Below are 272,152 nucleotides of genomic sequence, written 5' to 3' on the forward strand. Positions count from 1 at the left end.
CGGAGCGCGATTTCTTCTTCTTCTTTTTTTTTTTTTTCTTTTTTTTTTTTTTTTTTTTTACAACCTCCATTGCATCAGAACTAGGCAGTATTCCTGATGTTCTCATGTGTGTTAATGCTGACTCACAGACTAACTTGCACAAGAAAAAAAACACACAGGCAGCTCCACCATACTAGGTAATGAGCTCTAGCAAGAAGCAGCGTCTGATGTTTTGTAAGCTTTTTTAATTGACCTTTTTAAGATATTTACTTTATTTTAAGGCTTTCTGTTCCGTAGTGGCACGACGGTAGAACTGAGTCATGCATGTTATATATCGCTAGCTCTGCTGTTGTCTGCTGGGAGTGAGGAGAATACAATTCAGCATGGCACTTGTCTTTTTGATGTGTTACGGATGTGAATTAATGTTTGCGATGGGATGCAGGCAGTGCACGCTTTGCAGAAGGCACGGTGGTGGGGTGCTGGGTGCTTTCTGCTGGACGTAACTTAGTCGGGGTCTTGAGCTTTTATTCAATTGCAAAAAATCAAAATTCTGCAGAATAATTGTATTTTTTTCTCTATGTCTCTCCCTTCCTCTTTTCCTTGCAGCAATCTGGAAAAAAAAATCTAAAGTGTTGCATTTTCTATTTTTGCCTCTCCTTGCTTTGAGAGCTCTTAAAACCAGTGATAGATAAGAAAAAAAAATAAAATTAAAATATAATGGCAATAACGTGCTTCGCCTTGGCTGAATGACTGCACTTTTTGGAGGCAGCAGCCAGCCGGGTGGGTGACCTCGAGCGGCGGTGGTGCGCCCGGGCTGCCGGTGACTCACCTTGCAGCAGGACGGAGCCGGGGAGCTGCCGCCGGCGCTGTGCCGGGGTCCCCAGGGATCGCTCCCGGCACCGTCCTGCGGGTCTGCGGGGATCGCTCCCGGCGCTGTGCCGGGGTCCCCAGGGATCGCTCCTGGAACCGTCCTGGGGGTCCGCAGGGATCACTGCCAGGGCTGTGCCGGGGGTCCCCAGGGATCGCTCCTGGGGCTGTGCCGGGGGTCCCCGGGATCCCTCCCAGCGCCCCATCCCCCGGCTGCCCTGGCAGAGGGGCTGCACTCTCCCGGCTGGGCTGGATCATCAGCGCTAATTTAATTCACTTTTCCGTCTTTTCCCCCAGTCCCCTACCCGAGCCTCCGGGTCTTTACTTTCTGTGCGAACTTTTAGGGTTGTAAAGCAAAGGTAGCTCCGTGCCGCATGTTCTGCTGCCTGCCTTGCTTGTGTGCTGCTGAGTAATATTTGCAAATTCAGTTCCTGCTCTCTTAATAAGGCAGAAATAATCTTCTTTCACCCATCGCCACTGGCTGCTACACTAAAAATAGGGTCCGTTAGCGCTGCTCGCCGCTTGCCACTTGCAGCATTTCAAAAATAAATACTTCGGAGCTGCAGGAAGAAATGCTGCAGGAGAAGGAGAGGAGTCGCGGCACGACTGTCATTTGACTGCCAAACTTAACCTTGTTTTCTTCCCCCTGCCGAAGGCGGGCAGGGAGCTGTGCGGGCACTCGCTGCGCTCCCCGCTTGTGCCCCCGTCCCTCTCCCTCCCCCTCTCCCCGCGTTTTCTCGCCCCGAACCCCGGCACGGGCAGAGGGCAGGTTGGCTTTTTGGGGGGCAGGAGGGGGGGGGGGGGCAAAGGCTTTTCTCTTCTCGCTTCTCGGTTCCCTGACACAGCAGCCTGCGGTGCGGGGGGGGGGGGGGGGGGGGGGGTATGCACAGTGTGGACCTAAAGTGTGTTTTATTTGACTTTATTTGACTATTTATTTTATTCACGGCGTTCCGGCGCCTCGGCGCTCGGGGCATGGTGCTTCGCCACCGAGCTGTGCAGTTAGCTGTTGCGTATTTCCCTTCGGGCTTATGTAAAAAGTGCGTTTCCTTTGCATTAAAAGTGGAGGGGGGGGGATGACAAAAAAAAAACCCCAACCCAAAACCCTGTAGCAAAAGCTGGGGCAAGCGGCACCCCTGTGCCGGGGAGAGGGGGGGGTGGCCTGGGGACAGCCCCGCGGTGGCGGGTGGCTTTGGGGGAGCCCCCTGCCCGGCTGGGTGACGTCCCCCTGCCAGCCCCAAATCCAAGGGTGGGATTTTTTCCCCCCTTTCTCCTCATTTACAGAAGAAAGCGAAGTTTCCTTTGACCCTTTGGGGCCTTCAAGGGCAGGACTTCTCAGCTCTTTTCTTTTGAGGGGTCTCTGCTGGGGGGGGTGAAGGCTCTCGGCCGCTTTGTCTCCCACCCCCGGAGGGTCCTGTCGCCTTTGTCCTGCCCCGGCGCTCCCAGAGCCCCTTCCCGCGGGAAACCGAGGGCTCGGGGGGCTTTGGGGAGGGGGGTGTCGGGCTGGGTGAAGCCTCCGAGTCTCTTTGTGCGTTGGCTAAGGGAAAAGACAGTTTAAATACGTTATCTAATTATTTCTGATTACTCCTGGGGGAGCCCCGATGCCAGCGTCTCATTCTAGGTCGATGCTTTTTTCCCTTTGTTGTTGTCTCGCCCCGACCTTTCAGGCCTCGGAGCAGGAAAATAGTTTAGAAAAGAGCAAACCTGCTTTTTTTTTTTTTTCTCCCCTCCTTCCCCCCCCCCCCCCCCCAAAGCACGCGAAGGCAGAAACTGAGAATTCTCAAACTCTCGTGGAAGTTATATCAAATAGCAGTTGCGGTTTTTTATGAACATCTTTGTGACAAAGGCTATGACTTTACAAAAATCATGCAGACGTGTACGAATTGTCCCGCTTTAGCCGAGAGCTGGAAGGAAAGAGGCTGCCATTAGAAAACAAAATGATGTTTTGCTTGAACGGTCACGTATCTTAAATGATCGGGGGGGGGAGGGGGGGTTGGCTGGTTTTAATCCAGCTTTGTCCAAGTTTTCCCATTTAGTAGGAGGTGTCCGTCTCCTCCTCTGTCACCTGTAGGACACGGCAGCCCAAAGGGGACTGGATTTTGTTGGGTGGCGCTGGGGGCTCCTCCTGCAGCCCGGGGCACCGCTCAGCTTGGGCGGCGAGATTGCAAAATGCAGTTTACATCTGTAATTGCTAAGGTCATTTTTCCTGCAGCACAGCTCTTCCCGCGTCAAATGGACTGAAGCCATTTCAAACCATGCAAAAGTCACTCGGCGCTCTATTAAAAAAAAAAATCATATTTAATAGAGGAGATTTTAAAGTTAGACGTTATGAAGCAGTTCTACATTCGCCATCTAGTCACAGTAGTATTTTCTTGCTGTTGTTTTTAGGAGATGTGAGGTGTAGTGGTGAGCAGGTTCTCCTTGGCTTCCAAGGGTGGTGAGCAGGTTCTCCATGGCTTTCAAGACTGCCTTCTTTTATTTCTTGGATTTTGGGGAGGGTTTGGGTCGTTGGTGATTTTAGTTGGGTGGTTTTTTCCTATATTCTGGTCATAAAAAGGCAGGGGCGAAGCGGGGAGGAAGAAACAAAAAGGCAGCAGTAGTGGCCTTTGGGTTATTGAAGTGGTTTGGGCTTTCACAGCTCGCTGGGACGGCTTCACCTGTGTTCCTCGGTGCTGTTTCTAGACCAGAGCTACTGTTTTCCCCATTTCCCTGTGAGAGCATTTCAGAGCCTTTTTTTGGCAGGGAAGCTGGAGGTCTAAACCATCACCAAGTGCCACTGGCAAGCTCGCCCGCTCACTGGGCCACTTTGTCACCAGCAGCTACGGAATCTGGTAGAATTGGAGAAAGGGCCACCGGGAGTTGGAGTGATGTGGTTGTGGGGTGGGAACCCTTCGGGGTGGTCAGACCGGGCTGCGGTCCTGTGGAAGGCGTACCTCGGGAGGGATCGGTTGTGTGGAGCATCTTGGTTCAGACTCTGATGTCTCATGGGAGTTTTTACATGAAATCTGCCAATAATTTGCTAGGCTGGGGCACTCTGGTGCTTCTCACCAGCTTAAATGTATCCCGAACTGGCACAGTTTTGGTGGTTTTAGAGAGAGACGTGGGTTCCTGCTGGCACGCCTGGCTTGTTTATAGAGCAGATTCTAAGCAATATGAATAATCGATATAGTTTAAGTTGGTTTGTTCTGTGCTACCAAGCTGTCCTTGGCTGGTCCCGCTCATCCTGCCCCGTTGGGTTTCTCCAAGACCGGGGGTTGAGTCAGTCCAAGGAGGTCCCACCCGGCGCCTGCCTGGTCCCTCCAGCTCTAAGGGAGCTCTTGCTGGAAGAAAAGAGGAGGAGATCCTTCTCCACCCGTGGTCTGCCTTCCGCACGGGCAAGGCTTCCTTCAGGTACCTGAGTGGTGAAGTTATGTTTCTGGAAAGCATGTTGGTTTTCAGTCCTTTCCACAGATCCAGAGTGGATCTGCATTTGCCAGGGCAGACTACTTTCTGTCTCCAACGGAGGTTGGTGACATCATGAGTGGAAGAGGTCTGGGGCTTGGCTGTCGTGGTGTCATCTCTGACCTCCTCGCGGGATGTCACCTTGGTCCCCTCCCGCTGCCTTAGCCTCCTCACCGCCACCAGGCAGAGATTCCATGGGCCTGACACGGGGTTTGGATGAAACCGTTGAGCGCTCCTGACGCGTGGAGGTCCTGGAGGTCCTCGACTGGGAGCGTCACGGCTCTGCCCAGCGCCGGGAGGCTGCGGGTCCCGGGGGATGCAGAGCAGCCGTGTTAGTGCCGTTTGCTGGAAGAGCGGGGGAAGGCAGCCGGCCCCTGGGCGCTCGGGAGCGGCGGCGGTTTGCTGCCGTGGAGTTGAACTTAATGCACCAAACATCTTTTTGGAGGGTGGAAGCGGCGGTAGCGCGCGATCAGCGGGAAGGGGTCACACCGGAGCATCGCCGGCCCCCTCTGCGCTCCCTCCGGTTATCCTCCTCTAAGGTTGGCTTCACCTCTAATCTCTGAAATTTTAACCGTGTGTGACCATCCGAGCAGAGCGATGGAAACAAATCGGAGAGCAATAGCAGAAATAAAAACGCTCTGGGCAAGAGAGAAGTAAGCAAAGTGAGGCCCCACCCTCTTTCCCAGAAAAAAGCACCAAACATGCTCAATAAATGCGAAGGTAATTTAAAATCTGAATCCAGGAGACAATGTGACTAGGATTTCATTACTTAAGCAAATGGATTTGCTTTTAGTGGATTCAGCCACAGACTGAAAGAAGCTTTCCCCAAGGGGTAAACATTTTTCCTGCATTTGAAAGGCTTTCTTGTATGGTGGGGAGGGCTGGGGGGGGCGGGAATCAGGGCTGTGGCTGCCCAAGGAGCACCTGTATTTGGGGCAGATTTGGGCATCCCCAGAGCTCTCCTTTTTGGGCAGGTGGTTTTTGGGGAGCCCTTGTGGATGGGGTGGCGGGATGCTGATGCTGGGGGGATGCTGAGGCAGGGACGATGCTGGGGGGATGCAGGGGGGATGCTGAGGCTGGGGGGATGCTGGGGGGATACTGAGGCAGGGGGGATGCTGGGGGGATGCAGGGGTTATGCTGAGGCAGGCAGGGTGCTGGGGGGATGCTGGAGGGGTACAGGGGGGGATGCTGGGGGGATGCGGAGGCAGGCAGGATACGGGGGGATGCTGGGGGATACAGGGGGACACTGGAGGGATGCTGAGGCAGGTGGAATGCCAGGGGGATGCAGGGGGGATGCTGAGGCAGGCAGGGTGCTGGGGGATGCTGAGGCAGGTGGGATGCAGGGGGGATGCTGGGGGGATGCTGAGGCAGGTGGGATGCTGGGGGGTACAGGGGGATACTGGGGGATGCTGGGGGGGTGCTGGAGGATGCTCTCCTGCCTTCCTCCGGCCGCAGGAGTTAACCAGCAGCAGTGCCAGCTCTGCAGACTGTTTGGAATAGTTTAAATGCTTTGACACTCTGGATGTACTAGATGGCAGGGGAGGCAGTTTACAGCGTAATTCATATGCAAAACTGCACTATAAATTTAAAACCTGTCTCAGTTGCCGTGGCACCACTAAGCATTTCATCAGCATACAGTACAGTATTTCTGCCATCTTTGTTTGCATTGCAGTGACTCATCAAAAGTCTGTCTTGTACCAACACTGAGAGCATTCCTCTGGCACTGATATTTCTCTGTTTTTAAAGCTTCGGTTTGAAACTGGCATTTACTTCAGGTCCCTAATCAAAGGGCTCTATTCATTGCAGAGAGCAGCCTGAATGTTAATCTGCATCCGGCCTATTCATTTAGATGCTGTGCGCTGCCGGGGAGATTTGACTTGGTAAAAGCTGGAGCTCCAGCAGATACAAACCCAGGGCTCGATACTATATATTTTTTTTTTTTCTCTTTTTCCTTCCCTGAGTGATCGTCGTCGCTGGGTGCAGCGTGCGGCCGGGCCGTGCGGGGGGACGCAGAGCCCCTCGGCCAGCGGCCGCGCGGGGGACGCCGCAGCTGAAGGTACGTTCGCTCCCGGCCAGGCCAGGGGACCGGCAACTTCCTCGCTCGGAAGAATTTTTTTTAACCATGCAGATACAATTAAATTGGCTCCGAGTGTGTTCCCTTTTCTTCCTGTTACCCCGTGGCCTTGCAGATAGGACTTTTTTTTTTTTTTTTCCCCAGCAGTGGGAACAGAGCAGCTCTTTGTGGGTTATTATTTTCTTTTCAGAGGGTTTTTTTTTTTAATCTTTTGCAGATAAACTTCTCTTTTTTTTTTTTTTCCCCCTATTTTTAAGATATGGTTCTTATGAGCTTTCAGTGCTAGTTAACCGTAGTTTTTCTTCAGTAGCATTGAAGGCAAATAGGATTTTAAATCTCCTGGACTCTTGCGTGGCACTTGAGGGGGGGGGACGGGGACGGGACCTGGGGGGGGGAGGGGGGGGGCGGTTTGGGCTCTGGCTGCTGTCGGTGAATCCGCAGTGATTTGCTTCGCTGGAGTTCCCGTGCCCGGGCTGCACTAAGGCTACCCGCTCCGCCGTCGCGCGGCGTTGGTGTCCCAGCGCCCTCGCGACGCTGCGCTTGCTTCGGTCGGCGCACGGAGGAATTGTCCCCGGGGGCCGAAGGTACAGCTGGCCTGACGGAGCGGCCGCGGTGGGATGCAGAGCCGGAGCCGTCGCCTCCGGCCCGTTCGGTGGGAGGTTGCTCGGAGGGTCCCCGATACCCCTCGGCTGGGACTGGGACCCCCCTGCCGGGGCGATGGGCTGGGGAGGGGGGGGGGGCGAGGGGGGCTGGGATGGAACCCCCCCCCCTGCCCCTCTTGGGATTTAAGGGAGAAAAATATGAAGACAACTTGGTAGGCGGCTCGCTGCGGCGCCTTGGTTTGTTTTATTGGGGCTCAAATATCTGGCTTAATTTGGAGATAAGCCTCGTTTTGTTGGAGGATAAATCTGTTGAGAAGGGGTTTAACTGTTGAAATGCTCTCTCTTTCTGGTGCAAATGGGAAGATTGCGTTTCAAAGTGCTTTTTCCTGGGAGCTGTCGCTCCGGCAGAATCCTGTATTTATTTCAGGCAGAATGGCACATTGTTTTATAAATATCTTTTCTGTAGTTCCGACATAGCTGCTGGTTGTTGTGTTTCTTATATAATGCTACCCGAGATGTGACTGTCTTACGTTTGCTGTACTCCTCTCCCATTACCGTTCAGATTTTCCTGCATAGAGTAAAAACCCCCCGGGGGAATAAATCGGTGGTGCTTACTTAAACAGACCCCGACTTGAAGAAAATACTTGCGTTTTTTGGAATATCCTTTGCCATCCACCAATGGCATTTCCGACGTTGTTTGAAAACATTGAGAAGTAATTTTTATAAGCGATTGCTTTTCCGCATCGGCTCTCGGAGCTCAGCGTGGAGCCTTTGATGTCGGGTGAGGTGGGTTCCTCTGCTTCTGCCTGCTTTGGTGAACTGTCTAAAAACGCTGTGCCTCTCTCCCTGCCTTCTCCGTTTTTCAGATGTGCCCTACTTTGGATATTCCCGCATTGAATGTCTGAGGAGCTCCAGCCGACCCTGAGCCATGTCGCAGATGTTGCACATAGAGATTCCCAACTTTGGGAACACCGTTCTGGGCTGCCTGAACGAGCAGCGGCTGCTGGGGCTGTACTGCGATGTCTCCATCGTGGTGAAGGGCCAAGCCTTCAAGGCGCACCGGGCGGTCTTGGCCGCCAGCAGCCTCTACTTCCGAGACTTGTTCAGTGGGAACAGCAAAAACGCCTTTGAGCTGCCGGGGACCGTCCCCCCCGCTTGCTTCCAGCAGATCCTCTCCTTCTGCTACACCGGGAAGCTGACCATGGCGGCGAGCGAGCAGCTGGTGGTGATGTACACGGCGGGCTTCCTGCAGATCCAGCACATCGTGGAGAAAGGGACGGACTTGATGTTCAAGGTCAGCTCTCCCCATTGTGACTCTCAGACCACCATGATCGAAGACCCCAGCTCGGAGCCACAGAGCCCCTGCAACCAGCTGCAGTCGGCCTCGGCGCCCTACGTCATGTCCCCCTCCATGCCCATCCCGCTCCTCACGCGCGTCAAACACGAGAACCTCGAGCTGCAGGCGGCCGCCCTGCCCGGCCTGCCCGGCAAGCGGCCCCTCGAGCCCGGCGCCCGGGAGGGGGCAGGCGGCGGCGGCCCCAACGCCGGTCCCCTGAAGCTCTCCCGGGTCTCCTACTACGGCGTGCCCAACCTGGCCACCCTCATCCCCAACGTCCAGCAGGTCCAGTACTCGCAGGGGGAGCGGACGAGCCCCGGCGCCAGCAGCATTCCCACCACCGACAGCCCCACCTCCTACCACAACGAGGAGGACGAGGAGGATGACGAGGCCTACGACACCATGGTGGAGGAGCAGTACGGGCAGATGTACATCAAGTCCTCGGGAGGCTACTCTGGTAATGGACGGTCTCTCTCCTTGGGTTTTCTGCTCTCCTTCAGCGGTTGCTTGGTCCTTCTCCAGCCAGCACGGGTAGTTTTGGGCTTGTTCATCGGGCTTTCGTCTTCGGGGGCTTCGTTCGTTTACGTAGCGTGGTGCAGAAGGTGGTGCACGTGGTGGGCTCGGTGCTGGTGTCCGGGTATGGCATGGGCAGGTCCCCCCGTGCCATCAGTCCTGGGCTCTGTCCCCAGGCGAGAGGCTCTTTCGGTAAGAGCGGCTCCATCATCTGCCACGGTCGGCTTTGCCCTTCGCTTTTTGGCTGAGGCCGCCGACAAGCAGCCCGGTGGTTACATGAGCCGCGCGGTGCTGACGCCATGCCGTGGCGATGGCTGAGCTCACCTGCCGTGGGTCATCCGAGAAGGATGCTGAGCCGTGGGAGGGGACACGGCAGCCCTGCCGGCCCGGCGGGGTCGGCTGGTCACTCTGGGAGTTAGTCTTCGGCGAGGTGCAAGGCACAGTCCCTCTGTCCCGGCGTTTTAGAGTCAAATTGTTTAAAAAGTGATGAACAAATGACATTTGGAGGAAAGGGCATCAAATAAATCATTTTCACGTTAATTAGGAATATCTGCAAAAGGAAGAAAAGATGGACTTTTATCCCCACCGCCTGAAGTGACCCCCCCTTTTCCTTTGCCAGCCTTGCCCAGCGCATCGCTGTCACAAAGGGAAAAGCGATTTGGGGGCTTCTTGGTGATATTTTCTTTCTCTGTTAGGTGAGTCCCTGGGCACGGCTAGAGGAGGTGGCTTTGCTTCGGTGGTGCTGAGCCAGGAGCTGCCGGCTCTGTCGCGGCACGGGGGCACGAGGCCCCTTCCCTCTCGCTTCCCGCGCTGGAGAGGGCTTCCTCGGGCGTGCGCCCCTGGCCCCCGGGCACCTTGCGGGGCTCGGACCCTCTCGAGGAGCCGGGGCAGGGGAGGGGTACGGAGCGGGGGGCTCAGGACCGGAGGGGGAGATGCCTGGCTGGGTCGCTGGCGTGCCCGCATCCCGCGCGGATGAAGCTCGCAGCATCCCGCGTGGAGGCTCGGCCTCGGCGCGGTGGCCTCCCCATCAGAGCTGCAGGTGTTTGTGGTGGCAGCTTTGATCCACGGGCGCTCCCCGGGGAGGGACATCTTCCCGCCGGCTCTGGCAGCGTGGAGCATCCTCTCGCCCGGAGCCGCTTTCCCGCTATGGTTCTGCGCTGAAATTTCTGGGCGAATTTTGCAAATATTTAACTCTCGTTTGCTGGAGAGCTGGCGCGCTTTCCTTAAAGCCGTTTGATTTTATTCTTAAGCCAGGGAGAAGATTTGACAAATACGGCTTTTTCCGTTACTTAAAGCCAGGCTTTCCCTCGTACTGAGAACTGCCTCATCCCCGTCCCATCCCAACGAGCATCTCCCCCCGCCAGGTAGCAAGCAGATAAGCAAGATTTTCCAAGCATTTTTACCGAGCCACCTGCAAAAGTGGGGAAGCATACTGGTGGGAGTGATACTATTTTAATATTTGCTGAGAAAAGTGGGCAAGGCACTTGTAGAAAAGGAGCCTCAAAAGCCCATCTGCTCTCTGCTGGGCTTCACGTCCCCGCGGTTGGTACCCGGCAGTATTCCGCAGGGCGACGGGATTACGCCCTTGGACACGGTGTTTTCCTTCGCCGGTTCATGCAGTAAGAGAACAAAATAAATCCGGCAGGCGAGGGCAGGACCAGCCCCGGGACGGCGCAGGCAGCACCTGTTAGGCTGTACCTAATTCTTGCGGTGCGGGAACCATCCCAGTTGGAAAAGCGAAAATACGAGCAGCGTTCTCGGGCGTCGCTGGAGATGCTGCAGCCGTTGAGCCCTCGCCTCGGAGCCAGGCGTCCCGCAGTGAAGTTTTCCTACGTGGTTTCTGCAGGGGGAAGATTTGAACCGTGTCGTGATGCCGAGGCGGGGGGGGAGGCGGGTCGGGAGCGCGGCGCTGCCCGGCCCCGCTCTGAGGCTCTCATATACCCCGTTTCTGCTAAAATCTCTCTTCCGCGGCAGCACGTTTCAAGGGAGTTTCCTGTTTTAAATAAGCCGGCTATAGTATCCGGCTTCCTGGAAAAGAGGGCACAGAAAAAAGAGATTAAAAAAAAAAAATAAAACCTAAGCTATTCCATTATGGTTTGGACTTGTACAGCTAACTGTATTTTAATTACTCGGGATAAACTGTACCCTCAAAAGGTGCAGAATAATAAAACCATAAGATGGAAGAGAGAAGCCAGCTAATCCTGCTCCTGGCACGTAGATCCCGACAGCCTTACAAAGGCCTGGGGGAGGGGGGAGCCCTTTAAAATAGTGATTGCCAAGGTTTCCAAGAGCCCCGTTCATAAAAACAAAAACAAAGCCAAAGAAGAGCACAGCAGATGAAGCCCTGAATTTCAGAGAGGGTTGGGTTTTTTTTTCTTTCCTCCTTTTTCTCCGCTTTTTCCTTCCCCAGCTGAGGCGGTGACTGAGCTAATGCTGGCGAGCGCCCGGTGGGACGCTGGTGCCTGATGCTCTTCGCTTCCCTTGAGCATCGCTTCCCTTGAGCATCATCCACCTGGAGCATCATCACCCCCTTGAGCATCGCCCACCGCTCGCCGGGCGGTGGAAGGCGCTCGGCAGGACCCCCCTGAGCCCAGGGGGTCACGAAGCCTCTTCTGCCCCAAGGTTGGGGGTTCTTTTATTTACTTTTTTTTAATAGTCAGAGCCACGCTGAATCTCCAAAGGATCAGAGGATCCATAGGATCAGAGAGCCGAGGAGCACATCGTCACCTTGGCCAAGGGTTTGATGGTGGTAGAGGGAGTGAGGAGGAGGTCTTGTCAAGCGATGTGCCTCCTGCAGCGGTGGCACCGGCGTGACGGACCAGGACAAGCGTTGGACCTGCAAAAGGAGCAGCAGATAAATGAAAGGATAAGCCCAGTCTTAAACGTGGGCCGATGGGAGGGTTCGGGTTGGGTGGCAGCAGACAGGGTGGCAGCTTGCAGAGGGATGTGGGAAAAGGTGCATCAGCTCCCACCGGCCTCTGGCCGCGTTGGGTGGCCGCGGTGTCACCGCCGCCGTCCCCGCCGCCCGCCTGCCGCTGTGGCAGGCTGGGAGCAGCGCGGGAAAATGGCTCCTTAGTCTGTAAGTAGGTCTGGTGGTGGAGAACGTGTGGGCCTTGAGGACACGAGTGAGACTTAATGAGGTTTCTAGCATCTGATCTGAGGAATGCACAACTCCAGAAAATATTAAACAAAAGCAAAGTATTTTTATCCTTGTTAATTACAGCGTCGTGGGCCTGATCTGAAGTGGGTTTCAGCAGGACTTGCAGATGCTCGGCGTTCTTCTGCACTGAACCGCGTTGCTGTCAGTCAGCTCGCTGCTTAGCAGATGCAGTTAATTTAATTTTGACAGGCGCAAGTGAAGTTGCGGGAGGGTCCGTCCTCCTCCCCGGCTCCTGCTGCGCCCGTTTGCAGCGGAGAGGAGAAATCTTTATGCGGCGAATGGCTGGAATGTAAAGGCCGGACTTGAAAGTTACGAAATCCCGAACTGACAAGAGCACGCTTCATTAAAAATTCATCTAAAATAGCCATTATAGAATAGTTGTGGTAATTAGCTGAGAGAATAGTTTTCTCTCCTGGCCTCTTGATTCCTGACAGTAAGGAAAGAGGGCAAGGAACAACCCAGAATCCGTAATGAGCGGCTCCGGCGCAGCATCCCGACCCGCGCCCGGGAACGACACGCTGCGGCGGCGTAAATCACGGCTCGCGACGCCCGAGAGGTGCGGCCGTAATACAGCAGCTGCTTCCGACTGCGGGAATGGGGATGGGGTCCTGCGAGGCCCAGGGCCGTGCGGCGGCTGCGCTGACACCGCGCCGCGCACGGGGGACGCTCGCGAGCAAAGAGCTAGCGGGTTTTCTAGGAAATAAAGGTGGTTATTCACCAGCGCGCTTTTTCTTTGGCTTTTAATTGGGGGTAGGAAGGAGCCCCGCTGCTGGAAGCGCCGCGGCGTGCCGATGGGGCCGGCCAGCGCCGGCATCGCCCAGCCCGGCACGGGGACCGGCGGTGCTGAGCAGCCGGAGGAGGGCAGAGCCCCACGCCGGGGCCGCGCAGCCTCTGGCCATTTTTGGCATTAAACTTCCAGCCCCGGTTTCCTCACTGTAAAACACAGATGTTTAATTTTAGGCTGGCAGATGTTTCACTCCTGGCTGAGGTCTGAAGCGAACGCGAGATAGGGGTATTTATAAACCAGTAATATTTTTCCTATACTAATTCCAGATTACCTCCCTGTATAAATAGGTCACAAATCAAATCTCTGCATTCCAGTGCGTTGTTATAAATGTACTATTTGGGAAACATAAACCATCCCGGCTGGGACTCTATCATGTGTCTGTCCCGCCGTGCGTGCGTGTGTCCTCTGTGGACCAGGTTTACATAGGCAGGCAGATGCCGGGGCTGCGGCAGGGATGCTATTTTTGGGGTAGTCCCACTGCCAGTGGAAAATAGGCTAATGGGATAAAAATGTTTGTAAAAAATAGCTGTTTGAAAAGAAAATTCTTGCCGTGTAGAGAACAGGGGAGAACTCTCCGTGTGTTTGCATCCGTGGTGACCGGGGGTGGAGCAGGTGGAGGCAGTTTTGTGGCCGCTGCGGTGGACGTGGACTTGTGGTTCCTTGTTGGGGCTCTACAAACATTAACGTTTGGGTGAGGGTCCATCGCTCTGATCTTTCTGCATCTCAGAATCCCATTCTTACAACAGAAATAGTTGCTCCTCACCCACGGGAGTGTGTTGCAGTAAACAAGTCGAGTGGAGAACCCAGACTGTCGGGAACTGGGGGTTCACGGATAATTTTGAAGCCCTGGTGTTTGGATTATCAGGAACTAAGGAAATAAGTGAATAGTGGCGCCAGGTATATGGCCAGCAATTCCCAGCGCTGCCAGACCCCGGCACTCGCCCGAGCAGATTGTTGCCCATCACCGGTGAGGGTCAGTGTGGGCTCAGCATCTCTGGGCCCGGGCACCTCGGGCAGGAGGTGCAGCCGTCCCGGCATCACCGAAACCATCGCGGGCTCAGCCAGAAGGTGGTGTAATGGGCCTCTGAGCCAGATGGGACGTTTTAGGGCCAAGGAGGATGCGTGCCCTCAGCGTCATGCAAAGCCCGGAGCTGTGAAGCACCGATGCTTCCCACGACTCCGGCTTTGAGCACGGACCGGTGAGTTGGTTTGAGGTTGCTTCTTCAGCCAGAAAACCCGGGATATTTCCCATTCTGGACCGCTTGTTGCCAGCTGCAGCGTCCATAGAAGGTTGAGATGAAAGCATATATCTGGATAAATAAAATATACTGGCGTTTGGCTGGCAGCTCTCCTTGCTTCCTCCATGATGATTTCCTGCCCCGCTCCGCGAGCTGGTAGGCTCCTTTCTTGGTCAAGAACAAAACCGTATTAAACAATACTTCCCATTGTTTGCCCTTTCATTCAAAGGGAAGGAGCCGCTGCCCTCTGAAGATACAAATTAATTAGAAGGGAATACTATCCTGTTCTTCAGAGCATAAAGGCCAAACAGACTGGCTTTCTTTGAAAACACGGGACCAAAGTGTCTCTTGTATCCTGCTTCTTTACATAACCGATCGCTATCTGCTGAATTGAGGTGGCACTGAAAGGCCCAAATCTTCACTCGCTTTTGTTTAGTATCGTTGAATTGGTGCTAACGCTTTAATGGAGACAAAGTCCAAAAAATGATTCATGCCCGTCTTTAATAAGAGATTTATAGACAGCGAGCCAGCAGGACAGATGTAACCAAAATAGAGTAGTGGATTGAGTTACACTTGGGCTTTTTAGCCCCAATTTTGGGTTATTTTACGAAGCGTTTGATTTCACGGGAAGAAACGTAAAATTCTCGATGGCTCCATGTATAGGAAATGAAATACCTTCAAAAGCAAAGAATTTCTCCAAGGCAGGATTGTCTTCCTGAAAAGCTGCTTTTCTTTCCGGAAGGAAACAGGTTGGACACCAAAGCCTTCAAAATTTCTCCCGGAAGGTAGCGTAGAACACAGCGCGTGTGCTGCTGGTTCTCTTGCCTGCCTCGTTATTGCCACCTTAGGATCTCTTTGGCCCCCAAATTGTTTATTATTGAATGGTTGCCTGTAGAAGGTGGTAGAGCGGGTAGGTTTGTCCTTGGCCGCTGCAGCTCTTTGCCACTTGGATGCCGCAGGTGTTTCATTTCTTCAGTGGCAGCGGTCGTGGTGAAGAAGGGCAGGAGGAGGGCATGGCTGGTGGCCCTCCCAGGCCGACGTCTCTTCTGCTCCCATTACAGCAGTATCGGCTCACGAGCTGCGAGGACCTTCTCCTGCTCTCAGCTCTGCCTCGTTTGGAGTATGGATGGCAATGACTTGCCCTGGAGACCCGCAGCCTTTACGTCGCTTAAAAACATAACTGGAGGCTTCTGAGAAAGTTCCTGAGGATCCGTACCAGTCTGCCCAACTTCCCCTCAGCAGCTTCGCATCTGCTGGTTTTTAGGTGGTGATGAGTATGGCGGGTGCTTTTGACCTGAGCCATTAGTTAAAAGTAAAAACGAAACATTAAAAATGCAGTTTTACACAACCCGGGCGGAGCGTTGTGCTTTTAAGGGCTTGCGATGGTTTTCCTGCTCCTGCCGGGCAGCCGGAGCGGTGGCTCCATGGAGAGCCCGGCGCAGCGAAGCGCTCCCCTGACGAGCTGCCTGCAATTAGCAGGAGCCCCGGGCACGGGCACGGCCTCGGCCTCGGCCTCGCCTGTCCTGTCGCCTGATGGGTCAGGGACGCGCATTTAGCCCAAAAAGCTCGTGCCAAATTCTGTTTTACCCCTAACAGCATCAAGCACCCGTCTTTCATTGCCGCCATTGAAGAACATAGGGTAGGGTGGGATGGGATGGGATGGGATGGGATAGGATAAGATAGGATAGGATAGGATAGGATAGGATAGGATAGGATAGGATAGGATAGGATAGGATAGGATAGGATAGGATAGGATGGGATAGGATGGGATGGGATGGGATAGGAGAGGATGGGATAGGATGGGATGGGATAGGATAGGATAGGATAGGATGGGATGGGATGGGATGGGATGGGATGGGATAGGATAGGATAGGATAGGATAGGATAGGATAGGATAGGAGAGATGGGATGGGATGGGATAGGATAGGATAGGATAGGATAGGATAGGATAGGATAGGATAGGATAGGATAGGATAGGATAGGATAGGATAGGATAGGATAGGATGGGATGGGATGGGATGGGATAGGATAGGAGAGGATGGGATAGGATGGGATGGGATAGGATAGGATAGGATAGGATAGGATAGGATAGGATAGGATAGGATAGGATAGGATAGGATAGGATGGGATGGGATGGGATAGGAGAGGAGAGGATAGGATAGGATAGGATAGGATAGGATAGGATAGGATAGGATAGGATAGGATAGGATAGGATGGGATGGGATAGGATAGGAGAGGATGGGATAGGATGGGATAGGATAGGATAGGATAGGATAGGATAGGATAGGATAGGATAGGATGGGATGGGATAGGATGGGATGGGATGGGATGGGATGGGATGGGATAGGATAGGATAGGATAGGATAGGATAGGATAGGATAGGATAGGATAGGATAGGATAGGATAGGATAGGAGAGATGGGATGGGATGGGATAGGATAGGATAGGATAGGATAGGATAGGATAGGATAGGATAGGATAGGATAGGATAGGATAGGATAGGATGGGATGGGATGGGACGGGATGGGATAGGAGAGGATGGGATGGGATAGGACAGGACGGGATGGGATGGGATGGGATGGGATGGGATGGGATGGGATGGGATAGGATAAGATAGGATAGGATAGGATAGGATAGGATAGGATAGGATAGGATAGGATGGGATGGGATGGGATGGGATGGGATGGGATGGGATGGGATGGGATGGGATGGGATAGGATAGGATAGGATAGGATAGGATAGGATAGGATAGGATAGGATAGGAGAGATGGGATGGGATGGGATAGGATAGGATAGGATAGGATAGGAGAGGATGGGATAGGATGGGATGGGATAGGATAGGATAGGATAGGATAGGATAGGATAGGATAGGATAGGATAGGATAGGATGGGATAGGATGGGATGGGATGGGATAGGAGAGGATAGGATAGGATAGGATAGGATAGGATAGGATAGGATAGGATAGGATAGGATAGGATAGGATGGGATGGGATGGGATGGGATAGGATAGGAGAGGATGGGATAGGATGGGATGGGATAGGATAGGATAGGATAGGATAGGATAGGATAGGATAGGATAGGATAGGATGGGATAGGATGGGATGGGATGGGATGGGATAGGATAGGATAGGATAGGATAGGATAGGATAGGATAGGATAGGATAGGATAGGATAGGATAGGAGAGATGGGATGGGATAGGATAGGATAGGATAGGATAGGATAGGATAGGATAGGATAGGATAGGATAGGATAGGATAGGATAGGATGGGATGGGATGGGATGGGATGGGATAGGAGAGGATGGGATGGGATAGGACAGGACGGGATGGGATGGGATGGGATGGGATGGGATAGGAGAAATGGGATGGGATGGGATGGGATGGGATGGGATGGGATGGGATGGGATGGGATACGATGGGATAGGATAGGACAGGACGTCCCAGTCTGGTTTCTGAAATTTATCATCAGAACGATAACTCCTACGTGGTGTATACAATCTTACCTTTTAGTTCAGCCTGTGTGTAACGTGCAGGGGACTCCGGGGGGGAGCTGACGGTGGTGTCCTCCATTCCTGCTGCTTCCTCTCTCCTGCAGATTTGCGTTGATTTTGCAGTGGCCCTGGTGCCGTAGCCCGCCTGGCTGAGCGCCGCCAGCACCAGAAAGCCTGGGAAGGGCAGCAGGGTGGGCCCTACCTGCGTGTTGGTTTCCCCATACCTACTGCTCATCTGCTTTTGGTTTGTTTAAGCTGGAAAAAATAGTGCTATTTAATCGGATATACTCTGCGTATCACTCTTGGAAAGCATGAGAAAGAGAGCGGGTCTTTGAGATGCTTCCTCTGTGTGAGCAGATGACGCCCGTCTCCAAGGAGAGGGTGCCTGGATGCTTGGGAGCGCTGTTAAGCAGGGAACTGTTTCCCGTGGTGAAAATGCTGTCTGTCAGTGGGACTGCACATCCGCGCGGCAAAGCCCCGCCGCCCTGCCGGGGTGATGGGGCCGCCCTGGCAAGGGAAGGTAGTTTTAAACCATCGCGTGAGTCGTTCTGCCGCTCTTTGGTCCTTAATCGCTGCAGGGAGCGCCGCTGCGCCGCGGTGCCGCTCCGCGAGCAGGGGGCATCCTCCTGGCTTCCGAGTTTTTCAGGAAGGAGGGAGCGATGAGGGTGGGGATGCTCCCAGCCCCGTGGCTGCCGTAGGATGCCATGGCGCGGCGCGGCGCGGCGCGGGGCATGGCCTAGTTAGAACACTGCGCCCATTGTGCCGGAGCCATCGCCCTTCGGTTACTGCAGCAACAAGTCTGCAAAACTTGTTATTTTATCTCGAGAGTGGAGAAGTGTCCCCCAGAACAGTGAAGTAATTGCAGGAAGAGACACCTCTTGAGGAGGAGACGTTTTGAGTTCAGAAACGCTAATTGCCGGGATTTTTTTCTTCTCTCCGTATTCACAGATATCAAAGCCCGGAGCTGGGTTTGATTTTATGCCTGGCACTTGCCACGTTATCAAACAGTTTTGAGGAAGGAGACGGATCGTTGTAGAGCCGGGCTGCGATTCAGAATTTCCAACCGCTCCCAGCGCAGCTGGAGTTGATGTACACCCGTGGCAGCCCTCTTTTCCTGTCAAAAACTGTAATTTTAGGCAAACCTGCGGACTTGCGCTGTAAACGCGCTTTAGAAAGCAAATCCTCTGTACGCCCACAAGACGCAGACTTGCCCGGGGCTGGTAGCACAGCTGAGTTCTCGCGGCTTTGCAATGGTGAGGGTTGCTGGTGGGCAGCGGTGGGCTGCGGGGATGCTGCGCTGGGGCCGGTCACAGCTCTGTCCTGGCAGAACCCAGCAATTTGGTTTCGAAGCCCCGGCTCGATACCATTTTTTTGGCTTGCTGGTTGGGGTCTCTCTTGTTACGGAGAGGAGACGTTAGCCTGCAAAAGGCAGAGTAAGAGACGGCGCCTCGGGGGGTGAGTTGGAGCTTGAGGGACGCGGTTGGTGGGCACCGTCTTGGGGGGGGGACTATGGTGACGTTCCTCAGTGCAGGGGGTGTCTGCAGAGTCTGACTTCTAACTTCAGCAGGAAAAAAAAAACCATCAAGAGAAGTAGTTACGGTACTGCTGCAGGTGTTTATCAAACTCGGGCAATTTATTGCCTGTTTTAGACCCCCCTGGTGAAGTAACCTGCCGTTCTTCTGGGGGCGTGTGGGGAAGCCAGCTCCCTACGCTGCGTTTCTAGAATGACGCCAGCCGTGCGGAGTTACCCACTTTCATAAATGATTAACTCAGGAAAAGTTAAAGCGTAATTAGGTCCTAAGATTCCCTCTCGCAGAACCCCAATGCGCATATGAGACGGCTGTGGGAGATGGTGGGGGAGACCGGGCGATCTCTCCGTGCTGTCAGGTGGCATCTGCCCTGCGGCCGATAGCCCTGGCGGACGGTCCTACTGCTGGAGGGAGGGATATTTCCAAGAGCTATGTGAAAAAGTCAAAATCCGACCTTCTGCTAACATTGTGCCTGCATAATAAACTGTTTTAATGGTTTTCCCTTTTAATTTTTAAGTTGCTCAAGAGAAGCCAGAGCAGATCCCACTGGAGAACCGCTCCTGTGTCCTCATACGACGGGATCTAGTTGCTCTCCCAGCCAGTCTTATCAGTCAAATCGGATACCGTTGCCACCCAAAACTCTACTCAGAGGGAGATCCTGGAGAAAAACTTGAGCTTGTCGCAGGTAACGAGGGGGTAACTTCTCTTTGCTTGGGAACGCCTGGGGGTCGCTGATGTTTTCCTTCTCAAAATGGGTTCTTCATCTTGCTTGCACCGGTGCTGGAGTCGAGCATCTTGTGTGCCCTTGCTGTGTCTTTCTGGATTATTCATCACCAATCATCTTTTTAAAAGTTCTGAGTTTCCTTTAGTTTGCTGATAGAAAAATGTGTCATTAACAGGATTTATTCAATTGAATTAATTTAGCATTTTAATTGAATTCTCCAGCTTGTGTTCTTCCTGATTGGTGTGGGCTGCATCGCAATTGTGTTTTGATTTAGATGCACAGATCTAAAAAAAAAAAAAAAAAACCCAAACCAAAAACCCCATTGCATTATTAGATTTACAAAGCAGTGGAGACGAAACTTGTGTCACTGAACAAGCTTTGAAAAAAACGTAAAAGTTTTTTTAAGAATTGGGGGTGTTCCTAAACGGTGAAATGCTGCGGTGGGAAGGAAGAGAAGTCATCGGTTTGGGTCCTTTCTTGTGTCTTTATTTTCAGTTTTGGGGGTATTTACAATATCGGGAGAATTCACTGCTCTAGAAAGGATTTATGGCCAACTTGAGGTGGAAGATGGTGCTGTTTAACCTTTAATGCTATTGGTGGCGTAGAGCTGGAGAAGGAGTGAAATCTGGTGGCCGCAGACGGTGGCCGTGCCCGCCTGCCGCCCGGCCGCCCCCAGCACCGCACAGAAGACCGGACCGGGGTGTCCGGATCAAAATTCCAGTTTAAATAATTATATTCTGCTTCTATAAGTTCCCCCCAGCTTCACTTTGCTGCGGTGGTCCTCTCAGCTTTAGCCCGTGCTCTCGTGAAGCTTTTTCCTTTGGGCGCAGCTGTGTTTAGAGGAAGCGATCATTGCACCACCGCGACGGCCCGAACCTGCTGCCCGGGCGGGGAGGGCCAATTAATACCTGTAAAGCCCTCGGTACAAAAAGGACATGTGGCAGCGCAATCAATCCAAATCAGTTGTCCTTTCTTTCTGGTCTTTTATCTCTTGGTGAGAAGCGTGATTTTATTTTCGGTCTGTAGGAGGAATCTGGATTTCAGGGGCTGCCCGGAAAGGTTTCCGTCGGATAGAGGATGGGTCTGGGATGGAAGGCAGGAGGAGAACGCACACGCTGTAACGCAGCACACAACCACCAGTATTTATTTTGTATCTGGAATATTCATTTTGTACCCATTTACATTTTATGTGAGGCTTCTTAAAACCATCAAGTGGTGCAGGTTATTTTCACAGTGAGAGCTGCAAATTGGCTCGAGGCAGCTCTGCTTGATTTACATTTTTCAATCTAGAAAAAAAAAATAGTAGATTAATATCTCTAACCGATAGTGGCTGCCTCGGTTATTTTTTATTTATTAAGGCGAAGTTATCCTGGGTAGCGTCTGGCGTTGCCTCTGATGGCTTATCTCTTAAAATACCGCTGCTGGAGAACGCTAATTCCCGTCTCAAACCTGGTGAGACCTGGGGGCGGCTTGACCCCGGGGCACGCAGGAGGGTCCCGCCGCCCGAGTTTTCCTCGACTCTCCGTTCGGAGTGTTCTCCTTTTGTCTCCGATTTTTCATGCCCCGGTGTCTTCCGCCAACTGGATCCGCTCTCTCCGAGAGGGTTTTCCGCCAGCCCTGCGCTCAGCGTAACACAGCGGCCGGGCAGACGGGGCGCGCGGAGCACGGCGGGGAGCGGGACCGCTCGGACCTGGAGCGATGCTCGCTGGTTCCTGGGGCAGGACCGGCGGTCCGGGCTGCCGGCGGCGGCAGGGAGGGTGCGGGCAGCTGCCGTCCCCGGGCAGAGGGTCGGGCTGGGGATGCTGCCGCCCGCCGGCACGGGCTGCTCCGCAGCGCTGACTTCACCCCGGGGGACATCAGGGGCATCTGTGGGCTTTCCTGGAAATCCAGGAGGTAATTTTATTTCTCCAGTAAGATGGTTTTATATCTTGAGAGCAGAGCGTGTTCCGGATCCAGATACGACCCATTATTTAATCGTAATTAAAAGCAAATACCAAAACCCTCTCGTATGACAGTGCACTTGAAAAACGGGATAACCTGCCCGGCAAGCCGATGCTGCGGCGGGAGCGGTTTGGTCTGTGTGAGCGATGTGCAAAGTAAAAGGGTTTGATACGAAATCTGCTGCAAAGCACTGCCAAACCCCTGGAGGTGTAAAGCAGCTTTGGCAGGGGCTCCTTTCTCTTCCGGAGAACATCCGTAAAGGCAGTGTATTTCAAAGTCAGCAGTTCCTGCGCATGAGAAGGAAAATTCCCTGCTCGCCAGAAGTATCGAGAGGTGATGGGCTGGGATTTTTGGAAAGAGATCTGGAGCGTAAGCGAGTACCTCTGCTGCACTAGACGGGGTTTCTTCCTTTCCTTCCGGTTATATGTTCTGCGATCTTCCACTTGAGAAAAGGAAAGGCCAAATGGGTTGGGGTTTTCTTCCTTCAGAAAGAATAAATAATCTGATTTGTGCATACAGAATCCCCGAATGAAGCCTTGCGCTGTGTTTCTCCGCAAAAAAATCTCGAGTCCTTTCATCTGATTTCCATAGACTTCCTTTCTGTAATGACAAAATTAGGAATTTTTCTATTGTTAGGTGGGACTTGCCAAGACCCCGCGGGACTGCGGTAACAGTCCTCTCTGGGTTTTCCCCCAAATCCTGCCGTCCTCCTTGGGCTGCCGTAGCAGCACGTGAGGAACGCGCTCCCTCCTGCCTTACCCCGCTACCCCGGCGCGGGGGGAGCGGCGCGGTGCCGGCTCGGAGGCGGCGCCGCCAGCGAGGCCGGAGTTCTGAGCTCTCCCTCTCCCACCCTTCCAGGCTCGGGGGTCTACATCACCCGGGGACAGCTGATGAATTGCCACTTATGTGCCGGTGTCAAACACAAGGTCCTTCTGAGACGTCTTCTGGCCACCTTCTTTGATCGGTACGTCCTCTTGCTCTTTGTGCTCTCCCGAGGGATTCCGCTGATTTTCTGGTGTTTTAACCGTGTTAATAGATAATGTGCGATGAGTGCTTCATCCTCTGCTCACGCTGCACTCATTTCTGTGCTTTTTCTCAACGATGCTTGAACCTGAGCACCAGGTTTTCCAGTTCCTCGCCTGGAGATCGTGTAACGTGGTGATCCCTCCGTCAGGACCTGGAGGGAAGAGGACGAGGCAGCGGCCGTCCCCTGGAGTCCCCGGTGTAAGGATGTTCCTTTGCCTTTCTTGCAGGAACACGCTTGCCAACAGCTGCGGAACTGGAATCCGGTCCTCCACGAGCGATCCCAGCAGGAAGCCCCTGGACAGCAGGGTTCTTAATGCCGTCAAATGTAAGGAGAGAGATTTACTGCTGCTCTGTTGGAACAGCATGCCGAGAGCAAAGCCGAAACCTAAGCAGGGAAGGCCAACTCTGTTGCATTATATGGGAACTACGTGTGGTCAAATTAGGTCGTAGGAAAATTCATTTAATTTTATTTTGCATCATTTTTAGGGGGGCTGAGGTGCATATTATTTTTTTTATTTGTTTGGCAGTATCTTAATATAAAACATTATTGCTACGTGGCTGTTTTGCTATATTTTAAAGCACTAATTTCGCAGTTAATAATTATTTTATTGATAGGTGCTCTAAGAAGGAAATCAAAATTATGTTTTTGGCAAGATTCAGAGCATGATACCGCTGAAGCAGGTCATCCCTGTGTGTTGGCTGTGATGCCCCCGGGGTCCGGCTCGCATTCGGATTGATCCGCCTGCAGGGCTCTGCCGAATCCCTGCGTGTGCGGGAGCGGAGCGTCCAGCTCCCCTCCAGCTCCCCTCCAGCTCCCCGAGCCGTCCCCCGCGCATCTCTCGGAGGTGCTGGCCCCGCGGGGCCCGGGAGCAGCCCTGCCCTGCCCTGGGCTTTTTGGGGCCGCTGGTCTTCAGCAGTGAATGTCCCCCCCAGGAATCGGGGAATCCACCGCCTGCGTCAGCCCTGGCAGCGCGGGAAGATCTCGCCGGCAGCCTTTCTGTTAGACTTACAGCCCTTTTCCTCGACTATATTTTGTAGGCTTTTTTTTTTAAAACAAACAAACAAACAAACACATAAAATGGGAGCCCTGCTGCAAATAATTGCCTTTTTAAAAAGATTGCATAAAGCAACAGGAGCTTTTGTTTTTAACATCCGACCTGCACACGAGGTTCTGCCCGGTGCCGCGGGGCTCGGCCGGTGCGTGGGACTGTCCGTAGAGCCTCAGAGCTGCGGGTACAAAAGGGACAGCGCTTTAACGCCCCTTCGGTGGTCCCAGGGGTGGGATGCCCTGTGTTTGCGCGGTTATTTAGCCGGGTCTGAGGCGGGCAGGGCCACCTGCTTCGCTGGGTGTATTGGTGCCCAGCGCCCGGCGTTTGTGCAAGAAAAGGAGAGTTTTGTTGCTTCCATCAAGGTGGTTTCATTATTTATGGCAGGCGCCAGAAAGAAACGCTTAAATATTTGGCTCTGGCAGTCACCCCTGAATACAAGGAACGTGCTGTGGGACAAAAGGTGCCTGCTGGTGGGTGAGCGGTGGGGGAAGCCCTCATGGGTGGGTGCAGCACAGCCCCTTTACCGTGGGCTTGCTATACAGTGGAAAGCAATGTGTTCTCTCACCCTCGCTGCATTCCGGATAGTAAATCTTTATGTAAATATTACTGCGCTGGAAAATGAAACTCTAAGCATTTTTTTTTATTACTGTTTTTAAGATTTGCAAGATAAATCTTTCCTCTCCCTAATTGTTGCTGTGCTGCTGAACTCCAGGGGCCTTCCAGCCACCCTCTGAGATCTGCAGCACGTGGAGAAAAGGGATAAGGTGGCAGATGTTCAATACCTAGACAAAATCACCAGCCTGTGCTGGTGGTGCTTGCCCGTAGGTTGTGCGTGGTGCCTCCCTGTTGGCAGCTTCACCCTGCAGAGCCCTGGGGCTGGACCTGCCGGCCTTGCTCCTTGCCGGGGCTTGCAGAGAGTTTCAGAGGTTGGAAAGGCATCGCTGTGCCTACAACACGCTGTCACGTGTCAGGACATAAGATGACTCCGTACTGCCTGAATTTTACCCCGTCCACAAGCTTTAGCTGATAATTGCTCACCATGGCAGTTCTTTGGACGTTGCTCCATGCCATCGGCTGCGTGGTCCCCGCGGAGGAGCGGGGCTGCAGCGGGGCTTCTGCAGGCGACGTGCCAGCTGATGTGCCGCTGGTGGGACCCCGAGCAGCCGCGCTGGCCGGGCCGCTGGTCCCTGCAGTGCTGGTGGGCCGCGCGGTGGTCGGCACGAGGCGTGGGACAGGCAGAGGACGGTCGTTCGGGCAATCTCCTCTGCTCGGTCAAGAGCAGCTCTTGACGTTTTCCGGCCCCGCGGCTGTGCCTGCACCACCGTGGCTTTAAGAGCCATTCGTGGGTCTGCTGTTGAGGAGTTTGTGTTGACCTTTTTCTGTGTCCATCTCTGCTTTCGGCCGTGCCGCAGCCCTGGGTGGGTCCTGCGGGCAGAGCCCGGTCCCGCTGGGGCTCACCGGGTCCCCGGGCAGTGAGCGCTCCTTCTCCAGCCCCCTTCCCCGTGCCACCCGGGGGGGGTCATGCCTTCTGCTTTTCGCTCTTCTTGGTCGTGTCCGTCTTGAGCTGAGGAGTCCCTGTCTGTAAGTCTCTCCTTGCGGGAGCTCTGGCCCACGGGTGAACCGCCCCTCCGTGGCAGCAGCCCGCGCTGAGCCTCGCGGCGGGTCTCCAGGCCGGCGCGGAGGCCGCGATCACGCAGCCGCCTTCCTATTGCTGTCTCTGAATCCTCAGCTCTGTGTATCCCTGTCTTTGCAGTGTATTGTCAGAATTTTGCCCCGAGCTTTAAGGAAAGCGAGATGAATGTTATAGCAGCCGATATGTGCACCAACGCCCGCCGGGTCCGCAAGCGCTGGCTGCCGAAGATTAAGTCCATGCTGCCGGAGGGGATGGAGATGTACCGCACGGTCATGGGCTCCTCCACAAACAGTGTCCCCCTGGATCCTGAATTCCAGCCCAACACCGCTCAGGTCTTTGAGCAGCGAATCTATGCAGAAAGGAGGAGCGATTCGGGAACTATAGTAGCCTTGAGAACTAACACGGTGAACGTAGAGCTAAGCAATGGATCCAACCAGTCCTTCGAACAGAGCGAGGATGCCGAAGGGGCTGGCTCTGTGATACAGGAGGCAGCTGCCACAGATGCTATGGCATCGGATACCCAAAGCACTCCGCAACCTTTTGAACAAGGTTCGGGCTCCTCCAGCCGGCCCGAGACTCCCGCGAGAAGACAAGATGGTACTTACGGAGGGACTTTATAAAGAGAGCAAGTGTTTCGTGACCTATAAGGGATCTGTAATACTAAAGCTGCTTGCATGCATTACTAATACAAAACAAAAAATGTGATCAAGCCACTTACCTACTGAACTGCTACTGTTGCCTGAAAAAAATGTGATTTTTATTCTGCTTGTATTTAAAATTTATGAAGGAAGTAATCGCATTCGTTATACTGTAAACGACTAGGTCTGTGGCGACCTACTTAAAAAAAAATATTGGGCTCCTTTTTTGATATTCCTGAGGTTAGTCTCTAAGATTGTAGCTTTTTTCTTTTTTTTTTTCCTTTTGTTTTTTTTTTTCTTTTTTAATTTTAAGAAGGGGAGGAGAAAAGCTAGCCACCCCCCCCCAACCACCGCCACCCCCCCGTCATCACCACCCCATCCATTACTCAGCTCAGAAGTAAAGCCATCGATAACCTTGTCCTCTAAAGAAAGTTTTACCGTCACTTAACAGGAAAGCGAGGTGTGTTAGGGTGGAGGTGCTGTGACTGGAGACGTTCGTCTCTAGCGGAAGGGCTCTAGCCAAGTGGGACGGGGTGGGGGAATGGTGAACGGCTTCTGGCGTGGGAGGGAGCCCCTCGCCGCCGCGGCGCTCGGCCGCCGCTGGAGGCTGGCGGGGGCTCGGTGCCGTTGTCTTGAGGAGTTTTATCGGGTTCCCCGGAGCAGGGATGGTTCCGCGGGAGCTCAGGCTTGCACGTGTCAGGAGGACTGCGTGGGATGCAGGTGGAGACCCCGGCCGGTGTAGTGGTTGTTGTCGGGTTGGGTTTTTTTCCCCCAATACGGCTGGGTTTGGGGTTTGCTTTCTCTCCCCCTCCCTCCCAGCGGCTCCTTTTCGGTTCCCTCTCCTTGCTTGCACCTCCACGCCACCCGCTTCTTGGCCCCGCGGGCCCCGCTGCACCCCGCGGCCTCGGGGCGACGGGGCGGGTAGGCCGGCGGAGCACGTTCGGGGGCCGCCTCCTGGGGGGGGGGACGGGGGGAGTAGCCCCCCTCAGCCGCCCGCGGAGGGCTTTGGAGAGGAGTCTGAGCGCGGAAGGCCGGTTGTCCTTGCTGCCTTGGGCACGGAGCTCTTGGCGTCGGCTCCCGGCAGCATCCGCACCGGAGGCAGGGCACGGCGCAGCCGCCGGCGTGTGGGGCTCACCCACCGCCCCCTCCCCTCCGCCTCGGCCAGCCGGGCTCTCGCTTTTTAGTAATTTAGAGTGTACTGGATGCGAAAAAGTTTAAAAAACGAAAAAAAAAAAAAAAAAATAGCTTTGTGCCCTTCTGTGAAGAGGTTGTGGGGAGGAGGAGGGAGCGTTTCACCTCTTGCTCGCCCTCCGGACAGGCCCTTTTGGGGAAAAGCCCGATGTGAGTTATTTGTTGGGTTTTTTGTTGAAAGCTGATGTCCCCAGGCTGTGTTGGCTTTGGTGGCCCCGTCTGGGCTCGGCTCGGTGGTGCGGGCGCAGGATGGGACCCGCAGGTGCCCCTGGAGCCTGGCCGGGCAGTGGGTACCGGCTCACCCCCCGCTCGCTGCCTCCTGCCCGCTGAGGGTAGAAATCCCCATAGAAATCCCCGAAAGGGACCGTCACCCTTCCCGCAGAGCGGCTCCCGCCGGGCGCTGGGCGCGGGCGCTGGGCGCTGCCGCCGGGCAGGGGGACGCCGAGGCCGGGGTGCCCCCGAGGGGTGGGGGCAGCGACGCGAAAGCCAAGTATGGCTTTTTTTTTTTTCCTTTTTTTTTTTTCTTTTTTTTTTTTAATTATTATTTCTACTGTGATAAATGTAATGGTCTTTAGAGGTTGTTCTTTAACAAGTCGGGGACTGCGGACAAGCGCAGGGTGCCCCGAGAGTCGCTTTGGAAGGCTCCCGCGGCTGCGCGCTGCTTTTCTTCCCTGCTTCGGTTCCCGAATCCGGACGGCGCTTTGCTCAGGGTTTTCTTCCTTCTTTGTATTTCCATTGGGAAAGGCGGAGAGGGTAACCCAACTTTTGGCCACTTGTTTTGTTTTCTTCGATACTTGAAGCGGTTTTTTCGCATCGGAGTAACAAAGCTGGCCGGCGCTTCGCCTGCTCCGCTGCGCCTGGCCCTGATTAAAAAAAATATAAATCAATGGCGGGGTGGTTTTGCCTCACGTCCTGCGCAGCTCAGTGGTTTTTGGCCCAGCTTGGCTTGGGTGACGGTGACGGCCCGGCGCGGGTGCCCTGCCGGCGGCGGTGCGGGTGGCAGCAGGATGAGCCGGTGCAGGGCACGCCGTGCTTCGGGGAGTGGGGCCGAGCACCGCCGGGGGCTCTATTTGCACTTTACCCATGTCAGCACCGAAAACTCGCGCTCTTGCTGAAGCCGGGAGCTGGCAGGGCTCGTCCCCTGCCCGGCAGCGCCGCGGGAGGAGGACAAACCTGAGCAGGGGGGGGGGACCAGAGAGCTGAGCTTGGGGTGCGCTTCTTCCCCGGCCGTCCCCGGGGAGATGGAGGGGACCGGTTCCGTGGCCCTGGGGGTGTCCCCGTCCCCCCGGGAGCGGCTGCTGGGGGCAGCTCCGGGGCAGGGTTGGCGGGGTTCGGGGGGTCAGGTTTGGCTGAGGAACCCCCCTCAATCCCCCATCGCCTCCCCAAAAGCTTGAGGCCAACTGGGAGCGGATGCGGGCGCCGGAGATGAAAAGTGGTCCCTTCCGTGTGTGTCTGTGCGCGTAGATATATGTATATTGTACAGATGTTGCAAAGGATTCCTCCTCCTCCTCTTTGGCGCTGGCGGGGGTTGGTGGGCAGGCCGGCCGGGGGTGTGCATTCCGGACCAAACCCCCAGAGAGACGGCGGCGGCCGGCGGGGCCACGCGGGGGGGCAGCAGCAGAAGTACTTGAACGGTTTAGGACAGAGAGTCTGAAGAGAGTCAAGTTGCACAGTGAAAATATATATTTTTATACCTAGCACAACTTCCTGTATATTTTTGGGGTTTTTTCTTTCTTTTTTTTTTCCCTTTCTTTTTTTTTTTTTTATTTTTTTAATTTGGGTTTGTTTGTTTTATTAATTATTATTATTAGGAAGGCAAACTTCTAAAATGTGAAGGGCGTTGGGTTTTTCCTTATCTGGTAGATGAGGGCAAGCATTTTGCACTAATGTTTCCTGTGTGTGGAGGATTAATGATACGTTTGAAAATGTTATATGGTAATGATTGTATTCTTCCGAAAAAAAAAAAAAAAAAGAAAAAAAAAAAGTAACCCCTTTAAAATATTGAATGTAAGGTGAGAACAGAGCAGTCCATCGATTGTATGCGGCTTTCCTGAGTGCCTTAGAATTTTTTGATCATTTTTTCCAAGGAAAACAGATTAAGAAGATCAGATCATAACCGACTCCTTCCTCCTCTTTGTTTACGACACTATTTTAAATTATAGAATTTGGGGCTGCTTTATAATGTGAATAGGAAACTGCATTCATCTAGGTCTGGTAGTGTAAAATCAAAGCATCAGTATTTATGGTATGTCTGCACCTTTATTCTTATGCTTGACTATTAGCAATATTACATGTATATTATATATCTAAAGTTATACCAAGCACCTTTAAAGAAAACGGAGTGTAAGCGTACAAGTTACCTGCAGCTGCCATATAGTGTAGAAGCCAGCCCCTCTCCTCCTCGTTAGCGCCAATTAACACCACCGTCCTGAGAGCTGCCGCTTTGCAGAAGGGCTGCATGACCTTCTCCCGCACCGTGCTCCCGCGTCTCGGCGGCCTGCAGGTCCGGCTTTGGCCAGGGGCTCGCGGTGAACCCCCCTGGTAGCCCACGGGCCGGTGACCTTCCCGCACCGCTTCGGCCGCGGTGGCACCGGCAGGAGCTGCCCGCGGAGGGGGCTGGGGAGGAGGGATGGTGCCGGCGTTGCCGCGACACCGGCAGAAGATGGGGAGCGGGTGCTTTGTGCCACCTCGATGGTTTAATTCTTCTAACTGTGGTTTCACCCTAGAAATTCCCCCGGGGGCGGCGGGGAGCCCGGCCGGGGGTGGCACGCAGCGGGGCTCCCCTCCTCCGGCCGGGCGAGGGGTTCAACCCCACCCGCCACCCAAAACTGGAATTGCCCACGGCTTAACCGGCGTCGGAGGGAGCGGAGCATCCTTGCTGCCGCTTCCCCTCAGTCCTTCGCCCCCCTTCCCCCCCCCCCCCCCCCCCGGGGTTTTTTTGCTCAGATCGCTTGTTTTTCGGGAAAAAAGCTCGCTGCGAGTGGAGAAGGGGCCGAGGGGAAAGCGGGACGAGCCCCGGCCGCCCTCCCCGGCACCAAATCCCCACCGCCACGTTGCCACTCCGCAGCCGTCTGGGGCTTCAGCTGCTGCTCAGAGTGTTCGCGCTGTCGCGACGGGTCGTGCTGTCGGCGAGCGAGCGAGCCCCGAGCGCGCGGGCCGGGGGGAAGCGAGTGGGGAGCTCCCCGGCCCCGCTGGCCCCCGGCCTGGGGGGGCGCTGACCCTCTAACGCACTCACATGGGAAACCCCTCCACTCCTCCGATGAGTTTCTTCCACTGTTAAGCGTTTTGCACACAAAATCGTGATTTTTATGTCAAGGTAAAAAGCCAAAACTTGCAATACTATTTTTAGCAGACAAAAAAAATAAAATAAAATAAAATAAAATAAAATAAAATAAAATAAAATAAAATAATAATAAATAAAAAAATAAAAAACAACTGAGTATAAATGTATAAATATTTTTGACTTGAACATTTGGATGGCACTTGATTCAAATAGAACATTAATCCTTTGGACAGAATGTTTGGGAAAAAAAAGGACTTAAAGTACAAGGTTGTTTTTAAAGCGTCTTCATAGGGTATTAAGTAGTACTGTAATTCATGACTGTTAAAAATACTTTCTGTGCTGTAAGGAAATCTCACAGTACCACTGAATTATGTTCCTCAACTGTCTCAGCCACGAACGATGCTAGCTTCTTTTTTTGTTGGGTTTTTTTTTTTTTTTAATCGTGCATTATTCACTAGTATTTATGTGCTCTTACTCTGTATAGTTAAGACTGTTATTTTGTAGCCATGGCTGACACGATATATCAGTAACTAAAAAAAATAAAAGAGAAAAGATTAAGACCCCCGAGTTGGAACTGTGCTCATAGCTGTTTTCATATGATGAGAAATCCATTTAAAAAAAACAAAAAAAAACAAAAAAAAAACCAACAAACCAACCCAATGTGATCATTAATTGTAAAACGCTTTGTAAAATTCACATTTACAAAATAATAAAGTAAATTACAATTAAAAGCTTTTCTTTGCTCTGTTGGCTTTTCTTTCTTTCTGGGTGGTGGCTGTTGTTCAGCAGAAGGGGTTGTTGGTAGGTGCTGAAGGGGCTGCGCGTCCCCGTGCTGCCCCGGGCTCCGTTTCGGGGTGTCAGAGGAACGCCAGCCCTGCCCAGCTGGATGGCTGTGCCCAAATTCTGGGCTTGCCACGGGTCCCTGCCCTGCTCTGGGGTCTGCCCCCACCTCACCTCACCTCACCTGCCTTGGGCACCTTTGGGCTTTTGTTTCCTGGACACATCACACCCTCCCCCCCTCCCTCCCTCGCTCCATCCCTCCCGCGCTCGCTTGATTTCTTAGTATTTTTAAAAATTGACTGCCCGCCCGCCCCGGTGCGGCGCTGGGGCGCTTTGCCAGGGAGCGGGGCCAAGCGCCGGGGCTGCAGCGTCAGCCCGAACCGCCGCTGCCCCGAACCCCTCCTGCCTCTTCATCGAGGGAAAACCTTAACCGGGCTCCCCAAATACGAGCGGGTAGATTATTATTGCAGGGGTGCCCCCCCCCCCCCCCCCCCCCAGCCCCGCTTCCAGGGTGGGAGTCAGCCCCCGGCTCCGCGGGCGCCTGCGATGAGTTTGCTGGGCCTCAGGCAGCGAGCGGCTCGGTGCCGTCCCCGCCGCAGGGTGAGGATGCTCCGTGAGATGCGGCGCTGGCGGCTGCGTACGCCATCCCTGCTGCCGGGGGATGCGGTACCGGCGTGGACGGGGAAGATGCTCCCGGGGTGGGGGGAGAGCACCGGGAGGTCCGAGCTCGGCCCCGGGCGCCTGGCTCGGGGTCTGCGTGGGGATGGGGCTGTTGTGGGGGTTTACGGTGTCTTGGGGATGGGGGAAAAGGGTGGCAAAGCCCCCGGCAAAGCCCAGGAGCCCGAGATGCCCTCGCAGGGTGTGGGGGGGGGGACGACCCTCCAGGGGGAGAGGAGGGCTGGGGGTGTCGGGGCGAGCAGGAGCAGGGCAGGCTGTGAGGGTGGTAATTCTGCTCTCTGTAATTTTTGTCTTTTTTTTTTCTTTTTTTTTTTTCCCCAACCCAATTGGCCATAAAATTGCTGAGAAGCTGCATTTCCTCTGCTTAGCAAAAAAAAACAAAACAAAAAACCAAACCAACCCAAAGTGCCCAAAACCACTTGCATTTGGGGTTTCATTTAATCTCATCTTACTGAAAGGAAAAACACAGAAACTTGGATGCTCATGTACGGCACATACCGCCGTGTTATATAAACCATTTCAAACTGATTTATTCTAAATGAGTTGTTATAATCAGAATTTTCCTTATGAGCAGCTTTCTTGCAAACGTCAGTATTTCAGAAAAAAAAAACCCATCATACGACCGCTCCAATATTTCAAACTGATTACTTATAAACACCATTTCTAAAATTAGGTCTTTGGTGTGCGGTATTGTCAGAGTGGGTGTATTATGATCTGCAGAGAGTATAAAAAGATAAATGAGTTATTTAACCAAGTAAACGACGTTGCCGTAGAAATGAGGGGGGGGGGGGAGGCAGGACCGCGCTGTACCGCGCCTGGCATTGCGGCAGCCGCGAGGGGCCGGCACGGCGCGCCGGCAAACCGGTTGAGCCAACGTGGGGTGGATGGAGAAAGGTCTCCTCTTCACGTTAATGTTATTTTTTTTTATTTCTATCGTTATAAAACAGCCCGTCTCCCTCTGCCCAGCGCAGGGCTGTGATTTCGGCAGTTCCTGGGGACGGAGGAGGACGAGCCACGGGGGGATGGGTGCACCCATGGGTGCGCTCTTCCCCAGGGCAGCAGAAAATGACTATTTGTTGATGCTGTTTTGGGGCACAGGCGGTTTCTGGGAGGCAGCTCTGGGGTTTAAAGACTCGACCTGTCTTCACTTTCTTGGGATCTGCTCCGGAGGGAGAGACGCCGGAGCGCTGTACCCGCTCAAACTCTCTGAATTTGGCTCTTCACCTCCACCCCTGCCAGTTTTTGGCCGCCGGGGTGTTACAGGGCAGCCCTAAGTGCGGGTTGTCCCCTCCACGGTCCCCCAGGGACACAGCTAGGTGGGCGCTGGGGTCGGGGACCACCAGCTCCAGGGCAGCAGGGGCACTGCACCGCCCTGCGGGGCCGGGGGAAATACCTCCGGGTCTCTCACGGTGCCCAGTGGCTTCCTCCTCCTCCAGGTAAAAAAAAGCCCAAATTGAGTGAAAGCTGTTCCGCTTGCTGCAGTCCCCGCTGGGCTGCAGATTTAGGCTGCTTTTTGATTTTTTTTTTTTTTTGTAGTTTATCTTTTCCAGCACTGCTCTGCACCGGCTCCTGATGATGTACCACCCCAGGAGGGCAAAGGGGAGCTCGTCACCCACCACGGCGGAGGAGGTGAGGCCACCCGGCTGCAACCAAGCACAGCCAAGCCAAAAGGGGCAGGAACTTGCTCCTGGATGCCTGGAGGGGTCCCAAAATGTCAGCTGTAGATAGGGGGAAGTGGGAGGCTCTGGAAGGCAGCTGCCCAGAGCCGTGTCTGCCGTACATGGTCCCAGGCAGGCGTACCCTCGTTGGCCGGTGCAAAAGGTGTTGGCCACTACAAAAGCTGTTGGCCATTGCTGATGGCCTTGGCCATTGCAGAAGTTGTCGGCTATGTGAGAAGGTGTTGGTCATTGCAGAAGGTCTTGGCCCTTGCAGCAGGTGTTTGCCATTCGAGAAGGTGTTGGCCATTGGAGAAGCTGTTGGCCATTTGAGAAGGTGTTTCCTATTCAAGAAGGTGTTGGCCATTGCAGAAGCTGATGGCCATTCAAGAAGGTGTTGGCCATTGCAGAAGGTGTTGGTCCTTGCCTTTGCAGCTGGGGGATGCTGGTGGGTGGCCAGCAGACACCGGGGGCTGCGATATCCCAGCGCTGCGATGCTCCACCAGCACTGAGGTCCTGCATGAACCCAGCACCAGCCCTGTGGGAAAGAGGAGAGGAAGAGCTGGGGCTGGGCGGAGCTGAGACACCAGGAATGGCTGGATCCGTCCCCACTCACCTCCCTTTCCCCGAGCCTGCTGCTCGGGAGCGTGGCGTAGGGGGGACGGTGGGGACGGTGCGTGCCGGCGGGCGCTGGGGGTGCCACCGCTCCCTCTCCCTAACTCCGTACACGTGAATGAAGTGTGAGATTTATGTCAGAGAGGCCCATCGAGCAGATGCTATAAATCACAGCTGCGAGCGCTCCCTGCACCAGCGGCTGAGGAACACTTCACGGCTTCTCTTATTTATATGCATCTTTTGCACCAAACCATTTTATAATAGACTGTGGAGCGGCACTCCAGCACCGGCGACGGCTGATATATATCGTGCGGGACAGAAAATACAAATAAAGGGTGAAGGGTAGGAACTGCATCATTCCCAACGCACGCCGCCATGCTCGCCTTGCTCTGTGGCGCTGACTTGGGCGCACCGAGGCTGAATTAAGATTGCCACCGGCACATAAATCAGCCCCGGCAAGCAGGGCGGCAGGCAGGGTCTTCGGAGTGTTATTGCAGGGTAGCTTAAGAGTAATAATAAACACAGTAATGATAATGCGCCGGGTTTGGGGAAGGGATGGGGAGGGGGTGCGGGGATGGGTTGGAGGGTGAGCGTGGCGGCCGGCCACATCCTCGGGGTCGTGCCAGGACGGCGACGGCCAGCGACGGCAGCAGCGGCGCGGCGGCAATTAACACGTTCCTGCAGGAAAGCTGCCACCGGCACGCAGGTAATTAACGTGCGGCCGCTCCCCGAGCAGCTGAGGGAGGGATGCGTGGCGGGCGGGCGGCTAGGGGAGTCAGGCACTTGATTTTTTTGGCCCCGGCTGGTGCTGTCTGTGCTGGGGCTGGGCTGGGCTGGGATGGGGGCAACACCAGCAGGGTGGTACCCCAAATCCGCAGTGGTGGGGTCCCGCGGGACCAGCAGTCCCCACCCAGCCCTCGTGCCCCCCCCCCCCCGCACTCTGCTCCCTCTGCGAGAGGAATTAGATCAGTCTAATTCAATGCAAGGACAAAAAGAAAAAAAAAAAAAAAAAGGATGAAATGCTGAGCCACAGACCAAGACGACAGATAAATCCAGGAGGGGAATGTAATCTCACTCACTGGGCCCAACCAGAAGTTACAACACATAAATTATTGCGCCTAAAAGCTTCTATAATTTCACTTCTATTTGATTCACCATAAAGTACCACAATGCCCTCTGCATCTACCCGTTTGATTATACATTTGTACCAAGACACAGCTTATGCTTAAAATAACATTACTGGAATAGAGATGGACAAGAGAATTCATTTGAATGGAAATCAATTTGATTAGAAAAGTAAATTACCCAGAGTATATGAGCAGCATATTGCAGTTCTGAATAATAATAATAATAATTAAGAAAAAAATAAACCAGTGGCAGCAAAGGATCTTAAGTGTTTTCACAGACCAGAGCCACCCGGGCAGTGACGGAGCTGTGATCGCTGCCCACCACGGAGCCGGGGCTGGGTCCCTGCTCCTGCCTACCCCGGGGCAGAGCTGCCCCATGTCCCCAGGGGCCCCCGGCCAGTGGGACCCTCTGCAGGGGACGAGCCCGTTCTTGTCTCCTCCCTGCCCGAAAGCGATGTGCGCAGCTGGGTGTAGGTGCGGGGCCGCAGGCGATGGCCGTGGTCATGGCTGTGTGTGGGTTTCTGTGGCTGGAGGTGCTTTTGGGGCTGTGATTTTATGTGCCCGGGGGCGATGCTGGTCTGAAACGGGCATCGGCCGAACCAGCGTCCCCCTCCAGCCACCGCACTGGGAGTCACCGCTCCTGTTTGGGTGACACCCGGGACAGCACGCCGGGGCGCTGCCCTGGCTGGGGGGAGGATGGCAGCGTCCCTCCCTTCCCGTCCATCCGCCGCTGCCAAAAAAAGGTGCCAAGGAGGCCGACAAGGTGGCAAGGAGCTAGGGAGACCAGTGGCCATCGGTGGCAGGAGCCAGGGCGGCCCCCCCAGTGGCTCCCTAAAGGTGCGTTTCCCCTGTGCCAGCTGCGGTGCAAGGAGACGGCTGCGTCGCACACTTTGCTGAGCTGTGATATTTTATAAATAATCAATTGGTATTTAATTCCCATGTGATAACTGTCTTATTAAATCTAAATTTAATGTGTATTTGGGAAACCCTAATTTAAAGTGTTACTGCATGCACCATCTGGTGTGCTCTCTAAATACAAATGCAATAACATAATTCAGAATTACATCATAAAAGTAAGTTATAAGAGATTAAAATGCACAACTATGTTCTTCAGTCAAGGCAGCTTTTATGCTTTTTCTCCTGATTTAGACACAAATCACAGCCGAAACATCCCTACCACCCTGATTAAGTGATTTTCTGCAGGGATTTTTGTTTTAATGGCGAGCGGGAGCGCACGGGAGGGAGTTCGGAGCAGAGCAGGAGCAGGTGCCGCGCTCTGCTGCCACCAAAGACACGGCTGAACCCCTCCACTCGCCGGTGCGCGGGAGGTTTTGGGGCCCCGAGTGCTGCCCGGGGTGAGGAGAGGTGACGGGCACAGGGCACCCCGGGGTGCTGCGTCCCCCCCAGCCCAACAGCGAGCTCCCCCGGCACAGCAGAGGGCTGCTCACCTCAGGCACTGGGGGTTTTTTAAAGGCAGCGCCTTAACGCCGGTCAGAGCATCCCCTCCCAGCCCCTTTCCAGCGGCGAGGGCTGAGCCGGGCGCGGGGCAGACTGGGCGACGCACCAGGCTGCCTTTTGTCGAAAAAGTGCTCTAATATAACTCAGCGTTAGGTGCATCAATGTTCTTTTATAGTGGCAGTAAGTCTAATATCTTTGCAAAAACCCCTATTTTCTCTCTACGTTGAATGAAACATGAGATTTCTTAATAGAGAGGGAAATTAAAATCTAGTTTTATTGCAGTTCCTGTAACTGGTATCTAAGCTATTAATAATCAATCCATTCTTGCTTAAAAGCTAACATTTATCACGCCAGCTACGATGAGCTGACGGGCACTGGGGGGAAAGTACAATTGACTGCAATTACACTTTGAAAAATGTTATCTGTGCCACTGACCACTGGGGATAAATGATGAGGTTTCATTTGTTTCTTCAAGCTTCAGATTCTTTTTCCCGACTTTTTTTTTGGTTGGGGTTTTCTTTCTTTTTCGTTTTGCCTATAGGTTGGCTCAACACTGAGCTGCTCAGGGCAGTCGTGGTCTCAGAGGGACCCTGGGAAGGGAACTGAAGTGTCCCAAAGTCATGGGGATCCTCCGCCCTGCGCCCTGGTGAGTGCAAGTGCCATCTCTCTGCTCCTGTCCCATCCGGGTACACCGCACCTTCCTCATCCTCACCTGCAGACATCATACCTGGGGACACTGCACCTTCCTCATCCTCAGCTGGGGACATCATACCTGGGGACACCGCACCTTCCTCATCCTCACCTGGGGACATCATACCTGGGGACACCGCAACTTCTTCATCCTCACCTGGGGACATCATACCTGGGGACACCGCACCTTCCTCATCCTCACCTGCAGACATCATACCTGGGGACACTGCAACTTCTTCATCCTCACCTGGGGACATCATACCTGGGGACACCGCACCCTCCTCATCCTCCCTCAGCTGGGGACATCTTACCTGGGGACACCGCACCCTCCTCATCCTCCCTCAGCTGGGGACACCGTGCTCAGGGTGAGCAGTGATCTCTGCAGCCGGGGGCCGGTGCTCACCCCGAAGGGCACCCATGGGTGCCTGTTGAGGCTGGATCACCCACCGGCCAGCAGCTGCCCTGCCCGAGGGGGTCCCTTCCCCTGATTTAGCATAAAATGCCATCGGGGAGAGGGGCTGCACACATCGGGCTCCGGGTCCGGCACAAGCACAGCGTTGGGAGAGGGCCCCTCCACCAGCCTTGTTCTGGGGCCACCGGACCCCTCCTAGCAAAGACCCCAACACAAAAGTTTCTTAGTTTTCTTCCTGCGTTTTACAGCAGGGAGGAAGAGGCTGGTGAAGGAATCGATTTGCTCGATTTACTGGTATTAATGACACAGCTGACCATAGATCTCCCGCAGCAATATTACGTTGCCCGCGATAATTCTCCAGACTCCAAACTTTTCAAATGAGTTTTTGCAATTTAAAATTAATAATTGTTCTGTCTAGAACAAGGATAATTAAATGCCTGTTCATCCTCATTATTGTCAGCCTTGTGATTTGTTGTTTTCTCTGTAATAAAATTAACCGGTTGAACTAATGGGTGCCAAAACTTGATAATTAAAGCTGAGCAAATAATTTGCAACAAATAATTTACCCACTGGATTTGGCGGGGGCCAGGGCAGACGCAGGGCTGACGGTGAGGGGCCGGGAGCCAGCAGCGATGCCCGGCCCTGCGTGGGGCACCCCGGGCAACCCCCTTTTTCTCACAATGGTCGTTTTTTTTAATGAAAGTCCTTTTATTTTTATCTTTCTAAGAAAAGAGGTTCCCATCATGGGCTTTGTCCTACAGCTGGAGCACGAGGCGGGTTGTTCATCAAAGTTTTGTGGGGCCGTCCATCGACGAGGAGGCCCATAAGAATTAGCGGCTGCTCTCCGGAAAATCCCAACGCTGCGGAGGTGGTCGAAAAATGGCAAATCTCGGGGGGGAGGAGAGAAATCCAAATGATGAACCAACAAAAGAAATTTGGTCAGACACGATCTTCTAACAAGAATGGACTTTAAAATTATGGTTATTAGCAAGGTTTCATTTCAGCAGCAGTTAAAGAAGCTTCAGAAGGTATCGCAATTAATTTGTAAGTTTATATTACACATTACAACGCGAGGGGCCATTAACGAGGCGCTGACATTAAATTTAATGTACTTGGTGAATGTGAATGGGACAGTTTGTCTCTCCCTCCGGGGCGGGTTTCCGGGTGGATGGTTGGGGTTCGGCGCTGCCGTGTTTCTCCCCGGGGGGGGCAGCGGTGCCGGGGACCCCCGCGAGGTCGGGCAGGGCTGCGCGGGCGCCGCCGGTGCTGCCGGCACCGGGGGGGTTACCGCGGTGCTGCCCCACGGTGCCGTGGCCGCGCCGGGTCTGGGGGGGCACCGGTGGGGAAGCGAAGTTTTGGCCCCAGCGCCGCAGCGCGGCCAACGAGGCTCAGATGAATATAAGGAGAATATGAAATGTCTCATACCTATAACTTTAAATTAAAAAAGCAATGTACTGTTTATTGGTTCTTCCAAGTGTCTCCGGAGCGGCAGGCTCATAAAGATCATATTACAGTACAAGCCATTATGCAAAGAGTTTACTATATATACATTTCTAAATGCTTCAGCAAACAGCAGCCTACTTACGAGCAGAGAAGGATAACTGGTTCGTTTGGGGTAACAAATGATCCTTGATTTGATTTTAAATGCAATGACAGCAAAATTTATTTCTTATTTAATCACTTGCCAGAGCTGTTGAGGACGGGATGGTATTAAACTGCACAATGCAGCATATGACTACTGAATCAGTTGAAATAGGCATAAGAATATATTATGTTTATAGGATAGAAAAAGATTGTACAGCAATGCATATAACTAGAATGGGTATTTTTGTCATTTATACAGTAGCTTATATCATTATTTCTTCCCGCTTCCAATTTTTCAGTAATAAAAATACAGGGGATGTGATTCTCTTTGCATTACAGATAAACCATCTTGATTCTTTATTAAATATTTTTATTAATCTGAAGTACTACAAAGCATTTGAGCAGATAAATCAGGCTCCGAATAGTCATTTCCTCTCTGCTATGGCTCTATAAAGTGGATTCATTTATGAGTGCGCAATACCAGAAAAGAAGGTTTCCATATTCATTAATATGCTCCCTTATGGTCCTGTTTCTATATCCCGCTGCACCGTGCAGAAGGACTAGCACTAACTTGTTCCCCCAAATGAAACAGGTCTCCATAATCCGCTCTGTAATCCCTGCCTGGTTTTGTGTCTGATTTAATTAGGAATCCCCGCTCAGGTACCACCCGCCGGGCACCGGGGGGAGGATGCGAAGGTCTCACTAGCCCCAGCTGCACCAGCGTGCCTCGTGCCCCAGTCAGCAGCGGGGTACTTTGGGGTGATTTGGGGATGGATCCAGCCCCAGCATCATCTTACCATGTCACGTCACATCATGTCATGTCACGTCATGTCACATCACATTATGTCTTGTCATATCATATCATATCATATCATATCATAGACTGGGTTGGGTTGGGTTGGGTTGGGTTAGAAGGAACCTTAAAGATCATCTAGTCCCCTGGGCAGGGCCACCTCCCCCCAGCCCAGGTCACTCCCAGCCCCGTCCAACCCGGCCTTGAACACCTCCAGGGATGGGGCAGCCACAGCGTCTCGGGGCACCCTGCGCCAGGGGCTCACCGCCCCCACAGGGAAACTTTTCTTCCTAATGTCTAATTTAAATCTCCCCTCTTCCAGTTTGAAACCATTCCCCCTCATCCTATCACTCCATGCCCTTGGAAAAAGTCCCTCCCCAGCTCTCCTGGAGCCCCTTTAGGCACTGGAAGGGGCTCTGAGGTCTCCCCGGAGCCTTCTCCTCTCCAGGCTGACCCCCCCACCTCTCCCAGCCTGTCCTCCCAGCAGAGGGGCTCCAGCCCTCTGACAATCATCACCCCTTCCTTGACAGCTCCAGACCAGCACCTTCGCTCATCACCCTGGCTGCTCTCCCCATAGGATGCGGGGATCCCATTATTTGGCAGCAGGACCAATGGGGGATTTGGGGTCAGCCCCTCTTGGGGGGTGCCCGATACGATGGGGCTCTGCCCTAAAGTGTCTCTGGCCTCTCACTGCCCCTTTGCCCTCATCACCCCACATCCTCCCACCCTACAGAAAGCTGCACTTTGAGGCCAGCACCGCACTTTTGGCCAAGCCCCGCCATGCCCAAGTGGCGCAGGGCCGTCCCCGGGGATGCTGCCCGGGGAGGGGGGGACGCACTTGCGGGGGCAAGTTGAAGCTGTCAGCGTTCAGCCTGCAACAGCTGACAAGTCATTTAGTCATCAGAGGAAGCTGTGGAGAGGCACAAAGGAATTAAATCTATTTAAAACACAGCCAGGTGTGCAAACAAGTTTATCCTATTGTAACAGCTAACGCGTGAATCAGGAGGGCTCTATAAAGGTTACAGCAGCCACACAGGTATTTAGGGCTCTCTGGGAGGTGTGGCATTTAGTGCCTGTGTTTGCTGGGGCTGTGGGACTCATTAGGACCCCCAGAACTGCTGCCTTTGCCCTGCTGAGCCCTGGGCTGCGGTCTCCTGCCCCGCGCCGGGGTTGGCCTCATCCTGCCCCTTCGCCCCAGTCACTGCTGGCAACCCCGGGGGGACTTGGCTTTGATTGCAAATTTTACTGCAGCAGCTGTTTAACATTTGTTTGCTGTTTGGAAACAGGAATTACGGCGCTCGGCAAAAGACAGGGTCCCTCCGGAGCCGCTGCTGGCAGCCAACGCAGCCCCAGCCCAGCACCCCGGGGCTCCGGCACTCCAAAATGTTCCTCCTGCTACGGGTGGCCTTTAGCAGCCGAGCTGTGACCGCACGCCGGGGAGCAGGAGCCCATCTGCGGGGGGGATTCAGCTGAGCTTTTGCTCAGACCGCTGCTTTTTCCTGCTTTCCAGCATCCCTGCCCGTTCCAGAGCATCCTCACGCCCCTGGTCCAGTGCTCTGGTGGTCACAGAAGGGTGCGGATGGGGCTTTTCCCCCGCCCTTTCCCATTGATTGCACTGGGCTAAGGTGAAGCGGGGATTTGTCCCCACGGGGAAGGGTCTGCACAGGGAACCGCGGCGGGATGGCTGATTTTGTGTCTCACCGGGAGGGTCGGAGCCGTTTTGGAGCGGAGGAGCGGGGCTGTTGCACCTCTTCATATGCACCGGGGTGCTTTCCTTGCTGGGAGCCGCTGGGGCTGCATATAAACCTGCCGTCAGCCGCAACTGTGTCACAGATGTCCCAGGACATGAATTCTTTCTCCAGTTTTAGTGCTGGCGTAAAGCTGAATTATGGTAGTTGTCAGCATTAGCAAAAACTGTCATCTCCATCCTGCCCGTAAAAAGCACGGTGGCGGGGGCTGGGAGAGATGGAGGAGAGGTGCGTCAGCTCCCGTTTTCTGAAAATTATAGGGACCGGTTTATTGTGCTGCAGGACTGGGACTGGTGCTGGTGGGTCGGCTGAGACTGGGATCACCAGCACCGCAGCAAAAGCCAGGGCAGGGCGGCAGTGCAGGCACCTCGGCCACGGGAAGCTCTTCTCCATTCCTCCATCTCCATCTTCAACGTCAGCAAGGACCAGTGGTGTCCCCAGACCCCTCCTGGGGCCAGTGGCTGGTCCGCCCCACGGCGAGGATGGTGGAAGCCACGTTCAAGCTAAATCCAACCCAGAAACTCTTAGGGCACCCGCCGGGGCTCAAGCACGGACACCTCGGGAAGCGCCGGAGGGCTGTGCCTCCGCTCTACGGCAGATTGCTGTCGGCGCCCCTCCTTTCCAGGACACACTGATGCTTTAAACACCAACTTAGGAATAAAGCGGGAGCAGAAGAGTTTTACGCCTTCGCAAAACAATGTCCAAGAAGGAATGAGCAGCCGGCAATTGTAATTGAGATGGATGAAAGGGCGGCCGGCTTCCCCCAAAGCGTTTCAGGCAACATACTTGAGAAGAATATGAAGTGCTGCTGCTCTCTAAAGATCGCCACGCTGCGGCTAAATTATTAATGACTAGGAATGATTTCATATTTAATCTAAAGACTATTAATTACACTGCAGAAGAGCAACACACCATCCTGAGAGCCCCTCTCACCAACTGAATAATTTAGCGATGCCCCATATTTTACCTCAATGTCAAGGCGGGCGGTGACATGCCTCCTGTGTGCTCAGCCCGGTGGCGTTTGGGGCAGACGCTGATGTCCCAAGGGGTAGGTGATGCTGGGGACTAACCCCGACCTCCGAGCTCCCCGGCCTGACGGAGGGTGCCGGGTGGAGGGGGGCACGGGGGGCTCCCGCGGGGCTGGGGGCACAGCCGTCCCCCCAGCCGGGCTCGGAGCCCAGCGGCAGCCCCGGCTGTGGAAACACTGAAGACAGATGTTTATTTGGCCAGGATTATTTGCTGATCACTGTTACGGTGATCCAAGATGATCATTAAAAAGTGAAATGGGCTGTTTAATAATAATGCTCAGAGCACGCAGCGCGCCTCGCATTACGAGGATGTTTAAGCATGAGCCCAATTAAGTCCCTCGCATCCCTCCAGAATTACCCCAGTTGTGCAAACTATTAGGCGAACTCCAGGCTCCTCGTACTCGCAGGCAATCCTGGAGCCTGGCACTCTGCTAGAGACCCATTTCTATCCTGAAGCTAAATTAAAATCCTATTGTGCCGGTGCTGCTAATATTTCCTGCTCTTGTTTCCAACAATTAAATTGTGACATTCTGCCAAAACGTACGAGGAAATTAGAAAACGCTCTCGATCAGCTGGAAAGAGGAGGCAAATCCTCCCGGTTGCCTCCTGCCACCCAGACGCAGAGGTGACGGTCGCGGGTAAAACCGCACCTGATGGACGAGGTGGGGGCGGGCGGAGGTGGGTGTTCATCGCTCTCCGCCTGCGTGTGTGGGAAGCGGGATGTTAAGTATGAAGTTGAAAGGGTTTTCTTCTCCTTTTGGGAAAGAAATCCGTGAACCGCATCTACGCGGTACCAAAAGGCAAAATGCTGATTATAAGGAAGGAGCCGAAGGATGATTTCCACCACTGTCACCCCCAGCACCGCCAGTGGCCTGATTCTGCTGCCCATCCCACACAGGTACTGTCACAGCCTTCTAAATACCCCCCTCATTTCAAATTCTCTTTTCCCCCTTGTTTCTGCTCCTCTGGCTGCTGCCTACCTCGGTGCTGCTCAGGGAGGGCACGGGGGGGTCCCAGGCTCCACGCTGCCAGCGAACCCCCAGAGTGTCCCCCCCCAGTGCCCCCATAGCGATGCTCCCCCAGTCGATGTGGGCAGAGCCACACTGCGGCTGCTCCTGGGGAGAAAAGAGCTGGTGGGGACCCGGAGGGTGGCACGGGGTGCTGCGGTGGGACAGGCAGGGACCCGCAAAGGAGCAAGTAAAGTGGTGGGGGGAAAGAGGGGAAAAGAAAAGGCTGTTTAAGAAAGAAATGACTATTTGGTCATAGCTTAGGAGTTGGTACTTAGAAATTCCATGAATTTTAAAATAAAGTCATCATGAGGTTTGAACTTTCTTTTGAATACTCACAAACTGCAGCGCCTAATACCTTCCCCGGCCATTAAGGAGCTGTGCTGGAAAGCAGAGCGCGCTACGCACTACACTGATAGAGCAGTTAAACACGGTAATAGAGTTGTGTTTGGAGAGGCTGCAAAGCCAGGTATAGAGCCCATACATAAACAAGGCCATTACCAGCCAGGGTAAGCGGTGATAGAATTTCATGAATATCCCCACAAAAAGCTTTGTATATTTATAACAACCTACAGAGCAGTTTGGAGCACAGTCGGGGGCCTTTCAGAGTGATTCCGGAGGTAAATTGTACAACAGCTCTGCGCGTCTCCGCACTGGGGTATCGGCCGCAGTCGGGGGGTCCCGGGGCGCTGCAGGGGGGAGCGGGGCAGCCCCGACCGGGCACCCTCCTGCCCGACCACGGCCCCGGGGTGCTGCAGGTGCCGGCAGTGACAGCCTGATGATATTGCTCACAAGTTTTTCCAGTTTCTGACTTAAGAGACTCTTTTTAGAAAGTTTTTCAAGATGATGCTCTGTTTGTAGGGGAGGGGAAGCAGAAGGGCACTGCGTCCCCAGCTGGGACAGAGAGGGGAGTGGGACAAGCGCTTGTTCCTCCTCCGTCTGCCTGGGGAAGCTGCTAAGGGGCAAGAGAGAGAAGTTTCCATGTCTCAGAAAAAGAGAAATGAATCTGGGATCCATCGGCCTTGAAGCATCAGGACGCGGCTGATCAGGACAGGAGCATCAGGACATGAGCCAGCGAGAAATCCACACCCTCAACCTCTGCAGCTTAAAAAGAGGAAAGCAACCTTCTGAGCATATTTATTACTTTAATTTAAATAAATGGGTACTTCAAACTTATGAAAACTTCGCTCTGCAACTCCAGCAAAACCTGAACGCAAGCGATAGGTACGCAGCTCAAGCACGAGACATAATAAAATGCTAATTGCAATTCATAAATTATATCAGGATGCCTGGGACTATTGAAGATCCTGGATGAAGTGTAGTGTTCAATTTATCCTGTGCATGTTGCCGACAGTGCTGCCAGCCTCCTTCTTGTCCCCCTGTGTTGTTTTGTCATCTCTGTACTATCACCAATTCATCACAAAGGCAACTGAACTCTCCGATGTCCACCCACCAGGTGACTTTGTCTTCGCTACTCTATGACTTCTAAATTAAATTGTCAAAACACATTACTGAGAAAAATATCGCGAAGGGAAAGTTCTCTACCCTTTTATCCCACCTTAAGAGAGAATCGGTTTGATTTGAAGAAAACATGTCCGCTTCATTATCCCTCCTGCTATCATATTTCTTCACTCAGCAGCAGCAGGAAAAGAGAGTCGATACACAAGTCTTGGCTGACGTGATGTAGCATCCCACAGGAGTTGTCTCAATAAATTCTGAGATTGCCCAGGAAAAACTGGGGGGGGGGGCTCTAATTTTCACTCTCTTTTATTCCTCCCACTATCAGACAATTTAAAAGGGATTATGGGTTTGCTGGTATGGATTTCCCTGAGCTGGATGTCCCTGCTCCAGCTGTTCCACCAGCACTGGTTGGTCTGGAACAAGCTCCTTGGAGTCCTTGCAAGAGAAGGAATCAGCCCAGGAGAGGCACAGCCAGTGCCTCGTGCATGCCAAGGAGTCCTTGGACCTGTGTCCTCCCTAGAGGGTCACAGATAACTTGCAGACATTAGAGCGGTCCCAAAACTGCTCCAATTTGCACCAAAGGAGACCCTAGGCAGCAGCGCCTGCTCCTACACCCCTCCTCTCTGGTCAGGAGTCAACACTAATGGTACTCTGCTCCCCTAGTACAGCCCAGTGAGCCCATTGGGCTACAGCGTGGTGTTTGACCATGGGTGGGCTCTGTCCCCCCTCCCTGGTTTGCTCCCTTCCCCCCCTCCAGCCCACCGCACAGCGCCCAGGCCAACACCAGCAATCATCAAATCAATGGAGTTCTGCAACCATCTTCCCCAGGACCTGTATCATTCTCAGTAACGCAGGAGGTTCCTGCTGCTAGATGCAATCACGGCAAATAATTCACCTGGAGACATAAAACAAAAGGAGCCGTTTCTCCAAGGAAAAGAGCTGTTGATTTCCCTCTTTTCTCATTCACACATTGGTCTCTGGCCATAATGGATCAGTCATAAAAAGCAAGTAACACATTGTGCACTCATTCTTTTGGCTTTGAACAATATTAACATAATACACACATATTGTTTATTTATTCTGCTACAGTGCAAGATACGGAGGTAATGCCCGACGTTTAGATGGGGTATTTTTAAATGCTCGCATTTCCTTAGCCGTTATGATGCATTAGCCATCAGTAGGCAAATTGCCTTGTATTTGCAATTTTATGGGTACATTTTATCAAGCACACAGGAGTTGCATTCAAAGCATGAAAATAAAGTATTCCACTTGTGTTAGGCAAGCACTGTTTAGAGGCAAGATATGGCCAGAAAGCAGAAATCTCCTTTTTTTCCTGCCTCAGCTACAGATTCATCTCCAAATATTGCTTCTACTTGCAGTAGCGACTGCCAAGAGCCCCCTTTATGGCTGTGTAACATCCACGCAGCCTCCTCACCCTAAGAGCTCACAACTGAATTTAGCCTGCCATGAAACCCCCCGATGTTTCTCTGCTGTTTTAAAGTGTCTGTTAGCAAAATGTTATCGTTGCTCCCCCCCCGCAGAGAGAGCGGCTGCCAGGGTCACTGAGAATCGCCTTCCCAAGTCAGCGTCCCGACTTCCAGCTCTCCCCACGAAGCAGGAAAAGTTGTGGCGAGCAAATAACACCGGTAATCAGAAGAAAAGAGCGGTTCTCCAGGGAGGTCTGGATGGCCGGGACGTGTCGGGTACTTGGCCTCGAGCAGTGCCTGGCTGGAGCCAGGGCTCCCTGCTGAGCCCTTGGCAAGGGCAGGATTTGGGGATACCCCACTGCTGCCCCCCGGAACCTGCGCTCTCCCCTCGTGTCAGCCCCAGCGGACACCCCACAGCTCCAGGGCCACGCTCATGGTGTGGCAAAACTCGCGCAAACTGTCCTCAAAAGGAGCTGCTGCTGGCGGGGAATTTGCTGAGGAGGAATTTGCTCCCTCTCGTGGGCTCTGGGAGCTGCTGTCGGAGCCCAGCACGCCAGCGAGGGTGGCAGGAAGGGATGGGATTCCTTCGCATCTCGGAAAACGGGAAAGAAAAATAAATCTCCCGTTTGACCCCTGGGTGCTGCCGCCCCAGCGCAATATAAGTGTAAAGACCCCCAGAGATGCACTCCCGGGCTGGGGCTTCAGCGGTACCTACTGCTTTTGCCAGCCCAAAACCAAATCTGCTTTTTGATGGAATCGAACTTTGGGTCTCCAGAGCTCTCAGCTCCTTCTCGCATAACACTTTATTGCCTTTATTGTCTCTGGGTCTGCTAATTCTGTCTGGATTTATTTCTTCCAGAGAGCTTTAGCTGCCATTCAACCAACTCCAGACTGAGTGTGTAACATGAATATTACAGCGCTCACTCTCAGAGATGAAACGATGACATAGACCTCATATTTTCTAGACAAGCACAGCTCAATTTAATACGTACATAAAAATCCAGCGGCTATAGCTGCAGTGCCCTTTTTTCATTTCAAGCTTCCTTTAACAGTGTATTTATCACCAAAAAAACCACACCCCACAGCCTGTCAGGCTGCAGGCAATAATCTGGGCAGGGAAAACAAGCCAAAGCACACCGAGTGTGTGGAAAGCGTGCGGGCAGCCTGTGACTATGGATTACTCTAAAATTTTTATCACTTGCTCCCTGGGAAACACCTCGCTGCAGCCTGCAGCACCCACAGGCGCGTGAAGAGGATGGGAGACGGGCAGGTAACTGCAGAGCCTGACAGGCCAGGCCAAGCTTGGACAGACGGGCCCGGGACAGACGGACAAGCCCCAGACAGACAGGCCCCGGACAGACAGACAGGACAGGCCCCGGTCCGGCCCCCATCGTCTGCTCCTCCGTGGCCGTGACCACCCCGCTCGGTACGTCCCCAGGGGAGGCTTTAGCCTCTTTCAGTCCCCAGGGCCGCCACCTCTCCGCCCGCCGGGGCTGGGCCCGGGCCCCCGGCGCGGGGAGGCGTCTCCAGCCCGGCGGCGCCGCCGCAGCTCGCGGTCCCCCTCTAATGGCGGAAGGGAGAACGGCCGCGTGTCCCGTCCCTCCCCCCCCCCCCCGGCCGTCCCCTCCCGCCCGGCCGCGGAGGGCAGGCTCCCGCCAGGCCCCGCCGGTGGGTGCCCGCGGGGCAGCCCGCTGACCGAGCGCTGCCCTCAGCGGCCTGGCCGAAGCCGGCGGGCAAGGCCTCAGCGCCGCCAACTACAGCTCCCAGCATGCCCCGGGTGAGGAGGACTACACTTCCCACAGTGCTCCGGGGCGGAGGGAGCGACCACGATTCCCACAATGCACCGGGAAAACAGGTTTTTTAAAAGTATTTTTATTTGTTTTCAGGCCGGGCCTTCCCCCCGCCGCGGGGCCGTTAATAAACGTTGAAAAAACTCCCCTGCGCACTCAAGGGCTTTATTCCCGTCCGGGGCCTTCGCAGCCTTCACTTCCGGTGCTGCCGCAGAAAACTACACCTCCCAGCATACCCTGCGGCACCACTACTCCTTTCCGGTTCCGGCCGCCGCGGGAGCGCCCCCGTCCCCTGGGAGGGACCGCCGGGCCGAGGCGGTGACAGGAGCGCCGGGGCTGGGGCCAAGGCCGGGGCAGCGCGGCGGAGCCGGGGCAGCGCCGCCGGGGGCCCACCGAGCTCCCCCTCTCCCAGCGCGGCCCCTCCGGGCTCGCCGCTCCCCTCGGGCCTGGCGGGGTCACCTTCATGGGCGGGCGGTAGCGCGGGGCCCGGCGCACGGCGGTGCCCGGGGCCTGGTGAGGAGGCGTCGGCGGGACAGAGCGGGGACCGGGGACGGCGGTGGGGCCCGGGGCCATGTTCGTGCAGGAGGAGAAGATCTTCGCGGGGAAGGTGCTGAGGCTCCATGTGTGCACCATGGAGGGCGCGGAGTGGCTGGAGGAGGTCCCCGAGGACACCACGGTGGAGAAGCTGAAGGAGCGATGCCTGAAGCACGTAAGGAGGGGTGTCCCGTCCCTTCCCCCCGGGGCCGGGGGCCTCCCCCGCCGGGCTCCCGGCTCGTGCGGTCCGCTGGGAGGGAGCGGCGAGCCCTGGGAGGGTGTGAGGCAGAGATAGCGCCGAAATCTCTGCGCTTTCTGCCATACCCGGCGTGTTCTGGGCCGGGACTGAAAATCGTGGTCGGGGTGGAGGGCAGGCAGGACTCCGTGTGAACTAAACAGATTTTTCCAAAACCCTGTAAACGTCTTTTTTTTTTTTTTTTTTTTTTTTTTTTTTTTAGTGGCTCAAGTAAACAAGTGGTTTTGTGTTCTGGTTTCTTGTTTTGCCTGGTCTATCACCCCCCGCAAATTATGTGAAACGGTTCCATATGGAAAGAAAATGCCCCTTTCAAGAGTTTTGTGCGTTGGAAAAGGAGGATTTTGGGGGAAATTACTTTGCAATCTTTAGTTACGAATTTGGCGTATGTTTTGCGGTAGAGTTAAGAGACCACCAGCTCCTGCATGCACTTTATGCACTGGTCACTATGCGTTGCAAGAGGCTGGTGTACTTACGTCTGATGATTTTCCCTCAGAAATTATAGCCTGGATTGTTTCTTCTTTATATTTAAGAACAGACGAGGAAAGCCGTAACTGTGGAGGAGAACTTCCCTTTTCTGAAAAAGTACTTAGCACACCCTTAGCCTGTGTTGGCGCAGTAGCTAGTGGGATATTCGGTGGGGAGGTAATAGACTGGTCTAATGCTCTCCCTGTGCTCTAAGCAGTAAGATCTTAATGGACGTGTCCAAAGGGTAAACTACTAATTGCTGTCTGGAAGAAAAGACGTGTGAGAACGCATAGGTACAGTCTGTAGAAGCTGAGCTGGAAATCACAGTTACCACTGGTGTGTTTGTGAGTGTTAAATTTTAAAACCAGTTGTTTCAAAACTATTGGACTGAATTTTGAAGATCTGCTATGACAGTGTTTTATGTTAAAGCAAAAACATGATTGAAAACAGCAGCGTGTAAGGTTGTGACCCGTGTCCAGGACTGTCCTAAAGTCTGCCATTCTGGAACCCACTCAGCGTGGTCTGGCAGCTTGAGTCGCAACCTGCTGAATTTCTCACTGAGAGGTTTGCTGAGAGATGTGTAACTTTTCAGTGGCAAAAGCAAGAGCCTCTACTCCCATCTCTGGGAGTACAGTTTACTAAACCACATTTAATAGTGGGGTTTTGTCTTCAAAGTCTTGCAATGACTTTTTTTTTTTGTTTTTTCCATAAATCACAGTTGTAATAGGAGAACGTACCTGTAATATGTAGTTACTTAACACCTATTTGAAGGGTAACAGGTTTTATTTTCTGAAATAGCACGCTGTGAAGGACGGGTGGGCAGCAGCCCAGGTGCCCTCTGCCTTGGGGCTGTTAGTTGTTTGCTTTCAACTAGAACCCCTGGAAACTACAGGTCACAGCACACGCTTTTTTCTTGTCCCATAGTCTTTGGAAGTGCTTTTGAATTTAGGGATGAGAAGGGCTACATTTGGGTTTTCTCGCCTGAGGTAGGAGTGATCCTTCTTGAGGGAAAATGGGGGTGCAGAGCTCCCCACACTCTTATGTTCCTGAAAGAAGTCTAGTGCTCCCCTCTTGTCCCTCTTCAGCGCAGCTGAGTGATTAAGCAGAAGAGTGGTACAAAGACTGCCAAAACAGGGTGGGGTAATGATTACATGCATATGTGCAGAGCTGAAAGGCCTTTAATTATCAGGAAGCTTAATTGAATAGATGCTCGCATTGCAGAGCGAGTCAGGGCAGAAGACAATTGATAACTTGGCATGATGTTTGATTTCATTCTCTCTGCTGCTTTGTGGTAATGGTATGGATTTGCATAACCATTATAGATAATATATAGTTTTATGGAGAGGAAAAATAGAAATGGAAAAATCATGACTCCTGATCATGGGTATGTTGCAATGAATCTTGATAGCACCTTGAGATAATTTATGCAGTCATCTCTTGTAAGATGCTGATTACTATGTTCCCTGAAGTATTTGAAATCATTCTTTCAGGAAGCAGAGGAAGATAATATTTGTAAGAGATTTGAACTAGGAAGGTGGCCACCTTTCTCTCCATAACATTCAAATGCCTACTGGTCTCCGAAGCATCACTCTTGATGTCTTTTTTTTATTCTTGAATTTTATACTTTGGGGTTTTTTGTTACAGTTAAAGGAAAAAAACAAAACAAAAAACAACCACCAAAACCCCACTAATTTAATCTCTTGACCTGTAACAATTTAGTTTGTTAAACTGTTGCCTTTACTTATGCTGTGTATGGGGCCAGTGAACAAATATCTGATAATAAATTGTTTTCCTTCTACTTGTTGTTGAACTTGTTTCACCATCAGAATGTTCTCTCAGAACAGTTGCTTGCCCCTGCTCAAGGCCCCACCACCTCAGCGGGAGCACAGCTGGCAGGAGCGGGCCCTGAGCTCTCTTGTGGTTTCCTTAAAAAGCAACTGTCCAGAATTGAGAAGGGTCAGCTTAACCATGGAAACTCAAGCTTGACTTAAATATTTTTATGATCCATAATTCTTGTGCCCAGTGTTGACAGGCCAAGGCACAGCATTGGCCAGCGGTGCTGTAGACAGTCCTTGTTCTGATACTCTAATTACAGGAGACTGCTTCTCACTGAAGCTCAGCAGTACTTCAGAAATACTGATGTAAATTGTGGTCATGCACTCGGGGCGCACAGATGTGGGCTGTATGTGTATGTAAGCTGTACCTCTAATTTTCCTGGCAGCGTGGGGCAAGCTTTTAATGCTTCTGTGCTTCTGTTCCCCTTTTTCTTAAGCTGTCTCAGTGGTACTCCCCTGGGTTTTAAAGTATGATAAGGAGTATCTGTGGAACAGAGATGCAAGGTGCTAGTTCTCAGAGTACCAAGATAAGGTAGGTTCATGCCCCTGGGCGTGTTTTGGATACTTTGAGGGATACAGATGGTTTAAGCCACCCAAGTTTAGTAGTAGGGGGTGTCAGTACTATTTTCAAATGTTTCTGTTAAAGCATTTCTTGTTTGCTTTTATTTTCTTATTTTAAAAACAGAAAGCCTTGTGGATTATCAGGATTCCAAGCTTCACAAATAGCATTTAGCATCACCAAGGCTTACAATTTCAGCAGTTGCTCAAGGCACCTGTGAACAAAGGTTTCTCACCTGTCTGGCAAAGCAGCCTGCCATGAACTCCAGTGTTAAAGAAATGCAAATATTTATGCTGGAAGCAAAACCATGAAACAGCAGGTCACCTCCTTGCAATCCTTTTGCACAAAAAGATGTGGGAGAGCTGTCTTTGCCAGCATACTGCACCTCTGATTGCCAAAGGAGCAGTGCTCCTTAACCCCAGCCGTGTCCCGCAGTGTCCTGGGGCAGCAAGGTGCATCCTGATTTCTCATCTTCCTTTCACTTGTGTGACAGATGCTTCCTCTGCACTGTGCATGGAATTCCTCTCCCCCTTACCACTCTCCCTCTGGATTACCAGCGCTGTTCTCTTGGAGCAGGAAGATGTTTTCATTTACACTTTAAAGCATTGTATTTAATACAAAAACACTGTATTTGGGCAGATATGGTTCTCGCGAAGCAAGATTCCATAGTGAGATCTGATGATTGGTGGTGGTAGTTCCTGGTGGGCTGTTGACAGCTACTAGAGGCATTGCCTGTTAAGATGGCCTTTCTATTTCCAGGGCTTGTTAAAATTATAAGATAAGGCAAGTATTTCACTGAGCAGTCTCTTTGATATATGTACTGTCTATACATGCCTTATTGTTCTGTGCAGTTGTTAACAAAGTGGTTATAGGAACAGGAAGTAAAAGCAGGTGTCCACGGGACTTTCTTTTAAAACAGTAACTTCTATTTTTTTCACTTACACTTTTACCTATTAGTGTTATGATTGCACGCACACACCCCTTTATATGTGCTAGGGGGGGAAAAAAAAAAAGGATAATAGGTCCATGTCATGTCCCATCCTGTCCCACCCCAAACATACACCTCCCAGCTCCCATTTTCTTGCTCTTCCTTTTGGGATCTGACAAAAAGGATCAGTAACAGTAATATTTTGAGCTTGTTTGGAGATGTGTTCCACTGATGTACTCTTACGTGTTTTGGGTAACCTATCAGATCAATTACAGGAGGTACTCCCAGCTTCTTCTAGGTTTTAATGCATTCTTTGGCTTTTGTTCAGCAGTTAATATGCTGAAGGGTTGGTAAGAAGCTACTGTTACATAAAGCAGGACTCAAACATTCTCACCTCCATCTTACTGAGGCATCAGAACTGTACAGAAGTTCAGATGAGGAGTTGAAGATCTATCTGTGTTGAAAACAAGGGCGTTATGTTTGGAAACGGAGCAGGTAGCTGAGTGTTTTCCATCAGTTGCAGTCACAACAGAAAAGGTGATGGTGGACTAAAAGGGTTCCTTTGAAGGAGGCTGGTGATGAGTATTATGATGAGCAGGACTAAGTGCTACATCAAAGCGAAGCACTGATTTCAGTGAGGTTTCTGGAAATGTCTCTGTTATGTAAGGGTGAACGCTCTCTTCTGCAAACATGCCAAAAGTGGCTTGGTAGAAACATGTATTGAAGGAAGTGTCATTAAAAACTGTTTTATGTGAGCAGAGCAGGTGAGGTGAGTATTAAGTGTCCTATTTTGTGGTGAGAACAGCAGCATCAGTTTTGTTTTGGTAGGTTATTTTTAATTTTGCCTTTCTGGAATTGCAACCACTATGATTTTTTTTTTCCACTCAAACAAATTAGAAGCCTCCAGATGCATTAACGTAATGTTCTTGAAATCTATCACTGTGGATCTGGGAGTCACTCTGGTGGGAAGATGAGTCAGTTCAAGGCCTGTGTGTGCACATGCTCTACTTAGGATTTGAACTTGATTTCCTAGTGAATTAATTGGCATAGAATTTAGAATTGTAACAAGGAATTGAGCACAGCATTCATATATGGAAAAAATTACTTTATGCCGATTATTTATGATTGGGAAGAAAAGTTGTGAATATAACTTTTATTCAGCACTTTCAGCAGGAACCCAGGTTAGGGCTCCAGCAGCCAAACCTGTTGATTTCAGCTTGAGAAGAGGTGCAGAAACTGCTCTTTCCTTCCCAGTTTAAGATCAAGTATACCAAAATCACTGCTGGCAACTGAACTGGCTTGTTTAGTCTGACAGTGTGTAAATAATAATTATTAGATGAAGCAGAGAGTCTCTCCTCTATTTTGACACTTAGTTACAAATGAGAAACATACTGCATTATTATAGCCTTCCCTTCTGCAAAAACACTGGATGCTCTTTGTAGACCTGCATTCTTAGTTCATGATACTAATTGCTACCCTAAGATTTCTCATAGAATACCAGGTTGGAAGGGACCTCAAGGATCATCTGGTCCAGCCTTTCTTGGCAAAGCACGGTCTAGACAAGATGGCCTGGCACTCTGTCCAGCTGAATCTTCACAGTGTCCAATGATGGGGAATCCACCACTTCCCCGGGGACAGTATTCCAATGGCTGATTGTTCTCAGTGTGAAAAATTTTCCTCTTGTGTCCAATCGGAATCTCCCCAGGAGGAACTTGTACCCCTTACCCCTCTTCTTTTCCATGTGATTCCTTGTAAAAAGGGAGTGTCCATCTTCTTTGTAGCCACCCTTTAAATACAGGAACGTGGTGCTAAGGTCTCCCCTAAGCCTTCTTTTCTCAAGGCTGAGCAAACCCAGTTCTCTCAGCCTTTCCTCAGACAGCGGGCTTCCCAGTCCTTTCATCTTTGTGGCCCTTCCCTGGACCCTCTCCAGCCTGTCGGCATCTCTCTTGTATAGTGGGGTCCAAAACTGAACACGGTATTCCAGGTGTGGCCTGACAAGCGTGGAGTACAGTGGCATAATGACTTCTTTGTCTCTGCTGGTGATGCCCTCGTTGATGCAACCCAGGACCCTATTGTCTGTCTTTGCTGCTACAGTGCACTTCTCACGAAGAGTGAGTGACCCTAGCGATCTGGTGCAGAATTAAGGTAGCTGTGGGTCCTAGAGCATCCTTGATTTGCTGCAAATCTCCATAGGCCTGGCTGTAGGACCAAGCACTCAGAATTAAGTGTGATAGAGATGTACTGTACTGCAAAAGTATGAATCCCCTCACAGAGGCTGGTGTCCTTGAAGGGCGCATTTGGGGCAATTGGGCTGTAATGTTAGGTCTTTGAAACTGTTTAAAGAAGGTTGGGGTTTTGGTTTTTTTTGTTTGTTTGTTTGTGTTTTTTGTTTTTTTTTAGAGCATCATAACCAGTTGGCAATTAAGTCATAGAATATCTCAAGTTGGAAGGGACCCGTAAGGATCATCGGTTTCAACTCCCTGATGTAGCTATGAATTTAACAGCATCAAGGAAGGCAGGCTAGAATCCTTCCTTTTGTTGATTATTCTTCCCAGCCAGGAGCTTGGATATGCAGGTAGAAACCTACCACAGGCAGTGTTGTTTACAGCACAACTCAAGCCTCAGTTTCTTTCTGTGCACTGACCTCTAGCTTAAGCCATTGAGAAGCTAGTAAATGATGGTCCAGTTTGTATGTGGAGAATCTTCAATGCAAGGTCCAGTGATTCATGCAGTGGGCTTATTTCTGTCGTCTGATCTTCATTATTTATTATCTACTGCAGTGTGTACCTGGCAGTTTGGAGGATCCAAAAACCATGACACATCATAAGTTGATACATGCTACTTCTGAGAAAGTGCTGACAGACACCAAAACAGTGTTGGAGGAAAACATTCAAGATAGAGGTAAGATTGCCTGTTTTTTAATCCTGTTAGCCTGGAAACATGAGATTGGAACTCACCTAATAGTGAAACACAGACAGTAACCTTCTTAATGTCTGCTCTGCTTTGACATAGGAAGCTAATAAGGTGGCAAAGAAGGAAGAGGAAAAAAGACTTCCTCCCCTCCTCTCCCCACCCTGAGACAGCACCTTGAGCAGTTTGCTTTTCTTCACTATTCCTTTTAAGAGTTGAAAAGGAATTAGGAGTGTTCATTAAGTCACTAAATTAAACAGATTATTTTTATCTCCTTTTAAAGGAATTCTTTTAAACCTCTGGGGCAGCATTTATCCTTCAATATGATTCAAAAATAGTTGTCATCACAGAGTATTCCAAGACGTATAACCTAGTGCTTTTGGGGGTTTCTTGAGGTTTCCAGGTCAAGCAGAAGGACGGCTGCTGAAGTGTATCTGAGTGTCTGCAGTTTAGATCTCATTCTGTCCTCTGCAAACATAGGTCAGAATCCATCACACTATGGTATCACTGACTACAGTAGAATATGTGAGGTGTGTATTTGCCCCTGAACTTTAAAGGTGCAAAGGATAAAGGTGTAAAGGATTAATGTGCAACAAAAGTTCTAAAGATGAGAGCTGGAAGTCAGTTTTTACTAGACAGCTTAAGCTAATGGCCCCTTCTTCGAGATAAAGGCGGTGGTGCAGAAAGTGAGAGAAGCAGAATTGCTGTAGTCTGAAATATTGTCTGAACCAGAAACTCAGCACGAGTAGAATTGCTGGGGTTTTGCCTGAGTTCATGCAGGCTGGAGAACTGCTACCGTGAACATGAGCGGTTTGGTGTCTTTTCCAAGGCAGTGTCACTTATCACCTTTAGAGCTGAACAGGAGCGAGAAGTGCCATCACAGGCAAAGGCAAGGGACAGCATTTTTGCTGATTGGTGGTGTATTATTTCCAGGCGAGGTGCTGGCTCCTACAGAGTTTTGAATTGCAGTTTGCAGCAGCTAAGCAGTATTAACTGTTTAGTCATAGTAAGCTGTCATGCGAATGCCTCTTCACTCTTTTCCTGTGCAATGTGCTCTGCCTTTCATGTGCCTGGCTTGTCAGGGAGACAAGATTGCAGCCAACAGCTGATCACCACCGGCTGACTGCACAGGGCAGCCAAGAGTCAGCATGTGGATCCTTTCGCGTTCTGGTCAGCTGGACAAATGAGGGTTAACAGCCTTCGCCAGCTGTTGCTCTTGGCTGTTATGTGCTGAGCCAGACCAAGGAAACTTCTTGTGCAAATCGTGCTTTGTGTGCTTTTTACCTGCTTAATACAATGAACTAAAAACTGCGTGTCAAGCTGTATCTGGCTGAAGGACTGCAGGTGCTGCACAGGCCTGTTTTGGGCTCTTAACTACTAGTGTGTCTGCATCTTTCCACCCTTAGAATGTATGTGGTAGTAACTGAGGTGCTAGAAACTTGTAAAGTATCACATGATGCCTAGAAAAAGGGTGCCATGTAAGGGGAAAGTATTAGACTTAAAGCCCCAAATCAAGCTTGTTCCGGGTCATGTGGGATATCTGCAACTGGACTTGCTTGCCCTCAGGACTTGCCCGGGTGGGCCACCAGTGATGCATTCCTGCTATAGACTGTGAATCGCTCTACTGCTGTTTGCACGCAAAGGTGAGCTTCAGCCTGATACTGGAAGCTCTTGGCACTTGCCTTGCTGCAGTTGAAGAAAGGCCCCAGCTTAGACCAAACCCTGTCTCTGCTGCTTCCTTCTTAGTGGAAGCACTGAAAGCGCTGGTGCTTTCTTCTTATAGTGAGCCAATCGATGTACTATTAATGTACAAGACAACTGGAGCCTGTAATACCCTTTCTTTAATGATGTTGCGTGAGGGGAAGAAACCAGTAACGCTCAAAGCATAGCTAATAATGGATCATGTTTTGAATTCACTGCACACTAAGGAATTGCAAATACTGAAGGGGAATGTGTAAGGCCATACAGGTTTTTAAGTGTGAAAAAGGTCTGATGCTACAGTGGCATTAATACAAAATGGATCTCCAGGAAAAATTGAATTTGTGAGGTATCTTGAAGGAACTGTTTTCACATTAGGAAGTAATGTATTTCAGTATCGTTCTCTTTCTAGATGTCTTGCTTTTAATAAAGAAGCGTGCGCCACCTCCACTCCCCAAAATGGCAGAAGTGTCAGCAGAGGAGAAAGTGAGTTTGAAAGACTTCTTGACTTAACCTTTTTGATTAACTGCTTTATTAATGAGCTGCAGAAGGATTACTGTGGTATACTCTTTTGTTTGTAGAGGCAAATGCTGTCAGTTAAATTCTGCAGAAATTACTTCATATTTCCTCCAAACTTTGAGGAAGCTGATTTTCCATTTTTAACTTTGGTTGTGAGAACATTTGCCTTAGAATAAGACATGAAGATACACTCTATGGAAGTCATATAGATTTGATCTTTGAATAAATGTCTAATAACCATATACATGTAGTTCAGCAGGTGCCTTGATCTGTCTCTGTTTGAAAACCCAATAGAAATACGTTGATTTGCTGTCAGGCTGTCTTCTGTCTTTATCTATGTGTGGCTTGTCACCCTCTAACTGGGTCTCTAGAGCAGAAGTGTTGCCCCCCTACTATCATTTTTTTAATTTATTTTATCGGAATGTAATTGTTACTGAGGGTCAGTGATGCCCATGATGATGCTTATGCACGAGTGGTACTGCAGTTGATGTTATTGCATAAACACTTTGAGGGATGCTTGTGCTTGACACTGTGAATTTCTAGGTCTCTCTATTTTGTCCTCGCACAGCTTTGTTTCTTCTTGCTTCCTGTAGGTATTGGTGTATGTCTTTATCCCTTCCTGTAGGTATTGGTGTATGTCTCTCTCTTCAGTATGATCTTGCTGTGCAGATTGTCACTGTAAGAGCATAAGTTATAAGACTGGGAAATATTTATAGTTTGTACCCTGCTATGTTTTGTCCTGGACTGTAAGCATGTACTGAAAATCCAAGGCACTGTATATCTCTGCATGATACTCGCAAGCAGCAAAGCACTTCCACTGTGAAGCAGTTAAGTGTTAGTCTGTGCACAGTATCGGTACATCTCTCGACAAACCGTGCGTTTGAAGAGAGCAGGCCATGTGGAGCCATGTGGAGCAGAATATGGCCCTGGGCACTGAGGCCTCTCAGTTCTCTCCATGTTTGATTCATCACTTTCCCTCTTTATGCTGGAATCTCCCTGTGTGTTTAGATAACAGAAATAGGTATAAGGACTGAAAGTAGGGCAACCCTACAGCTCTGGTTTTGCTCTATCTTTGCAAAATTATACTGGTGCTATTAATCTGTTGTATTGCCAGACTGCTGTTTCTCTTAGTTGCAAGTACAGAGCACTGCTTGATGCCTTGGTGAAGAATATGAAGCTGCTCTCCGCTATGCTGTGTTCTCTGTTCTGTGGATAATGGCTTATGAAACCTGATCATGTTTCCTATCCTTTAGAGGAAACAAGAGCAGAAAGCTCCTGATAAAGATGCTATTCTCAAAGCGACTGTAAATCTGCCCCCTCGCAATGCAGATCGCACTGTGGCCCATCACAACATGAGGGATGTAAGTATTAGACTTGATTTCTTTAACTCACACGTTAACATCCAAATAGGCTTTTGTCTTGTATAACTTTTTCTCTTACATGTGAATGTGATTCTCTTTTCTCCGTAAAAGAAATTCGCATGTCTGTAATGTATATTAAAGTAGACAGCTTAAGATTTAGACACAGGTCATACTGTTTAGTGATAATAAAACGCTGTTCTAAATTATGATTTTAAATTTTCTATTTGTCCATGTAAGTATATTTGTCTCGGTAAGCATATTCAAGATCTGGCAAATGTGAAATTAGGGATTTTTATTTCTCAGTCTTAAATAGTTCAGGTGTTTGCAGTGGTTTTCTTCTCTTCCACAGTTTTGAAAAGAGAAATTGGGCATAAATTTTGAATTCAGTAATCGAATGCCGATAGTCTGCAATGCTTCTAACTGTGTCTTCAGCAGTGTGGGGACTGCTTTTACCCTTCTGTACTAGTAGGGGTATGAAGCAGCAAATCTGCCTACGTACTGCGTCCTGTCAGAGTGCCCTAGTAACCTAAAGGGGACAGTTGGCATTTAAGCTGTTTAATGGCCAATATGACCTACTGAGCATGGCATTCTAAAAAACAAATGTCCAACTGAAAGGAATTTGTGATGCCTCAGTTTAGAAAACAGCTTTGATCTATGTTGTTCAAATTTAGATTACTAGAAAGCAAATGGTAGACCGGGAAGACTCATTGCTTCACGGAAGCAAGTAGCACTGGTACGGAGCTACTGTGACTGTCCTCTTACAACACTTGTGCAAGGTGGGAGCCGAAGTGTTTCTGTGAAGCAATGAGTTTTCTTGAACACTGCACGTCTTGTGGTGGTACTGGGTGGCAAGCTGTGGTAGAAATAAAAGGACCTTTCTGCCCGGTAGCTTTTACTTATGTGTAGCACTTCACAGGAAAGGCCCAGTGCTTCTTGAAAGACTAAACAATGAAAATAAAGCCCTAATAAAACAACCATCTGTACAGGGGGCCAGACTATGCTGAGATACTAACAATAGATATATTAAGGTTTAATGATGTCTGGTAACTTCCTGTCTAAATGTTTTGACAGTTTCCTTTTTTGCAGTTCCAGACAGAGCTCCGGAAGATCTTAGTGTCTCTCATAGAAGTTGCACAGAAATTGCTAGCGCTGAACCCAGATGCAGTTGAACTGTTTAAGAAGGCAAATGGTATGAACCATGTATCTTTACAGTTACCAGTTCAATCCTGGGAACGTGTTCACTTCCATAGCGGAAAAGTGGGCTCGCAGAGTGAAGTCCACACCTTGATGTAATAGCAAAGCTACTACAAACTTTGTGGCAAAGATTTCGCCTTGTGGATATAGATTGTATAAAACTTGTGAATTTATAAGGTTCCTTTGTGACAGATGAGAAATTCAATTTAAAAATAAAATCATTAGTAGTGGAAAAAATTGGAAAACTTCACAAGTTGTACTTTAGGGATGATAAAGAATAGTTAAAAATGCACAAGGAGCTAGTAAAATGAGGAGAAGGTGTAGCTGTTGATGTAGTTTGTGAGAAATGCTTGCCCTTGAGATTTGCTACGAACAGATCCAACTTACTTTCTATGTAAATGATAAATAGATCTTAAGTGAATCTCCTGCGTATTTACTTATGTGGTCCATGTGAGAGTTAGTTGTCTTTTATTTGAGATCTTGAACACATCTGGACAAAGTCTTTGTCCTGGAAGAATCTATCCGAGCCAGACCAAGCTGAGTGCAGCAAATTAAATGATGAGATAGCAAACTCGGGGCAGAAACAAAAGAAGGGATGGAAGAGAAGAATGGGGCTTGAACTTAACACATGCCATTCCATTGAGAAAGGGGTTTATTTTAGCTTGAAGTCAATCTGAACATTGTTTTGTTTGTGTATGTGTAGCCATGCTGGATGAGGATGAGGAAGACAGAGTGGATGAGATAGCTCTGCGACAGCTTACAGAAATGGGGTTTCCAGAAAGCAGAGCTGTCAAAGCCCTTCGATTAAATCAGTAAGTGTACCCAGCACACTGCCTGTAAATTACTTGATATGGTTAAAAAAAATTTGCATTTTTTTTCCTAAAGTCTCCTTATGTGGGTCACCTAAAACTAGGTTGGAAAAAGCATTAACTCGAAGAACAGTGCTGCCTCAGGCAGCGCACAGGTGCAGATGGCGCAGGGATGGGGAAACATTGCTGTACTTGCTCTGGAAAGAATAGCTGGTCTGCAGTTCACAAAGCTGGCACTGTTTCCTGGTATTTAACTCACATTTTCTTCCGCTTTTAGAATTCAGGTTTCACAGAGACAAAAGCAAACCTAGCCCATCCACACTGGTTTTTCAGCTGTAGAAAAATACTTTGTGCTGATCTGTTAAAAACAAGAATTCCAAGAATATTGTGAAGTCCAGATAGCAACTGTAGGAAAATGAGAACTACATTGCCTCTGCCCTAAGAAGAATCAGCTGTACTGCCTCGGTCCTGAGAGGGGTTTGTTGGGCCTTTCTCAAAAATTTTAATGATAGAGAATCCACAACCTGTTCCAGTCACTCTTTTCCAGTATCTCTCTCTTGTGGCTCAGAAGGACTTTCTCCCCAATGTCCTCCATCTTTGATGTTGTAACTGAAAAGCCCAATAGGCAAAGGCTCTCCTTTCCTTTCTGTGAATGTGTAATAATTCCCATGCATCCAATTAAATTACATGTTCAATTTCCCTATCTTTGCTTCCTCTGTATTCATTGGGAAGAGAGGTGTTGGGGTGCTCTCAAGATCCCTTAGCTTGAGCACTTGGCACTGGATAGCAAGTGACCGTATTATGATCATGATGGTTGATGGATGATCCCTGGGGCTGGCCTAGCCTCTGAGGGATCACAGATTTCTAAAGTCAGAATGGAAAAAGAACAGTGGTATGTGACCAAGTGCAATTGCCTGTGTTGAATTTTGCTCTTGCTCGAGGCCTATTGTGCACATGTAATGTTTTTCACCCCTTTTTTTTTTTATGTTGTTAATGGCATTCCTTGATCACTGGTTGGATGTCTGAGAGAGATCCCCTTAAGAAGCAACAAAGCAGCTTTCATTGGAGATGTGGTTCCGTGTAAATTTGGAACATGCTTTGTTTGCGGTTTTGTCAACAATTGCAATTAGTCAGTGTTTGTCTGTTGTGAAATAACACAGATGACATGGAGAATTAGGTGACTCCCTCAGAAATGCCTTATAAAATCTGGGTTGCAGCTGTCCAAGTTGAACTTCATTCCTCTGTCTTCCTGGCTTCAGAGAATATTGTGGTGTCCTCAGTGCACAGAGAATTAAGGTGCTCTGAGATTTGCTCCAAAACTTTGTTATTTATGACTTTTCAGATACTAATTAACCTGCAAGTCAAGTCAATATACCATGGGAATAAATGCAAAGGCAAATGTATGTGGCACAGTACTGTACATCTGGAGTGTTTCTCATCCCTGTTTTTTTATTTGCTTTTCAGTATGTCAGTGACGCAGGCCATGGAGTGGTTGATAGAACACGCAGATGACCCGACAGTGGATGCTCCGCTTCCAGGTCAGGCTCCATCAGAAGCCACAGCTGAAGCCGGTGCATCCTCTGCTGAAGCGACTGCGGGTCCTAGTTCAGAAGCGGGTGGGGAAGAGGCCAAGGATGAGCTGACAGAAATATTCAAGAAGATCCGGAGGAAAAGAGAATTTCGTCCAGACCCACGAGTACGTGCTGTTTATCTCGCCATATAACTGTTAGCATGGGAACGGACTGTGTGGGCACCATGGAATCCAAATAAATGTTTAGTGAATAAATGAAATGGGCCATCTGGGTAGATGTATATTATGCTGTCTTGACAGTATTTTAGTGGAAGTCTTCAGGGACTGTTTAAATTCAGGTTGCTGAAAGGGATATTACCTAATTAATGCACGGCTGTCTCAGATTGCAGTATCTAAATTACTGACACTGTTACTTCTGCACCTGAAAATTAACTGATGAGACTGAAACGAGATGCAAGACTCCTGACATTGCTTTTTATGACTGCTGTCTAGGAAGGAAGTGTTGCAGGACAGGAGTAGGTCCTTTTGCTGTAGAAAAGGACAGAAACCCATTATTGTATTTAGGGGAGAAAGGGAAATTATCACCAGAAGATTTAAGTCTTGCAGCAAATGCAGATGTTAACCTTTCTTCCAGAACACAGTATTAGCTGAAGTGAAAACATATGTTATCACACCGTAAACTCACCAGGAGGTGCTCTTTAGAATCTAGCACTTTGTTTTTACAACTAGCTGTTTCTTGAGATTTTGGTTAAAAGCTGCGAGTGTATTTGACCTGGGTACAATTTGTAAATGATTAAACATTCTCATAACAGTATCTAGGTATGTTTGTCTAAATGCACAATACTCGCTAGCAACACAATAAATCCAGGAAGTGAAATGAAATTGAGTGAATAGAACTACAAACGCATGTCAGCCTGATCTGTCAGTGAGATGTAAACAAAAGCTTTATGATATGAGAGCAGTTCTAAAATAAGGTGTTTCTGTCCTGCTTTTCTCCTTTCTAGCCCAGGTACACTTGCTCTTTGTCCTGCATTCATTTTTAAGGGTAGGAACTGTCATCACACTTTAAGATTTATTCCTCTTCCATAATACTAACACTTTTGATGTAGGGTATTTGAAAACTTTTTGTAGATGAGGTTACTTAGTGGTCTACAAATGGAAACAATGGGATTTTTTTATCCCACAAAAAGCTCCTCCACAGAAGGTGAGAGGATATGATTGTTCTCATTTCTGTTTTAAATGTTACATTTATTAAGCTGTGCAAATCTGATATAGGCTGTCATTGCCCTGATGGAAATGGGATTTGATGAAAAAGAAGTGGTAGATGCACTCAGAGTAAACAACAACCAGCAAAATGCAGCTGTGAGTACAATGTCATTTCTGTTCCTTATTGCTATAATAGTCTGTTCAGCTGATTCTTTTCATTGTTGGATTGGTTGATGTTATGATCTGTCATAAAGCCCAACTGTTACTGGAGATGAAATGAGCACTATATATTCTATGCCTCTTTCAAATTATATACACAACTAGAATACAAAGGGTTTAGACTTCTTAAGAGGAACTCGGCATGTGTGAAGTTGAGGCTGATCTGGCTGGGGCAGCATATGTGGATGTTCAAAAAGCTTTTGAGAAACTCCCTCACCAGAGTCTGCAAAAGAGATCATGCAATCATGAGAAAGGAAAAGGTATTCCCAGTAATTAATAACTGATTAAAGGACAGGAATAAATGATCAAGCAAGAGATTCAAACCATGCAGTGTGTAAATTACCATTCTGCAGCAATGCATTCCACAGTTTATGGAATCGAAAAATAGGAAGGTTTTCAAAGATTATCAGTCCCCTGCTAATGGATGATATGTTAAGGAAAATTATGTGGACACGGCTGACAGCCAAGGAATCTTCTCTTCTTAAGCATCCAGTGCTGGCCACTGTTAGAGAGGGGATATTGGGCTGGATGGTACTTCAGGCTGCTGCACTGTAACCATGTTGATGGGGCTCTCTTTGAGGTAGTACGTAAGTAAGATAACACACACATTCCCAGCACTGCTGCTGTTCCTGTTGAAATAAAGGTGTGGGAGCAACACACAAATTACTAGTAATCCAGTGTGAAAAGAAGTCTCAGTCTTTAACTGTGCAAGGAAAAAATATTTTTAATGTGCCACATCGTCAAAACTTTTGAGACACTCATTCTAATGGAATCGGTCATGAAATCTGTTGTGCCTGGTGATTTCTTTCAGTGTGAATGGCTGCTGGGAGACAGAAAGCCTTCTCCAGAGGACTTAGATAAGGGAATTGACACCAATAGCCCTCTCTTCCAAGCCATCTTAGAAAACCCAGTGGTACAGTTAGGGCTAACCAACCCTAAAACTCTACTAGGTAAGTCCTACTTGGGTTCCTGATATGTACACACTGTCGCTGTAGTTGCTAGGAAATAAAAACAGAAACTGGATGATGACAGCACACTTTGTGAGATAGGTGCAGCTCTGTACCCTTTTCCTCACTTTCAGCAACTGTATTGTTTGTTTGCTTCATACTGCAACTCAGCTAAACCCAGAACAGAACTTGGGGCTGTCCCAGAAATGATGCTAATTCCCCAGGCTACTGGATTACACTTGCTGAACTCGGAACTTTAATAGCTGCTGGCTGCAATGCTTTTGTGGATTTAGGAGACCTTTTGTGTGCTCCCTTTGGCCACGAGGGGAAAAATCAGGAATGTCTGTCTAGAACACTGATTATTTCACAGAAAAAACAAGGCTGTCTCCTGCTGTACAGCTTATTGTGTGCTGAAGCCTGATCATTGAGACAGAAGATAACTTGTGGAAGAATAACCAAACAAGAAGTCTGAGCGAGGGCCTTGCCTATCAAAGTTGAGATAACATCTGTGAAAATATACTTCGTTCTGCTTGAGTTTCAGCTCCGCGGTAAAGTCTCTGTGTTCATGGTCAGAAAAGCTGTGAGCACAGCAAGTACCCAGCTGATGAGCCTGACAGTGAGACCGAAATCTCTGATGAATTGGTCTCTCTGACACAGGAGGATGGTACAGAAGAATGACATTGGCTCTGTGATGTATATAAAAAGTTTTGCATTTAGTCTTTGGCTTCAAAATTTATTTGAAGACTTGCTTTTAAATAAAGGGTGTATGTGCAGCTCTTTCAAGAGAGCTTTTAAAAATACTACTTTAAATGTAATTAGGAGAGTTTGCAATGCAAGCCTTTATATAATTCAAGAGCAGAACCTTCCCACCCTGATTTCTGAACAAATGGTCTCCATTTCCAACAAGGGTTCCACACTGCAGCTCTGAATATAAATAGAAAATGAAATGCCATTATATGTGCTTGTAAAGCTTGGATGAACATCAGAGAATATATTCCTAATGATACATCTGCAAATTGCTTATGTCACAGATCTTAATAATGAATGTTTGCATTTAATTAGATACTTACAGAATGTTGGTAAATCTTTAGTTTTAAGCTTTTGAACCTGTGTAAAAGAATATAGTTAAAGTGGTGATAAGTGAGCCCTGTACTTTATTCTGGGTTTTTCTGTAGGCATGCAGCGTGACCTTGAGCAAGGTACTAATGGTGAGCGTTTCAGAGGTGCTGGGTACTTACAGCTCCTGCTAATGTCAGTTGGAGCTTTGTACTCTAATGCTCCTGGGGAAAATTAAGACACTGACCTTGGTGCCAGTCTGCCAGACTCTTACAACACTGACATTTTGGTGACTTCTGAATAGGTCAGATGTGCAACTGCTTTTTTTGTCCTGTTCCATAATGACTGCTCCAAATGTCCAGTAGTCCAGCTCAGTGTCTGTCAGAAGACTTATAAATTATTGCCTGGACCATTCTTCTGCCAAATTTGCAGCTCAGTTCTTGCAGTAGCTGTCTGGTTCTTTCAATGTAAGTCGAAGAGTGAAAATTAGCACATTTGAAAAAACAAAAATGACAAAGCTTATCATAAAGACAGCTGTGTATAGAAAGAAAAAACTGCTCTTAAATACTTGGATTGCTGTTGCTGTTCAGAAATGAAGGGAGCTGTTCTATACAGATGGCCTTTCCCCTTCTGCCTGGGTCTAGGCAGGTGGAACTTTCTGCCACCCTCTACTCTCCAAACACCAGGAAGGAGAAAGAAGTTGCTGTTCCGAGGGAAGATGCTGCTTCCCTTCTGGCTCCAGGGGCCTCCTGAAAAGAGAGAGCTCTGAGATTTGTGGACTCAAGGGGCTACACTTTTGCTGGCTCTGCTGCTCCTTCCTGGGTAGCCTTTGGCATACCTGCTGCTTGTTTTGCTGGCTTAATTTTCTTTTCTGAGATGTTATGAGCGAGTAGCTATAGGACAACCAAAGTGCAGCACCGGAAAGCGAAGGGCAGGGGGGTGACGGTGCTTTCTGTGAGCTGTCTTGGTTGAGTAGCAGAGCGGAAAAAGATAATGGTGCAAGAACCAGCCGTTAAGAAATCTAGGCTGGGATGTGGAAAATCTTTGATCAGAAGAGTGGAGTTGCAGAAGAGTCTTCCCACAGGAGTATTGGCAGTAAATGACCCAGTGCTATGATGGGCATTCATAAATGGATGGATTGCATGGCATGTTCCCTGCTACTGCATGTAGGCATTTGCTAAGGCTTTAGCTCTTCAAACCCGTGTCCTTGAGGTTTTGTAAGATGGACTATAATCCAGGCTGAGTATTTAATCAGCCTCTGTCTGCAGTGAATTTAATGCTGAGGAATGGGGAAAGCATAACAGCCTGTAGCGTCCCAGGCTGTGGAGACTTAGGAGTACAAATGGTGAATGTATTATTCCTGCGATTTTTGGGTGATGCTTGCCCACTGCCTTTGAGTTGCAGCTGTTTCTAACTGTCCTGTTGTTGAAGCATCCCAAACATGGAAGCTGTTGCTGACTAAAGGACTGAGTGTCGCAATTTCCATCTCTTGGCAGCCTTCGAGGATATGCTTGAAAACCCCTTGAACAGCACTCAGTGGATGAATGATCCAGAAACTGGGCCTGTCATGCTACAGATCTCTCGAATCTTCCAGACGCTGAATCGCACGTAGAGGGGAATGCCAGTCCACTGTGCCGCTTCCTACTGTCCCTCACTTCACCTTCTCCTCGACGGGAGGGCGCATGGATTGTCTGGGGAGGGGGACGGATGGAAGGGGAGGGGGGGAGATCCTGTCTGAATGGGTCTCTCGCACGAGAGCTTATGTAGTTATGGCCAACTGAAGTTAATTGCCTTGTGGATTTAGTGTTAGTGGAAGAGGTTTGAAGACTTGTTTATGTTTGCAGGTATTAGGTTTAAAATACAGTATATCAAAAAATAGGAAAAGGTTTTGTGAAAACAATTACGGATCTGATTGTTGGAAAGAAATATGATATTGCTTGTTAAAAAGGCCTGTGACAATAGTTTCTAGCCAGTTTTGCTAGCATCTGGCTAGTGTTTACAAAAGGTCACTGACCACTAGCATAAGATATTAATCATCTCCATACAGTATTAATTTATGGCTATATCAAATTATAAAATGCTTTTTTAAATTGATTCTTAAGAAATGTTTTTTAAAAGTCCAAAATTGGGAGAGCGAGCACGTTTCTATCCAGACTTGTTTATCTTGCATTATAATTTAAACAGGATAATTCAGAGATGGAATTCTTTTAATAAATAGCATTACTTTTTCCTATTTATTTTCTGCCTTAGTGTTGTTCCAGTCCCACAGTGGCTATGCTTGTAGGAGATTCTCTGTCGGCTACATTAAAGATGCAGTATCTTTCACAGCAGAATGCGCTACACCGAGACGGATTCTCAAGTAGGCTGCAGTTCATAAGTTCATGCTCTGCCATATCCTAACGCAAGGAGGGATGTATTCATGTAGTGGGTTTTTTCCATTTTTATGTGCACGGTTTTGGAGAGGGAGACTTTTGGGTTTTGACTTTGTTTCAAACCGTTTACAAAAAAAACCAATTAATTGCATGGGGTTTTCATTGGTGATCTGTAAAGAAGCAGGGCTGCTTAGGTTTTTATCTTGTTTCACGTATTTAAAAGCACGCTTGAAATTATCCTCTTTGAGATAGAAGTGGTTTTTCTTGATGCTTATTTTTACCTTGGAAATACCAAGAATATCAGGCTGTGTTTTTTTTTCTATTTTGTCCAAAGACTGACTTGAGATTTCAGACAGGAGTTGTGAGCTTTTAAGGACAGAACTCACTGGTAAATACCCAGCAAGTTTTTAAGGTTGGGCTCTGCAGGTGTTATTTTTTTTAACAGTCTGACCAAAACTGGGTTTTGTTTTCAAATTAGTGAAACATGATTGACATCTGTTATAATCCCTCCCATGTCTTGTGTTTCACAGCCCTTGTTTTGGAAAGGCAGGCTAGGCAAGACCTGCCTCTCCAAAATGCAGAGGAACCAGGTGCAGACCCTGTCCTTAAATAGCACAAAGATCTCCTGTCAAGTAGAGAGATCCTGAAGAGCTCTACAAGTCACCTTTTTAGGTGTGGGTTGTTTGGGGTTTTTTTAGTGCAGTTGGGTTTTTTTTAAACAAAAATGCACCAAGATGCAACCCGAAACCCTGCAACAAGTTTTGGCCTGAACTTGGCATCTAATCTATGCTGTTATGCAGTCAAGGCGCTGAAGTTGCCAATTTCACATAATTAATATGAAGGGTGGGGGAATCAAAACAGCATGAGATTTTATCTCAACTGACTATCCCAAGATATTTTTTTTTTTTTTATTATTTGTGAGTTCATGTTAAGCTTTCCAGTTCGTGACTGCTGAAATACTTACTTCCACACTTAAAAATGCCATGCTTCATAGAGATGCTGCTTCTGTTCAAATTGGGACGGTAAAACCAGTTTCCTGGACTCTCGCTAAGAACAGATTGACAGCATGACATTAAGTTGTAACCTTGCCTTATAACTGTGAAAGCCCGGAACCTGATCCTGCAACCCAGTGAGTTCAGCACAACTACTCGTGAGTAGTTGTGACTGAATGTTGTAGTGTTATGAAAGGTTTTGATTATTTTGTCCACTTTTTTTTTTTCTTGCTCCCTGAAGTTTTTTGCCTGTAATACTTCCAGAAGACGCTATTACTTGAAGCTGTTAATGTTAGAGGCACAAGTCCTTTTCTACCAATCGGGATTCTTGTAAATATTCCTTCAAATGAGTGTTTTTAGAAGGCAAAGGTGGGAAAAACTACCCTGTAGTTTGGTGGAAGGTTTTTTTGCTTCTGAATGAATAAGTACAGGTTCAGACTTATCGAACAGATACTTTGGTGGCAGTCTTGGCCTTTGAAGAACGTGAAGGCTTGTTGAAATGCTTCTTTTGATTTCAGTAATAAGTTATCAGACTCTCGAGTGGCTGTAGGGCTTCCAGACTGACCAGGCAAGGATCACCTGTCAGCTTTAGAGTCCTCTAGAAGTTTGGTATCTGGTTCGCTGGTAGAACCTAGGGGACTAGCCGTATGGCAAGAGCGAGCAGCCAGTCTTGCCTGTACTGGCACAGGAGGAGCTGCCCCCAGGACTGTCTGTTGCCAGGACAATGTGGATGATGAACTTGAACCAGCTCCCCAACTTTGAGGGGGTTGAAGCTGGGTACATTCCTGGTACGCGGTGTCTGACCCGCTTTGGAGGCGCAGAGTGGTTCGCTTCGAAGGGTAAAGGTTCTGTCGCTTGTGTATCTCTGCATCAGCCCCACAGCGATGGGATCAGAGTGTGATGCTGCCAGGACCCGCTCGTGAACCGTGCGTGTTCGTCACTGTCAGTTTGATCGTGGCGATAAAAGTTACCAGAGCTGCCTCCCTTGGTATGCCAAAATGCAATCAGTGCCACTGAACCTTTTATAAAGTAAGGGAAAACAAAAAAAAAAAAAAAGCATCAGTAAAACAAATCGTGCTTATGTAATAGAAGAAGGTAAGAATGCCCGGGTTCAACAACATAACCTACTGAGCAGTTAGAGACCTTAGGGATAAAGGACTACTGCATCTTTAAAATGCTTGAAGGCTTGAGAATATGTGGTTATTTCTGGATTTCGTTATTCCAGAGCTCAACACTTAAGCAGCTGAAGTGTTGGAGAGTGTGTTCTTCCTCATCTGCCAAACAGTTTTCTTGCTTGGTATGGCTTTAAGGATGGCTTAAACATAGCCCTGCTTATCTGTCAAAAACTTAGTTTCCAGTGGCAAATAGCTAAAAGAGGCCAAAACTTTGAAAGAGGCTAGAACTTAGGAGGTATGTTGTTTGTGGCATGGCATAGGAGTTGACTTAAAACAAGGAAAATATACTCTTGGGGTTAAACGAACACTTGAGGAGTTGATCAAGACGTCAGTGGTGGTGTTGGGGTATGAATTAGTGGCAGACTGGGGAGCTGGGTGTCCCCACCACGCCTGGGTGTACTGCTGCTTCAGCACGGTAAACGGAGGGCGGCGTTAAGTCCGCTGTGCTTGCAAAGGCATTGGTTGGCCTAATTTTTACAAAACATGCAAAAAACCTGAAGGATCGCTGCTGTTGAATCAGAATGCGCAGGTGGGTCTCCAGGCACAAGGAGTGTGTGTGGTGAGAGCTTTGCCTGGTGATAAACTGTCCTGTTCTGTTGCTGAAGGGAAGAGGACTGGTGGAGCTGGTCCGTGAGCCAGTGAGAGGTCCCCGAGTGCATGGGAAGAGAAAAAAAAAATTGTTTTTTAAAAAAAAAAAAAAAAAAAAGTTTTTGTGAGGAAGAATTACTCATAGGAGTAAGGATTTACAGGTTCAGGTCCCGTGTGTGCATCTCTGGTGTTCAAGTTATAACTAGCAAAGACAAGTCGTATTTAAGTGTGTCATAACGTGGTCATGGGAATATTTGGAAGGCTGTGAAATGGCGCAGTAAGGAAGTGGGGCAGTAGGTGACTAATACAATGTCAGTTTCTTACAGTTCTAGCTCTTTGCCCCATCAGTTGATAGGGACAATCTTCTACCTTTTGATATTACATGAATCTTGAAAGCTAGCTATTTATTTAAATATATATAACTTATAATTTTGTCATCAAAACACTGCTATTTTTAATAGAAATGTACTATATGGAAGTTTGTTCTCAGGGCTTCATATTTATACTCTCTTTATAGGGGGATGCATTTAAAGGGATTTGGGGAAAAAACACCAGTGGCCACTTTACCACTCGGACCTTGATTGTCTTGCCCTGTGAGCCTGAGCTAGCGTAACTCCTAACGAACCTCTAGTCTCTGGTCCAGCCCAAAGAATCTGCCAGTCCTTCTCCCCCCGTGAGCAGTGACGCGAGTCCTCCCTTAAGATCACTGCACCCCTCTCTGGCAATGGTAATGCGAGACTGCCCTGCTGCTTCCCAGTTCCCTGATCCTCACACCGTTTCAGGGACGCTTCCGTTCTCCATGCAGCTGGAAAATTAGCTTGCACGGTTTCTAAAGCAGTCATCAGTGCTCTCCGGCTCTTCTGGGGCGGTGCAAGGTTCGCTCCTGTGAATGCGCAGAAACCTCCGGCTAATGGCTTCTTTTTGGCTGCTCGCAGCCCCTGTCGCAGGTGTGTCCCAGAACCTTGACCCCTATTTCTTTCCTCACTCTCCTGGAACCAAACTTGTCTTTTGGAGATTGATCTTCATATCCAAGAAACACTTAAGTGGTTATTGAAATCCTTTTTAGTTGGGACTGTTACAATTTTTTATTTTTTTTTTTCTCTTAGGCATTGTGGTTCATGGGCTGAGGATCTTCTAATATATTTTGAAAGTTGTTTAAATAAGCATTGCACCAAACGAATGTATAGTGACTGTCAGCAAATATTGCCTGTGGAGGGGAGACAGAGGTTACCAGTGATCTCTACTGCAGTGGCAATTTTACAGAAGCAGCGTGCACAGGATAGGGAGTGTTTCATCCAAAGTAAATACCCCGTTTTTCTACTTTTAATAAATAGCATTTTTATTAACTAGCAGAACAGCGGTGCTTGCAGCTGGGTATTTCCATCTGATCACAAGTCCTTGTGCTTTGAGGCATAAGCAAACCACTGACTGTGTCCTCCTCTCTGCGCCGATTATTCCTCGGATGGATTCGTGCTGGCGGTTGTCGGGGGGGGGGGGGGGGGGGGGGGGGGCGGTCGGTGAGCTCGGCCGGGGTGACAGTCCCCACCTTCCCGTGGAGGAAACAGCAAGCGGTGTGTCTTACGTCTCCGTGAATGTGCTGTCACGGTGGTGGTTCTCGCCTGCATCCTGACATCTAGGTATAACAAAGGGGGGTGTTTTTAAGGACCTCTTGCCCCCTGGACTTGAAGATCCTTAATGCAGATCCTGTTTGCAGCATGTGAACTTCAATAAATGTAAATGCATTAAATTCTTACTGAATTTGGGTATAGTTTTATATCATGCTCTGGGGATAGGGAAGAAATTGGATCACGTTTTAAACTAAGCCCTACAAAACAAAATGTCTTTGTTGCAGCAGGTAACAGAGGCCTGTAGAGATTTTTAATTTGCATATTTTTATCATAGTTTAATGAACTGTACAAGAACGTGATTTGTTATCCAGCACTTACCACAAGGCAGCACCAGTAAAATTATATTGCGAGGTACTGACTTAACATTTTTCATTTCACCTGTGCATAAAATAATTAGGTACAGCATATGATAATTTTTATATGGCACTGACACTGATGTGTGGCATGCACAGCTGTTTCTAAGATGTAACGTTACTTTTATGAAGCTTAACTAGGGCGGCCGTCGCTGAGCCTGTGGAATTCAGGGTTCATTCTGGACGTGCTCCCGTGGGTCGCCGCGCTCTCCCTGAGCGGCAACACCGGCAGGCTTTGCTCCTCTACAGTAGCTCTTTAGGCAAAAAGCAAGAAATGCTACTAATTTTTTTTTTTTTTTATCCTTTTAAGCAGTCACTGCTATCTACTGCAATATTCTTGGAAGTTACAGAGGTAGTTAGCAAAGCCAGCCCCGGTCAGACTGAAACGATTGCGTACCTTCAGCCTGCGGAGAAGTCGTACCCACGAGGGAGACCAGAATGAACGCTGAGTCTTTAAACCTGCTCACACACACACACACACACACTGAAGACACTGATGTTATGTGTGTTGTAAATTTATAATATATCTTAAAAATAAAGGTTTTTTGATTTATTACAAGGTATTCTGAAACATCATTTTCAGGAGTGGCAAAGGTTTATGAATCCCCATGGTTCAGTGTTCCTTGCATCTGCAGACGGCTGGAATTGTTTCTCACCAAATAAGCCACTTCCATAGCTGGTTGAGAAACCTATAACAATTTGTGCAGAAAATCCTGGTTCAGTAGCTGATTTTGCACCTGGAAGGTATTTCTCTATTTTCCAGGAATAGTTGTGTTGGTAAGATGCATTGCAAGGGCCACGTGAAACAAGATTTGGTGCTCCCGTGTGATGAACTGATGCCGTTTAAGAGGGATTTACCTTGATGGCTGTTGGCGGATAAATGGGCAGCCTTTTCTTCTGCAACAGGGGAACCCTCGTGAAGGAAAACAGCTCGAGCAAAGGGCAGCTGGTGCTGTGGGACAGGACAAAACCAAAATGCCCCCCCCCCCAAGGCTGGGGCAGTGCCAGTGCTGCTGCTGTTTGGCAGGAGCTGGGAAGCGCCTCCAGGCTTTGCCCGCGGGTGTGGGGTAACCTCGCAGGCGGCTGATGGAGAGTGTAAGTGCGGGAGGTTATTTCCCTAGAGAAGAGGTGGGGTCATTAGCATTTTCACACAATGTTCAGGGTGAGGGAGAGCACCTGCCAGCAGCCTGTTTGTTTAGCGCACGTTATGGCAACCGGTGAGGAGGTCGGAGTAATTTTCATTGCATCCCGTGGAAGATGGAGGATTAGCGCATGAGGCATCTAAATGCTGCTTGTTCAGCGCAGCCTTTTCAAAGCAGTGGGGTTAAACACGGGTGTTCTCTCGCTGGGCCCTAACTCAGACTTCCTTTAATGCACAGATTAGCAGTAGGCTGCAGGACAGTTCAAAGATCCAGCTCTCCGCTTTTATCATTATTTAAAGAAAAACAAACTTATTAAAAGGAACAAAAATGCCCTGAAAGCAGCTTATGGTGTATCATTAGATAATGGTGCTTGTGACCCTGAACTGGTACAGCAGGTCGAGGCAGAAATCCACACCTTAAAAATTAAAAAGTGCTGCTATCCGAGTGACAAGATGGACTGTAATTGGCGAAGTGTGCGTCGGCTCTGGAGATGAGAAGCGCACGTTCGCCGTGGAGACGCGTTCCTGGCGTTTGCCAGCAGCAGTGGGAAGACACTGCTGCTGCTGCTTCGGCGCGGGAGCCGCCCCCAGCCAAGGGGGGGCCGGTAAGTACAGGTCCCACTTGGCTGTGAAAATCCAGCTTGGTGTTGGCGGGGTGAGACGTCGCTCGCAACACAAACGGTGTGGCAAGAGAGTCATTCCCACGACGGGTGGTTTACCACGGCCTCTCCCAGCGAGCGGTGCAGCGGTGGGGCTTTCTCCTTCCACGCGCTCGCTCTTCTCCCATGGGTCGGAGGTCACCAGTCGCACTAACCCATAAAAAGGAGTAGAATATTGTACGCTTCCCTGGCCGGCTCCTCTCCCGTGTCTGCCTGGAGTGGCTTCCAGCGGGAACAGAGGGAAACGGTGGATGCTGTCCCCAGGAGCTCCTACACCCGGGCAGCCCCGTGCGCTCGGATCAAGGCTGCAGCCCCCGCTGTGACAATCCAACCGTTTGCTCTCTGCTTGATCTTGCTTTTTTTATTTTTTTTTTTAATGGTGATTTTACTACAAGAGCGGGATTGGCCAAAGGAAGCAGCGGCTCCAGAAGCTGCTGGGGATGCTTTTCTATGGGGGAAGTGGGTTTGGGGCAGAATTACCTGAGCAAATTCTTTTCTCTCTCTATTCAAAGCCTCTGCTCCAAACGCAGGGCTTGCAGTTGTGAGCTGGGCCATCGCCCTGGTGGTTTGGTCCTGGAAAATGGCTTGAAAGTGGGCAGGTCTGTAGCGCACGTGTGCGAACAGCGTTGGTACGACTGCCAATGCGTGACCCGAGGAGGGACAGCGGTGCCCGAGCCCCGTGTATCCAGTGTCACCAGGAATCCGGTCAGTGGTGGAGATGGGGGAGGGACATCAGTAACTCGAGATGTGCTGGACCGGACCAAAATAAACCTGGAGAGGTGACCAACGCTCTCACACCCAAGGGTGTAAATCGGATGGCTGGCCGAGGAGCTGGTGCCTAAATAAAAGGTCTGAGTTCAGAGCCTGCGAGTGCCCGAGGGTCCTGGGGGGTCACGGGGGTCCTGGGGGGTCACCGTGGCTCCGGGCGCTGCGCTCCCACACTGTGGCCACTGCCCCCCCTCTGCCTGGCGCGTGGCTGCGGGTGCTTAATGCAGCAGCTGGTAGGATGCAAACCCCGTGTCTCGGGCTCCTGCCCCCCAGGACGCAGGACCGCCGCTTCCCCGCAGCCCTCATGGGGAAGAGTTGCAGCTCTCAAACAGGTTTCGTTAAGGATGCCATCAGCAGTTGCCTAACGAGCTCTCCCAGTCCGGGGAAGCGGCGTGCCGGGAGCTGGTGGAGCTGGTTCCGCGGCAGGGCTCTGCGTGCGCGGGGCAAGTGACGGCTGCGGAAGCTTTGTGCTTAATTCTCGGTGAGAGCCGCCTGAACGTCGCGGTGCCGCGCTGTGCAGGTGCCAGTGGCTGCGGGTGCACCCTGGAAAACGAATTATTCATGGCAGACTCGGAGTACTTATGCATGATGCGGTTACGTGGCTTTTGTGAGCCGTAGCTGGGGCAGAAACCACATTGATGATGAAGTGAACCTCTATTTGTCCTCTGAGGAAGGGCTGCTCCGTAGGGAATCTGTGCCCGGGAGTCCCGTACCCACGGCAGCACCTACGCACCTGGAGTGTGTTTGAATTATTTGGCTCCTCAGCGCTGCCGTGCGGGACAGCCCTCGGAACAGCTCAGCCCCGGTGCCGCGCTGAACCTGCTGCCTCCAGCCGTGCGTCCACCTCGACCCCTTCCCATGGCACGAGGGCTGGGGGGGGGTTGGGGCATCTCTCTGGATTTCTTGGCATTTGGGATTTGATTTCTTCCCTTGCTTTCTTCTTTTGCTTCTTTGATTTCTTCTCTTGATTTCACTCTCCTTGCATCCAGCAGAGCGTGGCCGGCAGGGCGAGGGCGGTCATCCTCCCCCTCTGCTCTGCCCCGGGGAGGCCACATCTGGAGCACTGTGTCCAGTTCAGAGCTCCCCGGGTCAAGAAGGACAGGGAACTGCTGGAGAGGGTCCAGCAAAGGGCTACGGAGATGATGAGGGGACTGGAGCACCTTTCTGATGAGGACAGGCTGAGGGACTCGGGGCTGTTCAGTCTGGAGAAGGGAAGACTGAGGGGGGATCTTATCAACACTTACCACTACTCAAAGGGCGGGCGCCGGGGGGTGGGAACAGCCTTTTCTCAGCGGTGCCCAGTGACAGGACCAGAGGGAACGGGCACAAACGTGACCATAGGACGTTCCATCTCAACCTGAGGAGGGACTTCTCTCCTGTGGGGCGGCAGAGCACTGGCACAGCTGCCCAGAGAGGGGGGGAGTCTCCCCCTCCGGAGCCATTCCAAACCCGCCTGGAGGTGTCCTGTGCCACTGCTGGAGGTGCCCCTGCTCTGGCAGGGGGTGGGATGGGGGAGCTCCAGAGGGCCCTTCCAGCCCTCACCAGTCTGGGATTCGGGGATTTTTGCTCTGTTCCCGCGTGGTCCCCGCAGCCGGGCGGCAGCACAGCCCCAGCCGGGGTGCGCCAGGCAGCGCGGGCTGCTGGACCCCCACGGCTCCTCCCTGAAGTGTGCAAGAAAATAACTCGGACCCTTCTAAATCATCCTTAAAAGGACACCAGCCGACTATTTCCGTGCTGTTGGCTCGGCATCCCAGCAGCCCTCTTCCATCTGTGTTTTCCCCTCCACAGGAGCTGGTTGCCAGGCTGCGTGCGATGAATCACGGGGTGCTCCGCACGTTTACCCCCATTCTCTGGCTTCCTTGCAGACGGGTGCGCTCTTCCCCCTGCTCCCACACGCGAACGCTCACCGAGGACAGAAAAAATGCACAGTCCTCCATGAAATCTGCGCTCTGGCCCCCAAGTGATCCTTCCCCATCCCTCCTCTCCCCGCTTCCCCCAGCGCAGGCAGGAGACGGCAGCAGCCCGCTCCCCCTGCCAGGAGCATCGTGCTCAGCACAGCCGAGCCTGTAAGCGATTTGAAGTGCTCTGTGTTTTCGTCCAGCCCGGCTGGTTGGAAGCGGGACAGTGCCTTTCCCCGCCGGAGACCCGGCACCGCGGCACTGGCCCAGCGGCTCTGGCCACTGTGGCCTTCCCCAGTGCTGTCACTTCCCGGGCTGAGCACTCGCTCAGATTTCCGTGGGTTACCGTGGGCTGTATTTATAGTCTGCTCTGCTAAAAATAAAAGCCTGGAGTGTTGGGTTCCCTGATCCCAGGCTCATGGAAGGAGGGATGCCCAGGAGCCCAGAGGGGGTGTCTCCAGGGAAGGGATTGAGTGATGCCCCCAGAGCTGCTCCCATGGAGGGCTGAGAAAAGTTTATTTCTTGGAGATGGTGTAGCTGCTGCGTCGCTGTCTGACCTGGCACGGCTCTCGCTCAGTACAGAGCCTCGAGCAGGACTCTCATCCTACTAAAATATTTCATTTTGTCTCATCGGGTTTGATCTAACGGAGCGAGAGGGGAGGGAGCGTCAGCTTTTCTGGCTGATGACCATCTGACGGGGCGCAACGGAGCCCCGCACAGCACGGCTACGAGCGAAGGCACTACCGAAGTGCTCTGAAAAACGTCTGGATGTGGAGCATTTGCCTGCGGGGGTGTCTAACCCCCCTGTGCGTGTGCCCGGCTAATGCTGCTCTCTCTTCTTATTTCCAAGGGAGAAATTATTTCCCAGTTCAGCCCCCGCGGTGTGAGCGTGCCGTGCCGCCGGCGCCGGGGAGCTGCCACGGCCTCCCGGGTGTGCACAGGGTCCTCTGGGGAAGACACTCGGGCACAGCGTCACCAATGGCGAGGAGCCCAACTGACCCCCTGAAGGCAACCTCCCCCTGTTCGTGTGCCCGGCACGAAGGCCACACCAGTCGAGGCGAGTGATTTCTAAACTGCTTTCCTTATTCTGGTTGCGTTTTGAGCGGAGTCGCGAGAGCAGCACGGGGGAGCGGGGCCGTGACTGCCCGGGGTCTCTCTCCTGCTCTGCCCCGGCACCCAGCAGCTTTCGGAGCTGACGCGTCGAGGGGCTCCAGCATCTCCTCCCCTCCCGACTCGGTGGGTCTTCGGCACAATAACGCCAGGACCGCGGCGAGGCACAGCCCGGTGTGGGCTGCGGGGCTGCCTCCGGGCGTTTTCCCCACACAAAACCTTCCGGCTTTAACCAGCAACACCGAATCGGGAATATCTGCTCCCGGCATCGCCCTCAGCCCCTCCAGCCCCCGGCCCCCTCCTCCACATCTCTGATGTCACTCATAAATGAGTGTGAGTCATTCAGCAGTTGCCGTGGCGACGCCAGTGATGCTGGGGAGCGCAGCGCTGCCCTGCTCCCCCCGGCCCTTCCCGGGGAGCGGAGGGGACCGGACCCCCCGGCGCTGAGCCCCTGGGACGTGCCGTGGGCTCCCATGCCACGGGGTGCTGCCCAGAGCCCCCCGCGACCCCTGAGGCTGCGACGATGCCGGCGGCTGTCGTCTGTAAGTCAGTGCTGTTGGGGATTTACCTACCCGGGGGGCTTCTGCTGGGGGTCTCATAGCGTCCGTGTGTCCTGCCCAGCAGGACAGGCAGCAGCACACAATGCCCCTGCCCCGTGGATATGGATGTCCTTTGCAGCATCCTCTTCTCCGTGTGCTGCTGGCAGCCCCTGGGGTCTCATCACCCCCATTCCCAGGGTACGGGCTGCTCTCAGCCAGCTCTGAACCCCGGGGAGTGAGGGGAGCCCGGGGCAGAGCGGGGCCGGGCAGGCATCAGCCTCAGCCCGCGGGGAGCCCGGGGTGGTACGGCACCGCATGTGGGGGACCGGGGCCAAACAGCCCCCCACGGGTGGGTAGCGTCCGCGCCTGATGGCCCACGTCACCGTCACACTTCCCGCTTTGACTGGGACAGCAGGGTCACCCCGTCTCAGCGGGATGGGACCCTCATGAGCCGCGTTGCGTTTCAGCACCGGGTGCTGCTCGGGGTGTCTCAGCCTTTCTGCTCGCTCGGACCCGTCGTGGCGCAGGGCCGTATTCTGCCCGCACCGAACCGCAGCTGCCTCTGCCAACCCTGGCGTGTGCCAAAGCCTTTGGAAGGGATCACAGGCAATACCCTGCTCGGGGCCGCCCGGGGCGTGCAGGGAGCCCTCTGTGCCCAGCCCTGCAGCAGGGAGGGACGGGACGTGCACCCGGGGCACCGGCATCCCTGCTGGGAGCGTGGGGACCGGGCTGGTCCCTGCCCACCCCCTGCCTGCTCCTGCCCACCGCTCTGAGGTCCATCAGCCGGAGTTTGCTGCCGGTGGCATGGCGGTGCTGGTGTGGCTTGGATTCCTGCTGGGCGTCTGAGTTTTACAGTCAAGTTCTTGGTGTAAATAGGACCCGGACAAGCAGGATTGAGGTGTTTCAATTATCCTGACTAATTTGTACCTTAACATATTTCTCTGGCTAGGGATTTAAGAGAGCTCGAGCGCATCCTGTGCACGCTGGCAGGGCCCCAAGGGGGTGAGGAAGGCAGTGTTTGTGTTGGCACCTCTCTGGAGGCAGGGCGAGAGGGGCCGGGGCTGCTCGGCGAAGGGCTCGGCTGCGGCACGGAGCCGGCAGCGAGGTGGACCAGGAGCTGCGTCCCACCAGAATAGCAGGAGCTAAAAATACTGAGCGGGAATGAGTCGAAATGCAGTGGGAAGCCTCCGCCCGCCCCCGCCAGACCCTGCTGTGGTGGAAGGAGAGGAGCTTTAATTTGCTTTTGAGGCAGTTTCTGCTCTTTAGAAACTCTGTGGGCTGAAGCTTTGCGCGTCAAAATCACCTGGAGAGCGTTGCGGTGCTGTCCCCTCAGCCCAGGGCCCCGCGGTTTATATTTATGGAGGGGAAAGCCTTAAAATCCAGAAATGACAGCCCTTTCCTCAAAATACCCCTGTGTCTTGAGACCAGAAGGCAAACCTGCCCCAGGGAAAGGGAAATGCCGGGGTCAGGTACATCCCTCCCGTGCCTGGGATGGAAGAGGCGATTTTCCAGGACCCGGCAGGCAGCTCTTGCCTTTGTGCATCCCCCGGGGGACCTGGAACAAGGCGGCCCCGGTTTTGTTCCCACGCGAACACCTCCCTCTGTGCAACGAATGTGAAACGTTTCGGTGAAATAAGGATGTTGTAACACGTTTTTGGAAAAGGTTGGCTGGAGTCCGCTGTGCATTCCCAAAGGTAACACTTAGCAGAGGTTCAGGACGTTGTTTTTGAGACTAACCACGCGCCGGCTCATGGGGAGAGAGGAGGGCTATGTGCCATTTTGCTGGAAGTCAGGTTATCGGGGCGCCAGGGCTTTGTACTGCTCCAGCCACAAACCCAACAGCATTTATTGGGACGAAGATGCTGAGTACGTTCAGCCTTCCTCTCGGCCATTGCACCTCGCAAAGGGCAGGTGGGAGCAGGGGGCAGATGTGGCGTTTTGGTGTTCAGTTAGGGCTGGGGTTTTTTTTCTTATTCATTTCTTCTGCCTTTCAATTATTCATTGCTTTCCAGTAATGTTTAAATAGTGGTAGAAAAGTTGGAGATAAGTCATTCTCTCTTTGCAGAGTTATACATTTGTGGTAAATATAGTTTCACTTTCCAAAGTGTCCTTGGGAAAAACAGCACATTTTAAAAAGAAATCATCTGGGTAAAGCAAATCAACAGGTCCCATAGAAATTGATTTCTGTCTGAACACTACACAAATATGACTGCTAAAAAGGCTTTAATGAATATAAAGATACATGGAAATAAAGAAAAAAAAATCTCATTTTCTCATTAATTAGATCATGGCAATGCTGAAAACCCTTTCAGCACTCGCCCAGCTGGTCCCTGGGGTCTCTTTGCTTGGGGTTGCTCAAGGAAGGACGAGGCGTAGGGAAGGCACTCCGGGACCAAACCTCTTGGTACAGAAGTCTCTCTGGAAAACCTGGTGGGCTGTAAACGCTATTGACCCATCATCCTCCTAAACACAGTCCAGGGACTTTAAAAGTAGATAATCTTATAGATAAAAATATCTTACACCCTAAAACCCTTCCTATTATTAATGCAGGCACTTAAAACCCACTACCAGTGCCTCCAGAGCTGTAATTGCTGCAGATAACCGCAAGCCCAGTGAGGGAGCATCCCGCTCCCCGCAGCCGGCAAAGGAAGGTCTGGCTTCCAGCGAGAGCGCCAGGCAGGGCGAGCTGTCACCCCTCCCTCCGCCAGCTCTTCCCCCCGGCAATAACAGAGTCATTAATTAATGTTTGTATAGCACTTTGAAGATAAGTGCTAAATAGAAGTATTATTCTTTCAAAGGGGGTGGGGATGGTCCCCACACCGTGCGCAGCCCGTCTCTGCGAGGAGCGGAGCTGCCGGGGGTCCCTGCCCGGCTCGTTTGCCCCCGGAGCGGTACTGCCCCCGGGCTCGGAGGGGCCAGAGCAGCCCCGGAGCAGCCCCAGGAAACCCAGGCAAGGCCCAAAAGGCAGGCTGAGGTGCGAAGCGGTACCTCCCCTGGCATCATTTGACACACATCAAACGTTTTAAGCAAGGGGAAAAGAAATAAATCTGAATAACTTGTTGCACTCATCAGCATAATAGCTGAACCGCGTGCACATTACCTTTGAAATAATGCGAATGCATGCATGAATGAAATGGAGTCCTACTATCTGTACTTAATTTGTTTTCTTTATTTACATGAAAAACACTGCTTGTTGCATGTGGTTGCCCGATGCACAAGGCCATGCCACCGCACACTCCTCCCGAGTTACAGAGCGGGATGTAAGTAATTACTGACAACAGCATTACGCTGTAGAAACTCTTCCCGTGGCGTTGGTAATCGCACTGAAGTGACTGGTCTATTACTAAGAATAATATTCTGCTCTCCCCTCCTTAAGGCTGTCTATATGACGAACTGTCACAGGAAACTATTTTGCGCAAGGGAGAAAAAGACATTTTGAAGCTGTCAGAGCAGCAACTGCACGAGGAGCCTGCCAGCCCCCCCCCTCCTCGCGTTGCCGTACCCCGGCTCCGTTCATCCAGGTGATATTTTAAATGGTCTTTTTGACCACATCTCTTTTTCCTTAGTGAATTTCTAGTAAGACGTAACGGGTTTTGAACTTTGTAGTATGTGCTGGGGGATGCTAAAGCCTACCGGCACAGAGAAGACAGACTTTTCCTCCTCCCAGCCAGCCCGCGGTGGTGGTGCTGGCCTCAGCCCATGCAGTGACCTCCAGAAGCGCCCAGGCTCTAAGTCGATCCCAGACGGGGATATTAAGTGCTCAGCACGAGGGCAAATGAGGCCCCGCAGAACTAAGCGCAGGGAAGCAGATACAGCGGTGTTCAAAATTAGTCCAGGGCTGAAAATAGAGCCATAAGGAGAGGGCTGTGGGTACGCACGAGCTGCTCTTCCTTGCTCTGCTGGGGCCATCCTCAGCACTTTTGAGCATCCTGGAATTTTTACAAGGATAACAGGAAAAAAATAATCCTATTGATTCATTCAGCTGTCTTTTCTCACCGCTCCTGAGAGTGCAGACAGGAGCTGTTAAGCCAGACTTGAAGGCAAAGAACCTCATCCCAGATAGAGCCACCCACCTTCACACGCCGCCGGAGAGGAGGGGTGGGTTAGCAAGCGCTCCTCCAGCAACGCTGACGGCGGTGCTAGCAGCGGGCAGCTCCGTCCCGAAGGACATGGGTTATAAACCGGCCGGAAGGAAGAGAAGCGCAGCACGCGCCAGCCCAGAGTGGTTTCTTCTTGTTTGCTCTGTGGGAGTGCTGCCCGGAGCAAACCCATCTGTGTGGTGTTTACGCTGTGGGAGAGGGGTTTGGTAGACCTTGCCGGCTCGCCGGCGGTGTTTGAGGAGTCGGTGTAGGGAAAGTCTCTCTCTCCTCTTCTTTTCCTGCGGAAAGGAAGAAAGAAGGTGAAAGATGGGAAATCACCACTTTGGAAAGTGTGGCGAGTCCTAATGCAGGAAAGTAAACAAAGCAGAATTCAGGTACCCAGCACGCCAAAATTCCCAACTCATGGCCCTTTGCTCTGCTTTTTTTGCTGATTTTTGCACTAAGAGCATTATGTGATGGGTAGAGACATCTCATGGAGTCCTCCCTCTCCAAAAACAGCTACAGGGAGACAGCGAAGCACAGGTTTTCATGCTATCTCTGGCAGATAGGTGTTTTCCTTCATCTGAAGGTTCTTTTTGTAAAGCTGAGGGAGAACCCCAGTTCCCTGCTGGCGTTTCTTACTGGAGGGTGCTGATTAGTGCCACTGACGGGTCAGCTCTGGCTTTCTCTGCATAGCTAGGAGGTATCTCCACCCTATATGATCCTAGTCCACAGCCCATTGATATTTTTACAGACTATACATTATTTTACAATATAAATTCTAATGTCCTCAGGATGACAAGGGAGTGACATTCTTACTCTACTCTACATGTAGTCTCCCATACTCATAAATGAAACATGGTGGAAGAAACCGAAATCCCAGGCATTCTTCCAGTACGGCAGAAAGCAAGCACGGGGGTTTAGCTTTGTTACATGCAATAGGTGTCATGTTTGAATATGGTAATTTCTCAAAGGTATTACCTCCTAGTAATTAATCTCAGAGTTCTGCTGGAAGACAAGTTGCGCAGTGTTTGTCAGTTCACATGTACACCCACTCTGAATGGTTAAGGAATCCAGGAGACTAATAGGAAAATTATTTCATATAGAAAAGCAATGTATTAACATTTTCCAGAAGAAAAGCCTTGGAGCATGTTTAGTAGTGGAGTACAGGACAGAAACAAGTGGTATGCAAATTACAGATGAATTTGCTGCCACTGACTACAGGAGAGTTGTTTATTTTCTCGTGGAAAAAGCAAACACGTTTAGCAATCCACTGATGACCCTCCCATTTTAAACGCAGGCTTTTTATCTCCACGACAATTTTGAGGACGCTGGTGTGGGATGGTGCCGAGTTCTTGACAAACCGCTTCATTATCAGCTACAAAGTTTCCCAAAACATCAATTTCAGCTTCCACTTAAGGACAGGCAAATGCCCTGAGTAATAGAGTTTCAGGGTATTACCATGGAGGAAGTGGCAGCTCATTTCACTTTGGACTGGAAGTCAGCGGTACACAAACGCAGATCTGGAGGACAGCGCTGTATGAGTGAAAGGGGTAGAACGAGAGGTAATTCTAAGGCCAGGATCCTAAGTGCAGCAGAAGCCTGTAAAAGGAGAGCATTCTCCTTACCGCTAGACTTCCCCTGATGCTTTTTCTCCACGTTGTTCATGCTCTTGAGCCAAACTTTTGCACTTTTTTTATTCAGAGAGTTTCAGAGGTCCAGATAATACTGGCTTGGCTTTGCAGGGGTAGTCTGCCACCCTCTTAAAACACATTTCGAAGCGATTCTGATAAGTTTAACAACTGGATCCAGTCTTTATCTATAGCAAAAATATGTCAGAGGAAAAAGCAGGTCAGTTTTCTCCCGGTTGCACCTTCACCCTCACATACAGGTCACCTGCTCTAAGAGTCAAAGGGCCATTTTCTTTCTGCAATCCATTCTATGCCCGATCCACCATGTAAAAGAAAACATTCTTCTTGAGTTTAAGGGGATTTGGTTTGGGCCTTAATACTTAATCTAAAAACAAGAGCAGCTTGTTATAATGATAATGTCACAAAACGACAGCCTGGAAAAACTGCATTGAAAACCAAACTCTTCAAATGGAGATTATAAAACAACTAGCATGTTGTTTGCAAAGGACATCTTCTTTAATTGCGTACAATCTTGCAATATGGAAGAGTGATAGAGGCCGGAATAACCTTTGAATGCCAAATCGTATTTCCTGATGACACAAACCAGAATGCCCTCTGCTTGCACTTTGAAAAGATATAGGGAAATAAATGTTGAATCTTAAGAGAGACCCAAATTAATCTTTAATGATTTTGAAACATTTATGTAATCTACCAGTTACATGCAGCAAAAAATAATTTATGAGAATCATAACAAAGAAAATTAGGTAGAATAAGGTCAGTCTGCTATCACTGTTGTGCAGCTAAACTTGTAATCACATTTTCAGTAGCTGGATATTAAGATAATTCATCTATTCAGCACAGGCACTAAAGGCTCGAACCTCTACTCAATCATGCAGCTTCACTTTTCAGATGAGCCCTGAAATTCACTTGTGAAGCGAGTTAATCTGCAGGATCTCGTGCTGATCACCGAGGCAGTGCGCAGCACGGGGCGGGATGAGCCCGCGGCTCTCCGTGTGGGCAGCAGAACACCGGCCTCTGAACGGTTGTTGGTCTACAGCCGTGTCTCACTGCACCCAGCAGAATGGCCCAAAGGTGACTGATAGACTAACTGCACCCAGCAAAGAACAACAATCAGCATGTGAAACATTTCTTGCTGATATCTATGGATCGGGACATAAACCAGGCGAAGAGATTCTCTATCTGCTAAGAAACACACAAGATGCAGAAGCCAGGCTTCTGCCTGAAAACCATCTTTGACATCCTTTGATGATGAGCAGATACGAACACATCAAGTCTTGGGGGAAATTATTTGTAATAACCTGAAGAAAAGTATTGCTTGATTATTGGCCCATGTTTTGTCAAGTGTGGTTGGTGGCAGAGCAAGAACTCAATCCGTCACGTGATTAAGCAAATGTCTGATTATACTACAGTGGAATTTATTGTGTACCTAAAGGTTTCCATGGCTAGTGATTTTTGTTGAGACAAAGGGGTTTTTTGGCATTTATGTACTTCCCTGCATCCCAATGGAAGCCCAAGTGAAGATGACAACGCTTTGTGGAACCGCTGCGGAGAGGCACAGCAGGCTGCCAGGGCGAGGAAGGGAACACGGGGCAGAGCTCAGCTGCACACCAGTCCCTGGGAAACCCCCGATCCCGCCATTCTGCCTGCGAGCTGGTTCCCTAGACCTGTGCAAAGCCTACGTCTCCCCCGGACTGCGGGTTACGAGGACCCGGACCCGCCTGCCAGCGCTGCTGTGCAATCCGGATGGGGAAGCGGCTCAAGCCCCCCTCGCCGTTCACCCCACTTTCAACCAGAAAGGCTCCTTCTCCCTCACTGTGGCGACCCCGCTGCTCACAAACGGTAGCCAGGCCCAGGCAGCCGCAGCACGGGGTCACCCCCCAGGGAAGCGGCTGGCCTGCCTCCCTCACAATGGGGGAAAAGGCTCTTCGGCCCGAGCAGACCCGGGGCCTCCCGTGGGGATGTGAGGGCTCCCCCAGGGGCCGTGGCAGGGCTACCCTTGCCCCGGGGCCTGGTCCTGCCTCTGTCCAGGACCGGGCGGCCCGGCGGGGCGCTGAGGGCAGCCGGGCTCCCCCGCGCCGCGCGGGCCGGTCCCCGTTCCCCTGGCAACCGTTGCTTAGCGAGGGCCGCAGGCGGCCAGAGCCCCGCGCCTGCGCAGTGCTGCCCCGCCCGGCCCGGGCCTGGCGGCGCGCGCGGGAGAGGGCCCCGCCTCCTTTCCCGCCGAGCGCGCGCGTCGCCCCGGCCGGCCTGGAGAGGAGGAGGAGGTTGGGGGGGGGGGGGGAGAGAGAGGGAGCGCGCGCGCGCGCGCGCGTGGCGGGCGCATGCGCGCGCGCGCGGTCCCGAGCGTCGGCAGCCGCGGCCCGACGGCGGCGGCGGCGGCTCCGTCCCTCCCTCCCGGCCGCCCTCCTGCACCGGCGCCGGCCCCGGCCCCGGCCCGCCGAGCCTCCCCCTCCCCGCCTCTCGGCGCGCCGCCGGGGGCCCGGGCGCCGAGGCGGTGCGCCCTCTCCCCCCTCCCGCCCCGGGGATGAGGCAGCGGTAGCGCGGAAAGGTGAGGCGGCGGGGCCTGTAGGCCGCGGCGGGCGGGCGTGAGGGGGGAGCGGCGGAGGGGGCTCGGCGGCTGCCGTGTGCGGAGCTGCCTCCCGGCGCCGGGTGGGCTGCGCCCCTCTCCGTCCTCCTCCTCCTCCTCCTCCTCCTCCCTCCTCTCCTCCTCCCGGGTGGGGGCGGGGATGCGGGCTGGGCCGCGGCGGGGAGGGGGAACCGCCGTTCCCCCCTGCCCTCCTCGGCGGTTTCCCGCCGCCCGGCGGGGCGAGCGGGGATGGGGGTGCGGGCGAGAAACCTCTGCTGCTTCTCCCGGGCGAGGCGAGGGAAGGAGCCCCAGGTGCTGCCCCGGGGCCGGCCCCGCGGGGCGGGGGCGGGGCGGGCGGGGGCCGCTGTACCTGCCCGCATTGTTCGGCGGCCGGGGTGGGGGGACGGGGACGGCGGTGCGGGGGCTGGTGGGGGCTGCGGGGAGGGGGGGGAGGGGAAGGGAAGGGAAGGAGCGCCCCAGCCTGCCTTTATTCCAGCGGTCGGGCAGGTGATGGGGCTGCTCCTTTCTTCTTCCGCTAGCCCAGCCCGTAGCCTCGGCAAAGGGCTTTCTGTGGGCAAATCCGCGGCTTACAATAAAAGGGATGCTCGCTGTGGGCTCGGATGTCTTTTGATTTCCGAGTGGATTTTAAATTGCTAAATAAGCCCTTCCAATTAAAATCCTGAAGGATGTTGGGCCTGTGGTGTTCAGCCTGCCGTATTGTGCCTGGTATAATGCACGCTGGCCATCCCTTCAGCCAACTCCTCCCCTGTGCGGTTTTACAAATGCAATGGGAGCGATTGCCTGTGTAAGACTCCGCTGTTCTTTTGTTTTTGTTTTAGATGGTGGATGTTGATGTTTGTGCGGGTGGAGATAGTACCAGAAGAAAAATGGATGCCCTGACAGATAGTGCAGTTGAGATTGTCCCTTTGGAGCTCTACGATTCAGCCAGAGCAAAAATAGCTGCTAATCTACAATGGATCTGTGCTAAGGCCTACGGAATAGGTAAGATTGCTTTTATCAGGAAGTCATTCTTGGTTTTGTTCTTGCTTTTTCTGTCGCCCCTGCCATTCCAGCAGTGGTAAAATTGGGCTTAAATCACCTTTGTTTTAAATATCAATAATGAGACAGTCTGTTTTCTTGTAATATTGTATGTTTCCTGATAGCTTCGACAGGAATAATGGAACTATACGAGATGCCCTGAATCAGCAGATCTAATTGTGAACGCTTACAGATTGTGCTTGTGAAGAAGGCATACCTCAAAGTGTTTTAATCCTCATTTTAGCTAAGTAGACTTTCCTCCACAGCAGTATATCCCTGTTTGCAGGCCCCGAGTCCCTCCAGGCTGTGAAGGCTTTAGCGTGCTTCCTTGTCTAGTCATCTTGGCCAACAGATGCTAGGACCTTCATGCCCTTTGTATTCTCAGTTAGGACTTTTTTTAAATTTTTTTTTGTCAGATTATGGTTTTGGTTTCAAAATGAACTAAAAGTAATCCATTTATGACCAGCAACATTCTTTACATAAAAGAAATGTTGAATGAACTGGTACAGTTTGTCTGTGTTCTGTCACATTGAACAGCAAGTTATAGGTGATAGAAGAGTTCTTCTTTCCCATATGTTGTCATAAACCTTTACAGTCAAACATGGAAAAATAAAGATTCTTGGAGTATCACTTGTACAGTATGTTCCTGACATCTATTGAAATTTGCTTTTTTGTTTTGAACTAGATCTCTCTTTCTGTTCTGAATTACTGTTACTAGGCACATCTTAAGTTTAAGTAGCTTCATTATGAAGAAATATGATGGAATACTTGTGGTTTTTTTTTTTTTTATCCAGAATAAAATATATAATAAAAACACATACAGAATCTTGTTTTGGAAAATGAGGTAGCCCTGTTAATCTAAGTCTAATTCGCCAAACTCATAATATGCTTAATGGATTAGCACTAGCTTACTTTGTGACAAGGCTGAAGAAAAGCAGTCCATTCCTGCAGTTAAATGTTAATCTTTGTTGGGATATTTTTCTAAATTATTTTTCTTATTTAGTATTTCCAGATCTGTCAGTGTTCTCATCATCTTAATAGTTGTGGGGGAAACAGAAAATCATGGGTTTATAATGTTTAATATTAGTGAACGTTTTTCATTACAAGACACAAAAAAAAAAAACCATTTATCAGATGATGTTTAAAAAAGTGGGAATTTTGGGAGGGTGTCAGTAAAACATTGATAACTTAAAAGAACATTCCTCATGTAAAAATATTTCAGTTGCTGGAATTGTTTGTAATGCTTCCTGAAGAGTTTTTAGTGATCAGAGATAAAATGGGTATTCCAGACATGGAGATGCACTATTTATATTATGACTTTGTTTCGAAAGAAAGCTAATCCTAAATTAGAATTGACTGGCATGGCTCCTGTGCTGCAGAGAAGCTTTATGGCCTCATGTTTCTTGGTAGTGTCATCTGGGGCTCCAGAACTCAGGGTTGTGTCTATACATCTTTGACCAGGTAGCTGGTTAACAGCAGGTCTCTTTATGCACTTGACAGTGTGGACTTACGTTGAGTAAGTATTTGGTTTTCTTTTGACTAAAAATTTTGGAAAAGAAACCCACCTTTCATAGTGACGATGATGGGAACTCCAGCATAGAGAAGGCTGTAGCGGCATTTGCTGTTTTTTCTGCTTGTATTTAGACTTGTTCAGATTACATTTTAATAGAAGTTAAATGCCATGAACAGTAGGAAAAAATATTTTTGCTGGAGCTTTTGGTGTTGCGTTGTTGGTCAGCTGCAGTGTGTAAGTTTTTCTCTGTGTGTGTATCTTTGCAGGACAGTGGCCCATGGAAATTTAGTTTGCTTTTTGAAATGGCTCCTGCAAAGCGTTGTCACACAGTAACCGTTACTTCTGGAATAGCATTGCAAAATACTTAGAAAACCTTTTTCAAACCCATCTCTCTATGAATTAAAGAGGCTTATAAATTTCTATGTGATTATAATTTTGAATAATATTTGAACTTAATACATTACTTGTCGTCTCTCAGGGTTTTCTTTCTGTATTAAGATATTGGATGTCGTTCAGTGGATCTTGGGCAGCTACCAAGCAATTGTGAATTTGTTATATAAAATCTCACGAGGCAGATGGAAGTTGGGGGGGGTGTTGTTTTGTTATTTTAGACTTAGTTCTGGTCAATTTGGTGGAAAAAAAAATTGCTTCTCTTTATAATATTAAAACACTGTCTTGTGTTCTAAAGTAATTCTTATCTAATAGGGTTTCCATAACTGCTTCGAAGTAGCTAAGTAAAGAATGTTTTTCTGAAATGTTAGATTTGGAATTGACATGTATGAATAGACATAATTTTGTGCCTTAATCTTTCAAATGCTGGTGCATATCCTGGATTTAATTTTCATCTGAATAAGGCTAAGCTCATGCCGAAGTGTGGGAATGGTCACAAACAGGAATTTGATTCTAGTGTAGACTGTTACTAAAACTCATTCATTGCTGCGGGTTTTACCTGAAACTATATTTTCTATTTACTATTACAGGATATTTGAATTCTCCACATCTAAGCTGGCATTTAAGTAGGAAAATTCTTTATCCTTTCATTTTTTTCGCAAGTACAAATTACTGAGAGCATGCATGACACACAATTTGAAGTTGAAGTCCTAGTTTGGGCAGTGTTTCGTTTGATGATGCATTCCTCCTTTTTTCCCTTCTGGCCACAAAAAGAGAATTTTGGTAGCCAAACAGCTGAGCGCAGCTACGTTGTCTCTTCAACACAAATATCGCTAGAGAGACAGCCCCTTTCCTTGCATAGGAGTTGGGCTGAATGGTTTGTTTCTGGAAGCTCGTAGCTCCTCCTGTCTGTGGTGGCTGCCTGGTTGTCACAGATGGACTCCAGAGGGAGGTCTTACAACTGTTTGTCCAAATTCCGGAAGGCAGAGGGGGAGGATGTTGTGAAGGAAAGCGTTTCTCCATTCAGTGTCATCCGTCTCCCAAATGAATCTGGGAGTACTGTCATGGATCACTCTGAAAGTCTCTGCACAAACATCAGGAAACCCTCTATACACTTGAGAGATTATAAAGTCCCTTTAGCTGAGACAGTAGTTTGAGGGGATGGAATTTGATTAGAACAGAATTATCTTTCTCATCAGCAAACTTTGATTAGAACCAAATGTGCACTTTAAGGAATTCTACTGGCAGTGTGAAAACACAATTCATAACATTTAAGTGGCCGAGGAGCAAGGGTGCCGCTGAGTTTGTGGAACTTTGATTCACAGGAGGCGAGTGTGGGAGGTTTAGAGAGGCTTGGCAAGCTGTCCGTGGGAGAGATCCCTTCTTCGCAGTCGGTGGAATGAACCAGATTGCCAGGCAGTAACGGAGCCATGCGCTGCTCGAGGCTGAGCAGAGGGAAGGGGACCCGGTCCTTCAGCGCCACTGTCCCCTCGGGCTCTGAGCAGCAGCAGTCAGAATGAACACAACTAGTACATTTTCATTTGGTACAACTTGGGAAAATAGACAATGACAATGAAAAATTTTGATTTCTCAGCAGGTTTAATTAGTGCAGCCTTCATTTATGTGTAGAAATTATGTTTTCCATCATCACGGTTATAATGTTAAAATTTAGAAAATGGAGTATATAAAAGTTTTTCAGAGTTGCAGCTTGCTGCGAGCAAGTGGGTTGTTTGCAGCCCTTTCAATAACAAATGTTGCTTCTTTAAAACAGTTTGTAAAATTCAGATTTTTCAAGATGAGCTTGTGGGTTTTACTTATTTATTAGGGCTGGGTGGGAGCTTTACATATTTTCCAGACTTAGTGCTAACATTAGCCTGAGACCTTTGGCAAGATAGAGGCAGGAGAGCCAAGCACTAATGTAATGCATTGGAGGGGAAATCCAAGTTGTGGCTTTTTTTGGTCTTTGAAATACTTAATACTTACCTGTTAAATAAGGTTTTATAGTACCGTAATAGCTACCTGCAGTTACTGGTTGGTAGAGGCAGTGTGAGCATGTTTCCTCGGCTAAATTGCCTAAATCCCTGGGTTCCTTGCTTATATTCCTTATCAGCTTTCTTCTCAGGTCTATAATAAAAATATTTTTAAGAAAGCTGTTGTGTTTTGCAAATATTCAATAGTTAAACATTTGTTTCTTTAGTAATGCCTGTTTCATAAACACTGAATATTACTTGTGAAGTTTACAGAGGTGAAGGATTCCATAATTATTGTTTTGTCTCTTCTGCTTCATCCAGGCTTGTGGCTTTATGCTTGATCAAAAGATATGATAATGAGAGTGCGGTCACTCTCACCAGCAGTGTACAAAGTCTTTAGCGTGTTTTTTTCCTGCCCGTTGTATGTAAATTTCCATGCATAATATTATAGATCACTTATGGAGTTTATAATACAGTTCTGTAAGGAGAACCAACAAAAAATGTTTTTATTAAAATGCGGTGGTCTTAGCTGCTGAGAACGTGTAGCTTCTGCTCATGATCTGCAGCTTAGAGAACATCCATACAGTACTAAATAATTCTGGGAATAGATACTGATACTAATGAAATCCTACTCAGAATTTGAGTAAGCTTCGTTCTGTTTACCATGATGCTTTGGCTCTCTTTCCGTGTGAAACCAGTTCTTTGTGCTTCTGGAGGTAAAATAAGATCTGGGGTGTACCCACTTCTGGTTAAAGCAATAAGTCAGGTTTGTTCAGATTGCCCTATTTTTCTTTATCAAATAATAATTAGGTAGTCATCTTTGAACAGGTTTTTTTAAGTGATATGATAAAGAAATGGTCTCTACCCTAAAGCGAGGAGAGGAGAGTCTGGCAGTGATTGTCTCTCTGGTGGTTGTTAAAGTGAAGATATTTTTGTAATCTTGTAAACTATGTTGTACACAATGATTTATACTCAGAACTGACACTTTTTTGAGAGTTTAGAACTCATTGATATGATGGAACAGACTGAAAGAATTGCTTCATGAGAAATTATGATAGTTTATTTTTGAGTCCTCTATCTCTCAGAAAAATAACTGGTAGAGGTATCTCTCCATTGGGCTCAGCGAGGCAAGAACACGTAAGAATTTATGCTGCTGACACTTGAAAGAAGTATGTTATTACTTTTGGTTTTATAAGTGTGAGAAACAGCAAAAATGAGCATTTCTGCTCTATAATAAGCTGACTGCATGCAACTAAGTAGCACTGTAGAAAATGTACATAAAATCCATGTGGGAAAGAGATCCGGTCAACTCTGATATTGAGCGTAGTGTGGTAAATTCTTTGACAGTGCTTGATAGAAAACTTAGGACAAACTGAATTAACGGTGTGTACCTTCACAGATGTGATTATCAGGTTACGTGCCGTTGTTTTTAAGTGACTATAAAAACACTGGTAGTTTTTAAGCTTTAGGTCTTTTGAACACCTCAGTTTGTCTAAAACTGGCAACTGTAAAGCTTGCATTGAACTTGATGCTAACACTTTCCTGGGGTAACAACTCAGAAAGCACATTAGGGAAAACGGAAGGTGCTTGCAAGCTTTTCAATAACGTGCAATAGTAACATGAAAGTGAGTTCCTTTTGGAATTAAGATGTTATTGGAGGCCTTTTTATAAGCAAAAAAAAAAAAAAGGACATGGTTTATTTGGTTTTGGTTTGCTTTTGCGTGATTTGTTAAACTGCTTAGGCAGAAATTTTTGTAGCTATAGCTTAGAAGTTAATTTCTCAGAAGTTAATTTTTCATGTTGATTTTTTTTTTTTCCCCAAATTCCAGAGCATAAATTTGTAAAAATACAAGTTTTAATGAACGGAAATGTTCTAACATCAAAGTTCAGTTATAGGTCATGAAAGTAAGGTGTAGAAAAAGATGCTTATAGAAACTGGGACTTGGAAAGGCTGGGACGAAGACTCCAAAAAGAGCATTGACACATTCTGTATGTAATGAGGCAAGCAAAAAGCATATGACACGTTTGGAGTTTCCCAGATCCATAAAAACTGGGGAGAAAAGCTATCTGTAATACCAGTGGCTGCTTGTATATCCATAGTGTGTAATTTAAATTAGCATTGGATTAACTCTGATGGTGTATAATTGTTCTAAAATTGAAAATGTATTTCTGAGATTTTTGGCAATGTGGGAATTTTGACATTTTTCAGTGGGTTTTGGAGAACGAGCAGTCCTGGGTGCTGCAAGTGGTTTGTGTGGCATTATGCTGCAGACTGAGTAATTGTATAGGTCTCTTAGGTTGTACTTTCAGATGCAGCTTTCAAATATGGAAGATATCTCAGGATTAGAGCACTTCTTGTGTCTGTGGCTGTCTAGGAAGGCTGTGTTGCCCTGTTTGAGATGATTGCATTATGTACCGGACTTCTACAACTATGGTATCTGGAAGATTCTCAACTCAGAGTTACATACTTGTATAGCATCCTTTTTGCATTACATTTTTTCCTGACATTTATTTCTCATTTATTTGTGCCTGCCATGTGGATAGTACAATTACGTCCAGTATAAAATAAATTTGAATTAAATAATAAAGTTAATATTGCAGCTCTTGAGCCTTGATGTGGTTTTTATATCTTGATATTTCTGTGAGCCTTTAGTGAGGACATCAAATTAGTTACAAAACTGTTCCTTTCTGTCACAGGCAAGTTTAGCTGACAGAAGGGTTGTAGGCACTGTGCAGAAAGTGAAACTGGGTAAGTGTTTACAGTGAAATAAGTTGCAGGTTTGGGAGGATTAATGTTTATGAGTAACTTTGTATGATAGTATTCAAATTATTGATCCTGGTACCAGAAGTTATTCCCCCCCTCCATATCTTTAATTCTGGTCAATCCAAATCCATTCAGTCCTTAGGCAACTATATGGACATCAGGAGCATGAAGTTAGAGGGTTCTTCAATATAGAAGAAAAAGATTTCAGGTCTCTTGAATGTTCAGACTAAAGAATAGTAGCCAAGATACAAGTTGTGTGTGCTTTTTTTATATATATATTGATTTCTGTGACATGGAACCTCATGACTAAGAACATTTATTGCTAGAAAAGGCTTTTAAAAATCATTAAAATGATGCTAGTTTAAATAAAAAATTAACATGGGAGGTCTTAACTGCCCCTGTCATGCAGGAAGCTGAGCATCATGTTCCAACAGTCGCTTCTGTTCCAATAATTTGTGTAAAGACCCCCAATGCAATAGATTGTATCCCTTGTGGGTATGTTAGTGTTGAAAAGAATGCTTTTTGGTTTCTGTAGTTAGTCTATAAAACGATCGCAGCCTGCCTTGTGGAAGGGGACGTGGAGAAACCCCGCAGTGCGCTGTGTGCTGAGGCGGTGCTTTGCCCGGGGAGCAGCCCGGCTGCGGGGGGACATTCAGCGTTCTTTGTCCAGCCATTCCCACAGCGTGGTTTCAGACGGTCTCCTGGGTTACCCAGCTCTGCGGGGGTCTGTGGAGCTGGTGGAGGACAGATGTTCATAGTAAAACCCTCGTCTAAGAACTTCAGATTTCAGACGTTCTGAATTTGCATTTTTTTTAGTTTTGTTTTAAAAAAGCCTTCAAAACTTGGAGTGGTGCTAATGCTCTTACCAGAAATGTACTTCTTCACAGATATTTTATGAGCTGGTACTCTATTATTTCTTTTCACAAATAATTTTAGGAAAAGGCAATGTATCTTTGATTGTTAAAGGTGTAGATGCTTATAATGGAGCTAAAATTATGTGAGCCAATTTACATATTGATTTTTGGATCTTTCCCCAGTCTTTAGAAATGGAAGCTCTAGTTCTCCTTCTGGAAATGGCAATGACCATTAAATGGAATTAGCTTTCAACAGCCTTTGATTTTAGGTCAGGTTGACTAATATTAAGAAGATTAAAAATATTTGAACTTATTATCTGTTTCACTAAAAATGGACACCCACGTTAGCAAATGCTACTTCTGTAGTGCTGGGGGGAGGGGTTATTGTGTCTCTTCCAACCATCTTCAGTATGTAGTCTGTACATCACAGCATTCAATGTCATATAAAGAAAAAACAGTGATATTAATTTTTAAGAACTTCAAAACACTTTCCATTTTGAAAAACAGGGGCAGTACTGTATGACTAACTGAGTAGCTGTTCGAGCTGTTGCAACAACTCTGGTTTACTACATATTTTTATTTAAGTGAGATGTAAGTCTGGCTCATGTAATTGATAACATTCTGTCTCAGTTTCTCTTCTTCATGAACATTAAGTGCTCTGCAGTATACAAATACTGTGCGTCTTATTTTGCAGTTCAAAGATATGCTATGGGTGGGAGTTTTTTTGAATGGGGAAATATAATTATTCTGGAAATGAGCTGAATGAAAAGTAAATATGCTGCCAAATTAATAATTCTTTTAACTGTAGATGTACGTATTTAGAATGAACTGTTGAAGTGGCTTCGGGGGAAGATCTTCAGAGTGACTGGATAGCATAAGATAGAATTTTATGTTTGAAAATTGTGAAATGTCAGGCTTCTATTAAGACAATATACTTGAGGCTAAAAAGTATTTTTCCTGGAGTTGAAGACTCTCATTATTATTGCTAGGCTATCGTAAATATCAATAGCTTCTAGTCTGATTACTGAATATGAGAAAAGGTGTTTATTTGGGGATATATCTGTTTTTAACTTGTTTTATGTCTTTTCAATAATATCAAGAAACTATTGCTTACAACAGCATTTCCTTCCACTTTCAACTGCTGTAATCAGTTGACATTTGCTTTGTGTCATGGTGTTACAACCGTTGATGCTGGCAGTACTTCAGCTAGCAACGGGTGGATTTGAAATGTCCTAGACATGGTTAGGGTCATCAGAGTATTTGTTCTTGTTAGTGCCTTTCTTTCCTGCCGGCTGTGAAGCCGTGCTGATTCGCAGGAAAAGTAGAAGTCTTTATGAGGGTTGGAAACTGGTGGGGAAGAAGTGGTGTGCGAGGATGAAGTCTTCCGTATTGTTAATTTTAACTTGCATGTGAATTACTACACTCAGGATCTGTGTTCAGTTTGATGAAATAAGGCAACTTGCAGAACTGTGCCATTCCAAAAGAAGTTAATTTTAGACTTGGTTTCAAATTCATTTTGAATCCAAATCCAAGTGGAGTTGGTTTTGCTTTATGGGCTTTTGTTTTTATTGAAAGGCTGAGAAGCTGCAATAGTTTACTTCAATACTCTTGTCTTCGACAACACAGTCAGCTCACTGGAGACTCAATTGTTTTGCAAAGCGTTTGTAAAATACTCGAGGTTTTAGTCAAATATTTTGGTCTTTCTCTGAACTTTGGCAGTTTAGAACCAAGAAGTACATGGCTCAGTTTTCTTTTTCAATTTGAGAATGTTCGGCTGGCCTCTCTTAGTGACTGGGCGTTGCAGTTATTTAATTGCTGTGCACAGATGTTTTTGGATATTGCTTGCAGTAGACATAAATTTTGCTTTGAAGATATATATACTTGGTCATCTGATACACAGAGCATTTTAGCCTGTGATCTAAGTAAATGATTTTTATTTCAAAATAAAATTAAAATACTAATAATATGCACTAATCAGTAGAGGTGATAGCATATCATTCTGATTAAGGTGAGTCTTATTGAAGGAAACAGAGAAGCGTAGAGGACAGTGGGACTTTTGTCCATGTTGAGGCACTTTCTTGAAGGGGACTCTAGTATCTTTTGAGCTAATTGGTATTGTATAGGATTTGTACTGAAGTACATATTTGGCAGGAGCCAATTATATATACTTTACTTAATTAAGCACAAAGACCTATTGAAAACCATTTGCGGTATGAAACTGCAGACTTAATTACATTCAGTATTTTTTGTGCTTGATTTTTTTTGTTGTTGTTCCTTCATATGCTGTCTGTGAATTAAAGTAAAAATGTTTACGTCTGTTTATAACTGTTGCCACTTACTGGCGCCGCTTGTTGAAACTTTTCTTCGCTGTTTCAGATAATGTCCCTGAGGAGCTGAAGGACCCATTTTACATAGATCAATATGAACAAGAACATATTAAGCCACCCGTCATCAAGCTGCTGCTCTCCAGCGAGCTGTACTGCCGCGTCTGTAGTCTCATCCTGAAGGGGGATCAGGTGGCTGCTCTGCAGGGACACCAGTCGGTGATCCAGGCTCTGTCTCGAAAAGGGATTTACGTCATGGAGAGTGATGATACACCTGTGTCTGAATCTGATCTGGGCTGTGCACCAATCAAAATGGTTAGCTTAATTAAATCCACCTAATGATCTTCTTTTTATTTAACGCTATTTAAAATAGTTAATGGAATGAAGAGCTGTTAATTTCTAGGTCACTAACCTCAGGAATTTTTCATTTTAAATACAGTTAGAATGTATAAGTGTTTTTTTTTCTTAAAGGATTTTATTTTTCAATACTCATTATTTTCTTTTAGAGTTCTCATATGGCGATGATCGATGCTCTTATGATGGCCTATACTGTAGAAATGATCAGCATTGAAAAGGTGGTTGCTAGCGTCAAGCGTTTCTCTACATTCAGTGCCTCAAAAGAACTACCCTATGATTTGGAGGATGCGATGGTTTTCTGGATTAACAAGGTAAAATTTACTTTGAGAAAAGCGTGCCTTTTTCTTATTGTCACTTTTCAGATTTTTAAAAAGGTTCTGATGAGTGTCTTCCTTTTACCTGTGCATTTTTATCATCTTTTCCTCTTCAGATGAAGAGAACTGCTTTAATTACTGTGTTGTTACTTGTTACCTCAAGTCCAATGGAGGTTGGGTATAATATCCTCCTAATAAAGGTTGTTAATAATGATATTTGATTCCCTTATTACTGAAAGGTATTCTAATTTCATCTTCTTGCTTGGCTTCCCAAGGTTTCCATATGCATTGGGTAAGAGAATCAGACAAGCAGTTTATTTTTCTTAGGGATGCTGTAATAAAGCTGGTAAATTTTTCAAGGCAAATTTTAAAATAAAGAAGATAATTAAGAACTAAATTAGGAAAACTGTGGAAATTGGGTTCTTTATTTTCAGGCAAACTGCTGTGAGGGCGGTGGGGTTGTTTTTTTTTAGGTGAATCATTGTTTCGTGCTCAATAACAGGATAGACTTAATTCTGACTAGCTTGAATGCAGTTAACAAATACTGAAACTTTTCAAAGGGTAGCGTTTAAGTTACTGAAACCCTTTCGAGTGACAACAGAGTCGCATTCCAAAAAGAACGTCTCCCTTGTTGTGGTTATAGCTACTGCTGCTAAGATAGTTCTTGAAAACTGTTATAACACGTTATTCTGTGACCATTAAGTAAGGGGAGAAAGAAGAAAACTTACCTTGTGGAAACATATCGAGATGTATTTTAATATCTTTTCTATGCTATGCCCTTTTAGGTGAACCTTAAAATGAGAGAGATAACAGAGAAAGAGATTAAATTAAAGCAGCAACTGATGGAAAGTCCAGGACACCAAAAGGTAAAACAAATTTGTCTTCACTTGTGATTTTTTTATATTGATGATTAATGGATTTAAATATAAACATCTTGGTATTTTCGTTGTCAGAGAAATGTGAGGCATCCAGTCCTCAAAACTCCTGAGATTTTGTGCATGCAATTTTTTGTGTCTTACCATCAGCGCCCTTCCTTACCTTTCAAGCCCACTGGTATCTTCTGACTTGCCTTTAAGTTTCAGTTGGACTAAAATAACTAGTTTCAACTTAAAATAACTTGTATCAACTTTGTGTGGGTAAATATGACTCAACTTTCACAGCACAAAATATATATTATATATTTTGAAAGCTCTTGGGGCATATTCATTTTGCATGGGTTAATTATCTGATGTATATTCAGAGGCTTATTCAAGTTCTATCTAGTAAGCATACTCTTGGCATTCAAATGTTATATGTGTGTGTTTGTAGTTTTTTCCATCTTTTTCCCTTGAAATTATATCACAATGCACTAACATTGCAAAATATAGTACACTTTCATTTCTGGAGAATGTAAAATAGATCTTTCTCAAACATAATGTACATCAGCTACCTGAGCTCCCAATTTATGATTTGATGAAGCCATAAGAAAAAATATGTTCTTTCCTCAAATTGGCATTGCTGTGCAAAGGGGATAAAAGTGTGACATATGAACAAGGCACAGTTGTTTAACTTTCATGGTAGTGGCAAAGGTTTTTTATGTGCTTTTTATATAAAATAATATGCTTCAATGATAAGGGGCTAAAGAGCTGTTTAATTTACAAGTTGATGTGTGGTCTGAAGGATCCCTTTAACTATTTGACTCTGTATTGACTTTTGGGTCTCATTTTAATATTTTTAAATCTAAATTTCTAGGGTACAACCCCTCTAAAATATGAAAGTGTTTATTGCTGAAGTGCATTTAAGTATTACTGCTTTTAACTTGCATTGCTGATGTTCCTTTCCTATTCCTACGCTCCTTTCCTTGCTTCCTGAGCAGTCTCCTTCCAAATGGTATTGGAAATTAGTACCTGTAAGTGAACTACTTTTACACCAGTTGTCATCCACAAAATCATGGCTTTTTAAATTTCTTCAGAGTGTTTGCTTCCATTACAATGCTTCTTAGATGGTCTTTGGAAAAAAAACCAAAACCAACACAAAACCACACCTGTGTAAGCTTTTGGGTCATCAGGCTTAGTTTTCATTACATGATTTTTGCATACTGTACAGCATATAGCATAATCACTTTACAGCATTTCAAAATTATTTCCACAGTGCAGGAGTGAGGGATATGGAGTAGCAGCAAAAACCCTAGAAAATTAACAACAGTTGAAATGGTTGCGTTTACTATTTTTGTTGTAAGTAGGCAATTGATCACAGCACTAAGGTGATATAAAAGCTGGTCGGTTTAAATGGTTGCTTAATCTTTGAATCCGTAGTTAAGATACCCAGATGTTTGCAGTAAGTCATTAAATAGGCACAAGAGCGGTGCAAGAGCATTGCTATTGCACAGGTTTGTAAATCTGTCAAAACCAGAACACCGTTATTCATTGAGATGGGGTTAGAAGATTTGGCAAACCAGTTTGCACCCATTAGGACAGTTGCTGGAATTGTATGCTAAATTACTGAGACTGAAGCTGGCATAGTGGGAGGAAGGACAGTTTACGTGTCAGAACAAAATACTTATTTTCTTTATGGTGAAGTGTGAAAACGGTGTATCAATTCCACTATATACAAAAAAATGATAAAATTGTGCTTCTAGTATACAAGCCTGCTTTTGTTTGGTAGAGTTTCCTGGTTTTATTTCAACTTGCAGAGATTTTGTTGTTGTTGTTGTTTTGCTTTCCTTAGCCTTGATACAGTTTCTTCAGGATTTGGTGGTTTTAATTTTCTCTCTGGGAAGATGAGAGCTGTTGTCTCGGTTGCAAATTCCAAAGAGCACAGTGCACTTGGAAAAGGCAGGCGTGATCGGGCAGTCACCTGTACACAGTCTCTCTGCTTGCACAGAGAGCTCAGTCCCACTCATAGTCCTTTATTTGTTTGAACCAAACATATGGACCACAGGAAAAACTTTGAATATCCAAAATAAAGGAAATTCAGATGGGGACCTGCAGGCTGATAAAATCTGTGACTCAGCCCTGTCTTCCAGCCTCATTTAATGACCTGTGCCAGTATATAATGAAGTATTGACGTGGTGCTTATCGCTTACATTCTAGTGTGTTTAAAGGTCGCATCTGTATTTGAGGCATATGTTTGATAGCCTTTTGAGGAAGCTGAGCAGGTTTATGTTTTGTTTAAAGAGACAGCTGGGTGACAGTAGAAGAAAGTACAGGAATGGAATTGACTTGCAGGATGTCGTTGAGCAAGTTGGTGGTAAAGGAAGGAGAAAATAGAGGTTATCCCACTGCTAGTCCAGTACCACTTAGATTATACTGGTTTACTGACAGATTTTGCAGTCTCCATAGTAGTTGTCACACTGTATCGGTTCTGTATTTCTTTTTTCTTTTGTGTTTTTTTTTTTTTTTTTAAATATATAGAGTTATCTCTATATCAGTAGCACCCATTTCTGCACTATAATGCATACAAATGTCATTCATTTTATGTACGGGGGGGGGAACAAACAACAAAATTCTACTTAGAATATAAGAAAAAATTCAGAATTTTCAGTATTAAAGACTGGCATAGTTAAGAGAATAATAATTGAGCAAAAGATAAGGAATTAAATTAAGTCCATAAAAAACCTCCTTGATGATAAGTTTGTGGTTTTTCACCAATATTAAAATAAACAAGGGATTCTTAGAGATTTTAGTTCTCAGTATTGACTGTAGTTGGCTTAAATTCCATTTAAGCCTATTGGAAAGGAAATACTTGTATCTACTTTACATACAGGAGGAATTAAAGTTTAAAAAAGAAATTTCTGAAGTTTGTCTTTAATGTGTTTAGTTCAACTAAGTGGGTAAATTATGAACCTTTTAAGCTAACCAGTTCACCTTAGTGTGTATACTTATTTTACCAGACTTAACGACCGCATTTGCAGTGCATAATGGATGTTGCATAATGGATGCATTTCATTTGTTTCTTGTTTGAATAATCACCGTCGTATGTCTCACTATTTCTTTTTGTGTAAGCCTGATCTGATGCATGCCATATCACACTGCATGCTGGAACCAGTGGAATATGCTCGTGTGGTACAGTATGATTCACATTCCATTACATATTTGCGGAGCGCTGCAGGCTGGGGAAAAAATAATTTGCACCTGGTAAAAGGACAGGAAGAATAGCATTAGCATATAGGCATAGCTTTTAGTTACTTGCCTTTGCCAGAGAAACTTAACATAGCAGTTTTATATTTGTGCAAAATAAATAAATGAAACGGGTTCTTATCACTCTGGTTGTAAGTGATCTTCATTCCATTGGACAGATTTTTTTTCTCAGCCTGTGCCATCCTAAATTGACACGTATGAGTATGTCTGTGTTCACGTAGAACGCTTTCCCAGGTTGTCTTGGAAAATGTATGATACCATTGCTAAAATCCAACTTTCCTCTGATGATTGAATGCATTCTCTGTATATCTGCATGTCAGGCCAGCACACCAGTCGATAGTTTGCTAGATGCTAAGTGATAGTAATGCGCTAAAGTGTCGAAGGAACCTTGCTCCAACACTGAAAGGGATTTCTGCTGGGCTCTGCACTGCATTGTTCTTTTGCTTGCCCAGTCGCTTTGCTGCTCAAACTTAGGTACAGCCTTCTAAGCTAGCTAGCATGCGGATGCTTAGTAAATATCAACACGAAAACTTTTCTTGTGAAAACTGCAAGAAACAATGCCAAGAATTGTTCTTTCATTGACTGGCTTTAGCTACTCTTCAGCTACGCTCCAAATTGCGTGAGGGCTAAGGGGTGATTTGCAGAAGAGTTTGATACTGATCTCTGGTGAAATCAAGGAGAGTTTTGCCGTTGATTTGAAAGGCCTACTTGCTCCTCTTGCTGACCGTTTTTTGGAAGAGGCCATGTTTTTTTCTTTTGCCCGACATTAGTATTGTATACTTGCCAAACATACAACGTTCTGAATCTCTCTGAGAGAACTTTGCTGTCTGCGGACATGATGGCAAGTCTGTGGATGTAGGTAATGTATGAGAAATCGGTAGCTCGTGTGAATTATTTTTTTTTTTCTGTGTTTTGTTTTGTTTTTCCCAAGCTTTAAGTGTTTTCTTGTAGTTACCTGTGTCTCTTTCTTTGGATCTGCATTCATGCATCTGTGTGGAAGGATTTTGACTTCAATTGCTTGTAATAAGTTAAAATGTGTGAATGAAGCTAGGAATTCAGCAGCACGGATTGCTTCCAGGTATGAGGAGAATGATTAAAAGGGAAGCACCGTATTCTTCAGAATTGGCTTCCATTGAGAGAAAAGTATAACCTTGTAAATTTTTTTGACTCAGAGCAGAATGCTATAAAGGATCCACCGTAAAGAGTTTTCAGTGCTTAACAAAAATTCCTCCTTTTTTTTCTTTTTGTTAGCATCATGTGAACCCTTGTTTTCTGTTGTTAGGTGCGTTACCGAAGAGACCATCTTTCAAGCAGGCAATTACCTTACTTTCCTTTGCTTGAAGATTTGATGAAGGATGGTAGCGATGGTGCTGCTCTTCTAGCTGTGATACACTATTATTGTCCAGAGCAAATGAAACTAGATGGTATGTAAAACAGGTTTCTAAAAAAAAAAAAATATTCTTCAATCTTTGAAAGTTGAACTAGAAATACATTATCAAATAAAAATGCAACACATTAATAGGTAGAGTGCTACAGGCAGTTAGAGTCAGAACGCGTATGGAATCTGCATCGGTGTGTTTATAAAGTATCTTTGATTTTGTTTTTTTTACTTGCTGTATTTTGAAGGCTCTGGTATGTATATTATGAGCTACAAAATAATCCTTTCTTTTATAGATCTAGACGATATGGCTTTCGTTGCTCAAATAACTGAGCTTGGTTTTAATAGACCATAGAAAAGGAAAAAACGTCCACTACTGTTAGCTGATAATTTTCATGTTCTTCTGTAGGAGGACATAATTTGACATTTTAAAATCTAGACTTTAAAATAGTTTCTCCCACTCTTCAGGGATTATCACTGTTCAGCATTGCAAACATGACTTCTCTTTCCCAGAAAATGTTTTTCCTAATAATTCAATGTCCTTGTTGCATTTAACTTCTACAAATCAACATTTTGTATTGGTTTTTAAATTCTCAGATATGTTGTACCTTGCAGAGCTCCTGAATGTTTTCAGAAGGAACCAGCACTGTGAATCCTAGGAGTAACCTTTTATTATTTGCAAATCACAATGTCTGTTTTTAATTGCTTTTGTATTTTGTCACTATGTGTGTTCTTTGTAGCCTGCTTAACTTTTCTGTTGCTGTGATAGGCTGAATCCTATATGGATTCTAAAATTAATACAAAATTGATACTCTTTTATCTGTGTTTTTCTTCCTTCTTTTCCTATCTCTCTGGTATTTAACAGGTAGAGAAATGTCACTGGTAGCCAATAAATATTAAGTGATGGTGTGTAAGCAGTCTGTGAAGTTCCTGTATGTAGTGTTTCTGTTAGTTGTGGATGGAACGTTAATACAGTTGAATAGTGTCACAAGTTACTCATCTTTCTCATCTTTCTAGATATTTGTCTGAAGGAGGTAACATCGATTGCAGACAGCCTCTATAATATTCAACTTTTGAGAGAATTCTCAAATGAATATCTAAACAAATGTTTTTACCTCACATTGGAGGACATGTTATATGCTCCTTTGGTTTTAAAGGTAAGAAATGTAATGAAGGTTAAATTTTTAAATAAAATTGGGGGTAAATCATAAGTGTTGTGTTATTGTGAGGTGTGGTTTTTTTTCTTTTTTCCCATTTTAGCCTAATGTCATGGTATTCATTGCGGAACTCTTCTGGTGGTTTGAGAATGTCAAACCAGACTTTGTACAACCAAGAGATATTCAGGAAATAAAAGATGGTAAGTTTTTAACTTGTGATAATTATTAGTGTGATTTAAAAATAAATAAATAAATATTACATTACAATGAAACTGTTGCTCAGAGGTGTTTCCTTTAGAGTTTTTTTTCTACCCAAAATTTCTGCTTGCTGGGGATCTTTGGACGCAGTAAAAATGGAAGGAGCGTTCGTTAGTCATAGGTCCACTTGAGTTCTAATTTTTTGAATGAGATAAGTAATTGTTTCCCTGACACCACTAATTATTTACTTGTAGCTTTCTTTCCATTAAGGTCACCATAAGATACATATTTTAAATAAAGACTTGTATGTAAGGTTTCATTTTAGTGTTGTGTCATAAAGTTTTCATTCTAATGTACTGCAATCTGAGAACTTCCTCTCCTGTCTTGTTATTTCGATGGCTAGTATAAGTTGTGTTAATGTTCTAAATACACGCACAGTTAAAACAGTGTTGCAGCAGAAGAGCAGTCGTCCACCTGTTCCTATTTCCAATGCAACTAAGCGGAGTTTCATGGCTAGCCCTGCTAGTACGAGTCCAGCAGACTTGCAGCCCTCGGCTCAGACAGGCCCCGAAGCTTGCAGTAGATACTACCTGCACCCGGAGGAGCCTGACTATCTGTAAGTCTGTTTTTATGTTGTTTAGACTAATCTTCAATTTATACTTGCGTTTGCATAATCTAGGAATTTCTGCTGCTAACTGTTCTGATTTTGCTACAAACAGTGAATTTGAGTTGCGTGCAGTCAGTCTCTAAAATATTCTCGATTCTCAAGTTCAAAGAAACACTTTGCACTGTTATGTTTGATCTTTGCTTGGCAAATGCCAATAAACCCCACCAGTAAATGTCACCCTGGCATGACAGAAGAAGTTGGTCTTAACTTCTATTTTGAAACAAATGTGAAATGTGAAAACTGTCTGAGCAGCTCATCTTTACTAGCCATATTCTATAAATGGTGAGATGAAAACAAACCTAAGTAGGATCTAATGCACAAGAAGGTTAATGACAGGGTTTTTCAGTTGACCTAAGTTTAATGGCAGCCAATTAAGTTATTTCAGCCTTTACTTTGTCTCTAATGTACTATTTACGTAAGCTACATTTTAAATGTGCTGTATTTAGAAACAGTTTGATTTCAGGTACTGGGTTTACTTTTGTATTGTTACATGGGAAAACTTTTTCTTCTCTTTTAAGTAACTTCTTTAACATTAAGGTTAATGATATATTATTGTGTTTTAAAGAGGACAGGAGTAACTATTATCAGTGTAACTTCACAACTATATAATCTGTCTTATAGAAATAAAAATTCTGGTAGTAATGAATTTTTACTTTTCTAAATTAGTGGCAAAGGAGGAAGCCCTGCCTTTAGCCCTTCCCATCCACTGCTCCCTTTGAGGCAAAAGCAACAAAAATCTTTACAGGGAGAAGACAGCCCTGGTAAGTCTGTCTTGAATTTGCATTTCAACAGGCAATGACCACCAGTGTCAGTACAGCAATGAATAAAGGTATAAGTTCATATATGTGAATGATCTAAAATTGAATTCAACTGTGGTCAGCCAAGTGCTAAGCGTGTTTAGTTTGAGTAAATCATCTTTGTTTGCATTAAATGACTTAAAAGATCTTTTAAGAAAGCTGCTGGATTTTAAATTTTTTTTTCTCTCCCAAGTGAACTTGTTTCTCAGAATCTCAAGGGCAAGAAATTAAGACTAATAATGTCAACTCTGTGAAAAGAAAGGGAAAGCTACTTCTCAAATGTTCCTAAGACTAGCAAAAGTCTTGGGAAGTAAGATTGTCATCCAGAGTGACAAATTCACTCTAGTACTTGACATATTTTGCCTAAACATTTTTTTAATTACTGAAAACGTAGGTTTTATACTTACGCAGCAATACTCAGAATTTCTTTTCTTTTATCAGCTAAGGTATCAACCAAACATTCCAACTGCTTAGGCAGTGAGGACTCTCCCCTCTCCCCTCTCCCCTCTCCCCTCTCCCCTCTCCCCTCTCCCCTCTCCCCTCTCCCCTCTCCCCTCTCCCCTCTCCCCTCTCCCCTCTCCCCTCTCCCCTCTCCCCTCTCCCCTCTCCCCTCTCCCCTCTCCCCTCTCCCCTCTCCCCTCTCCCCTTTCCCCTTTTTTTTTTTTTTTTTAAGGTTGTGGAGGCTGATGGAGAAAGCAAAATGAACACTGTCATGTTTGGAAATGCAGAAGTCAGATATGCATATGGGGTCACTTTTCATTGTAATTTTTTCAGGCTTTGATTGTCAGTCTGTCTTTTGTTAATATTTCAGCAAATGTATTTTCTGCTGCCATCTCTTGGTGAAAGAGTTTATTATGTTTGCTGTGAAGTAAATTAAAAGTGCTAATTTAAAGACCACTTCTAAACCATTAACAATTTCAAAAATATTTCAGGTCATCGGCATCGTTCCAATTCTCTGACCCGTGTTGATGGGCAGCCACGAGGTTCAGTTCTTGCGTGGCCAGAGAGGAAACCCAGGTAACGGATGCATTTAAGTATTACAGTACTCTTTAAGGAAAGGATAGTGGGACAACTTCATTGTAGTAAGGTGGTATCGCTTCCTTAGAACTGGACCGAGAGTCATTTAATTTTTTTTTTCTTCTCATGTACATTTCCAGAGGTGACTGATTTTAGGGTTGCAATTGAAAATACTTTAAACATTTTTAGTAAGCACTGTTGAAAATTTACATATCTGAAGTTGCTATTTAGTATTGCTGGTTATTTTTGATACAGCATGTGTTTTTCAAATGGAGCAAAAAATTTTAGCTGTCTGTCACAGTCCGTAGTTCAACAGATTGTAACTTTTTGTGCTTAAGCGTCAGTAGACTGTTCTTGTCTTTCTAGGCCTCTGTCTCAGCCCACACCATTTGCTCTTCATCATTCTGCCAGCAGTGATGTGGACCCTGGGTCTGGCGATAGCATTAGTCTGGCTAGATCGATCAGCAAAGACAGTCTTGCTTCAAACATTGTTAATGTAACTCCAAAAAATCAGCCCCATCCTCCGTCAATGAAAACTAACGGGAAGAGCTTGCTGAACAATGTTGAAATTGAGGATGAAGATGAAGAACTTATCGCAATAATCAGATCTGAAGAAAGGCCAAACCGTGGTGATCTTGAATTGCAGAATGCATCAGCCAGGGTGCCCAGCATAGTTGCAACTGCATGGTCTCCAAAAACAAATAGCGAGACTTCAGAAAGCAAACCAGACAGTTTTTATTTGGAGCCTTTAATGCCTGCTATTCTAAAACCAGCAAAGGAAAAACAGATAATCAATAAAGAGGATGAATGTGGGGAGGGGAAACAAAGGAGTTTTATAACAAAGAGATTAAATGAAGGACACTTGCCTTTGATCCGCAAGAAAACAAATAGCAGTCATGGTGAGCATGAACTCAATAGGACTTTTACTCCAATTTCTAGTTCTGATTTCACTCCAGTTGCAGATCCTAGTACTGCAGATTCGATGGCACTGGTGGAGACAGGTTTAGAAGCTTCCAGACCTTTGGCTAGTAGCAGTTTAGATCCTTCCACTCAGGAGCTATCTGCTGGAGGATTTTTTCTTCATGCTGCTAAATCTGATGATGACATAGCAAGTAAAGTCAATGTGAGTTATGTGAAAAGTCTCAATTCGCATGTTCCAGATACTACGTGGACTATGTTGAGGCAGGACTCTGATTCAGACCTCTTAGACATAGAAGACACTGAACAGGATTTGGTAGTCATAGATGACCATCCTATAGTTGCTAAATACATTGGCGAGGAAGAATCTGCAAAGTTGCAAGAAGATATGAAGGTAAAAGAACATGAAGATAAGGATGACGCTAGTGGACGTTCCAGCCCATGTTTGAGTACAATTTCTCAAGTTAGCAGTGTGTCTGTGACTAGTGGGAGTGTCCGAATGACCAATTTCGCAGAACGAAAGCTTCAGAGACTTAATAGCTATGAAACAAAGTCCAGCACAAGCAGTTCCCAGAAGACTACACCAGACGGATCAGAAAGCTGCCCAGCACCAATGACCACATGGAAACAAAAGCGAGAACAAAGCCCCAATAGACAAAATAAAGATAATGTTAATCTTTTAGCTTCTGAATTGGTACAGCTTCATATGCAGTTGGAAGAGAAACGAAGAGCAATAGAGGCTCAGAAGAAGAAGATGGAAACCTTATCAGCAAGGCAGCGACTAAAATTGGGCAAGGCTGCTTTCCTGCATGTTGTTAAAAAAGGGAAATCTCCTGATGTTCCGCAACCACTTAAACCAGAACATTTTGCAAAAGAATATTCTCGGCACAATGGCGAAGATTTGGATGAAGTTTCTTTGGGCTCCAAGTCTGAGGAGTTTTTTGTGAAAGAAGAGGAGAGAGAAGAAATGCTTAATGATTCGCAAGAAGTAACAAAAGTAAAAATGCAAGAAAGCCTAGCTTTTGCTGAGCAACATAAACCAAAAGACTCCACTGCTATACATGATTTGGAAAAAAGTAAAATTATTTCTGTTGCCCTCCTAGAAGACAATGTTACTGAAGTGGATATAAATGAATGTGATCTTTCTATTGAAAAACTAAATGAAACAATCAGTACACTTCAGCAGGCTATATTAAAGATTTCTCAGCAACAGGAGCTACTTATGAAATCTCCATCAGTGCCATCACCAGGAACCAGAAGTAACTCTCAGGACCAAAAGGTAAAACCACCAATTCATTTTGTTGAGCCCCTATCTCCAACTGGAATGAACAGTCTTCGTAAACCACCTCGATTTGGTCAAGGCAGGAGTCCTCGGTCAGGAAGACCAGCTGATCTGAAAGTCCCTAAAGACAGACAACAAAATTCAGCACGTGTTAAAACCCCAACACCGAGTCTAGAAACCTTACCACATTTAAGACCATTTGCATCCAATAACTTGTCAAAGACACCGACAGAAATCGGCTTGGAAAATAGTCCTGATCATGGAAGTGGTTCTCAAGAAAAGTGTTTCTTTGATACCTATAGACTTCACGATGAGAGCAATCAACGGGCACTTGTTCTCTCCACCTCCAAAGATGCAAATATTATTTCTGAAATGAGCAAAGAAGTGAATAACAGCTTCAAGGAAGCGGGGTTGAATTCTTCTGATGGCTCAGGAAAAGAAAATGTCCCAGTGGATGAGCCACTGAGAAGCAAGGCTAATCTCATTGAAGTAGACTTGTCTGACTTAAAAGCTCCAGATGAAGGAGAACTTGAAAACCAGGATAGCTCTACGGATATAATTAGTGAAGGTGATCAGAAGTCTGGTGTGGGCTTTTTCTTCAAGGTAAATATATTACCTTTGTATATTTGGTTATTGTTACACAATTGCCCAGCATTAGAACTTTTTTTTTTCTGCTTCATTCTTCAGTCTTCTGGTGGAAAGCAGAGTGTTTTGGTTGCAATATTAGGGTTTTCACAAACTGCATTGGAAAAGAATTGCTTGTGGAGAAAAAACTTTTTGACTTAACATGGGAAATCCTGGCCCTTGCTAACTTTACTAGGAAGCAGGACTAACCTTGCTTTTTTTCTCTTTCCCTTTGTTTTTTTTTCTATCTGAGAAACAGACAAAACATACAAACATGTTGTAAATACTTACCACAAAAGAATCACAGAATGCAATGGGAAGGAATTACTGTTTCACAGGCACAATTTCTTATGTTAAATTCTTGAGCAATAAAAAGTTCAATACAGTTCTGATTTATACTCATCAATTCTAAAAACAAAGATTTCCAAAAGTAATAGCTTACATTTTCCTAAAATTTTTCTGGAATCCTCAGCAATCTTGTGATGCCCAGCTTAATATATCTTCTTTTATTCTTTAAAACTTTATGCCTGTATAAATTTTGCAGGATGAACAGAAAGCAGAAGATGAGCTCGCGAAAAAACGTGCAGCGTTCCTTTTAAAACAGCAGCGCAAAGCTGAGGAGGCTCGGATTCGGAAACAGCAGTTGGAGGCTGAAGTTGAACAAAAAAGAGACGAAGCTCGGTAATAACATGTGGAAAAGAATGTTTCTTTTTATCTTTATGGGGAGGGAAATTATTATATGTTGAATATAATGTTGTGTTTGCTTTTCAGTCGCAAAGCTGAGGAGGACCGAATACGGAAAGAAGAGGAGAAGGCTCGACGAGAGCTTATCAAGCAGGAATATCTAAGGAAGAAACAGCAGCAAATTTTGGAGGAGCAAGGGCTCGGAAAGCCCAAATCAAAGCCCAAAAAACCTAGGCCAAAGTCGGTCCATCGCGAAGAATCTTACAGTGATTCAGGCACAAAGTGTTCTTCCACACGTAAGAATTTTTATTTGTACGCTCTCACTGAGTCTGAAAATCTGCTTTAACAAAATGTGTTCGTTTTCTCTTTTATTTTGTAGCTGATAATTTGAGCAGTGCTCAGTCTGGTTCCAGTCTTTCTTTGGCCTCGGCAGCAACAACTGAACCTGAAAGCGTACACTCTGGTGGCACGCCGTCTCAGAGGTAGAGATAAGCCTACTTTTAATTCTTTTATTTTTTTTACTCTGTTATGAAGTAGTGTTGGGATTCATTATTACCTGCTTCAGTTCACTGGCATAGAGGCACAATAGTAATTAGTGAATTCATCTGTTTTATGTGGGTACCAACACTGATGTTCTGTACAAACTTGCAATTTTGTTTTGTTTTCTCCCAAAAGAATAATAGAATTTCGCTTAGATAATCCAGCAGGGAGAATCTGACTGGAGGGGAAATCCAGCAGGGAGAATCTGACTGGAGGGGAAAAGGGTCAATAGCCTGTTCCATTCAGGGCCAGTGATGGGTGAATTTATTTAAGATTAGAGGGGAAAAAAAACAAAACCTTGGCATATTTTTTTTTAATTATTTCTTTTTCCCCCAACAGAGTTGAATCAATGGAGTCCTTACCAATCCTGAGCAGAAATCCTAGCAGAAACACAGAGAGAGATTGGGAGAACGCTTCAACAGCATCTTCTATTGCTTCAGTGGCAGAATACACAGGTAAATATTTTGGTTTAGTTTGAGCTTTTGTTATGAATAACAGGTCATAAAAAGCTGTGGCATATTTGATGTGACACGTTGTTATTTTTGAGAAGTTGTCAGGTGTATTTTGCTCTGTTTTAATAGCTCTGAAAGTAAGTTACTGTAGAAAAATAGTTAAGGTGTTTTTTTTTTCCACTTTGAACGCAAATCTTATTTGCCTTACATTTATGAACATTAACTTTTACTTTTTTTTTTTTTTTCCTTAGGTCCAAAATTATTTAAGGAACCCAGCAGCAAATCAAACAAACCTATTATTCACAATGCTATATCTCATTGCTGTCTTGCTGGAAAAGTGAATGAACCACATAAGAATTCAATATTAGAGGTAAACATTAAAGTACAAAATCATTAATGCACTCACACTAAAACATATCTGTAATGCTCATTTCATAATCCCACTGATGCATTGCAGTGATTGCCATTGCCTAAAATATGCCCGTATTGAGAATCCTTTACTTCCCCTGACTGTACGCACTTGTGGAAAACACAATCCTGTATTAAGAGTTAAACTCGTAAGTTTACAGAAGGACTGCAAAGCACAGTTACTGATTTAGTGTTTCAAAAAACTTTAAACGCTTATTTGGCTATATGCGAAAGCTTAAAGCTTGGCATAATATCAGATTTTTCACTGTGAACGATCTATGTATCTGTTTGTTTGCTTATTTTTAATGCAGGAACTAGAAAAATGTGATGCCAACCACTACATCATTTTGTTCCGTGACGCTGGCTGCCAGTTTAGAGCACTTTATTGCTACTATCCTGACACTGAAGAAATCTACAAGCTGACTGGAACAGGGCCAAAGAGCATCACCAAGAAAATGATTGACAAACTTTATAAGTACAGTTCGGACAGAAAACAGTTTAACGTGATTCCAGCCAAAACCATGTCTGTCAGCGTGGATGCTCTTACTATTCATAACCACTTGTGGCAAGCCAAGCGACCTGCAGTGCCAAAGAAGACTCAGACTCGTAAATGACACTGAGCTCTTGGGGAGAAGATTGCTGAATGGGTTTGCATCGAAAGAAGACATGTTTACCATTTTCCTCCAGTTTGGTATGAGATGTGCAGAACCATAAACATTTTTTAAGAAGCTTCTAAACAGAAACCGTGGATGCAAGTTATTAAGAATGAAGGAACGTTGCCAGTGTTTTTTATGGATAATAAATCTGCTGTTACACCCAATGCTAACTACTGTGGCTTTCAACTGATGAGGGACTGTGCATGTAGCAAGATCTTTAACAAGTGGATTTCCTTTTACTTGAAGCTTTTCATCGGTACAAATTGGGAATAATTTAGTTCTGTTTCCTCTCCGCCTCATTCCCTCCTTTTTCCTGTCATTCTTAAAAGTTGGCAAGCTCTGAACTTCAGTAGAAGGATTGAACAGATCTTGGGTGAAGTGTTTTGGGTTTGGTTTGGTTTTTTAAACAGTCTTTAGGGAAATCTTCCTTTCAGACTTTTTTGAGGAACTGTTTAGTACATCAAATTGTTGTACTGTATCTACTGCCAACGTAAGTCCAACTCTCAGATTTCTGAAAAAAGCCCCAACTTGTGCTGCTCAGAACAGAGTTTACTTGCAGTATCTGTTTAGGATAAGCATTGCAAGGATTGCAAAAGCCAGTCTTTTTTTTTTTTTTAAAAAAAAAAAAAAGGTGTTTGCAAACTTAAAGATTTCTGGAATACAATCATGAAGAGGCATACAGGTGCTACTAGCTGGAATGTGCCTGACTGAAACTTAAGGCAAGCTGAATGGAGCACAGTTATTACTGATTTCAGTTTCAGGTAGTGTCCTAAAGATTTGTTTGCTTTAATAAAGGTGGATTCTGGTAGGTATAGAACATTTCCACTCTGAGCACGCTACTCCTGTACGATGGTGCACTTAATGATCACAAATTTTAATGTTTTTATTACATCATGAAATGTAATTCTACTTTCTTGGTCCTGTCTTTATTCTGAATGAGCAGCATGCTCTAAAATGAGGAGTGTGTTATGTTTTTTATTTTGGGTGATATATTAATATATATTGATTTGTTTTTCTCATTTAAAAGCAATTTTTAAACAGATACATTTGCATTTGTTTCAAAAGCCCAAATAAGTCGAATGGCTTGGATTTCTTTTCATGTTGAAATATTAAATCTTGAGTTATGACCTTAAAAGTCTGTGTGTTTCAGCAGATTAAATTTTTGTCTGTGGTAACAGGGTATATTTGCAGTTCAGTTCCATTTTTTTTTTAATATTCCCATTTCCCACTTTTGGCCCTGGCTAGACTTCCGAGTAGGTTTCTGTAGTTATTGCCTAATTTAATCTGCTAACGTGCGCCCGCTACATCTGGTCTGACACGACTACCTGAGGGTCATGTAGGCTTATAACTTTGGTTTGCACATGTTTACTTTTATTTGAAGTGTTACTTGAATATGTGTCTCTTAAGTGCAAAAGGCACTACACCATCCGAGAGATGAACTGAGCTCTAAAATATAGTACAGTGTAATTATTAAACTTTGAGAATAATGGAAGTGACAAAGAGTTATGTACATAAGGGGAAAATAGGGTACGTAATAAAGAGCTGACTAGATAGAGCAAAGTGAAGGTCTTCCGTTGCGGTCTCTCCGTTTTTTTCCCCTTCCAGTACTCCTTGAGTAGGCTGCTGCAACTTTGTAAATTATGTTAGATAGTTTGCTGCTTGTAAATAATTAAAGGCTTTATGGTTTCTAAAGTGCTAAGTATTAAACACCGTCATGAGTGTAACTTTTGTTACCATGCTTTTCATGCTTGTGCTTTATTTCTCACTGTTTGATATTATATACCATATTTATTTTATGAAACACTGAAATTTAATAAAAATCATTAACTGATTTCCTTTTTATTTCATGTGTACTTTTGTTGTTGTGACACTTCATCCCCTCAAAGAACTAATATGCTTTAAAGATGTGCTATTCTGTGTTTAGTTGTGCTCTTAGAAAGCTTCACCTGTAATTAGCTGTAATAATTTTATGACAAGAGCTTCGTTCTCCTAACCCTGATTGCAATGTGCAAGAATTTGACCAAAAGGCTTTCAGGAAATTGGAAAGTAATTTAACAGTCTCTTTAAGGATTTATTTCATTAGTCTTCAGACTCTTGAATCTGGCTGGTGGGTTTTCTTTGATCTGTGTATTCAGTTAGTGACAGAATTTTGGAAGCACCAAGAGAATTTCTTCTGTTCGGCTCTTCAGTATTAGCTTGCTTGTGATTTGTAAAGACAAGTTGCCTCTAGAATTTAGAAATAAGCTGGTTGTTTAGGCGTCATAACGAATCCATATTGATTACATAGAAGTGAAATTTGCATTCTCAAAACTATAGACTTTTCCAATGCAGAAATAGTTTTCCGTGACCATACAGTAACTTCAAAGAAGGTAGTCCTTGTTTATAGAGTTTAAAAAAAACAAACAAACAAACAAACAAAAAAAAACAAACAACAACAAAAAAACAAAACAAACAAAAAAAAAAAACAAAAAACAACCAAACATCAGTGATTTGTAGTTTTCTGTATTTCGTTCAGGCTGAGATATCGCTGCCCGTAGAAAGGAATGGAGGAAAAGAAGGTGGTGGCACCTTCAGTGTCCTGGATCTCATTGCGCTAGATCAGGTCCTTATTGTTGCTGCTGCAGTGGGGCTTCGTTGACTACTGGGAGCAATGGGAGGTGACATCAGTTTGGAGAGGGAGAGGAGGTCGGGCGTGCTTCATCTGGAGGGAGCAGGTAGTCCCGAGTCCCAGGCTGAGGATCATAGAGGAAGTAGAGGAGTAAGTCATTTTCTAAGATATTAAATTCTCTAAAAAACTAATAATCTTGAGTTTTAGTTGTCAAAAAAACATTAATCTCAAATACCTCGGCATGGAATATGGAATATTGAGTCTGGAAAAGTAGGAAGAGAAGCTTGTTTGTAAAGAACAGAACACAGAATTCGGGGGTGAATGTGCAGAGGAATGTAGGAAAACTGTAGACGTGTGTAGGCAAACACAGACAGTGTTTTGTAAAAGGGAGAATAATTCATTTTCTTAAATAGACTTTGTATAATCCAAAATGTCAACTTAAATGTGTTCGCTGCTTGGTGCCAGCCCAGGGTGAAATGTGGTTGTAGGGCTGTGAATACATATCTTTGTTAGCGTTGGCTTTTGTGTTAAGTTTATCGAGTTCTGAATACATGGGATTTCTGACTGTGGTTCTAGTGACATCATGCTTAATGCTTCACTTTCCACAAGTGAAAATCACGGGTAGGAAGAGTTCAGTGATGGGTACACTGGTAGCTGTCATGGAAGAATGGTGCCAACCTCTTATTTGCTGATGTCACTTCTAAAAATCACTGCTTAAAATACGCAATTTTGTCCTTTCCACAGCCACTTGAGATTACTGCCTAAGTGCCCTCACGGTTGAACTGTGTGGAAAGTTCTCAGTTATTTCAGTCGTGTGGTACTGTGTTGTATGTCTGGGTACCTCCTGTAGGTAAATAGAAATAACGCGTAGACCTGCAGCTTAAGCTGTTTGGTTTTCAGCAGGATTAACTGGAGCCAGGGTGGTTCCCTCTGAGCCGTATAAAAGCAAGCCGGACGGGCTTTGGCTGACAGAGCCTTCCAGCTGCTCCCAGAGGTTCTTGTGCTTCCCGGGAGCTCGGGCAGGAGGGGAGAGTGGGACCTTTAGCTACGGCAGCGGCTTTTCCTGCTGACTCTAGAAGGGAAATAAACTGTATTAGCTGTCTAAAAACAAGGGATTTTTTTTTTCCCCACTGAATTTTCTGAAGATGTGCCTAAGCTGAAGAACCTGTAAGCCTTTTGTAGCGCTCGCTGGAAAGGGACCGCAGCGCTCTCGCTAGACCTAGAGAATTAGTTTTCTGTATAGAGTAGTATGAAATTAGATCTGACTTTGACCCTTCTCGATTTCTTACTAGTTTCTTACATGTAATAAATACAAGAATGTACATCTTTAAAGTGCTTTTAAATGCAATTTCTTTTTCTCAAACTTCCATACGTCTGTCTGTTGTGTATTCACACGTGCTGTTTGCATTTGCAGTTAATGTGTCTTTGTCTCATTTTCATCATCCTCTCTGGTAGAGTGAGAGTTCAAGAAAGAATAATCTGAGTTTGGAAAATATTGACTTAATTTGAAAACCTTAATCAGTTCAAAGCTGTGTGCTGGGCTGCAACGGTTGAGCATTCAAGAAAAAATAATCTGACAATCTGACTTTTCTCCCCACTAGACTGGAGAGTTAAGAGCATTGAAACTGGTGATCTCTCGAGGGGGTTCCCTTTGTACAACCAATGGTTTGGGGCTATAGTACAAGTAAGGGTAACAGGAATGAGTTCTCGGGACTTGAATTTTCCATTCCTTTTGCTCTTTTTTTTTTCCCCACAAGCCTTCCAAACTGGTCACTAGAGGCAGTGTCAGAACACTCAAAACCCCCTCACTTTGTTGTTTTATTGTTGGTTTTGTTGTGTTTTTTTTTTTTTCTCTAAATAAAGCAACAAACAAGGTGCGTCATCTCCGCTCCCAACGGCCCGTCCTTGGCACCCGGCGTCTGTTGTACGTTGTGACTGCAGGATCACACCTGGGGGGTTTCTGCAGTCCTACATCGGTAGAGCCAATCTTGATGGTTCTGTATTAAGCTATTATCCCCGTTATGCCTAAAAATTAAATAGCTTTCTGTTAATTAGGGTTGAATTCATTTTAAGCTGTTGAGTGGGATGCAGGCGGCCGCGTTCCGGGGCACGTGAGGACGGCGGTGGTGGGGATGCGGCGCAGGGTGTGGGTTTGCAGCAGGTTCGGTGGTTCGGGTGTCCAACAGGAGCTGAATTCTCAGACTTCAGCTGCGGCTGATTTTCCTGTGACGCTCACAGGGACACCGGTCCAGAAAGTGACACACAGAGAAGATTTTTGAGAGATTGATTTTGTACCCGTTTTTACTGCTGCGTTACATACGCAGAACTGGAGAAATTGTGAAGGATTTTGTGGGGGAGGTGTGTTGTGTGTGTGCTTCTGATAAGTGAAAACTCTTACAGAATGTTCTTCAGGACAGTTTGAAATTGAGAGATTCACGTGGTCGACTCGAGTATATTTTTTTAGATGTCTAAAATACATCTTTCAATACATTAAAGCCAAAAAAAATTGAAGTGGTGTCCTCATTTACATTGACCAGATGTTCTATTGCTTAGTTATAGATATGGAGGCTGAGTATTAAAAGAGGAAAAAGTTTACGTTGTCTTACCTCTAACCTTTTTTTGGTGTTACACCGATATTACGGTATACTTCAAATTCGGATGGACGGTGAGTCTTATCGTGGCTTTAGCTTGAATACGTTGTTGCAGCAATGAAGGAACATCGATGCGACGCATCCTGGGAGATTCTCCACAGGCAATCATGAGTGCTCACAACATAAAGGCGCCTTTAATCCGCCTCTGTCATATGCTTCAGAAACCAAGAGAAGAAAATGGGGAATCTTGACTTGTTTTTTGACAAAAGGGTGTGATGTGTTTTGTCACAGTCCTTTATCTCATGCAAATTGTTGGGACAAAAATACCAGAACTACAGGAAGAACTTGCGCGTATGAAATGTACATATATTTCCCACATTACATTTAAAATTTTGCAATTAACTTGAGATCACTGCTCAGACAATGGACTGCTATTATCATGTGGTAAGTAAAAAAATTATTTAGGGTTGTTTTTTTGAAATTTTGTTTGGATACACTGTCAATATAAAATTATTCTATAAATGAACTATTTCCCTTCCGGTTCTGAGCTTTCTGTTTGCAGGTATATTAAGACTTATTTCGGGTTTAGGGGTTTTGAGGATCTCGAGATTCCAGTGTGCGTATGAAAAGGTGTATTTCTGCTCTTCTGTTCTGTGTGATAAGTTAAACTCTTTTATTTTAAAAACTAAACCAAATTTTTATCAAAAATACCATTCCTACCACTTCAGCTTTCATAAATAGGAATATGTTGTTTGTTTAATTTTGCTTTGGTCTCTTAGAGTGACCATTAGTTATTTGTCAGTCATTTGGGGATTTTTTTTTTTTTTTTTTTTTTTGGTGAGCATAGAAGAGGACTGGCAGTGCAGCCTTGTGCGGAGTTAGCCAATGTCCAAGTTCTTTGCAGTAGACTATAGTAATCCATGTTAACGTAACGGTATTTTAAAGACCTTTCTTCTAATTCGGGTCCATGTTTAATCATTAGTGTTATACATAGAATTGGGAAAATTTCGCTACTGAAAAAATAAGCTTATGCGTTAGTAACAAGAGCTTTAATTTTTGACATTTGTGTTCACACGTCACAATCCGGCTAGAACGTCTTTCACCTTCTGCCTATTAAAACTGTGAGGAGATGAAATCCTGATATCCGAAAGGAAATTCCCTGTCCGTAGCCCTGCCAGCGTGTCTCTTCCTCGTCCCCCGCCCTTCCCAGGACGCCGTGTCGCAGCCCAGAGGGGAGCGAGGGATTCTCCCGCCCCCGCTGCAGCCTGGCCCCAAGCCCCTCCGGCAGCGAGCAGCCGCAGCAGAGCCGAACCGGGACCCCCCGCGCCCTCCAGAACCCCGACAGAGTTCGCTTCGCATCGAAACCGCCCGACCACGGCTGCTGCTTCGCGGCTTTCCGAACCGGAATGGTCCGAAAACCGTCCGGTAGCTCCAAATACTGTTCAGGAGATGGGACCCAACGCGTTACCCGGTTTCACGAACCCGACCACCCTGAATTTAGCGGGCAGTAAAATTTTAATAAGATGGCGGGTGGACGTCTGAAACGCTTATCGACGCTAACGGTGCTTTCTCTGTCTGGCGAGACCTACGTTATCCGGAAATGTGTTCAGTGGGTTATCCCCAACCGTGCAACTCCAACACAAGGAACAGCTCGCGTCCGCCTCAGGGTTTGGGACTCTCTCTGCTCGGGGGGAACCGGGGCCGGTTCAGGTTCCTGAGACAGATGGGAAACTTCGCATAATGAAAATTCACAAAACGAGTTACGCGCTGCCGTAAAATGTCCTGTTTGATGTGAAGGACAAAGATTCGGGTGTTCCAGAGAGCCTGACTTCCTTTCTAATTTCACGTGCTAATGCCTCGCGTCATTTCAAGTGGCGACTGGTGCTGTTACGGTGTGCAGTGCTCAGCATTCAAGACGGTGAGATGTTCTAGATACTGTCTCGTAGCTCGACTTGCGGACGGAGCCTATTGCCTGGGGTAGTACTGAGGGGCGGGAGGAGGATGTGGCTGAGCCTGTGCTGTAGATATATATATATATCTTCTTTTACAGCCACGCTTTGACTGTCAAAACTCCGCAGTATGAAGTCACCCATAGAAAACCGCCGGTGTAAGTGTGGCTCTTCATAGGAAGGAGGTGGAACGTCCCTTCTGGATGAAGGTCAAATTAACCGAAAAGATTACCTAGTTAAAATGCTGCGCTTTTTTTGTTTGTTTTTAGTTCATAAACGATCCCAAATGTTATGATCAGCCGTTCTTGTTGCCCAGGCTGCTGACACAAAATTACTCAACGTTTGGGTAGAATAAATGACAAAAATAAGCTAGTGTTTTAGCGGTTGAGCTACATTAAATACAGTCCGTGTGGCAAAAGGATGAATTCCAGAAATTGAAAGACTCGTAATGAAAGAAACGTGAAATGAAAATCGAGTTACTTTTAGTCTATTCCTCTGTTATTTTGAGGATTGTTTCTTGCCGTAGGCTTCAGGTGCCACGGCTGTGCCGCGGGAGCGGTGGAAGGCACGTTGCGGGGTTTAAGCGGCAGATTTTTCTCGTGATGGGCTTTGCGGTTGCACAGAGCTGCTGAATGTTTCCCTCCTGGAAAAGGCTCCGGGCGGAACGTCCCGGAGCCCACCAGCAGTGGAAGGAACGGCTCTGGGCAACGCGTCTGACTTGCGGCCGTCCTCGGTGAGATGTCACCCGCTGGGGCGCGTTTCCGTGAAGGTTTAGTACGTTATTTCATCTCGTGCTTTTCCAAAGCGCGTTTTGGGGCAGCGGGGACAGCTGCGGTGTTTTACGTGCCTTCCTCCACCCCCACCTGCCTCGTCCGCGGCGCGCTGGTGCGCACAGCGAGCGCCGAACAGCACCGTCGCCTTTCTGTTGGAAAACTGCGGGACGGATGTATCTGCTCGGCCGCGCTAAATATAAACCTGCATTCAAATTACCTCCTGGTACGGAAACGCTGTCGCGGTTTTCTGATGACTCCCTCTGAACTGCTTCAGAAATAACATATATTTATTATACCGGGGGGAAGAAGCTCTGGGGAACGCGTCTTACACTGACGCGTGCAGCAGCGATGATTAAATATTCAATACACAGCGTTTGTTAAAATTCAAACGAGGCACTTGAAAGAGCGGCTTGAAGCATCCAAAACCTCCAGAATTACCACGGCATTGCATGGGAATCTCACCAAAGGAAAAACTTACGTCTTTTGAATCTATGTCTTTCAGGGAATAATTACGAAAACCGAATTTACAGTAAAATAAAAACCCCTTCGTGGTTTTGGTTTCCTTTTTGTTTCTCAGCCACATCAGTACCACTATTATTTTTTTTTTTTCCTTCTAATATATATTTTAGTGGTCTAGATTTTTCTCTTTTAATAGACGTTTTAAGTGCTAGGAGCTAATTTTTTCTCCCCTGGGGCAAAGTTTTAAATGAATTTTGGTTCCTTTTGCAGTATTATTTCCTCTTCTTTTACTGCTTCTGCTGCCGTGGCAGATGAAGCGAGATAAGGAGGTACAACCAGGTGAAGGACCTACTGCTGAGAAGCGATGATGTCCTCTTGGCCTGGTGACAAAGCCACTGAGAAGCGGCATCTGGTGACGGTGACGCGAACAACGGCGAAGGGAGCCCCGCCCCTGGAAATGGAGTACCGCAGAATGGTTTGGGATTGCTGAGAAATGGAGGTGGTTGGGGGAGATCTCACGAGTAGGGATCTGGAGGCAAAGAAACGAAGAGTGCCGCGATGCTGTGGGCACGTGGATGAGCTCTCACAACCTTAGGAGGGACACTGCATTCTTTTTTAACCAACTACAGCAAATGCAGAGATTTGGGGAAAAAAAAAAACAAACCACTGAGTTTTGTGTTGTGGCTAATGAGCCTCATAACGAGCTGCTTGTCCAGAAGGAGCCGTGGTCTGGGGCTGCTGGAAGGAGGGTTAAATCCCGCTCTGCAGTTGCCCGTGCGTTCTCCTACCAGTGCCGGCTGTTGCTGGTGGGGGTGGAATTACCTTCAGCCACCTGCTGGTCTTTTGGCTGTAATCACTGTAATTCAGCTGTCCTGGAAAATTGGAAGGAATTTGTTCTCCATGTACAGATATATTTTTTTTTTTTTTTAAGACATTAGTTAAAAAGCGATGTTACTAGGGAGCTGCCTCCCTGCTCTCCTCCTCGGCTCGGGGAAGTTCACCGCGAAATGACTCGATGGTGTGTACGTGGATGTTCATCCTAGAACCGTCTTCACTATTTAAGGTACATTGTTTGTGTCCTTCTGTATGATTTTAGTTAAATACACTATAATTTTTACAGTATTTTCTTAAAATGTCTAATAAAAACAATCTCTAATTGCTGTTTGCATTTGGTCACAAAGTTAAAATCTATGTGTGCGCGTGCGCTATGCTCTAGAAATGGGTTCTTTTCCTGGAAATGTTGGGATGCGGATATGAAAAATTTTGAAGTGTTTAGAGGTAGAAGAACATGTACTGACTGCTGGCTCAACCTCAGTTAAAAAAAAAAATAAAATTTCGATTAGATGGCCACAAAATTTAATGCGTTGTTTGGATCACAGAAAATAAGGATTAAATAAATTAATTAAATGACCTTTAAATATGATGTTGGAGTTGTACTGTTACTGTAACACAACGGCGCATCGAACGCGCCCTTTCTACATTCATGCACAAAGAGTTTTGGAAGCTGAGATTAAGAAAAAAAGTTTTCAGGCGTGCCAGCTTTGGGAGAGATGACTTCAAACATGGCCTCGTAAGTCGTAGGACTTTGGCGCTCTGAAGCCACGTTGTGCCGTGGATTTTAAAAGAAAAAAAATAAAAAAAGACGACAGCGGTCTCTACTGTTGCTGCATGCAGCTCTTTTATTTTCGTTCGTCTTTACAGAGCCGTGAGGCATCTTCACAATAATTGCACCAAACCGCCTCCAGTCGGCCGTCTGCAGCGCGTGGCACCGACGGAGGTCCCGGAGAGGAAAGACGGCGCTTCATCTGCTGTGGCTGATAAAAATCCACGCACCGGCCGTGAGCGATGCCAGGCCTCTCGCTCCGGGGAAATAAAAACGTCGCGTTCCGCCTAGATTGAAGTAAAAAGGGGTATAACTGGAAATAAATATACTCTTAACATTTGTTTGAATAGTTGATTTTCCTCTAATGCGGAATATACAGATGTAGTCCCGATGTGGTGTATGAAACCGTTAGCGCACACGTAACATGCGATGGGGCCGTTTGCTGGTAAACCGGAAAGTATCGCAGCCGTCCTCGTTTCTGCGTTCCCCCGGGGCCTGTCACCTCTCTGCCTTGGAACACAACCCTTTCCTCGGGAAAAATCGTGTTTTTCTAAGTTCCTTTTGGCAGCAGTTGGAAGCAGTAGCGATTGTTCTGCTCTCCCCCGGGAAGCGCAGGAGAGGGGCTGTGCCGGGCTGCCTCCAGGGGAGACTCCTCCGCGGCAGCAGAAACAACTCTCCTTGATGCATCAACGTTCCCAGGGCCATTACAAAAATAAAATGCTTTTGTTTTTACATTAGTATTGTAACTGAGTCTAAAGGATTAGAAAAATTAAACGTTTGTTCTTAGACTTGCATTGACCACAGCTGAGTATCTACAGTATTTATTTCAACATCCCCTTAGAATGTCTGCTATAAATTTACACCATAGAAAGAACGTATGCAAAACGCGTGTGGTTTATACACAGAGCTTTCTTTTTTAAATACATATATTTATACATTAAACAAACAGAAGCGTTGTCAAAATACAGTAATATTGAGGCTCGTTATTTTAATAGTATCGCAAACCACATAGAGCCTATACTTCTTTTGGTATGTGGGTTTCCTCTTACGTCAATTATCTCCTCAAATTAAGGGTCGATAAGAATTCCGGCTGCCCAGCGAGGAGGGAGAGGTACCTAAAGCTGAGCTGCGGCCGCGGCGCCCGGTGCCTGTGCAGCCCAGGGAAACCGCTGGCCGCAGGCCCCTTGGCTTGCCCACAGGCCCCTTGGCTTGCCCACAGGACCCTTGGCTTGGCCGCAGGCCCCTTGACTGGCCGCAGCACTCGGCCGCGCCGGGCACGGAAATAAGGGGCTGAGGAACACAGCGGTGCCGGAGCTGCTCCGGGCTCGCGGCCGCTGCGCTCTCCCAACCCCTTACCCCAGCAGCCAGGCAAATGGGGGAAAAAAAAAATAAAATTAAAACCTTATGTTCTGAGTAGTTAAACACGCGCAGGTAATCCCATCACCCGCACCCACGGGGGTTTGGTTTCTTTTTAAATTGTTTTCTTTAACCTTTAACACTGCTTTGTTCCACTCTGCCTTGAAAGCTCAGTGGGGATTGGGAAATTATCTGTCTGAAATCCAGACAATTAAATGCGTTAACACTTGAAGAGGCATTTCTGGAGTTCTCTCGAGGCTTTTAATTAACGCGGACCAATCGTGTGCTCTCGTACTTCCAACTGCGCTCGCTTTTCAGCCTACAACAACTTCTTTCTTATTTTATTTTAACTGATATTTTTGGCACGCGAAGTTACAAATGGGAATAAATAAAACATGTATCTGCCTTAACCAAATAGATAAAAAAAATTAATAATTAAAAAAAAAAAACCAAAACAACCCCCAACCAACCCCAAAAAGCCCAACTCCCAGCCCAGGACGCTCCGTCGGCTGGCGGTGCCCGGTGCGGGTCACCCATTGCCCTGTGGCCAACGCATCAGGCAAAAATTAACAATAACTTAAAAAAAAAACCCCAAAACTGACCCCGAGCCCCATCCAGGCACGGAAGGTCTTTCTCAACCCCTTCTCGAGGCGACGGCGGTGTCGGTGCGGGTCCTACCCCCACCCCGGGGCATCCTCCTTCCTCACACACATGCTTCTCCCCCATCGCTGCTTTTCCCGCAGGACCGGCAGCAGATCCCCATGGGGACATCGCACCAACTGTTTAAAACTGCAATTTTAAACAGATTTGGTTTTGTTGTGTTTTTCTTTTTTTTTTTTTTTTTTTTTGTAAACAACTTTTATTGGGGGTGTCATGGGGAAGGAACAGTGAATGTTAATGGCAATAAACTGTTCAGCAGCAGCGAGTCCGGGATGGCTGATGGGGTTTCATGGCGACGTTGTGCTTCACAGGTTTCTCGTTAAAAAAAAAAAAAAAAAAAAAAATCACATTGGCATTTTAATATATGAATGTAAAAGTATATAAAGTTAACAACTCGGTCATTCACTTGGCAGTCAAATAAAACCTTTCCACGTCGATGTTGTAAAGTGTGCAAAAATAGATGGAAAATATCATCTCCTGTTTCCGCTATCGAAAGGTCTCTACGGGTCGGCCGGTGCAGACCGACCGCGGTCGGCCAACGTCCGCAACGCTGCGGCGCAGGGTTTATCGCCGCTCTGCACGCTCACGCAGCCCTGCTGCAGGCGAAGCCGCGCGGCCGCCGGCCATCGCTGCTCCGCTGCGCGATAAGGTCGAGCGAGGATGGACGGAGCTGCCGGGGGGGCTGCGGCGGGCAGAACCCGGCCAGCCTGCCCCATCCCACCCCCGCTACAGGGACGCCCCCCCCGTGTCCCTCATCCCCCCCCCTGCCCCGGGCAGCTCCGACAGCAGCAGCGATGGGGGACAAGCTTGGCTGGGGACACCAACCCGGTGGCGCCGGGGCTCGGGCCAGAGCCGGGCAGGCGTGACGAGCGGCATCGCCGCAGGGAGGGGACGGCTTTCGGTCACCTGGGCTTGGTGCGTTTTGGTTTGCGAGGTGCTGCACGATGCACCGGAGGCGGCACGGCACCCCTGCCGCGGCTCCAGAGGGGGCCGCACCGCCCCGTCCCATCCGTCCCGCACAGCGCCGAGCGCTCCTCACATCGACACCAGTGACAGAAAACCAACAGAGGATGAAGAACATGAGCTGGGTGAAAGAGCAGAAGTTTGGGTACCCCGGGGGATACCTGGTGGCGCAGGAGGAGGAGGAGGAGGGTTTCGGTGCAGTTTTGCTCTTGTGTTGACAGGCCCCATCAAATGCAAAGAACCTGCATCATCCGGGGGCGATATTAAGCGCAGTCCTCCTGCTCACGCAGGGTCGTTTGTCATCTGGTCTCAGCCACGTCCCACCAGCACCAGCGAAGAACTTCTCACTAGTTGCGGTATTCGTATAAAAAGTTAAAAGCCACGGGGCGTACCACCACTGGCCGTCGGTCTGTCCGCCTCTCCCGTCCCTCCCGGGGGGGATCCGGGCGTCCGTGGCCCAAAGCCAGGAGGGGCATCGCCTCCCCCCAGGGCAACGGGCACCCGCGGGCGGCAGCAGCCTTCCCCTCCGGCTGGCCATCCTCTTCGTCACCGCCTCTCCCCGGAGCCCGCCGGCCCCGGCAGGGACCTGGAGAGGGGGGAGCCGCTCACAGCTGGGTCTCGTCGCGCGTTTCGGGGTTGCAGGGGCCCAGCTTGTTGCTGCAGCTGCTCTTGCGGCTGTGGCCATCGTTGGCCACGTGGGCCAGCGGGTCGGAGCGGATCAGGTACCTGCGGGGCACAGCCTGGTTACGCCTGTGGGACTCCCCCCGCCCCGGGATCCCCGACGGCAGATGGAAGGTGGGAAAACCCTAAATTGGGATCTGGCCCACCATCAGGGATGGGACACGCGGGGCTGCCCCACGGCGCTGGGCTGGGAGCTGCTGCGTGGCAGCTCTTATAATAATTGTGGTTATTTCTCCTGGCGCTGCGCAGTGGGAGAAGCAATGGGAAAAGCTCTGCGCCGCCGGTCGGAGCGGTGAGGGGCAAAGGTGGGGCTGGGACGGTTTGGGCACTGCTCAGGAACACGGGGAGGGGGAGCGGCCTGGGAAGGAGGCAAAACTCGCTGCTCTTTATGAGAAATCATGGGAAAGAACGCGCTGGGCAGCCCCCGGCGCTGGGGCAGCTCTGGGGGACGGGGACGGCTCCTGCCCGGGGGGGGCCCACGGGTGGGTGGGGGCAGCACCTACACGATGTCGTTGAGCTCCAGCCGCGTGTCCGGGGGGGGATTGATCAGGACGTAGGACAAGGTGTTCTGGTGGTCGTTCATCTCGTCTGCGGGAGGAAGGGAAAGGGCTGGTGAGGGACAGACGCCCCGACGGACACCCCGGTGACCCTCGCTCCCACAGCCCCGCTGCAGCGTCCCCAGGGGGGGTCACGGCTCGTCCCCAAGGGACAGCAAATGGGTCCCTTCACTGGGGGAGGCCATGGACAACGGCATTGCCACCAGGAGAGCACCAAGAACATCGCTGCCACCTCCCCCCCGTGCCTCCCCAGCCGCTCCCCCCCACGGCCCGGCCCAGGGGACCCGCAGGTGTCATGCTTCAAAGTCCCCGCTCCCCCCCCCCACCCCCCCTTCGAAAAAAAAAATAAGATGTCTTACCTTGGTTTAGCACAAAAAAGGGAACAGGTTAGTCTTGCCACGTTAGGTATAGCACAGTGACTCCAACCACCGGGTCAGGGCAGCCAAACCCCCCCCGGGGCCGCTCGAAGGCTTTGCCCATTTCTCCCCTTCATGAATAACTTAATTTAGCATCATCCAGCGGCAGGATTTAGCGCAATGATTGCTTCTTTCTCCAGCCCGAGGGAAACCCCCTCCCTGGAGTTTCAGAGCCATCGATGCCATTCAGGGACGGCTCTAAACTATGGTGACACCACCCACCCCCCCCCCCAGGGAGGGTCGGGGCCACCGAGAGCTGCACCCATGGGTGCTGCGCAGGGCGAACGGGGGGGGGGGGGCGGGGGAGGGGCTCGAGGCCGGGGGGGACCCTGCGCTTTCCGAAATAGCTGAGAACAAGATCATGAGTGAAATGAATGGGGGTGCGAGGCTGCGGGGGGCCGGGAGGAGGGGGGGGGGGGGGGGAAGCTGCGACAGATAACACCATTTACAGACTGAGTGACCGGGTGCGGATGGACAGGATGGAGAGGGGACGGACAGACGGACGCCAGGGGCAGCGTGATGAGCGCGGCGGGACACCAGCTCGCTGCAAGGCTTGTCACTGGGACGCCTGTACGGGCTATCAGAAAGGCCCTTCTGAGCAGCATCGGTGCACAGCAGATGTTTGGCACTTGGTCCGATGGGCAGCAGGACCGGGACCGGCCACCGGGACGGGCGTCAGCTCCGGGCTGGGTGGGGGCTGCTCCCTGCGACCTGTCCTGCTGCTCCCCCCACCCCCCCCCATCCCAGCGGTCGGTCCCCTGCCCCAGCCTCGGTCGGAGCGGGTCCCCATTCAAAGGCTGTCCTGCCAGGCGGCGGGACACGGACAGGGGACACGGGCAAAGCCCCCGGCCATAAACGCACCCGTGGAGGCACGATCACCCCAGGCACGCGGAGGTGGCCAAGACAGCCCGTGGGTGAGGAGTACTGCTGCTCTTCGGCCTCGGAAGCGGGGTGAAACCTGTGAAATGGGGCTTTTCTCCAGCCATGAGATCAGCCACAGCAGCTGAAGCCACCACAGCCGCCCAGCCTGGCACCCGGCCGGCGATGCAAACAGGGTCCCCTCCCCCAGGCTGCCTTCACATTCGGCCACTGCACGTGCAGGTGGGCCCCCGGGCACCCCTGCGGCTGGACCACGCCGGTACCGCACACAGTGGCACTCGCAGAGGGACACGAGACCCTTGTTTTGCCGCTCAGCCACCGCCCTGGTACCTCCGCGGCCACAGAAGGTGCCGCAGCTGGCGGAGGACAGGGAGATGCTGTGCAGGACCCCCCAGGCCATGCGGGGGTGCCCAGCCCCGGCTGCCGGCTGGTCCCTTGAGCTGCCGGAGAGCTTTGGCCATCCCAGTGCTCAGCCTTACAGCGAGGCGGGGGGACAGGGGGTGGCAATGCCGGGGAGCGGGTGGCACACGGACCCTGGGACCCAACGGGAGACACGGGGTTTGCCGTGACGGGGGAGGCGGGGAAGGGCCCTGGCTCACGGCAGGTTTCCCTGCTCCGTGGAAGCACCTTTTCCTGACCCCCACGCCGCCGAGCCAGGCACTGCTAAACCCACCAGGCATATTGCCGCGCCGTCCCCCCGCGGCACGGCGGCAGGGCTCAGCCCAGCAGCACCCGCCAGAAAATTGTTTTTCTTATGGGGAGGGGGGAACCGGTGCCGAGCTCCAGCTCCTGCACCCACGCAGCCCCCGGGAGCGATGCCACCACGGCGGATGTTCGCCCGGGGCTTAGCAGGAGGCCGGGGTGGGTGGGGGGGGACATCAATGGTGCCGGGCCCCTCTGCGGCAGGACGCGGGCTCTCGCGCAGCCCCAGCGCTTCTGCGGGAAGGGGAGATGCCAGCCGGGTCTGCGCCCTGCCCAGCACCCACCGGCCAGCCGGCAATATACTCTGCTGGCGCGGGGCTTCCATGAGCCCCCGGTGGGGCTGCTTCTTTGATGAAGGACACAGTTTGGAAGAAAATGCCAACTTTTCACCTTGAGCATGGGCTAGTGAAGCCCAAAATACAGCTAGGGCGGGCTATTGCTGATCTCGAGGCTGCTGCAGTGAGAAGGGGCCTTTCCAGGGCACTTTACACCCCTGCGGAAAGGTGTAAATGGTGCAATAACCCCACAGCTCCCATGGAGCCCAACAGGGTGCTCTGGGGCAGCACGGGCGGCACTTGGGGCTGCCGCCGCCGCCTCGCGCCCAGCCCAGCGCCCCCCCGGTAGAAAACAGGGTCTGCTGACGCTGGAGAGGTGTCCGGGAACACAATCCAAAGGCTGCGAAGGGCTTTCCAAGCGCTGCTTTGCCCCTGAGCCGTGGGTGACCCACGTGTGCGGTGAAGCGGCGAAGGGGCCGGCGCAGGAGCTCCAGCATCACATCGCATCTCGCGGCAGCGCACACCAGCGGCGCCGCTGCACTCATCCATCCCTCCCCCCCAAATCCCCTCCTCGAATACCCACTGGTTTTGCAGATCAAAACCGACTTGCAATGGAGGGAGGGTTTCTTTTAACAACAGCCGAGGGCTGTGATTTCCCTGTAAGAATTCAACTAGAAGGGGGTCCCTGAGGTCATTATCTCCAGGACTTTGCTGAGCCCTGAGTTTGCACCGCCGTCGCAGGACGGTCTCGTTTTCCAACGCCACCCAACAAATCAGTGCTGGAAAGGCTCGGGTGTCTAAGGTGAAAACCGGCAAGGGTGTGGATTGGGCTTAGCTGGCATGATCTTGTTGTACGCTGCACGCCGTGAGTCACGCGGGACTCCCAGGGAAAGGGAATTACCTTGCAAATATCCCAGGTTTACCCGATTCATCACATCACTGGCTGTTAAATTTGCTACATCCTCTACAGAACATACAGGGAAAGGCACAGACATAAACAGAGAGAGAGAGAGAGGTCAGCAAGCCATGGTTCGGCAAATATCAGAGACGAGCTCCTGCACCGCAGCAATAAAATGAGCAAAAGAAAAAGGAAAAGGGGAGAAGGCAGAGCAACGTGTTCTTCCAAAACGCCATGGGTGTCCAGACACTGACGGTGACACATGGTGACAACGCACAGCTGGCCGCAGACGTGCCGCAGGGGTCGGGGAGCTGCTGGTCCCCACCGCCCCGGTCCCGGCCAGGCACTGCCCTCCCGCCCCGACGGGAGACGGGTCCTGCACCCCCCCGCTGCCTCTTCGCTCGCCAGAGCTCCCCAGGGTTGCTCCAGCCAAAATTTGGCGGATCAGGCAGGAGAAGGATGCAAACTGACGCTAACCCAGCCAAGGGGGCCCCGAGCATCCCGGTGGGGCCGGATGCAGGGCAGCCCCTCGGGATGCTCAGCCGACGCCGAACAGGCGGAAAAGCCGCCTCTGCCTTAACCTCCGCCTGCGTTTGCGGGGGCCGCCATGGCCGTCCTCCGCAGCTGCGGCAGCTCTTGCTCCGGGCGGGCGGGCTGTGCTTCGGGTGCCCCCCGTTCCCCAGCCTTCCCGCGCCCCACCGAGGCGTAAACCAGCTTTTTTTTAAGGCAGTGAATGCCATCAGCCATCAACCATAACTCTGCAACGGAGCTGCAGAGAGCTGGGAGCCCCCCAGAAAAAGCAGCAGAAACTTCTGGCACTAGTAATGTAGGCAAAAAAAAAAAGCTGGGGGTGGGATGCAGCGCTGCAAAGCCCTCGCCTGGCGTGCCCTGTGCCCCCCCGTCCTGCTGCTCCCCGGGGAGGCTGGCCGATGCCCACAGCCTGCCCGTTTGGCCGATGCCCACAGCCTGCCCGTTTGCCCTCCACTCCAAACCCCCTCCCGCGCTGCAGTTCTTTACATTTTCTCCTCCCTAAAGGGCTGCGAGGGCAAAGCCACGATGGGAGAGGAGGAATTCCACCCCCCGCACCTCCCAAAATCGTCTCCTGGCCCGGCTGGGGCACGGTGCCAGCCTGCGTGCGGGCATGGGGCGGGTGGACGGACAGACGCTCTTCAAGGATGGAGCAAACAGGCAGCAGCAGCACAGGATGGCTTAAAAGAAAGAAAGGAAAAAAAACAAAACAAAACAAAACAAAAAAACCACAAAACCCCAACAAACCAAGGAAGCTGTGGGCTACAGACTCTGTCGTAACCAAGGGGTGGGGGGTTGTCCGGGGGAGGACACAGACACCAGCACCGACGGGCAGGTGAGAAGCTTCACGAGAAACGCGGCTGCACGGAGGGACCCTGCGCGCTGCGGGCGCTGGGGGCCGCGCGGGCTCATCGCAGCCGCAGACACCGGTTCCACACGCAATGAAGCAAACCACTCAGCCCTGCAGCTACCGAAATGTTTTCCGTGGAAGAGTTTTATGAAGGATTACAGTCTTTAAGAAAAGGGGTCTGCGCCAGCTGACGGGGCTCCACCTCTCCCTGCCGCTCTGCGGGGGCTCTTGGGCAGAAGGGTTTTGCCGACTTGGAGTCAGTGTGTCCTGAACCACCATTTCCGCACGGCCAGAAAGCGGGGGGCAGGGCGGGGGGCAAGCGGGGCATCGCGCCCGAAGGCTGCGGGGCAACCCAGGGTCCAGCTGCAGGCAGAAGGGAGGGAGTTACTCCGTTGCTGCAAACTCCTGCCTGGACCCGTCCCGGAGCCCCGAAACGGGGATGGCTGCCTGCAGCCGGCCGGGGGGTGGCAGGCGAGGGGGCTCTGCGCTGCGGGACCCCCCCCCAGCCGTGAGCACACTTGTCTGCAGAAGCACAAGCAAGCCGGGGAATGAGGCGCCGCTCGGAGCTGAGCCCGGCAGCGTCTGCGGGGTCAGGCTGGGCTGGGGTCAGGCTCAGCTTGGGGTCAGGCTCAGTTTGGGGTCAGGTTCAGCTTGGGGTCAGGTTCAGCTTGGGGTCAGGCTCAGTTTGGGGTCAGGCTCAGCTTGGGGTTCAGCTCAGCTCAGGGTTCGGCTCGGCACAGGGGTTACCTGAGGAGCCCGCGAGCGGGATGCACCGCCGCAGAGAAGTGCAACCAAAGGGCACTTACCGTACCCGGTGGTGGGCAAGCCCAGGTGTTTCATACGGTTCTTGACCAGCTCGGAAAGCTCCTGCCTCTCGGAGCGCCGGTACAAGCTGAGGCGCTGCTGGCTGATCCACTCGGCCGTCTTGCTGGAGTGCTTGTTGCCCTTCCTGCTCAGCCGCCGTGCCCACTGCATGCTCTTGCGCCGCAGCAGCGGGTGCTCGGACTGGTCGCTGGAGCAGGAGTTCCTGTGGTGGCCGGTCTTGATGCCCCAGTGCTCCTTGACGTCCTTTGTGTCCTCGCAGTCCTCGACATTAATTGAGATCTGTGACTGGAAGCCCAGCAGGTCACGGGGCGGAGCAGGGGGAGCCAAAAAGGGCCTGTGCTGTCTCTGATGGGGTGGGATGTCTCCCACGGGGTGGGATCCTTCCTCTGACCCACACACGCTCTCCCAGCGCACCATCTCTGCACTGCTAAAGCGACCTGGGCGGCGGATCCGGGCTCAGAACTGTCGAGTGGAGTCTAACGGGCGCCTGACATTTCCCACACGATTATCCCTGGGCGGCCCAAGGGACAGCCGTGCCCTTGTCTCCCTCTCTTTCATCTTACGGCAGACGTGCTGCCGCATCTCCGAGACAGTAATCCCCACTGGTGAGCAGGAATTTATTAATAAAGCCGTTTAAAGCATCTCTGAGAAAGAGGTGGATTGCATTTAATTAAGTGTCAACTTTTGGCTCCCTGTAGCTGCTTCCTATGAAGCTGAAAACTGAAGGTATTTAAAAGGGAGCCTGGCTCACTCCCCGGCTCCGTATCCCACTTAATTACACTTCAGGGCACCGAGGACTTTTGTCTTCCCGGGCTGCCGAGGCTCAGCCAGCATCGCCCTTCCACAGGGACAGGCAGCGCCGTGCCGGCACCGGGGGTGACAGCCGGCACAAGGCGCACGGTGGCTCTCGGTGGCCGAAGGACCACTGGGCAAGCCAGCCCAGCCGCTTGCCCACGGGTGAGCCTCTGGCTCGGGGTGGGGGGAGCAGGAGGCGGCACTGGCAGCCGGGGCAGTGCCCGACACCGGCCGAGCGCCCGGCGGCCGGGTGCGAGCGGCACTCACCTGCGCTCTGATGTCGTGGGGCTGCAGCGGGGGAAAAGGAAGGAAAAATAAAGCGTCAACCCAGCAAAGGGGCAGCCCTGCCGTGCCACATCCCCCCCTGCTCCCCGGGGACTCCGTGCCACGCAGCACTGCAGAGCTGTGCCGAGAAAATCCCCCCCCGCAGAGACGGGCATTCACAGCGACCCCGCGTACCCGCCTGGGGGACCGGGATGCCACCACCGTAACGCAGACGTGGGGCTGCTAACGAAGCGAAGGCAGAGCTTCCCCTCCCCTCACTCCTCCCCACCGCTGCTGCAACCAGGTCCAAGGGGCCTTATGGACCCAGCCAGCCTCATGGACCGCATCTCTGCCAGGCGGTGATGCTGGGCTGGGACCACCAGCAGCCCCTTGTTGGCACACGCCATTGCCGTGCCCCTACCTCGGAGGTTGCGAACATGTGCGACTCCGTCCTGTAAATCCCGATGGGAATCTCCGCACTGGAGGAGCAGAGCTTCTGGAAGAGGCGGCCATACGTCCGGATCCACAGGTCATCTTCCGTGATCTTCATCTGAGCATCAAAGGACAAACGTCAACCGCCCTGCACCATGCTGAGGAGCACCTCGGGGCTGCTCCTGAGCTTCATCCCAGCTCAGCCATGTCAATCCCAAAAGTGAGCTGGACTCCACAAAAAGACCAGGGGCAACTTCTGACCTCAGCTTTCAGAATGGGGACTTTGGTCCTTGGCAGCTCTTGGGCTTTTGGGCTCTTGGTAGTGCTGTTGTTCCCCACACACAATGGAGGGGAGCAATGACCTGGCATGTTCTGCCCAATGCCGCCTCCCCCACGACTCCCCAGAAGAAGGGAACGCCCCACCCCTGTGACAGATCCCACCACATCCATGATGACTTGGCCCAATGGTTTCAACCCAGAGGCCCTTGGCACCTACCGCACAGAGGTAGCCGGAGCCCGGCGTGGTGTCGAGGCCCAGCAGCAACCGAGTGATGGTGATCATGTAGTCCTTCACGAACGACTAGGGGGAGACATTTGGGCAGGAAGCCGGAGAAAAGGTTTGCTCGGTTATTCATTGGGAGACGCCAAGGGGCGGCCACAGCTGCAGGGGTGCATCACCCAGAGCCCGTCGGGCTCTCACCTGGTAGAGCAGCGTGTCCAGCATGCTGATGCTGAAGACCCTCCCGGCCGCGAAGGGCAGCCGGAACATGAAGGCCAGGTTGGAGCCGTTCTCTCGCTCTTTCTGGAAGATGAAGGGGAGACGTGAGCACTTGCAGGCAAACACCGTTGGGAGGGGTTTGTTCACAACCTTCCAGGGCATTTAGCAAAGCAAAACCACGCAGCCTCCCCCACGTACAGGTTGCACAGAAACTAGAAGACTCATGAAAATGGGAGGACACCAGCGTAGCGTTTCTGGTGGGTGTGCCAGCAGGGAACCAGGGCAGCATCCTTACCCTGGGTGAAAGAGTTTTTTTTTTCTACGGATATGCGTAAGACATGGTTGGGTTTTTTTGACATGGGCTAGATGGGGCCCTTTCACATGCCCCAGAGTCTGGTTCAGGGATACTTTCCCACTTGTCAGCTCTGTCTCAGCGCAGTGACCCCATCCCCCCCCTTACTGCAGTCACAGCATTAAACCTGATTCAGAGGTCCAGTGTGCCCAGCACAGCAGTAGGCAAAGCAGCACGAACTCCAGCCACCAAATAAATACATAAATACGTAGAAGGAGGCAGCTGGTCCAAAGATTGACTGCCCACATATTTGTTTGCTGCAGGTTATCTCGGGCAGATGCACACCAGCTATGGTAGCTGCCGCATGCAGAAGAGCACAGGACCTTGAGGAGGTCAAACGTAGTGGCTCTCAGCATTGACTTCCCAGGCCCCGCGTGCAGGGGAAGACCTTCTCTTACCTTTTCTAGCTTGGAAAGGGCAAGAGAGTAACTGTCCTTTGCTCTGAACTGCATGAACCTCATGTTGGAGGGGTGGGTCAGCTCTGTGATAATGCTGAGGCTGGGGAAGAGCCTGCAACGGAGAGAGACCTGTTGTGCTGCAGCTCACGCAGAACTGAGAGCGCTCCCTGCATTTAAAGCCTGAGGAGGACCAAAACCATCCCTGTGCCCGTCTGAGGTCAGGAATAGCTGATTAGATGCTGTTTCCTAGAGCGAGCCCAACTGCAGATGTGTCCCACTGCCCATAGCCACCACCCCAGCCATCGGCACCCTTCCCAGTCTTGTCTCCAGCAGAGGTAAGTGGCCATGATGGAGCTGGGGCAGCAGTCACCCCTCACCTGAACATGGTCTGGACATTGACAATTGTCTTTGCATCCGCCATGTAGTCCTCCTCGGCGCTCATCGTGCTCTCCTTGTCCACGACCACCAGGTTGTCGGCGTAGATGATGCCGCACTGCAGCAAGCTGTCCAGGCTGGGCAGTTCCCAAAGAGAAGAGCGCAGGGTCAGCCCTTGGAAACGACACAGGGAAGCAGCACGCTGCGACGCGCAGCGCTACAGCAAGCCCAGGCTGCTCCCAGCACCAGCTCTTCACCTGCTCCCATCTACCAGGGGAGGGTTTGACAACCCAAGAAGCCAAGGGTGGGCTCAGCACTACAGTACCAACCCTGGGGCTTCTCATGGGATGACCCAAAAGGCTGGGGTAAATACAACACATTTGGGCATCACCGCATAGCCACACGCAGAAACACTTACTTGTCGATCGTGCCCTCCATGTAGTAAACCATGGGGAAACAACAGATGGCTTCCAGAAAGTGGTGCTCGGGCCTGGAGGAAGAGCAACAGCGACTCAGCAAGTCCATGGGGCAAAGACAGACACAAATCCCACACAGGAGTCCCCAGGGCCAACATCAGCCGGGGCTCCCAACAGTAGCACTGCCATTTCCCCATGCTCCCAACCCCACGGTACGAGATGCCCATGAAAACGCAGGGGAGGGCTCGGTGCGATGGAAAACATCCGCGGAAAAGTACTTGCTTGTTGTCCAGCAGCAACACGATTGGGTTCAACTCTTTGCGGGACCGATAGTACGCACGAAGGGGGACAATGAAGTTATACAGCCCGTTCCCAGCCGTCTCCGCCGAAACGATAATCAGTTTGTTCTTAAACCCGTAGGCTTTGGCATCTTCAAAGCTGTTGTGCTTGCAGCCCTGTGTGGTGGAAGGCAGCGCAGGGACTCAGCGCCCGGCTCTCAGCCACCCACCCGCCACGCACGGAGCCGTCCCGCTCCCGGGGGGGCTGCAGCCCCCAGGCAGCCGCATGCAGCCCCATCGTACCTTGTCCAGCCTCAGGCAGCAGAAAGGGGCTTTCTCGGGTAAAAGGTGGCACAGAGTTGGGGAGCTCCCAATGTAAGGGGAGTTCGGTGGGTAGCCCTTCACGTACCTGCCGCAGAGAGAAAACCCAGCAGTGTGAGGACACGGGGAGAGCTTTCCACATATAGAATCATAGAATGGTTTATGTTGGAAGGGACCTTGAAGACCACCAAGTTCCCACCCCCTGCCCTGGGCAGGGCCACCTCCCCCCAGCCCAGGTCGCTCCCAGCCCCGTCCAACCCGGCCTTGAACACCCCCAGGGATGGGGCAGCCACAGCTCCTCGGGGCACCCTGCGCCAGGGGCTCACCGCCCACACAGGGAAAAATGTCTTCCTAATATCTCATCTAAATCTCCCCTCTTCCAGCTTGAAGCCATTCCCCCTCATCCCATCACTCCATGCCCTTGGAAAAAAATCCCTCCCCAGCTCTGCTGTAGCCCCTTTAGGCACTGGAAGGGGCACTAAGGTCTCCCCGGAGCCTTCTCTTCTCCAGGCTGAACCCCCCACCTCTCCCAGACTGTTCTCCCAGCAGAGGAGCTCCAGCCCTCCCAGCATCTTTGTGGCCCTCCTCTGGCCCCACTCCAACAACACTCAGGCACTGGGAAAAACACGTAAAAGCAGCAGCAGACCCAGGGCTCAAGCACATCACTGGCAAATGCTTTGCAAAACTCTCCCACAGCAGTTGGAAATTTTACAAAATACACGTCTTTAGGAATCTCTTTTGCTGTGCAAAGTGTCATGAGACTGTAAACGTGCGGTGTTCCCAGCACGGGCGGAGAAGGCAGCAGACAGGACCACTGAGCACAGAGGAAGACAGGGCAGAGAGCTCCAGGAGAGAGGGGCGATGCTGAGCCATATAAAGAAGAAAAAAACTCCACGTGGCCCATTTTTAGAGTTTGTTTTTGGCGAACAGATCTTTTAAAAATCACCGTTTGTGTTTTAGATGAAACCAGAAGCAGAAATTTTCATTTAAAGAGCAGCTACAAGTGGGCACGAATTAAAAGCCAAATTGTGAGTTTGCAGATTCTCGGTGAGCTCCCCACCTCCCTGTGAGAGCATCCAAACAGGGAAGCAGGGAAGCGAGCGCTTATCTGGCCGTCACAAACTAACAGCTTTAAAGCTGGAGTAAATATTTATTTTGCATTTTTTACTGATGGGCAATGGCGAATAGGCTCCTCTCCCCGTCGGTGAGCGAAGGGAGGTGAGAGGACCGACGGAGCAACCCTGCCCATCCCCGGCGGTGTCTGGCTCAGCGCGACTTCGCTGATACCCAGAGGAGACTTCTCCAAAAGCTCACGGCCAGGCGGTGCTTGCCCATGTTACAGATGTTGGTGTGCTCAGAAAAAGCTGAGAGGGGCTGAGCCTGAGCATCTCTCAGGCACCGCTGAACGCCCGTCACGTGCAACGGTCCCCGGCTCTCCTGAAGCGAGGGACGGCTCAACCGAAGGCGGGCGACTCACTCCACAACCGCCGACCCCTCCTCATCGGACTGCGTCATCTCGTCTTCCGACTGGTCGCTGAGCAGGTCGCAGGGCAGCAGGGACGAGGTGTCGGCCAGCTCGAGGACGGGCGCGATGCTGGGCCGGCGGTTGCCCGAGCCGTTCTCCGCCGGCAGCGTCAGCTTGCTGCTGTTAGCGGGGCGGCACTCCGTGTTTTGCAGGTCCATGGCTACTGTACCTGGACACGGCGGGGAAGGAAGCACAGCAAACACGCTATAAGGAGGTGAAAAGAGCTGCGTCGGCAAAGCAGCATGGAAAAGCACCGTGCCCAGGCGGTCCTGCCTGGACCGGGACAAGGTGGAGCGTGCGGGACCGCGCGTCGTGGCTGGTAAGTACAACCCGTATGAAGCTAACCCGGTCGCGGACACGGGGAGAGCTGGCACAGCACCCACCAGCAACCTCCACGTGGGCATCGTTGCGTGGAGCATCTCCCCGGGGGCACAGCTCGGGCTGCTCCCACGGTGGGCGCGGGCTGCTGGCCCTTGGGAGCGTCCCCCTCCCCATCCTCCCGCCGTGGCCGCCTCCCGCCGAGGCTCTCATCTCAGTCTTGGCCAAATAGTGCTTTTTAGATGGTCAGGAACGTGGGGAGCTTCCCAGCAAGCAAAGCCCAGGTGCCGGGCTCGCTGGGCACCGCTGCCCTGCTCGCCCTCATGCGATTTCTCTCCCTCTCGTTACTCTTTGCCAAAGGTCTCTCTGCGAACAATCCACGTAATGAGAACACTGACAAACGCTGTTCAGCAAAGCGCTTTGTGGCTTGCTGGGGGATAATCTATGCAAATTGCTGCTCATGAGTACAAATGCATAAATTATTTGCCTGAAATACAATCTGCTCGTGTAGCGCAGCCTCTCCAGGCAGCCCCAAAACTCGCCTTCCCCAGATACAAGCTGGAAGTAATGACTCATGGTGGGTTTTATTTGCAAAAATGCACCAGTTTGCAGAGCAAACTATGCTCTGTGTCGGGTTGTGAATCATAAACATGATTTAGGATGTGGCCAACAGCATTTGTTCTTCTAGCCAGGGCTTGGGGGATTTATGCAAATACCGTTAATGATAATGGACATCATGAGCTTTAATGATGATATTTGAGGTTGCTGAGAGCACCCAGGGTACAAGGAGCAGTGTGCATTTTACTGGTGAGGTGACCGGTACAGGGGACGGAAAGGGATTTTCAGTGGCTTCCAGCGGTACCCGGGTGGGGGGCATGGCAAGGAGTTTGTGAAATAAAACCAAACCCGGGAAAGACGATGAAACCAAACCGGGGGAAGGAGCCAGAGCAGCACATGCAGGATCCTCCCCTGCCCTCCCGCTGCCCCCCCGTCCCGCCGAGGCCCCCCCGACTCACCCATGCTGGCGATGATGCTGTGCACGGGCAGGCGGGACGGGCCATCGTAGGTGCCTCTCCCTGCAAAGCCCTTCTTCTTCTGCTTCTCCTCCTGCTTGAAGATGAAGGCGGAGTTCTCCTCCTTGGTGATGTTGATGTAGAAGCAGGTGTCGGACGCTGCCATGATGTGCCGGGGGCCGGGGTTCAGCAGGATGCTCTTGTTCTCCTCCCTCCGGATGCCGATTAGGCAGACGCCGTACCTGTGCCGAGAGTACAATGTGGGCATCCACCGCTGGAGAAAAGCCCCTTCAGGGGCTTTGTCCCTGCACGAAGGATCTCACAGCACCCTCAAGCCCCAGCCCCGAGCCCCCAGGGACACAGGCTGGCAGATACAGCCCGCCCCTCGCCCCCCTGCCCTCACTTCTTGTGTGCGTGGAAGGCGGCATAGGTGAAGCTCTTCCCCTCGTACTCCATGAAGAACTTGCTGTCGCCCATGCGGATGTGGTAGACCTCGTTGCCCGAGCAGCGCCCGTACATCCGCTGCCACTGCTCCGGGGACTCCTGGCCCTCCCTGCAATGACAGCAGCAGAGTGCCGGGATGGGACATCCCCCACGGTGCTGTGGGAGGTCCCCTCCACTGTGCCGGGGTGGGACAGAGCCGCACGGCAGGAGTGCTAACAAGCATTGCAGCTGCCATTTAGACCAACAGTGGTAAGATTATGGCGACATGTTCCCACGAGCTGTTGGCGTTTGCAGGCTGAGGATGAGCTTGTTTTCATTTCTGATTTTAAGTGTCTTTTTATTTAACGGGGGCTCCCAGGGGCCACGGAGGCAGGGTTGGGAGCCCGCGTTGGCAAATAGCCCTCAGCATGGGGCAGGAGTCATCTGGGAAGGATGTTTCATAACGCTTTTGATGTCACATTACCCAAAATTCAGACATTTCTGACTGGCCAAGGGGCGCAGGACCCACACCACCGCTCTACTGGGCCGGCGGAGCTCCTTCCAGCTGTGCTTTATATAAACCTGCTAAAAGCCCTGCAGGGTCCGGGTTTGCAAGGACTGGGAATTAACCTTCCCTCCAGCGGGACCATGCCGGTATAAAGAAGATATATTTATGCCCAGTCTCTGGAAAGGCGGTGTTGGACAGCCCATCTGCACTGGTGCTTTTCCCCTACAATATTGGCTTTCACTCCCAACCTGGCTGGGGGTCCCAGGTCCCAGCGTGCTCCCTCAGACCCTCACCCTCCGCCCCTGGGCCCAGAGCCCCCACCACCAGCTCTGCCGTCCCGCCGTGCTCAGGCAGGGGCGGTGAGGGCAGGCAGGGGCAGGCAGGGGCAGGACTCACTGGCCGCGGGAGGTGTGCACCAGGAGCGTGATGAGGGTGGAGGTGGCGGGGCAGACGCAGTTCAGCGCCAGCATGGCGTATTTGCACTCCTCTTCGCAGACAACATGATCTGAAAGGCAGAAGGAACCGTCACGGCGGGGAGGGGGACGTGATCATCGGAGGATGATCCGAGGGCTGGAGCACCTCCCCTGTGAGGAGAGGCTGAAGGAGTTGGGGCTGTTCAGCCTGGAGAAGAGAAGGCTCCGGGGAGATCTTATTGCGGCCTTCCAGTCCCTAACGGGGGCCTACAGGAGAGGTGGGGAAGGGCTTTTTACTGGGGCATGTAGCGATAGGACGAGGGGGAATGGCTTCAAACTGGAAGAGGGCAGGTTCAGATTGAACATTAGGAAGAAGTTTTTCCCGTTGAGGGTGGTGCGGCACTGGGACAGGTTGCCCAAAGAGGCTGTTGAGGGTCCATCCCTGGAGGTGTTCAAGGCCAGGCTGGATGTGGCTTTGGGCAACCTGGGCTGGTGGGAGGTGGCCCTGCCCATGGTGGGGGGGTTGGAACTCGATGATCTTCAAGGTCACTTCCAACCTAAACCATCCTATGATTCTATGTTTTGGGGGGGAGCACTGGGTGCTTCCTCCTCCCGCCAGTCCAGGATGGCTTCCAGCTGATCAACAGCCCACAGGGAACACCACGAATGGGATTAATGCAGGCAGGAAAACAGGGATGCAGGCTGGAAACCAGCCAGGTGGACACCAGCCCACCGCCACCGCGGGGACACACACACATGTGGGACTGGTGTGCCCCCCCACAGCCCACCCCGGGCAGCCCGGAGCCGGGCCTGCCCCCACCCCAGACACGTTGCTGCAGGCTTTAGTGTGCATCCTTATAATGGGGCTGGCAGCCCTACAATATCTTCCAGCAACTGGGAGGAGTCTCAGCACCAGGCCATGGACTCCTGGGAGATGGAAGCCCTGCTGGAAACACCCCTGATGGCAGGTAAGACAGTTCAGACCAGGGAAGCTAGCAGTGCCGCCCACTGCCGCGCAGCCCCTCCGACTCACCGGCAAACTTCACGTGAAATTTGTTTTCCGGCTTTAGGATCTGAACGTAGAGAGGACAGTTTGGAGCAAAATCTTTCACAGCCCAGGCTCTCAGGATGGTCTGGTGGTCCTAGTTGAGAAGAGCGAGAGGTACTTGTCTGATGGCTTATTTTCCCCAACGCTTCTACACGCGGGATGAAGTGCAAAAGCACTCAGCCACCGCTGGGTACGGGAAGGGCTCCTCCAGCACCCACTGCTAACGGGGGATAACCTCCCTCCCGTGCTCCCCAAAACCCAGCACCAATGGGAAACGGGGACAGCAGAGGGAAGGTGAGCCCGCAGGGGCTCAGCCGGCCGTGTGCCACCACGTGTCCCCGTGCTGTACGCACACCACCTCTGTGTTTCTCTGTGCCTGCCCATGGGGACCCTTCAGCTGCTTTGTCACAAGCAGAAGTGCCAAGTGCTAAAGGAGGGAAGGGGCAGGCAGTGCCTCGGCCACAGGGAGGGAGAGCAGCACCTTCTGCTCCACTCGTTAGCACCCGCAGAAACGACCCCTCCACTGGGACCACACGGGCTCAGGATGGGTCAGGCAGACAGGACGGCATGGGCAGCGTCCCTGGCAGTGGCCGGCAGCGAGAGCTGTCCCTGTTGCCACCTCCTCCCTCTTCCAGGGCTCCAAAACAAAGATCTTCCCAGCAAAGTCCCTGCCCAGGCTGGGGGTTTTGGGGTGAGCTGCCCCAGGGCACGCGGGGTGCACAGCCTGTGCGGGTGCCCCAGGGACAGAGCTCAGCACTCGAACCCCACGCTCTCGCCCCGACTGCCTCCCACTGCGCTCCTGTGCTGCGCAGAAGCAAGATGCAGCGATCACCCCGGTCCCTTCCAGCCCGAGAAATGTATAATCGCCGACCATGCCATCCCCCGGGCCTGCCTTACCGCCGCGGTGCGGTCCACCTCATTTCGGCTGCTGAGAATGAAGCAGGCTTCTCCGTTGTCCATCCTGCAAACAGAGAGCAGCGACCCCATGAACGGCACAGGCCAGCAAAGCCCGGCATCTGCCCGTACCAGCTGGGGCACTGCCAGCCCCTCCGAGACCTCAGCAAAGGCAGGCAGGGGTACCCATCGTCATGCATCTGGGCTGACATTACTGGGGACCCTCCTCTGACGCTCCGAGCCCCACGGGCAGCACGGCCGCACCGGCCTCGCCATGGATGTGCAGCATGTCCCTCTGCTCACTTGGCTCTCATGAGGTCCTGGTCCTTCAGCGCAGAGCCCTGGAGGTAGATCACTCGCTGCGACCACAGAGGGATCTGCAGGACCCGCCGCACCTGGATATCCATCTCTGTTGGGCAGAGTATCACCACGTAGTAATCCTGAAAGAGAGAGGCTCGCGTGGGTCGGCAGGTCCCGCACGCGCCTGCCGCAGCGACCCGAGGAACGGGGCTTTGCTGCCTGAGCGAACTGCTCCTCTGGGGCTTCTGATGCTCGTTCCATGGGTGACACCCCCTGCCCCTGCTCGAGGGCCCCGCAAGAGTCTTGGAAAACACATCAGCAGCTTCCCCACTCCATTCTGCGTAATGAAGTCAATGCAGGCGCATCTCCATGCCCACTCAAAGCGGAGCCTCCTGCAGTTACAGAAACAAGCAGGATTTTAAAGCCTGAATGTGTGGAATCAAGGCTGGGCGATGCTAATGAAGCATATGTGAGTGTCGGAATGAAATGCAAATCTGAAACGCGTCTGTGATGCTCTCGTCCTGGGGAGATGGAAAGGCACAGTCATTTGCTTGAAGATCACTCATTATGTGGGGATACTCCAGTTAGAGCTGGGTAAATCCCACTGAGGTTTAGCAATTACACGTTCTGTTTCTGTCTGACATTCTTCATTCAGTAAAGAAATCCTTACATTTAGAAAAGTACCTCTGTGCCCTCTCCATGTGCTCACACAGTGCTGTAACAGGCCCGGCCAGAAAATGGGGCAGAGAGAGCCCCACCACTGAGGTGAGAAAGTGAGGTGGTCCTGGGGTACCACCCGTCACCTCTCCTTGGCCACTGCCGCTGGGCCGGATGGTTTTTACCTTGTTCTTTGCTGCAGCCACTGCAGCTGGGCAGGGCGCTCACCCCCCGCAGCGACCCGGCCGTGCCCAGCAAGGCTGCGAGCCTGGCAAGGGCACGCATTGACCGAGCACAGGAGAACATGCCTGGTCCTCACCTGCAGGCGCGGGTGGGCGTAAAACTCATTGAGGAAGTCCATGAGGAGATCAATCTTGAGGGAGCTGACACAAAGGACGACGTGTTTCTCCGTCTGGGCACGGTGGCGGCTGTAATTGCCACCCGACTTCTGCCGCTCCATCCACAGGTAGACAAGCTCCTCGAACTGCAAACGAAGGCAGAGAGCTGACATCCCCATCAGCGGGGCTACCCGCCTGCCGGCTCTGCAGCCCTCTCCATCCTCGGCCACGTGGGTCTAACCTGGAGCGGCAGCACGACCAGGGCGACGCAAATCATTATCACGACGAGGAGCTGGGAAGGCCAGATCTTTGGTGTCACGTCTCCGTAGCCCACGGTGGAAAAGGTGACGATGCAGAAATAGAAGGACTTGAAGAGGGAGAGCTTCTCACCTGCTCTTTCTAAATGCTGGATGCCACAGGTCCTGGAGGGAGAAAGCACACATCACAGCGAGCACTTCCCTGCCCGGGAGGCAGACAGCGCCCACAGCTCCTGCTGAAGTCAGTGGGCAACCCCAGAAGATGACTTACACCCATGTCCACGGAGGAAATTTGTCTGTAACACGCTGTCAGCATCAGCAGTGGATTTATGTCACCACCAGAAATTACACAGCTAATGGTGCTTACAGATGGAGGAGTTAGTTTGATGTGGTTGCTCACCAAAGCAGCATGGGAAAGTTGAGGTCCCGGGGGATGGGTCATGATAAGACCATGCTACGGACAGTGTGTCCCCATCCCTGGAGGTGTTTAAGGCTCGTGTAGATACAGTGCTCAGGGACATCGTTCAGTGGTGGGCTTGTCAGTGTTAGGTTAAGGATTGGACTCGGTGATCTTACAGGTCTTTTCCAATCTAGGAGATTCTGTAGCCCTGCCGCATCCGCCAACAAACACGTCCACAGCCCCGGCAGGCAGGAGGTGCCACGGGCAGGGAGCACTGACGAGCTCCGAAATTGTATTAGTCATTCACATCAGAGGATCGTCTTTATTGCCAAAGACTCATGAGCCTAAAAGCTTCATTTCCTGTTGTTCAGCAGCTTAATGGTATTATATGCTTCGAATCCAGACCAAGGGAGCCAGAGGAAGATTCAAGAAGCCTAATTCAAAGCTAAGTACCCAGTGACGACAACTGACTCCTTTATAAAGAGATGCCCTCATTGTTGGCAGCGTGCAGGTTAAGGGCCCAGTTAATTAGCAGGAGCCCCAGTGGCCTATTACTCAAACGAGCTCAGCAGCTGTGGTAACTCGGTGGGAGGAAGAGCACAGTCAGAGCCAGCGGGTGCAGTGGGTGCTGGTGACTGAGCCGTCACACATGTCTGAGCCCGTGTCCCCGTGGGAAGCTGCCGTCCCTGCTCTTGACCCTGCAGCGCTCCCAGCCCTGCTCCGAGACTCGTATCCGCATCACCCGTCTCCCTCCGACGAGGCCCTCATCCTCACACGGGCCCGTTAAAAAGCTTCTCTTAAAATCGTATAATTAGGGAGGATAATTAGTTTCTAAAATAGGAATTGAACTTCCCAGTGTTCACTGCGCTGGGGAATGAAGCGAGGCAAGGAGGAGCCCAGCGCCGGGGGCTGGTGGTGCAGGGGGTCCTCCCATAGCTCCAGCAGACGCGGCTGTGCCCAAGCCAAAGTCCATGGACGTACGTGGAAACCTGGGGCATGCTCCTTGCCACGGCTCCCTTGATTCCAAAACTCAGCCCAAAGACCTGGGACTTGTCCCGTTAGCGAATGAAGGGTGCCAGAGACTTGGGAGTTCAATCCCACCAGCAGCCCTGAATAGTTGTGCTTTCCTCAGTGCACACAAAACTGAAAAATCAGGCTAGAAGACACTGCCTAAAGGCAGAACCTCCTCTGGCTTCCCAAATCACCGCGTGTTATGTCCTGGCAATGCCACCCACCGCAGCTGGGAAGGTCCCAGCCCGCCTCCCTCCCCTGGAAGCCCTGCGAGAGCCCGGCTCCACCAGTCACCCCTGGGACGTGCAAAGTTGGTTTCCCTGGATGAAGAGGACGGTTTTGTGAAACAAAGAGCAACACTCACCCCGTGAAAACGAGACACAGGAGGGTGCAGATCAGAATGAGCACCTGGTTAAACATCGCCGACTGGGTCCTTTGTATGGCTCGGTGCAGGTCGTTCTGAGAAGAGAGGAGAGGGCTCTCACCAGCTCAGAGGGGCTGCGGGTAAAGTCCTCCTCCAAGTACCAACCGCTGTCTCGCTGCTCCAGCAATGCCCCCCCAGATGTAGGTCAGGCCAGAATTTGGCCCTTGAAAAGGGACGTGCATTTCTGTGAGCAGGTCTGGGCTCTGCTGCCGGGAGAGACAGCTCAAGGGGGCACGTGGGAACGGCTGGAATAGCTCGTCCCGCTGTACCACCATAGCCCGGGGACAGCCGGAGGCCTTCCCTGTCCATACACAGCCAACAGAGTCAACGTGGCTCAGACAGCAGAGGGCTCCTGCTCAGGTGCACAGCACAGCATCAGCAGCCGGCAAAACCTCATCTCCCACCAACCCCGGCACAGCTGCACACGCGGAGCACCCAAAACCTGCCCCAGAGTCGGCGGCAGGCGAGGACCCCCCTCCCGGCCATGCCACCCTCGGCGTCCCCAGGGCAGAGGGACCCAGGGTGAACCGGGTGGGATGCGTCCGGCACTCACAATCATGTTCTCCAGGGCGTACTTGGCAAGCCAGCAGTTCAGAAACACGGGGATGAACAAATTCCGCAGAGGAGGCCAAAATATCTACAAAAGCAAGAGTTACTCGCACAAAAATCCATGCTCTTTATCAAAAAAAAAGCTATAAACAGCCAAGTCGGGCCCTGTCAGGAAGGGTCCATCTCCAAACTAAGCACCGACCTCGGCAGAGGCTGCCACCGAAAGTGGCCCCACTTCCTCGGCTGCAGCGCAGCAGCTGAAAACACGGGATGCTTTTTAGGGTAACAGTCCAGAGAAAGTCATTATGTTGAAAAATATCGAAGAAAAAAATTTCCTGCCAGCTTTAAAAAATACTTGGCAAGACATCCGTTTTTCTTTATTTCACCACCAAAATGACAGTACTTATTAAACTTAACGCCACTTTAAAACGTCACCAGGAAACACACACCGTGATAATAAATGGCACCGTGTTGATCATCTCAAGGATGAACGAAATGCGAAAAATCTGTTCCCAGATGTTCCCCTGAGGAATTAAAAACAAATAATAATGAAATAAGTTTTAAAATCTGCCAAAGGACAATTAAAAGCTCCCACTCTGCCACGGGCCCTTGCTAGGTGGGGGAGGTACGCCAGAGCAGCCAGAAGGACGCTCCGGTTTGCCTGCAGTGCCGGTGGCAGGCACGCTGCAGTGGGTAAAGCCTTCCCAAACTGTTCAGTCCTTTCCACAGCCACGACGTCCCTCTGTCCGTCACTGCTGCTGCCCAAAGCCGGGCGCCAACACCACTTCATGCAAGGATGGAGAACGAGAGCGACCGATACAGATCGCTGGCACTCAAACCAGGCGGGTGACCCTTTGCTGCCAACTGTCCCAGGGACCCCAGGAAGATGCCATTTGTTAAGGTCACTATCCTTGGCCTTTTTAAGGGGCTTTCATCCGAAGGAGTCAGCCTGTGCCTCTCCCTGCCCGGCGTGGAGCGGTGCCTGCCACCCCCGGAGGCAGCAGACCTCGGCACAAGCAGGGGTCACGCCGCCGCGCTCAGCTCCAGGTCCCCAACTTGGGGAATCTCAGTGTGCGCCAAGCTGCCCCCCCCACCCCCCCCTTAAAAAAAGCAGCGACCCTTTGTAAGACAGGTCTGAATTTAAAGGAAGGTGGAAAAAGAAGAGTTTTCCCAGCTCTGCTCTGCCAAACGAGCAGCCCGAGGGGGAGTGAGAAAGGCAAACAGCCACAGCCAGCCGAGACGTCGCCGAGACAAACGTCCTCTCAGGACGTCGGGCTTCAGACAGCTCAAAGACAGAGAAATTAATTCACGCCGGGGGGGGGTCGGACCCAGACCGCACATCACTGTCCACCGCCTGCCCCGGGGCTCTTACCTTGTAGCTGAGATAGATGAGCAGCATGGTCTCCAGAAAGCTGATCAAAGCGATGCTGACCTGCGGAGACGGACAGGCAAAGGCTGCTGAGGGCTCCTTCCACGCCTCGCCGCTCGCTCAGAGCTCTGCCCCGTGCCCTGAGCAGCCCGTGGGTACCGCAGGCACAAGCTTTCCCCGCACCCCTTTGGGTTGGATGTATGAGCGTCTGCAACAGGCGTGCAGGCAGCCCCTGACGGGCACTCAACCCTCGTAGGAGCCATTCCCCGCGCAGCTGCCCGGCCTGAAAATAACCCGTTGCTGGTACAGCTGCCTGCGGGCTGGCGAGGAGCTGAGCCGGCCTCGTGGTTTTATCTTCCTGCAGCTTCTCCTCTCCTATCGGTCCCTGGGATTTTCACCCAGGGCCATGTTACTGCCCCCAGCAGAAGCCCCAGCTCATGTTCTGCTCACCCAAGAGAACCCGTTGCCCCTCGCTGTTGCGGGCAGCGGATGCAGAGGGACGCGCTGGCGGCAGAGCCCAAACCCCAGCTCCTGCTCTGCTCCCGCACGACCGTGCCCGAGGTCTGGGCACTCACCTGCACAGCCCACAGCGGCATTTTTCTATCCACCCAGAAGATGTGTGACCTGCAAAGAAAATTCAAAACGGATCTAAGCTGCCGCCCAACTAGCACTGCCTTTACCCCCCACCGAATGCACCGCTGCTGCGGGATCCAGTACTGGTGTTCCTCGCTGCACAGCTTGTCCAAGCAGCCTCTGCACTGGGAATAAGCCGCCCAAGGGCGCCGCCACAGGCACTTGCCAATCGATTTGATCCTGGGATGCTGCTCCGCATCCCTTGAGCAGCCCCGTCACCAAGAAATGGCCGCGGGCAGCTGCCAGCACCAGCCACGTCCAGCACCGCATTCCCGCACCCTGGCAGAGCCGGACCCCGGCACTGGAGCAACCTCCCGACTCACCAGTTTATCTTCGTGGACTGGTTGAACGTCGTGTAATTCTGCTTTTCGCATTCCCAGCTAGGAGAAGAGAAAGACAGAGCAGGGGGAAGCAGTCAGCTGGGGGGGGGTAAGGAAGGAAAAGGGGTGCTGGCGCTGACTCCCTGGGCTCACGGGGTGCCCTCGCCGCTGTGTCCCGATGCTGGGGGGAACCCGGACAACACTCCCACAGGTCCGAACGCACACTGGTGCCTACAGCTGGGACTTTCCACAGGAGTGTCTCACCCGGGCAGTTTGTAGTATCTTATTACTGGGGAATACGACTCATCACATACTTCAGCCCGTACCAGGGATGCTGCGAATCGCTGACACTCGCCGGGCACGGGGCTCCCTGCGCACAGGGCTGGAGCGCAGGGCTGCAGCTGGCAATTACCAGGTTACAATTAGCAAAAGCTGCTGAGGTTTTGGGTTTTTTTGCCGGGCCCCCAGCAGCCAGGCAGGCAGGCAGGCAGGCAGCGCAAGCCACCCTCTCCCCAGCCGTGCTGCGGGGGACGCGTTCCCACCGGCCTGCCTTTATCCTGCCACACACCCTCCGGAAAGCGGACTGCCCCGAGCCGCAGCCGGGCTACACCTGGCCAGGATAGGCTTAATTCCAGTCACGCTTAATTCTTACGGATTGGAAAGCACTTCTGGACAATGCAGATGTACTTGGTAGTCCGCAACACTTACAAAGAGAAAATCCAATTGCTAATTCTCCCAGCTCATGAAAAAAACCCACAGTGTATGCGAGCTAAACAACGCAAGGACATATTAAAAATAGGCTTATACTGAAACGCAGAGCAAAGCTGATGTATGCAATCAGCTGTCACCTGAGGGATCTAAATGGCAAAACATATTTCCTTCCCAAACGCTTAATGGGATTTAGCATAAGGGTCTTCAAGGGCGTCAGGATTCAGAAAACAGTTGCGTGGTGATGCCCTGTACTCATGAGCTCTTGCCTGCGTCTGAAGGCCACGCCGCACCCCTGCTCGTTAGACAGCATTTGGAAACAAACATGATGCTGAATTCTTCCACCGCCTTCCCCCTGTGCGCCCTGCGGGGCCACTGGATGCCCAGTGCCTGTCCACGGGGTTTGAGCAGGGAGCAAAGCCCACCAGACTGGCAAGTTTGGCTAAAATACCAATTCAAACCACTGGAGTGAGAAAAACCACCTGTCGTGCAGCTTCACACCCGCCAGGAGCGGCGCCGCCACCGCGTCTGCGCTCCCGTTGCGTGGGGCGGTGTGGGGTGATCGGCGACTGAGGCACTCACCAGCCTATGCCCTCCTCCGGGTTGTCGAGCAGGACGCGGACGATGTACAGGAGGCAGGTGAGCAGCTTCAGCGAGAAGTTGAAGAGACGGATCCTCAGGCCTGCGGCAGAGCGGGGCACAGCGTGGGGCAGGCAGCGCACGCCCCGGGCACCCCGGGCACCCCACGCAACCCGGGCATCCTGTGCACCCCAGGCACCCCAGGCACCCTATGCACCCATGGACCCCAGGCACCCCAGGCACCCCATGTGCTCCATGCACCCCAGGCACCCATGGACCCCCTGCACCCCATAGACCCCCTGCACCCCACAGCAGAGCCTTTTCAGTTTCCCCGAGCTTCGCAGCGCCCTTTGCACCGCAGGACCCCACTGAGCCCCAGAGGAGCTGCAGGAGCCCCAGGGCAACACACAGACGTTGCTCACGCTTTGCCCGGGGCTCTGCGCATCCTACCCCGTGACGAATATATAGGAGACCAATACAGAAATAAATAATGATGAGTCAGCTCCTTGCTGGCCCCAGTAGATGGGAGAGGCAAACAAGGGAGTTGCTGGAGTGTATCCCCCTCATTAGCAGGCATCCATTAAAAAGCGTGAGACAGGCAGGGCCAGGGCCCCGCTCCGCTCGCCACACTGCAAACAGCTCGCGGGAGAAGGGAGAGTGAGCAAAAGCTGCTGCTTTATCTGCTCTCCCTCCCCAGCCAGTTCATCGGGTTATTACTCAAATTACAAGTGAGAAATTCATCACATTTTCATTAAAAACTTCCCCACAGGCACCCTGTTGTGCTGCGCTCCAGCTTTTTAACAAGACAACAGGATGCAGGAAGGAAAAGAAAATGTGAATTTATAAATTAACGAGCGGACTCCCTCCAGACAGCTAATGACATCTCAGAGAAAGAAAATAAAAACACCATTAGTCAAGTGGAGGCTGATCCGGATGGCTGAAGCAGGAGCGGGTAACTCACTGCCAGCCTCGGCTGTCCCCATAGCCGCTGACCTCCCCGCGGGCACGGGGAGCATCGCCGGCTCTGTGCCGGGGACATTTGCTCCCCGAACCCCCCGACGCCCACCCTGCTCCCAGCCGATTTGTCCCAGCTGGTTCCCATGCTGTGTTTGTCCCCAGCAAGCAGCGGTGGCAGGCAGCATCCCTTCCTCCCCATGCAACCGCGTCCCCCCCAAAGCAAGTTCACCAACACCCAACGGAAAGGCCAACAGGCAGCGGCAGCCCTGGGCTGGGCAGCCAGCGCTGGGGACACATGGGGAAACAGCCACCAGCAGATGGCATTGGCTTCTCGTCCCACGGGGACGGAGCACAGCTCCCGAGCTGGGCAAGGGTTTGGTTTCTCCCGGCAGACTCTCCCGGCTCCACGCACAGAGCACTCACTCGATCGCTGGTTTTTGATGAAGAAGAGCTTCAGCCGCTCCTTGAAGGTGTTTTCATTCACGTAGAATTCGACCTGCACCCTGCGGGGAAAGCGCCCAGAGCAGCCCGTCAGCGGGGTGGGAGGTCGGACCCGGAGCCCCCCGGGAGCCCTGTCCCCGTCCTGGCTGGGTGACCCCCCCAGAGCAGCCCACAGGATCAGCCCTGGGCTCCCAACTGCTCCCACCATACCCAATCACCAGTACCACCAGCTGTGAGCACCAAGACATGACACACTGATGACTACCAAAGCAGCTGATGTGACCCACAGGGTTGGGTCTATTGTGGGTTCAGGGCTTTCCTTTCATTCACACGCAGCCAGCTGACATCAGACCTGCAAACTCCTCCTTTCCCTCACGCTTTACAACATTCAAAGCCCCTCAGAAAAGAGGTGGCTTTGGAGCAGTCTCCCCCAGCAATGTTTTATCTGCTCCAATGCCCTGTGGCTGCAGCAGAGCAGGAGCCGGTGAGGGTGACATCCCCGGTACACCCATGCCCTGGCTCTGCCCAGGGAGGAGCAGGGTTCAGCATTGAAGCTGTTAAAAAACAAATTCGATCCGAAATGAGAAAATTTCCCTTTGTTGCTAAGATACCACGTTTGGCCATTCCAGAAAAACCCAGGAGCTGCCAACCAACTCGACGTCACTTGGCATTCGGAGCCGCTGGTGACTTGTGGCACGGGGACAAGGCGCCGTGGCAGAGAGCCACCCGCCGGGGCCCTTCGCAGAAACTGGCCGGGGGGAGCCGCAGGTGAGACTGAAAACGCCCCGTCTACCGCTGTGACCACCACGGGCACTCCTTCATCTTCAGCTGCTCCAGCCGCCCCCCCGCTGCCCCCCATCCACAGCCCTCCTGCCGATGCCCACGTGCCGGCTGGGTGCCCACGAGCGCACAGACCGGGAAAAGCCTCACCCAAGGCGGGAGGTTCCTCCCCACGGATGTCAGCGGGGTCGGGGATCAAGCACACCCAGATTAAGGGTGCACAGGCAAAACTGGCCCCTGCTCGGCTCATCCGCCACCCGCCTCTCCCACTGCTTTATAAACACCCGCAGCCCTTTGCAAACTCGCTCATTCACACCCGGCAGGGTTATAAATTACCCTCCCGCCTGCTAAGTGCAGGCTAAAAGGGATTGTTTTCTGATGCCTCGGCTTTAGACTCTGAGCAAGACAAAGTCTGTTCATTACTGTTACAGCTGATAATGCAGTTAAGCGCGATGAATTAGCCGTTTCTCCTATTTCACTGTATTCAACAAGTCTCTTAAGCAAGTGCTACTATTATTACTATTTCTTTAACTGCTTGGAAGAGGTCATCAAGTTCTCATTAATCAGACAGAGTACCGAGCCAAGGCATAGACCAAGGTGAGCAAATTCACAGCGACAGTCATTAAACCTACCACCCCATTTCATTTCGCCCCCGCACGTGGTGCCAGCTCCGGCCGAGCGTGCCGCCTGGCACACGCCACCAAATCGTGATTTATTGGAAAGCAGCTGCTACTCGCTCTGACAACAGAGGGATAAACAAATATTTACCGAGCATTAATGCTGAGCTGATCAGGCAGCAAATTGGGAAGGGGTTTTATGAGACCCTCATTGCTCGGGAGTCCCTCGTGCTGGTACCCCCCGGCACCCGCTGGCATTTCACAGCCAGCCTGACCGCTCGTGGGGAAACTGCCCAGCATGTAAAACGCATCGCAAACCCTTGAGAGCTCCTTGGGGCTTCTTGCGGACTCCCTTATCAGGTTGAAAAGTCAGATTTTTCATTTACAAGGCTCTTATGTACAAAAAGCAAAGGCAGAGAGAGAAAGCCATCACCTCAGGCACAGTAGACGGGATAAAGTTTTATATGAGCTACCAAACTTCGCAAGCTTCCGCCATAAGCCGGTAACTGCTCTCTGAATTAACGTCCCTTGGAGTGACGCAGTGGGAACCCACCGGCAGCTGCCTGCTCCGGTGGCTGGCAGGACCGGTGACGGGCTCGGGGTGGCAGATCTGCTCCGAGAGCCCATCCTTCCCCATCTCCCTAACGCCGCTGGAGCAGCACAGCCTGGACCACCTGCAGCCCAGGGGGTGGGTGACACGCACCCGTCTGAGCCCCTCCAGCCCCGAAGCTGCTGCGGGGTCATCTTGTCCCCTTTGATGTAGCCGGAGAGGAAATAAACTGGGAGCCTTCACTGGGAAGCTAAGGCTGAGCTCCCGTTGCCCACCCTGCAGCCCCTGCGCCCTGCCCGGGTCCCTTGGCGGCATGTCATGCACCGAGCAGCTCCGTAACGGAGGTGACAATAACCCACAGCCTCGGTGGGGCAGTCCCCAATCCTGCTGAGACATTTGGCATTTGTGCTGGTTACAATGCCACGGGGAAGGATGCCCCGGTTCGGCGGGCAGCGCTCAGCAAACCCATCAGCAGCGATGCGAGCGCGTCGCGCTCCTCACTGGGACGTCGAAGAGCATCAAGTGAGGAAAATGCTAAAACACAAACGCACTCGCGGCGGCAGCCGCGGGGTTTCACCAAGATCATACCTCGCCCCACATGTGCCCAGCCGGCAGCGGCGGGGAGAGGAGCTGAGCCGGCATTTTCCGGGGGGGGGCTTTGCACGGAACCTGGTGCGTGTTCACCAGCCGCACTCGCCGGCACGAGGAGGGAGCGGGGAGACGGGGGGGTGACCAGGGACCCTGCTGCAGGGACGGTGAGCACTGGGGAGCGAGCAGGAGAATTTACGAGCGCTGACTCAGCCAGCACGATGCCGCGGGAGCAAACAGCCGTAAATGCAGAGCTTCGTAAGCACAGCTTTAACGCGTGTTAAAATGAATCGTTTCCAAAGCCAGACTTGGCAAATAATTTATCTGTGTCGGGGCATCAATCAGCCGGCCACAACTGCGCACACAAGCTAATTGCTCCTTCTCCTTATTAAAAATGCCCAGGAAATGCTAGGAACTGGCCGACAGCTCCGTCGGGAGCGCCGGGCACCCCATTCATCAGAGCCCCTGAGGATTAAGCGCAGCGAGGAGAGGGAGACTGGAGGGAGCACGATTCCTCTCCCAGACATTCGCCTCCACACCAAAGAAACAAACAGCAATATAAATCTCTGTCGCCAGACAGATGGTTCGCTGATCTGTAGCGCTGCAGCCCACCTCGAGACTATGAATATAAACGCTGACAGATAAAAGAACTGAATGATTAGAAGACATCTAACTTTTTATGACAAAGTAGCCCATGGATTCATCCGTCATAACGGCCGCAGGAAGAAGAAACAGTTGGAAATCAACTGAAGCGGATCTCGGGGGGGGTGGGGGGGGGGTGTTTATCACTGCAAAGAGATGAAGAAATAAAAGCATGTAGAAAGAACCACGTTCCTGTGGAACCTGTGCTCGCTTCTGCACCCGGCAGCCACGGCCCCACTGATGCCCCGGCTGAGCCCCGGCAGCGCCCGCGGGGTGACCGTCCCACGGGGCTGCGTCTGCAGGAGGAGGGAGGGCAGAGCAAGGGCTCAGCACGACGGGGACCCGGGCGCTGCCGTGGCCCGACAGCCCGCGCCAGCACTGGCACCCAACACCCCGGAGCCGACCCACGGCTGAACGAGTGACGGCTTTTACCACGCAGCAGCAACATCAGAAAGTATCAACGCTCCTACTCCATTTCCAGCCGAGGGAAGGAGATTATAGCATCTAAACCGCACCCTTTAATTTTGTTGTCAAGAAGTTAACTTCAAATAAAAATCAAGCTAAACTCCGACTGCATTAACCGCCCCAAAACACACACCCCGACAGGCTCTGCCTTCACCGCAGCTCAGCCAAGCTGGTCCGTTCAAACCAACCTCTCCCCGCTGCCGTGGCCGGCTGTCCCTGCCGCTGCCTGAGCATCCCTTCTGCCGCCCGGGCATCCCTCCCGCCGACCCGGCATCCCTCCCATCGCCTGGGCAGCACCGAGGGTGCAGGCAGCAGCACGCGCTGCGGGCAGGGAGCAGGCAGCACACTGCTCCCCCCGCCTCGCCCCGGCTGAACCTCCCCGGGCTGCACAGATAATCATCACAGCACAAGTTTAGTTACAAACCCTTTGCTTGGAAGTGTAATTACCGCTATTACGCACTTCATAATGCCTGAGCAATTTCATTTTCTTTGCTTGGTTATTTATTGTACTTTATTAATCTAAGATTAGAGGCAATTTGTTCTAAGATGATGAGCTCCCAAAAAAGACACAATAGTTTGTTCGGATAAGTGCAGGATGCAAGACCAAGATGAGCGCAGCCCAGGTCAACGGAATTAAAATAGACACCGGGGAGCACAGCCCCAGCTCCATACTGGTACCTTCCCCAGAAAGCTGGGGATAAACACAATCCCCTTAAAGACAAGTAAACCATGAAAAATGGCAACCCACGTGCAGCCCCACGCCGGGGCAAACCCGCACGGGCAGGGACGGGGAGAGAGACGTGTCCCCACGCTCTGCGTCCCCGGGAGACTTACATGGGCAGTCGGGCGCAGGCGGCTCCCCTCCGGTCCCCGCGGCATGCGACAGCCACCCGGCGTGGCCTGAAAACTGAGATGCCTCCAAAATCCACCGGTCAGCCAAGGGAGCGAGCGGCCGCCCCCTGCGCCGGGACGCGGCCCAAAGCCTCCCTGCTGCCCTGCTGCTTTCCAAAGAAGGGCTGAGGTGCCAGGGATGCTTTTGCTCTGTTTCATATAGGGACTTCTTGCCATGAGAAGTGCATCTTCAAATAAATATGGCTCTTGAAAGACAAGAAAAAAAATCTCAGCATCTCTCCGCAGCTCCAGTCCTCGCTCTCACACTCTGGCTGGGTGGCAAATGCCACTCTCATCCCAGGAAATTTCTCATGTAGCAGGATGCAAACAAGACTTTCAGAGATTTTTTTTTGGGGGGGGGGGGAAACCAAACACAACAAAACCCCCAGAAATCTCTGCAATCTGATGGCTGCCAAAACCCACCTCTGCCAAGGCAGCGCAGCCTCAAGTGAGACCCTGCTTCATCCCCCTGCTCCAGCTCAGCCCAGAGCACAGCTCCGCATCCTCCAGGCAAAACCACACTGGTCAAACACATAAGAAACGTGGCTGTGGCCAAGTCTGGAATTCAAGAAAGGTGCTGGTGGCCCAGGTGGGCTCACCGGGGATGGGCTGCGGGTACCAGATGCAGCCCCGGGGCAGGGGAAGGTGAGGAGCAGCGCTGGATGTGCCGGTCTGCGAGGTTTGCTCCCCCAGCACCCCGCCGTGCAAGGGACAGCGGAGGACATCGTGCTGCTAAAGGCACCGCGCCGCAGCCGGGCTGCCTCCGGTCCTTCGCTCAGCCACCGGTGCCAGCAGGGCCCCGCGGGGCATCAGGGAAAGCTGAGCGGAGGCCAAAGTCCTTCCTACATAAACCACCGAAGCAGCCTGCTTGAGGCTTGGATACCTGCTGATGGCAACCACACAACGACCCAGCCAGACACCCCTCCCGCAGGTGCCAGCCCTCCCGATCGCCTTCGGAGATGCTCTCTCCTATATTCCACCGTTTTCTTGGTGGTAACAGCCGCCCGGGTACAGAAGCTGCAGTGAGATGGGTGACACCGCCTGAGCTTTGCGTACTGAACACCACCGCTGTGATCTATGTGTTTGCCATCCTCCATCTATCCGGCGGCGAGCAGAGGACGGGGGGCAGCTACAGCCCTTGCCAGCAGAGCTCCCGGCTCGCCGGCGGGATGAGCTGCTCCCGGCACACGGTTCTGAGACGGGGAGGGGGAATAGATGTACGGCTGTGTGCGTATAGAAAACCTGGGCGCCTGCCAAAGTGAGAAACAGGGAACAGGCTGCCCCCACGCTCAATAAGCAGTAATTGAACAATTATTCAAAGGAGGAAGGTTGTGGGTTTCAACAAGGCTGTACCGGCTCAGCGCTGGCAAGCGTGCGAGGAAACAGCTTCAAAACCGCACGGGGCTGCACAGCTCCGGGACGGCATCCCCTGTCCCCCACATCCCCGCCGTGCACCAGGGACCAAGACACAACAGGGTGTCTGCAAAATCTGCCACCTGGTTTTTCTTCACTGCCTCTTCTGCAAGCTCCGGGCTCGGCCGGCCGCCCGCGGTGGCCGGGGCGGTGGTGCTCGCAGGGCAGCGGCAGCGTGCGGCGCTGTGTCCCTCACTGGCCGGGGAGATGTGGAGAAGCCGGGCAGGACCGATGCCGCCCTGCAAGCCAAACACAGCCAGACACCCGGTCACCCTCCCACCGAGCCGTGCAGCGCCGCGGCCGGGAGCTTTCCCCCATGAATAGCTCAGCTTCTGCACGGGGTCAGCGAACAGCCCCGAGCATCCCTCGCTGCAGCAGCTTCTAGCACATTTTTTAAACACGAAAGCACAAAGCAACCAGGGAGGGACCAGGAGCCAGGGCATCGCTTGCAGATGGGCAGAGCCCTCCCCAGCCAACGCTGCGGACCCGTGGAGGGATGGGGAGAGGGGAGACCTGCCTCAGGGCGAAGGGCTGGGACCACTTGGGAGAGCGCACGGTCCAAAAGGCCCAAACAAGGGGAAACAAGGAAATCTGCCCATTTGCTACGAGTCGCTCTTGTCCCCCATCCCTTAGGAGGTGCAATATTGAAGCCACTGTCACTTTGTTCTGCAGAGTCCCAGCCAGTCCCCACGAATTGTGGCTCCGGTGCTCAGCATGGCCCGCATCAGCCTCTCGCAGGCACCATCGCAGCCACCACGGCACCAAACGATGAGTCCCGCACCAACAGACACGCTGCACTAGGAACCACAATGCTGTGGCACACGTTGCCCCAGGATGGGCTCAAGAACTTGTTTCTTCAAGATTTCATGCAGTTACCATGAGAATAAATCAGAAAAAAAGCATCTCCTGTTTTATGATGGAGTGTGATTTTTGCCCAAGGAAAAGGAGCGATATTGCCAACTGCTCTGTGGCAAATTAAACACAGCTGGATGCAGGTAATGTCATCCCGGCTCCAGCAGTAACCTGCAATTTTATTTTGGGGGGATGAAAAGCAAGCTGCCTCTGGAAAAACTCTGCCGTGGACCAAGGTTGGCTTCACAAGCCAGTCCTCGCGGCCAGTCATCTTGCGCCATGAGGTGAACGATGCCCTGAACTCTTCCGCACAAGCACTCCTGTGTTGGTGGGACAACGGCAGGGCAGGAGGCACCGCGCTGAGGACACGTCGTCTCTGCTGAGCCGGGGGCTGCCAGCCCTGACACACGCTGCAGGAAAGGCTTCACGAATCTGTAGGGATAAAGAAATCTCCCGCCAGACTTCTTTTTCCTGTTTGTTTTTTTTTCTCACTAGCGAAGACACTACAACGAAAATGAGATTTTTATGTTGCAAGAGTTCGATTCCTCATTCCCCGAAGACAGATATAATCTCTCTCCAACAGTATTTAGCAGCTGCGGAGCTCATTTTCAGGCACCAAACAAAGCACTGGAGGCAGCGGGGAAGCACTCGGGGGTTGGAGTTGAAGGGCTCTCCACGCAAGTGCCCTCAGTACCAAAGAGCGAGGGGCGGTGATGCACAGCGGGGCCGGCAGCACGGCACAGACCTGGCAGCACCTCGAGCTCCCGAAACCAGGAGTTCAGCTCTGGGGTGAAGTGGGACACGCTGCTCCATCCCAGGGCTGCTCTGGTGCCTGCCCAGGCTGGGAGCCCCGGCTCCGAGCTGCTCCCAGCAGACAGCGCTGCTCTGGGTATCGGCACACACGTGTGCCGTGGGAAGGTTTAGTACCTTCATAAGTGATCTGGATGATGGGATCAAGTGTATCCTGACCAAGTTTGCTGGTGACACCAAACTGAATGGGGAGGTGGACACTTCAGAAGGGAGAGCCACCCTGTAGGAAGACCTGGACAGGCTGGAAGAGTGGGCTAATAAGAACCTTAAGAAGTTCAACAAGGACAAGTGTAAGGTCTTGCACCTGGGAAAACAATCCAGGAGAGCAGCACAGACTGGGATCTACCTGGCTGGGGAGCAGCTCTGTGGAATGGGACCTGGGGGTGCTGGTGGACGACAAGCTCGATATGAGTGAACAGTGTGCTGCTACAGCGGCAAAGAAAGCCAACAGGATCCTGGGTTGCATCAACGAGGGCATCACCAGCAGAGACAAAGAAGTCATTATGCCACTGTACTCCACGCTTGTCAGGCCACACCTGGAATACCGTGTTCAGTTTTGGTCCCCACTATACAAGAGAGATGCCAACAGGCTGGAGAGGGTCCAGGGAAGGGCCACAAAGACGATGAAAGGACTGGGAAGCCCGCTGTCTGAGGAAAGGCTGAGAGAACTGGGTTTGCTCAGCCTTGAGAAAAGAAGGCTTAGGGGAGACCTTAGCACCACGTTCCTGTATTTAAAGGGTGGCTACAAAGAAGATGGACACTCCCTTTTTACAAGGAGTCACATGGAAAAGAAGAGGGGTAAGGGGTACAAGTTCCTCCTGGGGAGATTCCGATTGGACACAAGAGGAAAATTTTTCACACTGAGAACAATCAGCCATTGGAATACTGTCCCCGGGGAAGTGGTGGATTCCCCATCATTTGACACTGTGAAGATTCAGCTGGACAGAGTGCCAGGCCATCTTGTCTAGACCGTGCTTTGCCAAGAAAGGCTGGACCAGATGATCCTTGAGGTCCCTTCCAACCTGGTATTCTATGATTCTATGAGAAGGTGGCACAAAGCGAGCACGGCCAAGAGGTGCCAGGGGAGCACCAAGGGGCTCCATGCCATGCCCACGCGCATCCCTACTGACAGCAAGTGGGGGAGCGGACCCTGCCCCACAGCCTGCTCCCGAAGGTGGGTGCTGAGCCAGGCGGGACGCGGAGCCCCCGCCAGCAGTGCTGTGCTACGCGGGGGCCTGACCCAGGCCTCTCCCCATGGGGGCAGCGGGCTCTTGCTCAGCACTGTCCAAGGACACGCATCCCCAGCCGTGGGCCCGGGGCAAGGACACTCTCATCCCCCAAGTCACCTTCCCACTGCATCTCCCATCCAAGGTCTCATCAGCCTCGCGGATGCACGCAGTAGCCCCAGCCCTGGCCCCACTCTGCTCGCGGCCGGGCAGTGGCACCACTTGCTCTTAATAAAATAATAATAATAATAATGATAAATATTAAAACTCAGAAAGAGAAGAGGCAACGGAACAACATGCTGCGTTTTGTTTGGCTTATTTGTTTTGAAACATTGGAGATTGACACTCATGAGTCTGCTCCTGTAATTGCTTCTGCTGATGAATCTGGATTGTTTAATTAGAGTCTGCGCATGGAGCTCATCGCTAATGGGTAATCATCAATTTGCTGCCAAGGATATCACTTCTTCCCCAAGAAACTTGTCTGTCTCTGAGTGTAGATAGTCCTCCCCACGGTGGGAACCATCGCTCTTTCAGAAGGGTTTGCTGGTCCCGTGCACAACTCCTTGGTGCCGAGAGCAGGAAAGGACCAACCTTGTGCTTATCAGCTCCCTTAAAAGCAAAATAATCCATCACTAATTTAAAGTCTAGACTGACCACTGCTCTTGGCAGCTGGTACTGCCCTAAATATGAGGCTCACGAGACACCATGCACACATGCACTGCACAAACACCCCAAATTTCAAGAGGTTTTGCCCTCTGGAGAACATGGCTGGCTTCTCCCTGGTGGTGGGGTGATGGTCCCCGGGGCCAGTGGTGCCACGGCCGCCCTCGCCCCCACCCCGCAGGGAAATGCATGCGGTGCACTTACTGCGAGAAGGAGGAATCCACGCTGAAGTCCTCGGCGTGAGGCCTACAGAGCGAGAGCATCACAGGAGGTGAGGGAAACGTACAGCTGCCGGGCAGAAACCGGTGCGACAGCCGGAGCCGAGCGATGGGGAACACCAGCACCGGAGGGACAAACGGCTGCCCGAGTGCTCGGCCAGGGGTTGCACCGTGCCTGGGACGTGTCCCTGCTGAAGTCCCCAGGGTGGGGACGCCGGGGACCTGGTGATGCTCTGGTGGCTTTGCCAGCGTGCGGCCTCTTTAAGGACTCAGCTCCACAGATTAAAAACATTTTTCATGCTTTTTTTTTTTTTTTTTTAAATGAGTCTCGCAAACTGCATTCACTGCTCTGTCTCAAATCAGTGTCACCCTCTCTGCAGAGAAATTAGATTTTGAAAGACACTGGTCGGGGTGGTTTTAGGAACCTGACATTGTGTTTCTCCTACACACACCTTACAGAGTTGATTTTACAGACACAGGCGATGACCACAGAAGGGAAAACAAAATAAAATAAAAGAACAGAAAGGAATGATGAGGGTCACGCAGGGGGGTCATGGCAGAGGGAGAAAGAACAGAGAGATGTCCGGGAGCGGGCGGGAGGCGAAGGGACTGTGCTCGTGTACTGTACATCCCGCAGCCACACAGCCAGCAGCACGGCGCTGGGAAACAAAGCAATTGCAGCTGCGAAGAAAAAAATTCCTTTTGCAAAACCAACACTCTCTTCAAGACATATCCATCCCCACAGATGGCTGCAGGTCCCGGTCACCTGAGCTGGAGCCTTTCCTTGCCACCCAGCGTCCAGCATTGCCCTCTTTCCTGTCCTTATTTAACGCGAGTTTGGGCAATTCAGAAATACGACCACAGCAAAGGGGGCACTTGCAGCTCGTAAAGGTTTCTCTTTTCTTTTCCTTTGTGCTTTATGAGTCCACAGGACTCCAGCATAGCTTGAACTAAATAAAAGCAATAAATTCACATTTCAATTAAAATGTGAGTCCGAAGGAAAGCTAATTCATCCCCCAGCTACAGAGCAGCTTCCCTGCGACATGATTTAATTTGCTACTACTCTTATTACCCGCGTGAAGGCTGCAGGGAGGAGCTCATCGCCCCAGAGCCAAAACGCCTGCAGAGCGCAGGCTGCGCCGACCGGAGCCACCGTCCCGGGTGACGCCGACAGTGATGTCCGGGTGACATGGACAGTGATGTCCCCCCACGTCACACCCAGGAGACCCGCGGGAGATGCTCAACTTGGGAGAGATGCTCCGCTTGGGAGAGGTGCTGGGGGCCTCGAGGGGAGGGAGCCGGGGGACGCAGCGCGGGGGTGAGGAGGTGCTCTGTCTAGACAAGAGGGTCCCACGAAGCCCCGCTTCCCCCTGAGCCGGGTGGTGGTGAGCCCTCCCCGGGGACCTGCTCGGGGCCCCGCAGGGCAGGAGGTGCCGGGGGCTCCCGCCGCTGATCTGCAGGCTCAGCCCCGGCCGAGCCTCTGCCACTGCTCTTGGCCTCCGTGGAGGCCCTCCCACGGGCAGCCCCGCACCCCCAGTTTGTGCCCTGGGGCTGCACATCCAGCCTTGCCTGCAAATAAAATCGTAGAGTAATAGAATTGCTGAGGTTGGAAGGGACCTTTAAGATCATCAAGTCCAACCACTACCCTGCCCTGACACAACCACTTCTAAACCACGTCCCCAGGTACCACGTCTACCCCTTTTGTAAACACCTCCAGGGATGGCGAATCCACCCCCTCCCTGGGCAGCCTCTTCCAATGTTTGATAACCCTTTCCATGAAAATATTTTTCCTAATATCCAATCTAAACCTCCCCTAACAAAACTTGAACCTGGTGACAAGTGATGGGATGAGGTCAGCCCCCACCTCTCTGCACCCGCCTTTCAGGGGGCTGTAGAGACCGATAAGGTCTCCCCTCAGCCTCCTCTTCTCCAGGCTGAACACCCCCAGTTCCCTCAGTCCTTCCTCATAAGATTTGTCCTCCAGACCCCTCACCAGCTTTGTAGCCCTTCTCTGGACACGCTCCAACACCTCAATGTCCTTCTTGTCGTGAGGGGCCCAAAACTGAACGCAGCCCTCGAGGTGGGGCCTCACCAGTGCCGAGTACAGGGGGATGGTCACTGCCCCAGTCCTGCTGGCCAGACTATTCCTGACACAGGCCAGGATGCCGTTGGCCTTCTAATAACCTGCTTGCAAACAGAAAGCTGGGGCCGTGCCACCTTCCCCCCTTGCCTTGCTAATTATTGACTTGCTGGTGCGACCGTGACGGAGCAGTAAATCAGTTCACCCCCGGCCGGTCCCTCGTGCCATCACGAGCCCCGGGGTGGGTCTATCAGCGACACCGTCCCTTGGCGCAGCCCCGGCATCTATTAATGACAAACAACCCAGACTTTCTCCAGCTGCAAACCAGAGGCAAGCGCAGCCCCGGGAAGGAGCCCAGCCGGCTCAGCCTCCCTCCTGCCAAATTGGATTATCCCACATTAGCAGCAGGGGCTGTTCAAGCCCCTCTGCTCGTGTTTGGTTTTGCACGGGAGCCTTTTATGCCTCGCAGAGACATTTATGGGAAAGAAACAGCAAATGATTTGGTTTTCTCCTAATATACTGCCAGCTGGCAACTGGGAAGACTGTACGAACCGGGGCAGCAAAATGCTGCAGCTCCTCAAGGCAGAAGAACGTTCCCGAAAAACCAAACAGCAATGGCACATATAATCCCAGAGCTCAGTGGGGTCCTGCAGACCCCAAAGGTCTGGTGTCACCGTGGGTCCCAAGAGCACCGGGATGAGTTGGCACAATTCCCAGGACACCTTCCCCAGGCAGGCAAGCTCACAAGAAGGCACCACGAATAACAGGGACTCCAAAGCGATGGACAGACCATAAAACCCCCCAGCTGTGGCTCTGCCCACTCTGGGCTGTGGTTACACCACGTGCAATAAAACAGTACCAAAAAGGGGCCTTTGGCTTCCAAATGAGCGAACTCCTTCACGCCAATTACGGGGGAAAGAAGCGAATCATGGGGGAAAGAAGCGACCCTGGGATGTCACACTGAAACCTCTCCTTCCCACCAGGCACCCGAATTCTCATAACTAGTCTAAATGCTGAGAAAATACGGAAACAATTTTAAGAAAACTAAAAACCACTCCAATTCTTGTTTGAAAATCAGTCGTTTTCCAGACCCCCAAAACTTTTACAAAGTTTAAGCTTGGAGAGTTTGTCTTCTTGTGGAAAAGCCACATTTTGGGCAGGGAGAAGGAAGGATGGACAGACCCACGGGACGCCCAGCGCTGCCCCGCGGCCGAGCCGGCCCCGCTGCCCCCCAGAGCTCTCTGCCAGGCACCAGCCTCAAACCTGGGCTTCGGGCCCGGCTCCAGACAGCGGGAGAGCCCGGCCCCGCACCGGCGCGAGCGGAGCTGCTAACCCAGCCCCGGAGGCGCTGCGCACGCATCCCCCCCTTGCTGCTCCTCACAAACTGCCCCCCAGCCACCGCGGACCCGTCTGCAGTGTCACTTTTCTGACAATGAACCCAGGTTAACTGCTGGAGGGCATTAGCAGAGCGGCAGAAACCCTTTTGCGCGCAGTGTCCCTTGCAAGGAAAGAGTAGATTTACAATACACAGCATAAAGCCATTGAACTGCGTCACAGAGGTTACACCAGCTTTTAATGTGGTTTAGCTAATCTACTTTAAACTCCCTTTTTTACTTCATCCAGATGAGCCTCCCTGAGTACCCCCGTGCAGACAAACCTCGACTCATCCCGTTCCTACCGTGGAAGACAAGTGCGACGCCGGCAGCGAGCCCGACCTGCGCTCCCCTCCAGAGCCCAGGGTGCGGGACAGGAGTGCCGTACCCGGAGAGGGAAAGCCGAGGGCCCTCGTCCTGCCACTGCCAACCACCAAACCCCGAGGCCGAGCTCCCGGCTGGGGCGAGCAGCATCCCCCAGAGAGAGGGGCAGAGCAGCAAAGGACGAGAGAACGGAGAGGAGTAGAGGGGGAAGAAACTTTGCGGCTACAGAGACAGCTCTGCCGTCGCATTTCAAGCTGCAGCCCCTTACAAAATGGAAGGGCTTTATTAGAAAGTGAGAAGACAATGGCGTATTTATTATTAGAACAAAAGCCACTAATAAACCTTGCTTATGTACACGAGAGAGCAATCACCTGCCCACCCACGCTGCGCAGCAGCTCCTCGGCTGAGCCACCTTTTCACCCCATCCTCCTCCTCGGCTCCGGCTCCGCACACCCCGATAGGCAGCTCTGCTCCCCCGCGCTGGGCAGGATGCGGGCAGCACCCCCGAGCCCCACTCCCCCAGGGATTCGGGCTGCAGAACCCGTCCCCTCCACTCCGGGGGGTTGGGGGGGGGGGGGGAAGAGGCAGCGGGCCCCAAGCCCCAGCTCTCCTCCCGGCTCTGCCAGGGAGCTGCGGGATCGGGGTGGCATTTAGCTCATCCGTCTCAGGCAGATAATTTGAGGTTAAATACTTTCCCTGTATTTAAAGTGCTCGGAGACGCTCAGATGGAGGAGAGAGCAGCAAAGCACGGCGGCGGCAGCTCAGCTGAGCTCACACAGAGATCTGCTCCCTCCCAGCAAACTCCCCGCCAGCTCCGCGCCTTTGCCGCTGCCTCCCGATTTTTCTGGGAGGTATTTTGGTAAATGAAGGGTATTAAAAATTCACTTTTGGTCCTGCAGCTCCTGTTACTTTCAAGTAAAAAAAAAATAATCCGGCCTTGACTAAAAGCCCCTGGAAGTTACAAAGACACAAGAGTAATGACTTGCCAACACCACGCTCAGCTCCAGGCTGCTTAATAACCACTTGCACGGCTCAGAGGCGTTCCGAGACCGGGGGCTAAAGGGCACTAAATCTGATGGCTCTCTCCGCCGGCTCTGAGACTCCGTCTCGAAACGCCTCCAAGACAGGGGCAAGGCAGGGGGGTGAAGATGAACCAAGCAAGGTAACTGCTTGGGAAGGCTTCCCGAAGCCGTGTTCATCCTCTAAGACATGAGATGCACCGCGGTTCCTACCATATTGACAGTGAGAAACTCAACCCCAAAAATAGCCTGATGTGAGAAGGACAGATGGGAGAACACAAAAAAAGAAAGTAAAGAGGGGGAGAAGGAACGAGCAAGAGGAAGGGGAAAGGGAGAGGAAGACGCACGCATCCTGCTCGCAGACACGTGCGAGAGGGGAGGGCGTCCCACCCCCCCGGCTGCGGGACGGAGCGGGGACGACCCCAGGGAGGGGACTCCAGCTCCCGGGACGCCCAGTCTGGAGGAAGTTCAGCAAGCTGTGCTGGCGGGCACCTGGAAAAGCCACCGACTGCTCCAGGCGCTCGTTGACTCAGGCGCTGGAGCGCGTTACCCAGGGCAGTGGGGGAGTCCCCATCCCTGGAGGTATTTAGGGGTGGTGTAGATATAGCGCTCAGGGACATGGTTTAGTGGTGGGTTTGTCAGTGTCAGGTTAATGATTGGACCGGATGATCTTACAGGTCTTTTCCAATCGAGGAGATTGATTCTGTGGTTCTGTGACAGCTGCCCGAAGGCTGGAGAAGTGCCACCCGAACACCCCCCCGCCACCGGCAGCGCAGCGTGCCGTGCAGGCAGGCAGCACGCCGGCAGCGGGAGCGCCGCTGCCTCCTCCCCACCGAGCGGCACCTCCGGGGGCTCTTGTTTAATCACAGAGGTACTTATTTCTTGGCTCTCCTCTGCAAAACGCACATCACAACTAAAATACATAAAGTTTAGCAATGAAAACGGTGCAGTGCCAAAACCGCAGCATTGCCTGCTGCAGCCAAACAAGCCATTCCCAGCCCAGTGCCCGGCAGCTCCCGGTGCTGCCGGCAATCACCGCCCAGAACGTTTTGTCTCTCCCAGAGGGGTGAGAACTGCCAAACTCGGGCATCGGGCTCTGCCCGCTGGGCACAGAGGCCCTACAGATGCTGAGGCTGCTCTAATGCACACCTCCCTGCCTTCCCCAATGAGCTCAAGGAGTCCCCGCGGTCCCGTCAAGCCTCGTGGCTTGCAGAGGAATGATTGTGCACGAGCTTGGAGGTGGGCTGTGAGACCCGCGTGTTTCGAGTGTAGGCATCCTCAGGTTAGGCGCCTTGTCTGCATGTCAGCGCCTATATAGGGCACCGAGATTTTCAGCGGCGCTGGCATCTCACCAGCAGCCGTGGGAGGAGAGCTCAGTGCTTCCAAAATTGAGCCTGTTCCCCTCAGGCGCCCGGCTGCAGCGCCGCCAGCTCGGGGGTTCGCATCGCCCCGCACCCGGGGGGTGCAAACGCGTTCTGCCAGAGTGCGCCTGGGGACAGGGATTTGGGGTACGGGGACCACAAACACACAACCAGTCACCGAAACGCATCTGAAACCTGCAGGAGGGAGCTCAGAGCTGAGCCCCAGCTGGGACACAGTGATATGGGTCACAGAGGAGTGGGTACAAAACGGGGAGGATGAGCAGAGCTCGGGCGCTGCTCCAGAACGGCGCTGGGATGAAGGCGAGAACCAGCCGGGCTCAAGCCCCCGTGCCGCAGCCCGGGACGAAATCTCGGGCTGTGTTTACGAACGGCTCTGCTGAGTGCGAAGGATGCCAGCTGTCAGCTCGCTGCGCCGGCAGCCGGGATCCGGGATTGCTTCCTGTTCATCGGGATCAAGCAGCCCGTTTGCATATTGCCCTTGTAAGGGAGTTCAGCAGTTGAGCACCCTGCTTGTTTTTGCAGTGGTCCTACACTGAAAACGTGCTCAGCGCCAGAGAGCAATGCCCGCTGATAGGTGGGAAGGAAATGCCCAGGTTAAATGGCGTGTGAGCAGTGCCACCCCCACGGAGCCATAACGACGCTGCCTGGAAGAACAACCCAAGGAAACTACTCCCAAGGCTGCGAGGAGAGGCGATGCTGAGCGGGCACCTTCCCAAGGGGATGCTGAGCACAGACCCGCAGGCAGGATGGGTGCCTGGACCCCAACCCCGAGCACAGCCCGTGGTTTGGTTACTGCCAGGGGAAGGCTCAGAGATGCCACGCTCCAGTCTGGGCAACCGCGGCAGAGCATCAGCGCCTTGTCAGCAAACAGCCGTGCGGCACAGCAAATCCTGACGTGGGCTCAGCACTCTCTGCACAGAGATACCACCACCAGAAATACGTCCCCACGTGGGGCTTCCCAGCCCAGCCAGAGGGAAAGCGGTCCAAGGCCAAAGCACCTCGTAAGGAAAACCCTCTGGAACGCCCGTGTCTCTTTCAGGTCTCCTCCACACAAGCTCCTGCAGGGACCCTGCCCGCAGCGCTGCCGGTTCCTGCCCGTCCCGGTGACACACGGCAGCACCACCTTCACAAAGTGGCACAGACGGTCCCGGCTCAGAGGGGAGACGTGAGGTCTGGCACAGACGCAGAAATCCTCCCATAACCAAACCACCCCAATAACCCAAATTTCTCAATTTCTTGTACAAACCCTGCTCGAGGACAGGCGCTTCAGCCCTTCCAGCGGAGAACGGCTCCGGCACAGCAGGGCTCGGAGGTGGCCGGGCATGGACCGGCGCAGACCCCGCGGCACAGCCCACCCAAGGGAGCTCCTTTCGGGGGGCTCAGCGGGCAGCCGAGAGAGCAGCGGCAGAAGAACCAAGGCTGGACCGTGCGTGTTGGCAGGAGCTGGGGGGGACAAACCCCGCTCGGGTGAAGTCCCTGCCCATCCCACCACAGCCCTTCTCCCGTGCAAAACCGCCTCACCGAAAGCTGCAGTGGCAAACCAGCACTGAGGACAGAGACACATCTCTGAAAGGTCTTTGTTGGGAAAGGCGTTTGTTAAAGAAAAATAAACCAGCTGTTGATTTATTGTCCCCCCGGGAGGGGATTCAGCCACACGGCACAACAATGGTTCGACAGCAGAGGAATCGCACCCAGGCGCTTGCTGCTGTGATGGGCTACAGAGACCATCACTGGGAAATGTGGCTGCTAGGACAGAGAGGTTGTAATGGTTTCAGTGGCCAGACTGGACCTTTCCACTGGGTCTGCTTGCGCGCGAGCGTCAGGAGATGAAAACTCATTTAGCGAGACCTGTTTGTTACCGCCTGGCTGCCCCTTGGGGGAAAAAAACATCGATTGGTCGGAAATTACATTTTCAGACACATTTGGGTGACTTTCTCACTTTCCAAAGTGCTTTACCCCCAAGAACTGTTGCATTAAACTCTCCCTAGCAGAGTGCTGCTATTTCTCACGGAGTAGACTCCAGCCACCTTGTTGACCGTAGCACGGCTGAAGCAAAGTCCCATTTATTCCTGCCAAAAATATCTCGAACCGAGAGACGAGGCGAGGCTGCGGGAGGTGGGACTGTGCGGTCTGAAGGAGAGAAAGGGAGGGAAGGATCTAATTGTTGCCCTCGGCTGCCTGATGGATGAGGTGTAGTCCGCCTCCTCTCAGATGCACACAGTAAAAGGACAAGAGGGAACAGGCAAAAGATGCAGCAAGGGAAAAATTATTCATCCGGAGAGTGATCAAGCCCTGAACCAGGCACCCAGAGAAGCTGAGAAATCTCCAGCCTTGGAGATGTTCAGAACTCAGCAAGGCTGGTCCTGAGCCAGCTGAGCCAACGCTAAAGTTAGCCCAGCTTTGGGAAGGGGTTGGAGCAGAGCCCTCCAGAGGTCCTCTCCAACCTCAACTCTTCCGCAATGCTAATGCTCTTCCCCGAACCTCAGCAGTTCAGATTTCGGCTCTCGGCAGCTCAACAAACGTGAGTCAAAGAGGCGAGGGTGGAACCGTGGGTCAGGGAGGGGACACGCAGCGCTGCCAGCCTCCGGCCCTCCCAGGGCTCAGGGCAGGGTGGCAGACCCACATACCTTAAGGGTATGTCTGCAATCCCTTAAGAGTATCAGCTTGCCCCGGGACGGGCAGTGGTCAGAGTTTCCCCTACTTCCAGCAGAGCCGCATAAACAGGACATGATTATCTTGAAAAAATGTTTGTTTGTGTTTTCAAAGCCACATCTCCGGTGTTACAGGGAGATCACCAGCCCATGTAATCAGATCCAAATACAGATATTTACCCGTCCTCCCGCCTGCCAGCAGCTTCCTCCCAAACACAGAGCCGCTCGACGGAGAGCCCAGAGCAGCACTTGGCTTTTCTGTGACTTTGTTCCCTATCACACCTTTCTCTTTCAAATTCTCCCCCCAAACACAATCCATACCAGACCAACCTGCCTCAGGAAAAGCCCGGCTCCCAGGGGAAAGACTCAACCTTTCACGGCTTGCTCCAGCCACACGGGTGCTGCGTGCCAGGAGAGTGTCAGTGCCCAGGCAGCAGGTCTGGCAGCAGAGCCTGCCCTCCCCGCAGCGGCCGGGAGGTTGTCCCGGTTGTATCCCCTCCTCAGAGCAGCCCCTGATGCACAGAAGTAGCTCCAAGCATCTTCAGTGGGAGCTACTTCCACATGAGCAGCCTGGGCCGGTCCCATCCCGCCCGCAGCTCCCCACCGCAGGAGAGCATCCCCGTCCTGGATGCCCGGAGCCAGCCCTGAGCTCCCCTTTTCGCCTCCAGGTGTGGAATAATACACGGTTGTGGAGCGGTTTCTCTTCAGATGAACTCAAATCCTTCCCTCCTGTTTTGACTGAGAAGCCCTAAAAGCTTTGAGATGCTGCAATGACTAAGAGACAGAGTAAGGAGGTAAATAAAGTAGGTGAGAATAAACTTCACTGGCTTCAGTCGTCTAGAGAATTCATTTGCATCCCTGAGAACACCCTGTAACAGCACCTTCTTCCACCATCACCTGGTAATTTCACTCCCAACTCCCAGGGACAATTGTCGCTGCTAACTTGATAACGCTGCTTGTGTCTGGCTTTGGAGGAGACGAAGCATCTCAAACACGCTATTCGTCATTTCTGAAGCAATCTTTCTGCCTTTGTTGCTTGCACAGGCAGTGAAAGAGACGTGCACAAATCTTAATTGCCAACTCAATTGTTGGGAAGCAGCACACAGAGAAGGAAAGCCCGGCAGTCAGAATTCAGACACTACAAGCGGCAGCTTGCAGGGCTCTGCGCACTGCCAGGGGAGTGCCATCAACTTCTCTACCTCTCAGCAGCCTCAGTTCCTTACAAGACTGCAGCAAAACACTTGAAATTCCAATGAAACCCAGGGAATTCTTTTATAAAGCCCCGAGGTACCCTGCTGTGCTCTGCGCGCTTGGCCTTCTGGCAAGGGTCCACTACAACACTGTAGCTATGCAATATTTGGAACTGCTGTCCCCTGTACCCCCCTGATCCAATGATGACCTGCAGCATCCCTCCTTTGTGCCATGGTCCTCCCAAGAGACAAGGAGGGTCAGCCCTGGGATGAAGGCTTGGCCCCCTGGTACCGGGCAGGAACCCGCCAAGCCCCTGAGCATGGGAGAGGAGAAGTTCCTCTTGCATGTTTAATCACAGCTGAGGTTGGGATGAGTTCATAAGAGTCCCCCAGTTGCATGTATGACTCTTTTTCTAGCCCCAGCGCATCCGGATTTGAACACTGGCACTGTTGAGAGGGTACATCAACAGTACCTGAAAGGACACAGAGAGGAAGCAAGCTCACTCCAAAGGCTTTGCCAACAGTAGTGTGCAGGACCGGCCTTCGGAGATGTAGGTACCCCCAGAACAGGTCCATCTTTGATGTCTTTTTGGAGCTATGAAAGCAAGACACAAAAGCAGAGCGAAAGCAGGCTGATCGACGCTGGGAGCAGATTCAGATTGCTTGTCAAAACGAGCTGAGACCACACAAGCTTCAGGGATTCGGTTCCAATGCACCCACACAAACGTGTAAGCCCTCGCCTCACCAAGTCAGAAAGCAACGGCCCCACAAGATCCAAGTGTCTGCTCACCGGAGCATCAGTGCCATCTGGGGAGTCGACACACCACACATCAGACCGAGACGCGCACTCCCAGTTCCGCAGCTACGCCAGGACTCTGCCTCCCAGACCTGGAGACTAAAGCATGTGCCCAGCGCAGCTCGGCACCGGGGGAGCGACCGCGCCAACGCTCCTGCCCTGCTCCCGCAGCGCACACCTCCCCCCTCGGCCTCCCCAGTGGGCACCACAGCTGCTAATCCTGGCTTGTTGCCATCCTCCCCCCAGCTCACCAGCGAGATACACCACGATACCGAAGCTGAGGCGTTAATTCCTTCCAATCTAAAGCCAAACAAGTAAAATTCACCGTGAGCAGCAGCTTTCCTACGGCGCTCATTGGCACTGGAAACCGGAGCTAGAAGCAGCACCAAATTACATCCTGGAAGATATACAGTACACAATCACAGGTGAGGCAATTTTTGCCGAGAAGGAAGACAGCACGGATGGGCTGAAAGGCTGAATAGATGGGGAAAAAATGAAACAGAAAAGGGAATGAACAGAACAAGAACTGAATTACTGACATATGCATCCTCATCTCAACTAGGGGACCTGGCTTCTTCTGAAACACTGTCATCCAAGCGCAATGTAAAGCATTTTTATCCTCCTGCAAAACAGCTCATTTCTTTCTGTACACATCAGCTGTGTGCTTGCAGAAAGAGGCTGCAGCATTTTCTACGGTAGCTTTTTTTTTTTTTTTTTGCAGTTACAAATAAATTATTCTTCAGAGGGGGGATCGAGCATCTCTTCTTCCATGCAAACATGGTGCTTATGTACAGTGCACACTGTGGTGTTAGCAGTGTAAATAAGCTTCAGTCTTATACTGCACAGATGAAGCGCAATGCAAGTTAGCAGTGTTGTGTGGCAGCCCCTCAGGCTCAGGGCTGCCATTCAGACATGCTTTTGGCATATAAAAAAAACAGGAGGCAATTATAAAAAATTTAAATTAACTGGCTTTCTTCTGCTCCAGCTACCTATTTCATAACACAACTTTGGAGCTGGCGTGGCTCTTTAACACAGCTATCGGAAGGATTTGATCCACCAGCCCTCCAGCCCGCGGTGGCACTAATCCTTTCCCTCTCATTTAAAAGATAAAAGGTGCTGCCTCCCCCACCCACAAAGCCCCACGCACCACTGCAGTCCTGCAATACCTTTGTCCGACATCACTCCCCATGGATCCCATCCTCCGAGCCGGTAACAAGGGGCTCACCCCATGGACATCTTCTGTCTTCGCTGGTGGGACAGTTTTTACATGGGAATTGCTCTCTGAGGGGGAATTCTTCAGCTTGGCTCTCGCCATCCTGCGAGCTTTGGCTGCCTCTGTGACTTCCTCCTCTTTCTCCCCTGAACTCTCTCATACATAGCAATCCTCACCGCATTCAGTTTAGAGCTGTTGGCACATACCATCTCCTTCCTTCTTCTCTCTCCCCACTCCCGGCCGCTCAGTGGAACAATCCTGCCCTGTACATTTATTTTGGTAGTGAGGGGAGTCAAGGCAAACTCTCTGGCCTTGCTGCTGCAACGAATTTGGTGCAAAACGACTGAGCAAACATCCACGATGCAGAAATCTCTGAAATGCTTTGTTCAGTAAATAATGTAATTGCCTTGGTGGCCTCCTTTAAAAAAATGATTGCATTGCTCTTATCACCACAAGCAGGGCAGGGGCTGAGGGATTATTTTTTCCCCATCCCTGTTTTTCAGTAGCAACGTGAGGGGGAGGAAGCTATTTTATCTTATTCCTCTGTGTAAAGAGCAGCGTGTGGACTGCATGCCAGGGAATAGACTCAGCGCGCTTGGCTCGCAGACACAAAGCAGCAGAGCAAGGTCCCCTCCTAAACGCACCCGCTGTGAACTGAGCGGAGAGGAACTCACTGCTGCTTCCCTTGGAGCTACCAGTGGCCACGGGGGCTCAATCACTGCTCACCTGCCCAGGCTAAAACAGCGCCCACAGAGGCACACACTACCTGTCCCAGAACAACCCAGTCGTCCCTCTCCAGGTGAGAACAAAAGCTGCTGCTCCTTGAACATGCTTGGCATCGATTTCTCAAGATGTCAAACAGAAAAGGGAATTCACTGCGGCCAGGGGATAGACCTGTGAGTTCCCCCAGTGCGCAGGTGGGACTGGAAAGCAGTGGGGGGAAGGGAGTGTGTGCATTCCGCCCTGATTTGGAGATGAGACCAGTCCATAGCTGCTCCTGCTCGTGTGTGATGGCAGCCCTCAACACAGAGCACCTTCAGGTGGCCCATGAGGGCACCGCAGCGCCCGGGGCTGGAGCCGCTCCCCGGGGCTCAGCACCACGGACAGCGGCAGCACGGCACCGCCCCACAGCATGCCAACACCGCCCCATGCATGCCAACACCACCCCATGGCATGCCAACACCACCCCATGGCATGCCAACACCGCCCCACGGCATGCCAACACCGCCCCATGCATGCCAACACCGCCCCACGGCATGCCAACACCGCCCCATGCATGCCAACACCGCCCCATGGCATGCCAACACCGCCCCACGGCATGCCAACACCACCCCATGGCATGCCAACACCACCCCACGGCATGCCAACATCACCCCACGGCATGCCAACACCACCCCATGCATGCCAACACCACCCCATGCATGCCAACACCACCCCATGCATGCCAACAACACCCCATGGCATGCCAACACCACCCCATGGCATGCCAACACCATCCCATGCCATGCCAACACTGCCCCATGGCATGCCAACACTGCCCCATGGCATGCCAACATTGCCCCACGGCATGCCAACCCCACCCCATGACATGCCAACGCTACCCCACTGCATGCCAACAACACCCCATGGCATGACAACACCATCCCATGACATGCCAACATCATCCCATGACATGCCAACATCACCCTACAACATGCCAACATCACCCCACGGCATGCCAACATCACCTCATGGCACACCAACACTACTCCATTGCACGCCAACGCTGTGTGCTAATGTCACCCCACAGCACACCAATGCTGCCCCACGGTGTGCCAATGCTGCTCCACTGCACAGCAGTGTTGCACGGCAATGCTGCCTCACTGCGTGCTTTAAATAAAGACTAAATTCACTGACTGGTCACCAGCAAGACACCGTGACATGAAAAGCCAATGCAAATAATTAACCTCGACGATACAATTTCTTTAAAATTAACATTATGTACAAAGACCCAACATATTGATAGCTACGAGAGTCTTCCCAAAGCCTGAGAAAGGCCGGCTGTGGGAGGGCTGTCTCTGAGGTAAGAAGCTGCCCTGAAATGGGAAACCTGGGATCCAAAGTACTTCACTTTCAGAATGAACAGCTGACATTTTCCCCTGACACCAGCTGTGTGCCCGAACCACACTGCGCATTCCAAACCCGCCCCCGAGGCTACCGGAGCACCCAGCACCACCGTCCTGCGCCAAAGTCTGGGAAGAAAAGGCCAATCCTTTTCTTACTCTCTCCCTTAGCAGTGAACTGTCAGGCATGAGCTGTGCTTGCTCTTCTTCCCCCTAAGGTTGGTACCTAAAGGTGACTTACCCCATGACACAAAGGCAATCCCATGCTGATCTGGGAAGAGAAATCAAATCCCTGTTTCCTGTTAACCAAACCCTTGTTTCCCTACTTAGAGTATTATTTCTTAATGGGATTTCACCATAAGACATACTTTATTTCAGCATTTTGAAATGTAAAATGGATAAAAACCCACAGCCCATTTACTAATGTGCCAGCTTTCAGCATACATTTAATTTCTCCTTTTACCTCAAAATGATTCATTAGCTCAATGCATTCATTTTCTAACAGAGCCATTCCTTTCTGCTTCATGGTTTGCTTCAGCCTCATCTTGAACTTATTGCTCTGTATCTGTTTACTTCAGGATGTTGCTCTCAAGCCCCGAATACAATTCCTGCTGTTAGCCCGCTGGATCGGACTGTGCCCGCCTCGGGGCCTGATGAATCCTCCTGGACAACAGGAGTCACTGGGACTGGGGCAATCGGGTCTCTCTTTTAGGGAGCTATTTGCAAATTCTATGTTGTATTGTACTCCTAATTCCGGAAGAATGTTAATTTCAGAATTGAGGTTTGATGTGAAAAGTGGTTTATGCTTAAATTATAATCTCAGCACTAATGCCATCAAGCAGCCGCACTGAACAGAAGAGGTATTAGGGAAAGACCTGGGGAATTGTAACAGAAAATGGAAATTCTCCTGTCATACTTTTGCTGTACAGAAGGTGACAAAAAACACATCAAACAACCTTTGGAGAAACGTGGTTCCCGCTTACGGGAACCTCTACATGAAGACGCCTTTTCCGTTAAGCACTTGAACACAAACCAAAGCACAAACAACAGAAGAGAGGGGAGCGATCCAGCCCAGGGTCATGAGAAACTGCAGCCAGGGCTGCTGGCTTGAATAGCCATTTCCCTTCCAAGGGAGGAAAGAGGTCGCCTGACGCTGAGGACAACCTCTCCGAGGCTGCGTAATCCCACAGAGCTACCCCGACTCGACTGCTCAGATCTGCGGCGGGCTGCTGAAGCAAATCCTTTGCTGTAGTTCTGTCAAAAAATATTCCTCTCTCAGGCAACGCAACGTGTTCCACTCTTCACCTAAAGACCTACAGCCCCGGCAGCTCCTCTCCTCCCAAGCCGCCTCCCAGACAGGCACTGAGCGCTCTCCTGCCAGTAAGAGCAGTTGGAGGAGGAGGAGTAAGGCAGGAACTCGGAGGAAAGGCAACCTGGAGCTGTCTGGGTCACTGAGCCACCAGCGATGCAGGAAAAGCGCCCTGGCCCTCTCGGCTGGGAGACGGGAAGCCAGGGCACTGATGAGAAAACCAGAAAAATAAAAGTACTTGAGTGCTGGGCTGTCGGTGGAGTACGTCACTGTCTGTCAAAGGCTGAAGGATGACACTGAATGGATAAAGCAGCTTTCCCGTAACTCAGAAAGTGAAGGGCTGTTCCTTGGGACAAGACTTTTAAGACTAATTGCAGGTCCCCCGTGCTGGGGATGCCTCTTTGTGGCTGCTCTACGCTTACCCAGAACGCAAACAGTGCAACAGGCAAAATGCATCACTCGGTACCTCCAGCACGCTCATTCTTGCCGCGAACCTGCACGTTCCTAGAAAGAGCCGTGGCTGTCGAAGTAACCTGAAGTGCAGCTCGGCGAGTCTGCTCTGCAGGGACACGCTGCCCGTGCTTCCGCCCATGGTGTACGAGGGTAAGCGACACATCAAACGCTTCGTTTGTGCAGCGCGTTCTCCAAGGGAATCCAGGAATGAAAATCAACAAAACACAACCTTGGTAACATCCAAGTCTGAATAAGAATTCCTCTGGTCCAGAAATATTTGCCCGGCTAACTGAATGCCAACCATCTGACCGTAAGCCAGGGAAGCGATGTATAATTTCAGTTTGAGAGCCCATTAAAAACTGCTGGTTTCTCATTTCAGCGTCTGCATTATGCAGAGACCACTGCTGCGCCGGGGGCTGGAGGGATGGCTGGGAATTGCTGAGCAGCAGTTGCAGTGGTAATAATATTTCGGAAAATAAGATTTAGAAAGAAGCAGATTTTTCATTAGTCTTAATTGAATCCGCGGCAACTGCATTGTTAAATATTCTCCTTTTATCTAGGTAGCTTTCAGTCCCAACTGCCAAAACTCCTCTTATGCACCTATTCAACTTGTTATTAATAAAGCATGACCTAGCCCATTAAAACCAGTCGATGAAACAGGAAGGGGCTGTTTTTTTTTTCTTCAAATTCTTCTGGCAAACAAACCTGTTATGTTGCGATACAACCCAAAAGCGGTAGCGTGCAAAGCCTTCTGTAAGAAAAGCCAGTTTAATACCTTTAAAAATCTTGAAAAGTCACCTTGAAAGGCATCAACTATGTAAAGACACTTCCAATGAGCACAAAAGGTTCCTTGGGTAGGAGAGCACGTTTTGCTAGGAAACGTCTGCGCTCACAACCACGTCACCATCTCACGAGAGACTTTTACCAGCCGCTGCGGAGCTGCCGCTCTACGGAGGGGCTGCGTTCATACAAACACGGCGATAATTCGAGGGACCTCGAGCTGAAAAGTCATTAAGGCTCATTATCATCTCTCTAGTAAATCCCCCGCTTCTATGGACCCACTGGTGAGCAGCTCGAGGAAAATCACCTTTCCGTGGGGCTGCAGCCCGTCCCCCGAGGAGCAGCGCCCCGCACAGCCCCTCCGGGGGCTCCTCCGCGGGCTGGTGCGAGTTCGTGCTGCCTTTCCAGGGCAGTCCTGACCTCCCTTTACTCAATAACTCCAAGGAAAAGCAAGGTCCTACGCAATTTTATTATCGCCACAAACACTTCTTATATTTCAAGACCCCAACAAATGTAGTAACACGACATTAATGGCTTAATAAACTTCAGAGCACTACCAATACTTCGACAGAGGTTACAAACCCTTCTGGCCCAGCCATTCGCCCAAGTGTTTCTCAAGAAGCGCACGTGCACCAGTTTTGCCCTTTAGTCGCCGGGGAATGCCCTACATTGTCACCAGGCGTTTCTGCAAAATAGCTTTTCAGAAGCTGCCAGCGTTTCGAGGTTGCCAAGGCTCGCGCACAGCCCTGCAGAAACAACTCCCCACCCCACCGCGAGTGCTGCAACCGGGCTTGCACCGAGCCGCATACAGCGGCGTTGTTTAAGCACCAGCAGAAGCATCCCTCTTCAACAGAGCTGGCTGGAAATGTCCGTATTTTTGAGGAAATGTAAAGCTTGCTTTTTTTTTTTTTTTCTGTTTAGTAATTTTTCACTTTTCCAATGGGAGGTTAAGATCACAGAAGATGGAGCTTCTGCTTCCTCACTAGAATATTTTTTCCTCTGGCATTTGTTTCAGTTAAAATAACAAATTTGTCAAAAAGAAAAAAGTGAGAAAAAAAAAAGTTGATGCTCCATCCTCTTTCTTTGTGTAGGACTTGGCCCTTCCATCCCCATGGGGTGCCAACACTGCGCCTCCACACAGGGACGTGGTGGGAGTACACGACCACACTCAGAGACCCCCAGAACCCCCTCGCCTGCTCCCCTGAACCTGCACCATGCACAAGAGTGGCCCAAGTAACTCTTCTCCAAACAAGACAGATCCTTCTGCCCATGTTTTTGACAATCAATCGGGAGTTGCAGTTAATGAGAGGGTTGACTCCAAAGAGTTTCGGTTCATTTTACAGTCAAAAATATGATACCAATACATTGAGTACTTCAGATTGCAGAGATATTGGAATATCCAGGAGATGCTTGGGAGACCTCTCTGGACAGCGAGGATGTGTGTATTTATTAATAAAAGTGCTTAGAAAATACCGCATGTATTGATCCAGAGTCAATTTAAAATCTTCTCTCCATTTTCCTTCCATTAGCCTGGGAAGGAAGGTCTTCTCTGGCACATGGCCACCAGCCTGGGAACAGGACCTCAGCACTCAGCTGAGGAGAGCCAGCAGATCTTTCTCGGAGATGAGTGTGCAATGAAAATCAGGGTTTTAAAGATGCAGATGATCAAATCCTTCCTGAAAGGTGCTGGGGGAAAACCAGGGATGAGTGGTGGCTCCTATGTGTTGGTCACAGAGACGTGCATCCAGGTGACCTGGGGCTTCCCAGAGGCTGCTCCTCACCAGAGACATGGATCCCCAGAGCGTTCGGGGGCCCATTGTGGCCAGAGCGCTGCCCCGTGCCAGGTTAGGGCCAGGCAAGTGCATAGCAGCCATTTGCAATTCAAAATACTTGCAAAGATGGTCTGCATTTAAGCTCCTGCAGCGCTCTGTATCTGATGGACCGCAGCTCCTGCCTGCCCCTCTCCTGCGGTGCCTGCGAGCAGAGGCCCTCAGCAGCAGATTGCCAAAGACAATGGGAGGATTTCCCAGGACTTCGGTTTTCTTTGAGGTGAATCCATGCCTTGGCATCTCCACAAAGAGCACCAGTGACGGGCTGTAAGCAGCAGGGCAGAGACATGAGAAAGCACCTCAGTGACTCCCACCTGTGTTGACGGTGCACAGAGGCAGTATCGTTCACCACGGGCACTACCATGACACCAAGAGGTCCCAGCCAAAACAAGCCTCCCTTTCCCTGGGCTCAGCACAAGAACCCAGCCCTCTCCCCCTGCGAGCCTGCAGAGGGCCAAGATGCAAGAGGGGGATGTAGAGCAGGACAGAGGAGGAGGGAAAAAAGCCCAACCATCAGCGACTTCACAGGAGCTTGGAAGAGGTTACAGTCTCTGAGCTCTCCAGCTAAGAAACTAGAAACATAATTGTTGCAGTGTCACTTCTCCACACACTATGTGGATCACACCGAGACCCAGGGGACGGTCGGGAGAGTCTTCCCAGGCAACGGGGCTTCGAGTGGCTGGAGGGGCGAAGCACAGCAGGACCGATACACACCAGGACCGGGGCAACAGCAGCTCTCCGCAGCGCCGCCCCACCAAGCTCTAGCGCACCAGCGAGTAAACACTGGGCCCTGCCTTGCATTTATTTTCACTGGTTTCTGTTCCCTCTGCACGCTGCCTTGGCAGGGTTAATGCCTTTGCACCACAGGCACTGACGAGTTCCCCGAGAAGCCGTCAGATGGATCTACACCACTGTGAGTTCTCCTTTGTATCTGGGACTCTTTCCCGACGTTTGTCTTTAAAAAGCAACACCATTCATATGAAAAGTTGATTAATTCCACTTGTTATAATTATTCTCACAAATAAAATCCAGCTATTCGCCCCCCTGTGAATCTGGGGGATAATGGTCCTTACCCTTCTCGGTAAAGCATTTCAGTTCCAGGGGTGAGAAGCTCTGTACCAAGCGCTAAGTGTTATTATTAAACTGTCATTAAAAGCATTTCAGGAAAAGTTCACAAACTGCGGGGATTTCTGCCATCGCAGCGGCTGGCTGGGACGGCAACTGGGCTGAGCGGTTACTGCCAAAGCCACAACCATGCTCAAGTCCCGTCTCCATTCAGGAGTCTCGTTCTCCGCAGTCAGTGCCACCACTGCAGCCACCTCCACCTTCGGAAGGGTGTCACCTCCCAGGATCTCCCTCCTGCACCCCCCCGTGGGGCCATCTCCCACCACAGTGGGCTTGGGGGGCTGCCCCATCCCCACCACGCTTCTGGAGGGTGCTCGGCACGGCGGCAAACCAAAGAAACCCAACAGGAGAGAGCCTGGAGCGGGGGAACGCCCATAGTCACCAACTCCATCACACAGCTGCGGAAATCTTTGGCCAACCGGTGCCGCACCAGACACCAGGCACTCGAAGGCGCCTGAAAGATTTGCATGACGCAAGCAGAAATTAACTGGCTGGGTTTTATTCCCTCGTTTCCCCTATTTAGCCTTGGCAGCTGAATCGGGCAACGGCACCTGGCAGCGGCTCACTGCCTCACCCAGCGTCTCCGCGGCAGAGTTTGGGAGACTTCACTAATAATCCGGAGCACCGGAGTTTCGGGGAAGAAGCAACATTTTAGAAAACATGGAGGAGGGCGTATTTAGCAGCTGCAAGAGAGCTGGAAACAGAAGGAAGCCTTTGAAGAGCCGGGCTGATGGAGAGAAATGGAAAAATTATGTAAAATAAGAAAATACATACAGAGCTGGCAGGCAGGCTGCACGCCCAGAGGGGGACGGTGTGTCAAAGAGCCTTTGATTTCTCTCCTTTTCCCCGAGTTCTCTGCATTAGCACTTCAAATGTTAACAATTTCAAAACGTTAGCGCTTAGGAGCCGGGAAAGCATCTCCCGTACAGACCCACGACTTCCGTAACTGCCCAGTAACAGGCAGTGGCGCAGCGGTGCCCTGCGGCTTCCCCCCTGCCCGGCGCACCGAGCAGCGCCCGCGCCAGCCCCGGCACCCCGCCGCTCCGACTGCCGGGGGGCTCGGCTGCCCCCCCCCCCCGGCTACGTGCTGGCCCCCAGGGGTGGACTGGCTAGCCCGCCGGGGGACGGCGGGTCCCCTTCCCCGAGTGACTCTCCCCACCTACCCGGAGAGTTGGCGAGAGCCATTATGTAAGTGCGACGCAAGAGCCTCGCGCGCTGAATCCCAGAACTGTCATCGCAGCCTTTGCAAACCCATTTTTACCTCTCTAAGTGTGGCTCATCAGCGACGAACACGAAAGCTGCAAACCCAGTATGTTAACTTGGGACTGCTTAGCAGGGAGAAGAAGAAATGGAGCAGACTCGAGCAGATGCTGAACAAATAATCCCCACAAAGCCACAGTGCCTCCGACAACCGTTTCCTATTTCTGTGGTGCATTGTACACGCGTACGCGCAGAGCAATGAGACCCTGAAGCTCTACAGTGACTTGTAATATCTTCCCACTTCTTCTTAACAAAGTTGATGACAGGTTAAAATGGCCGGAGGAAAAAGGGAAGGTATCTGTATACCTGTCACAGCGGCTCATGCCAGTGAGGAAATTAAAAGCCCTTGGGTAAAATCTAAATATATATCTGCAAGGGAAGCAGGAAAAGTCTCCAGGCGGAGCACAGTAATCAGGCACGGCCGAGTCACTTTTCCAGGTGAGTACATAACGGGGTCACTATCCACCTCCCAAGATTTAATGAGACCCGCGCCGGGGCCCCCACCCAGGCAGAGCTGGCAGCCCGCGCCGGCAGCGACGGGCAGCGCTTCCCAGAGCATGAGTCAGCCCCGGCTCTGCGCGGGAGGCAGAGCAATGCGGCGGGCAGACGGGAAGGCAGCGATGCTCAGAGAAGGTGGCAGGGCAGGAGCCAGCCCAGCCAGGAGGAGCGGGGGCTCCCCCGGGCACCGGGGCCGGCAGAGCTCTGTGCCAGGCTGGGTGACTGCCCTCCGCGGCCATTAACTGCAATTTGTTGCCTCCCGGCAGTAATGATCTTTGCACTATAAATGTTTATTACTCCAAGCATTTGTGCAGTGCTTTTCCCCCGGGAACCTGAGAACACCTTGTAAGCACCCCTGGGTACTGCTGACGACACCGGGGCAGGAGAGGGCTCCGCGCCCGAGCTGTCGGTCAGGAGGGGCAATAAGCCCATGTCACGCGGCATAATTACCGTGGCACTTCCGTAACTTCCCTCCAGCCCTTCCCAGGGTCCCAGCCCCGCGGCTGCCCTCCAAGGGCAAGACCTCCCCCTCGCTGCCCTCCTGCGGGTGCCCGAGCCAAGACCCGGAGGAAGGGGAGGGATGCTCTGAGCACCCCCGGCCAGCGGCTAAGGGCAGCGCGGCCCCAGCAGCGCACCCACCCCCGGCTCCTGCCACACGCTGCCCAACGACGCTCCGCTGCGGGGTCACCCCGCTCCCCCGGCGCTCGCCCCGGCTTGTCCCAGGGGATGCGACGGGCAGCGAGAGCTGAGGAGGCGCCTTGTGCCTCCCCACGCAGCCCTCGCCAGCCCTTCCAGCGCTCGCTATTTGCAGCCCAGCGGCAAAGTGCCTTCAGGAGCCGGTGACGCTCCGGATGGAGACACACTCCGGCGTTTAATGAGGCGGGAGCACAGGCGGCTCGCTCGCTGCTGCACAACACCTCGCAGAGCTCCCCGGCAGAGCTTGCCAGGAAGCAATCGCACAGAGGCTTTCAAAATGCCAAAGCGATTCCTACTTTGCAGTTTTAAAGGACTCCGAGCCTTTTCTGCATGACACTTCTGTGGCAACTTTGTTACTGAAGTATTAAAATTCTAATGAAATTCTCTGTTAAACTGCAAAACAGTGTTTACTTATTAGATGGCTCCAAGACCTTCTGCTTAAAATGTGGAGAATTTTAGCATCTAAAAACCTTCTTAAAACTTTTTTTTCTTTGATTTTTTTTTTGTTTGTTTTTTAAAAAGATGAATCCTCAAAAGAGAAACTCAGGCTTTGGGGCTTTCCGTCAGCTCTGCCAATTTTGTCTCACGGTAATAAAATCTTCTTCCCTCCCCAGGGTCGCTGGATCACGCCAGGTACCATTTGCCGTACATTTTCCGTTTCTGACACCATTCATTTTGTAATACATTATATAAGACAGAGAAAATGGCAAGTCCGTATAAAGAGAACTTCTCAACGTGCTGCAGAAATGAGGCGTGAACTCCACGGAGCCTATGACAGCCTCATTGGGGTGTGTGGGAAGGACTAGAACAAGGGGTTGTGCCAGACCATTGATCTTCAAGTACGTTTCTTATTTTAACTTCGATGAGAAAAAAAAATTTGCTTACCAGTCAATAACGTGCTGCAGCTGAAAGTTCTGCGTGCAATAGGCGTCCCGGCCAGGCAGGCCACGCGCAATGCCCAAGTCAAAGCTCGCGCTGCGCCCAGATGCCACCGGGGATCTGACAACCAGGGTCTCTCCATTTCCACGTTCAGCCAAAAGCAGGGCTCAGCATCAAGACATCGAAAGGCAAAGAAAGGTTGCCCGTGTACTGCTCGGGCCATGCAAACCACCACCACAAACGGGCACCGTGTTCCTAAGAGCCTTAACACAGCATCTACGCAACGGCGAAGGTCTTTCACCATCTTGGGCACCTACACGCTTTGTGTACTCTGAAATAAATGAGTAAAGTGTGCAGATGACTGCGTTAAACACCCTCTCCCTGATGTAAGAGGTTCCAGAGGCCACTTCTGCGCAAAACACCCTGAAATTCTCCCCGAAGAAGACAAGCGCTGCAGTACACATGCAAAAGCTGTGCTGCCTTCTGCTGAGCTCGCCCGGTCGAGAGCGAAAGGTGAACTAAAGCCACGGAAAAGGATTTTAAGTCAGGTTATTATACACAATTGGTCTTATCTGCTTGTCAGCTTCTGGTCCAACTCCCATGACCAAATCATCTGTTGGGAAGGGAATATCCGCTCCAGGAGTCGGTCTGACAGCAGATGCTATTTCACGGATGCCGGGTCTCGATTGCCTCATACATTTAAAGTAAAAAGCACACGTTAAAAAAAAATATCTGGGCCTGTTCTCATCTCTCATATAAAGAGATACAAAAATAAAAAGGAATAGGCCCCGTTTTTTTTACACAGTATCTCCTTAAAGACTGCACTGCAAACACCATCTCCTCCATTTATATTCATTCTGGCCAGGCAGACGCTTTTAGGAAGAAAGATTGTTTAATAAACAGACATTTATAACAAGTGTCTGGTCTTTGCAGCCTCATCATCTGGACAAGAGTCCATTAAACCAAGTGAGAAACTCTCTGATTATTAAGGGTGTTTAATGGGATCAAGATTAAATTATATCATGATTGTGTTAGTATCTGCAGCAGTAGGTTTAGTTGGATTCCTTTCTCTCCCTAAGATCTGATTGTGGGAAACAGGGCAGCTTAGAGGGGAAAAAAGGCCTTAAAGGGGGGATAATTGTTCCAGCTCTCAAAAGTTGCTCGAGAAAAGCAGACATCGGGCCCCAAAGCGGATCTCGGCGCTCTCCTGTGCTCACTGACACACGCCGGATCAGCGGGACCTGCTGTGCTTCTCGTGAATCATCCTCCTTCAAAAGGGAACAGGGGATCACTTTGGCATATCAAAAAGCGCCCACAACGCTGGAAAAGGGCACAGGACTCATCTAGACATGCGTTTCATCCCAGTCTTTCATAATTCCCTGCAACAGAGACGAAGGTCCCTCCTTCACCTTCCCCCTCCCGCTAAAACCCCGATCCGCGTTCCCCTAACTCGCTCCCTCTGAGGCAGCGCGGTCCCTCAGGCGCCGGGTAACACCCCCCCGCACAGCAAAGCAGTCCCTGGGGGTGCGAACGCCAACCTCATCCAGCAGGGCAAAGCCGTGCCTGGCACACAGCCACCTGCTCCAGCACGCTCACACGGCCAACACGCTTCGCCCTTTACACCCCAAGCCGGACGCCTTCCTGAGGCGAAGCACATCAGCAGCTTCCCTTGGAAAAACCCGCCCGTCGCCGACGGAGCGGAAGACACTTTGCCTCCTCTACATACCAGCACAGGGCTTCCTTCAGCAGCGCAGCCTTGCTATGCAAACGGTGGCTTTGGATTTACTTAATTAACCTTTGGGGCTTAACCTGACCCCGCTGCACGGCTCTGCCAGCCGCGACTCCTTCGCAAAGCTGTACGAGGCGCGTCCCTGGGCTTTGGGGTTCGATAGCTGGGCTTTGCTCTTTTTCATGGTTGTTGGGGTTTGGTTTTTTTTTAACTCGCGGCGTTGGGAAGGCATCCGGCCTTCGTACACGTGCACTGGGTTTTGCGCAGGTCTGTAAGCGGAGATATTTGTACTGCCGAACCCTGGAAGGCTGAGCATTCCTTAGCCACAGAGCACTGCATCTGGCATTAAAACACATTTACAAGTTCTTAGCAAGAAAGAAATATCTGCCATTAGAGACCATAGAAGAGCTGACTAGAAGTTGTTTTTCCTCTCAATTTTAGCACAATAGCTGCTGGCAATCAACCTCTCCATCAGCACTGGGCAGTTCTAAGTGCAGACACTGTGTGGGAAGAATCCAAACAGAGTGACAATATTGAGCTTTAAAAGCACTTTGGAGAGAGATGAAAAGGAACAATTGTTGAATGTCAGCTCTGGAAGAGGCTGATGAGAGGTAATGGCTCTTCGTGTCACCGTCTCTTCACCGTGTAACACTTTCAGTGACCCGACAGATGCGTAGCTGCTGCAGCAGAGCCCTCCAGCTCACGGCAATCCCTGCACAACAGCTCTGAGATGGCACCTTGAGGGGTCTCCACCCTGGGATGAGACTATAAAGTCTTTCTCCACTTGGGAAAACCTCATGGTGCTGATCTGTCGAGCTGGACCTGATGCCACGTGTACAGGTCTCGAGGAACTTGAGACAAGCAGGGATGAAAGGGTGTACAGAGAAGATGAACATCCCCTTCCTTGCGTGCATGCCGGCACGTGGGCGAGCACACTCATGCACATATGTGTGTGTGAGCGCCTCAGGAAAGGTTATGTCCCTGTGCCAGAGAGGTGGAGCTGCTCCTGATGACTAGAAAGACCAATCTCAAGTCATCCGAAGTGGGAACTGAAGTGTCAGAGAAGGCCTTCACTCTCGGCAGCGTGGGTGTAATTGCATCCAACTGTAATAAAGCAAATCCATCTTCAAAATCCAAGCTCAGGAACACTGACTAAACACCTTCCTCGAATAAATGTCTTTCCAGAGACCAGCTGTAACTTCTGGCTGAGAAGGCGGCACCACCTAATACCCATTTCTGTCCTCGAACAAACACTGTGACCGTGCATTATAAATACCAACCTAAATTAGCACACTAGTGTCCGTGCCAATTATTTCAATTAAACTCTCTTCTAATAACCAATTAGTACCCATTTTATTAAATTAGAAATTTTTCAAACAATACTCCCATACGGAGCTATTAGCCCAGATGTAATTACGTGCTTCACACGTTGACATGTGGACACTGGGCAAATGAGTTCTGTCGGTCTCTGCAGCCCTCCCCACTCCCCGTCATGCAATCGCATCCATGGCTGGTCTGCAAGGAAAAGTTTTAGACGGTGTTTTAGCTTTGAAAAACTGTATTTAGCACCCGTCTGCTGGAAACCTTTCTGTTTAAGCTTTTTTGCTCACATACAAAATAGCACGCTGCACGCAGTAAGAAGGCCACTTTAGAATTAAATAGCTCGAGGGGATTGATTAAGGCGTTCAGAAACAACGCAGCGCGGCTTGCCCAGATGCTTATGTCCTAACGGTAAGAGTTACAAGACCGGCTCAGCTGAGCCAGCAGAAGCCGCGAGACCATCTCTAAACTGAGAGCGTTCTCTTCCTCTCCGCCTGCAGCGGGGCACAAGCCGCCTGATCTCTCCGGTAAAAATAAAGATACCGCGTCGGGGCCAGTGATAACCGGCAGCGCTGGCCGAGCCCCGGCTACCCAAGCTCCGTCCAAACCCGAGTTAGGCAAGCTGCAAGGCCAAGCCTCGCTCAGACGGAGGCACGCGCGTCCCGCCAGAGCTGCTCGTCCGGCATCGCCCCTGCCCGGCCCCCGCTCAGCGCAGAAGGGGAAGGAGGCGAGATCCTCCCGAGCGGAGGCCGGGGGAAGCTCAGAGGCTGCTTCTTGCTAAAACCCAGAGAGGAGAGCCAAGGGAGCAAAAAAAAAACCAACCCCAGAAGAGCAGGCAGGAGCCGCGGGTCGGGGGTCAGCAGAGGCTGGCAGCCTTTGCCCAGGGGGGACGGCGGTGTGCTGCCCTCCCGCTGCCGGCGGCGCCTCCAGCCCCTGCGTGCGCAGGAGCAGGATTCCCGCTGTTCCGCGGAGCTCCTACTCCATGAGCCTCAGGGGTGGAAAAACACCCGCTTTTGGCAAAGGCCCGCCTTTCTCGTAAACATTTAGCCGGTGGATTTTTTGCTGCTTTCTGACAGGATAACACATTTCTCAGCGATGTCACTTCTGCCCACAGGATGGCAAGGTCTCAAAGCTGACATTTGCTAAACATCTTCACCACCTGCTCCCCAGAAACGTTCCTCTCTCCTAGACAGAGGAGACATTTTTCTTGACAGCTCCTGCCATCGGGGAGCCAGCACGGACTCTGCCACCAAGCCACGGCGTTCGGGCTTGCTGCTCTCACTGCTGCTTGGCACCCCGGCCACGGGCGCCGGATTCCCGGGGGCGCTGACCCACGGCCAAGGCTCACAGAGGGCTGGCCAGGCCGAAGCAGCAGCACGGCATTTGAAAAGCCCACTTCCCAAATAAATCTGCTCGTATCGATCTGACGTCAGAAACCGATTGCAGCAAAGCTCGACCAAAGCGGCGGCTTTGCTCATAGTCGCCACCGGCGTACGGGGAAGGGATACGAGACACGCAGAAAGGCTCGATGACGCTACCCACAGCCCAAAAAGTGATTGCTCCCTGCCTAAAGGTAGCTGCTAAATTTGCAGCGCAACACTCCCGCTCCTGCCGGAGCCTGCGTGGGCTGCAGGAAGCGCGGCGGAGTCACTAATCCAAACACAGCCGCCGTAGTACCGGCACTCGCTCCGCAGCCTCCCCGCCGCACTCCCCCGCGGTCCCTCCCCGAAGGTGCCGCAGACCCGCTGCCGTGCCCATCTCCGGCTCCGCGAGCCCGCCGGCTGCAGACCAGGGCTGAGCACCGCAGAGCCCCACGTAGCTGCGAAAATCCCCGCGGGAGCCGCTGCCTGCAAAGCGGAGAGGACGGGCGTTCGCCACGGCGCAGAAATCACCATCCAAACTTAACAAAATCCAGCAGAGCTCAATCACAGAAGATGTGGTGGGTTTCACCCAACCTTAAAACGAACCTTTTTTAAAAAAATCCTGCCGTTGTACCAGATAGTGGAGGCTGACAAACACACAGTGTCCGTGTCCGTTCCCAGTGTTGCAGGAGAGGAACAAGCCCCAGCCCAGAGCGAGGAACTCATCACTCTGTGAACCAGCACCGGGAAATATCCCGTGTGCGAAGAAGAGCAAACGGCACACGAGGAAGGGGGGATACAACCTGCAGATCCACGTTTCGCCCCAAGAGTTCCAGGAAGCGCAGACAGGAGGATGACAGCACCTTCCTCAGGACCCTCGCACGTCCCCAGGCAGGATCAGGATCCGGCCGGGTGGAGGATCTCAGCCTCCAGCCTCGGCTAAACTGCTGTTGCACTTGAGACATGGACGTACCTCCCCTGCGCCCCACAGTCAGCGCATCCAGCATCTCACACGCAAACGCACCGCACCAGTCAGCTTTACGCAAAGCTACAACCAAAACCCAGAAGACAGGTAACAGCAAGGAGTACTGTAGAGAATAATAAAATCACAATTTTGCCCTGAGATTTGGGGAGTTCTGCTGGATAGGAGTTGTGTTTGTGTTGTCCTCAAGAGGGCTCTGCCACAGTATTATGAAAGAGCAGCAGCAAAAATCATCGGTGACAAAGAAACTGTTGACAACAGTAGAAATGAAATCTGGTTCAGTAAACCGACCACGGTGGGGCACAGAGCGAGGGTCAGGCACCGGGCAGCCCCACGCGGGTCAGGGGAGCGATGCCACCCGGGTGAGAAAGCAGCTCGTGTCCGAGATGGACACCCCCAAGCAACAGGAGGAGGTTTGCATTGGCCACATCCATCTTCTCCATCGGTTCCTTGCAACACCCAACACCCCTTCCGGGGACACAAATGCTGCTCCGCTCCCCGAGGGAAGAGGGGAGGGCTCAGCACCGCTCCTCACACCGCAGCCGGGAGCGGCTCCAGCGCCGGGGAGTGGGGGAGCTCCGGTTCCAGCCCGCCGGAGCGTGCCGAGGCACACAACGGCACAGCGGCACGCCGCCGCGAGGCAACCGGCACCTCGCTAGTGCCCAACTTTGCACACTGAGCAAAAGCGGGTTATCGCTGAACCAACCCGTCCAGGTACAAGACCAACCCTCACACTGCTTTTTAGCTCGCATCAGGCAAGACTTTAATACATCAAAACAGGAACTCTGCAGAGGGAAGAGGTGAATGAACCTCTCGGCTTCACCGAGGCGACACCTCGCTGTGCGTGTCCCCCCCGCTCGCCACGCTTCAGTCTTTCACCCTTGAAGCAAATCCCTTCTCTCCCCCGTGTAGTTCATTGCCATTTCGCTATTTACGTTACCCAGCTGACCCCACCAGCTACCCACCGCCCGGTAATGGGCTTGCTCAGCGTATGCCGTTAGCCTCAGCCTTCAGCACAATTCCTCCTTCCTTCCTGCCTTCCCTCCGGCTTCGCCCACATCCTGGCCCGGCTCTGAACTCTCGAAGGCTGCGGCCGTGGCTACTTGTACATCGTGCTACGCGTATATGCACACCCACACAACTGCTGCAAAAAAGCAGGCAGGAAAAAACAACGATGGCATCGGATTGGAGAGAGCGTGAGCAAGCTGCACCCTCTCCGTTGCAAGAGGATCCTGTTCAATGGGGGAAATATCACAGAAAACCATGGGAAAGCACGCCTGTGTGCAGGCACCCTCGCACGCAGCAGATACCATCTGACCGCGGAAACTTTTGTTCCCGAAACAGGGAGCTGGCACCCAGCACGTTGGAACTGACCACAAAGCGATTGCTTTGGAGGTGTCACGATCCCACCGCGTTTCTCCTGTCTGTAGGCTTCGCCTTACAGCTTCCACTCACAAAACACGGCTGCTGCGTCCTGCTTGACCGTCAGCAAACAGCACGGCCCCAGGCTGTCCCTTGAAGAAAGATGCTCAGAAGAGAACCAGGTGGTCTGTCTTTAAGAAGAAGACATAAGCAAGACCATGCAATTGTGGTCCCGCTGCAAGCCCGAAGAGGCAGAGGTGACTCAAAGCTCCTGGAGATCTTCCAGAAAGCTGCGGACGGCCCTCGCAGAGCACGCCTGCCCCCTGCAACAAATGTCTGATGCAGTTTTAGAACAGAAAATAACTCTTTAAAATGCTTGCAAGTCAATGTCACTGTTGGAGAGCATTGCTTCACCCACTACTACAGGCTTCCTGCCTGAAGTGATGAGTTTTCTGAGTTTGAGAGATTAGGAAAACATGCCTTTTTTTACTTAAGTCTGCTAGTAACATGCTAATATCCACAACCTATCCGTCCCACCAAGACTTAAGCCCTGTATTTCAACTCTATCACCACAAACTCCTTCATTATCGATTATTTATTGCCTAGAATAATTGAAGGGGGATGCTGAAGCCTACCCAGGGGACCCACAACCCTGGAAACCTCCTCCCAGCCCTCTGGCTAGGCAGGGGAGATTTTGGGATACCCAAAATAAGGTTGCTGGGACAGGACAGGAGAGCTGAGACTGCCGTTCCCCACAGAGCGTCACCCCAGGGACCCGCGCTCTCCAGCAGGCTGGACTTTGATCGTCTCCCTGCAGTAAAAGAGCCAGCCATGAATTTACTGAAATGGCAATTAAATACTCCACAAAGAAAGGAAATAAGGTCACGATGGCAGATGAAATTCAACAGTATCATTTTATACAAAGTCTGATGGAGCAATGTAATCTAAACTCTGAACTCTCTGAAAGATAAGAAGGAATGGAAGATAAAATCATTTTTATTGCAGCGATGTAGCAAACTAATAGGCTGATAATAGAAGAAATATCCCGATTCGGGGACTGGGAGGCTGGCGCTGCTTAGCCTTGCGCTGCCGGCCCTTCGCGGGCAAACTGCGGCCAGCACCGTTCTGTCGGTAGCCGGCAAGAGATTTGTACAGCGCCCATGTGACCCATTCGCTGAGCTGTGGGTCAGGAGGAATAGGAGGTATTTTCTTTGCGGATTAATACCTACATCTTTGCTACAGATCCGAGCAAGTGCCAGCGGAGCAGAGGCAAACGCAGCACGGCAAGGAAGCCTGCACTGGCTGCAGGGCTTCAGCAGGCAATGTGTTCACGTCTCTCGTGATAAGCAAAGCCGAAAACAGTAGACAATACAGAATTAATCCTCTCTGTTGGTGGAACTTCTCAGAAACAGAGAATTTTTGATTCAAATTTCAGGCCTTTTCCTCTCCAAATGCTTCTGCTGCGTTATCCACCACAAAATGAAGTCTCTGAGATGCTACGCCGTACAAGAGAATGGGGGGGGAGGGATTTGCTCACCAATCTGTTTAGGCTCTGCTCGTGACCTGTTTTGCCATGACCACACAGGGGGCTGTGAGACAGCCGCTCGCGGCCCAGCAGAGCCGGCACCGGGACAGGGCTGGCTGCGGAAGGCAGCGACGGCGCGGCAGGAGTTGAGCCCCCGTCCCCCCCGAGGCAGCAGGCGGGGGAAGCCTCAGCTCCCTACACGCCGTCAGTCACCGAACAGGTTGTGCAGAGGAAAAGGAATGAGCACCACCTTCAGAACAGCAATAAATTATTTCCCTTGGGAACAAAGATGCAACTGTGATGAGACAAAGCGGTGGGAAAACATAGCAGAAAAATTTAATGCATTCTCTGCAATTGCAGCTACAGCTGCCAAGTTGTTTCTCATCCCGTCACCACAGCAGCGGTGACAGCTTCAGTCTCAGCCTGACCTTCCACCCTCACCCAACCAACACCAACACTCCCATCGATTTCGGCAGACACAGGGTTTTGCTGCGGTGACAAATATAATCCCTTCTTCAGCAGATCTGTGGACACAGACTCACATTCACGATACTTCCCTGGTGCAAAAGGGACCCACACCTCTTGCAGATGTGTGCCAAGATCGTACATGCAACCAAGCTGCTTCCGCTGGCTCGCACGTGATTTCCGTTCTCTGAAACAAGCTTAAGCAGCCGTCCATCATAGCACAGGAGCTTCAAGAAGCCGCAGGCAGAAAGGTGCACCAGGCCCATGCATGGCTGGAGCAACCAGCGATGTCCCCACAGGGCTTCAGTCTCACGCCAAGGACACGCGGAAGGCCATTTGCCCTACGGTAGGACCCAAGACTCCGACATTTTTCACGCCACCCTGCACTTTGTTTCTTCAGCTTCACTGCAGGAAACTTTTCAATTAGGACTTTCCGCATGTCCTGTACAACTGGTCAAGGTGAGTAAAAATCTTCATTTCGCCAATGCGTTTAATTGTCCTTCAGTCAGGCCAACATCAGCCACCCAGGCGCTCCCCTGGCAGCGTGCCCACCTCGCAGAGCGCCTGGAGACCGAGCCCTCACCGCCGGATGGCGAGGGCTGTCGCTCCTCCCCATGGCCCTGCCCTTCCCCTTTGCTCTTGCCCACAACACGAGCCAAAACCAGCCCTTCCGCTGGCACGAGCCTCTGCTGGGACTACACCCACCGCTCTCAGCAGGGACGTGGCCCTCTGCCACCCTTGCTCATGCTCTCTCCTTCACTTGAACAGGTACTCTCGCGTACCTTGAAACACTATGTTTTCCCTTTCAAGTCCATCCTCCCAATAAATTGAATAGAAACTAAAGTGAAAGTAAATAAGCAGAGAAAATACACCAGGGAGGGATGGAAATTTGAGCCCATAGTGTTAAATTGCGCCAAATAACTGAAAATCAATGTTGCTCTTCCTTTTCATCAGGGCACAACTGTACGTAGTGCAGCACTCCAGGGACACCTCCACTCCTTCCACCAGACCGCTACGTGTGCTTACTTTTATTACCAGCAAGGGTCCGTTACTGACAGTAAAAGCGATATCCCTGAAACGAGTAATGACAGCTTTAAAAAAAATAATAGATATAATTATAAAAGCAGTGCATTTCTTCTCTTACTCTATTACTTTCATAACTTTCCTCATATTCTTGCTGATGTCCAGGGACTGCTGCCTTAAGATGAATACTCAAAGGCACACCAATTGCTACAAGGAAATATCCATTTAAAAAACTCCGAACAGCACATCAATTAAGACACCGCGGTAGTAATCATCACTGCAGCCTTTCAGAACAACTGAAAAAACAATCCGCAATTCAGAATGCTATCTGTCGTTAAAAAAAAATAATCTACAAACACAAGAAAACCCAAATCTCTTTTATAAAGCTGTCCCAGGTGTCCAACACACTCTTCGCCCCAGTGTACCCCACCCGTACCCGGGCTGAGGAATCCAGTGGCAATATATGTTGATTTTGCCTCTGTTAAGGGAGAGGACCTGCTGCAGCCACCCTCGCTGGAGAGGACCTGACCCAGGACTGCGGAGCCTCTTGGTTACTCTTCCAGGTAAGGTGGCAAATGGGACTGGCAGCAGATTTAAAGGCACCAACACCCTGCCCCGAGTGCTTTTTCCCTACACTGCTATAAATTCTGCTAGTCTGAACCTAAGGCAGCGTGCTTCAGAAGAGCCATGCCAGGTGACTGGTGGCATGGGATGCCCTTGCCCACTCATTCAGAGAACAGGAATAAGCCCCGTCAGAGGAGTGCAATGTGTCCAGTCTGTCCCAGTAAGCTCCGGCGCTCCCGGCCGGCAGCTTCTCCAACAACTTGGAGACGGTACCTGGGGACTGAATTTGGTCTTGTCCACAGCCTCGGCTGACACGGCAGAGCTGTAGGTATCTGCTTAGGGAAGAGCTCCACCAGTATGTGTCACCTGCCCGACGCGCTGGGCTGCCCGGCTCAGGAGCAGGAGCCCACAGGGAGCAGCGATGGCTCCAGCTGGGAGCAGGGTTACCGCCGCAGGCTGGCTGCGTGGTCTGGAGCAGACACTTGCTTGTGTGCTGTCAGACAGGAAGTTTCTGACAAAGTGTTGACTCGGGAAAACAGCTCAATCCAATTAATAAATGTTTTGATTTTGCTTTGCCAGGTGGCAAAAGCGGAGGAAAAGCAATTCAATTCAAGTGGTCACACAGGCACTCCTAAGTTTCTGCTTCAGATCTCACCATCTTCCCCGGTGTTATTTATTACTCGGTTTGGAGCCGGGCTCAGGCACCACAAGGAAGACTGAGTCACCCCTTGTGAGATTCTGCACACAGGGCTGGTGAGAGACTCGGTCTTAACACTCTTATTGAAGAGTGGGTATTAGATAATAAATACCTTCATCCTGCTTTCAGAAGGGATCAAACTGCTGGGAGATGAAGAGCCTTTGCCAGAGGAGTTTTGTGGCACACAGGGGTCGGAGCTGGGTCTCCTAAATCCGGGTACAAACCTTCACAAGTGCAGATGGTACAGCCTGAACAGACATTGCAGTCCAGAACCAAAAATATTGGCCGTTACCTCACCATCACAGAAATAAACTTCTCTCACTTCTGGACACAAACTGGAATTTTCAAATTAGTATCTGCATCTACCAAATAAAATGAGAGAAATTGCCCATTAAATCAAATGGCAATGAAGTGGGGATTCAGCCGCAGACATATTCAAAGAACTTGACAGAGGGACACAAAACTGCTCGGATCCATTAATGTAATGATGCATTTGATGAGGAAGTCACTTGGGGCATGTTAGCATGAAAACTGCGAGGATGAGATCCTACAAGCCTGATATTTCAGCACTCCAGTTTGCTTGTGCCAAGTATAATCCAACCTAATGATTTAGAGCCACCACCTAGTGACACCTCAAACCAGGACACAAATTTAAGAGACAAAGATCAGACATCAGTTAACAGGTAAAGAAGTTTTCAAAATCTATCCAACCTGGAAGCAGAAACTTAGAAGAATTTGCCCCAGCTGTTAAAAGCCTCTCTTTTCTTGGTTATGCAACATCTGAAAAAATCTTTGATTTGAAACAGGAGATGTTAAAATTTTAATAGAGACGTTGCTGAATTCTTCTGCACAAGCAGCTTCTCCAAACATCCTCATCCATCAAAATGATTCTTTGCTGATAATTAGCCTCAGAAAAATGCACTTAATCAAAGTGACATCCATTACTTCTTGCTACTGTAAATAGGACTGTGGCTTCTGACAACGATTTTCTGGAAAGTATTCAGACTATTTAAATTAGGCAACGAATAAGCTCCTAATGGCATTTCTCTGAGATACAGTTTAATTTTATTTATGGGCTTTTTTTAAACATGCCCCATCCTAGTTGTCAGCATTGCCCAAGAAAAGAGAATGCAGGGGATCAAAAACTGCCATAGTCAGGACAGCAAAGATCAAAGGGATGCCACAGCTTGTGGTATAAAACAATATTTATCAATTCAGCAGATGTGCTTTCTCAGCTGCCTTTAATCAGCAAATACCAGTATCACTTTAGAACAGAAGCCTTCCCTACAGAGCCCAAACTTGCAGCACCGATGGCATATTGCATTCAGCTCCTTCTCCCTTCCAGCAGCAGCCCTTGCCCTTGCTCTCACACACACGGGTACCGTTGCACAGAGGATTCCCATAACCAGAGGAGTCATAGGCCAAGCGTGTGAAAGGGCAGCCAGGCACTTCTTCACCTTCTTATTACAGGCTCAACATCTTAAACTCTGCCTTTACTGTTATATTGCAGTGGCTCTGAATACTTTCATGACAGCAAAACGTCAGTTAGATAAGAAACGCAATATTGCTATAAGAGAGCAGAACAGATGCCTTTTTCTCCCAGCATTAATATTGACAGAACCTTCCAAACAGAGGGAAAGAAACTTCTGAACCAGAGAGGACTTATGCCAGACAGCTGAGGCAACTGCAAGGTTCCTAAAGAGAGCCTTCTCTCCCCAAAGAAGAAATTACCTCCCAGTCCCCATCAGTCAGATTTATGCCCTGAGTCAGCAGTTTGTATCCTCTGGAAATTCAGAGCTGAATGACAGCTAGTCCTGTTTCTATAACCTAAAGACCTGCCTTGCAAAAATGCCAAGCATGGTATTTAAATACAGTCGCACTGCATTGAAATACAGCTGAGCCCAAAGCCTTCCAGATCCCTTATGGTACTGAGTTCCAAAGATGAATACGAAGATCTTGGAAAGAGCACATCCATTTGACAACTCTGGATTTGCTTGTCATTAGGCTTTTCTCTCTGTGTTGCACAAATCCATTTACCTCCCCCATTCCTCTTCTAGTCGGTCTTTTCCTATTTGCTTCCTGGCTGATTTATTGCCATCCTCCACACAACATTCAAACTATTATTTTAATTCTCATGTCAATCAGTCTACCTGCCAAAGAGTAAGCCCTACTTAGTTAGACTGACTGTCTTCACCTTTCGTAATCTAAAAAGAAAAGTAAATTAGCAGCAGCCTATACTACCTATTGCACTTCATATTCGCTGATTAGTTCTTTCAGTTCTGTGGGTTATCTGCACATGCTCTCTCTTCCTGCTACACCACAGCTCTCTAATTATCTACTTGTTCCAGCAAGCTCTCGTCTCCTCAAGCTCCAGCATTACCTCATTCTCTTACCTCAGTCCAGTGCTGGTGTCTCCTCAGCATCCTCTGTGATGAGGATGGATTAATAAGTCTCTAACAGAAGCTGTTCTAATTGCCCAGAAGCAGCGAAACCTAGATCCCCCTACAGCCTCCCGTCCTTTTGGTCTTCTGCTGACCCTAAAAAACCTCCTCACTTTCATCAGCACACTATCATTCTAGGGGAGTTTTTCAAAAGCAGATATTTGAGATGCTAATGTTTTTAGAATTTCTTTTATAAATAAATGAGATATTTAGTGCTATGGATGTTTTCCTTCAGTGCTACATCTGTAAGTCCAATGAGCTCTATTTTACCATTCACAGTTCCCCATACTGTTTACATGGGGGAATTTTCCTCAGCACATTCCTGTCAGTGATGTAACAAAGCACTTCAAAGCGTATCTCTGAGCTGCTTAGTATTTATCAGCACAGCAAAGGCAAAAAAGGCTTTCTGATTTTCTTCTGCTAGTCTAAATCAGCTCCTTATTCAGTTGGTTTGGAACAGACTAATCTCCTAGTCGTAATGACTCCAGTGAGCTTGCTTCATCTATAAGGTCCCAGTATCATTAATGACTTAGACTGAAACTGAGGCCTAAAAGCAACATTTCCAAAAGCCTACAGCAGTGGCTCACCTCAACTCCCAGCAAAGCCAAGAAGACTACATGTGAATAGCAAATGTGTGCTCGTAGATTTGCATTCCCAATCACACTGTGAAGTTTTCAGTATTTTCTAGATGAAGGGGAAAGTCAAACAACTAAGGATAGCAGCACATAAAGCCAGGTATCTTGAGACACAACACTAATGAATATAACAAAATAATCCAGAGTATCTCCACACTAAAATTAAAGAGAGATTCTGAATCAGAAATACCCGCATCTAGATGAAAATGAAGGTTAAGGGGCATACCAATGAAACGCAGAAAAAAACACAATCTGCAATTGCCATCTTTTGTAATTTAGATCCATTCAAATACTTAAATATGAGAACTATTAAAACTCTAAACTTCAAACTTACCCAAATGAGCCATATCATAAAAATTCTGAAATACAGGCATTTTCTGAAGCAGGAATTTCTTATCAACCTCTCACCTTGTGCCATAAAACTTTATTAATATTACATGCCTGTCAAGGAAATCTGGGCTTTAAAATCCTGGGAATCAGACTCATTTTCACGACAGATCAATTCTTGAGCAGCTATAAAAGTTAGAAACGCTTATTTAAAACATGTGTAAATCCCATATTCTCAAAATCAAATTGTTTTTTTTTCATGACAATCGTACACATAAAAAAATGAAATCCTTTTAACACAGATGCGCAAAAGCCTTGATGCAGGTGTACCAAATACACAGCAGCTAGCCAAAGGCTAACTCACCAGCGATTGAAGGTTTTTTTCAACATAAGTTACAGCTCTCTCTGTTTACATCATGCAATTAATTGGTGGGAAAAGATGACAATATTACCGACACCCTATTAGCACTGTAGCTCCTTGATTTTTATGATATGAACAGAGTTGCAGGGAGGGTTGTTCTTGTTCCTCTTGATTTAACTGCTCTGCTCATAGAATTCACTTGCCACTCATGGCATTCCTCCTTTTGCTTTAGCTCACTCAACCTGGTAATAAATCCCTGCCAGCCAGACAGGAATAGCAGCTTGGTGCTCAACCTATAACGGCCATTTCTCTAGAAAGGGAGAGTTTTGCCACATCCACAGCAGCTCTTTAGAGTTACTCTACTCCCATCAGCATCCCCTGCTGCAAAGACAGCCTCTGAGAACAGCCTGGATGAGCCTTACCTCCTAAATAAATGTATGCGCTCAGTCCAAACTCTGCATATGTCTTAACAGGGAGTTTCACCAGCCCCTCACCTCACCAGCTGCATCCCATGCATTTCCCAGGCAGTGGTCCCTTTTCCTCCTTGCCAATCCCTGATGGGACTCCCAGATACATCTGGGCAAGCTGCCCAGAATACCCACATATCTCAACGTCTGCTGGCCCAGTATAACCACAGCTCCCAATGCCCAGCAGCTCCAGCATGTCCACCAGCCCTAGAACACCCACACGTTCCCAGTGCCTACAGTCCGAGGCACACCCACACACATCCCCTTGGCCTCCATCCCCAGCACGCCCACACACATTCCAGCGCCCCCTCGCCCAGGAGTGACCACTGGTTCCTGAAAATACATCCCAATGCCCGCGGACTCCGACATACTCCCGCATCCCGATGCCCGCCAGCCGTTGGGTGCCCACCCCCGCCCGCCGAGGCCGCCGCGACGAGAACCGGCCGTCAGCACCGCGGAGAGCTCCAAGCCCGCGGGGTTCAGCACCGCGGAGAGCTCCACGCCGGGCGGGCTTCAGCACCGCGGAGAGCTCCGTGTCCCGTCCCCCCCATCCCGCTGCGTGGGTGTCCCACCCGGAGGGGGGGTCCGCGTGTGTCCCATGTGTCCCCAACCCCAGGTGTGTGTCCCCAACCCCAGGGAGTGTGCGCCCCCAGGTATGTGTCCCCCTCCCTTCCCTCCTCCGGGAGCGCGTGTGTCCCCGCGCCCCCCCACCCCGCTGCCCCCCTCTCCCCCCGGTACACCCCGAACCTGTCGTCGCTTTGGAAGGACTGGTCCCCCAGCAGCAGATCGCGGAAGCGGTACCGGGGCGGCAGGGGCAGCACCTCAGACTCCAGCTCCGTCATCTTCAGGGCGGCGATGTCCAGAATGACCCCGCTCTTGCGGCTCCCGCCACCGTCCCCGCCGCCGCAGCCGCCGGGCGACGACAGCCTGCGGGAGAGAAGGGGGCAGAGGCAATGGGGGGGATGGTGGGGGGGAGCGCCCTGCTTTGCCCTGCCCGCCCCCGCCGCCCGCCCCCGCCCCGGCACCTCCTCCGGGGCCGGCCCCGCGCAACCCGCACCCCGCCACGCACCGCCCGGCGCTGCCCCAAAACCGCCGCCCCCCGCCCCGGGAGAGGCTGGCAGCCCGCCGGCCGCAATTACATTGCGGGGCAGGCAGCGGTGCCCCCCCTGCAGAGGGCTCCCCCGGGGGGCATGGGTGGCGAGGGGCTCTGTCGGCCTCAGGCGAGGGGCCGGCGGGGTGGGCAGGGTGCGGAGCGCAGTCCCCCAGAGCGCCCCGCAGCCCGCTGCGCAGGGCAGCGCTGTGCACAGGACATTTGCTCCTCAGCAGGCAAACAACAGAGAGCAAGAGGAGCCAATGGGAAAAGCTCAATCGCCAGGAGGAAATAAAACCGCTCGCAAGATAGATCTACAGCTGACAACCAAATCCAGATCCACCCCCAGCGCCCCCCCGCCGCAAAGAAAAGTATCGATGGGAGGCAGACAAGGCGATGGCTCCACAACCGTGCTGGAAGCAGAAGCACAACCTCCTCTCTGGACTGCTGGCACTTAAATCATCTGAACAGCCCCAGTATTAAATGAGAAACCGCGAACACTGATGAGTCAGTCGTCTGTCCAGCTGCCAAGTGTCGTGGCCAGGAGGATATATCACCCATCCCTTGGTGTGCTGATGTCTCTGATCAAGGGGGGGGGGGATCGCAATGCCTGGGAGAGACCCAAGGTGATTGCTCAGACAAAGAGCTGTGTATGGCCAGCTACATGCGGTCTGCCACAGAGAAAAGAGATAAAATTCAACCAGCTCTCAAACTATCATTTCAGAGGGTTAAGAGCTTCTCTTTGGTCTCCTTTTTCAAACCCCATTTACCAACCAGAACATGGGTATGTCACTGCTCTCCATGTCAGCCAGAGCTACTAATTATAGATCGGGGTTAAGCTGAAACTTCCCTTCACAAGGCAACAAAGCCATTCAATGCTGTAAAGCCAGTGTACAGACACACAAGGCAAGATCACAGGTCCTAATCCTTTGGGTTCTGGCTTCATCAGTGAAATTTATCTGTGCCATGACAGGAACTTCAATTTCATAGACGCTTTGTGGAAAGGGGGAAGGACAGAGAGAGCTTGGAAGAGGAGACTTGGTGCCTCTGCAGTGAGCTGATTCTTTGTCCCTCATGTTTAACTTTGGAGTGTGAGGCAGGCAAACAGCTGAAAAGCTCCAACTCCTGTCAGATGTACTTCCAAGGGTCTCACCCAAAGTCTCTCCAACCCACCCCTACCACCTTCCCACAGCTTTGCCTCCAGTACATACTGCATAAGCTATATACAGGCAAAAGAACTTCAAACAGCTGAACACTAAATTGGCAATAAGCAGACATCTAGAGTTTTTGTTGCTGGCTGCAGAGATGTGATCTGAGGCTCCTCAGATCGTCTTTTACCTTTAACAACTCAACCCCGTGTAAATAAGTTCCCAGGTGACCAAGTTCCAAAGTCCTGATCAGCTGTTGTTCCCGAGTTTCTGGAAGACCAACCTGCATACAATATTTCTGCTGAACACAGCCCCAGAAGACAACGCAGTTCACTCTCAGCACTTTGGATGATTTTCACTGATGTTATTTGCCACTTAATTCTATACCCTCAGAGCTTTTCAATTCCTTTTAGCTGCCACATGTACACTGCAGCCGAGGCTCTGCTCTGAGTAACGCATCTGTGCAGGGCCTTGGGCATCAGGGAGGTTATTCTATGATATACATTGATCCAAAACTTGGTCTTTAAGAGAAATCAAGCCAAACTCCTGTCAGCTCAAGGACTCCCTGTGGATCGACTGATATAAGCACAGAAGTTAGCTGACCATCTCTAGCTCACATTGCAAAGGAGGATCTAACATTAATCTAATCACGAAAAAAGCCACAATTAAGTCTTTCCTCTTAGAGCTTAACTATGATAAATTATGCCAAAAAGCATACTCTCTCCAGGTCACCTCCAGCAAAGTTCTAGCCCAGCTGAGATTTCTTATTGCTGTGAGGGCAGGACAGCATCCTAAAACTGGACTTTCAGGGAGAGAAAAAAAAAAATCTTAAAAATCATCCACTCTCTTATTATAATGTCGACTTTAAAGTGGGGACCCAGGTGCCTAACTCCAAATGTGGGCAATCGTAACTGCATTTGAAGAAGACTGTCACACACAGTAATCTCCATTGGTTATTAAGTGCCTGTTTAAAGGAGCACGTTGTTTCCTTTCCCGGAGGAAAGGCCAAGTGCTACGGCTGCACAACCACGGACACACCGACTGCCATGTGGAAAGGGCACCTTTACTCAGAGCTACCGCCCCATCTTACGCTCCCCGCAGCTCCCACTGCCCGAGGTCCAGACAGGCAGGTCCACCGTTATCCTGGCCCCACTGAAAGCTACGGATGCTCATATCTACGCACAACCATCCTCTGCAAATGTCAAATGCTTGTCTTTTGGGGGTTGGGTTGTTTTTTTTCTAAACTCCACATGATTCTTTTAACATCCAGTTAATCCATCTCTCTTGGCCTCAGATCATGTGTCAGATTCATGAAACAAAGCGAATATTTACCCCTGTCTTTTATTACTGTTAAGAAATTGTAGTAAAATCCAATTATATCAGTATCTCTGGAAACACAATTTCTGCTATGTATTTGCATCCGAGTTTCTTCTCTCCTCCGCAGTAGCAGCTACATTTTTAATATATTCTCTCTTGTTCTCGCATATGAAATCATTCAGAATTTTAAAAAATTGGCACATTTGTTTATTCTGGATGAAGGTTCAGTAAAACAAATATTGCATGCACCTATTTGATAAAGATGTCTCTATCAATTACACAGTGACTTAAAGATACGTTGTGCATCAGTGCCTTAGACAAAAGTGCTCCTGCACTGCACACAGATCTCCTGACATCGGCACAGAGAATCTGCAACCCTCCTCTCTGCCCAAACATAAGGATTCTGAGCTATAGAAAAGCCACAGCAACCCCGCTACTTCTTCAAAGCACTAGTGGTATAAAATAAAAAATTCATGAACGAGCTTGTTTATTGCATAGTCTTCAAATACTACTGAAAAAAAAAAAATAAAAATTCCCAAAGTGGTTTATAGCTAAATACAGGACTGCAGCTTTATTTTTATCTTCCCTTTCCTTCCTTCCTCCAGAACCATGTACCACTAAAAATGCACGCTGTAATCAGCATATGGAAACCTCAACACTATTCCACTTTCTTGCTACGACACCGTCTCTCCCCCAGCTTGGCCAGCTCCCCGGCAGCGATCGGCACGCCAGGAGGGGGACACCTTACTGCTCAGCTTCTTGGGAACACAGGAACTGGGATCAAGCCGAGTGTGATCCAAACCAGATCTCCCCATTGATCTCTCCTACCGTTAAACTGCAGCTAGACACACTCACCCCCCCAGTTTGGCAAACACGGCTGCCCCTTGGAGCACGCTCTAGCAGGAGCCTCGGGGCTGCACCAACCTTGGGTTTCTTCAATAAGCTTTCTCATGCGTGGGCTGGTTGCAATCCCGTTCTTCCCTTGCTGTATTTCCACCCAGGGCACACAGGAAAGCTGTGCTGCTGCCAGCACCATCCTCTGAGACTGGAAACGCAGGCAGAAAACCAGTGACAGCCCACACATCTGCCTGCGCCGGCTGGGGCTGTGCCTGGCCATGGGGGCTCTGCAACGCGCGTGTCCTGCAGAGCTCGTCAGGAGCTGCTCAGGTTCCCAGCACCCAAGAGACAGCTCTGCCTCAGAGGAAACTCCACGGGCTGGGAGCTTGTCGCAATATATTTTAGGATTTTTATTATTATTTTTGACTATATGTGTCAAAGAAGGGGAAGGACACAACCCAAGTTCCTCTTCTGCTTCCTTGCTTGCTACACACCAGAGAAATCACAGAGCATCCTCCTGCTTCCCACTGCAAACCAATCCCAGACTGCCTGGGGTCATTGACAGAACCCATAATCCTACGTCCTGGTACCTGCCCGGACCTGCCAGGCACTGTCAGGAGCTCCAAAGCTCTCAGTGACACCCCCTGCTCTGTTGGCACCAAAAATAATTGAAGACCTTCCCAGAATGCTCTCCCGCTCCTCCTTCTAGGGGCTGGGGTGCGCAAACAGAAGAAACAGCTGAACTTACATTTGGGACAAAGTCTCGCATAACCTACAGTCTCAATCCCTTCTCTCCCACTACTCCACGCTGTAAAAGAAGACAAGAGTGACAAGGTCCTGCCAGCAGCTCCATCCTTTCTCCAGGAGGGAATCTGGATCTAGCCAGGAAAGCAAGTACCTCATGTCCAATCTCAATGTCCCCTCCTCACGCAAAGCCACCTTTCCTCAAGCTTTGGTACCCAGTACAAACTGCGACACCGCAGCCAGCTGCTGCTGTGCCTCCTGTCCCCTCTACCAGGACGGGAAGGACAACCCCTGGCTGAGAGCAATGGTGGGGGCAAGATGCAAGGCACAGGGTCTGACCTTTCTCTTGCTGTTGGCAGAGAGGTGGGGTTGCAGCACAACCTGTTGCTAGAGAGGCAAAGCCACCACGGCCGCAACCATGGCTCGGCTAAACCCAGCCTTGTGGGCAGCAAACAGGCACTGGTGGGGCAGGAGCCTCCAGCTGCTCTTTGCTGGCCCAGACTCATCGTAGGGCAACGGTGTCTGGACTGCACTCAAGGGATGGGACACTTCTCACGAGGGCTCTTGGCGCCAGGCTGCCCCAGGACAGCAAGGACCCTGCCGCGTCCCCTCCTCCCTGCCACGGCTGCAGTCTGGCCCCGCATCCCTGGTCCACCAGCGAAGGCAGGCTCAGCCGCTGCCAGGCTCTCAGAGCCTCTCCAATGAACAAAGCCGTGCAGGAAATTCTGCCCTTTCTTTTTCTGTATTTATTAAAATATATACAATCATCTTCTATTTGCTTCTCCTCCCACAGCTCTTATGGTTACCGGGTTACAGTTGTTCCCCCCTCTCTTTTTGTTTTTTCGTTTCGGTTTTTTTTTTATTGCTTCTGAGTGACATCCCTGTGGGGTCCCCTAATGGCCCGAGGGCGTGGGGAGACGCATGCTCGCTCTCCAGAGCCGGGCTGGAAGGCAGCACCCCCCTCCCGCACCGGTGACACACCACCGCTGCAGGCGTTGGCACCGCTCTCCTGGCACGGAGGGGCAGTGAGCCGGCACGGCAGCACGGCACAGCCCGGCCGGAGAGGGCAAAGACCACGCAGGGAAGGCAAGCAGCAGACCTGCACAGGCGTGGGCAGCCATGCGCGTAGGCTACGTCCTACAACAGGCGTGCCTTGCGCCCCGGCTCAGCACCGCCGCTCCCCGGACACCAACCTCAGCAGCTTTCAGGGCAGGATTTCTCCGCAGGGACATCCCCGTGGAGGAGTTGGGGTGCTCATTTCGGGCACAGAGCTGCTCTCCCTGCCACCGCCTCAGCTGCGCGTGTTCCTTATCTCCCTGCGAGCACCAGCTAACATCACTGCCACTTACGTCTCAGTTTGTCAGAGGCAGAGACCCAGATTGTTATGCAGCCCTTCCCCCTCCCCTCTCTCTCCAGAGGTCATATGGTGACTCATTGATGCCATCCATAGAGATAAGCAGTTCTGGAACTCAGACAATGTGTCCAGAGCCACGGGAGGAACTTCTACACCAAGGTGTGGCCTGAACGGCCTTCTGAGAGGGGCCTCCTTCTGGAGGAGCACACACACAGGCCAAGTGGCAGGGTTCATTCCCCCCAAAAATACAACATTAAAAACGTCTCTTCCATTTTCTGAGCACAAGTCCCACGACCAAGTGATAAATCACTGCAATCAGAATGACTCCCGACCTTAAAGATGATGAAGAAGAAGCACAAACGCCGGCAGCTGCACGGGCAGAGCCTGCCCCTGCCACACCTGCGTGGGACAACCACGTGAAAGGAGTATTTATTGCGGGCAACCCCACAGATCAAACCACGGGGACAGGAATGATGAACTAACGAACTCGCAAAGTTACTCTCTGATAATGTACGAGCAAGAGCTACACAAACCATCACTAAAGCCCCAGGCACTAACGCCCTGAGCTTGGTGCAGAAAAGGGGAATTAGGGAAAGATGGGGGGGCTATTTCCTTTAATAAGATCATTTTCTCTACTTCACAAGCACTTCTGTGTCCACAAGCAACTGTCTTCCATTTCATTTAACTGTTTCGTCAGCTTCTCGTTACTTGTATGATGGGCACAGATTTTATACTTTTTGACTCCAAGAGTTTAAAGTGCTCTGAGGGATGTGAAGAGGCCCATAACAACATCCAAGTCATGATTTCCAGATACTCAGAGCAGCTTTGGTCCAAGTCATGCTCTGTAGCTACAACAGCTGCAGAACACACAAACACATATACACGCGCAATATACGAAGTGCTCAGTCTCCCAGATTAAACTCCCGCATCCAAATTTGCACCTCCGTGGAGGGTTGGACTGTCCACGTCAGGGGCTGCTGCTGCTCAAAACTTCCACAGAACTGCTGAGCCCTGTGACAAATCCATCCGTCGCTTCGCTTTCAACGTGCGGAGGCAATTTAGCACCGCAGGCCTCATGGAAAAATTAGCATTTTGTGTATTTCACGTTGAAAATGAACGGGAAGCATGAGTCAGTGCAAAGCTCCACAAGCCTTTCCCCCGCTGGCAATGCTATTTTCTAGAAGATAAAAGTAGAAATTGTGCCTTCCAGGTCCAGAGCCGTTTTTCTTATCAGACAACCCCGTATTAGCAATTCAGCCCCACATCTCCCCGTTCCCTTCGGGCCCGACGCACACGTGAACTTTGTACAACACGCAAAACTCAGGGAAGCAAAGCCCCGCTGAGAAGTCTCTTGGCTGCTCTTTGGGCACACGAGCGGCCGCTCAGCTGCTCCCGCCGGCCGGCAGGCCCGGGGAGCCATCCGTCGGTGGCCCTGCCGAGGGCGAGGGAGCCGGGAGGAGCGAGCCACGGCCAGCCCCTTCCCCAGGAGCATCCTGCCGGGAGGACCTGGGCAGTGCTGGGGGTGTTCCCAGCAGAAGCAAAGGGAAACAAGTCATGCTGACGTCCCCGGTGAGCGCAAAGCCTAAATAACACTGGCAGGCAGGAGGGAGGGGAAGCACACCCTGCACACCCTGGACGTGGTTTCTGGCAGGTGAGGGGACCGACCGGCTCCCTCTCCTCCAGCCCGGGCTGGGGCTGCCACTGCCACGGCGGTGAAGCCAGACAGTGGCACAGGGGCAGGTTTCATCCCTTGACATGCACCTCGTTCTGCGCCGCTCTGACTCGATCCCAGTGCCTTCCTCACCACCCACCCCCAGCGCTCCCGCTCCCCGCTCCTCTGCCACAGGCACAGGTATATGCCACAGTGGGGAGGTGGCAGAAGGGACACCGGCAGCCTTGGGAGCCCTTTCCACACACACACCAAGTTTCCAGTTTAAACTCGGTATTTTACTTTTGGCATTGCATGTCCCATCCTCCCCTTTGGCAGAGGTTTGTGAGAGCTGCAACTGCGTGGGACAAAGAAGAGGCTGGAGAGGGCAGGGAAGGGCTGACGGGGGGGATGAGGAGCACAGGAGAAGGTATGCACGAAGGGCCACCCAGAGCAACCCCAACCCCCCGTCCTTTAGCAAGAGTGCATCGCAGACATGCTGCAGTTCAAAAAACATCCCCCAACTTCTGGCAGCGAACACGCTTCAGCCTCTCTCAAAGAGCCTCCTGGAAGGAAAAGGCACTTCTCTCCTCTTCTGTGCTTGGCAATATTAAGTAGTACCAAAAGAAAAAGCTGAAGAAAGCGTTTGCGGCAGCTACTGCAGGGAACCAGCCTGCGCTTTCCAGAGGCCACAGCTCTGCTGCCCATCCCACCGCCCTCGGGCAGAGGTCTCCGAGGGTATTGCTCCTGCAGCCTGGAGGGCTCCTGCCGCAGGAGGACTCGTAGGACCTCGCTCGCTCATCTTCCTCCAGAGGTGAAGACTCAACTCCCCGCTGGAAGCAAACCGCTTACACCAGCGATCTGCACCCCAGGGCAGGATGGGCACGACGCTCCAGCCAACTGCCTGCAGCCACCGTCCAGCCTGGCCCTTCCCGCCAGGGACAGGCTCAGGAGCACCCACACGCTCTTACAGCGTCTCGGCCGTGAACAACCTCAGAAGGAGGGACAAACCCAAAACACACTCAGCCTGCTGAGCCAAGGTCACTAACCCTGCTGGGAAATTCCTGACCCAGCGATTTCCAGGGCTATTTATGGATTACAACATTAAACTATATCTTCCTTGTAGGAGCTATATGCTGAGGAGCAGGTTTCCCAGAGTATCCGGCCCTTCCCCAGCAAGGACATGACCCTTTTTTTCCTTATCACGGTGTTGGTTTGCAAGGCGGCCTGGGAGCACGTGCAAGTTCGTGTAAAAGCAGAATCATCCCCAATGCTCAAAGAACGAAGCAAGCAGGACTCGCGCTGCTGGAGGTGAGAAACGACCCCTCACTAACGGTCCTTCGCTGTGAGGCCCCATCAGTCCCACTGGGCATTCCAGAGGCTGCGCACACCAGACGCCCCCAGGACATCACCCAGCCTTTACTGGCGGGGGGTGCTGTCGCACGCGAGGATAACACCAGGCTCGCAATTCATGCCGAAAAATCTTAAACCTAAACAGATTATTAAACTAAAAAAAAAAAAAAAAAAGAGCAATTCACTTGTCACAGCCTCCAGCTCTGTTCCTGGAGCCGAGAGCCAACCCCCTACTACTACCTGCTTGATAAGGGGAACATAATTCCTGCCGACACTACAGCAAACGTCTACACCTCAGCCGCTCCTCTATCGGCAGCCATTAGGTATCGCTTACCCCCGTGCGGCTGTGCTCACTGCCCACACGTACCCCTCGGCTGTCCCACAGGTCCCTGCTCCAGCAGCTGGCATGGTGAGGAGGGCCAGAAAGCCAAGTGGGTCTCGGCCAGTTATAATTCTCCCGCAAGAACTCTTCTTAGTCCCCGCAAACCCTAACGCTCCCTCACAGTCCCGCTCCTGCCAGCGCACCCTTCCGCAGGCAGCGGCAGCCCTCCTGCCTCCAGCCCAGGGGGCAGAAAAGCTCACCTCTAGCTAAAGCAAGGCTTAAAAGTCCTTTGCCCTCTTGCTGTTGCCCAATCCGTTTTTTTCCTAGGGCCCCCCCTCCCACACGGAGCTTACCTGGGACCAGTGTCACCCTCTCCACCTTGGGAACCCGCCAAAACCCTCATCTCGGTAGATGACGGGCTGCAAGCAGGACAAAGTTATCCGTTCCCAGCTCTCATCAGGATGAGCAAGGAGATGCTCTCAAGGCAGAGCTCATTACTCTCCGGAATCATTATTCACAGGGGTGTATCCTGTATCCCGCAGCACACGATCCTGGCGGTGTTTCACTCCCCCTCATCCCAAGCTGTTATACCCTCTACCAAATTTGCCGGTGCCCAGTATTTTTCAGGCTCACATATTAAAAAAAAAAAAAGAAAAAAACAAACAACAAAACTCTGCAAGATAAGATCAGGGAAGTGCTAATTCTTTCTAATGATCTGCTGGGAAAATTCTCCCTTCCGCACAGCCCCAAACTGCTATAAGCAGCTAGGGATGAAACACAGAAGAAACTTCTCTGCGCTCCAGACCCCTGCAGAACACTCCCTTCTATTGAAAGCAGAAAATAATAGAGAGGCGTGGGAGGAGGAAGAGTCTTTTCACACTGTTCAAGGATACAAAGACTTACAGAAATAAACCCCAAGAGGCAGGCTTGGCAGCCCACCTGCCATACCAGGACGCGATGGGACGAAGAGGGGGATGTCTCCTGGATTAGAAGACAGGAGACAAACAGAAGGGGAACACTGAAGCAAACATCTTCTGTGCGGTCCCACAAGGCTCTCTGCTATTCCACAGATTCAGAAGCGACGGTGATGACTGCGAATTATCCAGTACGGTCAAACCTAAACCTGACTGTAAAGACTTGCAGGCGGATCTTGCAGCACTGAGCCACCCGATGATAAAATGCCAGATAAAAATTAGCATCAGTAAATGCCAACTAATCCGAAAGGGGAGGGGGAAAAAAGTCACCTTCCTGCACAGGCATTAGAAGATCTGTAGATCAGCACTCAGAAAAGAGCCAAAGTCACAGTAGGTAATACCACAAAGCCAACAGCTGACTGTCAGTGGTGGTCAAAGCCCAGAATGTTAGGAGAAGCTGTTATAGTACAGATAAACCCACTGCGGAGCCACACACACTTCTGGTTCCCCTCTTCAGAGAGGATACGGCACAGAGAAGGGCAATGGAGATAACTATGGGGTTATAAAGTGGTTTGAACAAGGAAAGACTAAATAGATCAGAAGGAGTCTTTAGCCTGGAAAGAGAGATGATGAAAGGCAGGTGAAATCAGAGCGGACAACCAGGGAGCAAGCACATCACAGGGGCTGTGGGGACCCAGGGAAATCACAGGGCAGCAGGCTCAAAGGAGAAGCAGCATGTTTTCTCACAGAGCATCTGTATCAGAGAAATCACATCCTCTTGTGGAGGCAGAAAGCACCAATGCGTTCAAGAGGAACCAGGCAAAGCCCAGGGGAGGCACCCATCCATGTACTGGAAGCACCACCGCCGGGTACGACCTCCAGCTCAGGATCCCAATCCCACAGGCTGCAGCAGCACAGCCCCGGGAAGGGTTGCTCTGTACCTGCCCTCTGTCCCTGTCACCAGCCCCTGTCAGAAAACACCGGGCCAGAGGCACCTGTGCTCAGACCTGGGATGGCTCTTTGCTTGTTTTTATTCATAAGAAGGATGAATGAGATGTTCCACACTCCAGCACAGTTTGGCAGGGATGCAAGAGAAACTCTAACAAGCTCCAAAACAAATTGCATGCAGCACTTGGGAACCAGGCGTGGGGGTCAGGAAGAGGTCGCTGATGGAGAACTGGGAGGATTCAAATAGATGCTGTAAATATTATTGCAGAGCAGAAAGAGCCTTGAGCACAGGCAATGACCTACTTTGCTGTTCTCCAGCGAAGGGTGACACAGCCGTGCCAGAACCCAACGGCAGTTTCTGAGGAGGACATTCAGCATGTCAGGGGTCTTTTGTTAAACGGAATAGCAGGGGGGGTTCCAAAACCTCTTCCCACTGACCCAGGGATGCTGGCGGGTGCTCTCCTGCGGCGATTTTCGCGGCACAACCTGCTGACAGCCCTGTTGAGCCCTGGGTTTCAGACTCCTGCCCTTTCCTAATCAGCTGAGGAAAACAGCTGATGTCTGCTACATAAACACTCTGAAAACACAGGGTGTTTGGCCCTGTAGTTTTATGGCTCCCTATTGCAATTTCTCCTGGAACAGCGAGGCCAGAATTCCCGCGGGCAGCCAGAGCAACAGTTGTTGCAATCCACAAGGCTGACTTTTTGGAAGCTGATAAATGTCTGAGCTAGTAATCTTGCCTGGAGGAACTGGTTATTAATTAGCTACAGAGCCTCGTTCGGCGCAAGCTCTGCCAAAGCATCATCTTCCCCTTCATTTCTAGAAAATGGAAAACTTAAGAGACAACAACAGGCTCTCAGCTGAGCTGCAGGCACCATCCTTGTGCTGCGACAGTCCATCTGATACACCTGGAGCGCAGCAGGAGAAGCCATGGGAGAGTCAGCCCAAGTCTGGATGAGAGTGTTCACTCTGAGCAAAAATCCAGTTTAATCAATGTCTTTTTCTTCTTTTTTTTTTTTTTTTTTTTTTTTTTTTTGCATTCATGGATTCAGATCGGCTTTCCCAGGCTCTCATAGAGTCACAGCCCTGGGAACTCACCGGTGCCCTCGGGTGCAGCGAGGACAGCAGGAGGCAAACACCTGCCTCCGCACTCAGAGGCTTTGACCACAGCGGCAGAAGGTGCCTATAGGCATTTTTAACCTCACTGCCACCGCTTCACACCTTGCTGTGATTTCTCGACCTGCCCTGGCTGCCCAGTCGTGTGGGACTGAGGACAGACCCCGCCACAGCGCAGCCCCTGTCAAGCCAAGCCCCCTCTAGCTGGCGCTCCGTCAGCAGGTCCAGCGGTGCTGACGGGTCTCTCTGGTTGCTGCTCTCCAGCCCCCAACCTCGGCTTCTCAGGCACTTGCACTGGAGCAGCCGCTCCAGCTGGGACCCACCTTCCCTCCGCATCCGGCTCCCAAATCCACGGCGGGGTACCCGCCCCGGCCCCGCTCGGCACAGGACAGCTACTGTTTACTCCCAGTATAAACAGCAGCGCTGAACCTAGAGCGGGGCAGCTCTAGCAGACAGACAGATCTGTAAGAGACATTAAAAACAGACACGAGAAAAGCCACGTACGTCTAATGCAAAGACGCGATCTTCCTAAACAGCTTCTCCAGGTGTCATGGCGCATGCCGCCTTCTTTCACCTTTTTCTTCTTAAACAAGCCACAGTAGCGGGAGCTGGCGGAAGGCAAAACCAAGTCTCCTCTTGCACGTCCCTGCTTCTCCCGCAGGCCCCCGTACTTGTGCAGGATATTTTTGCATGAGCCCTTCCATATGGCCGCTCATCCATCACTGCTTCATACCAGAGTGCCCTTACATGGGCAAGGCAGAGGAAGCGGAGCCGCCGCCTGGAGGAAATCCTGTATTCCCCTAAATGACGGACTCGCTCCTTGTACAAACATTTACCCAGATTTCCCACAAGTCAGGAAAGTAAAATTTAGGCTATTTGTACCCTCTGGGTGCCAGAAATGTGTATTTGCTCTCCAAACACACTTTCAAGTGCTTTTACGGTTAACCCCTGGCTTTCTGACTGGAAGGACTTTCAGGACCGTTGTCCCCCTATAAAGAGGGCCAGGAGAAAGCACACAGACATTTACACACGTGCCTCCGTACTCGGGCACCTGAGGAGATGGAATTTCTCTTCAACAGCCTTTAAGCCATCTCTAGTTTTATTAAAGGGATAACTGAGGCTTCCATTTATTTTAACGGGGCCAGCCCAGCTGGAGTCCCCTTGAACACTCAGCAGAAGGTACACTGAACGTGTTATACATCTTTCCTGCTCAGATATATTCTGGCTCTCACATCCTTCGCGCACACCTCTGGTGACAGGTCTGCTTGTCTGCCATCACACCTACAGCTACGAGTACACGCCTGGAAGCGTGGAGCAGAGACAGGCGGAGCAGTCTGCACAGGACTCCCGAGCCCTGGTGTCCCCCGGGGACTGCGCACCCGTCAGACACAAACCCCGTGTGACCCAGGGGCAGGGTGCCGCCTTCACGGCCCTTTCAGCTGAACAGAGGTAAAACCCACGGGAGGTGAGGAAGAAACTCTTGTACCAGGCAGAGACTGAGAGACAGGAGGTTGTTCGACGTGAGCATCCACTGAAAGGGGATGCGCACCCCCAGTCCAAGCTGCAGCAGAGGCAACCAGGGAGCAGATGAGGCAGTGGGCCCCTGGGATCACCTAATGGGGGCGATGGTGCTTGTTGCTCTGCCTGCTCCTGCACTTTTCTCTTTAGCCTGCTTGCAAGAATCATTTTCTGCTTCTTCAGCTGAACAGCACTGAAAAAGTACATTAGAGATCCAGACTGCTCCGAGCTGGAGCTGCGGAAACAGGCAAAGCTGCCGAGTCCTGAGGGCTCCAACCGGCTGGTTCAATATCGCTGGAAGGGCAGCGAAGGGGCCGAACGCAGAGGCAGGCAAGGCAAGCCACGGAAAGCAACGGCATTTCAACCTCTCCGGAGCCAGAGGGGGTTACAGAAACACATTGAGCTGTATAATAATAAGAATTAGAAAACAAAGCTCTTCTATCCAGATTGAAAGAGACAGAGGGGCAGACCTTTGGACAAGGACTTTGTTGTTGCGCGTTAGATGAGGACAAATGACCCCGAGCGGTACTGCAGTGTAAGGAATAAGGAGCAACAACTGCTGCCTGAGCTGAGCAACTCGTCATTTTCCCGTAATGTTGGAGTCCAAACCCTGTGCAAGCTGCCACCTCTAGCCTGATCCCTGATCTCCACACGCACACAGACATGTTCCATAACCTCCTCAAGGACATCATTTCTGCAGACACCGCAGACAGTACAGCTGCAAAATGTGGAAACTGGGTTTGGCGAAGGCCCTGTGGCTCCGCAGCCCCTCTGGTGTGCCCGAGGCAACCCAACGGTGTTCTCAGGAATTAGATGGTCCTGGTTCCCGAGGCACCATGGTGCCTTGGCCGCATCGGGCATTGCGCCTCTGACAGAGAGGAGGGGGAAATGATCATGGAATCACGGAATCTCTCTGACAGAGAGGAGGGGGAAATGATGAGGGACTTAATCCCAAGAACCAATATTTAAGGATTTTACCAATCACCCAGTCAGTGGCAATGCACTGAAAGTTAAAGAGTTCACTGAATAGACTGTTCTTTCTTTTTTCATGTATGGCTTTTAGAATAAAAGATGGTCTCCCTAACTCACAGTGAGCAGATGTCAACATAAAAATCCCCAGCTGACCAGCCCGGGGCACAAACCCAGGCAAGGGCCTTATCTGCCAAAAATGAATTGATACACACACTTCATTTGCCCATTTAAGCTGACATTTGATGAGTGTGACAGTCAGAAGAGCCACGCTAGTAAACATAATCAGATCAATGATGATATAAAGGAGTTATCAGGAAAAGCTGGGCTACTTCAGAAACAAGCGCTCATCCCCTTGTGAGACACGTCTGCTGCTGCCTGGGCACAAGAGGACAGTGGCACTGGGTCCCTGTGACCCACTTTAAACAGCTCTTCACTTCTACACCGCAGACCCTGCCTTGTACCGAACATTGCGACTTTGGCACAAAAACAGCCTAAAGCTGGAGCGTGGGCTGGGATGCACCTGTGGAAACGCAGCCTTTTCGCCTGCGTGCATTTTAGTCCCCTGGCTGTGGGGTGGCTTCAGGGCTCAGCCAAACCAGCTCCTCCAAAACACTGCCTGACCCGCACACCACGGAACACGGCCTCAGCCCGTGCCAGGCACGACAGAGGGGCAGCATCGACCCTCTTCCCATGAAGGACACGACTGGGAACAACTCGGGGATCTCCAAGCATCCCCCGTACCCAGGCAGCCTCCAACTACTCCATCCCCAAGGCGATGTCACCCCGAGGGGGCTCCGCAGGGGACCCCAGCCAGGCCTGGCAGTGTCGCAGAAACTTTCTTCCAGGCTCGGGGCAGGGAAAGGGCGATGGGAATGTGGGATGTGGGTTCTCCCTGGCTACCCATGGGGGGGTCGCGGCGGCGGGGCGGGAGGGAAGGGGCTCCGCGCTCCCCCGGCCCCGCGGCTCCCCACGACGGCGGCACAGGCAGCCCCGCTGGGGTACACCCACCCCACCCCGACACCCACGGACCGAGCGCCGCGTCCCGCCGGGGGTACCTGTGGGCGCTGCCATCGTCGTAGACGAAGGAGCGGTTGGTGTAGCACTCGGTGCAGACGGCGGCCCCGCCGGCCGCCCTGCCCTCCGCCGGCCCCGCCGGCTTGTAGATCCCCTGCAGGCTCCGCTCTTCGCCCGAGAAAGGCATCAGCGAAGCGGCGCGGGTGCCCGGAGGGGCGAGGCGGAGCAGAGCATGGGCGCCCCGCGCTGCCCGGGGAGAAGGCACCGGCCGGGGGCCGCCGGCCGCGGGCAGAGCCACCGCCGCCGTCCCGCTCCCGCTCCCGCTCCCGCTCCCGCTCCCGCTCCCGGCCGCCCATCACGGCGCGCCCCGCCGCCGCCGCAGCAGCCCGCGGGCCGCCCGGGCGCTCCGCATGCCGGGGGAAGGGGCGGCCGCCGCGGGGGGAGCCCGGCGGGCTGCGGGCAGCAACAGGTGCCGGAAAGTTGCGGGGCGGCGAGGCGGGAGGCGGGGAAGGGGCGGGGGTGGACGGGGAGGGGGGGGGGGGATCCCGTCCTAAGCGCACCGGCGGAGCGGCGCGGCGGCGGCCCCGCTCGCCCCCTCCCCTCGCCCCCCGCGGCCGCGGCGCTGCCCGCCGAGGAAGCGCATGGCGCGGAGCGGCACCTCGGGCGGGAGCCGCCACCTCGCTGCTCCCTCCGCCGCAGCCGCCGCCGCGGCCCCACCGGCCCCCGCCCGCCCCGCCGCTGCACCACGGCGCCCCCTGTCGACCGCGACGGCCCCCGCCGCCGCCCCCGGCACCGCTCCGGGAGCCCACCCCTCCCTCGCCCCCCGGCCGCTGCCCGAACCCTCCGCGGGTGGGCTCGCCTTGCCTTTTTTTCCCTTTTCTTTTCTACTTTTCTACTTTTTTTCTTTTTTCCCCTTTTTCTTTTTTCTTTTTTTTCCTTTATTTCATTCTCTTTTCTTTTTTCCTTTTTTCTTTTTTCCCCTTTTTCCTTTTTTCTTTTCCCTTTTTCCTTTGTTTCCCTTTTTTCCCTTTTTTCCTTTATTCCCTTTTTCTTTTTTCTTTTTCCTTTTTTCCTTTTTTCCTTTTTTCTTTTTCCTTTTTTCCTTTTTTCTTTTTCCTTTTTTCCTTTTTTCCTTTTTCCCTTTTTTCTTTTTTCCCTTTTACTTTTATTCCTTTTTTCCTTTTTTCCCTTTTTCTTTTTTCCCTTTTCCCTTTTTCTTGTTCCCTTTTTTCCTTTTCTTCCTTTTTCTTTTTTCCTTTTTAAAATTTTCTTCTTAATATTTTTTTTTTTTTTATTTTCTACTAGTCATATAAATATTTGTGTTGAGCACTGCTGGGCCTTGGGGTTGTGTGGAAAGCAAACAGGCCGGCCAAGCCCCAGCCTGCTGGGGAATTCCTGTGCCGTGCTGCGCGGCCGGGCCAGGGAGCATTGATGTTCCAGGGGGGCCCTGCTGCAATAACACAGCCCCGCTGCGGGCACATCCCCGCCCCAGGGACAGCAGGGGCAGCCTGGAAATGAGCTGTCTGCCTCCAGGAAAGGGTTAATGGGATGGAGTCCAAGGAGCCTTCTCTCCCTGTTGAAGTTCAGCCCTGTGCCAGGAGCCAGGAGCTGCCATCCGTAATGGTGTGGCCAGGCCCAAAGTGCCCCAACGCCGCTGCAAACCCAGCAGCCTCCTCGCAGGCTCCCACTGTGCACCCACCACCCACACTGGCCCTGGGCCACGGGGGAGACCGAGCCAGCCCCGTGGCAGGAGTGGCCGCCCAGCCCGCGGGGCAGCAGAGCCCCGGGGGGGCAGTTCTGCCCTAGCCCTGGCCCGCTCCTCTCCTCTTTTGCTCCTTTTTTTGTCTGTCTTCCAGAGAGAGTGCTGTTGCACGGGCGCTGGGGAGTTCGCCGTGGGGTCCCGGGGCTGCGCAGGGGAGCAGAGACCCCCAGCCCACTACACAGGAAACACCCCCATGCCCTGCGACACGCTCCTCTGCCGGCTCAGTCACCCCAAACACCAAAGCCCGCTTTGGTCAGACCCCAGGGGAGGGTGACGCCACCCGGGCCAGGAGCTCGCTGCTTCCAGAGCAGTGGTTTCTCTCCGGCAGCTCCAGGCAGCCCCCGGCCCCCACTTGCCCCTGGGCTGCCCCCCCACTCCCCGCCCCCCCCGCCACTGCTGCCGGGAGCCCCGGCCCTCGCGTGATGCATCGGCACACGGCGCCCGTTGGCTGCCGCAGCCTCCAGCTCCAGAGGAAAGTGCCCACTCGGATGCGCTGGGGTTCACGCTTCTCGCTAGGACCAGAGACTTTGTTTCTCCCGCAGCATCTCTTCCTCCTCCTCTCCCTCCATATGGACTCTCCTACACGAGGAGTCATTTGAGAGAAAAGCAATTAATAATCCCCGTGCAATCCGTCCGTGTGATACTCCCCGACCCATCATGCTTTTAAGTAGGAAAGTTATTCCTCATTCACTAATTGCCTCACATTATCGGGTGCAAAATGTTAACGTGCAGCTCTGCAAGGAGAGGGGTGGGTGGCACAGCAGCGTATTCACATGCTAGGTGATAACACAGGCGTGGAGGAGGAATTATTTAAAACAGTTACGGTGGGGGTGGGGACGGTGAGAAAAGAGAAACGAAAAATGAAAGAGAAAGAGCCAGAAAGAAGAGAACATCCCCATCCAAATGCTGCAGCTCAAGCGGAGAGCTCAGCCTGGTCCCACCCGCCCTCCGCCGTGGTGCTGGTGACGGACCAGCCGTGGAGCTGTGCCTGGAAGGGCGCTGGCGCCTCCCCGGTCCCACCGCCGAGCAGGGGCGATGCTGAGGCAGAGGCCCAGCCGCTGGGCACAGGGGCAAGGTGTCCCAGTGATGGCACTTGGTGGGATCCTACCTGAGAAAGGAGAGCCCCCCTCTGGGGACCGCTCCCAGCTCTGGCACGGATCGGCCACGCCGGACTCGCAGCCTTTGCCTCCTCTCCTGCTAAACGGGTACCAGAGGATCCTCTGTAACGAACCACTTTACAACCTGTAGTTTACAGAATAAAAAGCAGAATGCTTTCCTTCCTTCCCCATTGGTCATTTTTTTCTTGCCCTTCTATTATTTAACTCCAGAAAGTATTTCAGGGCGTATTGTGTACTGTAAAACAGAGAACGATCAGGGAATCAGGGGATGGGGGGTTATTTATGCTCTGACATTGACTACCAGGGGAGCAGTGCCGGCCCACGGGCTGATCCTGCTTGGCCCTCTGCCGTCTGGCAGTGCACAGTCTGATTTTGTCCTAAACTCAAGGTAAGAACCCAGACGGATGGATGCACTTGGGAATTGGGTGCCTGTGGGAAAGATGGATGTCCAGGCCATGGTCCGTGTTGGATTTCTACTTCCTCACGGTGCCGGGCAGGACCATTTCATGCTCTCCCACCAGTGGATAACTGGCTGTGCCGGAGCCCAGAGGGGCTGATCCGGTCCTCCTGTCCCTTCCCCGGCACGTGGAAGTGGTGGCATCCCACCCTGGCCAGCCCCGGGACCGTCTGACCTCCAGGAGGGCATTTATGGCTGCTGAGATCACTACATCTCCCTCAGTACTTCTTTCCCGTGGCTTCCCCGCACGCCGCCTCGCTCATTAGTCAGCCGCACCCCCTCCTCCTAACGAGGATTCGTCTGCCTGCAGTTTCCAGCCGCAGCAAAGCCTGCCTCTTCCCACTACATCGAGTCTGCTTTTATCCTGCGCCTGCTCCCCATGAAAACATATTGCAACACAAAACACCTCTTCCTTTTCTTTGTGAAAAGCGAGACAAGCTGAGCGCTCTCTCTCCTCCCCAAGGCATTTTCTCCAGCCTTTGGGAATTTGGGGGGCTGCCTTCACACTCTCCCACTTCCACCTACTCATCTGAGCACCGACCAGGGATGCTGCCCTTCTCCTCTGCCCATACCCTTCCAAGTTCACTTCTCTTTGGAAACTCTTCTGGGTCTTTCAGGTCCCAGCCAGCACTAACCTTGTGATAAAAGGCTTTTTCTTCCCAGCTGCTGCCATTTAACATCATATTGAATCATGACTATATTGCAGGTGCTCGGCCCCCGGCCCCAGAGATGCCGCAGGGATGGGGCAGGGTGCTGGGGGTACCCGCCTTGGGGCTGTCACAGCCGCCCCGCTCTCCCAGCGCCGCAGGGGGAGGGCAGGGCAGCGCTCTCGGCAAAGGCACCGTTTGCCGTCTCAGGGCCACAGGTCTGGCTGAGCCGGTCCTCCCCGCCCTCAGCTGCAGCGCTCGACCGAATGCTGTCGATGCTACAATTCCCTGTTACCCAACAGCCGTCTTATTAACAAAAAACATAAAATTAAACAGGATTTCACGTACCTACTGCGACGCTGTGCTGCCTCCTCTTGACTTGGGGGTTGGACTAGATGATCTCCAGAGGTCCCCCCGACCCTGACCATCCTGTGACTCCTGCGGGTCCCACAGCTCTGCTGGGGAGCCCCTTCAGCATCCCGGCATTCCCCTCCGCACCCTGGAGCGGGCGAGAGCACAAGGCCCACGGGGCTGTCTCCCGCCTGGGCAGGGAGCGTGTAGCGCTGGGGAACGGCCACCCAGGGGTGCCGAGTGCCATTTGCACGGCCATGTGATACATTTGCGCACCCAGGGGTTTCCCATACGGAGAGCGGTGAGGGGGGTGGCTTGTGTAGAGCCCCTGGGAAAGGCAAACCCCCAGTCTGCGACCCCCCGAGGGCCGCGTGTGGGGGAAGGCACTGCTGCCCCCGGCAGATCACGGCCCCGGCTGCCCGAGGAGGGACCCGGCACGGGGCAGCGGAGACTCAACTCTGCTCTTTCTGTGCCTGGGAGAGCAATAAATAAATCTGTGGGAGGCAACGGTGGGGATGAGTCAGAGACAAGAGGGAGAGAAAGTCATCTTCTGAGGAACACGCTACGCAAGTCCAGCACGCCGCGGTGCTCCGGAGCCAAGTGAGGATTTGTGCCGGAGGATGTCCTTGTCCCGCTCGAGCTCCCGGATAACCCCCCACCAGGAGGGCAATGGGGGACAGCCCCACCGGCAGGAGCCTTGGCCATGGCTGGGGGCTGTAGCCCCATCCCCGGGGCACCCCCAGGTCCATGCGGCTACAGCACGGCTGGATCCATCCAGCACCGTGCGACCCGGGAAGGATGGGCTGGAGCACCGCACGAGCCCCAGAACCTGCACTCAGCTCCTGTTTCCCTCCACAGCTTTGGGCAAGCTTTGCATTTTTGGGTACAGCACACACACCACCCCCCTGCACCCCCATCAAGCCCAGGGCAAGGAGCTCCCCAGAAAGAAGCAATGCCCCAACTGCTGCCCAGCATCACCGCAGCTCCAGAGTGGCCGTGGAGTCAGGCACGGCAATGCCTGATCTGCTCCCGCTTGCAAATATTGTCGGTGTGGACCGAGTTTAATCAAAGCGGAGCTTGGTCCAAGGCTCCAAACGCTTTGGATGTTGTGCGTGTCGACCAAATTTCACGTGAGATCGAGGTTTGCCAGGCACAGACAGCCTGTGCCTAACCAGGGAGGGACAGGGCAAGGCAAAGTAACCTGCACGGCGCACTGTGAAAATTATTAACGAGGGGAAAACTTCTGGTCGACTGCAAAACAGGCAACTTTTCTGTGAAGCTGACGTCTTGGCAGGGAAACAAACTTTCGGGAACCAGCTTGGCCCAAGGGCTGGAGCCCTGTGGCCTCGCGACTCGACATCTTTCACAAGCTCAGGCTTTCTCCATTCAGCTTACATTTAGCTCGATATTTCTGAGGCTGAACGCAGCCCCTGCAGAACGCACGGAGGGTTTAAGCTGTCTTTATCAAGAAATATAGCAGTATTTAGTTGTCAAAGCTGTCGTTAAACTCAAGAAGTAATAATCAAACATACCCATACAAAAAGATCGAGCTCCGTAACTCCGAGACTGATGTATGCAAAGGAAAAATGAATGCTAGGAACTCGGCTATAAAAACATGGTTTTAACCTAGTCGACTGAGCCGTTGAATAGGAAGAAAAGACATCCTCATTTGTGTACCGGGAGTGGCTGATCTATTTGTCTCATGTGTCAGCACCCCACTTTGTTGGTTTGTTTTTAAGTTTTCTACTTATGTTTAACACCCAAAGGGATGCTAAATATCAAAACCCAATTGCAATGCACACCGTGAAACTCTTATAAAGCCTCCTCTTCCGTCATCTCCCAAGGCTCATGGAGAACTTAAGGTGAAGAATTGCCTGCAAGAGCTGAATCATATCTTTGAGCAAAAACATTGCTATTAGGTGACTAAGACCAAAACAATTGTCTCCCTTTATTTATTGCAACTGATGCTGTTATTAAAAACCAGACAAGTCCCTTCCCAGCCCCTCCCGCTACCGGGCCTGTGTGCGCTGGTGAAACACGGCAAAAGGCAGGTAGTAAATGGGGGGGACCCTTTGGGCAGGGTCCGAAACACGGGGAAGGTCCTTTTTGCTCCCAGCAGCATCCCAGCTGGGGAGCGGGCAGACCTCTGCGGCCAGGGGTGCCTTGACAGGGGTCATCTCTGACCCTTAAAATAAGACAAGCGGCTGCGCAAGGGCACGGGGAATTCCTTGGGAAAGAGGCCATTGTGCCAGGAAAACCGCCTGCCTACAGGCGGGCTGCGCTAAGAGGATCCGGTGCCTCTCTGGAGCGGGAGCAGTGGAGCGAAGGTCTGAGCCTGCCTGCGGGAACCACCCCGGATTTTGGGAAGAGCCTGGGAGTAGGGAGACCGTGGCGGGGATGGAGAGGGGTGTCCACCCTGCAGAGGACAGCGCATGGCACCGAGCGACTGCCCGGACACCTGGGACAGGCAGAGATCAGGCTTCTATATTGAAGAAAACCAATTTTCATTGGTTTTCTCCAATAAACCCCATCTGCACGCCCTCGCCCGCACCATCGCCTGGGAACGGTGCGTCATCCAAAGCCTTCGCATTTTCATGAAGCGGAGTCGAGCAGAACTGAAACAAGCCGGGCTCTGCTCCCCCTTCCAAATGTTCACAGCGTTGGGAGGGAAGCCAAGGAGACTTTAAAAGGCATTTTAAGAAGCTGTGGGTACGGCTGCTCCCCTGCAGCACGTCGTACCACAGCTGCCCACCCCGCAGCGCCGACCCCGGGCTCCTCCTGCCCAACAGCATCTCCCACCGCCCTGCGCGCATCCCTGCTTTTGTCTTCGGATATCAGGGGGGCTCAGAGCCCTGTCCTCTCTGAAAAATCAAGCCCCAAACATCCTTCAGTCTAAACACTCACTCTTCATACAGTAGGTCAAGTTGTCTACAGCGCTATTGGTACACCCCTGCTCCCGTTGAGGTTTGCTTGGATGTAAAATTTAAAGAAAACTTGAAAATATCTTAGATTAAGCAAATTATAGCCCTGTGGCTCAGGAAAACCTGCTTTCCCAGTTGTTTCCCTAACTTACACCCACAAGATTTTTCAGGGTTTAAGCAAAGTTGTAGGAACAGCACTCCTTTCCCCAAATTGACCTGACTTCAGTCCCCCTGGGGATCCTGAATTCACTCTTCTTCTGGAAACTCTTGGATCTAGGAAGGGCTACAAAGATGATGAGGGGACTGGAGCACCTTTCTGATGAGGAAAGGCTGAAGGACTCGGGGCTTTTTAGTCTGGAGAAGGGAAGACTGAGGGGGGGTCTTATCAATGCCTATCACTACTCAAAGGGCGGGCGCTGGGGGCTGGGCACAGCCTTTTCTCAGTGGTGCCCAGTGACAGGACAAGAGGGAATGGGCACAAACTTGACGATAGGACGTTCCACCTCAACCTGAGGAGGGACTTCTCTCCTGTGCGGGTGGCAGAGCACTGGCACAGCTGCCCAGAGGGGGGGGGAGTCTCCCCCTCTGGAGCCATTCCAAACCCACCTGGACATGTCCTGTGCCACTGCCGGAGGTGCCCCTGCTCTGGCGGGGGGTGGCACTGGGGGAGCTCCAGGGGGCCCTTCCCACCCCCACCAGTCTGGGATTTTCTGGGATCTCACTGGGAGTGAGGTTTTCCCTGAACGTGTTTGACTTTACCCATCTGAACAGTGAGATAAGGTCATACGCAGGCGGCTCCGCGTTGCGTTTGCCTGGAGCCTGGGTCGCTAAAGGCGACAGAGGGATCACCCCCAGGCAAACTCCCCAAAGCCAAGGGGGTGTGAGGTACTCCAGATCAGTTCTTTTACGCTTCAGCAGTCATTTCATGTCTGTTCCTCCTCCTCTTTCCCCGGCAGGACTCAGCCAGGCTCCTCAGATCAACAAAACCCCATGTCTGAGAGCTGCCTGCGCCCCGGCTGTGCTTGTACAGTGTTAATCTTATACATGCGATACCGGCAACTGTTTGAAGTTCCTGCTGCCACCACAAAGCCGTGCTAAAGAAATGACTTCAGAAGTACTGCAAGCACCACGCTGTGCGTAATTGCGACAGGGATGATACACATGTGGGTTTTATTATTATTGTAAAAATGCACAATTGGGAAAGCCAATATTTTTAATGGAAGTGGTTTCAAATGCTAGTATTTATTTTCTTATTAAATGGTTTAGCTGGAGACGGGGCATCTTCAAAGGAGGAATTTTTTTTCCCAGATTGGGTATCCGGGGCTATAGTGCTATATGATTATACATGAAAAATATTTCCTTATTAGCTTTTTATTTCAGAGAACACACTTAACTGACATTTCCCATGCTGACAGCTTGCCAAGCTTCAAAGCACAACTTCTGCAAGGATGACAATGATTGTGAGGCTGGTCCAGATGAAGCTGTAGCCCAGCTGGCACACAAGCTCCGTGAAAGGAGTTTTTCCTGGTTTTGGGAAGCCTAAAGGCGAGGTCTGCGTTGGGACACACATCCTGTGCATGTTTGGATCATCTTTCAGAGGGGCGCAACACCCTTTCAAGCTGTGACCACATTTTGGGGACCTGGTTTCTTTGAATTATAGCAGCTACCCCCTTACATCAATGCAGATTTCCCAACACGCGTGGGAAAGATCTCCCCCCACCGACACAGACCCATAGGTAGGCACTGGGAGAGCTGCGGAGTTCAGCCTGAGCTGGGGGATTAACCCTTGGTCACCAAGGGCAGAAATCAAAGGTCTCCATCTCCCTGGGACATTGGCTGACGCAGGGTCCCCAGAGGATGTTTCAGGGAAGACTGCAACGATCAGAGCATCTCACCCTCGTAAGGCACACAGCTAAGGCAAACCACAGCAACGCTGCATTCTCCTCGCACCCTTTCACCCAAGGACGCAGGAACAGAAACGCACCTGTACCTATGAGAAATCTTGCCAAAATAGAAAAAAAAAATCACCATCTCTCTGCTCTCACACAGAGGCCAGAGTTCCCACGCTTGTGCTGATGAAGGCTGACACCTCCCAACACAATTTTCCCAAACAGCATCGTTGCCACCGTCCACCCCCTCCCCCTGCCTCTCCCCAGGGGGCTGCTGGGGACCCGCAAGCCCCCTCTCCCCCCTCAGTGCTCCACAGGCCCCACGGCTTGCGGACCTGCTGCCAAACCCAACTCTCACCCCTGCTGATGCCTCCATCCTGTTCGTGGTGTCTTTGGCACTCCCCCCTCCAGCACTTCCAGTCCCCTGCGGCTCCCCAGCCCAGTCAGCTCCAGCGCAGCCCACGGCTGTGCCAACATTAACACGCAGAGGATCCGGTGCAGCCGAGCCCACCGCCAAAGGCCGCAGCTTGTCCATGGGTGGATCGCCACAGCTCTTCACCAGGACACGCAACCACTAGGAAAACATAAATCCATATAGTCGTTTAAATCCACAGAATGACGTTGTGTAGACAGAAAGCAAAGGACCACCAACGCAGCTCATTAGGGTTCCCATCCCCACTTCAGCAAACAGGTGCTGGAGGGGCAAGAGGTGCAGGGACAGACCAAAACATCCCCAGCCTCCTGGCCAGGGGCTCTCCAGCTGAGCACCATCAGCTGCCCCCGCACAGCCCCTTCCCCGTGCCTTGCTCCCCACGGCCCATTGAAAAACACACCTGGTACCAAGCAATGCCCTGGGCTCCAGGAGCTATCAAGAGGGCTGAGCAAGGTCCTGGAGCGGGGTCACAGCACCCGCAGCCCCAGCACAGGGAAAACCCCTCCATAGCCCTGTCCCTGCTCATCCTGCTCAGCCTGGCCCAGCACCGCCCGCGGCCTCAGGACATCCTCCACATCCACGGGGACCCCATACATAGCAAACCCACAAGTTCAGGCACCAAACCCCCATCTCGGGAGCTGCAGAGTGCTCAGCACAGGGGTCTGTAGCCCTGGCTGGGGGAACCAACCCCAAAATCGCTCAGCAGAGCCAGCACAGCTTTACAACAGAAGCACAGGACCCCATTTACCAAATGAACTCTAGCAGTTGCTTCGCTTCTTTATCTCAGAGACCCAACCCCAAGTGCCAGAAATGAATAAAGAGAAAGGCTAGAGTTTTGTTTGCTTTGTCTTTTATGCAGCTGCAACACGATCATCCCCTGGGATCATCTTTCCTCACCGCAGGCAGGTGCGTACTGGGCAGTAACTGGATCCAGCAGACCCAGATACAGATGCTGCCCCGTAAGCCTCTGCCCAGGAGAAAACACCTCCGACATTAACACAGACCCTACAGCAGGGAGAACTCCCACCGCCATGCAGGTAAGTGCTTCGGCTCCTGCTCAGGTGCGGCACGGAGGGTAGCGCGAGGCTGGGTGACAGCTTGCCCTTTGGCTCCTGAGCCTGCCAGCTCTCTCGGCATTGTCAGGCCAAGCACCAAAGGCTCTCCTGTGAGGACAGATATTACAGGTCCTCATGAGCATCTCGGGCCTTCAGTAACAGCTTGAAAATAGTCAGAAAATATTAATAGTGAGTTATTCCTCAGTATTTCCACGCACAGATGCTTGGAAAGGAGCTGTCTAAACCACAGCGTGGTAACATCCTTCTCAGCTTGGGATCTCGCTGTGCCATGAGGAGTAGGGTTGCTTAAGTTTCTAGGAGGAAAAGAGACTTTCACTAATAATACAAAGACCACGGTCTAAAAGTTGTGATTGTTTCCCATGAATACATTATAACATGAAGGAAAACCTTTCTGTTTCAGCAGCAAAAGAATTCACTGTCCACACTTTCTCTTCTCCAGCTGACGCCTTGCAGGCTCCGGACTCACCAGTGGTGCTTCATCCTCTTTAATGTCTTGCTTTTCCACGTGCTGCTTTTTGGAGCCGATTTACTGGAGGAATACTTCCTGCGGTCCTTACCTCTTTCTTACACCGATGCAAAGACTCCCGAAATCAGGGAGAGGGCCAGGAAGCTAGATATGGATCCTCTAAAGGCCAATCTCTCTTACGCTGTCAGCAGCGCAGCAACATGCTCTGATCAAGAGATCTTTTTACTCGTTCTTGTCTGCAGCAGCCCAGAAAACAGGACAAGGCGCAATGCGATCAGGCAGACATGGGGCAACGTGACAGACACCAGAGGTTATGCTGTCCTCACTCTGTTTGCTTTAGGAAAGCCGGCGTCAGTAACCACCCAGCTGGAGATCAATGAAGAGTCTCAAAAGCACAGAGACATTATTGAAGGCAGTTTCATTGATTCTCCCCAGACACAGACACACAAGATGTTGATGAGTGTGGAGTGGACAGTGACTTTCTGTCCCCAGGCAAGGTATGTTCTTAAAACAGATGAAGACATGTTTGTCGGTATTCCAAGCCTGGCTGGATACTTGCTTAGTTTAACACGGCTAGAGGACATCTACATTGGGAGGGTCGTTCATCAAGGCATGCCTGGCAGAGACCCCGAAAGCCCTGGCTTTGTTCCCATCCATCAATACTCGGAGGAGTTTTACCCAGATTACTGTGAAGGGAGCGCTTTCGTCATGTCCCAGGACGTCGCTCGCAAGGTGTACGTGGCCGCCAAGGAGGTGCCAGTTTCAGTGCCCCCCGATATCTTTGTTGGCATCTGTGCTAAAAAAGCTGGCATCACTCCCATTCACAGCTCTCGATTTTCTGGGGAAAAGCACATCAGCTACAATCGATGCTGCTATAAATTCATTTTCACCTCTTCCAACATGAAAGAGGATGAGTTATTTAAAGACTGGAAGGAAACAAGCGATGGTAAAGATTGCTCATTACTGGAAACTTACTACGGTCTGGTGTCCTGCAAGGTTTTGACCTATATTGATAAATTTAAACAGTTTAACCTAGATAGAATTAAAAACGAAGTTCTTCATTTTGCCGATTAAGCTTTAACTTTCGTGAAGAATTTCTGAATTTTCTTTTACCGGCTGTTTTATCCTGTTAACATTCAGTAATAACAATCTCCTCTCAAAGTTTGCTCTCTTCAACAGCAAATGAATTCTCAATGCTATAGCGTTACAGCAGCAAGAGAACTGGATGTACTCGAGCTACGTAACTGCCTACAAGTACATACATACAAGTAAAAAAAAAAAAAAAAGATAATATTCCAAGAAACTTTGTCTGTATCCAGTGCTTTCCACAGTTTTGAAGTCCTCTACCTTATGCCAAAACTCCTTCTATGATTTCATCGGAGTGAGGCATCAGTCACCTACTTCCAAAGTATTTTGTAACAAAGGGGAATCTTTCTGTCCACAAAAGGGAGCTACTTCGGAGCTCTTTGACAGCGCCAGTGAGACCGCAGAACAGCTCAGGGCAGGAACAGACATTGAACCATCATGGGAATTGCTCAGGTGAACAGCCCGGGGAGATTCTAGGCAAGAAATATAACTCACCTGTGAAAGAATCCTGTATTTCTGTCAGTCATGGTATCACAGGAACACTGACAAAAGCAGTTCAATGACACAACGAGCTGGAGAACAGCATCAGCAGTGAAGTCAGAACAAATCCACCGGCATACTGGTAACACCAACCTTATTCAAAGTGTAAAAATTCCCCAAATTAGGAACCAGCCACAGAACTCAACCCCACCCATGCCCACACCCTCCAGATGAAGCCGACCACATCGGCTCTTTCAGCAGCGGGAGGACAAGTTGGACAGATTGGTTCTACAGCTGTGACAGACACACATGGGAAGAGACACACGGGCACCTTGGAGGGCCCCAGCTACTCTTCCCGCTGTGACGGAAGGAATAGGAGGAGTGCGCCGAAGGAACCACAGTTCTTAAGCACCGAGTTATGCTGCTTGTTAACCAGGGTCAGATGATGAGGTTTGGTTTGGGGAGGTTTTTATGGGAGATTTTTGTTTCTGTTTTTTAAACCAAGTTCAGCAAGTTTAGCGTGTTACCTCAATTCTCATTCTCCATCATTCCATTTCTGTTTTTTCCTCAGTTATCTCCACCTGTTACTTTACAGCAGAGAGGACAGGGACAACACACTTACATTTTTCTGTTGTATATAACATACACCAGCAGCAACATGTAAACCATATGGCAACAGAGAACTACATGCGAGTAATAATGGGTAAGCATCTGATCAATTAATCAGAATGTTGAGCTCAAAGCTCAACAAAATAAAGCATATGTGCATATATAAAAAATCCCCTTGTTTGGCATCTCTGTGTATTCTAAAATATTGTATTTGGCAAACGTACCATGCAAAGCAGATGCTAAAAACTTCGCACAAAGAGTGGCCTTCAAAAGCAACAGCTGAAAACACACATGGAAGAGACTCATGAATTGCAGAAAAGGTTTATATATTTGATTTCTTTTAGTATACGGCTCATACAGAGCTACCAGCACACAAAGCCACCTAAATTAACAAAGCTGAACTGTCCAATACAAGTGCAACCTACGGACTTCTATACTCTTTTCATTTCCATTTTAGTGCTTTCATGTTTTTTTTTCTGGACGCAGGATTCCTGAAGCTTCTGTGCTCTCTGTTCACAAATGAGACACTGTGTACCGCGTTTCTCACTAGCAGATGTTTATTATGCACATCTAGGCTGAAAGCATCAGCAGCAGTATAATGTTGGACGACAACTTTTGTACATATTAGATCATAAGCAACAAGGCAGACCACCTGCATTCAGACAGCTTATTAAACATTAAGGGATCTTCCCCAACTACCCTGCTCTTCTGAGCCCACTTTGACTCCTTGCCAGCAATTTTTGGCAGGCAATACCATCACCTGTGCCACGGCTCAAAGCTACAAGCAACAAGAGAGTTAGTGCACGCCTAGATCATCCTGCTCCACTTGGCAGAGCAGGGACACAGGGCGAGTGCTTTACGCAGAGGTGTACCTGACCTGACACACTACTAAAATAAGCCCACAAGTAGTAATTCCATGTTTTATTATGCACCCCCCAGCTATTCCTCAGATTTATTTCCTACATCCTCCACAAAAATAGTATAAGCCTTTTGTATAAAGTACATTGTGGTCTCTGTTTATGGACAAAAACGTCACATGTCACTACAGTGTCCAGCTAGTCTTGCATCTCATCCGCAGCTAGCTGACCATCTTCAAAAGAAGATTACAACTTCGTAAAGTACTACATTTCCATACTCCTAATTCAGTTCGTGCTCTTAAACCTGAAAGCTTTATGTTGTTACCCCTTTTATTCTAACTCAGGCAAGTAAAATCGTATTTTTTTTTAAATAACACTTAAAATTAAAAAAAATCTGTTAAAAAATAGTGTAAACAATTTAAGATTTGGTTCTGAAGTAGACTTGTAGTGCTATAGCTCATTCTCCTTTTGAGCAATTAAACTGAGCTCTCGTACAAAGTCACAGTCAAGAAGGGAGACAAAGCTCCCAATTTGGTTTTATACACTAGAGCATGCATTTAGTTGTTTTTAAAAGGGCTAAAAGCTTTTCTTCATCCTCAGCATAAAATGTAAACAATATTTAGGATTATTTATTCAAGCAAGAAAATAGAAGAGAATCCAGTTCATACTCCCTCATGTGGACAGAATGTTACTAGCTTATTCTTACCAACAGGGTTTCTGACAGGACAGGACTGGCTAAAAGAGTACATTCCATGCGAGTGCCAAGTTTGGCAGATAACAAAAAAAAATTAAAAAAGAGAATCTATGGCAGCATCTGAGGTTACAAACCTCGAGGTGTTTTGGTGTTTGTTTTTTTAATTGTAACTGTGATCTACTGAGAAAACAGGACAGGAACTCCAAGCCCAAGAACATTTTAACTAAACACTGATTAATTTCTGCAAAATAAAATACAGCCAGCAGTTGATAGAGTGCTTACCTTGGTTACTTGTCTCACGACAGTACACAGAGAACTTCTGCCATGACATTCTACGGGAAATTACGCTGTGCCCTATAGGTTTTGATTTGCTCTCATGACCCTCATTTCAAATAGAGTCAAAGCACTTCACATTCCTTTAAAGAGACAATCTAAAGAGACTCCAGCATGGAGAGTCTTTACACCTTGTATCTTAACACCTATTTCAGTAACATGGTTTGCAAGAAGGGGAACCAAGACATCAATGACATTATTCTGCTCCTTCCACAGCTGTAGTAGAAACTGCCTTAACATAATAAGGGCCTTCACGCAAGTAAGCCCTAAGCCTCAAGTAATACTGATTTCCAAAAATTTCCGCGATTGTTTTAGAGTTTACAAGGGCCTTAACAAGTTCATATTTGGCATCCTTCGAAGATTTGTCAGGCTCCACCGATCTGTCTACAATGTACTCCACAAACCCTGGAGTGTCAAGCATCAACTTCTGGGCCCACGGTTGGTTTGCAATAGCCTAAATATGAAGACAAAAGAGGGGAGAGGGGGAAACACCTCATTTTAAAAACGCAAGACACAGTTATACAGTAGGCTGTTATACAAATAGCCAAGGAACAGAAAAAGTGAAGTGGGATATTCATTCTACACAGTAGTTACACAAGCACCACTCAAATCAAGCAGCAGGGTTTAACACTGGAAAACAAGTACAGCTCAGTGCTTATCTTTAAAGTTTTAAGTGAATTATCACAGCAGTGCTTCTGACATCGAAGCAGCACCCTACGTATAAATGCTGCTTTTTTTTTTTTCCTCTTCAATTTATAAGAAAACAAGCATTACAGACATGAGATGTCTGCTGAATTATTTAAATGGTGAATGCAAGTGGGGCACAGTGAAAAAGGCCTTCTGACCACTTCAAGGCTTCAACAACTTGTCTGTGGCATTCACTTAAAAAAATCTGAGACCAAATGGCAATACAACTCACTATCTGACCTTTAAAAACAAAAAGCACTTACAGTAAACACCCGTAAAGCCCCACAGTGGAGATCGGGGAATGGCTGAGTACTGATGCTCCTGAAGAGCTCCAACGGCTGGCTAGACAAGGATGTGAACCATGATTCAGTCATTCTTAAAAGGTCTTCTGTCTGCTGCTCTGGCTATACGCATCAGAGAAGTGTGTGGAAATAAAAGAGTTTGATTAGGATTATGCAAAGCCTTCAAGTTTTGAGTATATATTCAATAGTTAAGGAAGTTATTTAAAATAGACCACCAGCAGAGTAAACCGAAGTAGTTTAAATCTGCCACTTTTTTCATGAATGAAGAAGTGGCCTTCTATATTTTTTTCTTTTTAGCTGGGAGGACAGATTTAAATAAATTGATTTTGATACATGAGGCAAGTGCTGTGCTGGAGCGCAGCCCTGCGAGACAAATGAAAATGGCTTATAGGCTCATTTAGAGCTACACTATTAAAACCAGCTCACTGGATCTAAACAACACACACAGGGATTAGAGCAGTTTGCCACTATCTCTTTAAAGCACAAGAATATTAAACTGTTTACTCTCATTCCCTTGCCAATGATGTCTTGACTTCATGTTTTATAAACAGATTTCAGAACACCTGGCTTCTTACAAACTCAAACTTTAAGCAAACAAATAAATCAGGGAATTTCAAAACAGTAAAGTTAATGACTCTGAATACTAGAAAGCTACCACTTCTACCTAGGCTAGATGCTGCAAAAGGTCTTCGTGCAATTAGACAGATGCGTGATAATTTCATTCTTGTAGATTTTAAAAAAAAAAAAAAAAAAAAAAAAAAAAAAAAAAAGAGAGATGACAAACCAAACCACAAACTTACAGGCAAGTAAAGAAGAGATGAAATTGCATCCAAGCACCGAAGTCGTAACTCTGTGGGGGCATTCTTTGCCTGGTGCCCTATTCTGTTTAACAGATTTTGAAATCTACTTCCTTTGAAAACAAACAAAAAAAAAGTACTTCTAATTCAGACAAACCTCTACAGGAGTACAGAGTTACCCATCAGTCACATTATACTACATTAACTGGTAGGAAGCGTATTGTACCTTAAACCTCAGAAAGACAAGTCCTTGATCTACTATAATAAAAGCGTAAGATTCTCTTGGCTTCATATGGATCTAAGATAGACAAAACCAAAGCTTTTATGTTAATTCCCAGACCGCCCAAACATTTCCAGAAAGGAAGTTATGTGTCACAGATAACCAAGTTATCTTGGGAAGACTGGACCCTAGTACATTTGTTATTAGAAATCTTCAATCCCATTCTACAATGCTCCAATAGCTATCTGCTAATACAAATTCAAAAATCACTTAAAAAAAAAGAGTTTTAACTAGCAGCAAGAAGCATAGCATCTACTTTGATCCTCTGAACAGTTTTAAATTAAGATCAACAATGCGGTCTTTACAGAAAGCATCATTACATGATAGTTCATGTTTTTCTAATCCTGGTAAGAAGGTCGTGACATCAGTAGAAACAGAGGAATAAAAAAAAAAAAACACAACTACTGATGATTCGTAAGATGCAGCTCACTGGAAAAGAATAATTTGAATCATGCTTGCAATACCAAGATTCTAGCTGCCAGGCATTTCACACTGCCACGACTAGCAAGACAGTTAAAAAATACCTCATCTGCTATGGCACAGCTATTCAGACACCCTTGATTATTAGATAAATAAATACATTTTTCAATGCCTTTCTCTATTACACCAAACCAATTCACTCTTGCACATTATGACATACTGAAAAAGTTTTATTCAAGAAAAAAAACAACAATAATACTAACTAGTTTTCTGTAAAACCTGTTTGCCTTCCACATTTGATCCCAGGATTCCTAGTGTGTCCACAGCTACTCCAATCATGGTTGGATCGTGACTTTCTGCCATTTCAAAGACTTTTTCCATGAAGACAGGGTATCGTTCACAGATCTGCTGTGGACTGTCTACAACAGCCAGATTTCCAAAAAATTTAACAAATCCTGAGAGAACAAGACAAAAAAAAAAAAAAACAACAAAACAAAACAAAAAGCATTCAGAGTGGAGGAACAGTAACTTTAGCTATGTTAAAATTACACATACATTTAGATAAGGTTATTTCACTGCTACACTAATGCTATTAAATCTGAATACTGTTTGTGAAAGGCATCAGTATAAGGACAGAACTAAGGAAAGAGTCAGTATTTTGGAAGTTATTTAATTCATGAAGTAACAGCTGTCTTCTTGAATTCATAAAAATAACAAGACTACAATAACACAAACTTCAAACCTGAAGTACAGTATCTCCATATCTTACCAGTACTGCCACTGTTAATGAGTATTATTATTCATGTATTAGACTGTCCTTCAGCATTTTTTGTATACATCTAACATACATGTTCTAACATTCAAAAATTCACACGAGGGTTCAAAACAGAGGCTTAATAGTCCTCTCAATTTAACTCATTAATAAAAACAAACACTAGAAACAAGAAACACATAATACAACCTGGTAAATAGAAGCCTGAGAAAGGATCGGACTCTGCACCAACAATGATGTTCGAAATTTTATCAATAATTCCTTGTTGAGCAAGATACTGACGCCCATGAGGAGTGTGGGCCAGTGAGGTCACCATCTCTATACATGTAGCTCTGTAACAGACAAAGTTGTTTTAGCCTAGTTCAGATGGGTTTTTGAAGTACTCAGTGATTAAGAAAAAAAAGGTTTTCTACCCTTAAGACAAAAGCCAAACAAATGAAAAAACAAAAACCAAACTACCCCAACTGTCCAACACCCCTCCAAGCTCACTCAGCTATCTTACTGTAGGTGTATAGTTGGCATTGCAGTCCAGCATTACAATTATCACAGCACACTGGGGAAACTTCATCGTGGTTCTCAAATTTAAGTATACAGTATTTTACGCTCAAAGTTGTTTAAGATGAGGCAGATAAAGTATTTTCGTGAAAAGGGTTTGATAAGAAACACACACAAATGTGTTAAAGGACTGTTATTTTAAGACTGAACTTCAGAGTTTTAACAATGCAGGAAATCTCAATAGGAAACTCACTGCCAACATACCTGACCAGCACATCATCTCCAGTCAGCTCTCCAATTAACTCTGATATTAATCCACTGTTTGCACAGTAATTTAGCGAATCTGCTGACAACGAAGAAATCTCAACAATTAACTAAATAAAAGCATGGGGGGAAAAAAAGGATGGTTTATAAAAATATTATAATGGTAACAGTTCACAGTAATGACCAAATACATCTTATAATGCTGACTAACCCTATATATATTAAATACAGATTTTCATGTTTTCATAACTAACCTAAATGTTTGCTTGAAACAATTTCATAAGGAGCTCCAAGTTTATACTGTGTGCATTCGATTTCTATACACAGTCATCTTTTCTTCAGAGGATCATCACTGCTATCCCCATTAAGCTCTATGATGGCTAAATTGTATTATTTCTCCTTTGCCATACATATCTAAACTGATGCACTTGGCATCTTTCAGCCTCTTCCCCGCTCCAGAAGTTTCAATAGGACTTCACATCCAAATGTTGAGAGACTGCAGCATCCACTTTACTTTTACTTTCAGAGAAGCAAACATTTTATTGTATCTTTAGTAACTCTGTGTAGCCCTTCCAATGCCCTAGGGACAACAAGCTAGAAAATAAAAAGATGTAAATAGTACTTCACACCTTTGTACCATAAACTGAGAACTTATGTCATTATTTGAAGACAAACGCTACTGTACTCCTCCTGCTCCTTTTTTATCTTGACAAAATACAGACAGGAAAAAAAGTTTGTAAAGCAGTAATGAATACTAATTTAAAAGCAAGCCATAAAATCCAGATTGTAATTCAGAACTACAGTCCAAGAGAAACACAGTATCACATTATTCAAATGCTAACATTGATCACATTCCTACCTCATATACTCTGTATCGAACAATATCATTTGTTGCCATGACATTTTTCAAGTCACTCAACAAACTGCTCACAAATAAAGCCTCTAATCCATCTTGTGTCTGTGCTATTCTTGAGAGCGATTTGATGGCCTGGAAACAAAAACCAGCAACATATAAGAACACAAAGAAAAGAAAATCCAAGACAATCTGACTTAGTTTCACTCTTCTTTACTAACATATTAAATAATGTTACACATCTAAAATTGTGATTCATTTTTCAATGAGAATTACCGTATCGTTGACAACAGCTAGTTATGGTTACTGTCATCCAAGTCTCTGGCATTAAATTCAGATCTATGAGTTCACTTTGGCATCAACAGCTACAGGAAGATAACAGTTCTGAGTAAATTTTCTATCACATCTAACTAACTTCTGGGCTTAGGGCACCTACATGCTTGTAACATCTTTCAAGCAACATAAGCTCTCTTTTTGAGGAAAAAAGAAGAGCAAAGAAGAGCAGAGGCTGGCATCTCAGACACAGTAGAAAAGGTGTTTTGTGCAGTGCCTACATCACTTTGTAGGGAAAGAAAAAAGAAAGCAATGCTTACCTCTTTAGCCACTGCTATTTTCTCTCCACCAATGCAATTTATTATTTGCCGTAATAGTTCAGGACTGTTCAGAATTTCTGCAACAGCATCTGAATCTTCAACAATCCTCCCAACCTAAAGACATGATTAAATAATTATAGATAATAACATTAAAACAATCTTTTTCCACTATAAGGTCATTCAGGCACTGGAACAGCTACCCAGACAGACAGAATCACCATTTCTGGAGATGCTCAAAACTCAACTGGACAATACCCTGAGCAGCCTGCCGCAAGCTGGCCCACTTTTAGCTTTGGGCTTGTCCTGAAACCTCTGGAAGTCCATTCAAAACTACAGTGTTTGATGATTCCATTCTTTTAAATTAATGCATAAAGTGTCAAGTTACTACAGCCTATTCCTCTTCAGTATTTCTACAGTATTGTTCAAAGTGTCCTGAATATCAAAATGCTGCCGCACTTAATCCTCATGGCACCTGCTGTCACTGCTGGCTTGAAAAGTTTTATCCAGAACATGGGACAGAAGTTTCATTTACAAGTTACTTCTATCAGGACATAGTTTTATACATTATGTTTAACGGACACATCATAAAGCATTATATACCAACACCTTGCACAGTATTTATCCAAAATTGCACGAGTGCGTAAGAGCACAATTCCTGTAGACAACACTTGATGAAGTGCTTTTGTCACAAGTTAGGACATGAAACAACAGTAACAGATTAGGCCTAACCCTGTCTTGCTCAAAGCAGAGCTCTGCCCCCTCCCCCTGGAAGAAAACCTTGTACCTGAGATATGGTGAGAATTTTCACGGAGTCGTCGGGGTGGTAAAGCCCTTTCTGAAGCTCTTCTCTGAGGTTCTGGATCACATAGACCGGGTCCAGGGCCTGCAGGAGCCTCTCCAGGATGGAAACACACGCAGACACCTGCTCCCTGGGCGGGACAGAGACAAACGCAAGCCCTTTAGGAGGGGGACGCCACAGGGTGCTCCCCTATCCTCAGCTGTGCCAGCCCGCGCCCTGAAGGAGGGCAGGGAAGGAGACGGGGTAACCGCAGGAGCCACCGTGCTCCGGGAGAAAGGGAGCGGGGAGGCGGCCGAGCCAGGTCAGGCCCGCGGGGCCGGGCGGTCGCTCACCGGTCACTGACGCTGAGGAGGGCGAAGAGCGCTCCCAGGTGGTCGTCGCTGAGGCGGGCGCGGAGGGCTGCGGGCGGCACGGCCTGCACGGCGAGCCGCAGGGCCCGCAGCTCCTCCAGCGGCGCCTCCCGTCTGGCCGCCCGCTCCAGCAGCTCCACCACCGCCTCCGCCATCTTGGCGCCGTCGGAAAGCCTCGCGAGAGCCCGCCAGCCCTAGCAACCGCGCGCCGTCGCCAGGGGCCCCTTTCGCGTCCGCCGCGTCGTAAACAAAATGGCGGTCGCGCCCTGCCCCCTCTTGGCTCCGCCCTCCCGCTCTCTGATTGGACAGGCGCGCGAGGGGCGGTGCCAGAGCTGGGCGGTGCGAGGACGGGGCCCCGGTCGAGGGGCGGTTGTGAGGGTCGGGCGGGCGCAGCGCTGTTGGGGGGTAAAGGGGGAAAATTGGGTTCGTGTGGAGGCGGGAATGAAAACTGCCTGAGCCAGGAGAGCCAGCCGCCGTCTTGATGGGCACCCTGCGCGAGCCTGGGCAGCGCTCGCGGGCAGGGGCACTCCACGGGGTCCAGAGAACAGGCCCCTCCAGGGCCAAATGTGCGGCAGGCCCAGCGAGGCCGCCATAGGTGTGAAATGGGGACATGGAAGTTCAGCCTGGAGGGCCTGAGGTGACAGACCTGCACCCCGGGGAGGGTCCCGCTGTCTGGGAGGGGGCTGCAGTGCCGGGACCCCCTGTGCTGCCTCTCATCCCTGCTCGTGGTGGTGGGGACAACGGCCACTTCATGGTGGGACGCACCGCAGGAAAACACAGGGTTCGCTTCACGCCAGCAGAGGGAAACATCATTTTTTCAGCCCATGTACAACAGGGGAGACAATTGAGTGTAGCAAATAATATGGCTGTTACCAGACCACAGAGCTCGGGGGTATTTCACGCCTCACTGAGGCCTCCAAGCGGGCAGCATGACTTTGCCGTCTTCCAGCCCCTGCTTGCCGGCACAGCGCCCGGAGGGGCAGCCATCAGGCTCTCGGCTAAACCCAGGGCCACGCTGCTGCACCAGGAGCACTGTACTCTGCGGGCCGATGTTGAACACGTGGTGTTTAGCCTGGAGAAAAAGGAGGCTGAGGGGCAACCTTATCGCTCTCTGCAACTGCCTGAAAGGAGGTTGTAGCGAGGAGGGGGTTAGATTGGATATTAGGAAAACTTTCTTCACCCAAAGGGTTTTGAAACACTGGAACAGGCTGCCCAGGGAAGTGGTGGAGTCACCATCCCTGGAGGTATTTAAAAGAGGTGTAGATGTGGTGCTGAGGGACATGGTTTAGTGGTGGACTTGGCAGTGCTGGGTTAATGGTTGGACTCAATGATCTTAAAGGTCTTTTCCAACCTAAATGATTCTATGATTCTATATTTTCCTAATAGCTTATGAGAACTGACAGTAATGTAATAAAGTTACTCTGTGAGACAGAATAGAGCTCTCCGTTCCACTGCACTGGAGTGCTTACAGGAGCATTTTAGCCCCCAACAACACAACCGGACTTACCAACTTTCTAGTAGTTTTGATCCAAAGAGTGCAGAGCCCCAGCAATATTAAGTCTGAGAAAAGACCTATTTTATGGACGGAAAAATTAAAGCAAAAGTGCCAAATGGTATCAGCAAGTGTCTCAGAGCGCTTGTCCTCCCAGTGCATCCCAGTGCTTGCGCTGGAGGGAGAGGTTTCTCCAGCAGATGTTGGTACGGACGGTTTTGGTAAACACACCAATGCTGCTGGGAGTATTTGTATGTCCTTGCTTATGGCCTTGACCCCGCTTCTGCCGTGCCCCAGCGTCTGTCCGCCCCAGCTCTGCGTGGAGGAGCCCACGGGCAGGCAGAGAGGCTGGATGCTAGGGCTGGGGGTGGCAGGCAAGGGTCTGGGGGGACGCAGAGCTGTCCCTAAATAAGGGTTCTTCCCCCGCTGTGCGAGAGCCAATCAATGCACTGAGTCGAGATATTTCTTTTTATTTCAGTTCTGCAGAATCGGGTGCCAGGCGTTTAACAACAGCCAGCACACCACACGTTTCCAACCGCCCAATATTTATAACGAGAAAATACAGCTGATGATTGGTTAATAATGATTCATTCACCACTCCTAACTATACATATGCATCTAAGCTCATGTTTAAAACATCTGGGGAGGTTACCTGATTAGCATGTGCATTATTCACAAAGGGGTGTGTATTTTAGCATTATAATTATCCAAGGTTCATTTGGGACACACTCTTGGCTTGACTTTGGTCCAGAAGCTATATATTTTGTTATCTCATGTCTAAGTGAGCAACTGCAAAAGAGCACATAAGACGCATTGTTTTGTTTCACATCCTATTCAAGGTTAGGTATTTTCTGTGACGTCTCAACCACGTCCCAGCCAAAATTCCTTGATAAACTTATAACTTTGTTGTGTCGACATCAGCAGGAGTGCCGTGGGGACGCGGTGCTGTCCCACGGGCTCACGCCTCAGCCCCACGCTGGGGCAGGCAGCCGGACACCATCCCGCAGGCAGCCGGGGAGGAAGAGGAGGAGGAGTTAGTGCTGGTTGCGGGCAGCTTTCCCAGGCAGCCTTCCCAGCTCTGGGCAGAGCAGGTGGAGGGACGGAGGGGACCGCAGCCTCTCGCCCGGCCAGGGAGATGGAGTGGCTGAGCCAGCGTTGCCCGTTGCTGCCCGCTGCCCAGAACTGCCCCCGGCCGGGCCGTGGCACCTTGCTGCTGGTAAGTGGGAGCCCTCCGGCGCTGCCAGGGCCAGCTCCCTGCTCGGGACGGGGGGATGCAGATGACCTGCTGGGGAGCGCGGTGTACGCCAACCCAGGCAACCGTGGAAATGCCTCTGTTTGTACCTTCATAAGGGAACCTCTGCCAGAAAAAAAAAAAAAAAAAAAAAAAAGGAAGAAAAAGGAAGAAAAAGATCATGCAGGAGGAATGTATTCTCTGTCTCTGCAGAGCCAAGCAAATTTCTTAGCAGTTTTTTTTTCCACTTGTGCTGAGGATGCTCACAGCCTACTCAAAATTGCCATGAGTTGTGTTTGGGGTGGTTTTGTTGTTTGTTTGGGTTTGGGTTTTTTTTTGTACAGAACATCATCAAAACTAGGCAAAAAGTCCTAATGTGGTAATTTTAAACCGTAAAGCTGTTTTTAGTTCACCAAAGCCAAAACAAATCTTGCAGAAATCTTAGTCTCTCTAAACTCAACTATCATTTTGCTGGTCAGTGCTTTTCAGTGAAATACTTAAAATCTCACAGCAGATTTTTAAATTTTGTTCACTTTAACATTTTGGTAGTCATGAGTTTATTCTGTTTATCAGGTAGGAATCCTGAAGTTTCACTCCTTCACTTTTGTACCACCCCTTGGCAATTATTATGAAAAAAAGGGGGCTTTTATCTTTCTTTAAAAAAAAAGGGAGAGGGGGGACAAAAAAACAAGAGAGTGGTCACTCTTGTACTAATATTCAGTCACAAATGTTCGTGGGGATTTCCTCATCACATGCACATACATCTTCCAAGAAGATTAATGATTGCTGTGCTGAACAGGTTGGATTGTTTTTTCCTGAGCAGGGAGCATGATTACATTCTAATCTGGAAAAATAGATACACCAGCATATCTCTGTTTGGCTTGTAGCTATCTGAGTAGCTTCTGGGATTTGTTGCATAGTATTTGTTAAATGGCTTAGTGGGAAAAAGAGCACAAAAGAAGCTCTAAAAATTATTGAGAAACCTTATGATAACAAACAATATTTCCTCAAATGGATTGGAAAAGAGGAGACAACCAATATAGCACATCAGTCATTTTCCAAACGGAAAGGGGCTCCTGTCTTTGTGGTGACAAGAGAGATTTTTTGAATTCAATCTTGTTTTAAAAAAAAACACTGACATTGGCCACATAGTGGGAGGTTTTTTAGAGGACAAAGGAGGGTGGAAATAAGGGAGAAAAGGAAAATATTCTTAGTCTTTTAAGCATTTTTTTTATCCCTGTAGTTGAATAAGGGCCAGATGCTGTTTATTTCAAAAACAAGACAAAAGACAAAGAGAAGAGCAGCTGTGCAGAGAGAGCGAGTGCTGCAGCCCCGGGTACGGGCACCATCCTTCGGCTATTACTCAGCACACCAAATTAACCTTGCTATTCCAGCCATGTCCCTGCTGAGATAATTATGTATTTTTATGTGACTGTATTTATGGCATGTGAGTACAAAGAGCAGCTAAGGGTCTTGCCAGGAATAGCATCTAATGTACAGCAAAACCAGCTTGTTGCCACTGTACTGTCAATCTGCGGAGAGAGCGTTATTGTTTTCTGCAGCCCGGCAGGACAGAGACAGCCCTACAGAGCTGAGCTGTGCCCACTAGGATTTCTGTGCCCCAAAGGATCCAATTTCACTGTCCTATTTGTATCAGATAATTAAGATGAAATGAACTTAAAGCCTGTGTTTGAGTCTTACCCGCCCTTGCCTGCTCTGCGGGTCTGTATCGTAGCCTGGGTGGGCTGCACAACATCTGTCAGCAGAAGAGAGCAATCGTCCCGGGCTGGCAGGGCAGGACGAAAGCTCTCCGGGTCCCAGCACAGACTGTACTACCCCAGGCTTCCCGGGACTCTGCTCCCACATCAGACTCCAGCCCAAATCTGTTTCCCATGGCCAGATCCCTACCCCTACTGGACATACTGCTCTCCTCCTTTCCACATCGCCAGGGAGCGGAGGGCCCTTCCCCATCATATCCCAGAGGGGTGGACATGCCTTGCCCTGCACACACGGCCAGAGGATGGCTGCAGGATGTGTCTTCAGCAGGAAAGAAGATGTGCTTGGTGTAGGAGCCATGCCTGGCGGTTCCCTTCTCACCCCTTTTTGCAATAAAAATGTGTTTTAACAGAGGCAGCCAGTGACTTACCTCCTTATTCTTCCTTGGAAAACCAGTCCTGGCTGCTGAGGCTGTGTGGTGAGGTCTGTAACCCCCGTTAGTCTGGGGTGTGATCTCCTGCAGCAGAGGTCTGGGCAGCTCGGAGCTGATACAGCTTGAAAAAATGACCCTTTCTGGCCCCAAGCACTTGGCACAGTACTAGATTGGCCACATTGGAGGGAATGAATCTCCCTATGAGCATATTTTCACTGAAATTACAACTAGTGATGTTGATGTTACAACTATGATGTTGAAAGAAAGAAGACTGGAGACTTCCCTTGAGCCACAGATAGTGTAAACGCTTAGTTTTACAAAATGCTTATTTCACCTAACATCATCACTCATATATTTTGCATTTTAGGTGGTGACTCTGTCTTTGCTGATGTACCCGGTACTGAGGAGTCTCGCTCTTCAGCTGCACTCTGCCCTCACTGGCAGCTATGTCTCTGGGACCCACTCCATTGCCTTCATCAACTGTCTCAACGAGCAGATTGCCAAGGATATTGCAAGGTACAGAGACGCTTCCCCTGCTTGTCTGCTTGAATTGCTTGAAAGCAGCTTCTTGTGGATAAAAGCCTTTCCTTGTCCCTTGAGAGCAGCGGTACTTCTCTGTATTTTGCACTTCTATCCCAACGGTGCTCCTTTTCTCGTACACTCTCTCTTTCTCTGAACCACATACCCACTTACCAAGAGCTGTGCTTTCTAAAAGAAGGCTGACAATTGCCTCTGAAGGCAATGCCACGGTAACATCAAGCCAATTCTCAATTTATTCTCCTGCCTTTTGTTTTCAAGACCCGTTTTAAAGTCATGGCTCTAAATCTCTGGGTCCTCAGATGGATTAAGCCCTAGCCCCATGTTATCTGACCTGCCACAGTCTTTCTTCTTCCCTAAAACAACACAGATAACAAATTCCAGGAGAGGTGTTTGTGGAGAGGGACAAAGCACAGTACACTGCCATGAAAATAAATAAAAACAAAAGTGGTCCACAGCAAACACAGAACAGGCACTTGTGAAGTACCACCTGGAAGCCTGCACTCTGCTCACCAGGCGAGCTTCAAGGAATGAGGGCTTTACCTTGATTTTTTTTTCTCTCTCTTTTAATGTATGAGATACTTTGTGTGATATTTTGCATGCAGAGTTGGTTGGGTTTTTTTTTCACATAACCATCAGTCCCCGACTCAATAGATGGTTTGTTCAAAGTACTGAAACCGTGTTGACTGGGGAAATGTTTATGATGGACCATTAAGTTTCCTGCAACACCTTTTGCGCTCTTTTCCCTGCTGCTTGCCAAAAACTCTCCGTCTTCTGTAAAGTGTTCCTGAACGACTGACAGGCTACTGAAAGGGATTTTGTGTCACCTTAAATACTGCAACTGTATTAAGAAATTCAAATAGAATAATAACTGTACCGCTTGATGTCTTCTGAAAAAAGGAGTAACTGTATGTGGATGGTGAAAAGCGCCTCAGTGCCTGAAAATGCTTCATCTTAACAGCTTTGGAAATGTTTTCCATTCTTTGTTCCATATCTTGCAGGGAAGGGAGAGGAAATAAATCACTCTCCATTGCTGAGATATATGTACTTTGTTTGCGTTTTTACTGATGGAGTAACTAACTATTCCTTTGTTTTGGAATTTGGATGACTAAGCCACAGTTGTAGAGGATGACACAGGGCTTCTACACTTATTTTCCCACCAGCATTTTTCCTGGTGCTCTCAAGTTTATTCTTCCTTTACATTGTTCAGTGGAGCACTCACTTTGATGGATCAGACTGCAAGAAAATTTTCTGCTGGTTTTAAGGAATCACGGAATCACGGAATTTTCAGAGTTGGAAGGGACCTCTAGAGATCATCTAGTCCAACTCCCCTGCCAAAGCAGGATTGCCCGGAGCACATCACTCAGGACTGCATCCAGGCGGGTCTTGAAAATCTCCAGAGAAGGGGACTCCACCACCTCCCTGGGCAGCCTGTGCCCGTGCTCTGTCACCCGAACCGTAAAGAAGTGTTTCCGTGTATTTGAACGGAACTTCCTATGTTCTAACTTGTGCCCATGAAGAGGAGTTCAGGGTTTGTGAAAGCAGATTAGCTGCATGTAGAATTCAGCATCTGGCTTGTTCACTGCATCAGTTCTAACCCAGTTTATCTGGATTACTATTAACTGAAAATCCTCAGAAGAAACCCCGAGTCGACAGAGGAGATCTAGTCTCTCCCCTGTGCCTGCTCTGAGAAGCTGGCCCCTTTGGGCTGGATGGTGTGGCCATTGCACCTCGCATAACTTACCTAACACCCGAGCAGCCTGTCAGCCTCCAGTTCTGCCTCAGATTTGTGCATATCATTTTCTTTGCTTTTCTGCTTATTAATATTTCATCTGTCTCATTTCACATCCTATTGTGAGGCAAGGACAAAGAAACACACATTAAGTACCCAACCCAAAGATATCGTGTATTATGCAGATGTTTTTCCACAGATCACGTTCAGCTTCTTATAATGTTTCCCGTTCCCATGGTGGCCACTTGTTTCCGCTCAGCTCACTAGAACAAAATTCAGGATCTCATTTAGGATCACGGTTTGTTGGGACAGAGCAGAAGCAATTAGAAGGTACTCACCCAAATCAAAAAGTTCTAGCGCTGAAGTGAATTGGAAGTTGCAGGCAGTAAAAAACAAAATGATTTGTGCCATGTGTTTGACATGATAAACACAGCAGGGATATCTCCGCTCATGCTTCTGCAGTTTGTTGGTCTACAGATTAACTCAAGATGTTCTACAAGCATTAAATGCCTGGAACTGGCTACACATGGTGAGAGCGAACAACCCAGAGCCTCCTCCGATGGCTGTCCTCTCGGGCCATGGTCCCTCTGAGTCATCGGCAGAGAAAAGTCACTCTCCATCGCCTTGCTGTGCTTAAACAATAAACCCAGTCCGGCAGGTTAGCTGGGTCCGTGCACTGGTTCTCCAGTGGGGAGATGTCATAGGATTGTGGGGAGGGTTGCTTTCCTCCCAGCGCTGGGGCTGCTCCTGATTCCTCCCTGCCCTGCACGAGGACACTTTTGCTTTGCACTTGTGGTTGCAAGATATAAGCCTCTACAAATGGACGGAGAAGGCAGGGCTGATAACGAAGATGTGCAAAGGAGCCTATGCACGTTCAAAGGAGAGCCCAGCTTTCCTTATGGGTCAGAGGCCGGATCACAAGGCAAGATGCAGTTGCACATTAGCACTTTGGCCGGGGTGTCTTCAAGTCGCTGCCGTGGGGCAGGCACCTCTTGTGCTCCTGCTGCTCGTCTTTGGGGGCACACTGGCCAGTTTGTTTTGTAATCGCCTCCAGTCTGTACCATACCCTGGATGCAAGGACAATAAATTTTTAACTTGCTGTGAGCCAAAAGCGTCCTGGAGAGCATTTTGGAGTGGAGTGGTAGTTAATCAGGATGGTTTTAATTCTTTAGCTCACTAAGGGTTAATTTTTGCAAGTTGTTGAACCAGCCTTTCAGCGTCTAATAACTCCTGCCTTCTCTGCAATTCAAGGTCAGCTAGAAGTTAAATGTTTGCATTGTCATAGCACTTGATACAAAACAGTGCCCGCTGATGCCAGTGTTAAAGAAAACCAAAGGTAAAATCACTCACGTAGCTGCCTGCAAGAGGGATGGGGCCGCCATCTCCATGAGAAGGGCCCAGACATTGCTGTGGTCAGAACACACAATGTTTGACATAGTTCTTCTAAAAATCCACCCTGAGATTGTTTCAATACTCTTTAATCACTTAAATATCACTTCTGCTGGCAGACCCAAGCCGCTCTGCAATAACAAATCAGCCCACAACTAAAGGAGGCAGCCAGAGGGAAGGAATTTATTTGGGCTTCAGATTTCTAGGACATTTTGGGTAGAAAAACCTTGATGTTGTTAATTTAACAAGATCCACATTTAGTCTGCTGTGCGAGAAAGAGGCATAGTTTGACAGCATAAATACAGGACCAGGAGACAAACCCTTTGGTGTCCATCCCAGCCCTGGTTCTCACGGCCCCGTGGCTCAGCCCCTGCCCTGGTGTCCCCGTGGCGAGATGGGCAGCGGGGCTGACGCTGGGCAGGGTCCTTGCGCCGTGTCAGGCATAGGTCCCGTGTGCTGCTCCAGGACATGAGCAACACTGAACCTTCCTGCTTGGTGGAGGGGACAATGAGGACTATCCCAGAACTGTGCCAGGGGGACTTGAGCTGCAGCAGCTCCAGCTGGAGGTCACCTTTGCCTCGGCTTTCCCAGGGTAATAATTAACCCAAACTCCCCCATCTCCAATGTCAAAGCTGGTGCTGGCGGCCAGGGGCAGCACGAGGGAATGTCGCTGTGGCTGGGGACAAGCACTGGGCTGCAGGGAGCTGGGGACAGGCACTAACTCCCCCTCCTGTCTCACCCAGGGCCATCATGGATAAGAAGCTGGCTGCCTACGTGAACATCCTGCCGAAGAGCTCAGCCTTGTAAGTTGGGCTCAATATTCCCCAACGGAGGAGGCAAAGCCGGGCTCCCAGCAGGGGGGAAGGAGGAGGTGGGCACCCCATGGCCCCGGGGAGAGGAGGCAGTTTCCAGAGGGCTGATGGGTCTGTTTGTTGTTGCAGATGGTAGAGATGATCCTCACCAGGGCAAAGTGCGCTAAGCTCATTAAGGAGTGCAGATGCTCCAACTGCCTTTGGGGACCATTTATTTATTGGTTACTTAGCTGCACAGAGATCTAGCAAAGAGCAAGGTGATTTATGGTCCTGAGGACATGATGCCTGTTTTTAGAGGATCTAAAAAGAAGCCAAGATAGGGACTATAAAAGGCCTTTACAATATTAAGCGGCACTTTCAGGAAGGAAGAACAGTATCTTTGACTTGAAATACAACCAGCTGTGCTCTGCAGGTGTCCTCAGCCGTCCATGCAAAGGGATTGCACTTTTCAAAGAGGTTAAAGAGCAAATCCCCAAAACAGCCATTTGCTCGCAGGAGCACCCTGGCCTGGCCCCACATTACAGCCTCCCTGCAGTAGGGGGTCCTCCCAGCGCCCCCTCCCCAGGCTGTCCCATAGCCCAGTCGAGGCTGCTGAGATAGGGCAAACCCAGTAACACCCGTCTTCCCCTTACGCTCAGTTCCCTATGAGCCACAACGGCCGGAGCCAAGTTGCTTGTGCGCAGCCCTGCCTGCTCCAGCTGGATCCCCCTCCATGCCCTGCTCAGGAGACACCGCGATACCTCCGAATGCCTCCTGGCACAGGAACCCAGCGCACAGATGAAATCATGATGGCCTTCTGTCAACATAAATGTTTTGAAAGGTCATATCTGACTCACGAGATGTACATCTCCTCTCCTGCAGGGAAAGAGAAGAAAAAAGCATGATGCTGCCGCACACAGCCTCCCAGCTGCAGCCACGCTGTGGTGCCTGCAGGCACTGTCACCCGGCTGCTGCTTGGAGCAGGGCCACCACCATACAGACCCCCAGAGCCACCCCATTCCCAGCTCCTTTGCACTGCTGTCCCCCCTGGGCAGCTCTCTCAAGGCTGGCACAGCCAAGGAGGCTCTGGTCTGTAAATACAGGGTGCTCAATCACGAACACAGCAGACTTTTGGGGCCCAGTGATGCTTCTTGAGCACCACTTTGTAAAGGAACGGCCACATGCAGACAGCACCAGGCAGGAAAACTAAACCGCCCCAGAGGATTCCCTCAGGGAAAGCGGCATGGCTGCACCAAGAGCTGTATTTGCTGATGCTTCCTTTCTTTTAAATCTAGGTATTTCTGGAAAGGGGAGCTGGAAGAATCCACTGAAATACTGCTGGTAAGTGACGATTCCCCATGTCATGAAAACCCCCATCCCAGACAGCCCCAGCCAAAAGGGGCTGCAGAGTGGTTTGGGGAGGGTGGCACCAACATGCCAGGATTTGGGACAGTACCCAGGGACCACAAGCAGCCACCTGTGGGCATGGCAGTGGTGGCTGGGGGTGGCAGCCCAGCTCGGCCCCTCATGCTGCCACCACAGGGGACATCCCCCAGGGAAGGGCTCCTATTGCACTGCCAGGTGCTGGCCGTGCTGGATGAGTGCAGTGGAACTGTGCCTGCAGGATTGCTCCATCCCCTCTACTTCTCCCCTGATTTTTGTTTTGTTTTGTTTTGTTTTGTTTTTTACTCTCCACAGTTAGTGAAAACAAGGACGTCCAAAATAAGTGAATTGACCAACTACGTCAGGTGAGGCTCTGGCTCCGTGGGAGCACTGGGTTTCCTATCCAAGGTATGCTGCCATCTCACGCTCAGGCTTTGGGCTTCAGGTTCCTTGAGCTGCTTTCCATCCAGGGAGGGTTTAAGTGCTCCTGATGCACCTTCTGAGCCAGAAAAAAAAAACAGAGATGGCATCAGCAAAAAAAAAAAAAAAAAAAAAAAAAAAGTTGGCAGGAATATCAACCATTGGGCTTCAACCAGCCCCTCCGTACTGGCTGCAAAGACAGATTCTCCTTCTCCTAACACAGGCTATTCCCTGGCTGCCTCCTGGCAGGATTTCCTGCGGTTCCCAAGCACCGAGGGGTGAGTGCAGCCAGCTTTGGGCCAGGGCGCCTGGCGGTCAGCTGCTGGCTGTGGTAAACCCCAAACTCAAAGCAAAATTCTCACATGGCAAAAAGAAGATGTGGGTGCTTTGAAGTGAGTGGAGAGCGTGGGTCAGGGCTGGCGCGCACGGCTTGGAGCAGAGACCTCTGCTTCCTGCGCCTGCGAGCAGGAGCGGGTCTGTTCTGCCGCAGGGCTGCTGGTGACACTGTTCCTCTGCATCTGTTTCCACTTTAGATCTATCCATCCTTTTGAAATTCCTGAAATCATCAGCCTGCCTATTGACCAAGGGAACCCTCTCTACCTCAAATGGATGGAGGAAAGCATCCCATGAGACTAACTGAAAAGTGCAGAAAGCACCTCGCTTTCGGGGAGACCAAGTGAAACGTGCTGAGCCATGCTGGTCTCCCTGTGCAGGCAGGAGTTACGCACACACAGGGAGGCAGTTTACGTCTTCACGGGTTTGCTATAACACAGAAGCTTGGGATTGGGAATTTCGTTTGCACTCGAAGCATCCCCTCCTTGGCCTGACCCTGCGCTCCAGGGAGCACCGAGCAGCCCGGAGGTGCTGGCGGCTGGAGTGGGGAAGGGCTACGTGCACCAATGGCTGTTGCAGCATCGTAGATGAGGATACAGGGAGATGCTTGTGTCAGGACACTGCAGCATTTGGGGGCTGTCTCGGGCCCCCAGCAGCAAACGCCAGCTGGTAGCCATGGCCTGGCAGCCCTTTCAGCGCTGTGTGTCCCTGCAGCCAGCGCCTGAAGCCCTGCCTGGCCCCCCTGCTCCCCGGCAGCGGCTGTCACAGCATCGTGCCCCGCTCTGCCTCCTGCTTCGCCAACCGGAGGCAGCAGGATGTGGCCAGGCACCCCGCAAAGTGCCGGCTCACACCCTCTCCTGCTGTCGTGCAATGTGCTGGTTGGAGTCTTAACAAAATCCAAGGAAACAGCAAACTTGAGCAGGCGCTGCAAGCATTTACCAGGAGCCGCAAGCAGCGCACACGCTGACCCTGCCCTACCTGCCGAGCCGGGCTGAGCTGGGCAACATCCACTGCCAGTTCAGGGAAATCAAGTGCCAGCAGGAGCAGGGCATCGCCCGGCTGTATGGCATCGCCCCGGCCCTGCATCCCCTACCCACGCCTGAACGGTGGCTTTCTACCCGGACCAAGTTTAACCTTGTAAAAAGATGCTCATGCTAATAGTTTAATGGGATATAACTTATGGAACAATACTGAGTTATTTATGTGACTGGGAAGGGAATAAAGAGGAGTGTTTCTTACCTGGGCAGGCTCACACGTTGTTGCAGTTTGCAGGCGCAGTGCCCGCAGCGAGCGGGGCAGGAGGACGGGCTCATCGCGGGTTTGCAGTGACTCTCTGCAGCCCGATGCTGAACGATGCTCCGCTCGCTCCCACCTGCGTGTCTGGGGCTCGTGGAGAAGTGGTACAGGGCATTTTGCAGACATTGAGAGCTGTGCCTGCGGGCGTGTATTGCTCCATCAGCCGTCAGAGGGAGTACGGGGAATGCTCCCAGGTGCAGGAAAGAGACGACAAGAGGGAAAATGGTCTGAGCTCTGAGAGCAGGAAACTTCACAGTGCTAAATCCAAAGAAAAAGGGTACCAGCTGGGCATCTTGTGTGGCAAAAAGGGATGCAGCATGTGAAGCTAGCACCAGCATCACACCCAAAGCTAAGCTTTGTTACACTTCCTCGGGACTGCGTTGTGCGATGTGCAGGTTTTAGGCTAAGACTGAGTGGATGGGGACGATTTGGGGCATCACCAGTCAGTAGGACTGCAAGTGAGAGCAGCCCCTTTCTACCAAACCCATCACTGCAAGGGGTGTCCCTGTCCCCTGCTGTCCCTGCACCCCACTGGGTTGTGCCCACACTCGCCCCTTCGCATCCTTCTGCTGTTCTTGTGCTTCGGGGCAGTGTCCCTCTGGCCAACGGGACACCTCAGCCTGGCACGGAGCACGACCCAACAGCACCAGCTGCATTGTGGTGGGCACCGGGTGCCCGCCCAGGAGGACACACTGACCCCCAGTGCCCAAACTCAATAATCCTGAAACCACAAAGAACCAGCGATGTTAAAAAAAAAAAAAGAAGAAAAAAAGGCTTTTTAATTGTACATCAGACATATTAATTACAACTTGGGTATAACAAAAGTTGGTTATTACAAGCAGCAATCTGAACTCATAAATCTTTAGAAGGTGCACAGAGTCATTATAATATCTATTACAGCTAATGCAAAATATACTCTGCAACAAAAATACTTTTAAAGGCTCCACATTCAATTCTCTGCAAGAGGCCAGGAGGAGAGGAGAGGGAGGAGAGAGGGAGAGGAGGGGAACCGAGGCCACGCGCTGTGGGTGCTCCCACGAGTGCAACGTCCATTGGCACATCCCACGGGAACAGCCCTGCTCAGCCCTGGCACTGCTCTTGGCAGCCCCCACCCCACCCCCAGGCAGCGACTCGGACAATAACAAGAGCTTCATAGGCACTGGTGAAAGGGAAATACTTTAAGTGATCCTTCGGTGACAAGCCAAGGCAGGATGGGCAGGGACCGGCTGGCTGCAGGAGCTGACCCCTCTCTGCCAGGGACGGGAGGTCCCGGCAGCACCTCTCCCAAAAGGACAGGGACCCTACGGAGACGCTCCCCTCCAGATGAGCCGAGATGCAGACCTTGAGGGTGCCAAGCGCCTCTCCCCAAGGCACCTCAGACCCGCTCAGCTCCAACCACCTTGTGGTTGTTGGCCAGAGCCTCCTCTCCCAGACCTCATGCCACAGAAGCGGCCAGCAGCTCCTCCACTGCGCACACCACCAGCTGCACAACACCGGGCAACTTGTCAGAAAGGAGTTAAAATGCTTTTACCTGCTGAGCCAAATATTCACACTCCTCATATGGGCATCGGAGCAGCTCACGCGTGGCCCAAACCACACGGACGCATCCCGGGGCTGCAGAGAAGCTGCTGCTCTGCACCACGGCCCCGTGCGAGGCATCTTCACTGGAACCGTCACCTCGCAGCTTCAAAGGCCTGGTGCCTGCTAGGTTAATTGAAACAACTGGTAACCCACCCACTTCATGGGTGTCCCACTACATTATTTTAACAGTAGTTGAAGCAGGAGTTTGGTTTTAAGGACCAAGCTTTGGCTTCTGGTTTGCAAACAGCACCTGCTCCCTTGTGCCGATCACACTGACAAATTTTCTTAAGTACTTTTTCAATAAAACAACGTTTTCAGTTCACCCTCTGGTCGGCAGATCCCACAAACACATGTACAAACGATGGGGCTGCTGGGACGGGGTGTGCTGATAGAGCAGGACCACACAGCTCCCCCAGCATCGCCCACCCGCCGTCCCCATGGGACAGCCACGGTGGTGAGGGGGAGAGACGAGAAGGACATCAAAAATATATATATCTCTCTCTTAGATAAAAAGAATCTAACAAATATGTCTGATGATATTAGATTTTTTTTTTTAAAAAAAGACAACTGCTTTGCTCCTGAACAACCCGGCAGTATTGCTTGAGTTAAAGAAAGGGACTGCTCCCTCTCTCCTGCAGACAAACCGACCCCACGCGCTCACAGACATTGACAGTACTCCACTAACAGAAAGCGTGGCTGCTCTCTGGCAAGAAACAGCCCTGAGGCCATGGGGATGGCTGTGGGGACCCCGGTACAACCCCCTCCCCATGCCCCCACCGTCCTCTTCGGCCTTTTTGGTTTGTCTGCTTGTTTGGCACATTCAGGATGAGGATTCCTGTGGGAATAAAGGCCTTGGGCTCCAGTCTGTGAAATGCCCACGGTGGTTTTAAGGCAAGGGCGTATCTTTTGGCTGATCTCTTCCAAGACCATGATTGTCACAAGAACAGGGGAACTGGTGCACCACCCAGGGAAACTGGTGCATCATCACACTCCGTCCAGGTCGTGGGACAAGAGCAACCACACGTATCCGCCCCACGGCCGCAAAAGCCGACTGCCCGTGGGCTGTTCACAGGGCATTCTCCCCTCATTTGAGCCAAACCACATTCCTTTAATGAATGGATTTATGAGGAGGAGGAGAACCCCGTATACGGACTCTGGGGAGAGTTGCCCATGTTCCCTAGGGGCTGGGAAAGCACGGGTGGGGGAGCTGCTCTTTGCTGTAGCAGCAGGACCCCCTCCACGCTGCTCGGCACGGCTGGGACGTGGGGACGACTCGGGGTGCGCCAGGCACCGGCACAACGTCCGTCTGCGTGAGCAGGTTGTGGGCTGCCCCAGGGGGTGCCCATCCACACTGGAGGGACTCTTCTGGAAAGGTCCAGACCCACTCACTGCTCCTACCCACCACCGTGATGGTGCCTCGGGCTCGGCCAAAGGCTCCATCAGGAAGGCACAGCAGAGCCAGGCTCTGCATATCCACAGCCAATAAAATAACAATTGTTAAGTTAAAACAAAACAAAAAAAAAAAAAACAAAAAAAGCACAGCGGCAAGGCTGCGGGGTTTCACCCCTGGACGGCACTGCTGATGGCGCTGGTGACACTGCCTCCACCCGCGGCAGTGCCCAGCCGAGACCCCTGAGCACAGCGGGGGCCTGCGCCCCTCCTCTGCTTCACGGCGAGGCTTTCCCCGTCACCCCCATCTCCGCTGGTTTGGCTCCGGGAGAGGTTTTGGGGGCTGGCAGGGCTCAGTAGGGGGTCGTGCCTTCCCACTCCACCAGGTACTGCACCTTCCCCTCCGGCGTCACCCGCCGCGCCAGCACCTGGTACTTCTCGCCGCAGACCAGCCTGCCCGCCGCCCCGAAGTAGCTGCTGATGGAGGACTTGAGGTGGGAGAGCGAGGAGTCGTCCTCGCTGATGCTCTCGAAGGTATGGCTGTCGATGCCATCGTCCGGGCGGTCGGGGCCACAGGCTGCTTCGCTGCCCTCAGGGGTACCCCCGGCCGGGCGCCCCCCCGCCTGCCCACCTCTCCTCTTCGCCCCCGCCGAGGTGTAGGCTGGTGCTGCCAACTTGCGCTTGCGGCTGCCCACGGTCCTCCGGCTGCGAGGGGGGGGACAGAGGAGGGGTGAGGGCAGCACCCAAAAGGTGCCCCCCACCGCGCTGGCTGTGTCCGCCGCCCTGCGAGCCGGGAGAGAGCTCGCCAGGAATTCGGGTGAGCCCAGCAAGGACCGACAGCTCCAACCCTGCATGCCCAGCACCGCTTTGGGACCACCAGCCCACGTTGGGAGGCAGGGAGAAAAGGTTTCCTGATGTGGGACATCCCTACTGCCCTGTGGGACTCAAGGGTGCTGCAGGGGGAGAGGGGCAGCCCCTCACCCCCCTGGCCATGCCACCGGGACCCCTCTGGAAGGGGGCGAAGGGGCACAGCCCTCACCTGGACTCGTAGGAGAGGCTCGTGGTGGCCGAGCCCGAAGTGCTGGCAGCATCCGTGGAGTCCACGTCCGATAGGAAAGTCTGTCCTGAGCTGGCACTGAGGACAGGAGGCAGCGTCGGACCCAGCCCGGTGCAAGGGACCCGGCAGCCGGTCCCCTGCGTCCCCAGCCTTGCCTTCGCATTTTGGCATTTCAACCGCCAGCCCCCTTGCTGCCCGCACCCCCAGGCCCGACCCCACGGACCTTTTCAGGCTCTGAATTTCATCCAGTGTGAAGTCAAAGATGCTGGCCAGGTGGTGGTTGGTGCTCCAGGCGGAGGTGAAGTCGCTCTGCCCCATGAAAACAAGGGCACTCGTCACTGCCGAGCGGAGCGGCGCTGCCCACGGCCCCGCCATCGGCACCCTCTGCCCCGGCACCACTGCGCTCCCTCCCGCGGCCCCGCAGCCCCCGGGGCCGCAGGTTTGGCACGGAACATTTGCAAACCCCAGGGTGAGGCATGGGGGCTCTCTCCCTGCCCACCGGAGCGGGGGAACCTCGCGGGGAGCCCCAGGGATGGGGGCTGCGGGGTCCCACCGGGCTGCCAAAGCCCGCAGTGGTCGTGCAGAGGAGGGGGGCGAAGGACTCACGCTGGGAATGGCGTCCTCCAGCAGGAATTTGGCCCTCTTGCGCCGTGCCGCTCGCCGCTTCTGCTGCTGGAGCTGCCGCGGCAGCAGGCTGCAAAGCAAAGAGCAAAGGGGGGGTGAGGCTGCCTGGCCGCCCCCGGGGGAGCGTGGCGGTGGGGGGTGCCCGGGTGAGTTTGGCATCTCACCTGTCTTTATGGACGTATTTGCTTTTTCCCCTCTTCTTCAGCTCGCAGGAGCTGTTCTCGCCCCCGCCGGGGGCTTTCTCTGGCAGCACCTTGCTGGGGGGGTTCGGCGGGACGCGGATCCGCAGGCGAAAGATGCATTTCTTCTTTTTGATTTCCTTCCCACACAGAAACCTGGGCGGCAGAGGGGAGGAAACAACCCTCAGGGGTGGGGGGAGCGCAGGAGCATCCCGCATCCCGCCCTGTCCCCGTCCCACAGCCCGCCGTGCCCGGGGGCTCACCTGCTTTTATAGCTGTTGAGTGCGTTGAGGAGGTGGGGGCCCCGCTCGGAGATGGGGGTGACCGTCAGCTGCGGAGAGACGGCGGAGGTCAGGCAGGGCTCGGCGCCCGCGGCGGTTATGCAAAAACTAAACAGACGGGGGAACCCGAACTCCGAGTTTCGGCTCCCGCCCAAGGTCAGGGAGCGAGGGACGCCAAAGGCCAGAGCCCCCCCGGTTTGGCACCGGCCGCCCTCGGTGCAGGGCACGGAGGCGGCTGCGGGGAACCGAGCTGTCCCGACGCAGGGACACGTTTCCAACACGCCTTGGTTTTAGCGCTTCTCCCGGCTCTAGCTCCAACTGGGAAACTTGTCTCAGGTACAACAGGCGAACAAAGGGAAATCCCAGCACAGAGGACGGTGATTAAGCTAATTTTGAGGAAGAACCACCCACACCGAGTGCTGCACGAACCGGGGTTTCGCCGAGACGCTTGTCACAGCGGGGTGCTGGCGCGGTGGCACTGCCGACCCACGGCCATGGCCCTTTCCACCGTTCACCCTCCGCCTGCCCCAGCCCCAGGAGAGGTCCCTGGGCTCTGCGCAGGGGCCAACACCATTCCCGGCTCAGGGAGCCGCATCCTCCACCACCGATGCTGCCCGCTGGGGATGCCCCGCTCTGACACCACCCCGGGGGGGGGCGAACAGCACACAGGAGCTGCCACACGTTCCCAGCGGGTGCAAACGCCCCGGCCCGCGCGCTCCTGCCCACCCTGAGAAACCGGGCAGGGGTTTTAGCGCTCCTTCCCTGCAGGGGACCGGCCGTGGAGCAGCCAGCCGGGGCCACGGTGAGCAGCGCTCCCAAAGCCCCAACCCTCCGCAAACCAGCGACACGCAAACACACCGTGGGGCCGGCGGCCGCTGCGAGGAGAAGCCAACCCCACCGAGGGCAGAGCTCACTGCCCCACCGTTGCACCGCGACCACCGCCCTTCGCCGGCCAACCTGCCCCAGCCGCCGGGGCTCGGCTGCCGCGGGGAAGGAGGGTCTGGTCCCTCCGAGCCGAGGCTTTGGGGACAGCCGCCGAGGCTTCGGGGACAGCCGCCGAGGCTTACGCCCCCGGCAGCGCCTCTCCCTCCCCACGGCTGCTCTCCGGCTCGAGCCCGGGCCGCGTGTTTTTACCTTCCCAAGCTGCAGCAGGTCCCAGTGGTGGTTCACGAAGGCCAAGATCTCCTCGAAGTCGAAGTACTTCTTCTTGCTCTGCACGCCCAGGTTGTAGAGGGCGAGATGGACGACATCCACCCTGCAGGAGCGAAGGGGGTGAGAGCGTCGGCAGCCCCCCCTCTCCCCGGCAGGACGGCACCCACCACGCTGTTCTGCTCTGCCAGCACCACTCCAGTGCAGCCCCCAGCACAACCCTCCCAAAACCTTCTCGCTGGAAACTGGGACCATTCCCACCCCTTCCCCGAGGGGATGCAACCCTGGCCCGGGCACACAGCCCAGGGGATGCCACCATGGCCAGGACGGCATCCCCCGCGCTCTGGGGAGGGGTGCGACGCTGCCCGCAGCCGGGGGGAGCCCCAAACTCGCAGACCCCTGAGCCCAGGAGCTGCAGGACATGCCACTCCCAGGACAAACGCCGTTTTCCAGCTGTTTAATAATCCCCAGCCGTGTGCTCCTGCTGCAGTCAGGTACAGGCGCGGGACGGCTCTTATGCACATGAAAATACTCTGTCTATTTTAACAACCCAATCCATCCTGTGGGATCTTACACTTGCGTCTCTGAAAATGAAAGCCAAGCAACACATCCTGCAGGACTTCCCTTATTCTTCTCCCATCTGCTCGGTGCAACGTCCCCGAGGCAGCCGCGTCCCGGCAGCCCCACAGCACCGCTGACATGGCCGAGCGCAAGGGGAGCAGCAGGGAAAAGCTGACCTGCGGGCACTGTCAATACGCTTTACAGAGCGCTTTCAGATCGTCGAGGTACGCTAGAAGGTACCACTTGCAAACTTGTATTTAATGACAGAATTTGATGACTTGTCACCCAATTACTTTTTGCAGTTATCTTCTGGCAAATGTGTACCTTTGCTCCTGGACAAACCGTAGGTTTGGGGCATATTGAGAGCGAGCTTCCCTGGGACACAGCCCCCAGAGCCGGGCCGGGCTGGGATGAGCAGGAGATGCTGTGTGAACTCACGCCGCTGAAACCCAGCTCCGGGGCTGACCCCAAAAAGCGCTTGGCAGCACCAGGCACCGGCCAGCCCAGCGCCCCGCCACCACCCCGGCACATCCCAAAGGAGCCAGGGATGTTTCTTACCATCGCAAGGGCAGGCGTTTGATGTATTCGGGTCCCTGGTTGCAGACGGAGCAGAAAAACACATAGAACCTGGAAAACAGCGGGGAGGGAGAGCGCTGGGGGTGGGGGTCATCCCCGCAGCCCTGCAGGGCCTGGGGACGGGTCGGGCTGAGGACAGTGCTCCGGGTGCCGATGGTGACAGCACGGCTGGGAGGAGCAGGACAGTGCCACCCGCTTGCCCTCGGAGCAGCTGATCCACAGCGGTGCCACAGCCGGATCGGGGAGATGCAGATTGCGGACACATTCGTGCATAAGCCCCTCCGGGAAGCCAGCTCCGACACCCAGCATCAGCCCAGCAAAGTCCAGAAGGAACGTACCGGTCTCCAAACATCATGGGGTCGCTGAGGCACTGGGTGCAGGCTTCGTGGAACCACTGCCGGCAGCGGTAGCACTGCAGCATCTTCAGGTACCACCTGGGGAAGGACAGGAGGTGGGTGACGGCGAGAGACGCGTGCACCACCGCTCCCTCGCAGGCACGGACCCCCCCGCCAGGGAGAGAAAGTCTGGCCCTAACTTGGATTTGCAGGGCAGTGCCCTGCAACCTGGGGACTTCCCTCTTTGGGGGGAAAAACTCCCCAACCCGATCCCACCTGCCTTTGCGAATGCTTTTCCCCACAAAACCAAACGCGACGACCCTCCCCGCAGGCCGGCAGGGGCTTACTCGCCGGGGCCCCCGCAGTAGCAGTAGCACTGCTGCTGGTTGGTCCGGTGCGGGGAGTCCCACTCCAGCAGGTCGGGGTTGTAGGACAGCACCATCTTGACGGCTTGCAGCGTCTTGGCGATGGCTCCCTTCTTCAGGGCACCCCCCTTCTGCGGGACCGAGCGGGATGGGGGTCAGCACAGCCACCCAGGGGGGGCCACATCCTGCACCGCCGTGCCGAGGGCGGCTGGCACGCAGAGCTGGGGACCCCGGGCAGCCCCACTCACCCGCACGGCCAGGGCAAATATGCAGCGGCGGCAGAACCACGGCGTCCCCAGCGGGCCCTCACCACCGCTCGCCACCGGGACGTGGCACTGCTGGTGATAACCTGCGGGAGGGCTCGGTGTCAGCACCGCCGGGCTGGCCGGACCCTCGCCCCCGGGGTGGGATGCAGCAGACCACAGGGCGACGTGCCCGCACTCACCCAGCCCGCACTTCCCACAGATGAGGATTTCATTCATGGGGCCCGACGTCTTTCCCAGGCAGACGTTGCATTTGGGCTCCTCTCCGGGGACGCCAGCTGCGGGACGGGGGTGGCAGAGTCGGAGATGCACGAGGCACAGCCACATCTCTGCGGCACCAGGAAGATCCCCCCAGCACGGTGGTGGGAAGGGAGGATGGGACAGCACTCACCATGCTGGATGTCCTTCCAGAGGACCCAGTACTTGGAGTTGTCCTCAAACGTGACGAGGCAGCTCTGCTTGGAGCCGCTCACCTGCGGGGACACAGCGGGAAGAACCACTGAGCATCAGCTCCCATTCCCAGCACTTCCCCGTTTTCCCTAGTGACCGGCTCTGCCTCTCAGGGCCACGGGACGGCGGGTTTGGGGTGTGATACCCAGGGGCAGGACGTCAACCCAAAATGCCCTGCTGACCAAAGACACATCGCAGCCCAGGCCAGCGCCCCACCAAGCTGTGAGCCGAGCCAGGGAATAGTGCTAGCTACACTTTGGGTGCCCACATTACCCTTTTGGGTGCCCATGTTACCCTTTTGATCTTTCCCAGGTAATAGAGCCCATCGGTCCAGCGGCACAGCACGTACTGCCCCTCCGTCAGCTTCACCATCAGCTCTCGGCAGCTGCCGCCCCTCCGCGCCGAGGCGGCAGCCGGTGCCTGCTGGACACGGCCAGCGGCCGCGTAGACATCCCGGATGATGGGGTTGAGCTTGGCGGTCTCCATCAGCAGAGCCTGGAGGGGACACACATGCTTATCACCCTGCCCTCGTGTGGCAACACAATGCGCCCATCAGCCGAGCACGGCGTTCCGGAGGGTTTAGCCCAGGAGCACCGGACCCGGGGCCGGTTCAGCCCCACCAGCGGGTGCTCAGGAGCCGCAAAACGAGCGCTGATGAGCCGGGTTCGTCCACCTGTAATTTACATGAAATGAAAGGGAGCTGCAGTAATCTTTGCTACTGTTGAGGGAGAGTGAATCAACTCCCCGACTGCCCGCGGCTCCCGCAGCACGGAGCCACCGCGCCGTGGGGCACGGGGACATGCCACAGGCCTGCCCAGGACGGGGGCACGTGAGGGATAACAGTTTTACATTTAACACGATTTTTAATTACCAATGTCCTAGCAGCTTTGCAGGCTCCCAAACCCACGGGACCGCCGCAGGAGTGGGGAAGCGGCAGCACTCCCCACAGCCGGTGGCACCGAGCAGCCCAGTCGCGCCGCCCGCCCGTGTGCCGCGCAGGAGGCGAAGGGCCCGTCCCCACCCGCGGCGCCGTCCCCGCGGCCTGAGCCGCCACCCGTGACAGCCACCCGCCAAACAACCTCCAAGTTACTTTTCCCTCCTTTTGCGCTCCCGTCACGGCCACACGTGTGACCTCACGCCGCGATGGCACCGCGGAACCCCACCGCGCTGGAAGCGCCGCCAACTCCCTCTGCCCGCACCGCGCTATTAATAACAGCCCCGTTTCCCCGCAATGCCCGGAACGCGCGGCAGCGGTTAAGCTTACGGTAAACCGGGTCCGACCGAAAAATACCCCCCCCTCCAACCCCCTCCGCTGCGGCGGGACGGGGCCGGCGGGAGCCGCGACAGCGACCTGCGACATGTCACCGCCGCCAGCGCGGATTAGGAAAGCGGAGGCTCCGCGCCCACCGGCCCCGGGGATGGCGGGGGGAGGGGGGGACACACGGGACACACACACACACGCATCTCCCGCCGTCCCGGGTGGGAGCTCCCCACGCCGCATCCCCAACCGGGACCCACCGGCAAGCGGCGGCGGGGGGGGGGAAGGGGGGTCGAGGGGGGGAGGGCACGGAGCCGGTTTAACTACCCGGCCGGGGTCCGGCGGCACCTGCCGGTCGGCACCCCCCGGAGGCAGCCCCGGGAGCGGCTCCCGCCGGCGCCGCCGCCATTGGCTCATTCAAAGGCGCTTCGCCGCCCGCCCGGCCCCGATCCCGCCGCCCCGGGCGCTCCCCGCCGGGCTGCCCCCCCCCGCCCCCGCCATCCCATCCCCTCCCCATCCTCATCCCCATCCCCATCCCCATCCCATCCCACCCCGGCGCTACCGAGCCCGGGGCTTCCTCCCGCGGCGCCGCCCTTACCGCTGCCGCCGTCGGGCCGGTCAGCGCCCGCCCGCCCGGGGGCCGCGGCGGGGAGCGGCGGCGTGCGGCGGGGGCAGGGCGCGGGGCGCCATCTTCCCGCGCTTCCCCCCGCGCCTCCCGCGGGCATTGACGTCCCGCTTATGCAATTAGCGATGGGCCGCCCCCGCCGCCTCCCACCGCTCCGGTGGCATCGGCACGGCGGGGCACGGCCACGGGGGGAACGGCGGCTCCGCTGCCGTCGGCTGTGCGCCCCCGCTGCGAGGGCAGAGCGCGCGCAGGGGCGGGGGGTACCCGCTACACCCCCCGTGGGGTACCCGCTGCCACCCCACGTGGGGTACCCGCTATCCCCCCTTCTGCGTGGGATACCCGCTAACCCCCCTCCGTGGGTATCTGCTGCTGCCCCCCCCGTGAGATACCCGCTAACCCCTCCCCCCCCCGTGGGTATCTGCTGCTGCGCCCCCCCGTGGGATACCCACTACACCCACCCCCTCTGGGATACCCGCTCCCCTCCCCCGCCCCCGTGGGGTACCCGCTGCTGCCCCCCCGTGGGATACCCACTACACCCACCCCCTGTGGGATATTCGCTCCCCTCCCCCCCCGTGGGGTACCCGCTGCTGCCCCCCCGTGGGGTATCTGCCACTGCTCCCCATGGGGTACCTGCTACCCCACCCCCATGGGGTACCTGCTGCTGCCCCCTGTGGGGTGTCTGCTAACCCCCCCCCGTGGGGTACCCACCACTGCCCCCCGCAGGTACCATCACACCCCAGAGTCCCTCCAGGGCACCCCACGTCCCCACACACAGCATCACCCCACCCACCCACCAGCCCTGTCTGCACCCACACACCTGGGGGTCCCCAAGAGCACCCAGGGGCAGCCCTGCACCCACCGCCCGCAGGGAGGGCACCGTCACCCTGTGCCACACACAGGGGACCTCCCTCCTATCCTCCCCCCGACTGGTGCTGCAGCCAGGTGGGGGCATCCCCGGGCCCCCCGCGATGGGGGGTGGGCAGGGGTGCCCCCGTGCGCGGCTTTGTCCCACACGAGGGAACAACCTGTGCTCGTCCGGATTCCCGGAACCAGGGACAGCCTTTCTCTGAATCTCCACAGAGAAAACCAATCGCTGCAAAAACGCTTCGTTGGTGCCAAGAAGAAATCTTACGGATTTGCTGTTTGTTGGAAAGTGCTGCCAAAAAAGCAATGTTTTCGGGCCTGCTCAGGCAGCAGAGGATCTCGTTCCTGGTGTTGGGTCTGGGCCAAGCACGAGCAGAGTCGATACGAATTTTATTGCTCGTAATCGATGAGCTCTGTGCAGCGCCGCGGGGCGGCTCCCCCCACGCTGCGGTGCGTAGCACACCTGCAAACCGCTTGTACCACACGTGAGCAGCTCCCCTGGACATCAGGAATGAATGGCGCGGTGCTAAATGCCTTTTAAACACCCCTGTCTAATTCTGTCATCTTAGAAATAATGTTTTTAAATCAAACTTTTCCATAAAAACGTTGGTGCCTGAGTGTCGGCCACACTGCAACTGGCCGCCGGCAGCGTGCGGGCAATGCTGCGTGTGTGAACCTGATGGGAAATGCAGTTCCCCGAGCGATGGTCACCGTAAGGCTGTTCTCTTTGCTTTCCAGTTCTCTGCATGTAAGGAAAAGCCCAGTGCAACGTGAAAACGGCGGCGGGCGGGGGCCCAACACGCTGTGCCACGCCGTGCCATCCCGTGCCAAGCCCTGCCATGCCGTGCCACGCCGTGCCACACCATGCCATGCCGTACCATCCCGTGCCATCCCGTGCCATGCCCTGCCATGCCACGTCATGCCGTGCCATGCCATGCCATGCCATGCCATGCCATGCCTTCCCATGCCAAGCCGTGCTCTGCTGTGCCATGCCATGCCAAGCCCTGCCACGCCGCGTCACGCCGCGCTGTGCTGAGCCCTGCCATGCCATGCCATGCCTGTGCCTGACTGCCCAAGCCTGGGCCCGTGTTTGCAGAGGTTTAGGCAGCTTAAAAAAAAATATGGCAGCTCACTCCCCGGGCGTGAAACACCGACCTTCGCCTTCACGGGAACCTGACGCATCTTCAAAACAGTCAAACGACCAAACTCTGCGGTGAGTCATGATGGTTAGCCATGAGTCACCGCAGGATTAAAATAGCTCTTGCACCATAACTCTCCCCCTGGACAAACACCGCTGCTCGCCTCGCCACGGTTGCTGGTGCTGGGTTTGACCGAAAGCGAGTCGTTTGCTGCACTTGCGGAGCGGCACTGCCGTCCCAGCCTGTCCCCGCGTGGTGGGCAGCAAACGGGGACGTTCTTACACCCTCCTCCCCAGCCACCGTGGCTTATGTTTGCCACCGTGGTTTACGCTTGCAGCATCTTGGTCGTTTGCCCACGGGAATGTGGATGATGTGACACGTAAATCAAACAAGGGATCAAGTTCACCACGGGTGTCAGTGGGGTGACCTCACTGAAACCCCCCCGGCACGGAGAGGGCACCCCAGACCCAGCGCCCACCAGTGGAAAGAGCACAGTCACAGTGCCCCAGAACAAAAGTCCCAAACTAAAAGAATAAAAAAAGGAATTTGAGATGCAGTCTCCTAACAGGAATGAAGCCACACATTCACATTTAACCCTGGTTTCTTTGCGGGTGCTCCCACCACGCTGCCCCCGTCCCCAACTACTCCTCCTCCTCCTTCTCTTCCTCCTTCTCCTTTCCTCCTCCTCCTCCACACATCTGCCCAGCTGTTCCGGCACACTGCTGGGAGTCGGGGAGCCACTGGACATCCCGTGTCTCCGGCAGCATGCGCGGGCTCCTGGCCCCCGGCAGCGCCGGCACACGGCTGCCGGCAGTGCCTGGAGCGGGCACGGCGGTCGGACACAGCTGAGCGCCTGGCTTCACGCCGGTGGGCTTCAGGGACCTCGGCGGGACGAGGCCTGACACGCTCGGCTGGGGAAGGAGCACCCACCCGGGCCCATGCCGAGGTGAATATTTCCGCGCTCACACCCCCCGCAGCTGAAGAGAGCTCGGTGCCCCGGCGTGCAGAGCCGGCAGAAGGTGCGGACCTGCTCTCCCGGCCGGGTAAGCAGGGATCAGGCCGTTAGAAGCAGACTATTCCATAAGCAAATGAACAGAAATGAATGAGACCCCAAGCGACAGCGCAAAGCCGAGTGCCGGTGATCCTCTGCCCTCCGCGGGCCGGGAGCGGGGCCAGTGTGGGCTCCCAGGGCAGGTCCCTGCGGGTTCTTCCCCACTGTTGAATCTCCAAACAAAACCGGCACTCGCAAAGCCATTTGAATGGAGCCCCGGGCAGCAAACTACTCCAACGTCCCCGTTTTGTCCTTAAAAACTTGTCATTCCTCCTCCGCACCCTGCACTTGCAAAGGTGGGGTGGAAGGCGCTTTCCCACTCGCACGAGGACGGAGCACCCGGAGAACCGCGGCCGGGAGCCGGCGTGAGCCTTGGCCGGAGCAGAACCCGTGGCACGCGCGGGGAGAGCAGCTCCCGGCGTTGCCTTTCTTCCCGCTTTGAAAACTGCCCAGAAATCGGGTAGCTTCTTTTCACAGTGTTTTTCTTTCTTTGAAAACAGGAGTGGGAGGAGGGGTTGTAAGTTGGCTTGTAGTCCTGGAAACCGAAGCCGAGGAATATTGAATGGAAACCCAAACATGAAGCTGCCTATGAGCTACCGGCCTGATGTGCAGATAGGATCTGCAGAAAGGACTGGCGTGGGCTGCTGCAGCCGCTCCAGAGCCTCCCGCGGCCGCGCGACGCGGGGCTGCGGCACAGGGACTCCCGTACGCTGTTCAAAACAATTCGCAGGTGCCATTTCCATCTGGAGATTCAGCTGGTAAAATAAAACACGTCCATGCCAATAAAAGTAGCTACAACCAATGTCGTTTGAGGCTATGGACGGGACTACCTCCCCCTTGGCCAACGCTTCCCTCTGCTCCGCGGGTCTCAACCACCTTTTCTCTGAAACCACCCGATTGACCAACACGACCAAGTTAAGCTCAAAGCCACTGTGCGCGAGGTTATGAGTTCTTCTCCTGTCCTGAAGGAGGGCTTACAAGCCTAAAAGTTTGCCTGGGTTTTTCAGCTTTATTAGTCGATTCAAAAAAAAAATATCTTTCCCTACAAACCTTGTCCTTGATTATTTTAGACCATCATAGCTACAGAAGCACTATGACTCTTTGCCAACCTAACCATTAAACACGGAGCAACCGGTCCTGACTTTGCTCACTAAAACTCTGATTTTTCTGCATCCTTTGATTTGGTCCAGACCAAAAAGAAATCGCTGTGGCTGTTCATTTCTGCAACAGAAATGATTTGATGGATCAGAGAACTCTTGATATCGCTCCGATTTCAGCTTCTTTCCCGGTAAGTGCCGTCCGTTTCCTTATCAAGAGGCTTTTGGGGCTGAAGGTCTTGGAGATGAAAATCAGGAGCCTGTTCCAGGAACACCAGAGCCCGGAGCGCAGCCCCGTGATTGGAAAGCGCCGCGGCTCAATGCATTCCACATGGACGCGGTAATGCTCCGGCAGCGCCTCGCGCGCCGCGGCACAGGGGGAGTTAGCTCTTGTTCGAGCCCTTTCAGGGAAAAGTGATATACCGAAGGGCATATTCCAACAAAGGTATGGCTGTAATTAGAATCAGAGTCGTTAAATCTGACATTCAGCTGTTTTATGCCAGCTGTGCCTTTAAAAGGAAGAGCATTTAGGCATTGGGTTTCATGTCTTTTTATTGTTTATTTAGCATGAATTTAATCCATATCCTTTTTTTTTTAACTTAACTTTCTTTGCGTGCTTCTATGCAATTGCATAAGACATGAAGAGCTTGTAAGTATTCTTACAGCTGTGCGAGTTTTATGTTAATGGAGCCCTTACATAATTTTGACACAGATATGTTATGAACACGTCTGCAGTTCCTGAGCACGGCGCAGAAAAGACATCCCCCCAAGAAGAAAGAAAGAAAAGCCCATTTTATTCCTGGGGAAAAGTGAAAAATGGAGAGTGAAGATCTGTGTTTACCGGGGGATGTTTGCCCTGCTGAGCCAGCTACCAAACGGCAGTAAGCGAATGCCTGTTAGCGCAACTGTAATTATCAGTGCTCCAGAAGAATTTGGGCTGTGTCCATGCGGTGCAATGCTGAGCCAACAGGGACCCCCCGTGCCACCCTGAGTCCAGGCCATGGCCCCACGAGTGCCTCTGGTAGCCCCTCACTTGCCTTGGGGGATTTATGGAATCATAGAATGGTTTATGTTGGAAAGGACCTTGAAGACCATCAAGTTCCCACCCCCCTGCCCCGGGCAGGGCCACCCCCCCCCAGCCCAGGTTGCTCCCAGCCACGTCCAGCCCGGCCTTGAACACCTCCGGGGATGGGGCAGCCACAGCTTCTTGGGGCAACGAGAGAGGGCAATTTTACTTCCGTCTAGCCAGGCGTTCCCAACCCGCACCCCAGCCTGCAGCGCAGAAACGAACAGCTCCAACTCTTCGCTGTTGCTCTTCGGGCAGCAGAGTGAGCCCCAGCGCCAGCGCGGCTCCTCCAGCCCTCCACGCTCCTCCAGGAGCTCCAGCCCGCGGCGAGAGCCCGTGGCTCCAGGGCTCCTCGCTGCTGTTTTGGGCCCCGAGTGATCTCAAAACTCTTCCATCAATTGCACACACGCAGAGCTCACGATAAACGGTTTCACGGCAGTCCAGCTCGCCTCTGCTACCTGCTGTAAATGAGCAACGCTTCATCTACATCTCATCCCGGGGATGGTTTTACACCAACGAGCTGTTGGCCCCACAAGCATGGCCAGTAACGAAATTTCCTCCCTTTGCAAACGTTTGCCATCCAGGCCTGAGTCATCCCAAAAGCTGGCTCCATGTGACGCTCCTCCCGTGATTTCGCAGTGAAGCAGTCAGAGGCACCTCTGCCCCGGCCCTGTGCTGCGGCGTGATGAGCGCAGCGTCCTGCAAACCCTGCAGCCCTGCAGCTTCCCTCCCATCTTCCTTCGGGGATTTCCCCATTGGGAATCCATGGCTAGAAAGAAAATGGGAATTAAAGGTTTTCCAAGAAACTTTTAAAATTGATATTTACCAAGCGGGTCCCTTCTGCCACCATCAGCCCTGTCCTCCCGGGAGGACGCCCCGGCGAGGGCTGTGTGGGCTCCCCCCTCCCCCTGCAGAAGGGAGGTGCTGAGCGAGGTCTCCAGCCCACCCCATCCTGCCCCGCTGCTATCCGTCACACCAGGACGGACAGAGCCCCGGTGCACCGCGTCCTTTCTCCAGGGTACGGCTTCGGCCAGCGCAGGTGCTTCTGCTTCCTCGCAGCTTTGTGCCGCTTCTGCGTGATCTGACCTCCCGCCCGCGGCGACACGGGGCTCCTGCCGTCACTGAAATCCCGGCTGTGCACAGGATTAAAAAAAAAACCTCAGTGTAATTGTTCCTGGTAGAATCACGCGAGAGAGAAGCACGGAGGCGTCAGGTCATTCACTCTCCGCTGGATGTACCTCTCAACCTGCACATGCCCATATGCACTCACGTTTTTGCTGCCCTCGGTGCAGACACATACACATAAATATTCTCTCACACACACAGATTCACATCTTCTCTCCCACGTACTTTCTCTCTTTCCCCAGCTCTCACCCACACACGGCTTTACTCATTTTCCCCCACCTCCTCTCTCTGTCTCTCTCACACAAGGAAAACCCTCCTAATTATTTTTAAGAAATAACAGCTCTATGCGGAAAAGGATTTTACACCAAAAAAACGTAACAGTGGAGCAAAGAGGCAGCCAAGCTGCCCTGGGAAATCAATGCCAGCTATGATAAAAGCAGCTAATTTAAAAAAAAAAAAAGAAAAACACATGGAAAAGCAGCTGCACGGCCAGCGAGGACCAAGGAAAGCTTACACAGGTACAGAGCAGCTCCCACTGCCCTGGCAGCCAGGCACGGCCGACCCCTGTCTTAATCTGCACTAATTCTCGTGAGATCAACTGCCGCCTCCCCCCGCTCCGCTCTGGCTGCAGGAGCCGGGAGCAGCTCTGGAAATACACTTATTGTGCCGGATCGTGCCATCATTTCCCACACTCACCTCCCCGCACCCAAATCCCCCTGTGTGCTGAGCCCAGCTGGCGGGGGGGGGGGGTAACACCACCGGGGGGTCGGGGTTGTACAACCCTTTATTCAATTTTCCAGGTCAAAACCCGATCTATTGGGTGCTACGTCTTCCATACAAACACCACCTTCCAGAGGCAATGGAAAGGTGACCCCGTCGTTACGGCACTGACGTGAGAGATGCTTTAGGGCTCATTCCCAAAGTTTCCACCGATGTCCTGCAGGACCGCAGGGAACGCACTTTGTCCCACGCGCTCGGCTGAGCGTCAGCAGGAGCAGCGCCGGGGACAGGGATGGTTGTTCCCGGGTCAGGGCCCCGCGCTGCCTCAACCTCCCCGGTGTTATTGCTGGAGAAATGAGTGAGCTCCGCGGCACGGCTCAGCTCCTCCTATAGCAAACCGCTGTCCCCATTGCTCGATCGCCTGCTTTACAGTGAAGATGACACACCAACCTTTTTTTAAGTTAGTAAGCTTTATTTAGCAAATAAATAGTAAGAAAATATGAGTGATTGTAATAAATACAGCACTTGTCAAAATTACACAGCCATGAAAAGCATAATATTTTTAGGCATATTACTCCAGTGCGGTTACAGGGCCTGGCACATTACTGGAAAAATAAATTTCTGTCCCTGAAAGAACATTTTAAACACGGAAGAGAGAAAAAGACACTGAGAGAGAGAGAGAGACTCTGTGTGTGATGGCAAAGAATATCCAGTTCTTTCCCAAACAAGCTTTGTTAGTTGTTTATGGGGTGAGTTTTTCTGAAATTTGATACTTCATCACAACTAATTATTTTAAAGGATGCTGTCAAGATAGAAATGAGAGATTTGCAAAATCTCTTCATACGCCGGCAGTCAGGCTGGGGGTTTAGTCACGGCACATGACATTTCACCAGCTCTGCTAGACGGCTGCGGTTTCCATGGTTTGCAAAATGTAAGTGGACAAACAGTTTCTCCTCTCCCTTCTCGCACAGCGGGCACAATATTGTCTGTCAGCTTTGTGCTTTCAATTGAGACATGGGAAATATTGCAAAGGGAAAATGAATGAAGGAATTGCATAAAGGCCTTTAAATACACACCAGTCCCTGTCTGCAAAATCAGGCCTGGGGTCTGTACGCTGCAGCCCCCGTCCCGCGGAACAGCTCGCAGCCCGGCACAAGCAACCCGCACCGCACTGGGTTTGCTGGGAGTTCAGGAACCGCTGCACCAAACCCAACCTCAACTCCACCGACTCTGTCAAACGGTCATTAAGCAGGGAGTGAGGAGGGGAAGGCTTGCTGCTTTCGGGGATAACGCGTAGCATTTGAACTTTGCACACATCCAGACATTCCCAAGCTTGACTTGCTTATTAAAAAAAAAAAAATCATTCCTTACCTCTATTTAAAAAAAAGACAAAAACATTTCTAGTAGTTACTTCTGGTTTAGCATGTGAAAAGACTGAAACATCAGAGCACATAAAAAGAATTAAGCAAGAAAAAAAAAAGATCAATATTTTCTAATAAGTCACTTGCCTTGAAGGTTCAGAAAGTGACTGAACACTTCAAAACAAAGCTCCTGAGAGGTCCTTGGCACTGCTTGGAATGGCAGCTCCGGACTTCCCAGGGTTAACAACCCTCAGAGCTCCGCGTCTGAAATGGGAAAGTCAAATGACTCCTTTAGAAATACAAGAAATAATTTCCCCAAGGCACAGTGTAATCTGGTCATCTCCCAACAAAACATCTCTTTACAGAGCACATAAATATAGGTCTAAAATAAATAGCAAGAAATAAAACATCCAGTATAAGGAATTCAAGCAACAAACGCTATCCACAACTCACTGCTTTCAAGGTCATCAATAAGCACAAACAGAGACACCCGATCGGTGCCTCAGGGGAAGGAATCTGCCCTTGTCCCTGGTGGGGGAACA

General features: G+C 51.2%; 8 protein-coding genes across 16 annotated transcripts; 5 read left to right on the forward strand and 3 right to left on the reverse strand.

The window, feature by feature from the left end:
• The first annotated feature begins 6,292 nt into the window (after positions 1-6,292).
• Positions 6,293-26,180, forward strand: NACC2 (NACC family member 2). The gene is made up of 6 exons (XM_082492704.1): positions 6,293-6,340; positions 7,827-8,753; positions 19,531-19,698; positions 22,537-22,642; positions 22,932-23,029; positions 25,507-26,180. Exons 2-6 carry the CDS (start codon positions 7,889-7,891, stop codon positions 26,004-26,006), a joined length of 1,737 nt encoding a protein of 578 aa, XP_082348830.1. The 5' UTR covers positions 6,293-6,340; positions 7,827-7,888; the 3' UTR covers positions 26,007-26,180.
• Positions 26,181-49,023: 22,843 nt separating this feature from the next.
• UBAC1 (UBA domain containing 1) lies at positions 49,024-74,439 on the forward strand. Of its 3 annotated transcripts, none has more exons than XM_082492453.1 (10): positions 49,024-49,460; positions 56,109-56,229; positions 58,349-58,422; positions 59,709-59,816; positions 60,888-61,005; positions 61,714-61,822; positions 63,284-63,515; positions 64,626-64,712; positions 65,587-65,725; positions 68,275-68,469. In XM_082492453.1, the coding sequence occupies exons 1-10, from the start codon at positions 49,323-49,325 to the stop codon at positions 68,388-68,390; spliced, it is 1,242 nt and encodes a 413-aa protein (XP_082348579.1). In that variant the 5' UTR covers positions 49,024-49,322; the 3' UTR covers positions 68,391-68,469. The 3 variants fall into 3 exon arrangements, with proteins under 3 accessions (XP_082348579.1, XP_082348580.1, XP_082348581.1); XM_082492454.1 differs by having other exon boundaries at positions 60,903-61,005; XM_082492455.1 differs by lacking the exons at positions 64,626-64,712; positions 65,587-65,725; positions 68,275-68,469 and adding an exon at positions 74,200-74,439.
• A 14,695-nt stretch (positions 74,440-89,134) lies between these two features.
• On the forward strand, positions 89,135-116,546 carry CAMSAP1 (calmodulin regulated spectrin associated protein 1; the record flags this gene model as incomplete). Its single annotated transcript, XM_082492758.1, has 19 exons — positions 89,135-89,297; positions 99,201-99,463; positions 99,655-99,816; positions 100,605-100,685; positions 101,675-101,707; positions 103,803-103,862; positions 105,220-105,361; positions 106,333-106,472; positions 106,576-106,687; positions 107,118-107,286; positions 108,004-108,098; positions 109,067-109,151; positions 109,518-111,954; positions 112,520-112,656; positions 112,747-112,955; positions 113,039-113,141; positions 113,539-113,654; positions 113,903-114,021; positions 114,371-116,546. 19 exons carry the CDS (start codon positions 89,135-89,137, stop codon positions 114,671-114,673), a joined length of 4,929 nt encoding a protein of 1,642 aa, XP_082348884.1. The 3' UTR covers positions 114,674-116,546.
• Positions 116,547-127,553: 11,007 nt separating this feature from the next.
• Positions 127,554-218,137, reverse strand: KCNT1 (potassium sodium-activated channel subfamily T member 1; the record flags this gene model as incomplete). 7 transcript variants are annotated; one of them, XM_082492705.1, is made up of 32 exons in its annotated part: positions 127,554-128,403; positions 128,862-128,946; positions 132,089-132,151; positions 134,270-134,573; positions 135,351-135,371; positions 135,769-135,897; positions 136,276-136,359; positions 136,480-136,581; positions 137,248-137,359; positions 137,625-137,759; positions 138,041-138,105; positions 138,317-138,493; positions 138,620-138,725; positions 140,115-140,331; positions 141,497-141,735; positions 141,897-142,046; positions 142,821-142,929; positions 143,871-143,979; positions 144,783-144,846; positions 145,083-145,219; positions 146,056-146,220; positions 146,316-146,496; positions 148,107-148,201; positions 148,720-148,803; positions 149,165-149,239; positions 150,088-150,147; positions 150,660-150,708; positions 151,041-151,097; positions 152,328-152,427; positions 153,705-153,777; positions 202,396-202,582; positions 217,992-218,137. In XM_082492705.1, 32 exons carry the CDS (start codon positions 218,135-218,137, stop codon positions 128,283-128,285), a joined length of 3,801 nt encoding a protein of 1,266 aa, XP_082348831.1. In that variant the 3' UTR covers positions 127,554-128,282. The 7 variants fall into 7 exon arrangements, with proteins under 7 accessions (XP_082348831.1, XP_082348832.1, XP_082348833.1 ...); XM_082492706.1 differs by lacking the exons at positions 202,396-202,582; positions 217,992-218,137 and adding exons at positions 163,424-163,465; positions 175,419-175,567 and having other exon boundaries at positions 153,705-153,784; XM_082492707.1 differs by lacking the exons at positions 132,089-132,151; positions 202,396-202,582; positions 217,992-218,137 and adding exons at positions 163,424-163,465; positions 175,419-175,567 and having other exon boundaries at positions 153,705-153,784.
• A 10,422-nt stretch (positions 218,138-228,559) lies between these two features.
• Positions 228,560-230,144, forward strand: B3GALT9 (beta-1,3-galactosyltransferase 9; the record flags this gene model as incomplete). The annotated part of the gene is made up of 2 exons (XM_082492821.1): positions 228,560-228,603; positions 228,986-230,144. The coding sequence occupies 2 exons, from the start codon at positions 228,560-228,562 to the stop codon at positions 230,142-230,144; spliced, it is 1,203 nt and encodes a 400-aa protein (XP_082348947.1).
• Positions 230,145-231,602: 1,458 nt separating this feature from the next.
• On the reverse strand, positions 231,603-239,924 carry PSMD5 (proteasome 26S subunit, non-ATPase 5). Its single transcript, XM_082492582.1, has 10 exons — positions 239,724-239,924; positions 239,377-239,521; positions 238,593-238,706; positions 238,006-238,134; positions 237,147-237,256; positions 236,577-236,719; positions 235,879-236,070; positions 234,919-235,028; positions 234,080-234,220; positions 231,603-233,583 (listed from the first exon to the last, which is right to left on the reverse strand). The coding sequence occupies exons 1-10, from the start codon at positions 239,894-239,896 to the stop codon at positions 233,326-233,328; spliced, it is 1,515 nt and encodes a 504-aa protein (XP_082348708.1). The 5' UTR covers positions 239,897-239,924; the 3' UTR covers positions 231,603-233,325.
• Positions 239,925-242,368: 2,444 nt separating this feature from the next.
• Positions 242,369-251,799, forward strand: CUTA (cutA divalent cation tolerance homolog; the record flags this gene model as incomplete). The annotated part of the gene is made up of 6 exons (XM_082492624.1): positions 242,369-242,449; positions 244,981-245,129; positions 249,015-249,074; positions 250,358-250,403; positions 250,761-250,810; positions 251,399-251,799. The coding sequence occupies 6 exons, from the start codon at positions 242,369-242,371 to the stop codon at positions 251,493-251,495; spliced, it is 483 nt and encodes a 160-aa protein (XP_082348750.1). The 3' UTR covers positions 251,496-251,799.
• Positions 251,800-255,537: 3,738 nt separating this feature from the next.
• Positions 255,538-261,790, reverse strand: PHF19 (PHD finger protein 19; the record flags this gene model as incomplete). The annotated part of the gene is made up of 14 exons (XM_082492662.1): positions 255,538-256,169; positions 256,504-256,599; positions 256,745-256,830; positions 257,128-257,215; positions 257,310-257,480; positions 257,588-257,655; positions 258,740-258,860; positions 259,874-259,942; positions 260,230-260,325; positions 260,574-260,722; positions 260,840-260,940; positions 261,037-261,132; positions 261,246-261,327; positions 261,599-261,790. The coding sequence occupies 14 exons, from the start codon at positions 261,788-261,790 to the stop codon at positions 255,818-255,820; spliced, it is 1,767 nt and encodes a 588-aa protein (XP_082348788.1). The 3' UTR covers positions 255,538-255,817.
• Positions 261,791-272,152: the final 10,362 nt, after the last annotated feature.

Source organism: Vanellus vanellus (genome assembly GCF_965231255.1).
Source record: "Vanellus vanellus genome assembly, chromosome: 18".
NCBI classification, from domain to species: Eukaryota; Metazoa; Chordata; class Aves; order Charadriiformes; family Charadriidae; genus Vanellus; species Vanellus vanellus.

Excerpts from the sequence above, each read along its gene's own strand:
- PSMD5 (XM_082492582.1), bottom strand. The coding sequence starts at position 239,896 with ATGGCGGAGGCGGTGGTGGAGCTGCTGGAGCGGGCGGCCAGACGGGAG. Across the intron at positions 236,071-236,576 it reads CTCAGGCTTCTATTTACCAG|GATTTGTTAAATTTTTTGGA; the intron begins GTTGTATTATGT and ends TTGTTCTCTCAG. Across the intron at positions 234,221-234,918 it reads CATCTCTTCTTTACTTGCCT|CCAGAGCAGCAGACAGAAGA; the intron begins GTAAGTTTGTGG and ends TGATGCGTATAG.
- UBAC1 (XM_082492453.1), top strand. The coding sequence starts at position 49,323 with ATGTTCGTGCAGGAGGAGAAGATCTTCGCGGGGAAGGTGCTGAGGCTC. Across the intron at positions 58,423-59,708 it reads AAGTGTCAGCAGAGGAGAAA|AGGAAACAAGAGCAGAAAGC; the intron begins GTGAGTTTGAAA and ends CCTATCCTTTAG. Across the intron at positions 63,516-64,625 it reads AATTTCGTCCAGACCCACGA|GCTGTCATTGCCCTGATGGA; the intron begins GTACGTGCTGTT and ends AATCTGATATAG.
- NACC2 (XM_082492704.1), top strand. The coding sequence starts at position 7,889 with ATGTCGCAGATGTTGCACATAGAGATTCCCAACTTTGGGAACACCGTT. Across the intron at positions 22,643-22,931 it reads CTGGCCACCTTCTTTGATCG|GAACACGCTTGCCAACAGCT; the intron begins GTACGTCCTCTT and ends CCTTTCTTGCAG. Across the intron at positions 23,030-25,506 it reads GGTTCTTAATGCCGTCAAAT|TGTATTGTCAGAATTTTGCC; the intron begins GTAAGGAGAGAG and ends CTGTCTTTGCAG.